General features: G+C 43.5%; 8 protein-coding genes across 25 annotated transcripts; 7 read left to right on the top strand and 1 right to left on the bottom strand.

Annotated features, from left to right (window-relative positions):
- Positions 1–46,567: 46,567 nt before the first annotated feature.
- On the top strand, positions 46,568–73,599 carry LOC106569981 (glutamate receptor ionotropic, kainate 5). 2 transcript variants are annotated; one of them, XM_045694658.1, is made up of 19 exons: positions 46,568–46,748; positions 47,661–47,825; positions 49,264–49,361; positions 50,879–51,044; positions 52,554–52,732; positions 53,762–53,815; positions 54,630–54,791; positions 57,080–57,232; positions 58,647–58,751; positions 58,984–59,091; positions 59,799–60,002; positions 62,094–62,207; positions 64,080–64,189; positions 64,482–64,655; positions 66,026–66,191; positions 67,109–67,334; positions 68,792–68,920; positions 71,067–71,188; positions 71,903–73,599. In XM_045694658.1, exons 1-19 carry the CDS (start codon positions 46,640–46,642, stop codon positions 72,542–72,544), a joined length of 3,186 nt encoding a protein of 1,061 aa, XP_045550614.1. In that variant the 5' UTR covers positions 46,568–46,639; the 3' UTR covers positions 72,545–73,599. The 2 variants fall into 2 exon arrangements, with proteins under 2 accessions (XP_045550614.1, XP_045550613.1); XM_045694657.1 differs by having other exon boundaries at positions 71,067–71,233.
- Positions 73,600–77,813: 4,214 nt separating this feature from the next.
- LOC106569982 (carcinoembryonic antigen-related cell adhesion molecule 6) lies at positions 77,814–103,999 on the top strand. The gene is made up of 9 exons (XM_014141794.2): positions 77,814–77,986; positions 78,246–78,584; positions 84,371–84,655; positions 85,267–85,533; positions 87,219–87,497; positions 87,754–88,008; positions 88,216–88,336; positions 100,546–100,586; positions 101,161–103,999. Exons 1-8 carry the CDS (start codon positions 77,938–77,940, stop codon positions 100,562–100,564), a joined length of 1,614 nt encoding a protein of 537 aa, XP_013997269.1. The 5' UTR covers positions 77,814–77,937; the 3' UTR covers positions 100,565–100,586; positions 101,161–103,999.
- Positions 104,000–118,676: 14,677 nt separating this feature from the next.
- LOC106569984 (type-2 ice-structuring protein) lies at positions 118,677–133,987 on the top strand. Its single transcript, XM_014141795.2, has 4 exons — positions 118,677–118,987; positions 121,596–121,792; positions 121,874–122,073; positions 132,767–133,987. Exons 2-4 carry the CDS (start codon positions 121,675–121,677, stop codon positions 132,782–132,784), a joined length of 336 nt encoding a protein of 111 aa, XP_013997270.1. The 5' UTR covers positions 118,677–118,987; positions 121,596–121,674; the 3' UTR covers positions 132,785–133,987.
- Positions 133,988–147,446: 13,459 nt separating this feature from the next.
- On the top strand, positions 147,447–153,358 carry LOC106570161 (guanine nucleotide-binding protein G(I)/G(S)/G(T) subunit beta-3-like). Its single transcript, XM_014142193.2, has 8 exons — positions 147,447–147,697; positions 150,101–150,205; positions 150,593–150,738; positions 151,155–151,218; positions 151,528–151,684; positions 151,904–152,172; positions 152,522–152,738; positions 153,203–153,358. The coding sequence occupies exons 2-8, from the start codon at positions 150,149–150,151 to the stop codon at positions 153,307–153,309; spliced, it is 1,017 nt and encodes a 338-aa protein (XP_013997668.1). The 5' UTR covers positions 147,447–147,697; positions 150,101–150,148; the 3' UTR covers positions 153,310–153,358.
- A 3,733-nt stretch (positions 153,359–157,091) lies between these two features.
- tpi1a (triosephosphate isomerase 1a) lies at positions 157,092–167,968 on the top strand. Its single transcript, XM_014141796.2, has 6 exons — positions 157,092–157,345; positions 159,123–159,246; positions 163,834–164,051; positions 164,676–164,761; positions 166,969–167,056; positions 167,337–167,968. Exons 1-6 carry the CDS (start codon positions 157,234–157,236, stop codon positions 167,453–167,455), a joined length of 747 nt encoding a protein of 248 aa, XP_013997271.1. The 5' UTR covers positions 157,092–157,233; the 3' UTR covers positions 167,456–167,968.
- Positions 167,969–171,323: 3,355 nt separating this feature from the next.
- On the bottom strand, positions 171,324–192,089 carry enog (Gamma-enolase). 2 transcript variants are annotated; one of them, NM_001140290.1, is given in 12 exon segments: positions 171,324–172,100; positions 176,095–176,153; positions 176,305–176,413; positions 179,230–179,431; positions 179,585–179,782; positions 182,215–182,437; positions 182,653–182,786; positions 182,946–183,015; positions 183,750–183,808; positions 183,926–184,021; positions 184,226–184,311; positions 186,345–186,384. In NM_001140290.1, coding segments are annotated over 11 exon segments (1,305 nt in total). In that variant the 5' UTR covers position 184,311; positions 186,345–186,384; the 3' UTR covers positions 171,324–172,030.
- Positions 191,997–209,042, top strand: LOC106569986 (cell division control protein 42 homolog). Its single transcript, XM_014141797.2, has 6 exons — positions 191,997–192,289; positions 196,339–196,443; positions 206,476–206,548; positions 206,974–207,083; positions 207,376–207,573; positions 207,891–209,042. Exons 2-6 carry the CDS (start codon positions 196,339–196,341, stop codon positions 207,978–207,980), a joined length of 576 nt encoding a protein of 191 aa, XP_013997272.1. The 5' UTR covers positions 191,997–192,289; the 3' UTR covers positions 207,981–209,042.
- Positions 209,043–219,939: 10,897 nt separating this feature from the next.
- Positions 219,940–245,413, top strand: LOC106569987 (chromodomain-helicase-DNA-binding protein 4). 16 transcript variants are annotated; one of them, XM_014141806.2, is made up of 42 exons: positions 219,940–220,171; positions 220,661–220,808; positions 223,190–223,296; positions 223,584–223,838; positions 224,140–224,258; positions 224,414–224,804; positions 225,422–225,554; positions 227,407–227,576; positions 227,890–228,123; positions 230,581–230,784; positions 231,048–231,256; positions 231,595–231,726; positions 231,840–231,939; positions 232,180–232,371; positions 232,895–233,095; positions 233,271–233,408; positions 233,696–233,817; positions 233,974–234,147; positions 234,396–234,537; positions 234,719–234,850; positions 235,098–235,215; positions 236,440–236,564; positions 236,831–236,923; positions 237,146–237,299; positions 237,414–237,437; positions 238,673–238,848; positions 239,522–239,711; positions 240,738–240,827; positions 240,942–241,042; positions 241,241–241,374; positions 241,482–241,626; positions 241,777–241,945; positions 242,136–242,195; positions 242,388–242,491; positions 242,707–242,932; positions 243,044–243,109; positions 243,270–243,425; positions 243,597–243,705; positions 244,017–244,149; positions 244,358–244,553; positions 244,872–245,041; positions 245,130–245,413. In XM_014141806.2, exons 2-42 carry the CDS (start codon positions 220,745–220,747, stop codon positions 245,142–245,144), a joined length of 5,973 nt encoding a protein of 1,990 aa, XP_013997281.2. In that variant the 5' UTR covers positions 219,940–220,171; positions 220,661–220,744; the 3' UTR covers positions 245,145–245,413. The 16 variants fall into 16 exon arrangements, with proteins under 16 accessions (XP_013997281.2, XP_013997275.2, XP_013997282.2 ...); XM_014141800.2 differs by having other exon boundaries at positions 225,422–225,569; positions 237,417–237,437; XM_014141807.2 differs by having other exon boundaries at positions 225,422–225,569; positions 239,522–239,699; positions 240,951–241,042.
- The last annotated feature ends 24,438 nt before the right edge of the window (positions 245,414–269,851 follow it).

Below are 269,851 nucleotides of genomic sequence, written 5' to 3'. Positions count from 1 at the left end.
TCAAATACACGACAAGTTTTACATTTCCTGCGTTGCAGGAACGTTCTGTGCAACAGGATGATCAAATTAAGATCCTACATCTGTATGTCAGTGTGTTACTGTGTGAGTATGTTACAATATGCCTGCGTGTGTGTGTGTGTGTGTGTGTGTGTGTGTGTGTGTGTGTGTGACACAAACAAACGTGGTTAAACAACATAAGGAAGATGAATGGCCATGTGAGAGAATTCATCACGGGCACGTGTGTGAGAGCGAGTGAGAGAGAGTCTGGCTGATGTTTATTTTATGTTTCCTTGATTGACAGAAGGGGATGAAAGGGTGGCAGCCAGTTGATATTTGACAGAGAGAGAGAGCTGATTGGATTGGAGAGAGCTGAAGAGGTATTGAGATACAATGAGCAGAGAGAGAGCGAGAGCTTGCTGGTGGTGATTGCAGTCAGTTCCTTCGCTAGCCACACTGTGGAAATACAGCGTGCTCAATGCGGAGGAACAACAGAAAGAGAGGTGTTAGATAGAAAAGAGAGGAGTCAAAAAGAAAAGGGGAACAGAGGAGCAATTACGCGGCTTTCACTCATCTTTAAATGGACTGGTCTTTATGAACAAGAGGAGCACCACAGAGGCACAGAGAGGAGGAGGGCAATTTCTCTCTTCTTGTGACTGCCTGGGGAGCCGTTTCGGGGTGTCATTGTGACAGCGTTTGCCCTGCATGTATTTGAGAGGGAGTGTGTGTATCTGTCTGCCTGTCAATAGACTCTGGAGCTGTGGTTGCCTCTTGTAAAGAAAGTGATCTATCATTCTATTTGGACGGGACGGATTTTGGGGAATTCAAGAAATGCTTAAGGGACACAGTCCTGATAGGGTCGTAGTGTTTCTCCTCTGCTCTTCTTCTCTCTGTTTTTCTCTCTCTCTTTTCCCCCTTCCTCCTCCCCTTCTCCCCTTCTATCTCCTCTTTTTCCCGGCGCTGGTGCACATGCTCATTATAGCTGTCCATTTGGCTGAGGACTCCCTCACTCGCTCTCCGTGGCAACCGCTAATCTCGCCGAGGCAACCGTTCGTTCGCCCATGGAGAGGGGACTGAGATGGGTGAGTGGTGTTTTTTCCCTCCTCTTTTCTCCCCCTTTTCTCCTCCTCCCGTTCTCTCATTCCCTTTTTTTCTGTCACGTCTTTATCTCGACAGTCGGTATTTGTCCATTGTTTCTCATCAATCACCCCTCATCCAAATCGACTACTGTCATCCATCAGCCATTTTATCACCTTACTCTCTTTCGCTCCCCTCTTTTTTCCTCTCCTCCTCTTTCTCGTTCCCTTGTTTCTCTCATCACTCATTCCCACCGTCACCCACCGAGCCATCCATTGAAGGCGCATACATATGAACGAAACTGGAAGTCAACTGACATGCAACCTAGACTATGGAGTTTTGGGTCAAAAAACATTGCTCACAGCAAACTCCCCTACCCCCACCATCCCCATTTGTCCAGACAACCCCCCCTCCCTTCTTCCCCCCAGTTCTCTCACCCCTACTCCACCTCCATGACATCCCCATACCATTCACCACTACCATCACTACAGTTCCATTGACCCCAACATATTTTTGTCAGTGTCTGAAAAGCCATAAGGAATGTATGGCTGTATGCTGATGCTAGCCGTCACTCTGGGTGATTGGGGGTAATAATAGCACAAGCTGTGTTCTGCTACTGATATCACCATCACTCGGTGTGCTGGACTGATGGTAGGTTTGGTTGTTGCATTGGTGTAAACACCGGAAGCAGGGTTGTGTTGTGCCATAGATGGCAGGCGACGTTCGGGGATAGAACACAGCAATGACAAACCAGTGTTTGTTCAATAACACTATAGCTACACCTCAGGGGATGTTGTGGGTTCTTGTGCACATATAAACACAGCCTGACTCACACTCATTCTTAAACAACCAGGAAAACACAGATGCACAAAGGGGTACAGACACAAACACACTGCTTTGCCATCTGGCTGTTCCACAGGTTTCTCCATTCTGAGACATACAGTGCATGGTGCTTTAGCGTAGAAAGATGCAAAGATGGCCTGCGACTAAAACAACCTGAAGCCTAGCCTAGCGAATAATGAAAAAAAGGAGAGAACTGTGATTTAAAAACAATGTCTCATGGGTTTGGAAACAGAAGTTATAAATTACATTGAAATAGAGTCGAGATGATATCAGAGCAAACCAGCACTTCTTTTGTCTGGGCCTCAATTTATAACCCAGATGATGTAAACAGAGATAAATCAGACAATGCTTAGGGGACATTACTCATGTTTAAAAGGCTCAAACTGTGTATTTCACTGGAAAGCCATTAATACTCGTATTGCAGTTGCCCGTAAGCACAGATCCAGGGCCAGCTTTTCTTTTTTTATCTCTGAATGGTTTACGGTAAGAGCAGGGGTGATGAAGAGCTGATCTGAGATCTGTTATAAGGGGCATCCTTTGCCTGTAGCTTTTCTCTGCATCCAGCTAATTTGCCTGCCATCATCGTTCACCGTCACATGAATTCCCAACTCCCAACACCTACTCACCACACACACTTTCAGTTCTCGCACACTTAAACATCTGTCGATCTGTCTCGCAACAATTGAAAGCATCCACATCCACAGATAGAACTCGTTCACGATCGCTACATCCGAGCTTGCTGTACTCTGCAGATGCACTTTCGGCTGGAGTGTTGTGGTGATGCCGGGTAGATCTAAGTGCTAAAGCGGAGTGTAGTCGCTAGTCGGTGGCTACATGTGGATCACAGAGGCCACTTGACCACCATCCCCCGCAATGGCAGGCAAGCTGCGGCTGTTCGGCCCCAGCTGCCACTGATGGCGTTACGTAAAGGGAACTAACGTTAGGCAATTGTTACTAAAACGTTGGTGGAATATTACGGATCATCTCCTATGTCCACCGCTGTGGCTGCACTTTCAAACACGTGTTACATTTTTTTACCCCCCCCCCCTGAACAGCCTCTGCGTTTTCTGAAAGGAACGCCCTTGGTGGTCATGTTTCTGATATGACCGCGCTGGGAATGTAATAACAACAGTAAGGGAACATTTAGAGAGTGTACGTTGGCAGCAGATGCATGTGTAAATGTTGACGTTACAGGGAGAATAACATGTAGTCCTCCTATGTGTAAACACTTACTTAGAAGAGCATACATGTATGTACTGTATTGTAAAGAGACATTAGTGAGGTACTAAACACTGTAAAAATGACCTCCCACAACTTAAAGCGATTATGTAGCCGGTTCCACAGCTAGTAACCTTTATCGTTTTAAGTTGGCAGGAAAGTTATACTATCGTTCATTCCTGATTTGAGCAAGTGGTGTTATCATATGATTTCAAGTCCGCTGAACTATGCATTATTTTAATTGGATGGACTATCATAGTTTGCGAAACTGCAAAGGTCATTGTTATGTTGACAGGTGACTGTGCCTGCTGTGACGTTCTAAGGAAGTTGATGTTGTAGTTGAACATGGTCTCTTGATAATTAAATGGAATCAGATTAAATCAACCCCCACATTTTTTTTTTACATGGCAGTTTCTGGGAGACATACTGTAAATAATGGCTGTGGATATATGATGTTGAAATGCAAGACATGTCAGTGTAATTACACACACACACACACACACACTCTCACTCACTCTTTCGCTCTCTATTCTACCCTCTTAATCTCCCGTTCTCTTTCATTACAGATTCCAAATCACCCCTGGAGACTTTTCCACATGGTGTCCATTTCCTGCCCTGCCAAGGGCCACACTTCCCTCCACGGGGCCACTCTTGTGTGTGATAACCTCTAGAGTACCCAGCGTCCTTCACACCTGAAGACTTTGCATCAAGCTGGCTTTCTTTGGGGGTGCTATGGCAACCCGTTCCATTTGCTGCCACGTTGAATGAAGAGCGGATTTGGGGTCATTTTTCTGTATGATACAGCTTCACACAAGTGGATGTGAGAACTAAAAGACAGGAAAGCCATCGGTTCCCAAGAATTTCCTGCCAAGGATTCTGTATGATGTCTCACACGAGGTGAATTATCGTTCCAGGTAATCTTGGTTCAACATAAATACTTTTTGTATCATGCTGTGATCTACAAAGCAGTGGATTAACTCTCAGTACCCAGAACTGAGAGAGAATTTGAAATTGCAACTAGGTTATTATCTGCCCATCTCTTCGCTCATATTTCCATCGTTTTGCTTTTGAGTAATTATTATTGGCTTAATCAAAGAGGCAGCATGAAATTCTTCTGGCCCTCCCAGTGCAAAAGACATCTGAAACAAAGAAATTAGTTTAAAAAATATATAAAGTGTGGTTAAGAAAGAGAGTGTAACAAAGAAAGGGAGTCAAGTGGGGAACAGGTGTAGAGAATCTAAAAAGATCAAAGTGAGAGAGTGAGGCTAAGGGTCAGGCTGATATTTGCAGAAGCCCGGTTATAGAGGAGACGGGAGAGAATCTGTAGGGAAGGTTGGGTAGGCGGATGGATAGAGTGGGGGTCTGGGTAAGGATAAGGGGGCCATTTCAGTCAGATAGTGGGGTAACGGTAGGATCCCAACCTTCAGACTGACACCCACCAGTGTCATTGGCATTCTCTGCACTACCTTCCTCGCTGTTCCTCAGGCGAGAGTGCAAGAGGGGGAAAAAAAAGAGGGGGAGGGGGGAAAGAGAGAGAAAAAACTAGTGACTGAAAGATTGGACTGTCGCCACAATCGGGGCCAATTAAGATAATTTATATGCCTTAATCTTGCCAGTCAGGTGGGAGAGATATACAGAGAGGACGAGTGAGCGAGAAGGGAACAGGTGCCACAGATACACGTCATTATCGCCTTCCTCTTTAATTTAGTTAGTTTTTTCCCCTCTTTTTTTTAATCTCGGAACGAGATCCTTTTTGAGGGCTGTTCTGTTTGAAGCAAGGAAGGCCTTTGCCCGTTTGCCGAAAGGGAAGGCAGGAGAGAGAAATAGTAGTTTTTCCCAATTGAAACCGAATGGTCTTTCTCCTGTCCAGCTCTTATATTTGTTAGCAGCACACACTCTTTCATTCTGCCATCTCTTCATTGCTCCGTCAGGGCAGAAAGTGAGAGACTTCCCTTTTCCGTTTGTCTGCATCCCTTTTTCCACTGCTGTTGGATATTTTTCTCTCCCCTAGAACATTCCTCATTTTCCACCCTGAGGGAATGTTTTCCTATTAAAGGACATCCCTAGGGGTTGGACATTACTCCTATATAGGTTTCCCCCATACTATATCTTATCACCATATCAAGAAGAAAACACTGCTTGGTGAAAGGAAATAGAAAATCCTTCCAAACCCCTACTTCAAACCCAGAGACCCAGTCCCACCCCCACCCTCGCTCCCCCTCCTCTCGGATCTTACTCCTCTTTCTCCATTCCTGTTATCCGTGGGGTATCCTACTCCCTGCCAGGACTAAGCCGGCTTGCATCCCCGGGAATCTTTTGATATCGGCTCCTGGTGTCGTCTGATTCATTCTGTGAGTATTCCTTCTCTCTCTCTCTCTCTCTCTCTCTCTCTCTCTCCCCTCTCTTTTGGTGTGTGAGTACGTCATTGTGTGTCTACAGGCACCTTGCCTCCTATTAAAGGAAAACTGAAGGCAGTCAATTTAGGAAGTAAACAGGAATTACAATTCAATAATCGAAGAAAGGTTGTATATTTTGAATGAACTCAATCAACTGAAAAGTAGAAGCTATTCATTTCAAAAGTAAACATTTTCTTAAAACGCAGCATCATATTGGGATGATTTCTGTATTTTGAAAGTTGTATATCTTAAACTTGTGCTGACAAGCAAAACATTTTGGGACGATGTCAACAATGAACTAATAACAAAAGATAGTTATGGGGTGGAATTTTCTTTTAAGTCTTCTCTCCCTTATTTTTGATTATAGTGGCGAGCTTGTGTTAATGCTCTCAATTAAAGGGTAGATGATTTAGTGTGTGTGTGTGTGTGAGAAAGATGTATTTACATGTGAGTGAGGCAATAGTGTTGATGAATGATGCTCCTGAGATACTTAGTGGATGATTGTAGAGAATTATACTGGTATGTTTGTGTCCTCAATACAATGAGCTTATGTAATTATACTGAACCAAAATATAAACGCAATCCCAGAAATGTTCCATACGCACAAAGAAGCTTATTTCTCACAAATGATGTGCACAAATTTGTTTACATCCCTATTAGTTAGCATTTCCCCTTTGCCAATATAAACCATCCGTCTGACAGGTGTGGCATATCAAGAAGATGATTAAACAGCATGATCATTACACAGGTGCACCTTGTGCTACAGTCAGTAAAAGCCCACTTAAAATGTGCAGTTTGGTCACACAACACAATGCAAAAGATGTCTTGTGTTTTCAGGGAGCGTTCAATTGGCTTGCTGACTGCAGGAATGTCCACCATTCCCTGTGCCAGAGAATTTAATGTTCATTTATTTACCATAAGCTGCCTACAGGGCCTCCCAAGTGGCATAGCGGTCTGAGGCACTGCATCGCAGTGCTAGAGGCGTCACTACAGATCTGGGTTTGATCCCGGGCTGTGTCCGCACCCTGCCAGAACCGGGAGACCCATGGCTCGCATGGCTCTTGGCCTCTGCCGAGTCCGTATGGGACTTGCAGCGATGGGACAGGACTGTAACTACCAATTGGATATCACAAAATTTTTTGGGAAAAAGGGGTAAACATATTTTTTTATAATAATATAAAAACCTGCCTCCAACGTTGTTTTAGAGAATTTGGCAGTACATCCAACCGGCCTCACAACACACCAGCCCAGGACATCCACATCCAGCTTCTTCACCTGCGGGATCGTTTGGGGGGGTGTTTTGCTGATGAGTTTTTCTGTCTGTAATAAAGCCTTTTTGTGGGGAAAAACCCATTATTGGCTGGGCCTGGCTCCCCAGTGGGTGTGCTGCCAAGTGGGTGGGCCTTTACCCTCCCAGGCCCACCCATGGCTGCACCTTTTCCCAGTTATTTGAAATCCATAGATTAGGGTCTAATAAATATATTTCAATCCTGATTTCCTTATATAAACTGTAACTCAGTAAAATCTTTTCAATTGTTGGATGTTGCGTTTATATGTTTGTTGAGTATATGTGTGTGTTCCTTTTTTTAGTGATGTGTTTGATGGAGTGTGTTGATGTACAAGCTCTCAAGCTGTGTGAGTGTGTATCAGGGTTGGCCTCAATTCGAAATTGAAGGCAGGCAATTCAGGAAGTGATTTGAATAAACAAATTCAGAAAATGTATAACCTTTGAAACTAATATCTTCTACTTTTCAGTTTATTCAGTTTATCAAGTCATGCAAAATAAACATCCTTTTTCCATTATTGAATTGTAATTTGAGTAGATCCTGTGGGGCTCAGTTGGTAGAGCATGGTGATTTTAATGCCAGGGTTGTGGGTTCAATTGCCACGAAGGGACGAGTATAGGAAAAATGTATCCACTCACTACTGTAAGTCGCACTGGATGAGTGTCTGTTAAATGTTTGAAATGTAGATCCTCAACCCTTGTGTGTATGTGCCTTTTTATGTACGGTGTGTGCCAAAGCAAGGCCTACACTTTACATTGATGGCCAACGCTTTACATTGATGGCCTACGCTTTACATTGATGGCCTACGCTTTACATTGATGGCCTACGCTTTACATTGATGGCCTACGCTTTACATTGATGGCCTACGCTTTACATTGATGGCCCACGCTTTACATTGATGGTCCACGCTTTACATTGATGGCCCACACTTTACATTCATGGCCTACACTTTACATACATGTGTATTGAGTGCTTACCACTTCACTAGGCAACCATAGGAAAACACAGCAGCATGTTTTTATACAGGGTGTACGTATCATCCAACTCTAAAAATAATATGCTAAATAGCCCACATTGCAGCAGGACTATGCTTATACAATTTACAGGTACAGTATACTATTAACCCTGGGATAGTAATTGATGGGCCCACAGAATTAAATTCCCCAAGGTCTATCGATAGATGGTCAATCTACACCGACTGAATTTCAAGGAAGCACCAAGAAGGCTATTTCCGCCAATAAGTAACCGTGGCGTATGATACGATTTAAGATCATTTGTCTTTGTGCTCTTTCATCCCAACTCCACTGACACCTCCTAGTTCTGCAGAGCTCTCTATATTGTAGTGCTGAGACCTCTATCACTTTCCAGGGAACACACACAGGGCCGTGTCGATAATTGGAAAGCCATATTAATATTCTGCTTGAGCTAGATGGAGGAAAATCACCACTATTTACAGTAAATCACTTGGTGGGACGTTACCTATTTATTTTTTTGTACAATAGCTTAAGAATTTAATATGGATTGTCAATCTATTGCCCTTGTATTCTGGTTGCAGAGTTGACGTTTCGGATGTTGACGCTATAGAGTTGACGCTACAGAATTTATGTTTTTGAGGTCAGCTTCGCTTCTGGATATCATCAGAAATCTAATTGCTTTATGTTGATTTAATGACAGTTATACGAGCTTGGACATACAGTCATTCAGTTACGGTGATTCATGTTAGCGATCAGATTCTGTTTTGTTTATTGGTGAGGATTTCTGTCAGTCACACGGAACACCACTCTATGTTGATTCATTCATAATGATACATGTCAATGAGATTTATGTTGATTCATCCACCCATACGTCAGTGCCAATCTGGGAATGAACTACAATGCAACCTGCGTTTTTACATTCTTATACAACAGCTGTGTTTGAAATTGATACGAGGTGGATATAAGCCAAGTGTGTGCATGAATGTTTTAAATATTCCAGATTGTGTGCTGCTAGGAACTCATTTGGATGGGCATCAATTGTTTTCCTCAACAACAAAAAAAAACAATTTCTCTGAACTCATCTATTCTTCTCAACCTTGGCAACACGTTCTAAGTACCGTCTCACGCTAAATAAAGAGGTCCAAATTCACAGCCAGAAAGAAAAGATACATCACTGAAACTTCTGCGAGGGCGCTGATAGCTAATATCAGTCATGGTAAGTGATAGTAGGTTAAGATTAGTTGGAGTGATTATATGCGTGGTGGCCTTACCTCAGCTGATGAGCACCTTTAGCTGGAGTGTGTGCAGCGTTAAGCCCTTAGTCAAAGCTGCTCACTGGAGCAGGGAGCTGCTTTTACTGCGGCACGTCGCTGGCTCTCCAGGCTCTGCAGCACACACGGGGGTCAGCACATGTTGCAGACACACTGCCACTAAATAAACGCACACGCAGGCAGACAGACAGACAGGGCGTGCGAGCACACACGTGTACACACACACACACACACACACACACACACACCAAGAAGCACTATCGGCTGGGTGGAAGGCGGAGGACAGTGGAGCAGGGCAGGCGTTTGGGTCAAAGCATGTCCTCGTGGGACAGCCTCAGCTGGGTTTTGTCACCCTGCTATTGGTGGATTGGATCGCACCATTTTGTTAGCAATTTGTCACATAGTCGATGACAGCAGTAAAGGATGTCCCAGTCGGCCAGTGGCAGAGGTTACAAATATAGAGTTCTAGAGCCTTCCTAGGTGCTGGAATGTCAGCATTGCAGTCAAATCGAGAGAGTGGGGACAAAGAACGCAGGTTCTAGCATTCCCATGGTGTCCTCTTCTATTGCGGTTCATCTTTGACACCTTTTGGAATTTTGAAATCTTCTTGGGCTCTGTTAGATAGTGAGGTGAAACTACCCTTTTCATGTACAGTTTACGTCGGAGCCAAATACATAGCCAAATACATTTAAACTCAGTTTTTCACAATTCCTGACATTTAAGCCTAGTAAAAATTCCCTGTCTTAGGTTAGATAGGATCACCACTTTTATTTTAAGAATGTGAAATGTCAGAATAATCGTAGAGTGATTTATTTCAGCTTTTATTTCTTTCATCACATTCCCAGTGGGTCAGAAGTTTACATACGCTCAATTAGTATTTAGTAGCATTGCCTTAAACAATTTAAACTTGGGTCAAACGTTTTGGGTAGCCTTCCACAAGCTTCCCACAATAAGTTGGGTGAAGTTAGGCCCATTCCTCCTGACAGAGCTGGTGTAACTGAGTCAGGTTTGTAGGCCTCCTTGCTTGCACACACTTTTTCAGTTTTGCCCACAAATGTTCTATAGAATTGAGGTCAGGGCTTTGTGATGGCCACTCCGATACCTTGACTTTGTCCTTAAGCCATTTTACCACAACTTTGGAAGTATGCTTGGGGTCGTTGTCCATTTGGAAGACCAATTTGCAACCAAGCTTTAACTTCCTGACTGATGTCTTGAGATGTTGCTTCAATATATCCACATAATTTTCCATCCTCATGATGCCATCTATTTTGTGAAGTGCACCAGTCCCTCCTGCAGCAAAGCACCCCCACAACATGATGCCCCGTCCTTCACGTTTGGGATGGTGTTCTTCGGCTTGCAAGCCTCCCCCTTTTTCCTCCAAACATAACGATGGTCATTATGGCCAAACGGTTCTATTTTTGTTTCATCAGACCAGAGGACATTTCTCCAAAAAGTACGATCTTTGTCCCCATGTGCAGTTGCAAACTGTAGTCTGGCTTTTTTATGGTGGTTTTGGAGCAGTGGCTTCTTCCTTGCTGAGCGGCCTTTCAGGTTATGTCGATATAGGACTCGTTTTACTGTGGCTATAGATACTTTTGTACCTGTTTCCTCCAGCATCTTCACAAGGTCCTTTGCTGTTGTTCTGGGATTGATTTGCACTTTTCGCAACAAAGTACATTCATCTTTAGGAGACAGAACGCGTCTCCTTCCTGAGCGGTATGACGGCAGCATGGTCCCATGGTGTTTATACGTGCATACTATTGTTTGTACAGATGAACATGGTACCTTCAGGCGTTTTGAAAATTGCACCCAAGCATGAACCAGACTTGTGGAGGTCTACAATTTATTTTCTGATGTCTTGGCTGATTTCTTTAGATTTTCCCATGATGTCAAGCAAGAGACACTGAGTTTGAAGGTAGGCCTTGAACTACATCCACAGGTACACCTCCAATTGACTCAAATGATGTCAATTAGCCTATCAGAAGCTTCTAAAGCATTGACATCATTTTCTGGAATTTTCCAAGATGTTTAAAGGCACAGTCAACTTAGTGTATGTAAACTTCTGACCCACTGGAATTGTGATACAATGAAATAATCTGTCTGTAAACAATTGTTGGAAAAATTACTTGTCATGCACAAAGTAGATGTCCTAACCGACTTGCCAAAACTATAGTTTGTTAACAAGAAATTTGTGGAATGGTTGAAAAACGAGTTTTAATGACTCCATCCTAAGTGTATGTAAACTTCCGACTTCAACTGTACATAGAACAACAATATGAACGCTACATTCAACAATTTCTCCCACTTTTGAGCCAGGCCCACCCAATCAGAGTTTTTCCCCACAAAAGGGCTTTATTACAGACAGGAATACTCCTGCACATTTTAGAGTGGCCTTTTATTGTCACCAGCACAAGGTGCACCTGTGATATGATCATGCAGTTTTTTTGATATGCCACACCTTTTAGGTGGATGGATTATCTTGGCAAAGGAGAAATGCTCAAAAACAGGGATGTAAAAAAAAATGTGTGTACATAATTTGAGAGAGATAAGCTTTTTGTGCATATGAAACATTTCTGGGATCTTTTATTTCAGCTCATGAAACATGGGGCCAACACTTTATATGTTGCGTTTATATTTTTGTTCAGTATAATAATTTACGCATCAAAGATCATCCTTTGGCATTTTCTTCAGAATGGGCTAGCAACAAAAAGCTTAAAAGCTCAATGCAGCGGATTTTATCTCAATATCAAATCATTTCTAGGTAACAACCTTACTGTGATTGTTTTCATTTAAAATAAAATATGCATTCTTCTTAGCAAAGATCAATTTCTCAAGCAATAATTTTTCTGGGATTATCTGGGAGTGGGCTGAGTGGGGAGGGTAAAACGGAAAACTAGCTGTTATTGGCAGAGAGGTTTGGAACTCTTTCTTATTCTTCTATCAACTAATTTATCATGTCACAAGGCAGGCCAACTTCATCCCACCAAAACAGGCAGTCTTTTCAAACAGCTCTTACACTAAAAGGGCATTATCATTTTTACAATTTCACAGTATTGTTCCTACCTCATAGTGTGGAAATATACACTCACTGGACAGTTTTTTTGATATACCACCCCGTTCACGAAAACGTGACTCACTACAGACAGTGAGTCACGTGGTCGTGGCTTGCTATATAAAGCAGGCCGACAGACATCGAGGCATTCAGTTACTGTTTGATTGAGTGTTAGAATGGGCAAAACGAGTGACCTAAACGACAGAGAGGGGTATAATTGTCGGTGCCAGGCGCACTAGATCCAGTATCTCAGAAACGGCCGCCCTCCTGGGCTTCTCACGCACAACCGTGTCCATCTAGGGTTTACCAGAGAATGGTGCGACAAACAGAAAACATCCAGTCAGCGGCAGCCCTGTAGGTGAAAACAGCTCGTTGATGAGAGAGGTCAAGGATAATGGCAAGAATCGTGCAAGCTAACAGGTGGGCCACAAACAGACAAATAACGGCCCAACAGTGGTGTGCAGAACTGCATCTCGGAACACAAAACTCGATGATCCTTTTAACGAATGGGCTATTGCAGTAGACGACAACACCGGGTTTCACTCCTATCAGCTAAAAACAAGAAGAAGCAGTTCCAGTGGGCATGTTGTCACCAACACTGGACAATTGAGGAGTGGAAAAACATTGCCTGGAACATGACAGTAAGTTCAGTTTACTTGAGAGGCCTGGTCAGTCCCTAGACCTCAACCCAATAGAACATCTTTCAGACGAGATGGAACGGGCTGTTCGCAGCATGAATGTACCGACGTCTTGTAGAATGCCCTAAAAAATTCAGGCTGTTCTGGAGGCAAAGGGCGGTCTGACCTAGTACTAGATGGGTGTACCTATTTACACCCCTTGACTTCTTCCACATTTTGTGTTACAGCCTGAATTTAAAATTGATTAAATGTTAAAAACAAAAATTGTTTTCCAATGCCTCACAAAGAAGGGCACCTATAGATAGATGGGTACAAATAAAAAAGCAGACATTGAATATCCCTTTGAGCATGGTGAATTTTTTAATTACACTTTGGATGGTTTATCAATACACCCAGTCACTACAAAGATACAGGCTTCCTTCCTAACTCAGTTGCCGGAAAGGAAGGAAAACGCTCAGGGATTTCACTATGGTGACTTTAAAACAGTTACAGAGTTTAGTGGCTGTGATAGGAGAAATCTAAGGATGGATCAACAACATTGTACTCACTCCACAATACTAACCTAATTGACAGAGTGAAAAGAAGGAAGCCTGTACAAAATAAAATATTTCAAAACATGCATCCTTTTTGCAACAATGCACTAAAGTAATACTGCAGAAAATGTGGCAAAGCGATTCACTTTTTGTCCTGCATTCAAAGCGTTATGTCACACCCTGATCAGTTTCACCTGTCCTTGTTATTGTCTCCACCCCCTCCACGTGTTGCTTGTTATCCCTGGTGTATATAACACTGTGTTTCCTGTCTCTCTATGCTAGTTGGTCTGGTATGTTCCAAGTCAACCAGCGTGTTTTTCCCGTGCGCGTGCCTTTTCTATTCTCTTTTACTAGTCCTCCCAGTTTTGACCCTTGCCTGTTTTCTGGACTCTGTATCTGCCTACCTGACCATTCTGCCTGCACTGACCTTGAGCCTGCCTGCCACACTGTACCTCCTGGACTCTGAACTGGTTTTGACATTTTGCCTGTCCACAACCATTCTCTTGCCTACTCCTTTTGGATACAATAAATATCAAAGACTCAAACCATCTGCCTCTCGTGTCTGCATCTGGGTCTCGCCTTGTGCCTTTATACGTTATGCTTGGGACAAATACAATACAACGCATTACTGAGTACCTCTCTCCATATTTTGAAGCATAGGGGTGGCTGCTTCATGTTATGGGTATGTTTGTAATTTTTCAGGACAAAAAATACACTGAATGAAACTAAACACAGGCAAAATAGTGGAGGAAAACCTAGTTCAGTCTGCTTTCCACCAGACACTGGGAGATGAATTCACCTTTCAGCAGGACAATAACCTAAAACATAGATCTACACTGGAGTTGCTTACCAAGAAGACAGTGAATATTTCTGAGTGGGCGAGTTAGTGTTAACTTAAATCTGTTTATAAAACTATGGCAAGACCTAAAAATGGTTGTCTAGCAATGATCAACAACCGATTTGTCAGATCTTGAAGAATTTTGAGAAGAATAATGGGCAAATGTTGCACAATCCAGGTGCAGAAAGATCTTAGACTTACCCAGAAAGACTCACAGCTGTAATCGCCGCCAAAGGTGATTCTATCATGTATTGACTTAGGGGTTTAAATAGTTATCTAATCAAGATATATTAGTGTTTTATTTTTCATAAATGATTTACAAATGTTAGAATTGTTCTTCCACTTTGACATTACAGAGTATTTGGTGTAGATCATTGACAAAAAAATATAAATCCATTTTAATGTGGAAAAACAGGGTGTGAATACTTTCTGAAGGCACTATATAAAGCACAGGGAAATCACATTTTTGACTGCACTGGGCCTTTAAGAGATGGATTTGAAAAGACTGAGTCAGTAAGGGGTGTAAATGTGTATTCAAATGAGTCATTCCTCACATTTAAATGGTTTTGCCTATAGCAGCTGACAATAAACTAGGATATTCGTATTTTGAGCTTTGTCAAGGACACCTGCAGTGAAGCAAAATACTCACAGTGAATGGATCCCCTTTCAGGATGTTATCTCGAGTTCTCTGCCAAAACCAATTGAATCCAGCACAGGGCTGTTGGATTCTTTCACATTTCTGTTAACATTCCTCTCAAAGGCTCTTGTTAGTTCAAGCATCATAAAGCTAGTGTCATGGGTCTTGGTCAGTGCTCGCCCTTGAGCATTAAAGCCCAAGCCTAAGGGTGATTAACCTTGTTATTCAGGCCAATGTTGTTTGTTCACTATTACAAATGATCAATGCTATAGGATCCCAATCACTGTCAAGTGCAAAGGTCTTCTTGAAGTCTTTGTTTGGGATGGTTGCTGTTCAGTCAGTGCCTTGTTGCGTGGTTGGTTACCGTTCGAAAGGTTGCTGATCTGCAACTGTCAGATCTTTGTGGAAAATATCCAGATTTTGCTTAGTTTACCTGTGTGTTGGGTGCCGTAGAGTGGAATAAATCAACCACACTGAGTGGTAGCGTAAAGAAACCACATTTAGATTTGAACAGTTGTCATAGTTACCTTTTGTGGGTATAGAAAAATGTCAAGCTTTATTAGGGAATCATACAAAAAACAGCTATTCGCTGACCTCTGATTCCATTAATACTCAGTGACAACAGAAGCCTAATCGTGATTGGGCGAAAGTGGTGCAGTTAGCAGGGTTTTTCCCTCAGCATTCGCCAAGCATCAATGTCTCAGCTTGGTAGCACAGCCATTACTCAGTAAATGGCTCTGTCCAACTAACATTCACCAACAAGGGCACAGTTCACACATGGTAGCTAATCGCTAACAAGCTAGTTATTGAGGTCAGTGTTCACCAAACAGATGTCCGTTCGTCCTCTACCTCTGTTCCCCAACCGAGGTCAGTATCCACTGGCAAGGTATCTACTAACTAACAAGGATTGCTGTTTGGCGGCTACAGACCAATAATGACATCGCCACCCAGTAACGAGGTAGCTCTTCGCCTTGGTTACATCAGCTGGAGGGGCCTTGGACTCTTTAATTACGGCCTGATTTCCCAAGGCTCTACCGGGCCATCCCACACTCATCGTTACTGGCCTTGGGAAGGCATTAATCTCTATAGGCCGAAGGTACTGGGGGAAAATCAATGTCCATTTCCCAATACATTTAATGACTACCTTTACTTGTCGGCTTTACTTCAGGACCAATGATTGGTGAAGGTAATGGACCGGCTTCATCCACCATATTGCTTTCATGCACTTTAAGACCTGAGTTCATGAAGGAAGATGATGAGGAAAGAGAGCCGTTTTAAATAATTGGAGCATAGCCAATGCCTTCTGGTGAATGTATGTCTGTCCGGCAAACTTGTCCAGCCAATCCCCCTGCCGTATGAAAGAGAGAGATGAGCTATGAATCAAATAAATCGATCATCCATAAGGACCAGAACTGGGTTCAAATACATGTGTATTTGAGTATTTGTTATTTAAATACTTATTTTATGTGTATTTGAATATTTTCAAATAACGTGGCCCGAATCAACTACTTCTGTTGGAAATATTTGAAAGTATTTTCAAATAATTTCCTGTACATTGCATTCGGAAAGTATTCAGACCCCTTGACTTTTTCCGCATTTTGTTACGTTACTGCCTTATTCGAAAGCCCTATTTCCTCAATCTACACACAATATCCCATAATGAAAAGCAAAAAACTTTTTTAGAAATGTTTGCAAATATATAAAAAATGAATGAAATATTACATTTACATAAGTTTTCAGACCCTTTACTTAGTACTTTGTTGAAGCACCTTTGGCAGCGATTACAGCCTCGAGTCTTCTTGGGTATGACACAACAAGCTTCGCACACTTGTATTTGGGGAGTTTCTTCCATTCTTCTCTACAGATCCTCTCAAGCTCTGTCAGGTTGGATGGGGAGCATCGCTGCACAGCTATTTTCAGGTTTCTCCAGAGATGTTTGATTGGGTTCAAGTCTGGGCTCTGGCTGGGCCACTCAAGGACATTTTGAGACTTGTCCCGAAACCACTCCTGCGTTCTCTTGGCTGTGTGCTTAGGGTCCTGTTGGAAGGTGAACCGTCGCCCAGTCAGGTCCTGAGCACTCTGGAGCAGGTTTTCATCAAGAATCTTTCTGTACTTTGCTCTGTTCGTCTTTCCCTCGATCCTGACAAGTCTCCCAGTCACTGCTGCTGAAAATCATCCCCACAGCATGATGCTGCCACCACCATGCTTCACCGTAGGATGGTGCCAGGTTTCCTCCAGATGTGACGTTTGGCATTCAGTTCAAAGAGTTCAATCTTGGTTTCATCAGACCAGAGAATCTTGTTTCTCATGGTCTGAGAGTCCTTTAGGTGCGTTTTGGCAAACTCCAAGTGGGCTGCCAAGTGCCTTTTACTGAGGAGTGGCTTCCGTCTGGCCACTCTGCCATAAAGGTCTGATTGGTGGAGTGCTGCAGAGATGGTTGTCCTTCTGGAAGATTTCCCATTTCCACAGAGGAACTCTGGAGTTCTTTCATAGTGACCATCGGGTTCTTAGTCACCTTAGTGACCAAGGCCCTTCTTCCCCTATTGCTCAGTTTGACCGGGTGGCCAGCTCTTGGAAGAGTCTTGGTGCTTCCAATCTTCTTCCATTTAAGAATGATGGAGGCCACTGTGTTCTTGGGGACCTTCAATGCTGCATACATTTTTTGGTACCCTTCCCCAGATCTGTGCCTCGACACAATCCTGTCTCAGAGCTCTACAGACAATTCCTTCGACCACATGGCTTGGTTTTTGATCTGACATGCACTGTCAACTGTGGGACCTTATGTAGACAGATGTGTGCCTTTCCAAATCATGTCCAATCAATTGAATTTACCACAGGTGGACTCCAGTCAAGGATGATCAATGGAAACAGGATGCAATTTCAAGTTGCATAGCAAAGGGTCTCAATACTTATGCAAATGTTTTTTATTTGTAATAAACGTGCAACATTTCCTAAAAACGTGTTTCTGCTTTGTCGTTATAGAGTATTGTGTGTAGATTGATGAGGGAAAAAAACTATTTAATCAATTTTAGAATAAGGCTGTAACTTAACAAAATGTGGAAAAAGTCAAGGTAAATACCTTACTACTTGAAAGTATTTTCAAATACTTATTTCAAATACTATTTTAAAACACCTGGGTTAAATGCATGGGAGTGTATTTGAGTTAGAAAGTATTTGAAAATACTATAATACACTAAGTGTATTTCAAAATACATTTCGATATTCAACTACTTGTCTTCTCAGAAAAAAAATATTATAATACTTTCAAATGTCTTTGAAAGTAATGAAATACGCGTTTGAACCCAGGTCTGATAAGGACAAACATGCTTCTTTTTGCAAACCCGTTTTCTCATCTCTGAAGGTTGTTTTGGGCTAGTGAAAAACATAACCCGGAAAAGAGCCTTAATTATCTATCACCACGCTCCATTGGTCAAGGAACATGGATGTATAATCTGCTTGTCCAATCAAAACACTCTCTGTAGAATATAATAAGGAATGTGTTGCCCCATTTTTCGTTGCAGTAAACAGGTTTGCATCTAACATATTTTATGTGAGTAAAGTACATGTCACGACAGGCCTGATGGAAACAGCACATTTGTCGGTAAACTTTCCAAATATTGACAAAACAAAATATGCTGAACAAGGTGAGATCTTTTTATGTCTGTAAAATAAATTTTGCACGAAATCGCACTGGAAATGCTTTTATACGCAAATACTAGTATAATAGCCACCATATCGAAGTAAACTTGGAGTCACGTAATGATATGGTGTGTGGTCCTTCCACTACCACTCAGGAAACCATACAGTTTATTAGGCTACAGATGAAATAAGTGATGAACTTCACATGGTGGTGAAAGTGCTTGAGCTTGATGCTCCTTTCCAATAAATATCGAGGGTCTTATTCTGGTGACATGATGATTGATGCTCGGCTACATTTTAACAAATAAAAATAATCTTGCTCTTTTGTCCATAATAATTCATCATGTAAAATAGCCTACCCGCATTGTATCTGCAAACTTTTGGCTAGTTCACACGTTCCAAGACCAGAGTGGGCACAGCGCTATACACTGTAACGCAATTTGTGACAAAACCATCAGTTGAGTTGAAATTGCGATGGAAACCCATTTAACTTATTTTTTTATTCGGTACATGGGAATTGAACTACAAAAGTATTTTTTTATGTGCACTACATCATCACCCACAGCCTTTTATCGCAAAAAGTCAGTTTGATGGAAACACATCTCTGGAGGGAAAATGCGCATATTGTTTTAATGCAGATGTTTGAATATTTGCATGAAAATGTGTTGCCAATTGGATGGAAACCTAGCTTATGTTGTTGACATCTCTATCGCTACACCACCTGTACCTACTCCGACACTTTGATATGTGTGAAAGCATTTAACAAGGCCTACATATTCGGACATGATCTCACACCTTTAGCACACAATATTCGACACCTATAAAACAATGTTTGTGAGTCACCTCTAGTACGTCAACTCTACAAAAACATTGTGGGGATCAGACCTAAAGAGGGATTTTCTAAGGACATTAATGGAGAGGAGCGTAAATCAGTAGTGGGTAGAAAGGTGGATATTTGACTGCAGCCTATTTCCTGTGTCCAGGGACCCTTTTATGCCTGGTCTGTGACGACCACTCTGGCAGCTGCGATAGGGACCAATCAAAAGCCATTGATTAGCTGTCAGAGAAAGGTGTGTTACGGTCCAATGTGATTTTTTGGGGGCGTAATTTGACCTTCCAAGAAGAGTGGGACAATCATTTACATTTCCAGAATATTTTAAGAGTAACCTATTATTATTATTTTACATTGAGGTGCTGTCCATAAAAAGCATACAAAACATCTAGAAATGAATAGTTGAACTTGCGTGAACATTGCATGACTCATCTCCTAAGTCATGTGCTATTATAAACAGAGAGAAATGTTGAACCACATTGATAATGTTATCACTGTACGTCACTGTTTATGTGCTCAGCGATGGTACTATGAAAGCATAAGGACTTGACTCCAGGCACTTTCAATCTTGCAATAGAGGTCCTTGCAGGAGGATCTGATTCCCAGCGAAAGGGTTATTACGAGGATATTCAGTCATCTATGTGAGAAATGTATTAAAATGTGTTCACCGCCCCGCAACCCATTCGTCTCCCCATTAGCAATGTGACAGAGTGAGGATATAGTTGTGGCTTGACATCAAAATGCATATATCTGGTCATTATAGAGGAATAAAAACATGCAGTCGTCTCATGAAATGGCTGCATCATTCCCTATTGCGGTGTACCTTATAGGCATTAATATACTAATAAAGGAATAGAGCATAACAGTAGCCATGCATCAGAAGAAAAACACTATTTGGCATGCACTGAACCACGGTAACCATTTAAAGAATCACACTATTTGGCAAGCACTGGAATGATTAGATCACAACATTTCACCCATTCATTTATCATTTTGAAAGTACTGAATAGTTGATTAAATACGTATACATCCTTCATAAATCCTTTATTAACTTCCATCTCATTTACTTCTAGTTAATCATTTACTAGCTACTTAATATCCAGAGTACTAGCTACTTATAAACCACTTATGAGCTGTTATCAACTTACACATTTCCTTGTTAACTACATACAACCCCTTTAACAGTTACCAGTAGCTAACTACTTAGAAACCCTTTTATAGCTATTTGTGGTACCTTCATGTATAGTGCAACCAACAAAAATATATGTATTTTATTGTGGTGGTGGTGTTCTCTCAGAGTGTGGCAGACTCTTTACGAGCTATCGTTAAACCAGCTTATTAACTACTTAGAAACCCTTCATACATGGTTCATTAATGTAAAGTGCTACCAACCAAAGGACATCCTTGTGGGTTTGGTGGTTGTACTCTCTCTGGTGCAGTGGCAAACCCTGTCTGGTTGGTTTGGACGGTGCATCAGTTCTCCAGAATTATGGGTCTAATTTACAGACACTGTGAGAACACCTCTGAGATTTTTCAGGCCGGACAATTCTTTGAAGTGCTCCTTATTGGCATATCATAAATAAACATGAGCTATGTTTGCTTTGGAGTCGGGGAGGCTAAGCCTGGGAACACACGGGATGAGGAATAGTCATTTGCTCCGGGATGTTTTGGCCAATGTTTTGCACGTTTTGTGTGTGCATGTGTGTGTGTGTGTGTTGGCGTGGACATGCGAGTGTGGGCATATATGTGTTTGTGAGTGTGCAAGTGTCTGTCTTTGGTAACTGTGTGTGTGTACGTGCATGCGTGAGTGCGTGTCTATGAGTGTGAATGGAGGTTATGGATATTTGGATCTCGTTTTGATGTTTAATCTTCATCTAAAACTATGAAATCGAGCTGTAACAGAACATAGAGTTAGTGGAGCCAATCTTTTTCCTTTGATCTAGTTTAATTCATTAAAAAAAAGAAAATAATTAATTTGATGTTGTAAGGGGTTACAAAATACTCAGAACGGTTCATTGAAAAAGTAATTGCATACAGTTTCCACATAATGGAATGATCAGGTAAAATGAAGTGGTAATCAAGCATGGAGTCAACTGGAATTTTGCAGAATATAAAAAGGTTTAAAGATGAATTGATAAGAGGATAACAGGAGACTATCTAATATCTGTCAGCTTCAACTGATCAGTTCTGCAGGTAGAATCAATATATCTGTGCAAACGTACTGTAATATACACATCTCATTTTATACTATGACATTTTGTATGTCTCCTTTAATCATCCACGTGGTTCCCATATATTCTGACTGTCACGTGCCTTTATTTCACAGCACCTATTCGGTGTATGTGACAATTAAACATCTTACTTTATTTCCACCATAAATAAAGATAGGAAAGTCATTGAAAATATACAGTACTTGTAAAATGATGTATAATCTCCTCCTGGGATGTCAGTAGCCTATGAAAACCCCATGGCTAAGGTTAGTTGATGGTATGCTATATGTATATAATATCTACACTGAGATCTCCAAAGGTCTGTGGTTAGCAGCATCAAGGTCATTCAGGGCACCATACTATATCTAGCTAGATAAGTATATGGCGTAACTCCAAGTGCTTTCTAGGAGCAGCAATAGAAGCCATTTACCTCTCTTCATTTCTCGGAATTTCATGGAATCTAAAAAGTCACAGGAGTCTAATCGTATAATCCTTGCATACGCCGATCAATTCTTTACAAGATGCGGACGTGCTAAGCTCGTACGCCACGCATGAGATCAGATCATTCGTGCGATGTGAAGATCAATGGATCTGTATAGGTGCTGCTCAGAATTGATCTTGTAAATGGGAAAAACTTTGCTTTGGTTTGCTGTAATGATCTCGACTGAAGTCACCGTTCTGGGTCGTGGCACATCTTGGCGCAAAATTAGGTCATTTATGCTAAGCGATGTTAAGAGAACCCCCACATTACATCCATCAACAAAATGAGGCGGACATAATACACACATTACCCCGGCCTGAGCGACATTTATCTTTATTCAGCCACGACTCTATTACATAGCCTTGTAATGGCTAGAATGAAAAGGTCACAACAGCATGCACAACAGTGTGAGTTATACCACGGCGCTTTATATTACAGCCCGGTTTAAGCTAGTACTTTCCTGGTATGTATTTACTAAGAAACTGTGGTAAAAGGGATCATTTCTGATACTTACCTGAAAGAATTCAACATAATTGGTGACTAACCGGTACCAAACGGTAGTGATCCTTGAGTCAGTTAATCCTAAATTAACTGACATGTTACTATGGAATTAAGTCATTACTGTTATACTATAGGAAAGTAATTGAATATATAATAATAGCAATTTCGAAGTATCTACCCGGTAGACCTGTTAGGTAAGCAGTGGTCTATGAAGAAAAGCGATACCAGGTATACTTTCATTTGTTCTTTAGATGAGATGAAGCTGTTTTAGTGAGGCAATGCCGCTTCCCGTCTGCCCGTATGATTGCAGTTGTTACATGACAAAAGGTGATGCTGTTAGTTGTTTGTTTTTTTTGCCGGAGAGAGAGCTCAAAGTTGAAGCACTTCCGTGATGGAAATGTCTCAGCGGCTCTACAGCTTTGTAAATAAAGTAACCCGTTCCCATTCACTGAGATGATCCTTGACAACAGGCGTATACCGTATATGAATTTGGTTTCAGTGTTTTTCTTGGCGCCTCTAAAAATCAATGGTGTCATCCTCTCTCCGAGTATTTTGGTGCGTAGGTGCATGCGTTATGTGAGTGAGAGAGTGTGTGTATGTGCCCATAAGTTGAGAGTTCAGGCCTATTAGTTTAGAGTAGGCTATACATGTGTGTAGTTACAGCACATGCAATATTTATGTCTCCGCCTCCGGATGTTGGTGCTTAAGAGACCGGGAAAGTCTGTATTATGTGCCTACATGTTGAGAATACATGTGCAGATACCTACGACTTAAGAGTAAGAGTATGCTACATGTGTATATGCTTAATGCAATATGAATGCGTGTGTATCCGTGTTTTGACTTTTTGTGTGCTTCAGAGAGAGAAATGTGTGAATGTATGTTTGTTTCAGTGTGTGTTGATGTCTTGTCATCATGATACTGTATGTGTAATGTCCTCCTGAGCTGCAATATTCTTTCCCCCAGTCTCCTAAGATGACTTTGCTGCAGATTGGACAGTGAGAGAAGAGAGATAATGACAAACCCTATTTTGAATCCACTCGCCCCGAAGCTCTCCAGGTTACACACTGAGAAATGACCAGAATTTCCACACAATATAAACGCCAACAGCACAGAGCTATGTGTTCAGGGACATTTCGCTACACACACAATCCACTGTGCAGTGTTTTATGTAGCTCTGCCATTGTTTCTGAAGATACGAATGCCAGGGTTTACAATTAGTACCCTAGAAGTGAATGAAAATTAGAGAAGAAAACTAATTGTGAAAGTGCAAGAAAAGACAAGGAAGGGAACAATGTTCTGCATTGCTTTGAAGGCCATATTCTTGTCATGTACTTTATGAAAAGCACGATAGACAATTTGATCATTTGTAATAATGGATGACAAATGCCTTAATGAATAGCTAGGAGGAGAGAGAGGTAAAGGAGGAAGCCTATTGTGATTGACAATGGCTGACTTGCTGTAGCAGGCTTGTTTTATTGTCAGTATGATTGATTGACAGGCTTGGTTGGGAGATTATATCAATGCGATTTTAGGTTTTTGGGGACTAGGTGAAGTGACATGAAAAAACACAAGGTCTTTTGAGCCAGGGACAAGGGCACATCCTGTGTGTGTGTGTGTGTGTGTGTGTGTGTGTGTGTGTGTGTGTGTCATGTTTGTTTAATCTATATTGACCCAGAATCACCCTGAATTGGATACAACTTTACATGAGATACTCATGCTTTATAGATGTGTGTGCGTGTGCATGCGTCCATGTGTGTGTGTGTAGGTATGCATGTGTGCGAGCATTTGTATTCTATTCACAATATGAGGATCTGCCAGGTTTCAACCGAGACTTGGCATGGCACTCGCTGCCTCTGGAGCTATCCATTGTGAGCGAGAAAACCATAAAAGCTGTGATCTTAATTACCTACGGTGAAACACGGAGAGGCAGGAGGACAAAGAGGAATGCCTAGCTTTGTTCCAATAATCTAAACCTCTCATCCATTATCCATTCCTTTTCCCCTCTTCATCACCCCTTAGAACACCTCAAAGCCATGAGGAATATCCCAAAAATCGAACCAGTCCTAGCCATAAAGATGTACAGTTCCAGACATTGTTTTATCTACATTTACATTTTAGTCATTTAGCAGACGCTCTTATCCAGAGCGACTTACAGTTAGCACATTCATCTTAAGATAGCTAGGTGGGACAACCACATACAGTGCATTTGGAAAGTATTCAGACTAGAGGTTGACCGATTATGATTTTTCAACGCAGAAACTGATACCGATTATTGGAGGACCAAAAAAAGCCGATACCGATTAATCTGCCGATTTATTTATTTATTTATTTGTAATAATGACAATTACAACAATACTGAATGAACACTTATTTTAACTTAATATAATACATCAATAAAATCAATTTAGCCTCAAATAAATAATGAAACATGTTCAATTTTGTTTTAATAATGCAAAACAAACTATTGGAGAAGAAAGTAAAAGTGCAATATGTGCCATGTAAGAAAGCTAACGTTTAAGTGCCTTGCTCAGAACATGGGAACATATGAAAGCTGGTGGTTCCTTTTAACATGAGTCTTCAATATTCCCAGGTAAGAAGTTTTAGGTTGTAGTTATTATAGGAATTATAGGACTATTTCTCTCTATACGATTTGTATTTCATATACCTTTGACTATTGGATGTTCTTATAGGCACTTTAGTATTGCCAGTGTAACAGTATAGCTTCCGTCCCTCTCCTCGCTCCTACCTGGGCTCGAACCAGGAACACATCGACAACAGCCACCCTCGAAGCAGCGTTACCCATGCAGAGCAAGGGGAACAACAACTCCAAGTCTCAGAGCGAGTGACGTTTGAAACGCTATTAGCGCGCACCCCGCTAACTAGCTAGCCATTTCACATCGGTTACACCAGCCTAATCTTGGGAGTTGATAGGCTTGAAGGGGTGGGTATAATTTGTGGAACGTTCCAACAGGAATCTGTTCCAAAACACGTAAAGTAAAAGGTTGCCAACCAACAACGCATACAAAGTAGCAACGCATACAAACCTAGCTAACTAGCTGCCGAATAGGCATCAACTCACCACATAGCTTATTCTTAATGCTTGTCCATAAGCAACCAGAGTGAGGACAGACATTTTTCGGAATAAACGTGATGAGTGAAAAACGCAATGAAATAGACCACTCCCTACGCGGTATCTTATTCTGCCGCTATACAACTTTTTATGCGTTGCTTTTTGGCAACCTTGTTATTTACGAAGTTTTTGGAATAGATTCCTGTTGGAACGTTCCACAAATTATATGAAATTATATTTGATAGGCTTGAAGTCATAAACAGCGCAATGCTTGAAGCACAGCGAAGAGCTGCTGGAAAAATGCATAAAAGTGCTGTTTGAATGAATGCTTACGAGCCTGCTGGTGCCTACCACCACTCAGTCAGACTGCTCTATCAAATCATAGACTTAATTATAATATACTGCTCCAAAAAATAAAGGGAACACTTAAACAACACATCCTAGATCTGAATGAAAGAAATAATCTTATTAAATACTTTTTTCTTTACATAGTTGAATGTGCTGACAACAAAATCACACAAAAATAATCAATGGAAATCCAATTTATCAACCCATGGAGGTCTGGATTTGGAGTCACACTCAGAATTAAAGTGGAAAACCACACTACAGGCTGATCCAACTTTGATGTAATGTCCTTAAAACAAGTCAAAATGAGGCTCAGTAGTGTGTGTGGCCTCCACGTGCCTGTATGACCTCCCTACAACGCCTGGGCATGCTCCTGATGAGGTGGCGGATGGTCTCCTGAGGGATCTCCTCCCAGACCTGGACTAAAGCATCCGCCAACTCCTGGACAGTCTGTGGTGCAACGTGGCGTTGGTGGATGGAGCGAGACATGATGTCCCAGATGTGCTCAATTGGATTCAGGTCTGGGGAACGTGCGGGCCAGTCCATAGCATCAATGCCTTCCTCTTGCAGGAACTGCTGACACACTCCAGCCACATGAGGTCTAGCATTGTCTTGCATTAGGAGGAACCCAGGGCCAACCGCACCAGCATATGGTCTCACAAGGGGTCTGAGGATCTCATCTCGGTACCTAATGGCAGTCAGGCTACCTCTGGCGAGCACATGGAGGGCTGTGCGGCCCCCCAAAGAAATGCCACCCCACACCATGACTGACCCACCGCCAAACCGGTCATACTGGAGGATGTTGCAGGCAGCAGAACGTTCTCCACGGCGTCTCCAGACTCTGTCACGTCTGTCACGTGCTCAGTGTGAACCTGCTTTCATCTGTGAAGAGCACAGGGCGCCAGTGGCGAATTTGCCAATCTTGGTGTTCTCTGGCAAATGCCAAACGTCCTGCACGGTGTTGGGCTGTAAGCACAACCCCCACCTGTGGACGTCGGGCCCTCATACCACCCTCATGGAGTCTGTTTCTGACCGTTTGAGCAGACACATGCACATTTGTGGCCTGCTGGAGGTCATTTTGCAGGGCTCTGGCAGTGCTTCTCCTGCTCCTCCTTGCACAAAGGCGGAGGTAGCGGTCCTGCTGCTGGGTTGTTGCCCTCCTACGGCCTCCTCCACGTCTCCTGATGTTCTGGCCTGTCTCCTGGTAGCGCCTCCATGCTCTGGACACTATGCTGACAGACACAGCAAACCTTCTTGCCACAGCTCTCATTGATGTGCCATCCTGGATGAGCTGCACTACCTGAGCCACTTGTGTGGGTTGTAGACTCTGTCTCATGCTACCACTAGAGTGAAAGCACTGCCAGCATTCAAAAGTGACCAAAACATCAGCCAGGAAGCATAGGAACTGAGAAGTGGTCTGTGGTCCCCACCTGCAGAACCACTCCTTTATTGGGGGTGTCTTGCTAATTGCCTATAATTTCCACCTGTTGTCTATTCCATTTGCACAACAGCATGTGAAATGTATTGTCAATCAGTGTTGCTTCTTAAGTGGACAGTTTGATGTCACAGAAGTGTGATTGACTTGGAGTTACATTGTGTTGTTTAAGTGTTCCCTTTATTTTTTTGAGCAGTGTATAATAACACACAGAAATATGAGCCTTAGGTCATTAATATGGTTGAATCCGGAAACTATCATCTCGTTTTTTTCTTTCAGTGAAATACGGAACCGTTCCGTATTTTATCTAACGGATGGCATCCCTAAGTCTAAATATTCCTGTTACATTGCACAACCTTCAATGTTATGTCATAATTACGTAAAATTCTGGCAAATTAGTTCGCAACGAGCCAGGCGGCCCAAACTGTTGCATATACCCTGACTGCGTGCAATGAACGCAAGAGAAGTGACACAATTTCATGTTAGCAGGCAATATTAACTAAATATGCAGGTTTAAAAATATATACTTGTGTATTGATTTTAAAGAAAGGCATTGATGTTTATGGTCAGATACATTGATGCAACGACAGTGTTTTTTTCGTAAATGCGCTTGTTAAATCAACACCCGTTTGTCGAAGTAGGCTGTGATTCAATGAGAAATTAACAGGCACCGCATCGATTATATGCAACGCAGGACACGTTAGATAAACTAGTAATATCATCAACCATGTGTAGTTAACTAGTGATTATGTTAAGATTGATCGTTTTTTATAAGATAAGTTTAATGCTAGCTAGCAACTTACCTTGGCTTCTTGCTGCCCTCGCGTAACAGGTAGTCAGCCTGCTATGCAGGCTCCTCGTGGAGTGCAATGTAAGGCAGGTGGTTAGAGCGTTGGACTAGTAACCGGAAGGTTGCAAAAACGAATCCCCCCTGAACAAGGCAGTTAACCCTTGTTCCTAGGCCGTCATTGAAAATAAGAATGTGTTGTTAATCTGACTTGCCTAGTTAAATAAAGGTGTAAAAAAAATATATATAATAATAATAATAATACTTTTTTTTTAAATCGGCAAATCGGTGGCCAAAAATACCGATTACCGATTGTTATGAAAACTTGAAATCGGCCCTAATTAATCGGCCATTCCGATTAATCGGTCGACCTCTAATTCAGACCCCTTGACGTTTTCCACATTTTGTTACGCTAAAATGGATTAAATTGTTTTTTCCCCCTCATCAATCTACACACAATACACCATAATGACAAAGCAAAAACAGGTTAGTAGAAATTTTCAAAATGTATTAAAAATAAACATTTAAAAGATTTACATAGGTATTCAGACCCTTTACTCAGTACTTTGTTGAAGCACCTTTGGCAGTGATTACAGCCTTGTGTCTTCTTGGGTATGACACTACAACTTTGGCACACCTGTACTCCCATTCTTCTCTGCAGATCCTCTCAAGCTCTGTCAGGTTGGATGGTGAGCGCTGCTGCACAGCTATTTTCAGGTCTTTCCAGAGATGTTCGATCGGGTTCATGTCTGGGCTCTGGCTGGGCCACTCAAGAACATTCAAGTCTTGTCCCGAAGCCACTCCTGCGTTGTCTTGGCTGTGTGGTTAGGGTCGTTATCTTGTTGGAAGGTGATCCTTCGCCCCAGTCTGAGGTCCTGAGTTCTCTGGAGCAGGTTTTCATCAAGGATTTCTCTGTACATTGCTTCGTTCATCGTTCCCTCGATCCTGACTAGTCTCCCAGTCCCTGCTGCTGAAAAACATCCCCACAGCATGATGCTACCACCACCATGATTCATCATAGGGATGGTGCCAGGTTTCCTCCAGATGTGACGCTTGGCATTCAGGCCAGAGAATCTTTTTTCTCATGGGCCGAGAGTCCTTTAGGTTGTCATGTGCCTTTTACTGAGGAGTGGCTTCTGTCTGACAACTCTACGATTAAGGCCTGATTGGTGGAGTGCTGCAGAGATGGTTGTCATTCTGGAAGGTTCTCCTATGTCCACAGACAAACTCTGGAGCTCTGTCAGAGTGACCATTGGATTCTTGGTCACCTCCCTGACCAAGGACTTCTCCCCTGATTGCTCAGTTTGGCCGGCCGTCCAGCTCTCGGAAGTGTTGGTTCCAAACTTCTTCCATTTAAGAATGATGGAGGCCACTGTGTTCTTGAAGGCCTTCAATGCTGCATACATTTTTTGGTAACCTTCCCCAGTGCTGTCTCGGAGCTCTACGGACAGTTCCCGCGACCTCATCGCTTGGTTTTTGCTCTGACATGCACTGTCAACTGTGGAACTATATATAGAGAGGTGTGTGCCTTTCCAAAACAGGATGTACCTGAGCTCAATTCTGAGTCTCATAGCAGAGTCTTATGTACTTAAGTACCGTATGTACTTATTTAAATAAGGTATTTCTGTTTTTTATTTCTAAAAACCTGTTTCCGCTTTGTCATTATGGGGTATTGTGTGTAGATTGATGATGGAAACAAATAGTTGAATCCATTTTAGAACAAGTCTGTAACGTAACAAAATGTGGAAAAAGTCAAGGGGTGTGAATACTTTTTGAATGCATTGTATCTCTATGGTCCTACCTACCATCTGTCAGTTGGTTTGAGTGAAAACGTAGACAGAGATAGAAAGGTAGAAATGTGAGGTGCAGTGGTAGACTGAGTAAAGAGCAAGACAGGAGGGTGAAGTCAAGAAAAAAAGAGAATACACAGAGTCTGAAACCTCAAAGGCCCCGTTGTAGTCACTGCTAAAAACCGAAGCGAGTGCAACGGAGGACGCATAAAAGGGAAAGCAACATATGCATCGGTAACAGAGAATCAAACACGCACAGGGGGAGGTAGGTGGGCGGGGAAGAGGAGAGGAGAGAGAGAGGTGGGTGTTTCAGATGATTTTGTATGCTTTTAAGGTGGAAAGCGTATCTGACAGTAATAACAATAGGAGCATGAATCAGCGTCATTATTGAAGGTGAGTCTTGGAACGGTGTGCTCTATGCGCTTCACATTAGTCCAATGTGGTGCAGTCAATGTCAGCCTTTCGTGCGCCAGGATTCTCCTCGCCGGCCACCGTTAATAGCTATTGTTTACCTAAGCGATCGCTCTTGCCCGGGCATGATGTCACACATTGGCCAGAGAGAAGAGAGAGAGGAGACTCGGAAGTATAGAGCGAGGTTATGGAGAGGGGTAACACTCACAGAAACATAAAGCTAGAAACTGACACACACACAAACAAGCAATATACCGGATGGACACCTATCAAGTATACTGCAGTTGAAACATGTTAGCGTGGACACAGCTATATACAGTACAAATCGATGCCAACACTGATACAAACAGATCAATACAGTAATGGATATCCCCCCTCGAAAGTTGCTGTAAGTCTTCTAACAGTGACATTAATCAGCATCCAGGTAACGCACAAACCGCTAGACACACTCAAGTATTGCAGGTTCCTTTTCTGGTATCTAGGCTGGACAACTGACTGTCTCTATTGTGTGAGATCATTACAGTGAAGACTTTTGCACTCTGAATTGGCATTTACAGCTAGTCAATATTGAGCGAGGATCGTCCGACCCTGGGACCACAAAGAAAAAAACTGCCCGCAGTGTAGTTCCAACGTTTGACAAGTGTGTGACCATGCTTCACAACACACACCATTGATCCACAACAGAGGCACTCTTTTTGTGGCGCAGAAACTTCCAACATACCACCACAAACGATTCAACTTTTCCCATTAGTGTGTTGTTTTGAGTTACTCGCCCAAACTAACCAGTAGCCTTGTACAGTTAAAGTTACCTTTCCTAGCGGATTATGACTCACTCACTCCACCGCTCAATCACTCACTAACTCGGCGGTCTATCTGTCATTCCGATAGTCACTCATCCACTCACTAACAAGCTCACCATCTCTATCTCTTACTACAGCTTTATTACAGATTCTCTCTCTAGCACATGCACATTCGCGCACACACACGTCCACACAGGCGCACAATCACACGTACACACAAACACAGGCAGGCTGCCTATCAAAATAACCAAGATGGCATTTTATGTCTCACTCTCCTCCTCCCTCTCTTTCTCTTTTCTTCCTCTGTCCCTCCCTCGCTCCCTCTTTTTCACACTGCTGCCGTGGCAACAGAGGACCAGGAGGGAGATGGAGAGGAAGGGAGGGGAGGTGGTGGGAAAAGGAGAGAGGATTGGTAAACATTTTATTGGTGTCATGGTCCAGCAATGGTGTGAAGCAGAGACGGGGGGAGAAGGGGGGGGGGGGTGTAGATTGAGAGAGGGGGGGCGAAATGTGGGGGTCTCAGTTTGCACAGTGTCTGTTGCGTAATTCCCCCCACTAGTCGACCAGAGCTAAAAATTGCCTGGCAAGCGATCACTCTGTTTGAAAAACACTGAACAAAAAAGCACCCATACACAAGTGGCTGCAGTGAAGGACAGCGGGTGGAGGCATTATACAATGAAGGCTTACAAAAGCGTTTTGCATGTGTGCAGCTCGTGTGGAGTGTGTGCAGTGTGTGTGTGTGTGTGTGTGTGTGTGTGTGTGTGTGTTATGTGTGCACATTTGCGCATGTGTGATGATGCAGGTCCTTGTGTGTGTATGCCTGAGCAAGCAGGTAATTATCAGTGTGCAAATATGAGCGAGAGCATGCATTTAATTTAGTTTGTGTGTGTGTTAAGAGCTTGAGGGTATCTGTGTGTGTGTGTGTGTGTGTGTGTGTGTGTCTTCTTTGTGTGTGTGTTTGTGTGTGTGTACTGTATCAATGCAGGTCTTTTTGTGCGAGACGAGAGACTGCAGGTCTCTCTGTCTTTGTAATTAAATGTGAAATGTACTCAGTGCGGCAGGGCTACATAATGCTCCCTCGTCGTGTTCATTACACAAAAAGAAGTCCACCAATCGGGCTATGAATCGGCAGCTGTGTACAAATACGAGTGTGTATCCCCGAATACAAAAGGTCTCCTGGAGGCCAACAGAGTCTACAACCTCATTAACAGGAAGCAAAATCTCACTCCGGCGCCAGAATCCATGAATAAAGTCCATATTTACCTCCCTTATATAACAGGATATCAATTTGCTTCAGAGTATTAGCTCTAAATAGACCTTTATGCACTAGTAGGAAGTAAAGGCGGCTTCTTAGCAGGTAAACCTGTTTGCCTAATTATCTGGTTATATACAGTACGTAGGTGTGTTTAAGTGAGTATTTGCTTGGATTTGTGACCTGTTTCAAATGCAAGTTCATACACTAGCAAAGCAGAAATAGTACACTGAATGACTGACTGGTTGAGTATTATGCGGGGACAGTGTGTATTGGTGAAGCATACTTGCCCTTACACTGCACTGCATGTTCCCCCCAGGGGGTAATTATTAGGCAGGTCCCTCTCTACACTGCTCTCCATTCAGTGAGTCGAGTAGCGTTGCTGAAGAAAGGGCCCGTTTCAGGATCAGCCTATTGATTTGCTTTGCAAATCCACCACCGCAGGCTAGTCCCATGTGTGTCTTTCTGACTGCTCTGTAGTTATACGCCTGAGTCGGTGTGTATGTATCGTAGACAATGCCCTACTTTACGCCTGGTTTGACAATAGCTGGTGGATGGAGGGGGACAGTGCAGAATCTCAATGAACAATCGCATGTTGCCCGTGTCTATGATTCAGCATTTCAGCCCCCTCCTCATCCTTCTCATCCCCCTGTCCTGCCTCCCAACAGGCAGGCTCCCTGGGGACATGATCCGAGGACCCCCCCCCACCCCACCCTGTTTGATCAGAGGTGGCTAGCGCTCTCTGCCTGTCAGACCGGTGGTTTAGCATTACGCTACACAGGGCCATATGCTCACATGAAAGAGGGAGACAGAAAGGGAGGGGGCAGAGAAAGAATAGGAGGGGAGGAGAAGGTAGCCTTAGGGAGGATGGGGAGTGAATGAAAGGACTGGAAAAAGACTGCGAAAAGGGGGAGATAAGAGATAAGCAAGTGAAAACACTTGTTCAGAAGGATTGCTCTGAAATTGCTACCTGTTGTAGCCAGTTATTGTGACCCACATAATACCCGTGGGTTGTTTTGTCTACGGCCTCTTTTTGAAAGGCCATGTTTTTCAAATGAGCTAATGACATCTGAAAGACAGGTGTGAAGGATATTGGAGATTCGAGAGAGGTTGAAGATTCTTTGGAATCAAATCAAAATGCGACCCCAAACGGCTTGAGAAAAGACTTCAAAGAAAGCTTTCAGTTAACGCTATAGTTCTTTTCGCAATGATGTGTAGTTTCTCATTACTCCGAACAATGAAATGGAATGATGGTCGGTGATTTTCTACCTCACTCCTGGTTTCTATGGCAACGTCGGTGGCTCCTGCTGCAGAAAAAAAAAAACACGACTGAAGTCAAAAAGTAGATTATCCCGTTTTCGTAGTTTAATGAAAAAGACAGATTTAATCAAATGTATGTTTAAAACATAACTGTATGTCTTTGTACAGCCTGTTTACATTTATAAGGCGTAATCTAAAGAAGTAGAGCGGTTTCATGTCCTTTTATCTCTTAGTTAATGTCCTTCGAAGATAAGTCAGAAGAAAGTCACTGAGCATAATGATAAAGTAAGTAACAACAGCGGTGGTGTTCGATTTGCTTCACCGAATAATATCGCCTCATTTTTCAGATAAGCAACACAATATACTCAAATGCAATGCCATGAAACTCAAAATGTCTGTATTAATACAGTACTTTAATACAGACGCTAAAACCATACTGCACAGCAGCGCTGCTCATCATTCTACTGCACATGCTCAGTGTGATCCTAGAGCACAGTGTGACTTCATCATGTGCACATGCTCAGTATGATTGGTCTGATGACGGGTAACTACCGGTAACGCAGGGACAGCGGAACAATATTATAACAGGTGGTGCGGGACCTCCTATGTGCCTGCACACATTTCTTTATGGGCATGAAGGTAAAGACATGTACTGTAATTTAACTGTAAAAATGTATTACCTTTTAATGTGGCATGAATTCAACCAGGCATGATGTTTTCATCTGATCGTCAAACAAATCACTTCAAAAAGTAGGCTGCCTGCACATGTTTCGATCCAGTCTATAATGATTCCAGCATCTGAAACAGTGCACTGTACACCCGCAATTTGATGAATGGAAAGTGTAATGGCATTCAGTGATTGTCATTTGAGACACTTGTAGCCTGAATTCAATGATGTGTCCAATGCTTTCTGCATGTGTCACGGTCCCGGTCATTCATCTCTGCCTACTCAGGCTACTTTCACCCCTATTTTAGATGTTTCTCAACATACAAAACAAACAAAAAAACATTTGGTAAGCTATTTGTTAGCCAACTTGTCTGTAATTAGATAGGCCTGCAGCTTCTCTTCTGTCATTACTTGTTGCCCAAGAAGAAAAAAAATCCAGAACATTGGAATAAATTGAATCAATAATAAGCAAAAATCTAGTTGACAAAGTTTTCTCTGTAACACTTTATTTGGATTGTCCATCTGTAGATGCTCTACTGACTATCTACTAACCCTAAACCTAACCTTAACCCTTATCCTAACCTTAAACTTAACCCATTCTTTTTATTTTATTTCACCTTTATTTAGCCAGGTAGGCCAGTTGAGAACAAGTTCTCATTTACAACTGCGACCTGGCCAAGATAAAGCAAAGCAGTGCGACAAAAACAACAACACAGAGTTACACATAAACAAACGTACAGTCAATAACACAATAGAAAAATCTATATACAGTGTGTGCAAATGTAGTAAGATTAGGGAGGTAAGGCAATAAATAGGCCATAGTGGCGAAACAATTAAAATTTGGCATTAACACCCATACCCATACCCTAACCGTAACTGTAACCCTTACCCTAAAACAGCAAAAAACAGTGGAAATGTCCAAATTATATCAGTTTGACCGTTTTCAAAGAAATGAAAATCTGTGAAAACGATCCCAAATGAATCTGATAAGATTTCATTTCATCTTGGATGGATATTTTCTGTGGTTGAAATAGCCTACTGTCAGCTTTTATGTCGCAGACAAAGACGGCACGTTTGCACGGTCACTAACTGTGCATTCGCATTCTCTCAAGATGCTGAAATAAATAATTCATGTTTTTCCACTCCTATTCCAGAGACAAAATGAACATTTGTTGTATAATTTTACTGCAAGAAATACTATTATATTAGGCTACATGTGAGAGCTATAGGCCTACAGCCAGTGGCCATATTTCAGTGACTACGTTAGGTTAAAACTTCAGTGTCCAAATATGTATTTTTTGTTCAGAGAAGCTTCCGTACCCCCTGTCTCTGGGGGGACCCTTTAATGTGACGAGTCATTATGGATTATCTATAATAAAGGCCACCCAGGAGACACCGTGGCAGACGGTCGCCGTGTCAGGGGAGTCACTAAATAAAGAGTTTAGTTTTGCTTCAATTTGATATCGCTATGGCTGATGCCACAGTAATTAACCCTTTGCATGAATCAACTAGTTATAAATAAATGTATGTATATTCTTGTACATGTATGTACAGGTAACTGCCAAAATAATGGAAACACAAGCATAGCGTCTTAATAGGGCGTTGGGCCACCACGAGCCGCCAGAACAGCTTCAATGCGCCTTAGCATTGATTCTACAAGTGTATGGAACTCTATTGGAGGGATGTCAAATCAAATTTTATTTGTCACATGTGCCAAATACAACCTTACAGTGAAATGCTTCTTTGACACCATTCTTCCACCAGAAATTCCATCTTTTGGTGTTTTGTTGAAAGTGGTGGAAAATGCTGTCTCAGGTGCCGCTCCAGAATCTCCCACGTGTTCAACTGGGTTGAGATCTAGTGACACACACACACACACACACACACACACACACACACACACACACACACACACACACACACACACACACACACACACACACACACACACACACACACAGCATGATGGTATGTTAACTGCTTAATTAACTCAGGAACCACACCTGTGTGGAAGCACCTGCTTTCAATACACTTTGTAACCCTCATCTCTCAAGTGTTTCCATTCAAGACTCCTATGAATCACTGGTTGTAATTTCCATTCTGCCTGCGCTCATTTTATAAACCATCTTGTCGGTTAGACTGGCATGTGTAAACAGTCAGTGGAGATTTAGCTAACCACTGAGGATTACGTTGGATATAAGGCGTCTTTTGTTCTTCAGCACAGGTGTTAGTTAGACCAATTACATGAACAAGACGAGCCAGGGAGGAGGTCATTGCCAAAAAGTGTGTTCAAATATAGATGATAGAGCTACCTCTGCCTTAATGTCAACGGGTTATATCTGCCTTCCAGCTAATGTCTTCTACTTCAAACAAAACAACAAAAAACATCCTAAACCGAACGTTTCTTCTCTTGACCTCTAGTTGAGGGAAGGCTGCGAAAGGCATCCCTTCTTAGAGCGCCAAACATTACTCATCCCATCTCTCTGTCGACTCGAAACATCTCGATGTTACTCATCGTTGTGTTGCGTTCGATTGAAATGTGGATAACTGTCAGTTTGGGAAGAAATGGGATGCTAGGCCTTCAGCCTTTTGTTTTGCAGCCTGTGGCTCAGGGCGTCTCGGAGAGCAGTCGTGGTGCGACTGAATGCACAGTTGGCTATAGACAGTACCTGGAGATGGCTGGGTTGAGGGCTGGATGCGAGCGACGGGCTGGTGTTGGGATGGTCTCCAATGGCCCGTGTCGCTCCAGCTGTCACTCAGTGCCCCCAGGACTCTCCGCTCACACCTTGTCATCTCCTCCGTTACTCAGGGACTGTCGAGAGAGAGGTGGCAAAAGACAGGCAGAAAGAGAGAAAGATTGAGGGAAAGGCTGATGGAGGAGAAGGGAGAGGGAGCCCATAGGCCTACACAGTCATTGGGAGAGAGGGTTTGAAAGAGAGAAAGAGAGATAGAGGGTAAGAGAAAGAGACAGTTTTTCTTGACTGAAAAGACAACACCGTTTGCAGTGATATAGATATAGAATAGCATTGATATAGAATAGAATAGCTTTGATATAGAATACATATTCTCAGAATGGAGGAGAATAAGGGGAACTCGAAACCTGACAAAGATGATTAACCAAAGCCCCACCTATCATAAAATAATAATGTACTGGATCAAATAGAGGGGCTATTATCAACACAATTTAAAGTATTTCCTAATTGGTGAATAGGATTGTCTGGTTCGGCAATACAGTAGTTACAGTGTAGTAATAGTGCTTGTTGTAGTGAAGTAGTAATATTACATGGTGTAGTGTAGTAGTAATAGCAGTTGTTGTAGTGCAGTAGTAGTAGTAGGATTATTATTATTAGTAGTCTATTGGATCGGCCATTCCATACAGTGTGCAGAGTCCAACAATAGCATTAAGCACTTCATTTGGCCGTATGTTGCGAAAGCTCTGCATGTCCTTTGCCTTACACAGTGTGCTACAAAGGGATATGCCTCAATCGCATTACAGACAAAAATCGAGAAACCAAGATTGAAGAGAAAAGCTAGGGATAAGAGAGGATGACATGAGAGATTTAATAGCCTATAATACAATTTATACCAAGATGGATCTGGAATGCAGAGAAGTCTGTGGATCTCAGCTGGGGCCTGTGTTACTGTACTAGCGATATGCCTGAAATTGCGTCTGTATCCACGCTGCTTTACACCTGTAATCCGGCTTTGTATTTGGCAACTGGCTTTGTACCTGTCATCTGCAGGCATTTTGGTGGTAATCTATCTCAAATGCCTCTTATCTGCTTTTTCTCCCTGTAACCTGGCTGGAATGGATATAGTCGGGTCCAAAATTATTGGCCCAAAATATATTTTAAAGACTGTATACAATAAATAATACAAATACTGTGCTATATTCTATGCTAATTATTTTTTCTAATATTATTTCAGACTCAATTGCTCAGAGAAATTGTTTGAATTTGTTTAACAAGTCATTTCTTTTCTTTTCACAAATATAATGGTCAAAATGATTTCAATACCTCATCCTTGTGAGGATAATGGCATAGACCATTCTTCCTTACAGAATCTTTCCAGATCCTTGATACCCTTCGTCTGTGTTTATGGAGTGCCCTCTTCAATTCAAACCACAGATTTTTTTGTATGGGGTTCAAGTCCGGAGACTGAGATGACCATTGCAAAATGGTGATTTTGTGGTAAATTATATATTTTTGGGTGTATTTACATGTGTGCTTGGGGTTATTGTCTTTCTAGAAGATCCACTTGTGGCCAAGTTTCAACCAGGTTTTTGGCTAAAAGTTTCAGGTTCTGGGTAAAAGTCATGATGCCGTTGACCTTAACAAGGGCTCCAGGACCAGTGGAAGCAAAATAGCCCCATAACATCAAATATCCACCACCATATTTTATGGTGGCTTTGCCATGGGGCAAAGAGACATATGTGCAGTTTTAGAGGCAATCTGTCACGTTCTGACCTGTAAAGGTGTGATTTGTTAGTGTTTAGTTTGGTCAGAATGTGGCAGGGGGTATTTGTTTTATGTGGTTCATGGTGGTTGTGTATGTGTCCATGTAGAGAGGGGTATTTGATTTATTAGTCCAGGGTTTTGGTTATTGTTCTATGTTAGTTTATTTCTATGTTCTGTCTAGTCATTTGTATTTCTATGTTTAGTTAATTGGTGTTGGGGCCTTCAGTTGGAGGCAGCTGTCTATCGTTGCCTCTGATTGAAGGTCCTATAATTAGGGGTGTGTTTGTATTGTTGGTAGTTGTATTCTGTTTTGTGCTTGTCACCTGACAGAACTGAGTGTCGTTTCTGGTAATTGTATACATGTTTATTTTGTTTCTCCTTCTTATATATTAAAAAGAGAAGATGAGTATACACTTCCCTGTTGCGTCTTGGTCCTCCACACACGACACGTGTTACACAATCTCATACTGTTTTACACATTTTGCAATGAGGCTGAGAGAATGTAGCATTTGTAAAGCTAATTTCCTGCTATGATGCTGAGAGAAAATGTTGCTGTTTTAAAGCAAATTTCCTGCCATATTGCCATGTGGCAGAGAGAAGAATTAGCAGTTTTATAGATAATCTCATTCTATTCTACACATGTTTTAATGAGTCAGAGAAAATGTTGCTAATTTCTAATGATTTATAAATATTCTTGCTATGGCATATGAGGTGTTCATATACTATCTGAGCAATTATATTAGTTTAAAATAATATAATTTCTCAATTTTTTTAAGCATACAATAGCTCAGTATTGTAATTATGTATTCTATACAGTGTTTTTTGCTCATCTTTATGAAGGTTGTCAATAATTACCGACCCCACAGTAGTAGTTCAAGTTGTATGCATATGGATTACAGCAAGAGGGAGGCTGATTCATACAAACTCTATTTGAATTTGATAAATCTTTCTTGTCCATTACAGAACAAAATCCCCAACAATTTGTATCGCCTCTTACCAACCGATTACAGTAGTCTTATAAATGTAGATGGCAAGATATGCCTCAACATTCTGGTTTTAATGATCTTATAAATGTAGATGGCAAGATATGCCTCAACATTCTGGTTTTAATGATCTTATAAATGTAGATGGCAAGATATGCCTCAACATTCTGGTTTTAATGATCTTATAAATGTAGATGGCAAGATATGCCTCAACATTCTGGTTTTAATTATCTTTTTGAGCAAAGTATAGAATGATGTTGATAGAAACCAATGAGGGTTGATGATGAGGCAATTGACGAATGTAAAATGTAAGCGTTATTAATTTAGGGATTTAACACTTTATTCTCGTTGCTTCAGTATGTCATACTGTAGCATAGAAGAGCTTGTTATAAGGATCACGAAACACCACTGGCCGCAAATAAATCTCCCCCTTCTCTAAAACTCTCTTGCGCCCTCTCTCCCCTCTTTTCATCCATGTCAGCCTCCTTCGTTCTCTGTTCCCTCTGTTAATCTACCGCTTTGTTTTGATGAATTTCTCTTTCATTACAAATCCCGGCCACCTCTTCCCGCCCGCTCTGTGTAACGTTACAGGAGGAACCGTATGTCTAAATTTCCTGTTTACAGTAAACATAAAATATTAATATCAGATCGGATCAAACAGACAGTGATTTCCTCTAATAGGCCATTTAAAAAAGAACCAAAGCACTGGCGGAGAAGGGAGAGGGGGGAGAGAGAGGAAAAGTGATCCAGGGATTTTTCAACTCAGTACTCGCTACCCAGCACCTCGACCGTTTTTTCTCTCCACTATCCGCCCTAGCGTAATTCCAGGGAAGGTGTGTGTGTCATAATCAAATACTGTGATTAACGGCAGACTTGGAATTTAGCGCCCAGATCTGACCATTTTGGAAAATTACATTCTGACAGAAAGCAAAAGGAGGACATTATTGCTATGCGAGAGGCAGAATGCTCTTTAAACTATTTCATTTACCTCCCATAAATCAAGGGGGGGGGGGGGGACATTGGGTAGATTTCCATTAAACACTAGCCAGCCTGCAATGAATCTGAATTGACACATGTTGAGAGAATTAATACAGGTAACAAAGCATGAGGGAAATGTTTCTCAGAGGATATGCAATTTACCGAGGCAGATCGTGCAAAATTGTAACATTCTAGTTTTTGTACAGTTGTTATACCAATTGACAAGTCTGAACATTGAGGCTGCGTTTACACAGGCAGCCCAATTCCGTAAAAAGATTAAATAATAATTGGTCTTTTGACCAATATGATCAGCTTGCTAAAAGATCTGATGTGAAAATATCTGATGTCAGTGGTCAAAAGACCAATTAGTGGATAAAAAGATCAAAGTTATGTCTGCCTGTGTAAACTCAGCCATACTGGCAGACATGATGATATAAGCCTATAGTATGAAGTAACGGACATGCTATGCATACTAAGTAGTGAGTAAGTATGTATACTGAGACATGTGGTAGGTTTCAATTACACCTGGCTGCCTGGCACATCAAACTGAAAACATTCCCTCTATTTATATGTTGAACAGCTTTGTGAGAGCATGGCAAAGCTGTAGAAGCCACTGGTATATCGAGTGACTCGGTCGCTATAGGTACAGCCCGGCGTTCCCTGTGTTTGGAGCAATGAAGGTAATTAACAGGAAGTCTGTCCTAAGCGACTCCAGAGGAGTCATTCCCAGCTCGGCTAATTAACTCTCAACGTAAATATTTAATGTAGAACAGCTTTCATAAAGCATGCAGAAATGAAAACAACAATAATGCTTCTACCTGACCGGAAGCCCACTGCTAGCTATGGGGTTCCATGCTTTCGCGAAAACTGTCTCAATCCCACTTCCTTTTACATCAACCAATTCCAAGAACTGTGCCCTCTGTCAAATCACCAGAGAGATAAGGAGAGGGAGAGTGTTCTCTGTCACATACTGTAGAGCATAACTCCATAGAGCAGAAGAACCTGTCATAGCTCGGGGGCCATTTTGTTTAATTTTAGCAGCACTCTGATTAACCCATATTTGACTTAGCATGGCTCTACTTTTTATAGGAGCAGTGGATGTGGTGAAGGCCCTAGGGGTATTAGACTGTCATTTGGCTCACTGCTGACAGTGAAAGACTGGCAGAGAGCCTACAGCTGCAGGGGGAGAAGGGATGCTGATATTGCATGGTGTAGGTTAACCTAACATTAGATCAGAATTTATAGGGGGATATTAATGGTTGAATTTGCAATTGCAAAACTGCGGTCAGCATTTTAATGCACCCCAAATAGCATCCACATGTTTTGACTAGATCAGTTAGTGGTATTTTAATGTTCTATAAGGCTTAGAGTCTACTTACTATGAGCATCCCTTGCAGTTAGCTATCTTTATTTTTTTTGCCAAGCCTCTGTTAAATGTACCTTAATTTAATGTGTCTCTGTGTAAGGTATTTTCTTGTTGTAGATTGTACTGTATATTTTTTTGGACCAGGCTTAGAATCTATTTGCTATGCACATCCTTTGTAGCTAGCTAGCTCTCTGTGTTCTTTAGCCCGTAGAATTGAGAACGTGTTCCCGGGACCAGTCAAGGTTGTGCAACAGTATATTCCAGCCTTAGGACCTTGTTTTACATGTGTAAGCTTGGTCAAGTTGGACAGCAAATTTTGTATTTTTCTCAAACTTGACAAATTTGTATGGCTTTCTGTACTCTCTACACTCACATTTTATATCGCAGTTGCCCTGCTGCCAATATGTAACATATATCCACCCCATCTCTCCTTCCATCTACCTTTCTCCCCCATCTCTCCTTCTGTCTTTGCTGATGCTGTACTCTCACTCGTTACCCGCTGGTGTGATGTCTCATGTGCTCATCTGCAGCTCAGCGCAGTCAGGCCACAGAGGTCAGCCCTCACCTTCACACTGTAGTAGCAGTGCCTTCTCCTCTGCCCATCCATCCATCCCTCCCTCCCTCCCTTTCTCCATGTTTGTGATCGAGTGCTTTGACAAGGATTGGAGTAGAGAAACACACCTACCACAGAGTAAACCTGGAATGAACAGCTGAAGCAACATGGGAAAAACATGCCCAGTTGCATGTCTTTGATACATGTATTCATGAACTCTATATATACATTACAGCGTACAGTGCAGACAGCTGTACATATGCACAGCTGGTACCAATAGTAGAACAACCATTTGCCGGGAATGTGCAATGCATTAAATAAACAATTTAGTGCCAAGGGTGTTTTCCCTAACCATTTGTATTAGACAATGGACCACAGTTTACATTCAAGAAGACACAGAGACATCAAAACCACGATTAGTGGAGTCAATGTAAACAATATAGCTAGTTGCCACCATTCACCATCCACTACCCATTCCAAATCAATTTGGATCACTTTGTCATTTCTGCGATGATGGTAGCCTACAGTGGCATGCTAGCTGTCGGAAGAAAGCGCAGCGGAAGCGTGTGTACCTGTGTTGAACCCATCCTTCTGTTCGGAGGGAGAAATTTGTTGCGTGTCTGGGGCTATTTGAAAGGATTACCATCTCATTATAGCGTTTGAGTCAGCAAGACGGCTCCGTGATGCCGGCAAAGCAAAACAAAACAGCCTTATCCCCCAGGAACATAATGCTAATATCCTATATTTAGGGAAGGTATTAAGTCTCATTACCCAACAGACTAACAGTTGATCCGGATCTTTCCATTGTGACGTTGAGTATTTGTGGGGGCTGTCTTCCTCACATCAGAGTAGCTTATGGCAACTTAAACTGCCTTTTACTTGAAAGACGAAGCGGAGCTAATGTTGACTCAAGCGTTCGTTGAAATTGTAATTTCAGTTTTTAAACCTCTTCAAACTGGACCAAAAACACTTTCAAAGCAGCGGAAATAATGTGAGGTATATTTTTTTATCAGGACCATATTGTTTAACATGGTAAAAAGCTATCAGATAAGATTTAATAAGGATAAGAAAACTCCATGTTTATATTTGCCATTTTATTTTATGGAAAATAACTATTGTTTGTAATCCCCTCTTGGGCAATCTGAAGTTCAAACAATAACAAAGAAAAACCCCAACACTGTTTTGGTAAACAGCTGAGGGATAGAGCTATGGATGTAAGTACTCGCCATCGATGAGATCAACATCATAGTTTTACCCATGTTCTGTAAAACAAGCGTATATTTGGGGTTCTGATGGGGTACAACAGTTGAACTAAGCTCATGAGGATTTTAGAAAGTATATTCTTTAAGAATCAATGTGCGCATATGTAAACTCAGCAAAAAAAAGAAACGTCCTCTCACTGTCAACTGCGTTTATTTTCAGCAAACTTAACATGTGTAAATATTTGTATGAACATAATAAGATTCAACAACTGAGACATAAACTGAACAAGTTCCACAGACATGTGACTAACAGAAATGGAATAATGTGTCCCTGAACAAAGGGGGGGGGGGTCAAAATTAACAGTCAGTATCTGTTGTGGCCACCAGCTGCATTAAGTACTGCAGTGCATCTCCTCCTCATGGACTGCACCAGATTTTCCAGTTCTTGCTGTCAGATGTTACCCCACTCTTCCACCAAGGCACCTGCAAGTTCCCGGACATTTCTGGGGGGGGAATGGCCCTAGCCCTCACCCTCCGATCCAACAGGTCCCAGACGTGCTCAACAGGATTGAGATCCAGGCTCTTCGCTGGCATGGCAGAACACTGACATTCCTGTCTTGCGGAAATCACGCACAGAACGAGCAGTATGGCTGGTGGCATTGTCATGCTGGAGGGTCATGTCAGGATGAGCCTGCAGGAAGGGTATCACATGAGAGAGGAGGATGTCTTCCCTGTAACGCACAGTGTTGAGATTGCCTGCAATGACAACAAGCTCAGTCCGATGATGCTGTGACACATTGCCCCAGACCATGACGGACCCTACAAATCGATAACGCTCCAGAGTACAGCCCTCAGTGTAACACTCATTCCTTCAACGATAAACACGAATCCGACCATCACCCCTGGTGAGACAAAACCGCGACTCGTCAGTGAAGAGCACTTTTTGCCAGTCCTGTCTGGTCCAGCGACGGTGGGTTTGAGCCCATAGGCGACATTGTTGCCGGTAATGTCTGGTGAGGACCTGCCTTACAACAGGCCTACAAGCCCTCAGTCCAGCCTCTCTCAGCCTATTGCGGACAGTCTGAGCACTGATGAAGGGATTGTGCATTCCTGGTGTAACTCGGGCAGTTGTTGTTGCCATTCTGTACCTGTCCCGCAGGTGTGATGTTCGGATGTACCGATCCTGTGCAGGTGTTGTTACACGTGGTCTGCCACTGCGAGGACGATCAGCTGTCCATCCTGTCTCCCTGTAGCGCTGTCTTAGGCGTCTCACAGTACGCACATTACAATGTATTGCCCTGGCCACATCTGCAGTCCTCATGCCTCCTGGCAGCATGCCTAAGGCACGTTCACGCAGATGAGCAGGGACCCTGGGCATCTTTCTTTTGGTGTTTTTCAGAGTCAGTAGAAAGGCCTCTTTAGTGTCCTAAGTTTTCATAGCTGTGACCTGAATTGCCTACCGTCTGTAAGCTGTTAGTGTCTTAACGACCGTTCCACAGGTGCATGTTTATTAATTGTTTATGGTTCATTGAACAAGCATAGGAAACAGTGTTTAAACCCTTTACAATGAAGGTCTGTGAAGTTATTTGGATTTTTACGAATTATCTTTGAAAGACAGGGTCCTGAAAAAGGGATGTTTCTTTTTTTGCTGAGTTTATAATTCATTTCAAAGTAAAAAAAAATGGATGTAGCATTCGCAGATTGCCTCTTTAAGCTAATTCACCCAGAGGTGCAGTGTTTTGTAACAGCAGGCTTGCTACATGACACCACTTACAGCCTACTGGAAGCTCCTAATTAATTAGGATCATTATTTTGTTTATTTCTACCAGGCTCCATTTCCCATTTGCTCCTACAGTCTGTACCGTGTCTATTCCTACTAAATGTTCTGTCACTCAGTACAGCTCTCTCATGCTCGCTCTGTCTGTCTCTCTCTCTCTCTCTCTCTCTCTCTCTCTCTCTCTCTCTCTTTCTATAATATCAACTCAATTCTTCTTCTTTATCTATTACCGCTCATCTCGCACTGTCTTGTGCTCCTCAGTCTCTCGCCTTGTCAGCCTGTCCTACTCAACTCTTTCAATTTAAATGACATTTGTCATTGGCAGGAAAGATAAACATTTAGCAGGGGTAACAAATCAGACAGTTGACAAAATAACTGACTGTCCAGAGTACAGATGAAGTTATGGGATGTGAAGGAACTATATTCGATTTGTTTTACCCCATGGCTACTTCCTGTGTTCAGTTATACCGGCCCTCCCTAAATCTCACTACTGTAGCTTTAATCTACTTTGAAGATTTTGACTCATTTTGTCATGCCTCCTCAGCCAATTACATTATTTTCTATACCTAAAGCTCTCTCTCTCTCTCTCTTTCCATTTTTTATCTCTCCATCTCTCTCTCTCTCTCTCTCTATCGCTCTCTCATTGCTTCCCCTATTTAATCGCTTTGTGCTGTAGAAGTTTTCCTTGAGTGACTAATTCTGGTAGCCATGTGAGTTTCTATGTGAGTGTGAACTATGTGAATGTGTGCTGCCTCCTTACCTCTGAAATACATGAAGTCCTAAGGAGAATCTCAATTGCATATTCCTAGCGTACTCTCTCCTCACCTTCTTAAAACCCATTGGAGGAGAAGGTCGGAGGGGAGGGACCTCTGGCTTTCTCATCCAATGGGTTTAGGAAGGAGGCGAGGAGAGAGGACGCGAGGAGTATGCAATTGAGATTCTGCCCTAGTCAGGCAGGTATTATGTAATTTAGCTGTTTATTATGTCATGTAGTTGTATATTGTGTGTTGTAATGAGTCCTCCCGTCCAGCAGGTGGTGGACCAGGCAGCCAGAAGACCATTCTCCATGAGGAGCAGTGGAAGATGCCGGCTCTGCCAGCGCTGCTGCTGTCGATTTACTTCCTCTTCCTGTTGCTGACCATGGCCCCGCTCTCTTTCACCCAGGCTCCCGCCATCTCCTCCATCAGAATGGGTGGGTTTCCACTAGTTACCACAACCACAGAGTCAAAATTGGCTATATCGTAATATTTCAAGAAAACTAAGGTTATGGTTAGGCATACGGTTAGCAGTGTGGTTAAGGTTAGGGTTAGGTTTAAAATCACATTTTAAGAAGATAAATTGTTTAAAAAAATAAGCACGGTTTATGACTTTGTGGCTCTGGTAACTAGTGACGACCGAATGGGGGAGATAGGTATCCCACTGTCATGGCTGATAAGAACAAATACTCCTCAGTGTCTTTACCCACTTTAAAAAGAAATCATATGTCTTGCCGGTTTTATGAATGAGGTTTTAGTTCACCATATGTACCATGAGAGTACACAAAACAATACAGAACAGTAAGCTGCAGTACAGTACATTTTACAGTACAATAGTCTATAAATGTCTCCATGGATACTGTAGGTTAATTGAAGATCAGCAAGATAAGGCTTGGATCAGAGAATGCATCATTCCTCTGTAATTGTAACGTAAACAAGAGTCGTTAACATAAAGACGACACGATAATCGGCTGTGTCAATGGGTTCCTCAACTAATTGGTTAAACCATTTGCATATGTACATTTTGCTGACTTCAACGATGTGATCATCATTCAGTGATCATCCTAAATGTCAGGTGACAGGTCGTCCAATTTCCCCCCTGAATAACCTTTCCTTGAAAATGGCTCTAGTCTGTGTGATTCTCTGTGACGCACCCCCGGTGTCCATGTTGCAGATGGGTTGAATGTTAGTCAAAAGGTTAGCCTTATTGGAACATAGATCAGATAGACTTGTTCTGAAAGGAATGACAAAACACAACAGTGGATTTGAATCCATCCGCCCCCGGGTCTGTTTTTTCATGCTCCTTTATCTTCTCGTCTATCCTTCTATCTCTCTATTTATCCCCCCAGCGGCTATTTTGGACGACCAGTCGGTGTGTGGTCGAGGGGAGCGGCTAGCGCTGGCTCTGGCCAGGGAGAATATCAACAGTGTGTTTGAGGGCCCGTCCAGAGCCCGGGTGGAGGTGGACATCTTCGAGCTGCAGAAGGACTCCCAGTATGAGACCACCGATACCAGTAAGTAGGATCAGTACGAACCAGTATTGTCAAATAGAGCTGGATAGACATTTTATTCACACAAATGTGACCGACGGGTTTCAAACCCAGGTCGAGTAATGTGTACCGCAAGAATGTGTTAGCCCGCTAAGCTAATGTGAATGCTACACTTATTGACAAATCTCACTGGGCACACACTGGTTGAATCAACGTAGTTTCCAAGTCATGTCAATGAAATTACGTTGAACCAACGTGGAATAGAAGTTGAATAGACTTCTGTGCCCAATGGGATATTCCTGGATAGACACTCATACAAATTTGATGGACTGGGTTTGAAACCCAGGTCTTCTGAGTGACACAAGACTGTGTCAGCCCTCTGAGCTAAAGACTAGGCATTATCTCAGAGGAACTAACACACTCATCAAACGAGTTACATCCACATACACCTACACAGTGCAGTGTACCACTGACAGAAGTTATTGTCTCGGAAAAGGACGACTCGATCGAGCTAAGCGTGTATGCGAGATCATTATTTTTCCGAAGGGATAGCTTTTTGTACTCTCACCATCACAAAGGGAGGCAATATGCTTTTACTGCAGTGGGCTAAATCAGGGTCACACAGAGTGTTTCTTGGTAGTCTTAAACAAATCTACTTTGAAACAAAAGTATACACTTCACATATGTTGTTATGGGCTTAACAATAAGAAGACCCCTGTACCATGTCAGATATAGAGTTGAAATGTATTCCATTTTGCGTTTGCATCCCAATATTACACTTTATATACATCACAGAAGACTGAAATATAACCAAACTGTTTGACATAGAAACACTTGATTTTTATTTTATTTTTTACAATGTTTATTAATTATGAGTACGATTAACATTCCACCCATAAGGCCACAAGCTCAGTTGACTGCAGTAAAGGGGCTACGGTAGTGGGTCTTAACAGTTGCTCTTTAAGTAGTGAGTGATCTGCAAGCATGCACGTGCACACACACACACACACACACACACACACACACACACACACACACACACACACACACACACACATTGCTTATCTGTCTCGGATCTAGAAGAGCCGCACAGGTTTTTCTGGATAGAATTAGAACACTAATCTCCACTAGACAGAGCGTGGACTCAGATTGCCGTTATGGCTTCAATTAATCAAAAGTGTCTGGCATTGACTCTTAATTTGATATATCATCCAAGAACAGGACACAGACAGAACTGGACCTCGTCCAAGACGTTGACTCTTCCATCTTGCTGGAAAATTCTCCCTCCTTACTAATTCCCCCATCTCTCTCTCCCTCCTTCCTGTCTGTCTCTCTCTCTCTCTTGTCTACCCTTTTCTTTCTATCAACCTATATATCCCACACCATCTCGCTCTCTCTTTCTCTCGCTCCTTCTCTGTCTTTCTCTCTCTCTCTCCTCTCTATCTCCCTCCTCTCTCTCCAGTGTGTCAGATATTGCCGAAGGGGGTGGTCTCTGTGATTGGCCCCGCGTCCAGTCCCGCCTCAGGCTCAACTGTCAGTCACATCTGTGGGGAGAAGGAGGTGAGCTAGCTATGACCTCTAAACCACCTTCACACTGCTCCTCATACTGTGTCCCCATACTCCCATAAACCACTACTCCACTACTTGTCTGCTTACCGGATGATTACCGATCATTGAAAGGACTGGATAGGTTTCGGCCATTTTGTTTATAACAATCCTGCTGGGGTCACCAATATGAAAATGTATGCACATAAGTTCTACAAGCCTCTGCTGAATGGCATATATTCTAAGTCCTTTCAGGTCAGTGCACGTGAGGGAGAGGAGACGTGGAAACAGTTCATGTTGGAACACAGCCATCGTCACTTGAGGAAATGTCCTCTCTGATCTCTCTCCCTCGGTCATAGTTCAGTGAACTCTGTAATGAGTTAACTGTGGTTCACTCAGTTTGAACCTGCATGGTCACACTTCGGTCATGCAGAGAATTGACCTGGTTAATACTCCTTCTAGCTACGATAATGAATCACAATCGTATATTCCACGGTTAGATTACGATCTCGATACATCTCTTCGTCGTCTGAATCTGCAACAGGACTGATTATAATAATATAATACGGATGCTGTCAATCATCCGCCAATGGAAATCTCTGTAGACATTTTCACATTAGACTTTATTTCAGTAGGGGGTGAGCAGTATTTCATCCCAGGGGTGAAACATTTCAGACCTAGCCCTTAGCCAGGTTGAGTCAGACAGGGTTTAAAATCTCACCCTAGGGAGAAAATGCAACTGAAAAAACTTGACTGTTTGCCTTGGAGTATAAACCAGTATAAAAACACATTTAGTTTTGTTGCTCTTCAATTGGGTTGAATATGTAAATGTGATGGACAGAGCATGATAATACTGTCCCGGGTAAAATCTTCAATGCTTAAAGGCCCAATGTAGCTGTTTTTATTTTAATATCAAATCATTTCTGCGTAACAATTAACTACCTTACTGTAATAGTTTTCCATTAAAATAGTCAAAAAGAACCATAAATAGCTTTTTAGCAAAAACCATTTTCTCAAGCAAGAATTTTGCTAGGACTTTCTGGGAGTGGTCTGGATGGGGAGGGCTTATGTAATCTGAAAAGTAGCTGTTATTGTCAGAGGTTTGAAACTCTCTTTGTTATATGAACGTATACTGCCTGGTGATGTCACCAGGCAAGCCTATACTCATACTCCACCCATGCAAAACCTGCTGATTAGAAGGTCCTGTGTAGATTGTATTTTCAACCAGCAACTATCAGGAAATAACACTGATCAAATGTTTTCACACTTTTACGGTGTTAGTTTCATCAGCTGGTGTACAAAATGATACAAAACACAGGGAAAACATCATTTTGTCTGTACTCGGCCTTTATATACCACCCGGCCCGTCATCTCCCTTCCTTTACTCTTTTGCTAATTATAATATATTATGTATGATAATAATAATCCATCCTTTACAACACACTCACATAAAAAATGATGAACACTTCCCATGACCGATTCATAATGCCTAAAAGAGCATTTGTAACGCCTTATGTTGCCTGCTGTCTCAGATCCCTCATGTGAAGATAGGCCCGGAGGAGACGCCCAAACTCCCATACCTCCGCTTCGCCTCGGTCAGCCTCTACCCCAGCAACGAGGACCTGAGCCTGGCTATTGGGGCCATCCTCCGCTCCTTCAGCTACCCCACCGCCAGCCTCATCTGCGCCAAGGCAGAGTGTGAGTGTACACCTAAGGGTGTCTGATGCTACATGCATGCTCCTATACTTCCCTATATGTATATTTCTGTACTACAATTCTTCCCTATGTACGCTCTTAGAAAAAAGGTGCTATCTAGAACCTAAAAGGGTTCTTCGGCTGTCCCCATAGGAGAACCATTTTTGGTCCCAAGGTATCCCTTTCCACAGAGGATTCTACATGGAACCCAAAAGGCTTCTACCTGGAACCAAAAAGGGTTCTACCTGGAACCAAAAAGGGTTATCCTATGGGAACAGCCGAAATAACCCTTTTGGAGGGTTCTGTCTCATTTATGCCAAGGCAGAGCGTGGGTGTTGAGCTCGACTGTATTCATGTCCTCCTGTATTTCCTTTACCTCCGTATTTCCATACACAAACTCTCCACGGTTACAGTCTGATCGACGCAAAGGTTGAGCGTGAGTGCAGCGTTTTCTTCAAGGTGTCTGCTCACGTAATCCTTTATTTAGCCTAGAGGGTTATAGCAGTACATAGCTACCCGTTGAGGTTTATGTACTGTGTATATGTTTTGACGCTTTAGGCTTGTCAACGTACAGCCGATGCCCCTGAAACTTCAGCAGAGCAGCAGAATGTATCCTGGGGTCCCCCTGCACACAGAGTGCAGCCGCCCGGCCGGTCCACGCTGTGGATTAGCCTAGTTCCCCTCCAGATTGGATTATGCTTTCCACTTATGAGCTGCCTTTCCACTTGACTGCTCAGGTCTGGGGCCAAGGTCGGGTGTGATCATGCACTGAATGCATCTTTTTACAGGCCGCGCCTCCCTCCCTCTTTATCGATCCCACTGTTTTCCACTTGGTTGGACTGGTATGCGGTCTGTGTAATGTGCCCTCGCAAAATATATATATTTTTTTCTTCTCTCTTCTGTTTAAAATTGTTTTTACAGTCAGCTACATTGCCACTGTATTGGTTTCCCTGTTCACGGTTCAGTTAAATTACAGCCACCCTATGGAGATCTTATTGTTTCAATTATCAAGGTCATGCATGTGATTTTACTAGTCCTGGATACATTCACTCAGTGGTCACTGAATGTTAGAGAAACAGGCAGGAAGTAAAAGTGTACTTGTCATTAATTTAAGAAAAAAGTGAAACAATTTAAAATATTCAAAAACCCTCCTTTGTTACACACCTCACCAAAATATCAGATTAAACATATTGGTTTACAGAGAATGTGAACGTTAACAGCATCCTCTAGGCATTTACTTACCATCTGATTACCTGTTAATTGGCATATATTATGATATATTTACCAAAGTAGTTTTAGAGTTACTACGCAGTATAATATAAAGGGGGAGGGGAACAGAGAAATAAAGAAAAATATAAGTAATCAAAATGGTATCAGTAATCAAAATGAGTTTTGAAACAGCAGTACAGTGCTGTAGTTCTCTGAAATGTTTGGTTGAGGTATCACAACATTTGCGGTTCATCAACACATTCCCAGCCTCTAACTTTGACGCCCCCCGCCTCCACCCTTTAGGCCTGCTGCGATTGGAGGAGCTGGTGCGGCGCTTCCTGATCTCCCGGGAAACGTTGTCTGTCAGGATGCTGGACGAAAGCCTGGACCCCACCCCCTTGCTGAAGGAGATCAGAGACGACAAAGTGGCCACTATCATCATCGACGCCAATGCCTCCATCTCCTACCTCATCCTCCAGAAGGTCAGGACACTCACCAAGCTACAGTTACAAAGACAACTGACAACAGTGTGGTCATCTGTAGCTCAGGTGGTAGAGCAAGGCATAGTGGGTTTGATTCTCAGGGCCGCCCGTATGTAAAATGTATGCCCGCATGACTAAGTTGCTTTGGATAAAAGGCATGCTAAATGGCATGTATTATTATTATAGATTATTAACACTTTATTTGAAGGCTAACTCGATCTACATAAGGACGTTATAACACATGTATAACTCATATATATATATATATATAAAACACATGTATAACTCATATATAACACATTTGTAAGCAGTACATAAACATTCCATAAATGGAATCGTGATGTTATTTAGACAATGAATATATCTACTTTTTTAAATTTTATTTCACCTTTATTTAACCAGGTAGGCTAGTTGAGAACAAGTTCTCATTTGCAACTGCGACCTGGCCAAGATAAAGCATTTAATTCGACACATACAACAACACAGAATTACACATGGAATAAACAAAACATACATGCATACATACTTATGAATCTGTGTGAATTATTCATGTGCTATGAAATCTTTATGTAGGTTTGCCTTGCCCAGCTCAACGTCATTCTCTGCAGTATAACACATAGTACCATGTATTCTACTGGTGGCATTCTCTGCAGTATAACACATAGTACCATGTATTCTACTCTGTATTGCAGCCAGAAGGTGCATTATGTATGCATGCTTTTAAATGATGTATTATTCTGTTCTGTATTCTACCAGTGGCACAACTACTGTAAGCTATGTAAATGCTACAAGTAGTCTTCATGTAAGCTATGTAAATGCATGTCAACATAGCAGATATGCGCTGTTAACTTTACATAATGTCTCAATAGCAGAGAGGTCACAGTTGTACATGTTATACACCGGCTGATGTGTATAAAGTGAACCAACTTGTTATCTGAATGCCATATGATCAAGTTGTTGCATCACCCACAATGCAGTACAGTTCAGCAGTGTTACCAATGACCCCCTCTTTCCTTTTCCACCCCTCAGGCATCGGAGCTGGGGATGACGTCAGCATTTTACAAGTACATCCTCACCACCATGGTAAGAGCATACCAATCAAAATGCTCCTCCCCTCCCTCTCCGTACCCTACCCACTACCCTCTCTGCTCGTGCCCTGGCCGCCCGGCCTATGGATGGCAATCGCGGCGGATCTCATCTGAAATGCATGATGGGAGTGCGCAGTTTGTCATCATTATTTCCCTGCCCGGCGCATGCCCTTGTGCGAGGTGACTTACATAGCTAATAATATTTCCGACATCATATCCCGTCCCGTCTACAGTGCAGGACATTTTTACCGTGGTACTTACAAGGGCGTGCGCCTCACACCCCTAAGGGCAAAACGGCAGTTCCCCGAAACTTTGGAGAGAGGCCAGAAATCTCTAAATCATCACCCTTTCATTTTCATACAGTGGCTGAATGGCACGCCACTCTACTGTCTGGAACTGGCTCCCTGTCCTGCCTCCCGCTACCAAAACGCAGCCCCTGTATTGTACCATGGTCCTATATCGTACTGATACACTGTGGCCTTACAGTATAAAGTATCACTCTGCTATTGTGAGATGCTGTGTTACACTGTTACCACTGCTGTCCAACTGCAATGATCTTTTTCAGAGCCGCATTTCAAAAATACTTCAAAAGTTTAAAAATAAGAAAAATGGACTTACTTACCCTCTTCTACCCCTATTCCACACTGTTATCTCATACGTCACTGTCGAACAATCATTTCATATAATATACATCACTGGGGAGGGACACCCATTAAAAATAAACAAACTTTTTACCCACCTGTGTGGTTTAGCTAGCTCTCTCTAGAATGTGCACTCCCAAGCCAATCCCTCCCTCTCATGTCAATCAGGACTTTCCCCTGCTGCGATTGGACAACGTGGTGGATGACCAGTCCAACATCGTGGGTTTCTCCATGTTCAACAGCAGCCATCCCTTCTACCTGGAGTTCATCAGGAGTCTCAACCTGTCCTGGAGGGAGGGCTGTGAACTCAGCCCCTACCCCGGCCCAGCGGTGAGAACAGGACACCTTGTATGTGGTTGTACTCATACACTGTTACTGTTAAACATACTCAATCTTTCTCATATACTGTACTCATATACTTTCATATACTGTAATACTCTCCCGCCATATTTATATTCACTGTAATGCATACCTTCTTCAAACACTGTTATATTCTCATTCAATAGTCTTACTGTCACTTGTATACTGATTACTTACTAATACTCATATACATTTTACTCAAATCATTTTGCTCATACAGTGTCGCTTTTATACTGTCACTCATATACTGCTACAGTAACTTACTCATATACTGCTACAGTAACTTACTCATATACTGCTACAGTAACTTACTCATATACTGCTACAGTAACTTACTCATATACTGCTACAGTAACTTACTCATATACTGCTACAGTAACTTACTCATATACTGCTACAGTAACTTACTCATATTATAAGGGCACAAGGCGAGACCCAAATGCAGACACAGGAGGCAGATGTTTGAGCTCCGATATATATTATAACAAAAGGGGTAGGCAAAAGGCAGATTGGGTACAGGCGAGAGTTCATAAACCAGGTCAGTCCAAACAGTACCAGGCGATAGGCAGGCTCGAGGTCAGGACAGGCAGGGGTTCAGTAACCAGGTCAGAGTCCAAACGGTACAAGACGATAGGCGGGCTCAGAGTCAGGACAGGCAAGGGTCAAAACCAAGAGGGCGAGAAAAGAGAGACTGGGAAAAGCAGGAGCTGAGAAACAAAAACGTTGGTTGACTTGACAAACAAGACGAACTGGCACAGGGAGACAGGAAACACAGGGATAATTACACCGGGGATAATAAGTGACACCTGGAGGAGGTGGAGACAATCACAAGGACAGGTGAAACAGATCAGGGCGTGACACATATACTGCTACAGAAACGTACTCATATACTGCTACAGAAACGTACTCATATACTGCTACAGAAACTTACTCATATACTGCTACAGTAACTTACTCATATACTGCTACAGAAACGTACTCATATACTGCTACAGAAACGTACTCATATACTGCTACAGAAACTTACTCATATACTGCTACAGAAACTTACTCATATACTGCTACAGAAACTTACTCATATACTGCTACAGTAACTTACTCATATACTGCTACAGAAACTTACTCATATACTGCTACAGAAACTTACTCATATACTGCAACAGTAACTTACTCATATACTGCTACAGAAACTTACTCATATACTGCTACAGTAACTTACTCATATACTGCTACAGTAACTTACTCATATACTGCTACAGTAACTTACTCATATCGTGTCAGCCAAGTATTTTTCTTGTGTACTCACTACTGCTGTATACTCTCAATACTAACTTATACTGCTCTAGCATTATATATTTTATACTATAACAGTATAATGACATCCAAGTTCACATTCCCTCATACATTCTCACTCATACACTTACTCGTACGTGCAATGCCACACATTTACTCGTACATGTCTAGGTCATGCACAGCAGAGGAAGCTGGTGGTAATAGCTGGAATGGGAGAAACGGAACGGTATCAAACATATGAAAACCACGTTTGACTCCGTTCCATTAATGCCAATCCAGCCATTACAATGAGCCGTTCTCCTATAGCTCCTCCCACCAGCCTCATATACAGACTTTATCACTATTCCTTTTGACACAATCAAACTGACAGCCGAGGTACACAGATTGCCCGGCTGTCACTCACAATCTGTGTGATTCACACTCTGTCCGGTTGACTGATGCCTGACCAGATGTCATTAATGTTCAAGGGATAGTTTGGGATTTTGGCATTGAGGCCCTTTATCTACTTCCCCAGAGTCAGATGGAAGTTGCTAACTAGCGCTAGCACAATTGCTAACTAACATGCTTCCAGTCATTGCGCTAAGGCTAGTTAGCATTGGTTCACAAAACTACCCCCTCACAGCCTTCATACTGGACACAGAGACATAAAAATGGTATCCACGAGTTCATCGGACTCTAGGGAAGTAGATAAAGGGCCTCATTGCCAAAATCCCAATGTATCCCTTTAAGGTTTGATTGAATCACATCGCTTTGGCACAGACCACAGTGCCACCTTGTTGACTGAGAAACATTACATCTATCTCAATGTTTCTGTCTTTCTTTCTCCATCTCTATCCTTATGCCTGCCTCCCTCATCTTTCTCTCTCTACCATTGTGCCTCTCTCCATCTCTCTTTCCTCCCCCCCTATGTCTTTCTTACTCTCTCTCTGAGAACATTAGTATCAACTATTCTCTCTCTCCCACAGCTGTCGTCGGCTCTCATGTTTGATGCGGTGCATGTGGTGGTGGGGGCGGTGCGTGAGCTCAACCGGAGTCAGGAGATTGGAGTGAAGCCACTCAGCTGCACCACTCCTCAGATCTGGCAGCACGGCACCAGCCTGATGAACTACCTGCGCATGGTACCCACACCTGCTCTCTCTTTACTCAATACTGTCCCGATGCTGTCCCAACTATCCCTTTGTAATGTTGTTGTAAGTTTTGTTGACTACAGAAACCTTTAGTTCACCAGTGTGTTTTTTCTTTACTGCATGTTGTCCAAACTAGCCAATTGTGCCACCTGCATATAAGCCAACTCTTTGTTGTCTTGCCCAGGCAACAATGTAACATCGTCCCAATAGGTCCAGTGCTTAGTGGAAATATGCAACATAGCATGGTACATCCACCTGTTACTGAACATTGTCCCAACTAGAGTGGCTAGCTATTTATGCATTTGTCCACGTAGCCAACTCGTTCTCCTGCCAAGGCAACAATGTGATGTTGTTGAATACAGACCAGTCAGGTTCTAATAGCTTCCATGCTTAGCCAAAACATGGCTACCTTTGGTCATGAACTACAGAAGTAACAAGGGTTGCGGGGCAAATCCATTTAAATTCAATGCATTTGCGGGATGAATGGCATTTCAGCTCATAAAATAAAAGTGATATAACTTTGGAATTCATGAAGTGAATCCTGAATTATTGAGCAATTGACTGAGTTGGTTTGGAATTGACCCCAACCCTACCAGTAGGCTAACTAGTGAATAGCACAGCTCCACTTAGCACAACGTTAATGCTTGAAGCACTATCTTATAACCTTCCTGTCGCCTTTGGGGCTTTCGTATGTTGTCACGTATACTACTGCTCTTATTTTGTGGTTGTTGTGGTGTTGATGGTATTCTTCCTATCTTCATTGTAGTGCTCTGCTGGGCAGCACATTTTCTCTCCATCCTCGCTTCCTCCTTCATTCCTCCTCCTATCGGAGTCTGCCATTTCTTATCTTCCACCATCTGTTTCTCCACTCATCTCTCTTCAGTCTCAGACAATGTTTTCTCGCTGTCCGTGCATCATTCCATCATTCGTACACTCTCTTTGGCAGTGGTTCCTCTCCTCTCCCCCCCTCTTTCCCCCGCTCTGTTGTTCCTCGTTTGGGCATCTCTTGTTCTACCTCTCTTTCAGGGTATAATTCATCCTGAGTCTCTCTCTCCATGCTGCACCCTCAGTCTCTCTGCTTGCCTTTTGTTTTAGCCATACATCTCTCTGTCTCTCTCGCCACTTTCAGCCATCTAATATACCGCCGCCAAGCCTAGCTATCGCCTGGTCTGTTTGTCTGGGCTGAATCTCTCCCTCTCTCTTTCTCTCTGTTTCTCTGTCCCTCCCCTCTCTTTCTGTCCAACATTATTTTTCTCTCCATTTGCCACTCTCTCTCTCTGGCTCCTTGAAAGAATACATTTTGTTTTTCTCTCTCTTGCTTCCCCTCTCTCTCTCTCCCTCACTCCCTCTCTGTCTCTCTCTCTGTGTCTCTCCCTCACTCCCTCTCTCTTTCTCTTTCTCTCAGGTGGAGTATGATGGGTTGACCGGCAGGGTGGAGTTCAACAGTAAAGGCCAGAGGACAAACTATACCTTGAGGATCCTGGAGAAGCACCATGGGGGTCATAAAGAGGTCAGGGGGTCAAGGCGTAATGGGCTCAAATGTGACTGGGTCACGGTGGGGTCGGGGTTGAATGTCTATATTTATGAGCTGATTTGACAAGCACTGGAGTTAGATGCACTATACGTATTGACTAATGCATACACATTGACCACGGGTTTACCCCTATTGTCTATCTCTTTCCCTTCGTCCCCCCTCTCCCAATCCATTTTATTTTCCTTTCCTTCGTCATCCCTGTGTACAGATCGGAATCTGGTACTCTAACAACACGCTGGCGATGAACTCCACGTCTCTGGACATCAACATGTCGGAGACGTTGGCTAACAAGACGCTCATCGTCACCACCATATTGGTAAAGACGTTGTGGTTTCGCACATTTGCATTGGTAGATGTGAAACTGTTGGTTTTCTGTTGACCATTTTGGGTTAAAACAAGATGAAGTTTAATTTACCGAGAACAAAAGAAAAGAGTCAGTCAGGGGTACACTAATCATTTAATTGTACGGTAACTTGTAATATCAGTTCTTTACACCTGATCAAGTAAGTACTAAGTAGATGTTAATGTTATTCGTGTCTAATAGGTCCCTTATTGCCGCTTAGTGACAAATCATTTTGCCAGTGACCTATATGCGAGAAATTACAATATATGTAAATGAGGGTATGTGCACACATTCCAAGTGAAGATTCAGCCCTTACTAAATGCTTCAGGACACTGTTCCTTCTTTGAATTATGATGAAGAGATATTCAGCAGCTGTTGGTAGGATGTTTACTTCAAAAATCCATATTACATATAGATTTACATTTTAGTCACTTAGCAGACGTTCTTATTCCAGAGCGACTTACAGTTAGTGCATTCATCTGAGGATTGCTAGGTGAGACAACCACATCTCACAGTCATAGTAATCAAATGTTTTCCTTAATAAGTGGCTATCAACCAAGTCAGTGCTAGTAACAAAAGACAAGAGCGAGTGTATAGATATATATATATATATATATATATATATTTCTTTTTAAATCAACATGTTTCGGTAAATGCCTTTTGATTTCCTTCTATTGCAGGAGAACCCGTATGTGATGCATAAGTCCAACTACCAGGAGCTGCAGGGAAACGACCGGTACCAGGGCTTCTGTGTGGACATGTTAAGAGAGCTGTCGGACATGTTGAAGTTCTCCTTCAGGATCAAGCTGGTGGATGACGGGCTGTACGGTGCGCCTGAACCAAACGGTTCCTGGACAGGCATGGTGGGAGAGCTCATCAATAGGGTAAGCACACACATGCACACACTCTCACGCACACACACATGCACACACACTCTCACGCACACACACACACACACACACACACACACACACACACACACACACACACACACACACACACACACACACATGCACACTCACACACACACAGTCTCACGCACACACACACACACGCACATACTCTCACACACACATGCACACTCACACACACACAAACACCATCTAGACGACTGGCTGTAATGGTGGGTCAATAGCGTGGGTCTTCAATCAGTCAAAGTCAGCCGTAAATAATCACCATGGTAACTAAGGAGAAGCCTGGTTAAAATCCTTGGTCTTGGAGAACTACAGGGATGTCTGGCTTTGCCCCAGCTCTGCACTACAATACCTGATACAGTTCATCTAAGTTGTGATGATTAGTTGATTTATTTCAACAGGTGTTAGTGCTGGGATGGAACACAAATCGTCGTGCTAACCTGTAGCTGTTAGTGGTATAGAACTGGTGGCTTTCAGACCACAGTCAGAGCTAGTGTTTCAACATTCTGTTAACTTTCCCCAAATTCCCTTTTTCCAAAAATCCTGGTTGGAGGATTCCCAGATTTCTTGCTTATTAATTGCAGGAATCTTCCAATCAGGATTTTCTGGAAAACTGGGGAATTTGGGGAAAGTAACCAGAATTTCAAGTCAATGAATCTCAACTCTCCCGTAAATATTCTCTTGCGATAGCAGCTGACGCAGCAAAATATATTGGAATCCGCAAGGCACTCAAAGCTCTTTCAACTGCTCTTGCCGTAACAACAACAGCGTCTACTGTTTCTATTTTGTTTGTGACTGCGAAGGATATTTTGGCCACAACGCCACAGACCCACCCGTTATTTTACCACACTTGCTGTTGCCATAACATCGTTTTGAGCTAATGTTGCCACCACTCAAAACGACAACTGCAATTACTGATGCTATCTGTGTGGCCCTATCTCGACTCCCGTCGACTCCCGATAGTGTCTCATAACGCTGTTACTGATAATGGTAATGATGATGATGATGACGTCTGTAATGACCTTGTGTGAGTGGGGCTGGTGGGGTAGTGGAGCCATGCTTGACCCAACCTACTCGTTAAGAGAATCATCAAATGTCTCTGGCGCACAGACGCGCGCACGCACGCACACCACACACATGCACTCATGTGGAGTGAACATACTCTTGGTGGCACACACGGGGAGAGACACACTAATGGAGCCCTCACACACACACTCACGCACAAGGTTATGTAAATTCCATGAAAACACGCACACTCTCACTTAATTTTTAAATAAGCATCGTTATGCAATAACCACACACACACACACACACACACAAACTAACATTCCCTAAACACTTCATTGAATAACACACTTACCCACCCCCCTCTCTCCCGCTCTTCTCTCCTGCTACTGCCTGATGAAAGTGGGTGAAACTCGTTAATGAGTATGTCCTCATTAATCAATTAATATGTAATTAAGGAACAGAGAGGTGTCTGGGGTCTTGTTTTTGTTGGATCAGCCATGCACTCTATGATGACTCTGTCCTTTATGGTGTTTCCTTCCCCTCTCCTTCCTCTCTACCTCGCTCTTGAAGAATCTTCCCCTCCTCTTACACTACGGAGTCTACACTCACCCCTGCAGAACAAACGTTCTATATGTCAAGACTGCTTTCAAGTTCTCCTCGATAACCCCAATTGACCCCTTTTTTTAATCTGTATCTCTCCATCTCTCTGCTCTCACTTCCTCTTTCTTCGACTCCCCTCTGTCTTATATCTGTCACCCTCTATATTTTTCTCTTTCTCTGTTGTTTTCTCTCTCTTTCTCTGTATTTTCTCTCTCCCTCCCTCTCACTGTCTTTCTTTCTCTCTCTATCTCTCTCTCCCCCTTCTTTCTCTCTATCTCTCTCGCTCTCTCTCCCCCCTTCTCTCTCTCTCTCGCTCCCCCCTTCTCTCACTTTCTCACTTCCTCTCTCTCCCCCTTCTCACTCTCTTTATTTCTCTCTCTATTGCTCTCTCTCTCTCCTGTCTCTCTCTCGCGCTCTCTACCCCCTATCCATCTCCATCCCTCTCTCCTACAGAAAGCAGACTTGGCGGTAGCTGGGTTCACCATCACCTCAGAGAGGGAGAAGGTCATAGATTTCTCCAAACCCTTCATGTCTCTGGGCATCAGCATCCTGTACAGAGTCCATTTGGTAAGATGACCACAGAGACAAATCCATTAAGTTATGATTTATCACTATGGGTAAGGCACTGCCATTGACTACAGATTATGTGTGCTGTACTATGTTGGTGCTTTTCCACTGTGGGAGTTGGTGCTCTTCCCATGTTCTTAGTGTCAGTTCTAGCTATGAAAACGCAATTTCCCCAGTATAACATTTGGTCTGATTTGATAATACCAGAAGGTCTTGGAAAGCCTCAGGCTGGACCTGGGCTGCAGTGGAAAAGGCACCGTTTTGTACATTGTTCGCTATATGGCTTAGTTGTTACTACCTCGGGTAACACTTCATCTGTTTATAGACCATTATAAAATGGCTTGTAAACTGTCTTTCAGCTGTGGATGTATTTAGTAACATTGGCGAGTACAGTGCATAAATCATTTATTATGAGGACACGTAATCATATACAAGTCAATACAATGAATAGGCCTGTATTCAAACATTAGCTTAATGATTATAAACAGTTCATAAGCAGACCTTAAACTAAAGTGTCACCCAACCGTATTCATCCAAAAAGCAATTTTCATATATGGACAACAAACAAGCCACACTACTCTGTAGCAGGGTATCCTTATGGAAATGTGGCGCCGGGCATTTGACTGGCAACATTGTAATTTACCGGAGATTTGAGAAACGTACCTGACCCATATGCATTGTGTGCGTAACCTAATTAGGGCGTCCACCCACGCTGCTCAGAATGACAGAAATCCCTTTTAGATGACGGTAATTCATATTTAACTGAACATGCAAGTCGAGGATGCAACGTGCGCTTCCTTCTTACCAAATTCTGATGGACACTGAAGATGTTCGGGGGAAATGTCCACATTTACTTTTCCTCAGCCAACAACACGAGTAACGAACAGCAAAATCACTAGCCTATGTAAATGTACTATCCCCCATACTAGAAAAGTTGATGTATTCTATTGGTCAGTTGGTCGAGAAAGAAATAGCCTATTCCAAACAGACTCTGGGACGTTGTGGGATGATACATCTCAAATTCATACAACCAGTAAAAAAGAAAGAAAAAAGAAAGTCTGCAACAGATCAGAACGTTTAGCTTTAAATGTTGACCAACTATTATTTATTCACATTATAAGCGCAGCAATGCGCACAAGGCAGTAGGCTACGTGCCCATGTTCGTTCCAAGATGTGTGTAGCGCTGATGAAGCAAGCCTGCCTTCCGTTGCATTTTAACTAGCAGCGCTGGCCTGACCGATTTTCAGCTCATTGGCTCTGTATATGTATGCTATAAGCAAGCGTGTGATTAATACGACGCATAACGAATATACTGTACACATGAGCCAATTTCATTTCACAACAGTATGCAAATGAGCCTATAGACCGATAAGCATGCCCAGTCAAATGCATTTCCATCGACTGGTATGTCCATCAATGAATAGGCTAAAAAGGATCATTTTACAATGTTTTTATTTATTTATTTATAGGCTTTTTTTATAGGCCAAAAGCCGGCTATTACCAGCTAACGGAAACCCAGCTCTGTAGTCTAGTATATTCCATCCCCCAAGGGTTTACAGAGCATTCAGGAAAAACATTATCAATTTAATTACTCAAGCTGTCCTGAGTCATATTCATTAGGCACCAAATGGAAGAAAACAGCAGAAACAGTGAGGGACTACCTGAACTTGTCCAATAAGAAACACTTGTTTTCATCTTCTATTGCAAAACCTTCTGTTACGTTGTGCCCTGGTGGATATGGTCCTGTACTCACATTGCCCAATCTGTAATGAAATCAATGCCAATACTTTGTCCCCTTGTGTTTGAAATCTGAACTGCACCATCTGGTATTGATCTCCGTTAACACCATCTTTGTCTTCATCCTCCAATCAGGGACGGAAGCCAGGTTATTTCTCCTTCCTGGACCCGTTCTCTCCAGCCGTGTGGCTCTTCATGCTGCTGGCCTACCTGGCTGTCAGCTGTGTGCTCTTCCTAGCCGCTAGGTAACTAACTACGCCACATACTGGGCTGGGGGACACCTCAACCTGCATACACTCTAGATAGAGTAGCCTGGTGGCTATGCAGCACGAACAGATCAGGGACCAGATTATACAAAGGTCGCATCTTATATCTAATGTGGCTCTAAATCTCCGTTGCCTCATCTACTTATCTAATAGAGAGGTTATGAAATGCAATTTTGGGGATCCCTTTTCACTCATTTAGAGATGATGCTATTATGTATAAATCATATGTTGAAGACTAAATAGTCCACCCTTCTCGCTGTCCACCTCCCAGGTTGAGTCCCTATGAGTGGTACAACCCTCACCCGTGTCTGATGGGGCGCAAGGACATGCTGGAGAACCAGTACACCCTGGGCAACAGCCTGTGGTTCCCTGTGGGAGGCTTCATGCAGCAGGGCTCTGAGATTATGCCCCGCGCACTGTCCACACGCTGCGTCTCTGGGGTCTGGTGAGTATGTATGGGTTGTGTGGGAGGGAGGTTGCGGGTGGGTGTGGGTGCGTGTGTGTGGCTAGCTACAGTATCAACTTCTGTATTACTTCCTCCTCCACTTTACTCTTCTCCCAAAGCTACTGTTCATCAGATCAACCAGATGGCAGTCATATACTAATGGGAATTATATTATACCGCATTATACAACGGGTGGGTCTAATCCTGGATGCTGATTGGTTAAAACTGCATTCCAGCCGGTGTCTATTCCACAAGTTACCCCCGGCTAAATCTATGACGTTAAAATTCCTATTTACTCTGTTCCATCTGACTGCGGAATCCACTGTCTCATCAGCCCAGCCAGGCAATTTATACACTAGATGTACATGGTAAAATGCATCTAGACATTATCTCCCATTGGTAATGACCTTGTTGTTATAACCTAATTGTGCCAATAAATCCTCCAAACGACGGCTTTTCACTGAAGTATACTCTTAGAAAAAAGGTTTCCAAAAGGGCTATTCGGCTGTCCCCATAGGAGAACCCTTTTTGGTTCCAGGTAGAACCTTTTGGGGTTCCAGGTAGAACCCTTTTGGGTTCCATGTAGAACCCTCTGTGGAAAGGGTTCTACATGGAACCCAAAAGAGTTCTATCTGGAACCAAAAGATTTCTACCTGGAACCAAAAAGGGTTCTTCAAAGGGTTCTCCTATGGGGACAGCCGAAGAACCCTTTTAGGGTATAGATAGAAAAAAATATGCTAAGAGTGTATTTCACCAAACCTCACCACTTTTTACTCTAGTTAGTTAGCTCCATTAACTCTGAATTGTCTTGATACTGCAATGCACTGTTCAGAATAAAACGGTGTTCAACCTAAAGGGTAAAGTAGTAGTTTTTTTGATAATTATGTAGATGCTCAGACAATCAACAAACATTCCATTAGATCAGTGCAACTGGAACTGTTGACATGAAAACAGTTGACAGCACTCTGTGAATGGAAAGATTTCAACAATTTGTCATTTGACCTTTACAAAGATTCAGAACAAGAGCAACACTTTAAGGTGTAATATAATGCGGTGGTGGACTGGACACATATGAAGCCAATTTCTGGACTAGGGTTGCAAAAGTCTGCTAATTTACCCAAGTTACCCAGGTTTTCCAGAAATCCTGGGTGGAAGATTTCAAGAATCAGTCAGGAATAAGGAGTGAATAAACAGGAAATGCAACCATGATTTCTCGAAAACCTGCACATTTTGGGAAAGCTACCGTAATTCTGCAACACTATTCTGGACTAACAACTGGGACCATATAGGTTGCCTTTTTAGCCCAGGAGTAGGCTTAACTTTGCCATAGCGTAACTTGTGTTAATATGCCTGTCCTCTGTCCCTCCCAGGTGGGCGTTCACTCTAATCATCATCTCCTCCTACACGGCCAACCTGGCAGCTTTCCTTACAGTTCAGAGGATGGAGGTGCCCATCGAGTCTCCTGACGACCTGGCTGACCAGACCAACATCCAGTATGGTACCATCCAAGGAGGCTCCACCATGACCTTCTTCATGGTATGGATTGTGTGTGTGTGGGCACCCCAGGTGTATTTGATGGGGGTTACTGTGTATTTGATGGGGGTTCCTGTGTAAATGATGGGGTTCTCCTGTGTAATTGATGGGGGGTTCCTGTGTAATTGATGGGGGTTCCTGTGTATTTGATGGGGGGTCCTGTGTATTTTATGGGGGATTCCTGTGTAATTGATGGGGGGTTCCTGTGTATTTGATGGGGGGTCCTGTGTATTTGATGGGGGTTCCTGTGTATTTGATGGGGGTTCCTGTGTATTTGATGGGGGGTTCCTGTGTATTTAATGGGGGGTCCTGTGTATTTGATGGGGGTTCCTGTGTAATTGATGGGGGTTACTGTGTATTTGATGGGGGGGGTCCTGTGTATTTGATTGGGGGGTCCTGTGTATTTGATTGGGGGGGTCCTGTGTATTTGATTGGGGGGTCCCTGTGTATTTGATGGGGGGTCCCTGTGTATTTGATGGGGGGGGTCCTGTGTATTTGATGGGGGGGTGTCCTGTGTATTTGATGGGGGGGTCCTGTGTATTTGATGGGGGGGTCCTGTGTATTTGATGGGGGGGTCCTGTGTATTTGATGTGGGTTCCTGTGTATTTGATGGGGGTTTCTGTGTATTTGATAGGGGGTCATGTGTATTTGATGGGGGGGTCCTGTGTATTTGATGGGGGGGTCCTGTGTATTTGATGGGGGGTCCTGTGTATTTGATGGGGGGGTCCTGTGTATTTGATGGGGGGTCCTGTGTATTTGATGTGGGTTCCTGTGTATTTGATGGGGGTTCCTGTGTATTTGATAGGGGGTCATGTGTATTTGGTGGGGGTACGTGTCTTTGAGACGCAATGTATCACAAAAAGTTAGCACTTTCCCCCTTCTTTTCTTGCCATGACAACCTTCAACACACCTATAAACAGAACTCGCGCTACCAGACGTACCAGCGCATGTGGAACTACATGCATTCCAAGCAGCCCAGTGTGTTTGTGAAGAGCACAGAAGAAGGCATCGCCCGCGTGGTCAACTCTAAATACGCCTTCCTGCTGGAGAGCACCATGAACGAGTACCACCGCCGCCTCAACTGTAACCTCACCCAAATAGGAGGTCTGCTCGACACCAAGGGCTACGGCATTGGCATGCCCCTGGGTGAGTGGAGAGTGGGGGGGGAGCGAGAGAGTACTTCACCCAGATAAAGGGCCTGCTTGACACCAAGGGCTACGGTTTTAGACCCTAACCACCAGGTGCTCTCTTCTTATTTGATGCAGTTCCATCTAATTTACCATGTTATTACACCTTGACTTTATCACCCTCCCCCTCGCTGTCTCATTTCATTTTGATGATCAAAATAAATGTAACCTTACATGTTCTTGCTGGAGGCCCACTTTAATATCAAACCCACATGGTTCAGATTGATTCCTGGCTACATATCACAGCCTTGGGGCAAATGACCATATAGGTCACTCTGTTTTAGCCTCCCATCATATCTGCCATCTCTTTCATCTGTTAAGCCCTCGAATCTATCATCAAACAATTCCATTCCATAGAAAAGCATTTTTCCCCCCAAGAATTCCCAGAATTTCCAAACATCAAAGTAGGCCTCAGAGCTATCCGATTTCCCCCAAGGACTTACCAGGGATAACATTTTTCCTCTTTCTTTCATCAACATGCCTTTAAGTTGCCCTCCAGCCCAAAGGTCAGAAATAACACACATCTCATCATCCATCTTTTTTTTTTTTTTAAGCCAGTCGCCATGGCTACAGTTGCTTTTTACTCGGCAGCCTTGATATTACACAAGCAGGTGGTTCTCAACGAAAGACTCAAGGACAGACTTGGATCCTTGTTTTTTAAAATGTGTATATATATATATATATGTCTTTACTCCAGCTATGTGTGAGCTCTTTCACCTTCCCTATTAGCCGGGGGTGGAACGCTTGGGAACAGAGGTCCCAAAGTCAAAATCTCAGAGGGAACATTTTGACATTTAACATTTTAGGTAGCTTTGTTAGCGGAGATCCATCTGTGAAGTTCCCAGAGTGATTTCCCCAGGTTCCACCCCAGCTAACTAGCCTATTACTGCATATTAACAGTATGTCTGGCTGGCCCACCTTACAACCTCTGACTTGTATGTATAATTGGTATTTGTTGCGTTGACACAACAGCATGGATGTCAACTTCTAAGGTTACAGTTGGCTCACATGTAGTGCAGAGTTCCAATTATACATGGTTCACTCACTCACCCCCTCCCTCTCTTTCTTTCTCCATCACCCTGTTCTCTACTTCTTTGTTAAGCCCTCTTTACTCCCAATCCTGTCTTGCTTCCTCGTTCCGTCTTGATTCGATTCAATTCAATGAACTTTATTGGCACGATAAGTCACTATCTTTTATTGCCAAGCAAGGACACAGGAAGTTAAATCAATAAGAGGACTTGGCAATACACAATGAATAGTAAATACAATTAACAATACAGTAATATTGTTCTCGCTCTCTTTCTCTCCTTCTCTCCCTTGTCTGTCTGTTTCTCTCTCTCCCTCTCTCCATTCCTCCCTCTCTCTGTAACTCTCTCTCTCCTTCCCGCCCTCTACCTCTCTCCACCTCTTCCCCAGGCTCACCGTTTAAAGAGGAGATCACTCTGGGGGTGTTGCAGCTGGCAGAGAACAACAGACTGGAGATCCTGAAGAGGAGGTGGTGGGAGGGGGGGCAGTGCCCCAAGGAGGAGGACCACCGAGCCAAGGGTGGGTACAGCACCACCTGTGCCAGTAGTTTTTATTTTATTTAACCTTTATTTAACCAGGAAGTACCATTGCGGTCAGAATACTTTTTTTATCGCAAAGGGAGACCTGTCAAAGTACCAGCGCTAATGATCAGAGGCCCTATGTATTAAGGGGGCCCTATGACTGCTCATCTAGGATCAGTTTTTCTTTTTTGATCATAATCAATAAGATTACATGGACAGGGAGCACCTGCTCCTAGATCAGCACTCCTACTCTGAGACGCTTGATACATACGACTAGTGGTCTCCAATGAAACACTCGGTAGGACACTAACCCTCACACACCCTCACAACCCAGCATATACCTTGAATGAGGCTAGTAAATATGCAACATTTCCATCCAGAGTGGATCTCCGTCAGGTCCTAGTCTTGGAGGTGCTCTGAAACGTTTATACGGACACCCACATTCATCTTTTTAACGAGCGCCCAGCATTCCCATTTTTAACGAGCGCCCAGCAACTGTCATTTGAACTTTGCCATTAGAATCTATACTTATTGCTGAGATAATGTTCATTTGTTCCAAGCCAGCTGCTATGCAGTCACATTAGAATTGCACGCTACTAATGCACAAAATACAATTTGTACACAATACAATGTGAACATTTCCTCAAGTAGTATTAAGCACTTGTTTCTTAGATACTTATAAAGTCAATGTTTTTTGGTGTCACAGAAGAGTGGACACAAGTGAATTGGTAAATGTAGCCCATTCTATTCCCATCACAATGTCTCACAGCTGGAAATTCCATTTGCTTTAGATATGTGTGTACTTGATCTAATTGTGATTATGTGTGTGTGAATATGTCGGGTTTATTTTGCCTCAACTTTAAAGATGGAATCTGCAGTAGGGGGAAGCGGCGCCACTGTCTGCCCCAGCAGAGGTGACGAGTCTAGCGCAATGTGGGGAAAAAATAATTTGCAGTACATATTCGGCTGTTCTATCGGACATGCAGTGATGTCTGAGAAAAAAAAACTGTGTTCGTTGTTTGCAATAACTTCTTTGTTGTTGTAATATCGCACACAAACTTGCCAGTTTCACCATGAAGGGTTCCAGCATTAAGAACAAACCCCATTTGGAAGATTTATTTAATTACTGCTACGATTACCGCACTTTACCAGGGGGAAATAAGTGTGTGTGTGTGTGTGTGTGTGTGTGTGTGTGTGTGTGTGTGTGTGTGTGTGTGTGTGTGTGTGTGTGTGTGTGTGTGTGTGTGTGTGTGTGTGTGTGTGTGTGTGTGTGTGTGTGTGTGTGTGTGTGTGTGTGTGTGTGTGTGTGTGTGAGCATATTTTCCTTGCCTGTGTGGTAGACATTTCCCCTTTTCATTTCTGCAGTTTCATTTTCACATCTGCTACCCCTTCTCCCATTCAAAATGCTTAGATAGCTACAAGCAACAGACTGGACGATACAGAAGAAGACAGAGGACGCTAGATGTTGTTTGTGTGTTGCACCTTAGGCAGCCCACACTAGACATAGAGTAGGTTCCCAAATGGTGCCCTATTCCCTATATAGTGCGCTACTTTCAACCAGAGGCCTATGGGTGAATAGGGCACCATTTGGGACGCGGGCACAGTGGTACGAGTTTTGATTGAGTCATCCATTGGACAAATAAGTGCCCTCGGGTTAAAGCCGGAAGACTTGAGCCTTTTTCTGAACACTCGATCTAACAAGGGTACTTGCACAGAGCATCCTTATGAGACATTTTGAAGATAAGAAGCATATGAAACCTTCATGTCGAATATTCTGGCTGAAAAATAGAACGGGAAAAGCCAAAGGTGACTCTTGTGGTCGATTGACTTATTAAGTCAATGAATGCAGACTTGTTGAATTGCACACACACACACACACACACACACACACACACACACACACACACTCACCACACTCTCTGTAGGGACATTATGCTGCAAGGTTCATCAAGCTTTTCTCCCCCTTAGGCTTTGTATAGAGAGTATTAGAGGGCTCTGATGATCCTGTTGCGGCTATTTCTTTGTGCACATTTGCCTATGTTTCCCATATGTGTGTTCCAGTGTATGGGTCAACACACAGCCCTACCATTACCCCTCTATCCGTGTGTTAGAACTGTGTGTATAATGCATCGTTTCCTCCCCAGGTCTGGGCATGGAGAACATCGGGGGCATCTTCGTGGTGTTGATCTGTGGCCTCATCATCGCCGTTTTCGTGGCCATCATGGAGTTTGTTTGGTCCACCCGCCGCTCGGCAGAGACAGACGAGGTACGCCCTCACTGCTGCCCCGGGCGAAACCACAGAAACCCTCCAGTAGGTTACTATGGCAACACACCTCCCGGTGTGCAGTGCAGTGCAGTGAGTGTTGTGCTTTGGTGTCGACGTGTTGATGTGTACATGGCTGCAAGCAAACAAAGGGTGATGGTCGATGTCTGCGTTTCCATTCTTCTCCTCTTTTTTTCCGCTCTCTAAGCTGTCTGTGATTCAGTACTCTCTCCCCCTCTCTTTCACTCTCTATCCCTCACTCCTCTGTCTCTCTCGCTCTCTGTGTTTGCCATTGTTATTCCGCCTGCTAGTCCTTTGTGTCGTTTTATTTCATTGGTGTCTGGGTAAAACGCTGTTTGTGACTTTCATTTGCTCCTGCTTTATCTCCGCCTGCTGCTCTGTTTGTTTTTGTGATTCCGGTTTCCGTTGTCTCCATCTCTATCTTCATTCTCTATTTGAGATCCTTTTGAATATGTGTCAGTGTCACTGGAGGTAGCTACTCATGAGTCGTATTTCCATTGTCCGGAGGTCACACTGCATTTGTACAGTGCAACAGGTTTAGTTAACCTCCGACGATTTCTCTCGATTTCTCTCGCTCTTTCTCTCCCTCTCACATTCACATTCATCTCCCTATCACTCCTCTCCGTCTCGCTGTCGTTCTCTGTCTCTCTCTCACTCTCTTCCCTCGCTCTAACACTTCTCTTCTCTCTCTCCTAGATGTCAGTGTGTCATGAGATGCTAACCGAGTTCCGCAACGCCATCTCCTGTAAGAAGACCTCACGCTCTCGGCGGCGGCGGCCCTTGGCCAGCACTGGCGGTGTCCTGCGCCACCCCACCCGCCTCCAGCTGGGTGTCCCAAGACCCATCCGCCTAGTCCGCGAGATGCGTCTCAGCAACGGCAAGCTCTACAGTGGCTCGGGCCCCCTGACAGGCGGAGGGGGAGCAGCAGGGGGGGCGTGCGGGGCCGTAGGAGGGGGGCCCTCAGACATGGGCCTGGGGCCACAGCACCTCCTGGAGGACCATCTGGGCGCCAACACTACGCCGCCCCCTCCCCCGCCCGCCGCGGCCACGGCGCCACCCTCCCGGAGCTGTGCCCACGTGCGGATCTGCCAGGAGTGCCGGCGCATCCAGAACCTGAGGTCGGCATCGTCCTTCTCACGCATCCCGCCCCACCTTGGCCCACAGTCTTCCCTGTCCCTGCCCCGCCTCCCGCCACCCCCGCCCCCCTCCTCCACCGACAGCGATGGGGGTGGCTGCAGCACAGTGAGCCCCAGGCGGCCCAAGCCCACGCCCCCTCCGCGGCCCTTACCCCCGGCCAAGACGTCCACCACAGACCTGCTGCTCGGGAAACAAGACTGAGGAGGAACGGAGGGGTCAGACGTGATAAGAGTCGAGGGTTAAAAGTCGAAGGTCAGGGTATTTGCAGAGAAACGCGTAAAACGAGGAGCGGAGGGGGCGGTGAGCTTGTAGCGCATTGACACGGCAGGATCAAACCACTCTGACCCGTTTGAGGGGGTGGCGAAGGGTTCATTCTCCAGATAACGACCCAGTCAACACAGTCCTCTTAAACCAGGGGTCGTGCTAAAACAGGAGACTGGTTCAAACTGGACTAGACGGTATATTCAGACACTGAGAGACATCAGGAGAGGCCTTCATGTTGCTCCCTCGCTAGTCTATGCTCTTCTGCCACAGCTCCAAGTCTGTAGTGAGACAGGCATGTTAAACCAACCCATGGTCTCCACTTTGATCTGCTATGCCACAGGCTGTCTATGGAGTAGAAAATAACTTTTGACCACACACGGCCGTTAGCTGCCTACGGTGTATTGAGAGACCATGTGGTGACCGTTCCACAGTATGCATAGACGTGTTCAAGCTGCCTGGTTTGGCTTTTGACCCCTCACTCTTTCACTTGGATCTGGTGGGAGGACTTGACCTATCCCACAAGCGCTGGAGAGGTTCAGGGGACCAGAGACTTAACACGCAGACACACGTACACAGAAACTCTTGCGCTTAGAGAAGTTGGTTCTCACAAAAAGATGCAGATTTTTCCCCAGAGCTGCTGCAAGAGCTTGAACTTTGGAATTCTGGGACATGTAAAACCAGACGATGAAGGAAAAAAAAAGAAGCTTTCTCTGAGTGTAACTCGCCTAATTTATTTTCTATCTTTCTTTCGTTATATATTTGTATTGTCGTCATTGGTTTCTTGGTCACTGTGTAGTTATTGACTCATGTTTTTGGTTTGTCATTAAAGATCCTTGAGAAGCCAATGTGGAGATCATGACCAAATGAGATCGCTTTCCCACCAATCACAAGCCCGGGAACAAAATTCAAAGGTCAACATCTGAAACATACATTGACAGTACGCCCCAGATCAAATGATTAAATATTACAGTCCATGTTGGCTTGTTACAGTAGTAGTGTGTGACTTTGCTTTTCCACTGCTTTCCAACAAGCCGGTTTTTCCACAGAGTTTTAACGACAGAGTTTGTGTATCGGAGCCCCATCCAGTTCCAGAAAAACAGAGCCACAGTTTAACAGCACGATACGTTGTGAATCCTTCAAACAGATCAGAATTTAAGAAACTGGATATAAAGAGCGAGGCAAAAGGAATGACAAGAGACAAATTTATGATTATATATAGTTATGCGAAGCAGAATAGGAGAAACGTAATGCACAGTCCTGTCTGGCCAATGATAAGAGGAAACCTGTGTTAATGTGTGTTCTGTGTGATTCACATGGGGGTCATAAGTTTGTGTGAGTGCGTACGTACAGAGGAAAGGATGGGTCAGAGTGCATTTAGTCATATTTTATGCTTCTTTTTTCCTTTTTTTTGTGCTAAATAGATTATTTAAGCAATAAGGCCCGAGAGGGTGTGGTATATGGCCAATATACCACGGCTAAGGGCTGTTCTTATGCACAACGCAACGCGGAGTGCCTGGATACAGCCCTTAGCCGTGGTATATTGGCCATATACCACACCCTCTCAGGTGCCTTATTGCGATCATAAACTGGTTACCAACGTAATTAAAGCAGTAAAAATAAACATTTTGTTAAACCCATGATTTTAATATATATTTTTTATCTTCATTTAACTAGGCAAGTCAGTTAAGAACAAATTATTATTTACAATGATGGCCGACGAACACTGGGTTAACTGCCTTGTTCAGGGGCAGAACAACAGATTTTTACCTTGTCAGCTCGGGGATTCGATCTAGCACCCTTCCGGTTACTGGCCCAACTCTCTAACCACTAGTCTACCTGCTGCCCCAATGATATGTCTGATATACCACGGCTGTTAGCCAATCAGAATTCAGGGCTCGAACCACACAGTTTATAATAAGAAAATGACGACAAATGTATATTATTATGATTATATTGTTATTATTATTACTATTGAAGTGTGGGGTACTGTAGGAGGGTCACAGTCCTCTTATGTTAAATATATAGACACACAAAGTTATTTGGAATAAAAAAAACTGTATACAAACTTCTGAATCTGGTGTCTTTGCATATGTCCGTGCCTGTGTGCGCATGAACATGAAGTGATTTCAAATCGCAAAGTTACCCGTTTCTGCCAGCTCTAGTTGTGTCGTTGTTGGTCTGTCACACAGGATGTTGGGGCACTGCACTGACACAGCCATACAAGTCTTGAGAGTCTGTAAAAATCGACAAGTAGCATGGCATTTTCCCTGTCACTAGAAGGGTTTCAGACGTCCTGGATAGATTTGTTTCATTTGAGGTCACTTGTCCTTTTGATGACAGCCGTTGTATTAAATAAGGGAGCTGAGAAAACAAACGTTCTTCATGTATTGCGTGGATTTGATCTATCTTGCCACTCCATATTAAGACCTTGAAGAAGGCGCAGTGATGCCGAAACGTTGGTAAATACCCAATAAATGACTGGGAGTTTATATATGGAGTGTGCGACTCTCTTTATTTTGATAGTTTATTCGCCGTTAGTCAGCACCTCGGCACAAAATACTTTTTCTGGCTGTGCACCAGCTCCTGTTTTCTTTATTTCACTCCATATTAATGCCCATGAATTTGGAATGAGATGTTCTGACGAGCAGGTGTCCACATACTTTTGGTCATGTGGTGTAGTTTAGGCTTATTGTTTATTTGTTGTTCTCCATTACACACTTGTATGCTAAAGTAAAACTGGTTTCTCTCCAGATGCTGCAATGGAGGGCAATGTGTTTGCAGTACTGGGAAAGAACGTCACGTTCATACCGCCCTAAAACCCTCAGATGTGGTCAACTTTATCACTGCGGCATGGAATTTCAACGGTGGCAGTGTACAAGGTTGTCACGCTCAGAGGAGAGAAAGTTGGCGCTGGCTACGCAGGAAGAGCGTCACTGAATTCATCTACCTGCGCCCAGACACTTGGACCTTTGATGACGACGGATAGCGAGGATTATTCAGTGACCATTGACACTGAATTTGGTGTAAGCCTAACCGGTAAAACCAGCCTCAGAGTAATTGCCTTGTAGTCCTAAAAAACAGAAATTAGTTACCTCTGGTTTGTTCAGCCATTCCGATGGGGAAAGAATAAGGTTTTGGGATAAACACCAAAAATAAGGTCTGAGGTTTATTATATAAATTCTTTAAAAATCACAAAAAGTGACTTCGGCTGATGAAAATGATCTCACAGAACAAAACGTATAAGATCTCCTAAGCCTGTGTTTTAACACAGACCTTATTTTCGTATTTTTCCAAAAATGCCATTCCTTCCCACATAGGCTTTGTCTAACAAACCGTGGCGGAGTTGGTGCCTACAAGAAGATGCCATTACTATTTCAATATGTATGTCCTCATCAACTTCTTGCCCTCCTCATCACTTCTTCTCCCATTCACCATTTTCTACCGCTTCTCTCCCCTCCCGTCAGAACCCTTCTCCAACCAGGTGGTGTATTGAAGTTGCCCAGTTTGGCTTTCAACCTTCTCTCTCTCTCTCTTGGATCTGATGGGAGGACTTGACCTATCCCACACGCCCCGAAGACGTTCAGGGGACACACACGTACACAAACAAACAGACAGAAAGACTGTAACAGAACTATTGTACTATATTACTACAGTGCTTACTAAAAGTATTTTCTATGTACTAACTGTATTATGAAGTATTTAGAACATAGACACAAAGGTATTTAGAATAAATATTAACTATAGACAAACTACTATATCTGGCTTTATGTCTGTTTTTGTGTGCAAACGTTTTTATTTGGGATCGAAAGATTTGATAGATTTTCACTGTATAGCATCCCCTTGCCAACCTTCAGCTTCTTTTACCACAGTCTCACACAGTATGAGGTCATCACTAATCTGACTCAGGATCAGCTAACAGTGTAATACAGCCACTCCACACTGGAGTATGTTATACTAACCTCTGCTACTGTGTGTCAGTATAGTCCAGGCATAGAGGCAAACAGGAAAATGCAAATGTGTTCTTTATTCATCTGACTCCTTAAAGGGGCAACCTACAGTTGAAACAATAACAAAGCGTACCGTTTCAGTAAAAAGCTGAGGGATGGGGCTGGAGAAATATAACCATTCTCAAATTCATAGACAGGGCTACGGATGCAAGGACTGAGCATCCATGATATCAAAATTATAGTTTTAACCATGTCTTGAGGCTATACAGTGTTTGTTTACACTTACTTAGTTTACAACCATTGGAGTGAAACAAGCTTATATTTGGGGTTCTGATGTGGTACGACAGTTGAGGTAAGCTCATGAGGCATTTATACATTATATTCTTCAAGAATAAATGGGGACATAATTAATTTTGTCCAAACATGGACATAGGAACTGCAGATTGCCCCTTTAAGTCACATGAGACATTTCCCACATTTTTATAACTTTAATGAGACATTTCTTCAATGAGACATTTCCCAGATTGTCAGGTTAGTGTAACGCAACTCATATGAATCTAAAAGTGACTTCAAATGTACATTGAAGATTCCAGTTCCTGCCGTCTCGAGCTGTGGTGTTGGTGGTCTGTTACATAGGATATAGTGCACTGTACTGGCACATCTATACAGGTCATGAGAGACCTCAACGATGTACCGTGTACAGTAGAATAGATACTTTATTGTCCAGAATGTATTTCTTTATTTCTGTCTGATATTCTGCCTCCAAGACCTAGTCTCTGGAAATTCCAGACCTAGACATTTTGCCTAGTGTACAACTGAACTATCAAGCTGAAACCTTGTCTGGTATATTCCACTGGGTGTCAGCACTGTCAAGGCAGATGGCAAAATCAACATTGACCTAAAACAATTGCAGTAGACTAGCCTACAATGCTTTTTAGGGTTTGGGGTGAATATCTTTTGAAATAATACATGTATTTTTTGTCTTTGTTTGCCACGTGGAAAGCTATAGTAATTCCTACTTTTCAAGCAATACATTGTATTTAGATTTTCTTAATGGTTGAATTGCTAAACTTACAGTAATAGTAGTCTCTATGAGCGTTTATGATGACTTGGCATAAATTGTTAGGCTATTTGAAATATTGGGGCATACTAGAGATTATAATTTATTTGACTTGTTCATTCTTATTGGTAATAATAGTTTGTAGTACGTCAAAATAGAGTGTGGTATGTGAAGGGTATAAATCCATTCAAAGAGGCGGGTTTTCTGATGTTGACACCTTTACTGGGTGTGTACCCGTAAGGAAGTGAGTACTCATTCAGTTCGTAAAAGCGACAAGTAGCCCGCATTATTCTCTGTCGCAAGAAGGGTTCCAGACATCTGGGATGGATTTGCTTAATTTGAGGTCGCTTGTCATTTTGCTGTCAGCTGTTGGTAAGATTAATGAATATATTCATTATTGTTAGGCCTACATTTAATAGTAAATACAAAATACTTTGAGTTGTGTTGGCTGGGTTTGTTTTTGAAGGCGCATTGCCGTTGTTCTAGTATAATGCCTTTTTCAGACCAATAATAGGCTAACATTATTTATAACTGTTCGCTAGTCCATTGCATAAAGCTTGCTCCTGTCTTGATGTCTATCACACACTTGTATGTTGAAGTGAACACCTGCATTCAAACCGGTTTCTCTCAGGATGCTGCAACGGGCAGAGTGTACTGCCAGCCGGCCCCTTGGAAGGAGTACAGGGAAAGAACATCACGTTCAAAACCATTATCATCCCCACAGATGTAGGCAACTTTATCACAGTATCTTGGAATTTCAACGGTGGTAGTGGACTTGTACCTGTTGTCACTTCTGCGCCTAAAGGAGAGACAGTTGGCGCTGGTTACGCAGGAAGAGTATCACTGAATTCATCCACCGGCGAATTAAAGCTGGGATCCTTGACGGCAAAGGATGCTGGAGACTATGCAGTGACTATGGTCACTAGTGCTGCTGTACAGCGCACAGGTACAACGTTGCTCAGAGTTCTAGGTGAGTACAGAAAGTCGTTGATCGCAAGCATGCGTAAAACGTTCATTGAATGCGTAAATTACCCGAAGTAGCCTACACATTTTGGCATATGTTTGCCAAAAATCTACTTTATTGTTATTTACAACCAACTGTTTTCGTCTATTCTATTTATTCCCAAGTAGACCCTACCTGGATGATAGGTATGCCCCTCCCCACAAATACCTCTTGATGTATAATTGCCCCAAAAATATTTTAAACGAGTAAAAAAAATGGTTCATGTCAAAAGGCAAAAACTATCAAAGTGAGAGATAACCTGAAAAGATGCTAAGGCTCAGGGTTTTATATCCATCTTAAGGGCGTGGCCCTTTAGCTTGGAAAATAGGGTTGTTCTTAACCACGACGTTGCGTCTGGACACAGCCCGTCTGGACACAGCCCGTCTGGTCTGGACACAACGTCGCGTGCGCGAGCGTCGCAAAATAAATTTAGAAATCCATGTTATTCAATTATTGCGCGCGCTCCAACGAGCGTCTGCGATGCCAAGGGCTAAAATAGAACTTCTTTCTATTTCTGACGCAGATCGCGCTGCAAGTCCTGCCTCTCCCATCTCCTCATTGGTTTTACCCATGTGGGTGATTGAAAGACTAACTGTGTTGCTGGTTGTCGTGGTAATACTATGAAAGTGTAGATGGATCACCATATAAGTCTGGAAGGAGGAGAGATGACTAGAAAAGGTTCGGTTGGCCGTTTTATGTGTGGATTAATTGTCGGAGTAGAGGACCTTGTGCATTTCAGGTAAAATAACAACTCAATGTTTAAATCCCAGGACAAATTAGCTAGCAACAGCAAGCTAGCTAAATAGGACAAATTAGCTAGCAAGTGCAAGCTAACTAGCTAAATTGCCATACATGTTTAATGCTTTTCGACCTTTCCCCAAATTAATGTCATTGGTTCAGAGTTTGTTTTGATATTTTAACCTGCGTGTCTTGATCGAGTTTGATGTAGGGGGAAAAAATGTATTTATGCACGATGGCGCAAGCGCAGCCGGTTTGGGTTCCGTGTTAGCCGTGGTATATTGACCATATACCACAAACCCCCGAGGTGGCTTATTGCTATTATAAACTGGTTACCAATGTGATTAGAGCAGTAAAAATACATGTTTTGTCATACCCATGGTATATGGTCTGACATTTGTTAATTTTACCTTTATTTAACTAGGCAAGTCAGTTAAGAACACATTCTTATTTTCAATGACAGCCTAGGAACAGTGGGTTAACTGCCTTGGTCAGGGGCAGAACGACAGATTTTTTCCTTTGATCTTGCAACCCTTCGCTGACATACCACGGCTGTCAGCCAATCAGCATTCAGAGCTCAAACTGCCCATTTTATAATTTACATTTTAGTAATTTAGCAAAGCTCTTATCCAGAGCAACTTACAGGAGCAATTAGAGTTAAGTGCTTTGCTCAAGGGCACATCAAAATATTTTTCACCCTAGTCAGCTCGGGCATTCAAACCAGCAACCTTTCAGTTATTGGCCCAACACTCTTAACCACTAGGCTACCTGCTACAGAGCTAGGCAACTGTGTGTGTGTGTGTGTGTGTGTGTGTGTGTGTGTGTGTGTGTGTGTGTGTGTGTGTGTGTGTGTGTGTGTGTGTGTGTGTGTGTGTGTGTGTGTGTGTGTGTGTGTGTGTGTGTGTGCGTGCGTGCAGTGTCACAAGGCATTTCCTAGATTGATGCTTAACCATGCCAGGATCACAAATTAGTTTTGCCATATCTCAGCTAGACACACAGCCTATGTGATGCAATTTCTCTTTGGGGGCTTACAGTGCATTTGGAAAGTATTCAGACCCCTTGACTTTTTCCACATTTTGTTACGTTACAGCTTTATTCTAAAATAGATTAAATCAAAAAATGTCCTCAATCTACACACAATATCCCATAATGACAAAGAAAAAACAGGTTTTAAAAAAACAGAAAAACATTATTTACAAAAGTATTTGGACCCTTTGCTGTGAGACTCGAAATTGAGCTCAGGTGGATCCTGTCTCCATTGATCATCCTTGAGATGTTTCTACAACTTGATTGTAGTCCACCTGTGGTAATTTCAATTGCTTGGACATGATTTGGAAAGGCACACACACCTTTCTATATAAGGTTCCACAGTTGACAGTACATGTCAGAGCAAAATCCAAGCCATGAGGATGAAGGAATTGTCCGTAGAGCTCCGGGAAAGGATTGTGTCGAGGCACATATCTGGGGAAGGGTACCAAAAAATGTATGCAGCATTGAAGGTCCTCAAGAACATAGTGGCCTCCATCATTCTTAAATGGAAGAAGTCTGGAACCACCGATACTCTTCCTAGAGCTGGCCGCCCGGCCAAACTGAGCAATCGGTGGAGAAGGGCCTTGGTCAGGGAGGTGACCAAGAATCCGATGGTCACTCTGACAGAGCTCCAGAGTTCTTCTGTGGAGATGCGAGAACTTCCCAGAAGGACAACCAGCACTCCACCAATCAGGCCTTTATGGTAGAGTGGCTAGACGGAAGCCACTCCTCAGTAAAAGGCACTTGGCAGCCCGCTTGGAGTTTGCCAAAAGGCACCTAAAGGACTGTCAGACAATGAGAAACAAGATTCTCTGGTCTGATTAAACCAAGATTGAACTATTTGGCCTGAATGCCAAGTGTCACAAATGGAGGAAACCTGGCACCATCCCTACGGTGAAGCATGGTGGTGGTAGCATCATGCTGTGGGATGTTTTTAGCGGCAGGGATTGAGAGAATATTCAGGATTGAGGGAAAGATGAACGTAGCAAAGTCCTTAATGAAAACCTTCTCCAGAGCACTCTGGACCTCAGACTGGGTTCACCTTCCAACAGGACAATGACCCTAAGCACACAGTCAAGACAACGCAGGAGTGGATTCTGGACAGGTCTCTGAATGTCCTTGAGTTGCCCGGCCACAGCCCGGACTTGACCCGATCGAACATCTCTGGAGAGACCTGAAAATAGCCGTGCAGCGACGCAACCCATCCAACATGACATCGCTTGAGAGGAACTGCAGAGAAGAATGGGAGAAACTCCCCAAATACAGGCGTGCCAAGCTTGTAGCGTCATACCTAAGACTCGAGGCTGTAATTGCTGCCAAAGGTGCTTTGACAAAGTACTGAGTAAAGGGTTTGAATACTTATGTAAATGTGATATTTCAGTTAATGTTTTTACATTTGCAAACATTTCTAAAAACCTGTTTTTGCTTTGTCATTATGGGATATTGTGTGTAGATTGATGAAGGAAAAACATGTTTTTAATCCATTTTAGAATAAGGCTGTAACGTAACAAAATGTAGAAAAAGTCAAGTGTTCTGAATACTTTCTGAATGCACTGTATGTCAAATTAAATGGGCAGTCAGTACATTTTTGTATAAATTAATGATATGTACCATAGGATTCTTGAAGAAAACAACTTTACACTACTTACACTACTTGCGCTGTTCTGTGAAGGGAGTAGTACACAGAGATCTTCAGTTTCTTGGCAATTTCTCGCATGGAATAGCCTTCATTTCTCAGAACAAAAATAGACTGACGAGTTTCAGAAGAAAGGCCTTTGTTTTTGGACATTTTGAGCCTGTAATCGAACCCACAAATGCTGATGCTCCAGATACTCAACTAGTCTAAAGAAGGCCAGTTTTATTGCTTCTTTAATCAGTACAACAGTTTTCAGCTGTGCTAACATAATTGCAAAAGGGTTTTCTAATGATCAATTAGTCTTTTAAAATGATAAACTTGGATTAGCTAACAAAATGTGCCATTGGAAGACAGGAGTGATGGTTAGTGAAAATGGGCCTCTGTAGATATTCCATTAGAAATCAGCTGTTTCCAGCTAATATAGTCATTTACAACATTAACAATGTCTACACTCTATTTCTGATCAATTTGACGTTATTGTAATAGACCAAAAAATGTGCTTTTCTTTCAAAAACAAGGACATTTCTAAGTGACCCCAAACTTTTGAACGGTAGTGTAGTTTAACTGTTGTTCCCCATCAGAATCGAAAATATAAGCTTGTTTTACTACAATGTTTGTAAACAAAGTAAATGTCAAACACTATATAGGCGCACAACATTGCTGAAATTATCATTTTGATATCATGGATGGTCAGTCCTTGCATCCATAGCTATGTCTGTGAATTTGAGAGTGGTTACATTTCTCCAGCCCAGTCCCTCAGATTTTTACCAAAACAGAAACGCTTATTGTTACTGATTTCTGTTTTTTAAATTTTTTACATTGCATAAAAGTACAGAGCTTCGTAATGGTATAGCATAAACTACAGTTGGAGAAAGCTATTGGAAAGCCCTGCTGCTTTAAAAGTTGATAATCTGGTATTCCCAGTTTTGAGGAAAAGCCTTTCAAAGTTTTCAGTTGTTAGAGAGCTGTTCTTTGTTTACTCCCGTTCAGCATTGTTCACACCCTCTTAAGCCTTAGCCCCACCGTTATCTTTAAAGCTGCACTATTTCCTGGTTGCAAAAATTCAAATAGTTCACCTCATTTCAGTTTATGTGACAAAACAAGCATGTATAGTGTAGAGAATCATTGTACCATCTAAACCACTGAAAAATATATTTTCCATGAGCAAAAATATAGCATTTTCAGCTGTTTGAAGCTGGTGTACAAAACTGAGTATAAAAGATGCAAAAACTAAACAACGGGAAGAGATTTAGCGCACATAGAATATATCTACCGTTTCTTAGGCTTGCTTTCAATGAGAATGACATATCTATAACTCACAGTTCTATGTGAATTTGTTCAGATCTCCCAATAAGTTACATATTGCAGCATTACGAATTCACATAGGGACAGTTGTCCGTCTACAGACGGTTGGCTGACAAGGTCACAAAAATGATGATGTGATTCTGAACGGTCAGATAGCTAGCAACAATGACAAGAAGCTGCCATGTGGGGAATCATAGGTGTCTCATTTCAGATAGTTTTATCTCGTTCTTGATACCATGTCTTGTTTTGAGTTTTTTATTTACTGATTTCATGATACACTCGTTGGTTCTATTACAGCCTGTGACATGGCAGACCAATCAGAAGTCATCCCTCTCCATGTCCAGTCCCTCTATTTCAACCAATCACTGCTAGTGGGAAGGTTCATGTCTTTTTTCGTAACTTACCAACTAGGCTCGTAATTTAACATTGTTATTAGTATACTGGTTTGTTATTAAAGTTCATATGTTCAAGAAGGAATTTCTGCCCTAAAAAATTTATTTCGATGCAAAAACTTTTTTTTACTTTGAAATGCCTCTCCTGTGAAGTAGTAACGTCCTTCATTTGCCCCCGTTCACGTGCTGCGCCACATATTCAAAGCTTTGAAGGATGGCAATGATGAGTCAGAACTGGGGAAAATGGCTTTCATGTTATGGCAAAGTGTAAAACCACTATAAGGTGATATACCATTTTATTAGGTCAGATTAAAATGACCCCTGTGTATTTTTGGTCAGTAAAATGCAGTTTAATCTATGACATCACAACCATTGAATGAGCACTTGTCCAGTTCACAACATATTCAGAAAGTCTTTGCTGACAACCTGTTATTTACTATTCAGGAGTTTAATGCTTTCGCTCCCTCCCCCTGGTCTTCCACTACCAAATGACATTGCTTTGCCTTAGAGTACAGCTTCATTAATCCCCCTCCCTCTGCCTCAAAACGCAAGTACTGACATAACAGTTACCCTGACGCCCCTTGACCTATTTGTCCATCACGTCACCTCATCCTCCCATTCACCTTCCTCTACCTCCGCCCTCCCCTCTTCAGAACCGGTCTCCGCCGTGACCATCACGTCCAACCTGGACGAAGCGGTCGAGTTCAACAGCACTGTGGTCTTGACCTGTTCGGCCAAAGGCTCCTTCCTCACGTACAAGTGGCTCAACGGCACCGCCCCGCTGGTCACCGACGGGAAGCATGTGACTTTGAGTGCAAACTACACAGTGCTGACCGTGGCTGGAGTGTTCAGGAAGGATCTGGTCGGACCCATCTACTGCACGGCCTTCAACAATCTAGAGAGCGAGAACAGTGCCCCCTTCAACCTCACTGTCCGCTGTAAGTACATGTGTTCTTATAGCCTGGTCTGACATCTGTTTGTGCTGTCTCGTCATTGTTATAAAGACAGCACAAACGGATCTGGGACCAGGCTAATATTCTTATCCATTGATTCCACTCACGTCTCTGCCAGGCTATCTGAAAGGTTCAGGTAATGTTTAGTTTAGAGTCTTAGGAGGCTTTGTGTGACTTGGTACACTCCCAGTAGGCGTTTCTACACCCAAACCCCTCTTCTGTTATGCTGAAATCACACCAACATTCCGAGCTCTAGTTTTATCAACACTTAGATATGATATTGAGCAGTAGATCAATTATTTTGTGTGCTGGCTTTAGAATAAGTCAAGCCAGCCGTTTTCTATATTGTAACAGTGAGCGGCAGGCGGATCTAAATCAGCCATCCATATCAGGCTAGTACAATGCGGGCGACAGGAAAATGCAGTACAGATAAGATCTACATTTCGTCATAGCCCCTCTGAATAGAGCACCTGGGAGGGGATCGACCTCTCGCGGCTTGTTTTTGTTAAGATTTTATGAGCTGCTACATTGTGGTTTGCAGCCTTAGGCCTACATTAAACACGGCCGAACTTAACTATTTTCCAATATATTTGCAGATGGGCCAGAAAACATCGCCACGACAGTCACCCCCACTGCTGAGGTCCAAAAGAAGGGTTCCAACATTACATTGACTTGCTCAGCCCAGTCTAGCCCTGCAGCTGTGCTTCAGTGGATCCACAATGGAGTCCTGCTCAATGTGATTGGCCCCAAGCTGGTACTGGACAACGTTGCCGTGGCACAGAGTGGAAACTACTCCTGCATGGCCAGCAACGCCAAAACCTTGCGATACCTGGAATCCACAACAGCCAAGTTCACTGTAGTAGGTGAGTAGGAGTGGAACCACAAGAGCCAATGAGATATCAAGGTTTTATACATGGATAGGAAGGGTGCTTTAGTGAATACAAAAGGGGGACCATGCACAGTATACTGTTAGAGACCTAGAGAGGCAAATCTTGCTCTAGTGGAAAGAAAAGTAGGGAAACAAGTTGTGTTCAGTTGAGCTGCAGTATTCTACAGAGGTTCTTGTCAGTAACAGTTCTTTCAGATGTTGCACTCATTACACTTTATTAGACTTGACGTGTTCTAGTTGAACTGTTATACTAATTACAAGGAAGTTGTTAAAATCCTTTGTACAATTTAATGTTTGTTTTCAGCCACTTTTAACACAGTTTCTTTCGAATTTGCCGTTAGTCCTCCAACCCTGTCTCAAAGAGATTGTATCATCCTTATTAAGGTGATACCATGAACAGACAGACTGAAACCTGTTTCCTGGCTTGGTGCCCCTGAAGGCATAACACCAAACACAGAATTTTTTTTCATGTAATTTTGAAGCATGCCGTAGACGTTTCAAACCCAGTGATCTCGTATCATGGCAACTTTGTACGTTCCCTCATAGGTTTTTAAAGCTAGTGAAATATGTGCTGCATGCCATGTAGTACAAAGAGTGCATGGAAACTGTTTACAACGGGAGACAGTCTACCATTTTGTGAGTGACTAAAACCTGCACGGTTGGGGGATGGTCTTTCAAATTGCCTGGAGTCCTTGAGTCGGGTGTTGTTTTGTAGAAGGAAGAGAGATTGGGGATGGGGAATTGGGGGGGGGGGTGATTGTTGCCCATTTAGCAGTCCTTTCAGTTATTCTATGAATGTTCCCCTGTACTTGGTAAACAGTAGTGACTTTAAGTCCAGTTATTCCATCATGAATCATAGAGTTACACATTTTACTTTTAATGACTGACTAAAACTGGGGAAATAGGAATTTGCCTCTGAAAATGTTTGCCGTCAAGCCTGACTCGACACTTATTGGCCAAAGTGTTGGTTAGGCAGTTGTGAGTCACCATTGAGGACCATGAACTTTGTGTTTAAAATATATTATCTTGGCATTAGTTTTCCAACACTCATTAGTCTGGAAAGGATAGATCGAGATTAACAAGACAGTGGTTTCACATGTTGTCCAAAACAAAAAGGCAAGGTTGGCCTTCAGTTCCAGTGAGCATGTTAATTGCATTATCTATTCATGTAGGTACTTTGGTTTTGGTTGGTGGACAAGTTTTTGGTACATCAGCCCATTCAAAGACTCATTGTAAAATAATTACATTTTATTTGATGTCACATTTTATGGAAACATGGCCTGATATAAGCTGGACAGTGATATAGCAGCTACCCATTGGCCACAGACGTCAATTCAACATCTATTCCACATTAGTTCAACGTCATTTCATTGAAATGATGTGGAAACAACGTTGGTTCAACCAGTGTGTGCCCAGTGGTTAGTTAGATGTAATGTCATTATGGTATAATGAAAGTACAATGTTTTATTTTATTTAATAGACATCGTCCAATCCATTCAACTGAAATCTAATGAATAGTTCATCAAGCTTCATGTGGTGTTTACGTTGTAAATACTTTAGTACTCTGAAATCTGGTAGTTGGAAGTGAAACCAGCTGTCTTTCAGAGTTATCATCTGGTCTGTGTAAACCCTAACTCCATTTGTCCTCTGTGTTTGTAGAGGCCATATCCGGCGCTAAGATCACAGGCCCCAATGGAACGCTCGTTGCAGGTAACAGCACGGCCACCCTGAGCTGCCAGGCAACCGCCGGCACCGCCGACACCCGAGTGTGGCTGAAGAATGGCGCGGCCCTGTCTCCTAGCAACAGGGTCGTGGTCTCGGCAGACAAGAGCTCGGTCACGATCAAGCCGGTGCAGAAGGAGGACAGTGGAGAGTACCAATGCAAGCTGACCAATGCTGTGAGCACAGACTCTGCCAGCCTCAAGATAGGGGTCAACTGTGAGTAGAAGGGCCTTCTGACCTCTTCACTGACCCTTAACACCGGTCGCAACCCTGACCCATCAAGGTTAAACAAAGTTAATTCTACTGTTACTTTGTTCATAAATGTTACAGTATCCAAAAAGAAAAGCTTTGTATTTCACCTAAATCCATGATAAATTGTCTGTATGCTACACTGCAGTATTATTTAGGTCAGAATGGCCAAATCCAGGGGAATTTCAAGTATAAAGCTAAAATTCTCCTTTCCATGTCACAGTTGGTCCTGAGACTGTGTCCGTGAAGGGGCTAAGTTTCGTAAAGGTGACAGAGCCAGTCATGCTGAAGTGTGCCGCGGTCTCTCTCCCTGCTGCCACCTACACCTGGAAGTTCAATGGGACGCTGACCGACGTGATGACAGCCGAGTACGTCATCGAAGCCGCTGTGGACAAGAACAGTGGAATTTACACCTGTGAAGCCAGCAACGCCGTCACCGGGCTGAGCACCTCTGTTGCCCACAAGCTGTCCGTCACAGGTTTGATTGTGGAGGCTGTAATACTATTCAACCATTTAGCACCATGGCTCTTAGGATGTCTTCTCACCCTAACTGTTGTAAGGATCTTCTACTTACAAATCATGTAGCACTGTCCACGTTTATCTCGTATGAAGCCGTTGCACTACTTTGAGATGTTCTGATGATGATGATGATGATAAATGACTGATTGTTCTTGGGATTCCGCAGAGGAGGGAACACTTGACGATGGTCTGTCTGGCGGGCAGATCGCTGGGATCGTCATCGGCGTGCTTATCGCCCTAGTGCTCATCATCGTAGGAGTCCGCTACATGAGACGGAAAAAACCACCGTGAGTTCCCTTGGTTCTACTTTTGATCCACTTATGCTATTCCATAGAAGCCAGTATGGCTCTTTTTGCAGACACAGCTGTTGTGTGTATTGATACACAATCTGTCATCGTCTCTGAATACCCTTCCTGTGCATCTACAGTTATCGCTTTCACTTCTCTCTTTCTTTGGCATCCTAGAACTTGTATGCCTGATTGTTACCAAGTACAGAATCTTCACTCTGTTCATAGCATCCAAACTCTCTGCACTCCCAAAGCCCTGTTTCAGCAAACTCTTTGTAGCTTTTCATATGCGTCCACATAGATAAGGTACTGATTTTGTTGGACAGAGCAAAGAGAGTTAAAGCAGACACAGGCTGACACGCCTCGCACATTCCAGCATTTGGCAACCGAAATCAATAAAAAAAACACCCCTTTCGGGTCATGGGCGTTCTGAACAAACCAGAAAGGGAGAAATATACCACAGGTGTCCTTGCTCAAAACCCTTTTTCTCATTGGATCTCCAGCTTGTTGGAGTACATGTTCACATTCTCATTCCTCACCCCTTCCTCACTAATAAGAGTGTTGTCGGCAGAACAGTAGTGCTGAGCAATTTGCGCTTTTTGTGATTGGTTTCGGTTCAATTATTAAAAAATAATCCCGGTTTTCAATTATTTTTTGAAACATTAAATGCACTATGCATTATGTGAGTTGAATGCTGTAAGAACACAGAATTAAACAATGAATAAAAGTCCCATGATGGTAGTGACTGCCATTACTGTGCATCACTTATTAACCATCATTTATCACTTTACTTTAATCAAATATTTCAGTTGTTGTGTATATTACATTTGTTTTATTTAAATACTTTATTATTTAATTCCAAGTCATCATCTGATCTCTATAGAGCTGCTGCCTATGCCGTCTGACAAAATCACTATTTTAGTAAAATCAAATCAAATTTTATTGGTCACACACACATGATTAGCAGATGTTATTGCGGGTGTAGCAAAATGCTTGTGCTTCTAGCTCCGACAGTGCAGTAATATATAACAAGTAATATCTAACAAATTACACAACATATACCCAATACACACAAATCTAAGTAGGAATGAATTAAGACTATATACATATGGGTGAGCAATGTCAGAGTGGAACGGACTAAGATACAGTAGAATAGTATAGAATACAGTATATACAGTTGAAGTCGGAAGTTTACATACACCTTAGCCAAATATATTTAAACTCAGTTTTTCACAATTCCTGACATTTAATCCTAGTAAAAATTCTGTCTTAGGTCAGTTAGGATCACCACTTTATTTTAAGAATGTGAAATGTCAGAATAATAGTAGTGATTTATTTCAGCTTTTATTTCTTTCATCACATTCCCAGTGGGTCAGAAGTTTACATACACTCTGTTAGTATTTGGTAGCATTGCCTTTAAATTGTTTAACTTGGGTCAAACATCTCAGGTAGCCTTCCACAAGCTTTCCACAATAAGTTTGGTGAATTTTGGCACATTCCTCCTGACAGACCTGGTGTAACTGAGTCAGGTTTGTAGGCCTCCTTGCTCGCACACACTTTTTCAGTTCTGCCCACAAATGTTCTATAGGATTGAGGTCAGGGCTTTGTGATGGCCACTCCAATACCTTGACTTTGTTGTCCTTAAGCCATTTTGCCACAACTTTGGAAGTATGCTTGGGGTCATTGTCCATTTGGAAGACCCATTTGCGACCAAGCTTTAACTTCTTGACTAATGTCTTGAGATGTTGCTTCAATATATCCACATAATTTTCCTGCCTCATGATGCCATCTATTTTTTGAAATGCACCAGTCCCTCCTGCAGCCAAGCACCCCCACAACATGATGCTGCCACTCCCGTGCTTCACGGTTGGGATGGTGTTCTTCGGATGCAAGTCTCCCCCTTTTTCCTCCAAACATAACGATAGTCATTATGGCCAATCAGACCAGAGGACATTTCTCCAAAAAGTGCGATCTTTGTCTCACATGTGCAGTTGCAAACCGTAGTCTGGCTTTTTTATAGTGGTTTTGGAGCAGTGGCTTCTTCCTTGCTGAGCGGCCTTTCAGGTTATGTTGATATAGGACTCGTTTTACTGTGGATATAGATACTTTTGTACCTGTTTCCTCCAGCATCTTCACAAGGTCATTTTGCTGTTGTTCTGGGATTGATTTGCACTTTTTGCACTATAGTACGTTCATCTCCAGGAGACAGCGTCTCCTTCCAGAGCGGTATGACAGCTGCGTGGTCCCATGGTGTTTATACTTGCGTACTATTAATTGTACAGATGAACGTGGTACCTTCAGGCATTTGGAAATTGCTCTCAAGGATGAACCAGACTTGCGGAGGTCTACAATTTCTTTTCTGAGGTCTTTGCTGATTTCTTTAGATTTTCCCATGATGTCAAGCAAAGAGGCATTGAGTTTGAAGGTAGGCCTTGAAATACATACACAGGTACACCTCCAATGACTCAAATGATGTCAATTAGTCTATCAGAAGCTTCTAAAGCCATGACATAATTTTCTGGAATTTTCCAAGCTGTTTAAAGGCACAGTCATCTTAGTGTATGTAAACTTCTTACCCACCGGAATTTTGATACAGTAAATTATAAGTGAAATAATCTATCTGTAAACAATTGTTGGAGAAATTACTTGTGTCATGCACAAGTAGATGTCCTAACCGACTTGCCAAAACTATAGATTGGTTAAAGAAATCTGTGAAGTGGTTGAAAAATGAGTTTTAATGACTCCAACCTAAGTGTATGTAAACTTATGACTTCAACTGCACATATCAAATTTATTCATATAGCCCTTCTTACATCAGCTGATATCTCAAAGTGCTGTACAGAAACCCAGCCTAAAACCCCAAACAGCAAGCAATGCGGGTGTAGAAGCACCAAAACCTAGGAAGAAACCTAGAAAGGAACCAGGCTATGAGGGGTGGCCAGTCCTCTTCTGGCTGTGCCGGGTGGAGATTATAACAGAACATGGCCAAGATGTTCAAATGTTCATAAATGCCCAGCATGGTCAAATAATAATAATAATAATCACAGTTGTCGAGGCTGAAACAAGTCAGCACCTCAAGAGTAAATGTCAGTTGGCTTTTCATAGCTGATCATTGAGAGTATCTCTACCGCTCCTGCTGTCTCTAGAGAGTTGAAAACTGCAGGTCTGGGACAGGTAGCACGTCCGGTGAACAGATCAGGGTTCCATAGCCGCAGGCAGAACAGTTGGAACTGGAGCAGCAGCACGGCCAGGTGGACTGGGGACAGCAAGGAGTCATCATCTCAGGTAGTCCTGAGGCATGGTCCTAGGACTCAGGTCCTCCGAGAGAGAGAGCGAGAGAGAGAAAGAAAGAGAGAATTAGAGAGAGCATACTTCAATTCACACAGGACACCGGATAAGACAGGAGAAATACTCCAGATATAACAGACTGACCCTAGCCCCCCGACACAAAACTACTGCAGCATAAATACTGGAGGCTGAGACAGGAGGGGTCAGGAGACACTGTGGCCCCATCCGACGATGGGGCCACAGATGAGTAATGCAAGATATGTAAACATTAAGTGACTAAGATACCGTAGAATAGAATAGAATACAGTGCCTTTCGGCGGCAGCCTCTAATGTGCTAGTGATGGCTGTTTAACAGTCTGATGGCCTTGAGATAGAAGCTGTTTTTCAGTCTCTCGGTCCCAGCTTTGATGCACCTGCACTGACCTCACCTTCTGGATGATAGCGGGGTGAACAGGCAGTGGCTCGGGCGGTTGATGTCCTTGATCTTTTTGGCCTTCCTGTGAGTTATTTCCTTCGTCAAAGTAAATAAGGCATATTTTCATGACTGCTGAATACAAACTATCAATCACTTAGATCATGTGTTTTCAGGTACCTCGCTAACCAACTGCTTTCTATCCCTCTCGATCGTGCGTGCATTCTTCTCTCCTCTCCGTGTCTGCCTGACAGAAACATACAGGCGTGCAATGGATTATGGCCATTGTAGTTAATTACCACGTTTGCTGCCCTAAACTATGTCGAATTTTGTCTTGTTGGAAACTACAACTCCTTACTACACCGCACAGTTCGGGCTTGATCTGATTGATCTCTAGAGAAACTACGCAATGTGCGCATTGAGCGCACAGAAAAAACCCGAAGGAGATGGAACTCAAATAATTAAACCTTGAACATCAATAGACAAGAACAGCTCAAGGACAGAACTACCTAAAACAAAATTAAAAGGCACACATAGCCTACATATCAATGCATACACACAAACTATCTAGGTCAAATAGGGGAGAGGCGTGGTGCCGCGAGGTGTTGCTTTATCTGTTTTTTGAAACCAGGTTTGCTGTTTATTTGAGCATTCTGAGATGGAAGGAAGTTCCATGCAATATGGGCTCTATATAATACTGTACACTTTCTTGAATTTGTTCTGGATTTGGGGACTGTGAAAAGACCCCTGGTGGCATGTCTGGTGGGGTAAGTGTGTGTGTCAGAGCTGTGTGTAAGTTGACTATGCAAACAATTAGGAATTTTCAACACATTAATGTTTCTTATAAAAAGAAGAAGTGAGGCAGTCAGTCTCTCCTCAACTCTTAGCCAAGAGAGACTGGCATGCATAGTATTTATATCAGCCCTCTGATTACAGTTAAGAGCGAAACGTGCCACTCTGTTCTGGGCCAGCTGCAGCTTAACTAGGTCTTTCCTTGCAGCACTGGACCACACGTCTGGACAATAATCAAGATTAGACAAAACTAAAGCCTGCAGAACTTTCTTTTTGGAGTGTGGTGTCAAAAAATCAGAGCATCTCTTTAATACAGCCAGTCCTCTCCCCATCTTTACAACCATTGAATCTATATGTTTTGACCATGACAGTTTACAATCTACGGTAACGCCAAGTAATTTAGTCTCCACAACTTGTTCAACAGCCACACCATTCATTACCAGATTCAGCTGAGGTCTAGAACTTAAGGAATGATTTGTACCAAATACAATGCACTTAGTTTTAGAGATGGTCAGGACCCGTTTATTACTGGCCACCCATTCCGAAACAGACTGCAAGTCTTTTGTTAAGGGTTTCAGTGACTTCATTAGCTGTGGTTGCTGATGCATATATGGTTGAATCATCAGCATACAGTACATGGACACACGTGCTTTGTTTAATGCCAGCGGCAGGTCATTGGTAAAAAATAGAGGGCATAGAGAGCTGCCCTGCGGTACACCACACTTTACATGTTTGACATTAGGGAAGCTTCCATTAAAGAACACCCTCTGAGTTATATTAGATACTGTAGCTCTGAATCCACGATATGGCAGAGGTTGAAAAGCCATAACACATACGTTTTTCAACAACAGGTTATGGTCAATAATATCAAAGGCTGCACTGAAATCTAACAGTACAGCTCCCACAATCTTCTTATTATCAATTTCTTTCAACCAATCATCAGTCATTTGTGTCAGTGCAGTACATGTTGAGTGCCCTTCTCTATAAGCATGCTGAAAGTCTGTTGTTAATTTGTTTATAGAGAAATAGCATTGTATTTGGTCAAACACCATTTTTCCAACAGTTTACTAAGAGCTGGCAGCAAGCTTATAGGTCTGCTGTTAGAACCAGTAAAGGCCGCTTTACCACTCTTGGGTAGCGGAATTACTTTGTCTTCCCTCCAGGCCCGAGGACAAAGACTTTCCTCTAGGCTCAGATAAAAATTTTGACAGATAGGAGTCGCTATTGAGTCAGCTGCCATCCTCAGTAGCTTTCCATCTAAGTTGTCAATGGCAGGAGGTTTGCCATTATTGATCGATAACATACATTTTTCCACCTCTTCCACACTAACTTTACAAAATTCAAACTTGCAATGATTTTCTTTAATTATTTGTTATTTTATGCATGAATACAATTGCTCGCTGTTCGTTGTTGGCATTTTCTGCTTAGGTTTGCCCACTTTGCCAATGAAATAATAATTAAAATAATTGCCAACATCAAATGGTTTTGTGATGAATAAGCCAAGATGAAAGATGAAGTTGAATTTGGCTTTCTTTCTTTATTTTTTTTTATTTTTTATATTTTTTTCTCCCTAATTTCCTGGTATACAATTGGTAGTTACAGTCTTGTCTCATTGCTGCAACTCCCATACGGACATGGGAGAGGTAAAGATCGAGAGCTGTGCGCCCTCTGAAACACAACCCAACCAAGCCCCGCTGCTTCTTGACACAATGTCCACTTAACCCGGAAGCCAGTCGCTCCAATGTGTCGGAGGAAACACCATGCACCTGGTGACCGTGTCAGCGTGCAGTGGGCTCGGGCCCGCCACAGGAGTCGCTAGTGCACGATGGGACAAGGACATCCCTGCCGGCCAAACCCTCCCCTAACCCGGACAACGCTGGGCCATTTGTGTGCCGTCCCATGGGTCTCCCGGTCACGGCCGGCTGCGACAAAGCCTGGACTCTAACCCAGAATCTCTAGTGGCACAGCTAGCACTGCAATGCAGTGCCTTAGACCACTGCGCCACTCGGGAGGCCAAATTTGTCTTTCTGCCCATAATTTAATTTAAAGTACTCCAAGGTTTTATTCCATCATTGTTTATATCAATGATATTGGCTTCATGATATAGTTTCTTCTTCTTTTTGTTGAGTTTAGTCACATCATTTCTCAATTTGCAGTAAGTAAGCCAGTCAGATGTGCAGCCAGACTTATTAGCCACTCCTTTTGCCCCATCACTTTCAACCATACAGTTTTGCAATTCCTCATCAATCCATGGAGCCTTAACAGTTCTAACAGTTAGTTTCTTAACAGGTGCATGTTTATCAATAATTGGAAGAAGCAATTTCATAAATTCATCAAGTGCAGTGTCTGGATGCTCGTCATTAATCACATTAGACCAACAAATATTTCATCCACATAAGAGTCACAGCAAAATCTTTTGTATGATCTCTTATACACTATTTTAGGCCCAGCTGTTGGAACTTTGGCTTTCCTGGATATAGCCACTATATTGTGATCACTGCATCCAATGGGTACGAATACAGCTTTAGAACAAAGTTCTACAGTATTAGTAAAAATGTGATCCATACATGTGGATGATCTTGTTCCTGTAGTGTTTGTAAACACCTTGGTGGGTTGATTAATAACCTGAACCAGATTACAGGCACTGGTTACAGTAAGAAGCTTCCTCTTGAGCGGACAGCTTAATGAAAACCAGTCAATATTCAGGTCCCCAAGAAAGTAGACCTCTCTGTTTACATCACATACACTATCAAGCATTTCACACACATTATTTAGATACTGACTGTTAGCACTTGGTGGCCTATAGCAACACACCTAAAGAAAAGGCTTTAGTTGTGCTAAGTGAACCTGCAACCACAACACTTCAATAACACTTGACATAACATCCTCTATAAGCATTACAGGGATATGGCTCTGAATATATACAGCCACACCTCCCCCATAAGCATTTCTGTCTCTTCTATAGATGTTATATCCTTGTATTGCTACTGATGTATCATCAAATGAATTATCTAAGTGAGTCTCAGAAATGGCTAATATATGAATGCTATCTGATGTTAGCAAGTTATTGATTTCATGAATCTTATTCCTAAGGCTACATATATTAATATGGGCTATTTTCAGCCCTTTCCTGGGTAGCTTATCAGAGATAGACATGATACTGAAAAGAGCAAACAAAGCAAGAGAAAAAAATGTACATTCAGCCGTCCATTAATCACTTGGTGTGTGTGTGTACTGCGGGGTTGAAGCTACGAACCCATAGGCTTGGCTCTCTCATCCCTTCCAGGCTTCTGGGAGGGAGGGTGGACCATGAGCCTGTCATGACGGATGTAAGCAATGTCCCCACGCGCTCTGGCAGCTTTCATGGCTGGGATCAGTTCTTTCCACTTCTGGCGCACAGCTTCAGGATAGTCCTCGTTGAGGAAGATCTACGTTCCGCTCAAGTTCTTGGCTCTTTCCAGAACAGCTACCTTGTCCTTGAACCTCAGGAACTTGACCACTATTGGCCTGGGCCTATCACCTGGGCCGGTGGTGGGTTTTCCAGTCCTGTGGGCGCGCTCCACCTCAATCTTCCTGCGGTCCATCTTCAGTTTCTCAGAGATCATTTCCCTCACTTTGTCCTCAGACTCCGTCCAGGTCTCATGTGGAGATTCTGCAATTCCATCCACAACCATGTTGTTCCGCCTTGATTGTCCCTCGAGATCTGATTTATCTTTAGTCTGATTTATCTGTTATTGTTTTTGTTATCATGGATTCACACACAGAACTGATGTCCTCTCTCAGTGACTTACAGATTGTTGTCATCTTGCCGTTCTCCTGTTTCAACTCATCGAGCTGACCCTGGGAGAACTGCAAACTGTTCTTCAGGTCCTGGACCTCTCTGGTCAGGTCGTTCATTCTTTTATTAGTAGAATCCACGAGTATTTGGACAAAACACTTTAAGCTATTTTGTTGTTGTTGTAACAACTGCTTGTAGGTCTTTTTTGTTCGTTTAAAAGAACCTTCACGTGTGATAGAGTCGTGGGCTGCGTTAAAGAAAACCCGCTAGCTTGATATGCAGCTAGCTAGCAGCCAGGCTAGCAGTGACGCCAAATAGCTCCTCAGACCCGTCCTTGGTCGGCAGGATCACTGGAAAGAGATAGACAGTCCCAGCAACTGATGCCAACTGCGTCACCGGATTCAAACTAAGAAGCTAGCTACCAAGAACTTTCCAATACACTTTCAAACAAACTTTTCAAACAAAACCGAGCTCTTCCTCGTTCCACATTCAACAGGATGTGACGCTATATTAAAACAAGGAAATGGAAATAAAGTTACATGGATTTCTGATGCAAATGTGAACCCAACCACCTTCATCCAGACAGGAAGATGAGCCCCCAGATAACCAACCAGCATGACACGCATTTCTAACCGCTTGCTCTGTTTCACCGAAAGTGCAGACTTCCTACCAGAGAACTAACAAGCTGACAGCCAGTGAACAAGGGGAATGCAGTATGTTGTTGAAAGCAGATACCTGGTTGGTCAGGTTTAGACCGCCCTGTGTGCACGACTGGGTTCACACACAGCTGCACACTTGTTTAATTGGGAGAGGGACTGGCGGGTGCAAAGGCAGATACTGTTTCCTGATTAGTGTGATAAGTGGCTGCACAGCAGGCCAGGCCCCTATGTAAGATGGGGATTAGCGATTTACAGGTGCTGACATTGTAGGTTTCTGGTAAAGGTCACTCTTTATAGTGAGCAGATTTTTTTCCACCGGTTGAGCATATAAATGTCTGTCTCAGGTATACACTGAATCTGTTTAACCATGTTCTAATATATGTCACTGGACACTTTTACAGAGTATCCAAGTGATTTAAGCAACTAAGATATGATTCTGTTGATATTGGCTCGATCAATACCATGACGACATGTATACAGTAGATAAGTGTTCCAAAGATCTGCGTGTGTTTATCCTGACTCTTCCTACTCATTCTGCCTGGCCTTGTCAGCCTGGATCAACGCTGTGGGTTTCAGTATTTTGAAAACACAGTTGGACCACATTCCAACACTCTCTCTAGCCTCACACTCAGGAGCGGAAGATTCCATCTCAACAGCGGGGTCCGCCACTTTTTTCGCTCCTCTGAATCCTCTTAAGATAACAAGCTGTCTGGGCGTGGTGCCCCCGAGCAGTGGAACAGACCCTTCCAGCCGAGCTTAAGCCTCTCTTCTCATTTCTGACGGACTAGAGAGGTGGACATAGTGTCAGTGGAACAATGATTAGATAAGGGGAAGATATGCTCTTCTTTATCGTCCACAATTGGAAATTGTTCTTCCCAGGATAGTCACTGGGGATAGGGGAGATGCTGAGTTGAGAGTATGGTTGGAATGTCACCGTCGTGTCTGCACAGGTCTCTCTCTCTCTCTTTCTGTCCATCTCGCTCTTCTTCTCGCCTCATCTGTCTTTTGCCGTCTGTCATTCTAACATTCTTACTCTACAATCCTCTCTTCCACTCGGTTCCCTCTTTAAGTCCCAGTGGCAGGTAAGAGAGGACAGTTTCCTCCATACGGTTTGTCCTGAGGGCCATTCCACACGGACATATTCATATGTCTGTGAAGACATGCCGTAATTCAGCCATAGTACTGGTAGACGGGCACATCTGCAGGAACAAAGCGAAGACCGTCAAGTACCCGTAGTTGATATTGTAGTTATTGAGTCGTCCTCTTCCTGTGTTGTCTACTGCTCTTATCAATGGTGTACAACTAGGCTAAATGCTCTGATGCTTTCTGAGATGAGATCCCAGCATAAAAAAGGTTACAGTATCTACCAACACTGCTCGTGTTTGTCAGGGCATTGGGGTCTGTTCATTAACCCTTTACACTCGTGGGAATTGGCCTATATGGATAGAGCTAAATAGAAATGTTTCTTACAGAAGGAATATGAAAAACATAACCATGGTATCCATTAAAAGGAAACCGTTTGGAGATTATGGGAAAATGATTCAACTATAGGTGAGGACAAAACAGTTAATTAAACACAAGATTGAATCCAAACATTACACTGTTGATTTTATGTGCATTTTACATTTACTGTACTTTTCGCCGCATTTGTTGTTATCGAAATCTAAAAATACTCTGGATACATTCAGTAACATGATAAGAATATTAATGGGAAAAATGTGGTGTAGGTGCAACATAAGACAAAAAGACATGAAATTGTTTGAGGTCTAACTGGTGTCTCTAAGTGGCTACACACCTCTCCAAAGTGTGCACAGTTCCTAAGTAATGTCAATGCACTTTTAGGACTCAAACTATACTGCCCTACCAAGCAAAATAGCAGTAACTGCTCATAAAGTGAAACTGAGAAAAATGACTTCGAAGTTTATTGTCCAGCCAAATGAATTGTAGGCAGATCATTGGAGATGTGATTATCTGTCTTACTATGAGGTTATTTTTTATTATTATTGGACCCTGACCTCTGACATGACCTTTGACCCTAGACGGCATTTACTGCCTTGCTTGGTACACCCACTGGAATATGTTTCCATTACAATTTTTTTTTTTACACAAGCTTGTGTTAACATGTTTATTTGACTTTATTTTGTGGCTGTCAGTGTTTATATATAGTTTGATACTTGTGTCAGCAAAGAACAATAAATAATACCAAGGTAAACCGTAGACACTGCAGCCCAAACTCAGTGAAACCAAGGTAAAAGGCAGTAACTGATGTGAGTGATGGCAGTTTGTGCCTTTTTCCAGTCACTGCAAACATGAACCCCCATTTTCTACATAACACAACACAATGGAGGCAGGATATGATATTTGTCTTCATGATAAAGCATATATTTAATGTATAACAAATGTAAATAACTCATGTTTGACCAAATGTGCAGTTACTGCTCTTTTGCTTGGTACGGCAGTATAAGGTGCTATTTTGAACTGTCCTAGCTGTACTGTTGAGGAACTAAAGCAAGCAGACTTGTAGCTGTTTTGCTTGGAACACAGTCCTGCATCCCCGCCATCACACAATTACTGTTGGTGTTTACACATTCCAAAAACAGTCCATTATAAATCGCAATCTGGTCAGGTAGGCATCATTTGAAAGCGCGCTCTATTGCCACCATGGCTTGCTAAGTTACAAAATACGATGTTACAGCGTTAGGCTTTCACAAGGCAATTCAGAGAAGCAGATCGTAAGGTTGGTAGGCATAGAATAGAGCCACGAGGGCATTCAGATGTGTGTTCCCCGCCAACTTTCTTCACAATATGACAAACATAGGCCCGTTCTGTTCAGAACAGCCAGCGTATGATGCCATGTCATCTTGTAACTGTACATTTAAGCATTGTGATCATAAATATTGACAATTAAGAACGGCCTCCTGCGTGGCGCAGCGGTCTAAGGCACTGAATCGCAGTTACTGTACAGCCACTGCATTCCAATTTAGGTGCTTATCAGTGTTCAAATCTGCCATTTTCAACCCGTATATGGGGTTAAATTGTAAAAGAGCTACCTATGGGCATTCCATCAAAGAAATAAGGAGACATAATTCCTTTGAAATGATAGCTGCCTGTCTATATTTGTTGCTGTCATGTGGGTATATGATCTAAAATCAAGTCATTCAGGATGTCAAAGCAAAGTTATCATCCCCACAACAGTGAGGCGTCTTGTTTGCTCAAATCCCTTCAAAGCGAGGTCATCGTTCCACTAATCGGCACTATTTTCTTTCACGTTCTGTTTCAGGATCGAGTCGCCATACTAGAAGAGAGCCCCGAGGAAAGCTGGTAAGTCGCTCTGTGATAACTCCATATTATCCTCAAGTTGTTTGCGTTCCCTTGTCAGGCGACGCAAGCTAGCATTATCCTCTGTTGTAACAGCAGTTATCAAGGCTGTCTCCAGAGCCTGGGACAAACATATCCTTGTTGATGACATTCTTATTGCACTGTGTCTGAAGTTATAGCTACCATTCTATGGTGCCACTCCCTATCACACAAGTCTGACCTGAAAGGCCTCTGCCTTTCAGATAAGAATGTTGACTTTACACATACTGTAGGGAGTGGGCACCAAGTCCGATTCTGGCATAGCTACAGAAAATCTGTGTGCTTCTTTCGTCTGAATGAACAAGGCAAAGATCCTCATTTGGGCTATTAGCATTTTGGGAGTTGAAGTAGAACAAAAGCCAGTAGATACTGTATAGCCTAACTATTGCCAATGTTCACCTAAGAGGTGAAAGACTTTCAGATGAGGGATGATGGGGGGGGGGGGGGGGGAGTCATTTAACTTCAGAAGTAATTTTTTTACTATAGTGTTCTTAGTGATAAACTATAAGTCATGTGACCCCTTTCTTCTCGCTCACAGGAGCTATCAACCCAAAGAATCAGCCAATTATTCCCCTCAAGATCCATCTCTGCAGTCGGGAAGACCAATCAGGTGGAACCCTCCCCCAGGTCGGTCCAGCGATACGAACATTTCATCACAAAGCCCACATAACCACAGGGGTCACAACATTCCTCCCTAGGAGCTGGTCATCTCCTTTGAAAATGGTGGTGTGTCTGGGACTCTGGGTCATTGTGCTTGGATTGGACCGGAAAGCTCCAACGCATCTATCCCGTCTAACATCTATCTGTCTGTATGGACTTATTTTCCTTCACACACGTTCCCTCCTCTCCATCCAGCCCATTGGCTAAGGTAAACAGCTTCCACCACTCCATGGGATGCTGGCCACCTTCGCAAAACAGAGGAATGTCATCGCTTACATCAATTTCTCCACATATTCCTTAGGAAATTAAATGCATAGACTTGAGCGATGGTGATGCCCTGTCCGTAACGAATTATCATTTTAGCTTTGAGGAACTGGAGGAGGATTTAGTGGGGGCAACATAATGTAGAAGATTGTAAGGCTTAGTCACTTGGTCACTCCTCACTGATCACAACATCAAGGCGAATGGGCAAATATCGTCTGAAACTTTGAAACACCTGACGGACACAGGTTCATAAATCTGACGTTACCACCGCCGTGTCTCTGCTTGATCCCAAGGGTCGTTTTTTTTTCTTTTCTTTTTTTTTACATCTGCAAGATCTGCTCGTAAGAGCTTCATGTCAAAACAGCAACGACAAGATCCAACACGCAGCAAATGTTAGGGGGAGGGGAAAAAAAGGTAAGAATGTTTTTGTGGGCAAAGACATTCTTTGGTTTTGGAGGGAAAATGTGTGTGAGTCAGGGCTGTACTAATGAGTTTCATTATTTGTTGTATTCCACTTTTAAAATGGATCCATCGTTGAAATTTGAATATTGTTTGTATTATTTTGGCTTTTGTAGTATAATCCCCCAAAAAATACAAAAAGTGTGTTTTTAGGACCATAAATTAACAACTGCCATTTTATGTTTACTGTAACACAACCCCTTTTTACCTACTTCTTAGCTTTGTGAAAAACGACATCCTTGTTTTTAGTCACTAGTATTTATTGTTTGAAACCTTAGTTGAATACATTGAGCTGATGGTGTTTTTTTTTATCCAATGAATGATAATGAGTAGTTTGACAGCACACACACCTTCAGTTAGAACACACAGTACTATGGGTTGAGTTCATTATCTGTTGTGTTTTCTCCCACTTTTGAATGGCATGAACAGTAGTTACTCTTGTAAGCCTGGTAATGTTAATGTCACTTGACCGTGGAAGGGGTTTATTTTGTGGTTTGACCTACTCTGTTAAACCATGCAATTATATACAGCATTCGGTCTAATGAAACAGAAAGACACACACATAAAGACAGATACACAGACACCAGAACTTGAGCACAGTAACCAACTAGATCCATTGATCCACATTGGTCTAACCACTGCATTTGATTTAGTCATATGGCTCATTAGTTGTCAAAGAGATCTAAATAAGGAACTTGATTCACTGAGTACGAATGAGATTGTTGCGTTTTTGTCTAGTTGGTTTAATTCTTGAAGATGACCAGGGAGAAATTGACAACTTTACCTGAAGTTTTTTTTAGTTTTTTTTACTGTGGGATAGACCAGCTCAAATGAAAAATGGCACATCAATAAACTGCTCCCTTTGTAAATATGATTTACTTCATGTAAATGTGAACTGTAATGAACATTGTATTTTTTAGGCTTGACATTCTGTCATCTATTTGGGGTTTCTTGCTCAATCTTAATTTGAATATTTCAAAATATCATACATTTTCTCAGGTTGTTTGGAATAATGCGTATTATTCTTTAACGACTGAACTGCCTATATTCATGAATCATTTTCTCTTTGTATAGACACGCCTCTGAGATGTTTGTTTTAGTTTATTTATTCTTCTGTTGCTACTGCCATTTGCTTTTGTTACAGTCTGGTTTATTTCCAAAATGAACTTTACTTCCTGTGTCTAGCTAACCAACCCCAGTCTCTGTATTTCTCGCTCTCTCTCTCTCTCGCTCGCGCTCTCCTATTTGTTCCTGGGATTTGGAATGACACAACATAAAGGCGGACCAACGGTTCATTTTTTAAATCCTCTTTACTGGTGAGAACCAAGAGGATTTCTGTCTCGCTGCAGTTGGGGTGTGTGTGTGTGTGTGTGTGTGTGTGTGTGTGTGTGTGTGTGTGTGTGTGTGTGTGTGTGTGTGTGTGTGTGTGTGTGTGTGTGTGTGTGTGTGTGTGTGTGTGTGTGTGTGTGTGTGTGTGTGTGTGCGCAATGGTGTTCTCCTCTCCTGCCCCACCAGTGTCCCTGTTTCTTCACAGGTATACCTCAGAAAGAAAGAAAGAGTGTAAAGACCTGCTTTAACAACAGAGACAAGGAATCCCTGTGGTGGACAGGTTGTGTGCTCAGGGTGGGAAACCGACACCCTGAGCACAGGGGTGGGTTAATTAAAGCATCCATATATTATCCGAACCACATTTACATTTGACGTGGATTTGATCCTCTTGTAAACACATTCATATAAAATGAGCTAACCTGTCTAAATTAGGTCTACTGTTGAGTGCAGTTAGAATGGGAATATGAATGTGCAGATGAACAAACACTACAAGGTGCAGGAGGTGCTTGGTAGTGACCAGGCTATCAAGTTCATTTTCCTTGAGTCAACAATGGCTTTTTTTTTTTTTACTGTTGGTCTGGTTGGGTGTTAAAACAATGGGACAATTGTGTAACACTGTACTTGAATGTAAAAGAAAACTCAATAAAATGTAGTGTACAAAAATATCCCTGGATCCCTTTTATGTCATAAGATTTCAACTCATCTAGGATCTCAACCTTTTTGTTGTTAGCGTATTAGGTTTCTTGGGTTAAAAGTGCTGTGCATGTCTAACAACGGTGTGTAATAAGGCATGACATCAAATCTACTGAATGTAGAATGTTTCTGAGCAATTATCTTGAAAATGAAAAGAGGAGTTTGTATACTTCCTTAATAACTTGATTGTAAGATGTAACACTTAGTTGTGGTTTAAATGTACGTTCAAAAACTCTGTCACTCTCAGGAAGGTGTGCCTGCATAGGAGATATTAGCTCATGAATAAGTCTGCTTGGCAGATCGAGTGAATGTTTGTCTCACCCATGAACAGTGTAGGCGAAAGAATAGTCCGCAGTTACAAATGAGGACTTTCAGGTTTTTCTCATTGCGACACTGGGATATGGCAGCCTTGAGAGAGGAAGGTGAGGAGGTTTCGGTACTATGACTGTAATTCACCAACCTGGCTTACTGCAGATCAGGGCTGTCATTACCCTACCCTGTAATCATGCTCAGACCGGCCAATCTGTGCCTCCCTTTTTTTTTTTTGTAGTCGGCACATTAATATGGTAGTAACCTGAGTCCAAATGTATGCAACTTCACATTGTTCCTTGTGAAAATGTTCCCCCTTTTTTTTTTTACAAAGTAGCTTTTAAGTTTGTTTGCTTGTTTGTGTGCTTGTTTTCATTGACCAAAGAATTGAGAAAAAGTGAAGAAATCAGTTTTGAACAAAATGATAATGTAATGTGTGAGTCATCATGACTAACTGTGTGTGTATATCTGTCATAGCTATGAGTGAACCGCCAACCGTTTGTTATATGCGCAACAGGAAAATAGATTGTGAACGTAGAGAAGAAAAAAATACATGTTTATAACTGATAATTGATCACATGGTGCAAGAATGACAGCAATTAATTGACTATTGAATGTTTTGATGGACACAGCTTTGTAGAACCAAAACATACATTGCCTATGCTCAACAAACGCGAACTCGAGAACGAATCGTTGTAGGGGCTGCAGTTCGCGAACGACTGTGCTTACCACCTTGCCTGGCAACCCAGACTTGTTCCGACCAAACACTACGCCATGCTCGCGGATGTTAGTTTCTTCTCCGGATTGAGAAGTATGTAGAAAACGACAGACCAGCGGAAGAGTCGTCAGGCTACTTATTACCCTCACGGCAGTCAAGCAATGCATTCTGCCAAAAACCGTTCACAATCTAGTCCAGTTGCAGCCACAACTAGACCTTGTTTCAGATGTATCAAGAAATAATCTTATACACTGAACAAAAATATAAACGCAACATGTAAAGTGTTGGTCCCATGTTTCATGAGCTGAAATAAAAGATCCCAGAGATTTACATTTAAGTCATTTAGCAGACGCTCTTATCCAGAGCGACTTACAAATTGGTGCATTCACCTTATGATATCCAGTGGAACAACCACTTTACAATAGTGCATCTAAATCTTTTAAGGGGGGGTTAGAAGGATTACTTTATCCTATCCCAGGTATTCCTTAAAGAGGTGGGGTTTCAGGTGTCTCCGGAAGGTGGTGATTGACTCCGCTGTCCAGGCGTCGTGAGGGAGCTTGTTCCACCATTGGGGTGCCAGAGCAGCGAACAGTTTAGACTGGGCTGAGCGGGAACTGTGCTTCCTCAGAGGTAGGGAGGCGAGCAGGCCAGAGGTGGATGAACGCAGTGCCCTTGTTTGAGTGTAGGGCCTGATCAGAGCCTGAAGGTACGGAGGTGCCGTTCCCCTCACAGCTCCATAGGCAAGCACCATGGTCTTGTAGCGGATGCGAGCTTCGACTGGAAGCCAGTGGAGAGAGCGGAGGAGCGGGGTGACGTGAGAGAACTTGGGAAGGTTGAACACCAGACGGGCTGCGGCGTTCTGGATGAGTTGTAGGGGTTTAATGGCACAAGCAGGGAGCCCAGCCAACAACGAGTTGCAGTAATCCAGACGGGAGATGACAAGTGCCTGGATTAGGACCTGCGCCGCTTCCTGTGTGAGGCAGGGTCGTACTCTGCGAATGTTGTAGAGCATGAACCTACAGGATCGGGTTGTTTCATATGCACAAAAAGCTTATTTCTCTCAAACTATGTGCACAAGTGGGTGGTCCAGTTATGTGAAATCCATAGATTAGCACCTAATTCATTTATTTGAATTGACTGATTTCCATACATGAACTGTAACTCAGTAAAATCGTTGAAATTGTTGCATGTTGCGTTTATATTTCTGTTCAGTATATTTGTATGCCTAGCAATCAACAAATCTACATTGCTTAAAGCACACATTTACAAGTCTCAGTCACAAATGACAGCTCCGATAAGCTCCCTATGGTGAAAGACATATTGAACGAGAAGCTCGTGGAATCATGACTCTTTCGAGTTTTCAGTTCATCGTTCACCAGCAGTGGGTCCTGCATGCTCCGGGCATTACTGACTCAAATGAAACTAAATGTGTCAAAAGATGAATTTTCTGAGTGAACAGGTTGAAAGATCTCAGTCATTAAAAAGAGACGAAATTCCCATCCCTAGAGAAAAGCACAGCCTTTCTGGGAAAGGTATAGGGTACAGGATGGGACATGCCCAGAGCAATTACACTGGAATGTACCCACAATGACTGAGCTTGCTCCGAGTCACAATACCCCTAGCAGATTGAGTAGCCTAGCATACACCCAGGGACAGGGTCCGTTTCCACAGAAACAAGGAGAGGAGCGGTGAAACATGAAGTAGTGAGATTGTACAACTCCTGCAGTATCCCTCCTTCCCCTTATCATGTGTTTTGGGGGTTCGGCCATCTGAAAATACTAATGGAATGTACGTTGTGTGTGTTAATTTGTGTTGGTGTGTATGTGTGTCTACCACCGTGTCATGTATGTTGGTTGACGTCCGTTTGCTTTGTGCAGTGTCATTGTCATTCTATGTTATGTGTGTACAGTAGGCGTGGTGTGTGCTTGTGTATAACATAAAAGTGGTACAACATCCGAACTCTGACCAACTCTCTCGCTATCTCTCTCAGAATGACCTTCTTGACCCTAACCGGTCAGGCTTCGAGACTGGTCGCTCAACCGAGACTGCTCTTCTCTGTGTCACGGTGGCTCTCAGCACTGCCAAAGCTGTCTCTCTCTCCTCTGTTCTCATCCTCCTAGATCTATCTGCTGCCTTCAACACCGTGAACCATCAGATCCTCCTCTCCACCCTCTCAGGGCTGGGCATCTCAGGCTCTGCACACTCTTGGATTGCATCCTAGCTGGCAGACCGCTCCTGCCAGGTGACATGGAGAGGGTCTGTGTCTGCACCACGTACTCTCACTACTAGTGTCCCCCAGGGCTCGGTTCTAGGCCCTCTCCTCTTCTCTCTATACACCAAGTCACTCTGCTCCGTCATATCCTCACATGGTCTCTCCTATCATTGCTATGCGGATGGCACTCAACTACTTTTCTCCTTCCTCCCCCTTCTGACACACAGGTGGCGACAAGCATCTCTGCCTGCCTGGCAGATATCTCAGTTTGGATGTCGGCCCACCAGCTCAAGCGCAACCGTGACAAGACGGAGCTGCTCTTCCTCCCAGGGAAGGCCTGCCCGCTCCAAGACCTCTCCATCATGGTTGACAACTCCACGGTGTCGTTGTCTGCAGAATGCAAAGAACCTTGGCGTGACCCTGGACAACACACTGTCGTTCTCTGCAAACATCAAAGCAGTGACTTGCTGCTGCAGGTTCATTCTCTACAACATCCATAGAGTGTGACCCTAACTCACACAGGAAGCGATGCAGGTCCTAATCCAAGCACTTGTCCTCTCCCGTCTGGACTACTGCAACTCGCTGTTGGCTGGGTTCCTGCAACTTATCCAGAACGCTGCTGCCCGCCTGGTGTTCAACCTTCCCAAATTCTCCCATGTCACCCCGCTCCTCCACACACTCCACTGGCTTACACCCCTACCCAAGTACTCCGTTCTGCCACCTCTGTTCTCCTGCCCCCCCCCCCCCCCGCACTACGGGAGGTCTGCTAAATGACTAAAATGTCAAATGTAAAAAAGGGGAGAGAATATACAGCTACTCTCTGGCATAATGCCCTGTATGTCCTGAGGCCACTCCTGAGCCTAACTGATGGGATTACTCCCAGTGTCCAAGACTGACTGACACCCCAAACTGGCACTGGGCAGACCTTGCCACTGCCACTGGCACTGCCACACAACACGCCAATGAATGGATGAACTGTGCACAGTAACATTAGGGAAATCAGTTCCATAGCGTATGGCTTGCACATTTAATGACATCATTTTTCAAGGTGCCTGGTAAATTAGTATGAACAAAATAAACTGCACTGAACCCATACACTGTTGAATGTCGCCAAAAGCAGATATTTATTCTGACAAAAGGAATAATCTAACCCTGATAACAGAGTAATTGCCGTAAAAGACAGGGAATCCAAGTTGCGAAAATTCAAACTTGTTCTTTGAAGCCCTGCTGCTTTTGTGAATTGCAGCTATTAATTGTGCAAGAATAGGTGCCAGTCAGACAAGTCTGTGTCAACATCATGATTTTTATTGGGCTTACTCCACATTAGCTTTAGAGCTTCAGAACTGCATATCTGGTATATTTTTCCCATCAATATTTGGACATTAGTATTAACTCTTGAAATGCGGGGCTCTATTTTCGGCTGATGCTAAGGAGGCGCAAGTGTCAAACAATGCAATTTGATCATGTAAACTGGCGCACATGCATTTTCCAGCCATTAACAATTTACTTGTCTAACATCAACTCGCTTGCGTTGAGGTGGGAGGGGTGGCAATATTTGAGGTGTGTCCAGAAAAACAAGTGCAAAAGTGACAAGCAGCGCCAATGGGAAGTTTTAAGACCCACAAGAAGCAGGTCTTAACGGCAACGCAGTTCATAATGTCATGGATTTTTAAAGTGGAAGCGCAGCCTATCCAGCCATGACGCACAGTGCCCATGGAAGGAGAGGTGCCATTTGTGCCAGTGAATCTCGTATTGATAAACATATTGTTCCCTCCCTCCCCTCATTTCGTTGAATTTGATTAAAAGTCAAACATAGCCTCCCCTCCCCTTAATCAAGGCTGGTTTATCCTGGCCACTAGCCAAAAGTAGCCTACGAATAAAGGGGTTTTAAATAGTCTATTGAAAGTGCTTTACTCTTGTTCAAGTAGGTTATCCATCCCCACTTACAAAAAAACTCCCCTTGTCAGATTACCAAAGACTGTAACTGTATTTAGGCCTATTCAAAACAAATTGTTATTTCATTTTTTTTTATATGATTTGATTAAGAAATAATACATGAGAGGCTATTATAATACGTGGCTATCATCACATCACAAGCATGACAAAAATGTTGTAACACATGGACTCGAGTGTATTATTGCTTTTAAACAATGGGTTACTAGCATTAAAAAGCAAGATTCTTTCCCAACAAAACGTGATGCTACATTCACTAACACTGGTTGTCAAGTGCAATTGTAGGCATTCTCTGGTCGTCAGAGGGATAGAGAAGCAACTGCTCTCTCCCGGGAGCCTCTCAATCGCGTATTCTTCTGTCTCTTCTCTCGTTCTCCGTGTCTGCCCCACACTAACCTAATGTAGAAAAGAAACACACAGAACATACAAGTAGGTGTGCAATGGATTATGGCCATTGTAGTTAATGACCACATTTTTCTGCGCTTAACTATGTAGAATATTGGCCTGTTGGAAAGTACAACTCCCTACAACATCGCACAGTTTGATATGATTTATCTTTAGAGAAACTGTGCAATGTACGCATTCTCACATAAAAAATATTACGAAATGGAATTCAAATAATTGACATTTCAGTTAATCGCTCATCACTACTGAGCATGTGTGCAAAATTTCCTCACGCTGAGTCAAACAGATCAAGAGATATAAACATGTGCCTGTTATAGCATCACCGTGTGGTTGATTTGAATGTACTTAGACATGTTGAGCCTTGACAGTGTTTGGAACATGTACCAAGTTTTGTTACAATACAAGTATTAGTGTCGGAGTTATATGCATTTCTGTGCCAGACCACGCCCACATTAATGTTTATTGGTCAGTAGCGGCCATGTTGTTTGAGATGCTATCCTGTGAGAGCTTGGTCCATAGATGAAATATATCAAGATTCTTGCAGATCGGTCATTTGGTGCCAGAGGAGTAGCGTTTTAAGTGTTTTTAACAAACTTCTAAATGGCGGAAAATCCATCATGGCCTTATGGGTCCTTGAGGCATATTTGTTCCTTGAGACGAACCTATGTAACGAATCAGTAGATTGGGCAGATGTGTTGCCACTCAGGACCGTTTGACGTGGCTGATTGGGCTGCACTACGAGATAAGCTAGCGACCAGTATCGACATGCCTAAGGACAACCCCCGGACACAGTGCCCTTCGCTCCCGCTTGACAAGCACTACTGTCCGGCAAGGGAATGGGAAGTAGATACCTAGTAGCCATTATCAGGGTGACAGTCACAGTAAGCACATGCATGCAACGTATGAAGCAACAGTACACCCATCGTCAATACATTTAATCAAAAACAAACAATGGTCAGTTTTATAACTGAAATGTACAATTATTTGTGTAAAACTAACAGTGAAAAATGACCCAGACTCATCCTCTTGCTTAAAAACATTAGTCCAAACTCTTGTGGTATGGTAGCTCAATGCACGGTAGTTGCCTGGTAAGAAATGGAAGACAAACAACACAGCTCATTCAAAACCATGTAACCTGTAGCAGAGCGCTTTCGACACTCCCACTCCTTTCCACACTCCCACTACTTTACTTCCGACACACCCGCTCCTTTCCACACTCCCACTACTTTCCTTCCGACACACCGCTCCTTTCCACACTCCCACTACTTTCCTTCCGACACACTACTCCTTTCCACACTCCCACTACTTTCCTTCCGACACACCGCTCCTTTCCACACTCCCACTACTTTCCTTCCGACACACCGCTCCTTTCCACACTCCCACTACTTTCCTTCCGACACACTACTCCTTTCCACACTCCCACTACTTTCCTTCCGACACACCGCTCCTTTCCACACTCCCACTACTTTCCTTCCGACACACCGCTCCTTTCCACACTCCCACTACTTTACTTCCGACACACCCGCTCCTTTCCACACTCCCACTACTTTCCTTCCGACACACCGCTCCTTTCCACACTCCCACTACTTTACTTCCGACACACCCGCTCCTTTCCACACTCCCACTACTTTCCTTCCGACACACCGCTCCTTTCCACACTCCCACTACTTTACTTCCGACACACCCGCTCCTTTCCACACTCCCACTCCTTTCCTTCCGACACACCGCTCCTTTCCACACGCCCACTACTTTACTTTCGATAACCACACTCACCCACACTCCGGTCGCCATATTGGGATGCAGCTAACCCCTTCTCCCTTCCTAGGCCTCACCATTTCACAGGAATTAGCATTTTAATTTGGTCTTATGGAAGAAGATTAATAATAATAAATATAGCTGCAAGCAACAAATGCTGTGCCACCATCAGGAAAAATTGGAAACATTGACCTAGAACAAGTTACTTCTGTACTGTTTACCATTCTTGCCAAATTTCAGATCTCCAAATCAAACTGATCATGCAATATAATATGCTTTTGTATTTTGGAAAATGTTCACTGATGTTTACTACTTTAAAACGCATTATTCTACAGAGCTGATGGACCGATCGGCATCAAATTTGGTATATAGCATCTACAGGTTCACATCTTCAATCACAATATTTTCTAAGACTCCTGCATAAACAGTATGGCCGCTATGTCCAAAAGCAACACCATGCGGCCAAACTAAACCATACTATACAGGTTAGCTAGATTCATATCCCTGAGCATGTGTGCTAAATTTCATCACTCTGAGTCAACCAGATCAAGAGATATAAACATACACCCATTATAGAGCCACTGTATGGTCGATCTGACTGTGCTTACATATGTTAAGACTTGACAGTTTTTGGAACATGTGTGCCAAGTTTTGTTACAATATGAATATCCGTGTTGGAGGTGTATGTATTTGTGTGCCAGACCAAGCCCACATGAATGTTTATTGGTCAGTAGTGGCCATGTTGTTTGAGACACTTTCCTGGATGTTCCCTGGATGAACATCAGTTGTGAGAGCTTGGTCCATAGATACCATATATTACGTTTTGTGGAGATCGGTCAATCGGTGCCAGAAGAGTAGAGTTTTTCACAAAATTCTAAATGGCAGAAAATCCATAATGACGTACCTTTATGGGTCCTTGAGGCATATTTGTTCCTTTAAAAAATATGGACGTATATACTGAATTTTAGGACACTCAAATGGGGTGAGGTGTGTGAGCGTTCAAAATGTGCATTTTCATTGGCTTGTCATAGCACCACCATGTGGCCAATTGGCATGGTATGTGCATAAGAGGGTGTGGCCCTTGGTTCTTTACCATCATGCGAGGTTGTAACGTCCTAGGCTTTACCATCTCAAGGGTATTCCATTTTTTCACCAATAGGCAGAAGAAGGAAAATAATAATAATCAATGCCAACAAATAAATATAGGGTTTCACTCAGCTTCGTGGGCTTGAAACCCTAACACTTTATGGTAGTAGGTGCCAGGCGCACCGGTTTGTGTCAAGAACTGCAACGCCACTGGGTTTTTCACGCTCAGCAGTTTTCTGTGTGTATCTAGAATGGTCCACTTCCCAAAGGACATCCAGCCAACTCGACACAACTCTGGGAAGCATTGGAGTCAACATGGGCCAGCATCCCTGTGGAACACTTTCGACACCTTGTAGAGTCCATACCCTGACGAATGGCGACTGTTCTGAGGTAAAAAGGGGGTGCAACTCAATATTAGGAAGGTGTTCATAATGTTTTGTACATTTCAGTGTATGTGACAGACTTGGCCTGAAAATCTGGCATTCGAAGTGTCACACACAACAAAAGCAGTCTGCAGAAGCCATAAACATGTAAAACTGTCATTCATATTGTCTATGCCCCATAGCAGCGAAAAGCAGCGACGAGGTGTGCTCGTCAATTTTAAAACAGTCGGGTTGGCTACTGACTTTGTGCCAAGTGGCTCGGCATGGAGGTAGAGGTTTGGCTGGCAGGCTTTTACCTGGTACGCCTGAGTTCAAAGGTTTGAGCAGAAAAACAACAAGTCTAAACACTGAGGGAGTTCTTATTTAATCATGTCCAGATCTCTCTTCTTAACAAAAGAAAGTGAAATGGCATCTTAGCAGATGTTCTTATCCAGAGCGATTTACAGTAGTGAGTGCATACATTTTCATACTGGTCACCCCAATGTGAATCAAACCCACATCCCTGGCATTGCAAACGTCATGCTCTACCAACTGAGCCACACAGGACCCTGTCATCCGGTGTCCCACATGTTTGAGATGCTCTATGCCATCAGAACTTTTCATTGACCCTAAAAGGTATTTACTACAGATATATTTTATGATGAGTGTCAAGGCTCAAGAGAAGACCCAGATGCAGACAGTGTCGAAGTAACAAAAGTTTATTACAAAAACAGGGGGGGCAGGCAAACAACAGGTCAAGGGCAGGCAGAGGTCAGTAGTCCAGAGCAGAGTCAGTAAGGTACAGAACAACAGGCAGGTCAAGGGCAGGCAGAGGTCAGTAGTCCAGAGCAGAGTCAGTAAGGTACAGAACGACAGGCAGGTCAAGGGCAGGCAGAGGTCAGTAGTCCAGAGCAGTAAGGTACAGAACGACAGGCAGGTCAAGGGCAGGCAGAGGTCAGTAGTCCAGAGCAGAGTCAGTAAGGTACAGAACGACAGGCAGGTCAAGGGCAGGCAGAGGTCAGTAGTCCAGAGCAGAGTCAGTAAGGTACAGAACGACAGGCAGGTCAAGGGCAGGCAGAGGTCAGTAGTCCAGAGCAGAGTCAGTAAGGTACAGAACGACAGGCAGGTCAAGGGCAGGCAGAGGTCAGTAGTCCAGAGCAGAGTCCGAAAGGTACAGAATGACAGGCAGGTCAAGGGCAGGCAGAGGTCAGTAGTCCAGAGCAGAGTCCGAAAGGTACAGAATGACAGGCAGGGCCAGGGCAGGCAGAGGTCAGTAATCCAGGATGGTATAACAAGGTACAGAACGACAGGCAGGCTCAGGGTCAAGGCAGGTAGAATGGTCAAAACCCGGGAAAGCTAGAAAACAGGAACTAGAGACAGACAGGAGCACGGGGAAAAAACACTGGTAGGCTTGGCGAAACAAAACAAACGGGCAACAGACAGAGAACACAGGTACACCGGGGATAATGGGGAAGATGGGCGACACCTGGAGGGGGCTGAAGACTAGCACCAAGACGGGTGTGACAGATGAGTATGATGTTCATTTAAATGAAATACGAGTTTTGATTTAAATTGTTTTATACATTAATCCTACATTGCTATTAGTGTCACTCAAAAACCTACAGATTGTTGAATGATTTCCTATCAAACGATTTGTTTCCAAAAGAGACTCCTAATTGTACAAGTTGGGAGTCAGGTCTGAATGACTTAATGATTTTGGGACAGTGTTGCAATAACATTGACCAATAAATGGTAACTGTACACTATGTAAGCCACAGAGACATATGTTGGGTCACGTCTCTTCAAGTGACGCATACTTTCCTGTGAGGCATCAATGACCACATTTCCTCTCTCGTAGATGAAATAGAACCAGTGTGGTACTTTGGTCACCTAGTCTGCGCGGAACTGAAAGTAGTTTGAGGATTCAAACAGACTCCATGATGTTTTTTGATCAAGCAACAATCTACAACAGGATGTGTATTATCAGAGGTGTTTGTACGTGACTATTTTGGCACTCACTCAAGATATGCACATTTTTAAGTCCATTGCTCTTTGACCTGGTAGTGTTTGTAAACCGTAACATTAGCCTACTGTAATAATGCATCTGATTATGACATTTGGGAATGAATATTCATATGCAATGTACCTTACTATTCATGCAGAAACCAATGACAAGTGATAAGTGTACGGTAAGCTTTCTGTCCTTACTGGAAGTAATTGCTAATGTGCTGTGCATGTGGGTGGGTGCTGTGTGTGTGGTTGGGTGTGTGTGGTTTGTGACAGGGTGTGTGTTACATGGAATGTGATCCATTCAGGGAGGGAAGTTAACCGTATTGGCCTCAACTCAGGTATCACATGACCAGACTCAGACACAGGTCAGGTGCATGATGGGATAGGGCTGTCTTATCTGTCTGACATCCATCACGTCACCTCTGTCCTGCCTCACCTGGAGGCGTTGGGGTTGAGTAATGCCCCCCCTCAGCTTTGTCCCTCTGACTAAAACGCCATGCCCTGAATGGTGCTGAGCGCATGCACGCTCACACACACACACACACACACACACACACACACACACACACACACACACACACACACACACACACACACACACACACACACACACACACACAGACTTACACTACAGACACTCAAAAAGAAACAGAACTCACTCAGACAGAAACACAAAAAGCAGATATGCACACACACACACACAGACACACACAGACACACACACGTACACATGTACACACAAGTGAACATACACAAATGCATTAACACACACTTGCATACGTGCAAACATGAACGGTCATGTCGGTTTACCGTGCATAGGAGTAAGTAAGAAATGAATGGGCAAAATGTAAGGGTGTACCTTTCAGCCTGGCCGTCACATGACCATAGTGCCACCTGCTGGTCCTTAGGCCTTCTTTTATATTCCTCACATTTTTGTGAGCTGATCCAATTATCCTCGCTTTTTACCAGGGTTGTGGTTAATTCCATTAACATTTCAGTCCATTCAGAAAGTAAACCAAATTCCAATGAAAAGGGTGTCTGACTGGAATTTAAATGGAATTGACCCCAAAACCTGTTTCTACAAGATTGTTGAATGTTACTCCGTCTTTGTCTTGGCACTACAGAATGAGTGGCATATCTGTCAATCTATCCCTGCCCAATCATAACATCTTTACCAAAAACAAACTCAGAATTCGATGCTGGTAGTTAGGTTTGCTAGGCCTTAGTCTTGCTTGGCCAGACTCACAGCACCGTGATAGAAAATCAAGACTTGCTAGCAAGGCCCTAAAGTTGTGAAAACAGTCAGGGTTGGGCAGTAACTGATTACATGTAATCTGATTACAAAAAAGTTACTAGCAAGAAATATTGTAATACAGATACTTTTGAAAAGCTAGATTACTTTTTGCATTACATTTAAATTGACAAAAGGTGCAAGTTTATGTTTGTTCCACCTGAGCGAATCTGACCATAAGTGAGAGACCACTATGATGACACATCAAATGCTTTTGATGGAACCCTTTTGTCCTCTTCTCATGCCGCTTAAGGTGAAAGTAATCCATAAGTAACTGAAAGTAATCAGATTACATTACTGAGTTTGGATAATCCAAAAGTTACTTTACTGATTACAATTTTGGACAGGTAACTAGTAACTGCAACGGTTTACATTTAGAAAGTAACCTACCCAACAATGTGTAGCCTAATGGTAATTACTTTTTAACGTGTCACAGTAGTTCTCCTGCATTGTAGCAGTTACTTCAAAGCAGCAGTAGTAGGACCACACACATTCTGGCAGGCTTGTAATGGTTGATAACAGTAGCCAGGACACACTGATATTTCCCAATCCCTTCTCCACCCCCAAACACAAATAGCATTACTCAACATCCTAAAGTAAGGAGTTTTTGCATCCCCTTGAAAGGAGTCATCCACTTCCTATATCTGTTTTGATCAATTAGAGAGCGAGGACACATGGCTGACTCCCATATAGTGAATGAATCCAAGGGAGTTTCACAGAGCATTCTGGGTTGGGAAGATTTACTGAAAGTGAGGCAGTAACAGATACAGGAAAGGGAGTTACCCTTTTGATACTGTCTGACTCAATGTGACAAAGGAGCCTAGTAAGCCTTCACAATGTGAATTAAAGGTACACGAGCACACACAAAAGTGCGCATGCGCAGCACGCACACGAAGGGAACCTAAGGACATGGAATTTATGTCATCAATCCCCACCGGTCATTAGTAGGTGATAGGATGTTGTGATGTGGGTCAGTGAGATGCTTTATGTGAGCTAAACATTCATTATTACCACCCTTCCCTGTAGTCGGTTGGCTAATATCTACGGTGATTCTTGAGACAGGATGTGCCGGAACGTAACCGTCCAACGTCACACTAGTAGGAAAACACAGCAGTCTGATGAAGGTCATTTGAGCAGCACTGCTCTGAAAATCGTATTGCGCTGTCTCTTAATCATCATGGTTAAACACTGTGTTCCCTTGATGACCTAACTGTTAGTGACAATGACATTAGCATATCACTCACTGGATTTCACAATAAGGCGCTAGAGTTCATGTTGCGTTATGGATTAATAACACAATGAAAACAGGAATGTTTTAAGTGGAAAATCATCAGATGACCCATTCATGATTTATCAATGTAGTTTTTGTATGCAACTCCTATATCCACACTAGTCAGTCATCCAAAAGTCAATACGGCTTAACTGTACTCACCTTTCCGTTCACATACAGTAAGTTCAGCAGCAGTACTGGCAGTAGAATGTTTATAGCCTACTGTACAGTACACACTATACATGAAAGCATTTTAAAGGCTTGTGGGGCACTCTAGTGGCTGATCAAAGGAAAATAACCTCAGAAATGTATAGCAGAGACAGAAGACGAAGTGAGACATTCCACTCCTTCATTTTTTCTGGTTCATATAAAGACAATGAATGAAGCAGACCAGACCCAGCTGCTAATGCATCGGTGCCTATGGGAGAGCCACGCTGTTAAGCAGACCAGAATGTACCTTTTTAAAAAATGATAAACGGCCTGTGGGATATCTTTATTTATCCATCAGCTTTTTGTATAGTCGCCTACATGCAACCATTTTAAAGCATTTTGAAGGCTAGTAATTAAATCTAATGGCCTAACATAATCTACATTGATTGCACTGTATCTAAATGATTAAATACCCCACAAAACATGTAATAAAAAAAACACAACATGAAACATGCATATGTTAATACTATATTCTGCTTATAAATAGTTAATTAATGGCATTTTAATTAGAAAATTAGCTTATTACAAGTTGTTCAATTCAGATAGTTAGCCCAAACCCATAAAATAATTTCCAGACGTTTCCGCAGTGGTCTAAGCCTCTGCATCTCAGTGCTAGAGGCATCATTGCAGACCCTGGTTTGAATCCAGGCTGCATCATATCTGGCCGTGATAGGGAGTCCCATAGGGCTGCACACAATTGTCCGGGTTTGGCCGGGGTAGGCCGTCATTTTAAATAAGAATGTGTTCTTAACTTACTTGCCTAGTTAAATAAAGGTTATTAAATGGACCCATTTTTTATATTTTGTTAAAAAAATATTCTCTGAATGGGAAGTGACACATACAGTCGCAAAAACTGCCTATGCATGCCAATGCTAAAGTTCAATATTGGTCCAACAAATTGGCACAGGCCCTACCCACTGGGCAAACAAGACTAGCTCAATGAAATGACGTTGAATCAACGTGCAGCAGACATTGAATTGACGCCTATGCCTAGTGAGTAGCCTCATCACTCCGTGGTCTCCCCGAGCAAAAAGGCTAGCCCAGGCCCTGGCAATGTTGAACAGACACAGAGTTTAATCAGAAACGTCATTTTTCTTCTTGTCCAACGTCCAAGTATAAAGGCTACATTCCAAAACAGTCAACCCTCCTCTTGCTGAATTATTTTGACCTCACTTCACATGAGTTGGGGTAGAATCACAATAGTCTAGTTCTAGCTGCTGAATCAGTTTCTTATTGACGAGGATCAAAGCGGTCCAGTGCGAGAGGCGCGATGGTTGATATAGGATCAACAGCATGCGAGGGGATGTATTCAAAACTAATCGACAACTACAGGCAATATTTTGAAGACGCAGAGGTGCGCGGTCCAAAAGCGCACACTGGTAAGAAGACAAAAGACGTGTTTCCTATAAAAAGTCATGTATTTATGGAAATTATACAAATGATCTAAAATGTTTCAGTAATGAAAGCAGACAGGGATTGGAAATCAAACTGGTCTCAGAGCATTTCGTATTATTCTGTATGTAAATCCCAAACACCACATTTAGTATGATATGTTACGTTACGTATGTTTTGTATTAATTTGTGGATGTCCATCATCCATTTTGTATATGTTACGAATTACAATTCGTACTATATATATTACGAATTTGCAAAACCTATTGAAATGTATGGCATTTGGGACAAGAACACACTTCAAATCTAGGTGACCACCATTTGACAAAAACAATATTTGCATAATTTCCGGCAAAGAGAGCCTAATGACTGATTTACATGGTCAAGTTTGGGATATACTGGTTGAATCAACATTCTATCCACGTCATTTCAACAACAAAAAAAATCTATGTGAGGACGTTTAATCAACATAGAAAACTGATTTGGATTTGGAAAAAGTAATCAAAGGGAATTTTAACCTAAATCCAAAGACATGGTGACATTTTTGCTGATTTCATGTTGAATTCAAGAAAGTTCACAACTCAACCAAATGTAAATCAAAACTAGATGTTGAACTGACATCTGTGCCCAATGGGTTTGGTTATGCAGTGTTCACTCAGGCATGACGTGTATTGCATTCAAAATACAGTTCTCTCAGGGTTTCCATATCTGTCTTTCATCATTACCTTCCTCAATAGAATAGACACTGCTTCTAATTTGTATTCAATATGCTTCCTCCCACATATCTGACAACATAGCTAATTGTATAATACTACAGAACTGTCACAAGTTCTGAAGAACAATAGTTCTTTATTAAGGAATGTCATTAGTTAAATAAAATCTTGCATCTAATGTGAAAAAATATATTTGCATGCTGTGACCTTATGTCTGACTCCTAATACTGTAAAGTGAAAACATTGTCAATTTCAAAATGTGTCAATCTGTTCCTCTGGGACAGAGCTGGCAACAAGCAACACCCCTTCCCATACAGCCCATGTAGTTTTCCTGAATGCTCCTACTACTCTGTGGTGCAGTCAGGACAGACGTGCCCATACATGCTCATGACATTTAACAGCCAAATAAATGCTCTTTGTGTAATGATTACACAGCATATGCATGGACATGTTTAATTTCCTGACCTAGAATATCAACAACCATAATCCTGCCCTACAAACATTATGGGAAGTAGGATTCAACAGTAGGTATTTTGTGAATCATCGGGAGCAAGAGGTGGCCTACTGACAATACATGGTTGTTTTTAAGAGCAGTCACGTGATTATTCTTCTTTACATTACTTTTGTTCCCCTTTTAACGGTTGGCTCAATCAAATATCGAATCAACATTTATTTATTAAACAATTCTCTAAGTACTGATTGACAGGGTATAAACAGTATCCCTAATCATTAGTAGCCATTAGCCTGTTTCCTTCTCAAAAACCCACAATAACAATTGTGTATTGCAATAATTTCATTAAGGCTTATATTTAAATGATTCCGAAATTGTTTTCTTATTTGAATTCTTTTTTCTTTGTGTATACCACATAAAACATGTAAATACTGAAAGATAATTTAATCAAACCTCTTTTTCAATTATACTTACTAGTTTTTGATTTCATATTTATCTTCCATACTTTTTATAATGATTCATGAAATCTATCAATTTTCTACCAAACACACAAATATGGGTTTTTGTCTGCAGGATTAAATGTTGTTGACATTCTGAAAATATTTCAGTGTAGGCATGTTGTGCATCCCCAGTCTGCAGACAGTAGGCTGTAGTATAGTATCTGACTGTGCTATCAAGTGTTTCCGTTGCACAAAATCCCCCCAAAACCACATACAGAGCAATTAGCACCAACATTTTCAACTGAAATACAGCTCTCTACACTGGTGTCATGTACTTCTCTGTGTCCTCCATAAGAGTGTCTGTCACCTCACTGAGAGCGGGCCCCAGGCCCTACAGGTTCGCTATGGCCTGCCTGGCCACACTGTGTGCTGTCCTTCTGCTGTCCATCATCACTGCGAGCACCCACTGTGAATATATCCACAACAAACACACAGCGTTGTTTACATTTTGCCTCCGTAAACCACTTCCTGATTTACCCTAGTGTCCCAATGTGACACGACATTTAAATAAAGGCCTCTGTTTTTTTCCCTCTGTTTGGTGACTTTTGTAATCTGACTTGTGTAACCAAATCTCGCTCTTGAGCCGGCCCTGCATCCCAGTAAATGACTATTATGAAACTCTACTTGCAACCTAACAAAGTGTGAGAGCTCAAAAAACGGTTTGGAGTCAGTGATTGTTGCAGTGCCGCTAACTCTTATCCTGAACAAACCTTGATGATGTCATACTCAGCACATATAAAAGACAATGAAAATACATTTGTTGTGTTCTATGGGGCTTCTTCTTATGGCTACCACATTCAACTAGCCTTATCAAAGGTACCTCATCACCTCTGCCCTACGCTCACCGCATTCTTTGTCTTTGCCTTCCCTTTTTTAAAGACCTGTTGTTTTTTTCCTGACTGAAGTCCCCTGCTTCTTGTCTTCCTCTCAGATAAGAATCTCTATATCTGGGCTTGCGCAATGAGCATCAGGCTCCTCTGCCTCAGAACGAGTCTGGTGGTCAGATCCAGATGCAGAGAGAGACCGTCAACGTAACGGCCCCGATTGCAACCCTGAGAGAACTGCGGACGGAGAAAGAAGACCTTGTGAAGGAGAGAGACGAGCTTCTGGCCAGGTTGGCCAAATCAGGTCAGCTGTGTGTGTGTGTGTGTCATGACGCTGAAGTAAAACATTTATATCTAAATCCTTTTTTTCTGCTGTGTATGACAGAACTAGAGCCCACATCACCACTGTCACCTACGTCAACCCCATTGGCCCTTTCAACGCCTGTAACCTGTCCTCGGGACTGGCTGGTGTTCAACAGCAGCTGCTCCTACATCTCCACCAGGAGTATGCACTGGCACAACAGCCAGGCCTTGTGCAAGGAGAAAGGAGGACACCTGGCCATCGTACACACTGCTGAGGAACAGGTGAGACGGAGTGGGGAGGGAGGGAGATGGAGAAAGAGGGAGGGTGGGAAACAGAGGGAAAGAGAGAGAGGAGGGAGGTTGTGGATTAGACACTGTTGATTTTGTCAATTATCTGGCAAGGCTGGAAATAGCTGATCAATAGGGAAGATAAAGTCCAATGTCAAAAAGATAGCATTGACACACAAATTTCCTTTCCTTTCTGCCAGGGTTCTGTAGGGTTCATGATAAATGCATTGAGTTCATTTTATTTTCCTCCTGTGAATCCGTCTCCATCTGTTTGTACGTTCCTATGAAAGTCACACAGGCAGCCTTGGCCTGATATTGACAAAACTTGGGTGAATGATGCTTCTTGCTGTAGAGATTGGCCAGATGGTGGCGCTATGCATGCCCTGTTCAAAGGCACTTCAATCTTTTGTCTTGCCCATTCACCCTTTGAATGGCACACATACACAACCCATGTCTCAGTTGAGTTTGAGTTTATTTTATTTTTACAGGGACAGTGCACATTAATCAACGTTTCAGTAAAAGTGCCGGTTTTTAGCCAGCCGGCTAATTTTGAACCACAGTCCCTGGGCAGGTTATTCAAAACAATTACAATACAGACAATCAATGAACAGTGAGCACACGCAGAGCAACATAGGACAAGCAAGACATAGCATACAGACGGAGCAACATAGAACAAAAAGCAACAAGACAAAATCCATAAAAGCAACAGTGTTTCCACACCTCACAAGCTACAGACAACATGGAAAGCGGGAATACACAGCTAGGGATTATGTTCACAAATCTGATTGACCTTTAGCCATGTCTTCATGTTTTTTGTGAAAGTGTGATAGGTGGTGCAGTTATGTGTGTCTGATGGTAGTGTATTCCAAACATGGGAATCTCTCACAGAGAAAGCGGATTTACTAAAAGTGCTTTTCCTTAAGGGAACTATAGTCACCTCTCATGGCAGACCTTGTGGATCTGCTGCCATATGTTTGGGTTTTCTGTTTAACAAAAATACTGAATGGAGGGGGAGCCAGGCCATTTAGGATCTTGAATACAAGACATGCGTCGGTGTATTGCAAAAGATTTTCCCAACTCAGGAGCTCATGCTTTCTGAGGATGTAACAGTGATGATGGCTATTGGGCTTCCTATCAAGCACTTTGAGAGCCTGTTTGCAGACAGACTGAATGGGGTTTAATGTTGTACAGCAAGCTTGGGCCCAACTAGTCAAGCAGTATGTTAAGTGGGGGAGTATCATAGATTTGAAGTACAGTTCTGCTACCTCTGTAGTCAAACAATTTCGTATAAATTGGAAATTAGCTAGGTTGAATTTGGTTATTTGAATTACCTTTTTCACCTGCTTTTTAAAAGAGAGGTTGGAATCAAGTATGATGCCAAGGTTGTCACGTCCTGGCCAGTATAAAGGTTAATTAGTATTGTAGTTTGGTCAGGACGTGGCACAGGGTATTTGTTTTATGTGGTTCAGGGTGGTGTGTTTGTTAAAAGGGTGTTTGATTTAGTATTTCCGGGTTTTGGTTTATGTTTAGGTATTTCTATGTTTAGTCTAGTGTGTCTGGTTCTATGTTGAGTTAATTGGGGTTGGACTTCCAATTGAAGGCAGCTGTTTGGTGTTGCCTTTGATTGGAAGTCCTATATTAGTTGGGTGTGTTTGTCTTGTATTTTGGTGGGTGATTGTTCTGTGTTGAGCCTATGCTTTGCAGACTGTCAGTTTATCGTTCGTTTTCTTGTTTGTTGTTTTTGTATTCGTTTTGATTTAATTAAATGTTCAAATTGAACAACTGCACACCTGCTGCGTATTGGTCTACCTTTTCCGACGATGATTTCGTTATATCGTCAGAAGACGAAGAAATCCGTGACAGAATCACCCACCAACTATAGACCAAGCAGCAGAAGAAGGAGCAGAGGGAATTCGAGTTGGACTGGCGGGAGAAGTGGACCTGGGAGGAAGTTCTGGACGGGGCCGGACCTTGGCACCAGGCTGGGGAGTATCGCTGCCCGCAGTGGGAAATTGAGGCAGCCAAGGCAGAGAGGCGTAGGTACGAGACCATGGACGCGCTGAGGGAGAAGCACGAGAGGCACCCCCAATAAAAAAATTTTTGGGGGGGCACACGGGTAGTTTGGCTAGGCGTAAGAAGAGCCGGAAGCCAGCTACCCGTGGTTATATGGAGGAGCGTATGGGGTGGAGAGCGCTATGTTTCGCTGAGGAGCGCACTATCTCACCCATACGCACGCACAGTCCGGTGCGCGTTATTCCAGCCCCCCGCAGGTGCCGTGCTAGAGCGGGCATCCAGCCTGGTAGGAGGATGCCTGCGCAGCGCATCTGGTCGCCGGTACGCCTCCGAGGACCAGGCTACCCAACTCCCGCTCTACGCACGGCTACCATCAGGCCCCTGCACAGCCCAGTCTGCCCTGTACGAGCACCCCGCTCGTACAGGGCTACTAGTTCCATCCAGCCAAGGCGGGTTGTGCAGGAGGTAAGATCTAGACCGACTGTGCGCCTCCATAGCCCTGGGTTTCCAGCTCCTGTCTCTCGTGCGGACCCGGAAGTGCGTCAACCCAGTCCGACTCGTCCTGTTCCCGCTCCCCGCACTAGCCTGGAGGTGCGTGTTCATAATCTGGTAAGCCCAGTACCAGCACCACGCACCAGGCTACAAGTGCGTAAACCCAGCCACGCCAGTCAACAGTCATCAGAGCTGCCCGCCAGTCAACAGTCGTCAGAGCTGCCCGCCAGTCAACAGTCGTCAGAGCTGCCCGCCAGTCAACAGTCGTCGTCAGAGCTGCCCGCCAGTCACCAGTCGTCGTCAGAGCTGCCCGCCAGTCACCAGTCGTCGTCAGAGCTGCCCGCCAGTCACCAGTCGTCGTCAGAGCTGCCCGCCAGTCACCAGTCGTCGTCAGAGCTGCCCGCCAGTCACCAGTCGTCGTCAGAGCTGCCCGCCAGTCACCAGTCGTCGTCAGAGCTGCCCGCCAGTCACCAGTCGTCGTCAGAGCTGCCCGCCAGTCAACAGTCGTCGTCAGAGCTGCCCGCCAGTCAACAGTCGTCAACAGACTGCGCTGAACTGCCGGAGTGGCCAGACTGCCCTGAACTGCCGGAGTGGCCAGACTGCCCTGAACTGCCGGAGTGGCCAGACTGCCCTGAACTGCCGGAGTGGCCAGACTGCCCTGAACTGCCAGACTGCCCTGAACTGCCGGAGTGGCCAGACTGTCCCGAGTTGCCAGACTGTCCCGAGTTGCCAGACTGTCCCGAGTGGCCAGACTGTCCCGAGTTGCCAGACTGTCCCGAGTTGCCAGACTGCCCAGACTGTCCCGAGTTGCCAGACTGTCCCGAGTTGCCAGACTGCCCCGAGTTGCCAGACTGCCCAGACTGTCCCTCGGCGATGCCAGAGTGGCCCGACTGTCCCTCGGCGATGCCAGAGTGGCCCGACTGTCCCTCGGCGATGCCAGAGTGGCCCGACTGTCCCTCGGCGATGCCAGAGTGGCCCGACTGTCCCTCGGCGATGCCAGAGTGGCCCGACAGCCTGGAACGGCCGGAACCAGAGCCACCTCCAGATATAGGTGGGTTGGGGAGGGGGGGTGTAGCACAGTGCCGTCGTTGACGGCAGCCACCCTCCCTTCCCTCCCTTTAGTAGAGGGGAATTTTGGTTTTGTTGTTTGGGGTTGTTTTTTTTTTTTTCGTTTTAAGGCGCTTCCGGGGTTAGCACCTTTAAGGGGGGGGGTACTGTCACGTCCTGGCCAGTATAAAGGTTAATTAGTATTGTAGTTTGGTCAGGACGTGGCAGAGGGTATTTGTTTTATGTGGTTCAGGGTGGTGTGTTTGTTAAAAGGGTGTTTGATTTAGTATTTCCGGGTTTTGGTTTATGTTTAGGTATTTCTATGTTTAGTCTAGTGTGTCTGGTTCTATGTTGAGTTAATTGGGGTTGGACTTCCAATTGAAGGCAGCTGTTTGGTGTTGCCTTTGATTGGAAGTCCTATATTAGTTGGGTGTGTTTGTCTTGTATTTTGGGGGTGATTGTTCTGTGTTTAGCCTAGTGCCTTACCAGACTGTCAGTTTGGCAATCATTCGTGGTTTTTGTTATTTTTGTACGTTCGTTTTTTTGGAAGTTAATAAACAAGATGAGCATACACATACCTGCTGCGTTTTGGTCCTCAATCACCGACGACAACCGTGACAAAGGTTCTTAAAATCAGATACCACCTGGAGCTTCTCCCCTGACACATAGACATCTGGCTCAGTAGCATCTGTTGCCCTCTTTGTGAAAAACATGCAGACAGTTTTTTTCACATTGAGATGCAAACACGAGTCACTGAGCCACTTTGTAATCTGGACCATTACAGTAGTGAGTTCTTGTGCAGCTTGTTGTTTGCTCTTTGCATGCATTTGAACTTCAGACCCAGTACAGACAGAAGGCAGATCATTAATGTACAGGCTGAACAGGAGGAGCCCCAGTATTGACCCTTGGGGCACGCCCACATCATAACTAAGAGTGGGCGACAGCTCATTGCTCACTCTGACACACTGAGTTCTGCCTTCAAGGTATGATTTCATCCATCTAAAGGCATCGGGGGAAAAGTTGAACTTGGACAATTTTGTGATGAGAATCTCATGGTTAACAATATCAAAAGCCTTCCTTAGGTCCAGAAACACAGCCCCAACAACGCCCCCTTTGTCCATCTTGGACTTCACATTTTCCAGAAGAAAGCAGTTGGCCGTTTCTATGGAGTAGGTTTTTGGCTTTGCCGGGCTACAACAAAAATGTGTCCGTCTTTTCGTGGACGCGGATGAAGTCTACCCCAGGACTATTGGATTCAATCAACACTAAAATGATTGGCTTCATACACATTGGCCTAAATTATCCCCGGATTGTGGTGGTGCATTTTTTAAATATTGAGTCTGACTAACCATGTAAAACAAGGTTAAATTCTTGTTTGATATACCAGAATACAACTATACCTGGGATTGTTTAAATATGGGTCTGAGTCCCATCATTTAATGTGAGAACCTGCTTTCTATTTCAGAAATGAGTATATTCATTTAGTTTTTCAAATTGTTTGGTTTACTTGTGTTCTCAGTTGGTACATGTGATGCAAACAGGTTATGGTTCATTTGACTGTGTTTTTCATACCCCAAGCCAGGTGTGTGCGATACTGTAGGCCCTACCAATTTGTTGTTCCCATCTTTAAACTTCTTCAGTTGAGCACCTGCCCATTTTGCATTGATGGACAGGATCAAGATTGATTACACTGCCTTTTTGTATGCTGTAAATTAGACTTTTCACTGTTACAGCATTCTAACAAATTCATGTTTTGCCTTCTGCATGCTCTGAGTCATCCAGAAGATTACTAGAGAGTCTGTATACTGTTATGAGATTATCAACATGCGCCTAAGGATCACAGCCTTAGAAATTGAGTTGGGATGAACCTATGGAACCCCCTGCACAACTTTCATTCAAGATGAAAGCTGCCGTTTTAGTGGGTTTGTTAAACACTTGCAGCCCAACCCCTCCACCACCACCCCACCCCACCCAATGTTGTCAATGTTCCATATTTGCATTATCTCGTTATTGGCTTATGTAATTTGCTAGCTCATTAGGTCTAGTTTCCACATGTTGAGTGCAAATGCGGCATTTGAGCTTCTAGAGATTGAGAGACAAGGTATCACTGCAAGCATAAACCTTGTCTCATCAGAACTGCAGGAGCAGTACTTTGGATGGACAAACTGGCATTTATCAGCATCAATGTGCCTTTCATTGCAATCAGCATATTTGTAAACCTGTTTTTTGCCTTCTGCCTGTTCTGTCCTCTGCCTGGCAGAGAGCAACTCAAACAGCCTGTGAAGATACTACTGGGCTTCTTGGTTTGCTGCACCACTGTTTTCCTGGTTGCACTTATTGCAATGAAATACTTCCTGTTCACGGAACATCTGGAGCTCTGGCTTGCTGCTAATCTGATAGTGGGGCACACTTTCCCCACTAGTATGACAACCTCTGTTTGGGTGAATTTCTTCTACTACACTCAGATTGTCCCTTCCCAGCGAGCTCTCTTCACCTGGGTGAAGAGGAACATCAAAATAATGATTTACTGGATCCTGTTTATTGACAGTCTTGTTTTTGTTTGATATTTCTCTTCATCTTCCTGCAGTAGTTGATTTACTCAACAACGTCTCTGGAAATGCTAATTGCACTTGCATATCAATGAACACCACTGTGTCTGCCTCTCCAAATGCCCTGTGTTACACTGAGACGGCACGTGTTGTTTTGAAAATAACCTACATCTTTTTTGGACTCTGCGTGGTAGTTTGGTCGAGCTGTGCCATTGTGAGCTACCTGCACAGACACATGGAGAGCATGAAAGGGAGCGGCAGCCCCTTCTCTTCTCCCCGTCTGCGCAGTCAGATGAGGGTCACCATTACTGGGATCCTGCAGGGAATTCTCTACATCATTTGCTTTCTATGGCTCATCTTTTATATCTTCAAAGATTTTTTCTCTACAGATTTTGACAATAATGGAAATATCTTCTACACAGTCATCTCTCTGTACATGTTTGGCACCACTGTAAACCTGGGAATTGGTCAGTCTGTTTTCCGACAGAGGGCAGCTGATGTTTGGCATAAAGCTCACCTGGATGTAAGGTCGAAGTTGTGTGGATGAATCAATCAGGTGTATGGCATCGAACCTTATGCTTTGTTTTATTTAAACGTGTCATGCTGTGTTGACTTATAGTCTACACCAGGACCATATCTACCCCGGGGCTATATCTACCCCAGGGCTATATCTACCCCGGGAATATATCTATCCCGGGACTGTATCTACCCTGGGACTATATCTACCCCAGGACTATATCTACCCCGGGACTATATTGATACATAGATGAAATCAATGCTAATAATAATTTGGCTTCATAGACATGGCCTAAATGATTTAAGTTCTTGTTTTGTAAACCAGAATTAAGCCTTCACCTGGATTTATTGAAACTGGGTCTGTGAAACTGGCCCATAATGTAGTAGGCTATAATATTGAACAAATTAGTCATTATACTCTATTTACTTTTTATGTTTTTATTATGTGTTCCTCTGTAGCCCATTTGGTAGAGAATGGCTCTTGCAATGCTAGGATAGTGGGTTTGATTCCTGCAACCACCCGTACATAAAATGTATGCACGCATGACAAAGTTGTTTAGGATGAAGGTGTCTGCTGAATGGCATATATTATTATATTTCTACATATATTTTCCAACTGTATCTGATATGCGATTACATTATGATACATTTGACTGCATTTTTCATACATCAGATGTGTGATATATTTGTTTTTCCATCCTTTAACTTTTTCGGTGGACTATAATAATAAATGACATATAATGTGTTTAGTACATTATGATTACTAAAATGGATAACTACACGTTCTTGCTGTAAATTGACCTCTATATTGTACTTTTGGTCACTCTGTGACAAATCTTTAACTTGTTAAAAGCAACTTGTGAAATGTGTGACTTTGCTTTGTGTACGCAATAAAAAATAACAAAAATGTGTACCCCCAAAGGATTTCCATGCAGGACAAGTGGGCTATTACAAACTACTGATCGGACCATAGAAATAAAATGACTTCCTGTTTTAAACCTATGGGTACACTCAGTATGGCCACTGGTCCATCCATTGACTTGAATGGCAATGACCATTCTAGTCATTCTATTTCTATGGGTCCATGTAACTACCTATAGCCCAGGTAAAGAGAGGCCTGTGGCTCTGGATCCGTAGGTAACCGCTCCGTTCCGCCCCTGCCCCGCCCCCCTGGATCCCCTGGAAAGATCCGGATCACGTTCCGTGCATGTGTTTCTTTACCTCTACTTTAAGCACACATTTTTGTGGTCACCTCTCCCTTTACATTTCTCACTGTCCAATCGTGAATGATGATAATTCTTCAGGTTTTACCTGTGAAACGTCCATGCAGCATCTGCATGTCAACCATTCGATCACAATCAGTTTCATGGGAATATGCATTTCGATCTTCTTAGTTATGTACAGTGTTGTTTCAAATTCTGTACAGTAGGCGAATTCTAGAGCAGATGGTGTTAACAAACTGTAGCATACCTGTTTTGTATCTTTATGTAATCTTGTTCAACTTTAATCTAACTATTAAACAAACACCATTTGCCAGAGTAGCCTGTTCTCTATGGGCCCGATTTAGACTTAGGAAATGTACTCCTTTCCTGTGCACGCCTTTCCTACCACTTCTCAGTAGTTGGTATTCAGACTTACCTTATGCAGGTGCATAATGGGCTAGGCAGGCGTGGTTCCCTTGTGCGTGCTGAATAAATGTAACTAAACCGCTGAAAACCCTCCCCCTTGCTGGCCAACAGATTTTCTCATGGAATTTTCATTCAATAGGTCTTTCAGCAACTTTATCTAAAGCCATCCCTTTAAATTTGGTGCACCTTTTTTAATTATAGTTTTTCTCGACAGACTCACTGGAATGTATGGAGAGAACGGTTCAGAATATAGCGCTCAATGAAGAAAGACATGTAAATACATGCATATTCATCTCCCTTTCAGCACCAATTGGTAGATTTGAAAAAACTCTGATCTTGTATATTAGTTAATTATTTAGGGATAGGAAATGATTTATGAATAATAAATAAGCAGGTTTGGAGAGGCTTTACACACTAAATTATATTGGTGAATAAAAAATAGTGGTTTGATTCACCCTGAAAGTTGCCATGTTCAATTGTTTACTCTATGAAATATTGGAAGGTGAGAAAAGTGTACAATAGGGGTTGAACAGTCATCCTATATGTACCCTAATAATTCTCACTAATCATGGAACTGTGATAACGGTCCGGTCGTTGTGAACCGTGCACACACATTACCATATGCGTTCCATAATGATTCAAATAGGCTACATGTCCCAAATTACTGCACAACTTGTAATACTTTAGCCTAATATGATCCACTATTGCTAGCGACCCCCAGGAACAACCACACAAACGTGACAGAGGAATGAAAGGTAAACTAACGATGTAATGGAATGATGCAAAATGTAAGGAAACTAACACTAAATGGACAGTTATAAATGTAGGTGGATATAACTGACAGAGGCTACTGATAGTGGCTAATATTTAACCCAATACAAATTTGTAAAAAATACAGTAAAAAGTCTAGGAATATAATTAAAACATTCAACTCGGTACGTTTGGCGCTATACTGTCTTTTGCACATGGCTACCGAAACCTATAGCTTGGGTCTCCAAATTTTATCCCTTCAGGTTATAAGGCCAGCATTTCATAAACTTCACTGTGGAAAAGGTGATTATGTTGAGATGCTTCAGTTCGCTGCCATATGACTGGTTTCACATTTGTCTCCAGAGATCAAAAGGTAAAATAGATCTAAAAAAATTGTCATTTATATTTATAATCCCCTTTTCCAAACAATTTACTAATTTGCCTAGCTCTTATCAATAGCTCAGCCTCTTATCAATTTGTAAATGATAGTGAATTATGTTTATATTTCTATCGAAGAAAAAGAAGGTAAATGTTTTTCCACTTGGAACCGACAGGTTGCTCAACCTTATTCATTGTTTTATGGCGCGTAAAGCTGGTGTAATTATCAGGGAATTAAGTCAAGGGATTTTTTTTTTTATATCCACCCCAAACGAATAGCGGATGAATAGTTCAAGTTTTATTAGTTGTATGTACGAGATACAAATGGTATACTTCGTCCGATTAAATGCTTACTTGCAGGTTCCTTCTCGACAATGCAACAACAATAAGAAATATTCATAGATAGGATTACGAACATAAAGTAAATGGCAGTAGAGTAGAATAACAATTGTAGTATAAGTATCATTTATAGTCCAATGTTTCCACATGTATTGGGAAAGGGGGGATTGCATCAAAAGGGAATTATGTTTAATTTACGCTCGCTTAACACAGGTTGGAATTCAAAAAACAGAAACAGCTACTAATTTACTATAGGTTGTTGTACCCTAGATCTAGTGCACATGGACACTGACCTCTGGGACTGTGTGCTCAGTCAGTAAAAGTATTGACCTTACAATCCAGTAATATAGACAAGGACAGTCTGTGTGTACATACACACTTACCAGTATGTTTTGGCATGCATACTTTGAAAGAGAATCTTTCACCTTTGGCCCTGTTTCCCCTCCCCATGGGGCCATAATCTCACTTGTTTTCTCCAGGTTTTTCTTCCCTCCATCCCTTGATGCTGTGTCAGCCTGGTCATATGATCTCTCTTCCTCTTTCTTAATGTGTTTTCAAATGACTTTAGTGTTGCTTCAGATGACCTTCTTCCTCTTTCTTTGCTTTATCCTTACTTTTTAATGAATATTCTTCTTCTTCTTTACATATTCCACTGTTTTGTCTATCCTCACTACTGCTGCAATAAAAACAGCATTAAGAGAGTGAAGAATATGGTTCATCATTGTACATGATGCAAGTGTTTTTATCTAACCTTTATTTATACAGGTTTGTCTCACTGAGATAAAAAAATATATATATATATTTTGCAAGAGAGAGGCACTGTAGATAACACAGTTCATTAGTGCACACCAATGGTCAACAGCTATTCTATATATTATATATGTTTTATTTATATTATGTACTATGCATTATACCAAGATATGTTTGGTTGATTTTGTGGGATTTTCTAAAGAAACCATTTTTCTCCCTGTGTAGCTTTTGGGAGGAGGGTAAGCCCAACAACCACATTGACAAAGACTGTGGCTACATCGTGAAGACACGCAAGCTGGAGCGCAAAGCCAGCTGGTATGACGCCCCATGCACCATGTACCGGCCCTTCATCTGTGAGATAGAGATGCAGTCCTCTGTTCCTGCTACTTAGAGATAAGCACTTACCAGGCTCATGTTGGATCCAGAACTACTTCCTCTTTGAGCTGGAATTGTCATTGTTCATAATGATAGACCAGTGATGACCAACCCTTCACCTGGGTACACTGGTTTTTGCTCTAACCCTGCTCTAACTTATCTGATTCAGCTAATCAAGGTTCGGATGAGCAGCTGATTAGTAGAATAAGGTGTGTTAGAGCAGGGCAAGAGCAAAACCTTGCAAGCCCTATAGCTCTTCATGAGGAGGTTTGGCCACCTCTGTAGTACACTTTGGTAGACTTTTGCAGCATTATCAGGCCTGAAGGGGAATGATTTACTTTACTAGTCTACTGTATTTTGTTTTTTCAATTGTAAATGTACTCAAGGAACATGTTAGTTACTGTTGTGTCATTGAAGTGGTCGCCAAAGTTCAAAATCCTTCTAAAGCACTATCTGTCAATCAATAGTCATGTTATTTAGACTTATAGAAGAGGAAAAAATATTTATGAAAAGAAATGTTATTCCTGAAACAGATTATCAAATGATGTATTAATAACAATGCAACTACATTTTATTCTGAATCTGTTGATTTTGTAAATCAAAATGATTAAAATGGAAAAATAGTTATTAACCTATTCACTATTATATATTATGTTCGACAAACACTTTTTATTCTAGTGGTTATGGTTAGTATTGGGGAAGGGTAATATGGTTCTAGGTAATCTGCCTAGACCAGCACAGCTATATATATCCTGTTCCAGTGTCATTCTCTAGGCGGCAGTAATGATAGGTGTTTGGGACCGTCAATCAACAAAGGAAATAATAACATATATGCTAACTGTAGACCTACAGTATAAGTAACTTGTTTGCTAAATCATTGCCTCACCTATTTAGATGTGTGGTGTTATGCTATTTGAATACTGTGCAGGAGCATGACTATAGCAAGATTTTGAAGCATCATTGAGTTTAGTTTATTGGTCTTTCAGCAGTATTACAGGTTCTTCAAAAACGGAATTACTTTGCTGTTACGATTAAAAACATTGATGTTGAATAAATAAGACAATTTCCAAATGCTGTGAAAGTTTTTGCAAAATCACATTGCAAAGTGTTGGACTGATAGACAAAGTGTGTATTGCCACTGTGAATGAATTTGACACTGCAGACATAATGCTCAAGTAAGCCTACTACGTAACGCTGTCATCATTACTTTGCCTCACTTTTCCAGTAACCTAGCAATACATGAGCTAAGTTGCAGGTTCATTCAAAGTTCAGTATATGTCAATCCGCACCAGTAACTCTACTTCTGTCCCTGTTCTGCTCCAATCCAGCCTGTGTGTGTGTGGTGTGACAGTAGGATGTGTACTGCAACAGCAAAATACACATTTCTTGGACTAATTAAAGCACACATGCAGTATTTTTTATCACATTTTAAATCATCCCTATATATGTAATAAATCACTGTGTGTTTATTTCATGAATATAACTCCAAATATATGATTAACGAAAAGAGCCTACCCGCTTACCCCCTCAAAGTAGGAGGATACATATGCAAATAAAAGATGACTATTGGTCAGAATAGGTCGTTATGACTAAATCTTCATAATATGGTGCAGAGCGTTTGTGTCACATCCTGACCCTTGGAAGAGGTAATTTTCCATAGTAGAGTGGTCAAGGCGTGACAGGTGGTTGTTTTGGGTGGTTTTGTGTTTTCTGGTGGGCTTTTTCTAGATTTCTATTTCTATGTTTTGTTTTCTATGTTTTGGCCGGGTATGGTTTCCAATCAGAGGCAGGTGTCTATCGTTGTCTCTGATTGGAAGCCATACTTAGGCAGCCTGTTTTTCCTTTGGGGTTTGTGGGTAGTTGTTTTCCGTTTAGTTGTTCATGTACCTGACGGAACTGTTGGCTGTCGTTTTGTTATTTTTGTTTAAGTGTTGTCATTAAAAGAAATATAAGCACTTTACACGCTGCGCCTTGGTCTACTCATGTTGACGCCTGTGACAGTTTGAGACCCCAGCTCCTCTAAAACCACTGACAACTACATGCCGTTTTCAAGGGATTGTTAAATAAATCTTAGAACTATTTGCTTTTAATATCATCACCTCTTGAAGACCATAGTAGGAACAACACATTTCCGATTACTACACATTTAGCTCTATCATCAGAGTTATACAGCAAGTAACTTTGTGCTTTTCATGATCAGTAAACATCAATTGATCATATATTTTCAGATAGGTGAGGGTAGCCTTTCCATTTGGCATGTAGCTAATAAAGTTAGCTTTCTGGAGACTAGCTACTCATTACTTAATGTCTTATTAGCTAGCTAGCCAGTCAATCAATGTAGCCTATTGTCTATGCTTGTCTGCAGCAATCGTGATTAAAACCTCTTAAAAACAATGCTGAAAAGAAGATAATGTTAGATAACTTCGCTAGGTAGGCCTACGTTGGTTGGAGAAAAAAGTACATTACCACTATGTTTAGCCGACTGTACAAAGTTTCTACCGGTAGCTTGCAAAGTAAACATTATCAGCTAAGAGTACATCGGCAAATGCGCCCTTCTGCTGCTTGACAGGCAGAGCCCACAAAAATGGGAATTGAAAATTAACATAAATCCCTCACACTTGTCAGGTATAGTTCACTTACTTTATATCACTCAAATATCCAATTAATGGTGGCCAATATTGAGTGATATCGTGAGGCTAGCCTAACGTATCTGAAATTACATGATCAAGTGGTGTTTACTGATCATGAAAAGCATGCAGTTCCATTTGTAGTTCTGACTATGCTCTTCAAGAGGTGATGATATTACAACAAAATAAACTCAGCAAAAAAAGAAACGTCCTCTCACTGTCAACTGCGTTTATTTTCAGCAAACTTAACATGTGTAAATATTTATATGAACATAACAAGATTCAACAACTGAGACATAAACTGAACAAGTTCCACAGACATGTGACTAACAGAAATTGACAAATGTGTCCCTGAACAAAGGGGGGGTCAAAATCAAAAGTAACAGTCAGTATCTGGTGAGGGCACCAGCTGCATTAAGTACTGCAGTGCATCTCCTCCTCATGGGCTTCACCAGATTTACCAGTTCTTGCTGTGAGATGTTACCCCACTTCTTGCTGCTCAATGGGATTGGGATCCGGGGTCTTCGCTGGCCGTGGCAGAACACTGACATTCCTGTCTTGCAGGAAATCACGCACAGAACGAGCAGAATGGGTAGCACATGAGAGAAGATGTCTTCCCTGTAACGCACAGCGTTGAGATTGCCTGCAATGACAACAAGCTCAGTCCGATGATGCTGTGACACACCGCCCCAGACCACCCCCAGATCGATCCCGCTCCAGAGTACAGGCCTCGGTGTAACGCTCATTCCTTCGACGATAAACACGAATCGGACTATCACCCCTGGTGAGACAAAACCGCGACTCGTCAGTGAAGAGCATTTTTTGCCAGTCCTGTCTGGTCCAGCGATGGTGGGTTTGTGCCCATAGGCAACGTTGTTGCCTGTGATGTCTGGTGAGGACCTGTCTTACAACAGGTCTACAAGCCCTCAGTCCAGCCTCTCTCAGCCTATTGTGGACAGTCTGAGCACTGATGGAGGGATTGTGCGTTCCTGATGTAACTCGGGCAGTTGTTGTTACCATCCTGTACCTGTCCCGCAGGTGTGATGTTCGGATGTACCGATCCTATGCAGGTGTTGTTACACATGGTCTGCCACTGCGAGGATGATCAGCTGTCCGTCCTGTCTCCCTGTAGCGCTGTCTTAGGCGTCTCACAGTACGCACATTGCAATGTATTGCTCTGGCCACATCTGCAGTCCTCATACCTCCTTGCAGCATGCCTAAGGCACGTTCACGCAGATGAGCAGGGACCCTGGGCATCTTGCTTTTGGTGTTTTTCAGAGTCAGTAGAAAGGCCTCTTTAGTGTCCTAAGTTTTCATAACTGTGACCTTAATTGCCTACCATCTGTAAGCTGTTAGTGTCTTAACGACCGTTCCACAGGTGCGGGTTCAATAATTGTTTATGGTTCATTGAACAAGCATGGGAAACAGTGTTTAAACCCTTTACAATGAAGATCTGTGAAGTTAATTGGATATTTACGAATTATCTTTTTTTGCTCAGTTTAATTAACATTTATTCAACAATCTCTTGAAATCGCCACGCAGTTGTCAATGGTTTTAGCGGAGCAGATTATGATGTCATGATCTGGGCCAAAAATTCCATGCATTCTTTTTCAAACAGCTTTTACACAAAAATGGGATTATCACAATTTTCACAATTTCAGAGTGTTATTTCGACCTCACAGTTTGGAGGAAGGAATTATCCGTAGAGGTCTGAGACAGGATTGTGTCGAGGCACAGATCTGGGGAAGGGTAACAAAAAATGTCTGCAGCATTGAAGGTCCCCAAGAACCCAGTGGCCTCCATAATTCTTAAATGGACAAAGTTTGGAACCACCAAAACTCTTCCTAGAGCTGGCGCCCGGCCAAACTGAGCAATCAGGGGAGAAGGGCCTTGGTCAGAGAGGTGACCAAGAACCCGATGGTCACTCTGACAGAGCTCCAGAGTTCCTCTGTGGAGATAGGAGAAGCTTCCAGAAGGTTATGGTAGAGGCCTTTATAGTAGAGCGGCCACACGGAAGCCACTCCTCAGTAAAAGGCACATGACAGCCTGCTTGGAGTTTGCCAAAAGACACTCAGACCATGAGAAACAAGATTCTCTGGTCTGATGAAGCCAAGATTGAACTATTTGGCCTGAATGCCAAGCGTCACATTTGAAGGAAACCTGGCACCATACCTACGGTGAAGCATTGTGGTGGCAGTATCATGCTGTGGGGATGTTTTTCAGCGGCAAGGACTGGGAGACTAGTCAGGATCGAGGGAAAGATGAACGGAGCAAAGTACAGAGAGATCCTTGATGAAAACCTGCTCCAGAGCGCTCTGAACCTCAGACTGGGGCGAAGGTTCACCTTCCAACAGGACAACGACCCTAAGCACAAAGCCAAGACAATGCAGGACTGGCTTCGGGACAAGTCTCTGAATGTCCTTGAGTGGCCCAGCCAAAGCCCGGACTTGAACCCGATCAAACATCTCTGGAGAGACCTGAAAATAGCTGTGCAGTGATGCTCTCCATCCAACCTGACAGAGCTTGAGAGGATCTGCAGAGAAGAATGGGAGAAACTCCCCAAATACAGGTGTGCCAAGCGTGTAGCGTCATACCCAAGAACACTTGAGGCTGTAATCGCTGCCAAAGGTGCTTCAACAAAGTACTGAGTAATGGGTCTGAATATTTTTGTAAATGTGATATTTCCATTTTTTTATTTTTATACATTTGTAAAAAAAAATCTAAAAACCTGTTTTTGCTTCGTCATTTTGGTGTATTGATGAGGGAGGAAAACAACTTAATCCACTTCAGAGTAAGGCTGTAACGTAATAAAATGTGGAAAAAGTCAAGGGGTCTGAATACTTTCCGAATGCACCGTATGTCTGACTTTATAATAAGTACAGAGTCATATGATACAAAAGCATTTATGTATGTGTTATAAATTAACAAAAGGGTCTGACTTTAAAGTAAGTACAGCGTGATGTGATATAGAGTCTTTATGGATGTGTTATGAATGACCAAAAGGGTCTGACTTTAAAGTAAGTACAGCGTGATGTGATATAGAGTCTTTATGAATGTGTTATGAATGACCGAAGGTGTCTCACTTCAAACTAAATATTACAGGACGCTACATAAAGTGTCAATAAATAGGTTCTGATCCACAGTTTACTGTAGGATGTGAGAGGTATTTAAATGGGCTGATGGACCTGCAAAGCTTGTGTTTGTGTATGTTTCAGAGCCAAGATGATTTGGAGTAGTCCGACCTCAGACTACCTACCACACCAGGTATTTCTTTTCTGTTCCCATGCTGAAGACCAGGGCTTGATTACAACCTGTTACAATGGTGTCAACATGTTGTGGCTGATCTTTCAGCTGGGGAGTGGGTGAATGTGTCAAAGACCTGACTGGGTCCAGCACCGCGCGGAATGGCTCGTTGTATTGTTGCGTGCATACAGTGGGGCAAAAAAGTATTTAGTCAGTCTTCCCAAGGTTTTCACACACTGTTGCTGGTATTTTGGCCCATTCCTCCATGCAGATCTCCTCTAGAGCAGTGATGTTTTGGGGCTGTCGCTGGGCAACACGGACTTTCAACTCCCTCCAAAGATTTTCTATGGGGTTGAGATGTGGAGACTGGCTAGGCCACTCCAGGACCTTGAAATGCTTCTTACGAAGCCACTCCTTCGTTGCCCGGGCGGTGTGTTTGGGATCAACAGGTGCCATTAATACAGGTAACGAGTGGAGGACAGAGGAGCCTCTTAAAGAAGAAGTTACAGGTCTGTGAGAGCCAGAAATCTTGCTTGTTTGTAGGTGACCAAATACTTATTTTCCACCATAATTTGCAAATAAATTCATAAAAAATCCTACAATGTCATTTTCTGGATTTTTTTTTCTCATTTTGTCTGTCATAGTTGACGTGTACCTATGACGAAAATTACAGGCCTCTCTCATCTTTTTAAGTGGGAGAACTTGCACAATTGGTGGCTGACTAAATACTTTTTTGCCCCACTGTATTTGTGTACTGAGGAACATGTTACTTGGTTCCAGAAGAAAGACATTTTCAATTTCCTTATGTTCGGGGCTTTCATCAAGATAAGTGTTTCTTGGTGTAATGTCGCCCCCACTGGCTTTTGTGCACACAGCACATACTGTATAAGCCTGGGATATCAACCATTCAAAGTTGGCCTTAGTAACTTAGTAAATCTATTGGTGTGACCTTACTGAGTAAAATATTTGTCATCAGGCTATGTCCTTTGCTAGCAAAAATATTCCCCCGGTCATCACCAGTTGGTATGATGACTCCTTGCTGTCCCCAGTCCACCTGGCCGTGCTGCTGCTCCAGTTTCAACTGTTCTGCCTGCGGCTATGGAACCCTGACCTGTTCACCGGACGTGCTTGTTGCACCCTCGACAACTACTATGATTATTATTATTTGACCATGCTGGTCATTTATGAACATTTTAACATTTTAACATTTTGACCATGTTCTGTTTTAATATCCACCCTGCACAGCCAGAAGAGGACTGGCCACCCCTCATAGCCTGGTTCCTCTCTAGGTTTCTTCCTAGGTTTTTGGCCTTTCTAGGGAGTTTTTCCTAGGGAGTTTTTCCTAGCCACCGTGCTTCTTTCACATGCTTTGCTTGCTGTTTGGGGTTTTAGGCTGGGTTTCTGTACAGCACTTTGAGAATATCAGCTGATGTACGAAGGGCTATATAAAAATAAATTTGATTTGATTTGATTTGAGTTAACACAGCCACAAAGTCATAATTATGGCTAAACCCAGCCCATTTCCACTATTTATTTAAAAAAAATTGGATTTGAAACCTAACTAACTAATAAAGGCCAAGTTTGATTCGTTGGTCCACCAGATCTTCCGCGCATTTGGGCGGAAGTGTCTGGGAACGAGATATAGTGTGACTAACATGACTTCACTTTAGAGCGTATGCCGTCCTTCAGCACAACATGTCACCCTTTATAAAGCACATGTGTATATCATATTCATCATAGTGGGTTGTGTCACATTTGACATTGTTGATTGTCACACTGTTATGCCACATTTATTAACCCTTTATAAAGCATGACACATGGTTATAGATACTTTAACACATGTATTTAGTGCTTATGAAGGCATTATGAAGGCTTTATGAAGCCTTTATAAGCTGAATGTAATTTAAAGCGGGTCATAAAAAAACCTGGAAATTCACATTTTTAACTGCACTGCCCCTCTAAGTTGTATTCTATTCTATCCCTTATACATTACTAATGTTAATATGACACCAAATGACAGGTATTTGGATCATTATTCAGGATTTTTTGAAGTACTGTCAGTCACAGGTGTGAAATGGCCCATTATAAAGACCAAAAGTCTCTGTAATACACATTTACAATAGTCCTCACGAAACACATATAATTAGTGTAGCACTGTAACGCACAGTATACTGATCACTATTATACCAACATAATAGCTACCTTCAGTACTATGCCTCCTCCCATGTAGCAGTACATGCATGGTAGCCAATGGTAGCCAATACAGAGTCATGCATGAGATTCCTTCTGCACGCCCACTTTCTATTTTGGCCATGAGCCAAATGTGGCTTTCTGATCCTAGCTACTTCCCTAAACATCTCTTACAGCAAGTGTCAAACTCGTTCCACAGAGGGCCGAGTGTCTGCGGGTTTTCTCGCTCCTCCCTTGTACTCGATTGATTAATTAAGGTCACTATTAGTAAGGAACTCCCCTCACCTGGTTGTCTAGGTCTTAATTGAAAGGGAAAACCCCAAAACCAGTAGACACTAGGCTCTCCATGTAATGAGTTTGACACCCCTGGTACAGCATCAAACCTGTTTGCACTCACAACCTTGACTTTCTCAGGTTATTCAGGAAAAGGGCGTAACAGGTGTCAGTCGGGCCCGCCAAGGTAAATAAATAACCAGCTAGGAAAATGGTAAAAGTTATGTCTTCCATGGAAACAGGTCTAGTCATTTACTATGTCCACCATGAATGTTCCTCCATTCTAAACCTTGTGTTAAGTATCATTTTCACTCTCATTGACAGATTTGGTTGACATCTGGAACGTGTGACACCAAAAAAAGGTGACAATTTGAGCATTTCAAATATTTTACAACAATAATAGATTTAATAGTGGCAAATGTTTGTGCTGAATACTCAATGTTGGACTGCTCTGCATTAAGTGCTGCCCTGAAAACATGGACCGTGACAGTATTGGACCAAGCTACATCACCCTGGTTGTCTACTTTGTCAGCTTTCACCCAGATAAATGGGAACTATCCTCAGTAGCAGTACTTGAAAGGGCAGTAGCCAACCAGGAGGAAGGTATCATGAAATGGGGAGGGATACTGGGTTAGATTGTAGGAGGATGGAGGATGTAGGAGGATGGAGGATGGGCTCATTGTAATGGCTGGAATGGAATTAAAGGAACGGAGTCAAATGTGGTTTCCATATCTTTTATGTGTTTGATACCATTCCATTCATTCCATTACAGTCTTTACAATGAGCCCGTCCTCCTATAGCTCTTCCCACCAGCCTCTCAATAGTCATGAAAGCTTAAGACAGACAGTTGGAGTAAAGTGTTACCACACACGATATATGAACATACACCACATATCAACTGTTGACAATGCACACAAGAAAATCATGGTGTGCCCAATGTGATTTAGAACGTTTAAAGGTAAATCATGCCCATTTAGGGTGTATGGGCAAAATAAATGCAAGGCTGACTATTCTTTCAGGGTTTTTAACTTTACTTTATTCAATGTATCTGATAGATACAATGCACATGAATCAACAATGTTGTACATGTGCCAGAATTAGCCAATTATACAAAAGGCTAATTCGTTTGGTCATGGTGTTATAGCCATTGCATGCCGGGCCCGACGATACATTAGATGCATCCACAATAATCTCTTACACTGACTGTCATGTGACCATGTTCTTAGTGGGTCCGGTGTCAAAGGTGACAGGGGTTTGTGTGCTGTACTCTAACTTCCTATCTACCTCTGAGCGTGTTACTAACAGAGGAAGTTTGGTAGCCCATTTCTGTCATAGTTGGTTAGGGGTTAGCTAGGATTATAGCAGGGGAGGGAGGGAGGGAGTCGGAGAGAGACATGTAGACTGACAAAGAGGCACACAGACATATACCCCTTTCATACAAAGAACTAAATCCCACTAATTTACATTTATCTCATGATTCCTGCATTTTTTGCAGATCCTCTAACCAAAATCAAAATACAGGTGAATGGTTCTCTGATTTTTTGAGGATAAAATCATTAACACTTCCATTGTTCAACACCTGCCTATTTGAACTGCAAACAACCCCCATGGTTTAACAGAGAGGGAGGAGAGGGAGAGAGGTGAAAGAGTGCAGAGGGAGAGAGAGCGAAGGGATAGAATGAGCGAGAGGGAGAGAGAAAGAGAGAGAGAGAGAGAGAGAGAGTGAAAGAAGGAGAGAGAGAGAGGGGGGGAGAGAGAGAGAGAGAGAGAGTAATACTAAGTGTCCTACTGGGGCCTGATTGGTCTTAACTTACAGCCTTACACTAATACTGAGAAAAAGAGGAATGAGAAGATTGCTAGGTTTCACAGAACCATAGTAACTAACAATATTACTGGAAAGCATCAGTTGGCTTCACCCTTGCACTGCTTTGCAGACATTTTCAGTGCTGACTGTAGAATAAAATCAACACAGAACATCAATCTGTGTTATAAGGTGTTATAATGTTCTAAAATGTATTCTAAAGACTTGGATCAAATACCAAATACTTGACTTGTCAAATACTTTACCTGCGTTCGATTGATTTTGCCTGGTACAATGGAACGAATAGAATAATCGCCGTCACAAGTGCAAACTCCTAGCTAAATAAAGCACACACACACATTTACACAAGCCTGTAAGGTATCACAACTCGTTCCCAAATATTCAGACAACATATTATATAGTAATGTTATGAGATGTATAATGTGCTGTTAGGGGGGCCATGGTGCAAGGGTTTCACGCCTGTTGAAACTTTTAGCGATTTGTATGTATTACAAGAAAAGATAAAGAAGCTAATCTGTCTTTTATGCAGAGGTTATTCAAAGATATTACATTTGACAATCAGTGCCACTTCCCTGTCATGAAAATAGTTGCGTGACGCCAAGCAACTTTATCACACATTTATTGGAATCTCATGGTCCACAGCCCCTTGTTGGTAGCCAGGTAGTGGTGGATAAACTGTACCATCAGTGGATTACAAATCAAGGCCTTTTGACTGGTGAAGGAGTGAATCCAATACGGGTGTTTAAAACACGGGTGTTTCAAATACGGGTGTTTAAAACCAACAATCACCTCAACCCTTAACTATTTCTGACCCCATGACACATGCCACAGTGCAGGGTGATTAGTAGATCGCCCTGACATGGAACCTGATCGTTTAGGTTTTCACTTATAATCCCTCTTGACTAGGAGATCAAGGTGCATTGTCTCGTTAATACCAGAGATTGCATTGCACAAGATTTCTCCACACATAGAGTCTAATACAACCTATAAAGTAATCATTGCATAGGAACCATCTAGAATATCAATATTGGGCCATAGCTGAGTGTGCATCAAGGTACAAGGTTTGTTTGTTAAATGGTGTTGGCATTGCTTGCCGCGAATTGGCATTCTCAAGCAACAAAGCTTGTGTTAATTCATCGAGCGGTAATATCAAGGCACCAATGACCTCTTGAACTCAGACAAATCTTGCTGCGAGTACTTCTGAATCTATATAACGCTGTAATACAGGAATTACTGCAGTAGCACACCCCCAAAGTTCTTGTTCCCATTCATTCTGAGCTTTAAGCCCACCCCGATCTTGTGGGATCTGCGAAATCTCTCCTTCGGAGCCACAAGTCAGCTAACCCTGTGGCTGAGAAAAGATGATCAGCTCTCAAGGTACAGTAGAATTCTCCCTTTATCTACCACAACTATAAAGGTTTGCCATTTATACCCAAATGCATTCAGCAACTCCACTGGCATCTTCACATCCAAATCTCTATTTTAACCATCAATCGATCCCTCGATTTCTTGATCCATTTTCTTTTTGTCTTTTCTGTGTCACTTGTGACGCATGTTCTGGTTGGACTGCTCTAATTCCTTAACGAGATTTCAGATTACCAGGATATCCAATTGGATCCTGATTAACTGGGCTCAACTCATTAGCTCTGATAAATAAATTCAACTCCCCTCAACCTCAACCCCTGCCAATCTCTCAGAAAACCCGACAAAATTCAACTGCTCTACCAATACAGTCAGACAATAATACTCTGATGTCTGGTCATTTCTGACTGTTGCATCAGATTACTATTGATAGTGAAAGCTGCCATTGATAGACTTGATAAGAATCCAAACACCACTGTGTGATGTGTATTTGTATTTGTATTTGTATTTGTATTTATTATGGATCCCCATTAGCTGCTGCCAAAGCCGCAGCTACTCTTCCTGGGGTCCTGCAAAATTAAGGCAGTTTATACAATTGTAAAAACATTACAATACATTCACAGATTTCACAACACACTGTGTGCCTTCAGGCCCCTACTCCACCACTACCACATATCTACAGTACTAAATCCATGTGTATGTATAGTGGTTATGTTATCGTGTGTGTGTGTGTGTGTGTGTGTGTGTGTGTGTGTGTGTGTGTGTGTGTGTGTGTGTGTGTGTGTGTGCGTGCGTGCGTGCGTGCGTGCGTGTGTGTGTGCGCATGTGTCTGTGCCCATGTTTGTGTTGCTTCACAGTCCCTGCTGTTCCATAAGGTGTTTTTTAATCTGTTTTTGAATCTAATTTTACTGCTTGCGTCAGTTACTTGATGTGGAATAGAGTTCCATGTAGTCATGGCTCTATGTAGTACTGTGTGCCTCCCATAGTCTGTTCTGGATTTGGAGACTGTGAAGAGACCTCTTGTGGCGTGTCTTGTGGGGTATGCATGGGTGTCTGAGATGTGTGCCAGTAGCTAAGACAGACAGCTTGGTGCAATCAACATGTCAATACCTCGCATAAATAAAAGTAGTGATTAAGTAAATCTCTCCTCCACTTTCAGCCAGGAGAGATTGACATGCATATTATTCATATTTGCTTTCTGTGTACGGGAAGGACACTCAACAAGCACAGCACTTACACAAACGACTGATGATTGGCTGAGAGAAATTGATGATAAAATGATTGTGGAGGCTGTCTTGTTAGACTTCAGTGCAGCTTTTGACATTATCGATCATAGTCTGCTGCTGGAAAAACGTATGTGTTATGGCTTTACACCCCCTGCTATAATGTGGATAAAGAGTTACTTGTCTAACAGAACACAGAGGGTGTTCTTTAATGGAAGCCTCTCAAATATAATCCAGTTAGAATTAAGAATTCTCCAGGGTAGCTGTTTAGGCCCCTTGCTTTTTTCAATTTTTACTAACGACATGTCACTGTCCATGAATAAAGCCACGTCAGCTACTACAGAAACTGAAATGACTGCAACACTCAACAAAGAGCTGCAGTTATTTTCAGAGTGGGTGGCAAGGAATAAGTTAGCCCTAAATATTTCTAAAACTAAACAAATTGTATTTGGAACAAAACACTCACTAAACCCTAAACCTCAACTAAAACTTGGAATAAATAATGTGGAAATTGAACAAGTTGAGATGACTAAACTGCTTGGAGTAAGCCTAGATTGTAAACTGTCATGGTCAAAACATATTGATGCAGTAGTAGCTAATGATGGGGAGAAGTCTGTCTATAATAAAGTGATGCTCTGCCTTCTTAACAACACTATCTGTCATGGCTTTCTTCGTCGGAGGACGATATAGCGAAATCGTCATCTGAAAAGGTGGACCAATATGCAGCAGAGTTGGTGTTCATTTTCTTAATTTATTAAAGATACGTTGAACACGAAAAACAAGAAAACAATAAGCACGACCAATGACAGTTTTGCAGGCTCACAAAAACACGCAATGCAAAAACAATCTCCCACAAATACAAGACAAACACACCCAACTAATATAGGACTTCCAATCAAAGGCAACACCAAACAGCTGCCTTCAATTGGAAGTCCACCCCAATTAACTCAACATAGAAACACCCTCACTAGACTACACATAGAAATACATAAACATAGACCATAACTCAAAACCCGGAAATAATAAATCAAACGCCCTCCTAACTAACACACCACCCTGAACCACATAAAACAAATACCCTCTGCCACGTCCTGACCAAACTACAATAACAATTAACCCTTATACTGGCCAGGACGTGACACTATCAATGTCCTACAGGCCCTAGTTTTGTCACACCTTGACTACTGTTCAGTCTTGTGGTCAGGTGCCACAAAAAAGGACTTAGGAAAATTGAAATTGTCTCAGAACAGAGCAGAATGGCTGGCCCTTGGATGTATATAAGCATGCTGAAATTCTGTTGTCAATTTGTTTACCGGTTGGACTGCTCTAATTGGTAGGCCTACCATGCAATTGGCTGGAAGATTTTTCTGAGCCACTCCAGGTCAGCAAAATCAAATACCCTCTCCTCGTAGACATTAACACTATTATACTGTCGAATGACGTGGAACTGAATGTGGAAGACATCAAATGTGTTTCTCTACCAGCTTTATGTAGTAGTCATTGATGTGATGTAACAAATGATGTGTTCTCACTAACAATGTCACTCTTTACCCCTCAGCATCTCTACTGGATCATATCTCAAAGCCCTCCGCATCTCTCTACTTAATCTTATTCTCACAGTTACACCTCTACCTGCCCCTCTCTCCCTTCATCCCTCCTTCTCTCTTTACCTGCTCTTGTCTTTTGACCTCATAACCTGTTTTCTCCTCCAATCGGTTTACCCATCTCCTCTTGCCATGCTCCATGCTCGCTCTCTCTCTCCTTCCCTCTCTATTTCCATCTTCGGGCTTATCCCTTCATCCCTGATCTCCTTCATCCCCTTCAATCCTCATCTGTTCCTCACAGGAGGACGGGAGAGAGAAAGGGAGAGTTTTCACAGGTTGTCTGCAGCCAGTCTGTGGGTGAAAGCGTAAGAGGAAAGAGAGAGAGAGATAAGGGTAGCAGGGCTGACTTGAGTATTGTGGAACATAAAAAGCTGCTCCAAAGGGCTACTGAGGCAGAAAAGCCCAAAAAGAGGAAGGACCACGTTTTGTTTGGAAAGGTGAGTGATTTTGGGTCACTTTGGTAGCACATGCGTGGAACTACATGGAACGACATTGACTTCTCTTATGATTACGAACACGGACCAACATCATCATGGACACTATTCCATTACAGAGCTCAGTATTCTCATCCATGATAAGATTTCACAGTTGAAAGACTGGGACTCCATCTGATTTGCAGTACGGTCCAATGGATTGAATATGAGCGAAGTAAACTACTCACGGCTCGGTCAATGACAAGAAGTAATAAATGGAGTTCTCAGCGGTGCTCATTTCCACCAGAGGATGAATTCTAATGACATGCAACAAGTGCACTGTAGTCCATGGAAAACTTGTTGACTGCTGTCTTTGCAAGTGAGAGAGAGAGACAGAGAGACAGAGAGAGAGAGAGAGAGAGAGAGAGAGAGAGAGAGAGAGAGAGAGAGAGAGAGAGAGAGAGAGAAAGAGAGAGAGAGAGAGAGAGAGCACGAGAAAGAGAAAGAGAACTGGTAGGTCGGGTGAAATGGCTGTCACCAGTAGGTAGTGACAGTGACATCATTGAGTGCTTTTCTTCTCAGAATCCGTGTCATTTATTAGGTAACAACAGCACGCAAAGACATCATCAGCATTATCATGAAAGTTGCAAATCCTCCCTCATTGATTCTGGAGATCCAGTAAAATAGGAACAACCCCAAAAAAAATCCCAGAGTGAAAGCAGCAAACTGCAGCGCTTGTGCATAACTTTCTATCTCATTTTTCGCACATGTATTGTCTCACATGTATTGATATTATGCATTAAAGGCTTCCTGAATTCTGCCGCCATGCTAATAGAATGGCGCACGTCTAGAGTACTTCTATCTAGACAAACAGGAATAGAGGCCATTCTGTGCATTTGTGCAAATATAATTTCAAAGGAAACAACCAAACAGGAAACTGAAGAAGACTCCATAAAAAAACTCACATTTCTACCTGATAGGCCCATATCCTTGCCTATTCTTGTCCCCTCTATCCACTCTTTCTCTCTTCTCCCCTCTCTTGCTCCCCCTTTCTGATCCAGTGGTAAAGGGCAGTGAGTAATCGGATGACAGGAGATTTGACTGGAAAAGCCTCCTTTAAGATCACCCGATGGGGCTTTAAAGCTCTATTCCCACTCGGCACAGATGTCATTTCGTCTAGTTTTGATTTACATTTGATTGAGTTGTCAACTAATGTGAATTCAACATGAAATCAACAATAGTTTGAACCGTGTCATTGGATTTAGGTTAAAACTTGGGTGAAAAAACAGAAATTCCTTTATGCTGATGACTTTCCCACATTGATTCAACGTCATTGCATTGAAATTACATGGAAACAACGTTGATTCAACCAATTTGTGCCCAGTAAGTTGTGCCCACCCCTCCTCGCCCTCTGTCTCGCTGGCTCTCATTATAGGTCAAACCACCTACTGAACATGCTTAGCCTATGCTTTGTTCAATGTGTGAACAATTATTTCTGTGAAAGTAATACCTTTTGTTAATACTGTATTTGCAGGGATGCGTGCTGTAGTAGTTGGATTCGTTTTCGAGATTTGTTGTTCACCTTTAAACGGTTTACAAAAGTGGTGTGTGTTGGTAATTGGCCTCCAATTATGAAAACGTCAGCATCCAATTAAAGAGTATTAAGGCCATACACAGCTAACCACTAATTACCTCTCGATCATGAAATATTCTCTCTTAAAAGGCATTGAAAGTCAGAGTGAGGGGGGAGAAAAGAAGGTTCATGCTGAATTGTGTCTTAAACTTGTTTTAATTGTAACACAAAATAATAAGAATTCAAGTAATAAATAGGAAAATATAAATAATAAAGTAAAGTTGTAAAGTTAAATGTGGCCTTCTAAGTAAAAATGGCAAGTACTCTCAAAAGACAGACAACACTTCCGTAATGAACTATAAAAAACAAAATGGCTGTCTGTGTTACAGATAAAATGGCCAGTCATTTGCCTTATTCTTCAGATAGATGAAGGTAGATCTTGGATATGTCACTAATTCTGCATACTAGACTTCTAGCACAGTGGATGTGGGATAATACCTCGTACTGTACTCAAGAAGGCCAATCTAGGCTCTTGCATCAGACTAAATGACGAAAGCACCTGATTGGTTTAGTTTAGGGGGTCAGAGGCCATGGGGGGTTACTGGAGCAATGAGTCCAGTTACGTTCTCCTCAAACAGGTGGCCACCGTATACAGTATATCTACTGCACATATTTGAGAGCATGAATTCTCAGTTCTATTTAATTAAGATCTTCGTTATATGATTGAGTTCTTCATTGCATACATTTTACAATGAGGACAGCATTTTTGCCAAGCCTTGATCTGTATATGTATGCAATCAAATAAGTTTGAAACATAAAACTATTTTCCTTTTCTCTTTCTCCCTTTCTTCTAGTCTGCTATTTTTTTTCTCCAGCGGTAACAGCCCCTATCAACCGTTGCCATGGGTGAAATGGACACGTTGAAAAAGGAGGCCGATGGTCTGAGGGCGCAGATTGAAGTGAGTCTCGTTATCACAGCATGTCAATGGTTGCCACAAGACCCTTTTTTTTCCTCCCGATCTTCAATATCACCCCAGTCAAAAAAAGACATAATCAGATAAATTACTTGGAATCATAGTACCAATAATGCACAAGAATGAATGTACAGTACCTACAGAGTTGATAACGTATAGCCTACATTTAGTTTCCTCCACATACCAAAACTGGCATTGAGATAAAGTTATACTAAGACATTGTAAGCAGTGTTTGGTTCCTGAAAAATGTAAATACAACAGAAGTATGGAAAACATTCTGCTTCAAACAATTTATGCTTATTTTTCTACAACTATTTGACTCTTCACTTAACTTATTCCTCTCCTACCTGTGAATCCCCTTCCCACCACTAGGCAGCCCGCAAGGCGGTTAATGACACCACCATGGCCACTCTAGCATCTGGTGTGGCGGCTGCACCTCGTGTTCAGCTGAAAAACAGAAAGACATTGAAGGGCCACTTGGCCAAAATCTACGGCTTGCACTGGTCCGCGGATAACAGGTGAGAAGGTGTTCTTGTCCAGATAGCTGAGAATGGGGATGGCGTCAGGGACAGTTTAGCTCACCATAGACACCCCACCACTACCACTAGCCAGTGTGGGATAGGGACTATTGAAAAACATAGAGAAGGTCTACCTTGAGCAAGATAGAGAAGGTCGATACAAGGGGTTGTCTGATGCGCTACTCAAACCAAATGGACTCTGATATCGAAAGGTCCCATTGTTTAATGTGTCCACGATGACATGCAGGTGTTATTGGGTTCAATGAAAATGCTTTTGAAAGGCCTTCATTGTTTCAAATGGTGCATTGTCAAAGTATTAAGCCAGATTCATACTGGACCTCGTGCCTAAACCCTGTTCACACAGAATTTGATACACTGACTAACCACTCATTGAACTTTCTCTTTCTCTAAAACAGGCACATGGTCAGTGCCTCACAGGATGGCAAGCTTCTTATTTGGGACACCTACACTGGCAACAAGGTAAGGAGTGATCACTGATCAGTCATCATCTTCACATCTCTAACTATTTTCCTAATAATGCATAGGATTTATATAGAGAGCTTTCTACTTGGTTTGCAAAGTATGGAGTAAATCCCTACTCCAACCACCGACGTGTAGAAGCAGAACCCACTTTTCTTTTAGATTGTCTTGACTTTAATTACACACTACACACTCTACAAATGTATTTATATGATATAAGTCAGCTAGTTGGGTATCTTAAGTCTTCTAACCTTGAGACAAAGCGAACTAGAAAGTGAGTGGTTAAGCATTCTTCTCCCTGCCCTCCAGGTATATGCCGTCCCCCTCAAGTCCTCCTGGGTAATGAGTTGCTCCATGGCCCCTTCTGGCAATCTGGTGGCTAGTGGAGGTCTGGATAACATGTGCACCATCGTCAACATCAAGGCTGCCAGCCCAAAGACCCTCAGGGAGCTGGACGCACATGAAGGTGGGTATCGTAGTACAATGTCTGCTTCGCCCGAGTTATCGTCAACTCCAATACCAACTGGGTTATGGTCAACTCCAATACCAACTGGGTTATGGTCAACTCCGTGACCAACTACAAGAGAACTCATTAAAAGCGTGTTCATAATTTGGATGAGATCCAAATACGTAGGAAATAAGTAGTACAAACAATAACATCTCTATCTTTCTCCTTCCATCTCAGGCTACCTTTCTCACAGCCGCTTCCTGAGCGACAGTGAGATCCTCACTGCATCCGGTGACACCACTTGTTGCCTGTGGGATCTGGAGACTGGCAAGCAGAAGGTGGTCTACACGAGCCACGTGGGTGACTGTATGTGCCTGGCCGTGTCTCCAGACCAGAACACTTTCATCTCAGGGGCGTGTGACTCCAGCGCCAAGCTGTGGGACGTAAGAGATGGTGGCTGCAAGCAGACCTTCATCGGCCACACGAGTGACATTAACGCCATTGCGGTGAGCACATGAGACACGCTCCAGGGTTTTTCCTGGTCAGAATGACTCTGAATGATCTATATATTGTAGTGACCTTAACCCAACAACTAGCGACCTCGTCAAGATGTTGGGTTGTAGGCACAAGATTCTGGGTTCGAGCTCCGGTTGAGACTACCCCCTGACTTCAGTAGTCAGGGGGTAGTGTCGATCCAAAATCGAAACATAATTTAGCTTCGTAACACCAAATCTTTCCAAGGAGTCTGTACTCTGCTAACTCAGTCAACTCACCGGGCAAACTAACCTTCAAGCTCAATACATGTCAAAACAAAACAATACATACTGAAATGGCCTTCTTTCCTTTATGCCCCAGTTCTACCCTAGTGGCACTGCAGTTATCACAGGTTCCGATGACTGCACCCTCAAGATGTACGACCTCCGTGCTGACCAAGAGGTCAATGGCTACCAGGACGCTGCGTTGAATGCTGGCGTCACGTCAGTCTCCCTCTCCAGCTCAGGACGCCTCATCTTCGCCGGCTACGACAACTTCAACTGCAACATCTGGGATTCTCTGAAAGCTGAGAAAGTTGGTGAGTAAAAGTGTGAGGGAAACCAGTGAGAGAGAGGGGAGAGGACTGAGGGGATGGGTGAAAAGGAGTGAGTATAGACAGAGACAAACAAAGAGAGAACAGTCAATGTAAAGAGAGGGAGGCAGAAGAGGAGATAGATGGCATGAGTGAAATATCTGCCGATGTGCCCTTGAGCAAGGCATGTAACCCTAATTGCTCCTGTAAGTTGCTCTGGATAGGAGCATCTGCTAAATGACTCAAATGTAAATGTAAATAAGTGGGTGGTTTAAACAAAGGTAATGAAGGGGAGAAAGCGTATAGTCAAAGAAGTCTGGATGAGAGGCAGTCAATCAAAGAAACACGGGTAAAAAGGGAATAGAAACTAGAACTGTATCATTTGCATTAGTGTGGATGACTATCTTCTTCTTATTCTCTCATCCCTCTCTCTCTCTCTCTCTCTCTCTCTCTCTCTCTCTCTCTCTCAGGTGTTCTGTCTGGCCATGACAACAGAGTGAGCTGCATTGGGGTGCCAGATGATGGATTGGGTATCTGCACAGGATCCTGGGATAGCTTCCTAAAGATTTGGAACTGAGCTGGTCCTCCAGAGGTGACATTGGGAAAGAGAGAGGGGGACACAGGGAGGGGGGGGTTGGTGGAGCTAGAGGAGGAGAGGAGAAGGGGTTAAACACAAGCCTGAGAAATAAGGAAGTTCATTTTGGGATTGGGGAGATATCAGGCGGAGGATGTTTGTCGTACCAGTTCACATCATTTCTTCCCTTCTCTCTCTCCCTCCTTTTCATCTATGTATGCAATGTGAGAGGTGGCGAATGGGACTTCATAGAACATACTGTATAAATGACATCGGCAACAGAACAAGATGCAGCCACATTACATGTACACATTGTTAAGACTATGAATATCGAGACAATGACAAACATAAAAAAATAGGGTTATTTGAAATAATAAATGAATTAATGAAGAAAATATGCTCTACTTGTATCTAAGGTGAGAGTGACAATTGCACATATAGATTTTTGACAATAAAACGTGAAATAAATACAGAAATATAATGAACATAAATAAGGATTTAGTATTACAGGTCTATTTTTATTGTTTTGAGATCTTTGATGTATAAAGCCCACACTTATTAGCTGAAAGTTGATATGTACATTTATTTACATTTTGGTCATTTATTATTTATTGGAGTGCAGAGTTGATGTACAGTGCTGTTTGGTCACACAAATCCAATGTATGTGTGCCACAGGATTTGGCTGTTGCCATTTTGGCATTTTGGGCCTACGATGACTTTGGGCCTCTGACTTTGCCCCAAAATGGCTGCGGTCACCTATCACCAACAAAATGAAACCATGTTCAATCACATACATCCGAGTTTGTCTATCCCTCTACTTTGAGTGTCCAGCATTCCTGAATCCTACTTCAGGAAAAAGGTTCTTGAGGTGTTACATATCAGATACCAATATATTCCCTCCCATCTGCATTTTGTAGCACTTTTACACATCTGCAGTATTTCTGTAAACATGCTATGTTTGTTGAAAAACCTTTCTAATAAACCTAGAATTCTGCATTAACATCATGTCTGTGTATGTGTGCTTTGACAGTCAACCATTTAGAACAAAGTTTGACTAGGCTAATGTATACAGTTGTATTTCATATACAGACCTCTTTCTGGAGGACATTATTAAATGTTTTATTTGTTTGTCTTTACTTCAGTTGTTTTCTTTTCCCTTTTGCGAGGTTTTTGTTTCGCTTATTCATCTTGTGTTTGTCGTCTTACATTAAAAAAAAGCTCACATGCTGTACTCCAGTGCTTCATAAAACATCATTGAAACAGAACATAAACATAACTACTCAACCTGTGGAAACATTGATAAGCGCCCACACGTTTTGGTTTAGTGGGGCTGTGAAAATGTAACCACCTTTCTAGATATAAGGACTGACAACTCATGACAACCACAAGATAATGTTAAACATATTTTGAAGCTATTACCAGATTTGATCCCAGTCCAATATTTTGTAGATTAAGACCCCATTGTGGGGGGGGGGGGGGGGTTCGATTAATCTCGCCTGGGCGCCTGTGTAGGCGTGTTTTGCACTGGCTGAATGATGATTTGGAACCAGGTTGCCTACGCGGTGTGAGCCAGAGGCCCCCGCTCTGGCCGATGTTGAAGTCGGCTCAAAAGATATAAGGACTGAGAACTCATGACATCCACAAGATCGTTTTGTTTGACGTAGGTTAAGCACGTTGAGTAATGAGTAGGATTCTGTGTTTTGACATGCAAAAGTGATCGCTTTTGATAAAAACGCTTTATCTGAGTTCCCAATGAAAACTAGTTTAAAAATTAGAACATACACGACCGTTCAAAAGTTTGGGGTCACTTAGAAATGTCCTAGTTTTTGAAAGAAAAGCACATTTTTTTTGTCCATTAAAATAACATCAAATTGATCAGAAATACAGTGGAGACATTGTTAATGTTGTAAATGACTATTGTAGCTGGAAACGGCTGATTTTCTATGGAATATCTACATAGGCGTATAGAGGTCCATTATCAGCAACCATCACTCCTGTGTTCCAATGACACGTTGTATTAGCTAATCCAAGTTTATCATTTTAAAAGGCTAATAGATCATTAGAGAACCCTTTTGTAATTATGTTATCAGAGCTGAAAACTGTTGTTCTGAATAAAGAAGCAATAAAACGGGCCTTTAGACTAGTTAAGTATCTGGAGCATCAGCATTTGTGGGTTCGATTACAGGCTGAAAATGGCCAGAAACAAAGACCTTTCTTCTGAAACTCATCAGTCTATTCTTGTTCTGAGAAATGAAGGCTATTCCATGCGAGAAATTGCCAAGAAACTGAAGATCTCGTACAACGCTGTGTACTACTCCCTTTACAGAACAGCGCAAACTGGCTCTAACCAGAATATAAATAGGAGTGGGAGGCCCCGGTGCACAACTGATCAAGAGGACAAGTACATTACAGTGTCTAGTTTGAGAAACAGATGCCTCACAAGTTCTCAACTGGCAGCTTCATTAAAAAGTACCTGCAAAACACCAGTCTCAACGTCAACAGTGAAGAGGTGACTCCGGGATGCTGGCCTTCTAGGCAGAGTTGCAAAGAAAAAGCCATATCTCAGACTGGCCAATAAAAATTAAAGATTAAGAGGGGCAAAAGAACATACACTGGACAGAGGAACTTTCTGTTTCTGAATGATTCACACCATGCTGCATTGCTGACAATATGACCAGGGATGCAGATTACCAGTTGATTTGAGCATGGCACACCTCCCTCACTGGCTTCGCCCGGTCACGTAATGGGCCACAGTCCAGTTTAACCTGGGGCAGCTTAATTGAATCCCCTCACTATTGTTGTATGGGAAATGGGAAAGGGAAAGTTGTACAACTGAATGCTTTCAACTGAAATGTGTCTTCTGCATTTAACCCAACCCTTCTGAATCAGAGAGGTGCAGGGGGCTGCCTTAATCGTCATCCACGTCTTCGGTGCACAGGGAACAGTGGATTAACTGCCTTGCTCAGGGACAGAACAACAGAGATTTACCTTTGCAGCTCTGGGATTCGATGCAGCAACCTTTCGGTTACTGGCCCAATGCTCTAACCACTGGGTTACCTGCAATGGGGTGGTAGATTAATAGTGTGTGTGTGTGTGTGTGTGTGTGTGTGTGTGTGTGTGTGTGTGTGTGTGTGTGTGTGTGTGTGTGTGTGTGTGTGTGTGTGTGTGTGTGTGTGTGTGTGTGTGTGTGTGTGTGTGTGTGTGTGTGTGTGTGTGTGTGTAAACTGCAGGGATGCCCATGTTGCTGGGGATCAGAAGTGTCTGGTGCGAGAGAGGCAGGTTGAGGTCGCCAGGGTCAAAGTTGTGGGGAAAAGGTGTCATATGCTGCGGCAGCGAAGAAAATAGAGAAAGATGGGTCAATGGTGAGGGATCCGAAGAGGCTCCCGGTGAGTTGCAGGATTTTGCCTGTACAGAGTAATAGGCCTACAAATGAAATGTGCTTCAGTAAGGTTGTCTTTTTAGTGTTCATTGCTATGGTTATCAACTGTACAGCAGGTATGGAATGTAAGTCACAGAAAACAGGTGTTGTGGTGGCAGCTGCAGAGAAGTACTTGGGATTAGGAGATTTTAATGCAGAAGAGTTACAGGGGGTGTTGAATGGTCATTGGCCTGGTAAAGGATTAGATAGGGTTAAATTAGTGGAACGGGGGAGTGTCTTTTTATGAGTGTAGGGTTAATACAGTGGTTGGCAGTGTAATTTTTTTTTTTTTCTATCACAAAGTAGAATGGATTTGGTCTCCCGTCCAGTTGGTGGCGGTAATGTAACATTATATTGGTTGCCAACTTCCGTCAAAGCCCACCGAAGAAGAAGAAGCTTAAAGAAAAACGGGGAGGAAACTGCTTCTGCTTATCCACTGTTTGTTGCGAGCACATCATCTCCAATACCAGTGTCGTCGGTTTTCCGGTATCGTCTAACGCCCAGCCATCATGTCTTCTAGAACATTTTTCGTAGGAGGAAACTGGAAGATGAACGGTGACAAGAAGAGCCTGGGCGACCTTATAACGACCCTGAACACTGCAAGCCTCAACGATGAAACCGGTAACCGGCATTCGGTTTTTGTCTCAATATCTTCAGTCTAGAATGTGCCCTATTACTTTGACATTACATTCTTATTGATACCAATATATACATGTAAACATGAAACAAGTAAATGTGAATGTATTTTATTTTTTTAGCACTAAACAGAGGAATGATGCTGATTGCGTCAAACGACAGGAAAACAGCACATGACATAGACGTCACGTGACTTCAATCTTCTTACCGCTATGTAGAATCCTTGGGATGTCCTTAACCCTAACTATAACCTATACCTAACCTTACATTTTAATCCTTACCTCAACCATTTTAAATTTGAACTGCAATGGGGTAGGGACGTCCCAAGGATTCTGGATAGCACGGACCAGGGCTGCTAATGAGAGCTATGCTCATTGGACTCAGCATAGTTTCCCATAACATCTGCGTGCATTGATGAGACACGGGCTTTAAATTCCCAATAATAAGCCTGCTTGTCCGTATTGCCTTGGGAGGGACTGGCTGAACACCGGTCTAGACTCAGCTTTCACACAGTCTTAATTCACTATCACTTACAAACAAACCTTATGGTGGGCCAGTGCTTATGGTGGGCCAGTGCTTATAGTGGGCCAGTGTTTATGGTGGGATAGGCTATCACCACAGATAAAAGGGGAAGCCTTCCAATGCATGTCCACAAATAACATGTTGAGGGAGATGAAACCATGGCGCCACCTTCATTTCTAATGGCGGCAAGTGGACGGGAGGACAGTTAGACAATGCAAGCATGGGCGAGGGAGCATGAACAGGGTGGGACCAAAGTTGGGGAAAGCTGAACTTTATCAGTGGTGTAAAAATACTTTAAAGTATTTTGGGGGGGTTATCTGTACTTTACTTATTTATATTTTTGGCAACTTCTACTTAACTTCATTCCCAAAGAAAATGTACTTTTTACTTTTTATGTCTGAGTGTTGGAGTGTGCCTTTGACACTCCCACCAGATCAGAGGATGACATTTTTTTGCCCCCTTTCATGCTGAGCGGTTATCGAAAGGGATAGCGCTGAAAAGAGATTTGAAATCGGCTACGTTGAGGAACTGTCATTCTCAATGGATGTAAAAACAGACTTCGCTTACTTTTGGAGAAGAAGAAAAAAAATAAGTTGAGAAGCTCCAGTGATGGTGAATTAAGACAATCTGAAATACTAACTGATTCCCAAAATGGGCCCATTTCTAAGCCTACATTTGCGTGCAGGCCAGGTAGTCTAGGCTTAGTTATATGTGTAATCAGGTGTGTCCTTACTCAAGATTGACAATAGTGCTCCAAACAAAAGACTATGATTATATTGACAACTCGTCAATTGAATGACATAAATAAACTTTTTCCTTGCAAGTTTAGCCTAGGTTGTGGACTCTGCAAACAACGCGTCCACTCCTACAGTGGCACCAGTAAGACTGAGCTACTGGTGTGACTTCTCAATGGATTAGTCCACTCAGACAGGTGTGAATCAGACAGGTCTCTTGTGCCATATCTATATTTGTTTTATTTATTTGCCACTGCTCGACTAAAGTTTCGGTCTACCAACAGCCTATCCACCAGTCGACGGGGTGTAAACTTCCGACTTCGGCTTGCCTGGAGAAAAAATGTAGTGCGCACGAATAACTGAAAAAACCCTTGCCGAAGACCTAAATGTCCACCTAATATATGCACAAACGGTTCTGAACTGTTTCAGATGGGAAGCATGAGGACGCTTTAAACTCCTCTTGTCTCCCCTCTCTCTCTCTACCTCCCTCTCTTACACTCACACAGAGGTGGTGTGTGGCGCTCCCACCGTCTACCTTGACTTTGCCCGCTCGAACCTGGATGCCAGGATCGGCGTCGCCGCACAGAACTGCTACAAAGTTGCCAAGGGGGCCTTCACTGGCGAGATCAGGTAAGGCTCCGTATGACGACACGTCTTCCACCTTGAGACGGGATCTGTGAACTTGTTTAAGATGGCCTCCTTATTGGGTGATTTAGGAACTTGGGAGGATGGATGTTTAACATGCTTTTTTACATTTGTATCACAAACCATTTTTGAAAAAAAAAAAAAAAACATGATGAAATTGGTTATTTTAGGCCCTTTTTAGACCTATGCCTCCTGTAAGTCCCTATGGTCTGAACTGTACATAATACAGACCTCTTGGTGTCATTATACTCTTTATAGTGTTCTCAAATATGTAGCATATCTAGATTCTGAAATAAATTGTGACTCTCAAAACGACCCTTTTACTTAGCTTATTTTTAGACATTGTTTAACAATATACCATTCAAACACGTCAAATGTCAGTGGGCTCTTATTTGACACATTTCATGCATAGAAATGTAATATTAAAGGTCATAAACCATTCACAGCCCAGTGTTTTCCACTAGCGTCGGCTGAATTACACCAGATTGTTCAGGTTTTTGGTTGAGTTTGCTCAACTGCTACTAGCAAAGGAATGTCGGAGAATATCATCTCTCAGACATGTGAATCCCACCGTTGTTGAACGGGATGTTCCTGAATGTGTGTATTCCTACATCTACAGGAACCCCTCTTTATACTTCTATTGGTGCATTTTTAAGTTGGCGGGGGCGCGCTAGTACAGTAGGTGGCGTTAATGCACAATAACGGTGGATGACAGCCGCCAATAAACCCCACAGAAGCGGGTGTGAACGGTAACTAGCTAGCCGTAGACAGCCCCTGCCTGTCGGACACTGTTTTCCCCAGTTCTGTTAACGACGGCAGGTGTTTGGCAGGCGGGAGCGAAGGACACTGTACTAGCTCAGCCAGCTAGTCCGGTACACGGGAGCGACCAGTAGACGTGTCCTAGCGCAGGAGGGGGCGACACTGTTCCAGATGGAGAACTAGCAAGCTAGCACAGTGTCGTTAACTAGCTTGCTAGCACACTGTCGCCCCAGCCTGCTGTTCCAGCGTTAGGCGGGGGCGACCGGTAGACTGTCCTTCGCCCAGCGGTCAGGCACTGTTTTATCCAGTACACAGCATGCTTGAAGGAACCAGTGGTTTGCTCGAGGGGATCATTCCTGACCCGAATTGCGGGCTGCAGGTGTACACTTGCACCCATGTGACTAAAATATTTGCGTGTACATTTGTACTTTATTGAGCATGGAACATACTCCTACTGTTTTGTGTGCTGCTTATTGTGATCCTTGTAAAAAATGTCAGCGTAGAGCCCAGAATTCGCATGTCCCATGTTTTAACTTAAGTTGTAACGATGAGTCAAAATCCACTTAGACTTTTGTTTTCTTTCACATTGATTTATTTTCTTTTGAATTTCATATAGTAATCAACTTCGATTTATTTTTCCAAGCTGTGGGCGGGCTATTTTTTCTGATTTAATAAAATTTGAACAAACGTTGTGGCAGTTCATATCTTGCAGTAAAACTGAATTACTTTAATCTCTAAAGAAGACGTGTTTAATTAATGTTCTTTCACTTAGAACATAGTCCTGATCTTAGACACTTAGTGTACAAAACATTAAGAACACCTTCCTAATGTTGTCCCCCCTTCCTAATGTTGTCCCCCTTTTTGCCCTCAGAACAGCATCAATTTGTCCGGCATGAACTCTACAAGGTGTTGAGTTCATGTTGACCCATGTTGACTCCAATGCTTCCCACAGTTGTCAAGTTGGCTGGACGTCCTTTGGTTGTTACGTACGGGGAAACTGTGTGGAAAAACCCAGCAACGTTGCAGTTCTTGACACAAACTGGTGCACCTGGCACCTACCATATTCTGTTAAAAAGCACTTAAATCTTTTGTCTTGCCTGAATGGCACAAAGAGTCTCAATTTTATCAAGGCTTAAAAATTCCTTATTTAACCGGTCTCCTCCCGTTGATCTACACTGATTTGACATTTGTTCATAATGTTTTATACACTCAGTGTAGGCCTAGAGCTAGACGATATCCAAAACAACTAACAATACACTGAATTCTTCAAACATTTTCAGTCATTTAAATTGTAAAGTCATAATACCAAAAACTCATTTTTACAATTTGGGAGGTAAATTTAATAAGTATTCAAATTGAATTAGTCACCTGTGCTGAATACAACAGGTGTAGACCTTACAGTGAAATGCTTACTTACGAGCCCCAAACCAACAATGCAGTTTCAAAAAATACAGATAAGAATAAGCGATAAATGTAACAAGTATTAAAGGGCAGCAGTAAAATAACAGCGAGACAATACGGGGGGTACTGATACAGAATCAATGTGCTGGGGCACCTGTTTGGGGTAGTATGTACATGTAGGTAGAGCTATTAAGGTGACTATACATAGATGACAACAGAGTAGCAGTGGTGTAAAAATGGGGTGAGGGTGGCACTGCAAATAGTCTGGGTAGCCATTTGACTAGATGTTCAGGAGTCTTATGGCTTGGGGGTAGAAGCCTCTTGGACCTAGACTTGGCGCTCCGGTACTGCTTGCCATGCGGTAGCAGAGAGAACAGTCTATGGCTAGGGTGGCTGGAGTCTTTGACAATTTTTAGGGCCTTCCTCTGACACCGCCTGGTATAGAGGTCCTGGATGGCAGGAAGCTTGGCCCCAGTGATGTACTGGGCCATTCGTGCTACTCTCTGTAGTGCCTTGCGGTCGGAGGCCGAGCACTTGCCATACCAGGCAGTGACGCAACCAGTCAGGATGCTCTTGATGGTGCAGCTGTAGAACCTTTTGAGGATCTGAGGACCCATGCCAAATATTTTCAATCTCCTGAGGGGGAATAGGTTTTGTCGTGCCCTCTTCATGACTGTCTTGGTGTGCTTGGACCATGTTAGTTTGTTGGTGATGTGGACACCAAGGAACTTGATGCTCTCAGCCTGCTCCACTGCAGCCCTGTCGATGAGAAGGGGGTGAGCTCGGTCCTCTTTTTCCTGTAGTCCACAATCTTCTCCTTTGTCTTGATCACGTTGAGGGAGAGGTTGTTATCCTGGCACCACACGGCCAGGTCTCTGACCTCCTCCCTATAGGCTGTCTCATCATTGTCGGTGATCAGGCCTACCACTGTTGTCATCTGCAAATGTAATGATGGTGTTGGAGTTGTGCCTGGCCGTGCAGTCATGGGTGAACAGTGAGTATAGGAGGGGACTGAGCACGCACCCCTGAGGGGCCCCTGTGCTGAGAATCAGCGTGGCGGATGTGTTACCTACCTTACCACCTGGGGCGGCCCGTCAGGAAGTCCAGGATCCAGTTGCAGAGGGAGGTGTTTAGTCCCAGGGTCCTTAGCTTATGAGCTTTGAGGACACTATGGCGTTGAATGCTGAGCTGTAGTCAATGAATAGCATTCTCACATAGGTGTTCCTTTTTGTCCAGGTGCGAAAGCGAAGTGTGGAGTGAAATGGAGAGTGCATTATCTGTTGGTGTGGTATGCAAATTGGAGTGGGTCTAGGGTTTCTGGGATGATGGTGTGATGTGAGCCATGACCAGCCTTTCAAGGCACTTCATAGCTACGGGTTGGTAGTCGTTTAGGCAGGTTACCTTAGTGTTCTTGGGCACAGGGACTATGGTGGTCTGCTTAAAACATGTTGGAATTACAGACTCGGAGAGGTTGAAAATGTCAGCGGAGACACTTGCCAGTTGGTCAGTGCATGCTCGCAGTACACGTCCTGATAATCGGTCTGGCCCTGCGTCCTTGTGACTGTTGACCTGTTTTAAAGGGCTTACTAACTTCGGCTGCGGAGAGCGTGATCAGTCTTCCGTAACAGCTGGTGCTCTCATGCATGTCTAGTGTTATTTGCCTTGTCGCGAGCATAGAAGTAGTTTAGCTTGTCTGGTAGGCTCGTGTCACTGGGCAGCTCTCGGCTGTGCTTCCCCTTGTAGTCTAATGGTTTGCAAGCCCTGCCACATCCGATGAGCGTCAGCCGGTGTAGTACTATTCAGTCTTAGTCCTGTGACGCTTTGCCCGTTTGATGGTTCATCAGAGGGCATAGCGGGATTTCTTATAAGCTTCCGGGTTAGAGTCCCGTTCCTTGAAAGCGGCAGCTCTAGCCTTTAGCTCAGTGCGGATGCTGCCTGTAATCCATAGCTTCTGGTTGGGGTATGTACGTACGATTATAATTTTGCTGTGTATTTCGGGTGGAATCAAGACATTAGACTGTACCAGAGGCCACCGAAATATAGGTTGTGGCCGGGGAGGCCTGGCTGGCTACTTTCCTATTTGGCTGGTTATCCAGGTACTTGTGGGAAAACACTGATCACAGCCCTCTTTTAGGATTGTACATTCAGCAAGTCAGGAGTTCCCTTTGACTCCATTTTCCCATTCACTGAGTTGGTGGTGCTCATAAAATGTAGCATGCCTTCAGAATTAGCAGAGCCCACTCTGGAAGTTTGATACAAATGTAAAAAGGATTTTAAACATCTTTCCTCCCAATGACGTTTCTATGTGAGAAATGCCAGAATCTGAAATACAAAAAATACTTCCATTTTCAATTAAATCTATTATTTAGTGGATGTATTGCTAATCCCTCTCCCTCATTCTCTCTCCCTCAGCCCTGTGATGATCAAGGACTGTGGCGTGGAGTGGGTGATTCTGGGCCACTCGGAGAGGCGCCACGTGTTCGGGGAGAGCGACGAGCTGATTGGTCAGAAGGTGGCCCACGCCCTGGAGAGTGGCCTGGGGGTGATCGCCTGCATCGGAGAGAACCTGGAGGAGAGAGAGGCTGGAACCACAGAGGAGGTGGTGTACGCCCAGACCCAGGCCATCGCAGGTAACCGCTGGGTTCAACCCCCATGTTTGCTGTGTGTCACAGGAATGTATTAGTCTGCTCATCTAAAGCGTTCTCATCATGCAAGCGTTGAACATTTGCAACACCAGGGTTGTGGGTTTGATTCCCACAGGGGACCAGTAGGAAAATGTATGCACCCACTACTGTAAGTTCCTTTGGATAAGAGTGTCTGCTAAATGACCAGTGTAAATGTTTAGATCCATTCTTTTCTCTACTGAATAACTCTTTGGGAAAGTTGACAAAATGTCCATAATCTTCATTTTATATATTCTACCCGCTCTGTTGCGCTCCTACTAAAAATATATTAGCCATTATTTTGGTTTAAGTTGAACATTTTACTTTTCTTTTGCATTTCTTTTTTACAAAAACATACATAGACAAAAACAATAGACAACTTAAGATTTACATACATTTCAACAAACAATAACATCACACTTTCTCTGAACCTTACCTGAGACCTAAAACTAACTCTGGGGTCCTTTTCATTAGTCTACCTGCCACATGTTGTATTAGACATCTTAAGGCAATTAGTGATAGGCCAAACATAACTTATCATAATCTACATACAGCGCTGTTCATTATATTGATAGAAAGTTGTTGTTGTAGACAACGTGAAGGACTGGAGCAAAGTGGTGCTGGCTTACGAGCCGGTGTGGGCCATCGGTACTGGCAAGACAGCCTCACCCGAACAGGTACGACTCATTGCCATTTCATAACAATATTACTTAGTTACCTACAACATGCATGCTTTACTATATTTTTGTAAGTTACATGCAGATCTGTGGGAAATGGATATTGGTTTTCTTAATCACATGCATTTAATGATTTTTTTTTTTAAAGTTAGCATGAGTTGTCGGTACATGACTGCAGTGAGCAGGCTTCTGTTACGTGAAAGGCACCAGTTGGCTTCTGGGAATGGCCCACTTCCATCAATCTTTATAGACCACCTCATGTTTAGGCCTGCAGTACACTCACTAGAAACAAGCACTGTGCATGCTGGGCTAACAGTCCACTGCATTCACACATACGGTTATCATTGTTGTTAGGGAGATGATACAATGACTGAGGTTAAAGTGCAGACTGTCAGCTTTCGTTTGAGGGTATTTTCATCCATATCATGTGACCCGTTTAGAAATTATGGCACTTTTCGTAGGTAGTCCCCCCAGTTTTAGGGGAGCAAAACTACTGGGACAAATTCGATTGTGTATTATGAGTCAACAAATTTTTTTATTTTTTATTTAGTCCCATATTCCTAGCACACAATGATTTGCATCAAGCTTGTGACTCTAAATTTGTTGGATGCACACAAGTATGTGGAGGCTGCTGGGAGAGGACGGCTCATAATAATGTCTGGAACGGAGTCAAGGGCGTGGTATCAGATACATAAAACGTGGTTTCCATGTGGTTGATACCACTCTATTCTAGCCATGTATTATGAGCTGTCCTCCCCTCAGCAGCCTCCACTGGTGGACACGCCTTCAAATCAGTGGATTTGGCTATTTCCAGCGAGATGTTGCTGACAGGTGTATAAAATCGAGCAGCCAGCCATGCAATCTCACCATGTGTAATGCCAAGCATCGGCTGGAGTGGTGTAAAGCTCGCCGCCATTTGACTATGGAGCAGTGGAGGGGAATTCTATGTGAGAAAGTTAAACGCACAAATATCATACCCCCAAGATATGCTAACCTCTCACCATTCTAATAACAGGGGAGGTTAACTTTTGTGCGTCTAACTTTCTCACTCATCATTCAAGATTTATTCAGGACTATACGTAATCATGGTAGAATCCACATTAATGTACAAGTGTTTAGTAACAGTCTATTCTTATTTACAATGAAAGTGACTCCTAAATGACACAATGCATTATTTACCATTCATATCTATTGGGAACAAAATAATCTGAAACACAACCAAAACAAACAGCAAATGCATCCAACAAGTTTGTAGAGTCACAAGCTTGATGTAGTCAACACATGCTATGAATATGGAACTAAATACTTAACTTTTGAGTACTTTAATACACTTAAGTGAATTTGTCCCAATACTTTTGGTCCCCTAAAATGGGGCACCATGTACAAAAAGTGCTGTAATTTCTAAACGGTTCACCTGATGTGGTTGAAATCACCCTCAAATGAAAGCTGACAGTCTGCACTTTAACTTCAGAGTCATTGTTTGATTTCAAATCCAGAGTCCTGGAGTACAGAGCCAAAACATGTCTTTGACAATAGTTTTGTAGCTCACTGTATGTTTTAAGTAAATCTTCAATGATAGTTCCAATGTCTTATTTTTTTGTTAGAAACAGCTTAGTGATTTATGCTAAATGTGGTTATATTAAGCACTCGTTTGTTTCTGTTGCAAGAGTGTATTTTTGTTATTTATTTGAAGGCCCAGTGCAGTCAAATGTGTTTTTCTATATTTTTCCAGATGGAGGTTGGAGTAATACTGTGAAAATGATAATGCCCTTTTAGTGTAAGAGTGGTTTTAAATTTCAGCCTGTTATGGTGGGATAGTTTTGGCCTGCCTGGTGACGTCACCAGGTGGTAAATTAGGTGATAGACCAATAAGAGGGAGTTCTAAACCTCCCTGCCAATAACAGATAGTTTTCAGTTTTTCCCTCCCCACTTGGATGTCTCCCAGACAGTCCTAGCAAAATTATTGCTTGAGAAATTGCTCTTGCTAAGAATCTATTTTTGACCATTTTTAATTCAAATCAAACAAATTTGACTAAGGACTTTTTATTTTTTAAATTTTTTTCCACAAGGTCAAGTGTGATTTCTAGGGGGTTTAGTGTTTAGGGTTAAGGTTAGAATTAGGGTGAGGGTATGGATTAGTGGAACTGAATTGTGTGTCCCCACAAAGTTGGCTGTACAAGACACTGTGTGAACTTGTCTCGCCCCAGGCCCAGGAGGTGCATGAGAAGCTGAGGGAGTGGATGAAGGCAAACGTCTCTGAGGCCGTGGCCGACTCCGTCCGCATTATCTATGGAGGTCAGTAGGGACCACACTGAACTCAGGCTGCTAATAGCAATGAGACAATCCCCAGAGCCACTGTTTCTAATGGAAATCGTAACCTGTTTATTGGGCTGAATGGAGTTGGGGGGGGGGGGGTCAAAAACACACATTACTGACAACAAATGGAGCTTACAGCATGAATAACATTACTTTGGTGTCTGTTTGAAGAATATGAATGTGTTCCTAAACCTTTAAAATTCTTGTATGTATTACATAGGCACTTGAGTGTTTTTACCAAAGTCCCTCCCTTCTCCAGGCTCTGTGACTGGGGCCAACTGCAAAGAGCTGGGCTCCCAAAACGACGTGGATGGCTTCCTGGTGGGCGGAGCCTCCCTCAAGCCCGAGTTTGTTGACATCATCAATGCACGTGCCTAGAGCGCACAAGCAACCTAACCTGCTGCTAGTAGTGTCCTGTGACTGCATCTCTTCCCCAAGTTTCTGTGTGTCAACAAGGGACAATTTGACTCATTTTGAATGCCCTGTCCTATAGTTTAGGGGCCGGCCACAGTAAAAGTCCCACATTGATAATGCATGTCAGTCTCCATTGGTTGACGTATTCTGTGTAAGGGTGGGACTTTTATTATGGAATGTCTCTTTGGATGTAAGTTCTTAACTACTATATACATTCTAAAATGTACATTCCTGATTATATTAATAAGCACTGCACTTAACGATGTCCCATACAGTAATGAGTGAGCACATATCCTATAAGGGGACCAGTACTTTGTGTATTGCTAATGACTGTAAGTTCCATTGTCACTAGAAGCAGTCATGCACACGCTTGGTTTAGTCTTTTCTCTCCTATTGGTTGAATCACGTCTAACTTTTTCCAGCAAATGACTGTAAAGGCTGAAGACCACTTGAATAAATGGTTTAGTCTGCTGTGAACTTGTCTGTCTTCCCGTTCTATGGCTTTCTGTTGTTGGTTCTAAAAGTCGGCAAGTCTCCAGTTACTGCATGACTAGCAGAAATATGGCTCCTTCCATCCACCCAAAGCAGGCTGGATAAAACTTTTCAAAATGATTGAAAAGGCTCTGATTTAAACACCTCTTTAAACTATTAACTTGACGTTGCAACCTTCATCAATGGCCTTCATCAGAACCTTTTCAAGTATCACTTATTGTATGCACCCTCCACTTCTTTCCATTATAAACAATGATTTCAGTGTTTTCCCTATTCATTTAGCAGCGACGCACAGTTTTTAAAATCAGTTACATAGTCAAGTTTGGACACACCTCCAAGGGTTTTCTTTATTACTATTTTTCTATATTGTAGAGTAATAGAAGACATAAACTATATAACACAGGGCATCATGTAGTAACAAATCAAAATATTAGAGATTCTTCAAAGTAGCCACCCTTTGCCTTAGACAGCTTTGCACATGCTTGTCATTCTCTCAACCAGCTTCATGAGGTAGTCACCTGAAATGCATTGCAATTGACAGGTGTGCCTTAAGTTCATTTGTGGAATTTCTTTCCTCAATCCATTTGAGCATATCATGTGTGCTGTGACAAGGTAGAGGTGGTATACAGAAGATAGCCCTATTTGGTAAAAGACCAAGTCCATATTATGGCAAAAACGGCTCAAATAAGCGAAGAAAACAGTCCATTACTTTCACAAGAAGGGCAGTCAATCTGGAAGATTTAAGAACTTTGAAAATGTCTTCAAGGGCAGGTGCAAAAACTATTAAGCACTATGAAACTGGCTCTCATGAGGACCACCACAGGAAAGGAAGACCCTGCTGCAAAGGATAAGTTCATTATTTACCAGCCTCAAATTGCAGACCAAATAAATGCTTCACAGAATTCAAGTAAGACACATTTAAACATTTGTTCAGAGGAGACCTTAATGGTTGAATTGCTGCAAAGAAACCACTAAAGGACACCAATAAGAAGAGACTTTATTGGGCCAAGAAACATGAGCGATGGACATTAGACCGAAGGAAATCTGTCCTTTGGTCTGATGAGTCCAAATTTGAGATCTTTGATTCCAACCGCCGTGTCATTGTGAGACACGGAGTAGGTGAACAGATGATCTCCGCATGTGTGGTTCCACCCGTGAAGTGTGGGGGTGCTTTGCTGGTTATTTAGAATTCAAGGCACACTTAACCAGCATGGCTACCACAGCATTCTGCAGCGATACACCATCCCATCTGGTTTAGGCTTAGTGGGACTATCATTTGTTTTTCAACAGGACATTGACCCAACACACCTCCAGGCTGTGTAAGGGCTATTTGACCAAGAAGGAGAGTGATGGAAAGATGCATCAGATGACCTGGCCTCCACAATCACCCGACCTCAACCCAATTGGGATGAGTTGGATCGCAGAGTGAAGGAAAAGCAGCCAACTAGTGCTCAGCATATGTGGAAACTCCTTCAAGACTGTTGGAAAAGCATTTATTCCCATCTATGTACCTACCTCATCCCCATACTGTAGTTATTTATCTTGCTCCTTTGCACCCCAGTATCTCTACTTGCACATTCATCTTCTGCACATCTACCATTCCAGTGTTTAATTGCTATATTGTAATTACTTCGCCACCATGGCCTATTTATTGCCTTAACTTACCTCATTTGCACTCACTGTATATAGATGTTTTGTTTTGTTCTACTGTATTATTGATTGTATGTTTTGTTTATTCCATGTGTAACTCTTTGTTGTTGTATGTGTCGAATTGCTACGCTTTATCTTGGGCAGGTCGCAGTTGCAAATGAGAACTTGTTCTCAACTAGCCTACCTGGTTAAATAAAGGTAAAATAAAATAAAATTCCAGGTGAAGCTGGTTGAGAGAATGCAAAGAGTGCAAGTCTGATATTTTTTAACTAATTGGATCTTTTGACCAATCAGATCAGCTCTGAAAAGGATCTGGTGTGAAAAGATTTGATGGTGTTGCTCAAAAGACCAATTAGTGGAAAAATATAAAAATTGGGTTGCCTGTGTAAACACAGCTTAACTTCCTTCATACTGGACACAGAGACATAACAATTGTATCCAGGAGTGTATCTGACTCTAGGGGAGTAGTCAGATACACTCATTGCCAAAGTCCTGAAGTATACCTTCAATAGATATACACTGACTGAACAAAACATTAAGAGCACCTTCCTAATATTGCATTGCATTGCACCCCCCTTTTGCCCTCAGAACAGCCTCAATTCGTATGGACATGGACTGTACAAGGTGTCGAAAGCATTCCACAGGGATGCTGGACCATGTTGACTTGTGTCAAGTTGGCTGGATGTTCTTTAGGTGGTGGACCATTCTTGATACACATGGGAAAGCCCAGCAGCATTGCAGTTGTTGACATAAACCGGTGCGCCTGGCAACTTTTACACTAACCCGTTTAAAGGCCCTTAAATCTTTTTTCTTCCCCATTCTCCCTCGGGAATTGCACACATAGACAATCCATATCTCAAGGCATAAATCCTTCTTTAACCTGTCTTCTCCCCTTTGTCTACACTGATTGAAGGGATCATAGCTTTTACCTGGATTCACCTGGTCAGTCTGTCATGGAAAGAGCAGGTATTCATAATGTTATGACAGTCAGTGTATAATAATTGTTAACTAAGATACACTAGCTAAATCCTTTTGTTTTAGGTTAGTATAGAATTGTCTGGTGATCCCATTGAGATCAATGTCATTGAGATCAACAATTATACCTTTCCTCGAGTTTCAAAAGTAGAAAATATTCATGCATTTTGGAATCGAATGTCCTTAAAGAAAAAGTTACCTCAGTCTTTTTCGGGTTTTTTGGTGTAGAAGTGACCTCACGGTCGTTCAACAACAAAAAATATCCCGGACTCTGCCACCGTCCGCTGCTGAAACTAAACATTGGATTTACAAGCAGTTAACAAAAATGTGATATAATCAATTCACTTGCCAAACATAAAATAGTGTTACATAAGGTGTTTGTCATCTGCTGTGTATTTATTTGACTACTACATGGAAAGTTGTGTGTGACAGTGGGAGCATTCTGTTGCCCTCCAGTGCCTTACACTGAGAAATGCAAGTTGACAACAGCAATGTGCATTGGATGTAGTACCAGAAAAAGTTTTAACATTTTAGTCATTTACTTTCATTTTCTCACTATTCAAACCTTTCCATTTACATGATGTAGGAAGAAATTGCCCCCATATGCTGATCTAGGGTCATTTTTGTGTAACATTAAGATTAGGGGAGGGTAAACTGATCTAGATTTGTACAACACTGATATTAATACAATTTTTTTTAAAAGACACCAATATGGTTGAAACTGTAAATTACAATAATTTTATTTCACATATATATTTTTTTCATGACAGTAGTATTGTCTTTCAACAGCAATTATTTTGACAGAGGAATCAATGGAAAGTAGGGAAAGGGGAAATTGGGACTTCAAGCATGGAGGAACCGGCCCATTTCTGCAATCATAGCAACACCAGGAGAGGGAGTGTGGAGGTAACCAAGAAACAACAACAAGAACGAGGGATGACTGCAGAGCCAGAAAAGAGAGGGGGATGAAGGAGGGAGAGTTCAGTTTTGTGTCATCATGGGTGAAAAAGCAAACAACTGCAATACAATATGTATTCTTTTTTTTCCTCAGTCAGCCTAGTTAGCCTGTCCTTGTCGGCCATCGGTCAGTGTTTTTTGTTGTTGTATACAGCGGTGTGTATTTAATTTTTTTTTTTACAAATTATTTGTGTGTATTTCATTTTCTCTTTTTTTTCTCTTTGACACTCATCTTAGTCTTGCTTAGGTGTGCTTCAGCTTCATTTCTACACTTGTGTGTCTCTATTTGCATGTTTGTGTCTGTCCGTCAGTCTCTTTAAATCTTTGTCTATCAGTCTATGTGTCTCAAAATCAGAGTAACTGTGCATATTTAATGTTACCCTGTAGTTCTTCTGTGCATGTAGTTTAGAGGCTCTGAGTATAGTTGGCATTGATGTGTCGGTCTGTCTGTGTGTCTGTCTGGTCTCACAGGGCAGTGGGGTTTCTGAAGTTATAGCCTGCAAAGCGAGCTTGATCCCCCAACTCCTCCTCGATCCTAAAGAGACCAACAGAATGGACAAAGAGAGAACGAGAAAACAGTGATACAACAGGTAAATGCATCCGACATCCATATGCTCTAGGTAAAAGCCCAGGCAATCTGAACTTAGATCTGTGGTTAGGCTAGGGGGCGACTTCTACCTGCAGCTATTAACCCAGTGATCAGGGAAATATAGTAGCCATTATTGGTTAATGCTGCTGTAATTGGGCAATCAGATCCTAGATCTGGGGTTACATACAGTGCGTTTGGAAAGTATTCAGACCCCTTGACTTTCCACATTTTGTTACATTACAGCCTTATTAAAAAAAAAAAGTTTTTAAACAATCCTCAATCTACACACAAGCCCAGGAAACAGAAATACCTTATTTACAGACCCTTTTCTACGAGACTCAAAATTGAGCTCAGGTGCATCCTGTTTCCATTGATCATCCTTGAGATGTTTCTACAACTTGATTGGAGTCCACCTGTGGTAAATTCAAATGATTGGACATGATTTGAAAAGACACACACCTGTCTATATAATGTCCCACTGTTGACAGTGCATGTCAGAGCAAAAACCAAGCCATGAGGTCGAAAGAATTGTCTGTGGAGCTTCGATACAGGATTGTGTCGGCACAGATCTGGGGAAGGATACCAAAAAATGTCTACAGCATTGGAGGTCACCAAGAACACAATGGCCTCCCTCATTCTTAAATGGAAGAAGTTTGGAACCACCAAGACTCTTCCTAGAGCTGGCCGCCCGGCCAAACTGAGCAATTGGGGGAGAAGGGCCTTGGTCAGGGAGAACCTTCCAGAAGGACAACCATCTCTGCAGCACTCCACCAGTCAGGCCTTTATGGTAGAGTGGCCAGACGGAAGCCATTCCTCAGTTAAAGACACATGACAGACCACTTGGAGTTTGCCTAAAGGACTCTCAGACCATGAGAAACTAAATTATCTGGTCTGATGAAACCAAGATTGAACTCTTTGGCCTGAATGCCAAGCGCCACGTCTGGAGGAAACCTGGCACCATCCCTACGGTGAAGTATGGTGGTGCCAGCATCATACTGTGGGGATGTTTTTCAGCGGCAGGAACTGGGAGACTTGTCAGGATCGAAGGAAAGATGAACGGAGCAAAGTACAGAGAGATCCTTGATGAAAACCTGCTCCAGAGTGCTCAGGACCTCAGACTGGGGCAAAGGTACACCTTCCAACAGGACAATGACACTAAGCACACAGCCAAGACAACGCAGGAGTGGCTTCGGGACAAGTCTCTGAATGTCCTTGAGTGGCCCAGCCAGAGCCCAGACTTGAACCTGATCGAACATCTGTGGAGAGACCTGAAAATAGCTGTGCAGCGACGCTCCCCATCCAACCTGACAGAACTTGAGAGGATCTGCAGAGAAACATGGGAGAAACTCCCCAAATACAGGTGTGCCAAGCTTGTAGCGTCATACCTAAGAAGACTCAAGGCTGTAATCACTGCCAAAGGTGCTTCAACAAAATACTGAGTAAAGGGTCTGAATACTTATGTAAATGTGATATTTCAGTAAAAAAATAAAAAAAATAAACAAATGCAAACATTTCTCAAAACCAGTTTTTGCTTTGTCATTATGGGGTATTGTGTGTAGATTAAGTGAGGGGGAAAAAAACAATTTAATAAATATTAGAATAAGGCTGTAGTGTAACAACGTGGAAAAAGTCAAGGGGTCTGAATGCACTGTACACCTTCAACTATTAACCCAGTGATCATCAGGGAGCTGTTATTAGGAGTCATGCAATCGGATTCTAGATCTGTGCAACCTGTAACTTCTACCTGGACCATTAACCCAGTGATCAGGGTGTTATAGTGGCTGTTATCGGTTAATGCTGCTGTGATTGGGTAAGAGGCCCTCCCTGCCCTGCTAAGAGCCAATGGGATTACCCTGAGCGGATCCCAGGTGCTGTCTGCCCTCTGACTGGCTCTCAGGGGCAACGTGGTCCTACTCCTACTCTTACTTTTAGGGATTGTTGACCTGTAACAGCAGCTTGTTGGTCTCTACACAGTATATGTTAGTATATGCTTACATGCAATAATAGAAGCATATTATTATTCCTTTGAGATGCAGTGTTTATTATGGAACTACACTGGAGTGTATAAAACATTAGGAACACCTTCCTAATATTGCGTTGCGCCCTCAGAACAGCCTCAATTCACTGGGGCATGAACTCTACAAGGTGTCGAACGCGTTCCACAGGGATGCTGGCCTATGTTGACTCCAATGCTTCCCACAGTTGTGTCAAGTTGGTTGGGGGTGGATCTCTACTCCGAATAGCTTGTTCTGTCTCATCCCACAGATGCTCAATTGGATTGAGATCTGGTGACTGGGCAAGCCACTGCAGTAAGCTGAATTTACTGTCATGTTCTTGGAACCATTCCTGGACAATCCTAGCCTTGTGGCATGAAGCATTATCCTGCAGAATTAAAAAAAAATTGCAGATGGATACACCATGAAGGGATGCACCTTATTGGCAATGATGTTCAGATATCCTGTGGCATTCAAACGTTGCTCTGCTTTTATCAAGGATGAAAACGCTCCACACCACCACCACCAGCATGCAATGTTGACATGTGGCATGATGGATGCATGTACTTATGTGGTTTTCGCCATACCCTAGTCCTGCCAGCAGGAACCGAGATTCATCAGACCAAGCAATGTTTTTCCAGTTCCCCAGTGTTTTCGTTCCTTAGCACACTGCAACCACAGTTTTCTTGTTTTTTGAGGAAAGAAGTTGAACTCTGTACATCGTTGGCTGCCATACCTCATTTGTGTCAAGGTACGACGAGTTGTGCATTATTTTATGGGTCGTTGGGCACCAACGTTGTACTGGACTGTCAGTTGACTAACTGTAGCCCGTCTGTTATGCTGCACAATTCGTGTCAGTGTCCTTTGTCCTCTTTCATCAATGACCCGTTTTCGACCACTGTCCTGCCGTTGGCCCGGATGTCCATTGGATGGTGGACCATTCTTGATACACACAGGAAACTGTTGAGCGTGGAAAAACCCAGCAGCTTGGCAGTTCTTGACACACGAATACCGGTGCGCCTGGTACCTACTACCATACCCCGTTCAAAAGCACTTAAATATACTTAACTAAAATATAAACGCAACAATTTCAATGATATTACTGAGTTACAGTTCATATAAGGAAATCAGTCAATTTAAATAAATCCATTAGGCCCTAATCTATGGTTTTCACATGATTTGGGGGGTGGTGCAACCATGGGTATGCTGGGAGGGCATAGGCCTCACCCACTGTGGAGCCAGGCCCAGCCAATTAGAATGAGTTGAGTTTTTCCCCGCAAAAGGGCAGTATTACAGACAGAAATTAACATTCAATTCTCTGGAAACAGCTCTGGTATTCCTGCAGTCAACATGCCAAATGCACACTCTCCAAAAATCTGTGGCATTGTGTTGTGTGACACAACTGCACATTTTAAAGTGGCCCCAGTGCAAGGTGCACCTGTGTAATGATCATGCTGTTTAATCAGCAACTTGATATGCCACACCTGTCAGGTGGATGGATTATTTTAGCGAAGGAGAAATGCTCACTAACAGAGATATAAACAAATTTGTGCACAAAATTTCAGAGAAATACGCTTTTTGTGCGTAAGAAACATTTCTGGGATTTTTTTATTTCAGTTTATGAAACATGGGACCAACCCTTTACATGTTTCGTTCAGTGTATTTTGTCTTATCCATTCGCCCTCTGAATGGCACAAATACACAATCTCATGTCTAAAAGGCTTACAAATCCTTATTTAACCTGTAGATTTAACAGGTGACATCAATAAGGGATCATAGCATTCACCTGGTCAGCCTGTCATGGAAAGAGCCCGTGTTCTTAATGATTTGTACACACAGTGTATAATGATTTATGGTTTTGAGGTGCAAATTCCATCAAGAAACAATATAAGCCACTGAATAGCATTTGGCAGGATAGCTAAAGACGATCATGTTTGACCACTGACCTCATGAGCTGGTTGTACTTGGCCAGCCTCTCAGATCTACACGGGGCTCCTGTCTTAATCTGAGAGAGAGCGAGAGAGAATTAAAACAGATTTAGTGAAAGCGATACAATTTTGTGGTCAGATTTGTATAATGATCAGGGACTTCTGTGTCTGTGTGGAATGCTCCGCATGTCTCTGTGAGTGAGTGAGTGAGTGTGTGTGTGTGTGTACCTGTCCAGTGCAGAGCCCCACCACCAGGTCAGCGATGAAAGTGTCCTCTGTCTCCCCCGAACGGTGACTGACCATCACTCCCCAGCCGTTGGCTTGGGCCAGCTTACACCTGAGAGGGAGAGAGAAGGCGTCAGGCAGATATATAGAGAGAGACAGAGAAACAGAGTAAGCAAGAGACAAGGAGAGAGGGATAGAGAGAGATGGAGAGTAGAATAAGTGTGAGACAACGAGGATAGGTGGGGTGTGGGCGATAGACTATCAGAGAGGGTACCAAAAGGATAGTTAAATGAACGTAGGATTCTAAGTGATTTATGGCTATATTAATACATTTTAATTAAACAACTTTCAATGACCGTTGGCTTTACTTACGGTCAAGATTGATGACAACAGTTATAGATGATGGATAGCTGTAAAATGCCAATGATCGATGGCTATGAGTGTAGTAACATTTGACAGGTATATAGATGGAAGTATTGGCTATATAAATATGACTGATTGATGATCATGTGAATGTAAAAAAGCTCGTTATTTTCTTTTATTTGAGCAGGTAACCACCATTGACATCTCTTTCTCAAGGACTTCCAACCTGGCCATGATTGACGCTACATAAATGTGTATGAATGACATCACTTTACTTGAACCCTACCTACTAGAGGTATTTTGGACCCATTCCTAAATGGACCTAGGGCTTTCCCACCCGGGCCCAATATACATAAATAAGAATTGTAAATACCGTAATTTCCGGACTATTAAGTGCACCTGAATATAAGCCGCACCCACTGAATTTAAAAAATATATATTATTTTGAACATAAATAAGCCGCACATATCTATAAGCCGCAGGTGCCTACCGGTACATTGAAACAAATGAACTTTACACAGGCTTTAACGAAACACGGCTTGTAACAAAAATAAATAGGCTTTAACGAAACACGGCTTGTAAACAAAAATAAATAGGCTTTAACAAAACACGGCTTGTAACAAAAAATAAAAAATTAGCAGTAAGCTTTAGTTGTCTTTTTGCACTGAGTCAATTCCTCACGCTGCTGTTTCCAACGTCTTATCATCGACTCATTAAGACCAAGCTCCCGTGCAGCAGCTCTATTTCCTTTTCCAACAGCCAGATCAATCGCCTTCAACTTGAAAGCTGCATCATATGCATTTCTCCGTGTCTTTGCCATGATGAGGGTGACAAAATGACTACCGTAATCAGAATGATGGGAAGTTTAAATCGAGTGCTCTCAATCTAAACAGTAAACAAAAAAGTTGTTTGACCTTAACCCGTTCGGCAATTTCATTGGTCTAATGAAAGCTTCATGCCGCCAAAAAACTGAGCACGTCACAGAATGGATTTTTTTGAAAAAAAATAAAAATACATTGAAAGCGGGAAAAATCCATATATTAGCCGCGTCATTGTTTAAGCCGCGAGGTTCAAAGCTGGGAAAAAAGTTGCGGCTTATAGTCCGGAATTTACGGTATAGAGACCCGTTCCGAACCGAACCGATGACAACTAGACCTGTTCCGTATAGACCTAGTCGGATCCAGACCCGGTCCGATCCAAGTGAGGGAAGCAGCAGTAAAGTCATTTTTTTAAGCTACTTTATTACCCTGAGCGAGTGACACAGGGAGGAGGGAGCGAGAGACGAGAGACAGCAACCAAGCCGACTCGCACTAGAGTAGATAGCTGCCAAATCTAGGTTATTTATCATCAAATAGGATTACGTTGTACCTGTCTTGACTGCATCAAACCGGGAGAAGCTAGTTAAGCTAGCTAACGTTAGCTGCATTGCATACACTTTATAATCCTACAGTTACAAATAACAACAACTCTATTCAGAATATTAAGTAGTAGCCTATCTGTTGGCTCTTGGTCATTGTAGTCTATCCTTCTCCTTTAACTTTTCATTCCGTCCATCTTCCATTGATTAGATGTCTAACTTTTGCTACAGAAAGAGCAAGGCTCTCAACTAGCCTCTTGCTCCTTTGCACCCCAGTAACACTACTTGCACATTAATCTTCTGCACATCTACCATTCCAGTGTTTAATTGCTATATTGGAATTACTTCACCACCATGGCCTATTTATTGCCTTAACTTACCTCATTTGCTCTCACTGTATATAGACTTTTTGTTTTCTTTTGTTCTACTGTATTATTGACTGTGTGTTTTGTTTATTCCATGTGTAACTCTGTGTTGTTGTATGTGTCGAATTGCTATGCTTTATCTTGGCCAGGTCGCAGTTGCAAATGACAACTTGTTCTCAACTAGCCTACCTGGTTAAATAAAGGTGAAATAAAAATAAATAAAAAATATGACTGTAGACTATTGCCGCTTTGACGACTCATGATTGGCCAACAAGAGCAGCAGCATAAATTACAACATTTCTCTTTCTCACTCTACTGCAGCAGTCGCGTTCGGATCTGTATGGGTCCTTCCGGACAAGTCAGTTAAAATTACACATAACCAAGACCCGTGACAATCATATCAGATCCGACCAAGGCCGTGACATTTTATCAGAATTACCTACCTCAGCGGTCCCAAACTCTGGTCCTCCAGTACCCTCAACAGCACACATTTTGTTGTAGCCCTGAACAAACATACGTGATTCAACTCATTAAAGGACCTGATAATTAGTTGACAAGTTGAATCAGCTGCTTGTCCTGGGCTACAATAAAAATGCTACTGTTTGGGTTACTCAAGGACCAGAGTTAGGAACCACGGACCAAGTCATTAGAGCTACATAACCTTGTTATAGAGCATCATAGTGTTCCTCCTATATATTACTAGGTAATTCCTCTCTTTTTCCAAGGACAACCTAGCCTGGCCAAGTGACAGAGATTGACAGATTGGTATCTATATACAAGTATATCAACGTGATTGATTGACTGGTCATGTGACGTGGGGTCATGTGACGTGGGGTCACTTACGCCTGGATGGCTTCAGTGACAGAGCCAATCTGGTTGACTTTGAGCAGTAGGCAGTTGCAGGCCCGCTCCTCAGCAGCCTTCTCTATCCTCTTGGGATTGGTCACCGTCAGGTCGTCCCCGACAACCTGGATGCCCACGGAAGCGGTTAGGCGGGACCAGGCGGCCCAGTCGTCCTGGTCAAATGGGTCCTCGATGGACACCACTACAAAGGGGACAAGGGTTTTGTGTTATCTCTGTCTAGTTTTTAAAAAATTATGCACAGTGTGTCTTTTTTTAACTCAAATAAAATCAATTAATTTAATTCATATTCGATTGAATTAAGAATCTAATACGTGTCAGATAATCGTCTGCCTACCTGGGTAGTCGTTAACGAAGCCTTGGTAGATGTCTGATAGCTCCTCTCCGCTGATGTGTCTCTCAGCGTCCGGAGGAGACTTGAAGTCCAGGTCGTACTTCCCCTCGCGGTAAAACTCGGACGCCGCCACATCCATCCCGATCACCACCTTATCCGTGAAGCCCGCTTTCTCGATGGCTGTCTTTATCAGCTCCAACGCTGAAGGGAGAGACAGAAAGAGGAAGGAGGGAAGGAAAGACAGAACGAGAGAGGAAGGGTGTAAGGGTAGACTCTACCTAGCCTCAACCACTCTGTTTCTGCTTTAGCCAACTTGTCTTGTCGTTTGTTTGGTGAGATGATGCTGCTGTGTTTTCAAAAGCAGAAATAGTCACGTATCCAAGCTGGGGTGGGGTTGAGAGCGAGGCAGAAAGGTTGCAAGAATACACGCCGATTCTGTTCTAGATGCTTGAGAGATACTACAGACCAAAATCTATTCTAAGAGGCTACAGCTGACACTCCTTTAGGCTTTTCACACTTCTTTTTGATCTTGCCAGGGTTTTGACTTCCTGTCACACCTAGCTACTTATTCAATAGTGGGATAGCGGCATCATTCTTAGCCCAAGGCCCAGGGTTGTCACACACACACACCAATGCAAGCTCAAGTACAAGCTTAAGCGCTCACACACACACACAGTTAGTCCAAAGATCATCTGATACCCATTTCCTTGGCTGTTGGGAAATGTGAGAACACATCGTGACAGTCATACGGATGGGCAGACACTGTCACAGAGGCAGGTTGCAAACTCATTACCACCTTAGGATTTATGATCTAATTTCTTCAGCGTAGAGTAGTTTGTGGGTGAGAAGATGTTGTCTAGTGGTGTAAATGCACATACAGAATATTAACATTGGCACAGTCCACTATTTTCAAACTGCCCCCAAGAGAATGTATAATTTGAACTCTGGTCAAAGGGTTACCAGAGTTGTGTTCAGTGGAGCACATAGTAAAATGTTTTTAAACAGATTTGTACCGCGGATGTCTCGCTCGGGAATCTAACGTCTTAACCATTAACCTTTTTCAGGACCCTGTCTTTTAAAGATAATTCGTAAAAATCCAAATAACTTCACAGATCTTCATTGTAAAGGGTTTAAACACCGTTTCCCATGCTTGTTCAATGAACCATAAACAATTAATGAACATGCACCTGTGGAACGGTCGTTAAGACACTAACAGCTTACAGACGGTAGGGAATTAAGGTCACAGTTATGAAAACTAGAGACACAGAAGAGGCCTTTCTACTGACTCTGAAAAACATCAAAATAAAGATGCCCAGGGTCCCTGCTCATCTGCGTGAACGTGCCTTAGGCATGCTGCAAGGAGGCATGAGGACTGCAGATGTGGCCAGGGCAATAAATTGCAATGTCGGTACTGTGAGACGCCTAAGACAGCGCTACAGGAGACAGGACGGACAGCTGATCATCCTCACAGTGGCAGACAATGTGTTACAACACCTGCACAGGATTGGTACATCCGAAAATCACACCTGCGGGACAAGTACAGGATGGCAACAACAACTGCCCGAGTTACACCAGGAACGCACAATCCCTCCATCAGTGCTCAGACTGTCCACAATAGGCTGAGAGAGGCTGGACTGAGGGCCTGTAGGCCTGTTGTAAGACAGGTCCTCACCAGACATCACAGGCAACAACGTTGCCTATGGGCAGAAACCCACCGTCGCTGGACCAGACAGGACTGGCGAAAGGTGCTCTTCACTGACGAGTCGCGGTTTTGTCTCACCAGGGGTGATAGTCGGATTCGTGCTTATCGTCGAAGGAATGAGCGTTACACCAAGGCCTGTACTCTGGAGCAGGACCGATTTGGAGGTGGAGGGTCCGTCATGGTCTGGGGCGGTGTGTCACAGCATCATCGGACTGAGCTTGTTGTCATTGCAGGCAATCTCAATGCTGTGCGTTACAAGGAAGACATCCTCCTCCCTCATGTAGTGCCCTCCCTGCAGGCTCATCCTGACATGACCCTCCAGCATGACAATGCCACCAGCCATACTGCTCGTTCTGTGCGTGATTTCCTGCAAGACAGGAATGCCAGTGTTCTGTCATGGCCAGCGAAGAGCCTGGATCTCAATTCCGTTGAGCACGTCTGGGACCTGTTGGATCGGAGGGTGAGGGCTAGGGCCATTCCCCCCCAGAAATGTCCTGGAACTTGCAGGTGCCTTGGTGGAAGAGTGGGGTAACATCTCACAGCAAGAACTGACAAATCTGGTGCAGTCCATGAGGAGGAGATGCACTGCAGTACTTAATGCAGCTGGTGGCCACACCAGATACTGACTGTTACTTTTGATTTTGACCCCCCCTTTGTTCAGGGACACATTGTTCCATTTCTGTTAGTCACATGTCTGTGGAACTTGTTCTGTTATGTCTCAGTTGTTGAATCTTGTTATGTTCATACAAATATTTACACATGTTAAGTTTGCTGAAAATAAACGCAGTTGACAGTGAGAGGACGTTTCTTTTTTTGCTGAGTTTATCATTAAAATCCCTGTGGTCCGAGGGTGAAAATTGGGCTTATCGGTCTCAGGCAGGTTTGCCCCTCACAGGACTGTGATTCTGTAAATCAACTCTGCTACACTTACCCTCACTGTTCTCCAGGATATTGGGGGCGAACCCCCCTTCGTCGCCCACGTTGGTAGCATCCTGGCCGTACTTCTCCTGGATCACCCCCCTGAGCGTGTGGTACAGCTCCGAGCCCACCCGTAGCGCATCCCTGAAGGACTCCGCCCCGACAGGAAGTACCATGAACTCCTGCATGGCTAGCTTGTTGCCCGCGTGGGAGCCGCCGTTGATCACGTTGAACGCCTGGAAAGGAGATGTGAGGAGACAGAAGGGAATTAGCAGTTAGGCCAATACCCATGTTCAGCAGGTATGGTGCCGTACATTTCCCATATATTTTTTTCATATACGGTATATGTTACTTTTATCATACATACCATTATGTTTCAGTGTTAATTATTGTTATTATGCTACACCACCTCCTCCTCTGATATGACAGTTATATAAGTAGTGTCTCTCACTGGAACTGGCAGCACCAGCTCTGTGTTTCCTGCCAGGTCAGCGATGTGACGGTACAGGGGGACCTCTTTCTCTGCTGCACCAGCCTTGCAAATGGCCAGGGAGACTCCCAGGATAGCATTAGCACCAAACTGAGCTGTCGACGATGAAGGAAATGTGATCAATTCCAAAAGGGCTACCAAAATCTAGGTTCAGACAAAAGCCCATTCTCTCAGTTAATGGTGGACCTGAATTGATCAGGGGATACAGCTTGACACATTTGATCTGTTTCTCTAGTAGGAACCTGGAGACTCACACTTGTTCTCTGTGCCGTCCATTTCAATCATAGTGTTGTCCAGTTGTTCCTGCTCCACAACACTGATACCCTACGGGACACATATTTATAAGCATATTAAAACGTTATTTAAATTGGTATGTCATCGAGGACCAATTCTCTACTTCAACAAATGGACGGATAACCCGCAACATATGGCGACTGCACACAAGAAAGATCTCATATTTGCAGCCACCTTTGAACTATGAGCCAAACCCTCAAAAGTATTACCGGTACCTCATTGCACATATCATAGATATAACAGATTTGCTTGTATAGAATCAGAGTACAACATCATTAAGTTGTAAGATGTTCATCTCATTTCTATATGCATTCTATACCGACATTCTATAAGTGCAGCACAATGGCAATGTGATTTTTGTGCGTTGCATCAATGCGTTTTTACTGGCTGACTGCATCCTAAGATTTATTTTCCACTCAAATCTGCCTCGGCATAAATCTCTCTCTCTGTCTGAATCATAAATACACACACACACAGAACAATTACTCCATACTCTTAAATCACTCATACCAACACATCCCCATGCACATTTCACTGCACCTATCTGGTGTTTGTGACCATAAAACACATTTTCTTTTTTTCTTCCACTGTCCTTGGTCCATCTTCACACATTCGTTTATCTACGCCTGTCTGGATAGGTCAATCACATCCACTCAGCTTCCTGAAAGTCCATCCGGAGGTGATGGTTATCTGCAGATCAATATGTACTCACACTAAAACATGATCACTGTCACCTAGCTGGCAAAACACAGTCCCCAACTCACCGATGCTATGAGGGCAGGAGCCAGAGTGTCATTGATGTGGCCCACTGCCTTGAGTACCCCTAGAGCAGAGAAAGAAGGCAGATAGGAGAGAAGATGGTGAAGGAGGGACAAACATCATTCTGTTTAATCAAGCATGAGATATACATGCACTCGCGAGCGCACGAACACAAACAAACCTTTGCCCTTGTAGCGGCTCTTGTCTCCATCCCTCAGCTCTAGAGCCTCATAGATACCTGTGGACGCTCCGCTGGGCACTGCAGCCCTGAAAAGACCTGAGAGAACGAGAGAGAGAGAGAGAGAGAGGAGGCGAGGGAGGTGTAAAAGATGGCGATTGTGAGGGTAACGTTGGAGGGGAATTATATAGAAAGAGAAAGAATAGGAGATCCTCTTAAGAATTTATCATAGCTTTTGGCTAATCCTAGCTCTCTTTGTATGGTGTGACGCTCAGCTTTGCAGACATGCATGAGAGAGGTCACCTTTCTCTGTGCACAGGTCCACCTCCACAGTGGGGTTTCCTCGGGAGTCCAGGATCTCCCTCGCAATGATGCTCACAATTGACATCCTGTGAAAGAGAGCGAAAGGAAGGAGAGAAAGAAAGAGAGAGAGGGTGGAAGATATCTATTATTACCATTGCATTTGCACATACAGTAAGGAAATTAATAATGAAAGTGCAAATGAAGTGTGCAGAGAGGGACATTACGATTGCAATAAAACCCGTCATGATTTATGAGAGCATTCCAACATGTAAAGTTGCAAGACATCCAACAGAGGGAATTGAATTGATTTTACAATGTGTCGTGTACCAGAAGGTTAGACGGAGTCCATGATGCTAAAAAACACTGCTCACTCAGACACTATTCCCCTATCAGACCTGAGAGTTGTGGAATCTGTGGTGAGTGACTCAAGCTAAATGACGACATCGTTCCTAGTCACCTGGCTCACGACTCCATGAGACACAGGGAATCCGTCACTGCCATTGGTCAAGATTGGACTATCAGCGCCTAGCCCACCATGACAAGCATGATCCAGAAATCCACAGTTAAGAAGGTTTTGCCATTTTGTAACTCATTTCATGCAATTCTACTCATTTTGCCATGGGGCGGAGAGAAAAATATGCAGGGCCGGGCTCTGACTGGATGTGGGTACGGATGTGGGTACGCAGACCCGCGAGCCACTGCGGCCCCTCGTGATGAGCTCAGATTTTTTGGTGGCCTCCACCCCCATCAAAGTTGCCCATCCTTGCCCTATGGTGTCCCATATGATGTCATTATCATTTTCCTTATTAATAGTAATTACCCCCTAATAGTAATTTATTTGGATCAACAAAATAACAAGGATCCCTACAGAACTGCACAGCTATGTAATCTCCTGTTTTCACAAAAAGACTGAAATGTTGCAGCAGCTGAACATTGCTGTCTATAAACGTATGAACGTTGCTGTACGTTTTTCATTGACATTTTTGTGGTGGACAAATATATCATACATTCCTTTCAGCCCTATGTTTTCAGTCACTATGAATGTATTTGACCATATTTTCTTCATGTAAATGCTTGTAATTTAATAGTGCCACAATATGCATAAATCCCAATCCACTTTCAGCCCATCATCAATCAGCCCCATTATCGAGACTCATATGAATGCAGCCGTAAGTTATATAACCCCTCCCCCCAGCAGCTTGCCGTATGAGGACACCCATGTCCACACCGAACCTACTGTAGATTGCAGCACTCAGCACAAATACCCAGAGAGAGCAAGATAGAGGGAGAAGGAGGGAGGGAGGAGGGAGAAGGGGTTGGGGCGATGGGGAGAACAATACATAAATAATTAAATCCCTCCTTTTGGCTGAAGAACAGAGGAGATTCAGAGATGGAGGAGAGGGTTGGTTGGGTAAAAAGGAGAGCAGGGGGAGAGAGAGAAGCAGAAGGCTTATTTTCGCAGGATTGGCACCGATTGGACACACACTGACACAGACGCATGGAGAGCAGTCTAACGCACGGCACACACACACACACACTTTTACAGACGCTGACACTATCCCCCTTCTTCTCTCTCACACATTCACTGTACACACACACGCGCGCATCCGTACACATAGTGATACAGACATTCAAGGCTCTCTTCATCCCCTTCACTGTCTCTCAAAACACAAACACACACACACACACACACACACACACACAGAGACATGTAGAGCTCTCCGTTCCTCTACCTGCCTCATAGACACACATGCTTTCTCCACACACACACACAGAGGCACCGTCAAAGAACCCAGACACTACAAAAATGCTCTTATTTAAACTGACACACATGTATACACAGTAGACACACACACACACACACACACTCACAGTGAACCAATAAAATACCTAGAACTCAGAGCCAGGGCTGACACATTAGTTAGCATACACAACCGTAACACCTCACATACAGAACTAGGCAAACAGCAGCATCACCCCAACCCACTCCAACACAGCACATCTCTGCCACTGGGATGCAATCAATACCAGATGCAGGAATAAAACAGGGGATGACAGAAAGTCTGGAGAATGAAAATAGAGAGAGGAAGAGAAGAGAATGAGGATTTTCCGTCGTTACCTGACGTCTGTATGTTCCGCCTAATAGGGCTAGCCAGAAAATACTGGAGAGAGAGGGAGCGAGAAGGAGAGAAACAGAGAGGGGGGGGGGAGAAACGGAGAGAGACAGGGAGAGCAAAAGAGGAAAACAGGGAGGGGGTAAAATGTGTGACAGAAGGGGGAGGGGATGACGGGATGACTCACAATAAGATGCTGAGAAAAGAGGAGAGAGAGGGAAGAGAGTGAGGAGGGGGAGGTCAAGGGGATTGACTAATTAGACGGAAAGAGGGACGGAGGAGAGGTGGATCGGAGAGAAAAAGACAGGGTACTGCATTTGGAACTGCAAATCAGCTGTAAAAATAGAGGGGGGAAGGAAGAAGTGGAAAGGGTCTGTCTACCCCCTTCTCTCTCATCTAGCTTCATGTCTCTCTCATCTCTCTTTCCCTCATCTAGCTTCAACTCTCATCTAGCTTCATCTCTCTCTAATCTCTTTTTTTCCTCTCTCATCTAGCTTCATCTTACTCATCTCTCATCTAGCTTCATCTCTCTCACTCATCTCTCTGTCATCTCTCTGTCATCTCTTTCTTTCTTTCTTTGATGATCCTGCAAAGGCAGTGTAGTCGGTATATAAGGCACCGCCTATATACACTATTACATAATCTATACTAAACACAGGCACAGCAATGATGCACCTACAGTGTATACCATTTCTTATACACTCAGTGGCCAGTATATTACGTACACCAACCCGTTCACGAAAATGGATCGCTCCTACAGACATAAAAGCAGGCAGATGGGCATTGAGGCATTCAGTTACTGTTCGATTGAACGTTAGCATAGGCAAAACGAGTGACCTATGAGACTTTGAGCATGGTATGATCGCCGGTGCCAGGCGCGCCTCTTCCAGTATCTCAGAAACAGACGGGATTTTCACACACAACAGTGTGTTTACCGAGAATGGTGCAACAAACAAAAAACATCCAGTGGGCAAAAACAGCTCGTTGTGGAGAGGTCAAATGACAATGGCAAGAATCATGTAAGCTAACAGGCAAATAACGGCGCATCTCGGATGCACATCTTGGAACGCACAACTCGTCGATCCTTGTCACGGATGGGATATGACCACACCAGGTTCCCCTCCTATCAGTTTAAAACAATAAGAAGCCGCTCCAGTGGCGACGCGATCATCAATACTGGACAATTGAGGAGTGGAAAAACATTGCCTGGTCCAACAAATCCCAGTTCCTGTTGCATCATGGGAGAGTCAGGATTTGGCGTAAACAGCATGAGTCTATTGACTCATCCTGCCTGGTGTCAACGGTACAGGCTGGTGGCAGTGGTGTAATGGTGTGGGTATGTTTTCCTGGCACATGTTAGGCCCTTTGATACCAAGTGAGCAATGTTTCCATTCCCCAAAGAATTCAGGGTGTTCTGGAGGCAAAGGGGGTCCAACCCAGTACTTGATGGGTGTACCTACTAAACTGGCCACCGAGTGGATATGACTTACTGTGTCGGCACTAAGCACTGTGAACAGCATTGTTGCACTGTTAGAGCATCAAAGTGGATTTGGAAACATTGAATGTATGCCCCATTGAATAGCATACATCAAAATTACTACTATTACCTTGTTTGAAAAATATGTTTATAAGCTGTAAGAGAACAATTACACAGAAATACTAAAACATTTCAAATGTATTTTTGCTTCAAAATTTTCTCATATGCAAAACCATCCACGAAATGTCATGCCCTTAAAAATGGCAAGTTGTTGATTACTGGAGGGGTTTAATGTTTTAGGACCGCTTGACGGTTATACAGATAGACAGGAGGTGAGGGTGAAATAGTGTGGAAGTAGTGTGTGTGTGTGTGTGTGTGTGTGTGTGTGTGTGTGTGTGTGTGTGTGTGTGTGTATATGTGCGCGTTTGTGCACACGCGTGTGTGCAAATTCCTGTGTGTGTATGTGCATTCGTGTGTGTGCCAGTGAAAGTTTCATTCCTGAGCATGCATGTACGTGTGTGTGTGTGTGTGTGTTTCTGTGGATGTATATGCATGCGTGTGTGTGTCAGGGACAGTGTACATTCCATGCGTGTATGTGTTTAAAGGGGTATGCCTAGACAGAGGAGAGTTAGAGATCTATAATTAAATGGCCACGTTTAATGGGATTATCTTTGGAATACAACAACAATGTTCTTGACACCCATCTCAGAGAGAGAGAGAGAGAGAGAGAGAGAGAGAGAGAGAGAGAGAGAGAGAGAGAGAGAGAGAGAGAGAGAGAGAGAGAGAGAGAGAGAGAGAGAGAGAGAGAGAGAGAGAGAGAGAGAGAGAGAGAGAGAGAGAGAGAGAGAGAGATTTACAGGGAAAGTGCTTCTACCCAACTGCTATTTTAATCATGGTTGATTGACAGTTTGTCCGCCCTCTGGTCACACGTCTGGTTCTCCAACCTCTGTTACAGTCCACACAGCTGCTGCTGTCCCATCCTCCTTCCTCTCATTTCCTCTTTTCCTTTTGGAATGTTTGTGTGTGTCTGTGTGTGTCTATGTTATTTGTGAGGACAGAGGGAGCCAGAGGAGGTGCAGATGTCAGGGGAGGCACAGTGGTTTATGAGAGGCCAGTGGACTGAGAGCCAGTGTGACAGCTAGGGGAGTCTGCATGGACTCCTCTCCTAGGGCAGCGTGCGTGTGTCCGTGTCAATGGATGGAGAGAGAAGGCAAAAAGGCCATAGTGGCAAAGTAAATACAATATAGCAAGTAAAACACTGAAATGGTAGATCTGTAGTGGAAGAAAGTGCAAAGTAGAAATAGAAATAATGGGGTGCAAAGGAGCAAAATTAATAAATAAATAAATACAGTAGGGGAAGAGGTAGTTGTTTGGGCTAAATTATAGATGGGCTATGTACAGGTGCAGTGATCTGTGAGCTTCTCTGACAGCTGGTGCTTAAAGCTAGTGAGGGAGATAAGTGTTTCCAGTTTCAGAGATTTTTGTAGTTCGTTCCAGTCATTGGCAGCAGAGAACTGGAAGGAGACGGCCAAAGGAGGAATTGGCTTTGAGGGTGACCAGAGAGATATACCTGCTGGAGCGCGTGCTACAGGTGGGTGCTGGTGACCAGTGAGCTGAGATAAGGGGGGACTTTACCTAGCAGGGTCTTGTAGATGACCTAGAGCCAGTGGGATTGGCGACGAGTATGATGATATAATGATAATAAATGATAATGATAGCATTAACACATCAGATGCCATTTACTGCTGTCATGCCCTTTAGAAAATGGACAATAAAGATTTCTTATTTATCTATTTTTTGCACTTTTTACCCCTCTTTCTCCTCAGTTGGAAGTTACAGTCTTTTCCCATCGCTGCAACTCCCGTACGGCTTTGGGAGAGGCGACGATCAAGAGCTATGGGTCCTCCGAAACACGACCTTGTCAAGCCGCACTGCTTCTTGACACACTGCTTGCTTAACACGGAAGCCAGCCGCACCAATGTGTCAGAGGAAACGCCGTACAACTGGCGACCGAAGTCAGCGAGCATGCGCCCGGTCCGCCACAAAGAGTTGCTAGATCCAGACAACGCTGGGCCAATTCTGCTCTGCCTCATGGGTCTCCCGGTCGCAGCCGGCTGCGAGACATCCTGGGATCGAACCCGGGTCTGTAGTGCTGCCTCTAGCACTGTGATGCAGTGCCTTAGACTGCTGCGCCACTCTGGAGGCCCATAAAGATCTATTCTATACTGCGATCTGCCATCAAAAAGTCTGAATGTTATGGTACGTACAGGACAAGTATCAGGCTTGTCTTGTAGATGGAGGTTCATGCCACAGCCCTGCTATCCTCTAGCCTGACGACTCACACTAAATTCTTCCGCTGCTCTGTTCGCTACATCCTTCAGTCGGAGACTGCCATCATTGAAGTTGTTTGTGGTGAGGAAGGGTACAAGGGGTGTTGTACAAAACAAAGTCATCAGAGATTGAATCATCTCTAACCACTCACAGTACCAAAGCCAATGACAAATTTTCAAACCTCCGCTCTACCCGGTTTTCACTAGATAGCACAGCCACAAAGTCTCAAAATGGGCTATATCCGAAATATTCATAGGGGAAAAATGCTTTTTGGTCTTAATTTAAGGTTGGGGTTAGGCAAAAGGTTAGCAGTGTGGTTAAGGTTAGGGTTAAGGTAAGGTTTAAAATCAAATTTTAAAGCTGCAATATGTAACTTTTTGCAATGGCCTGTCCAAATTCACATAGAAATGTGAGTTATAGATCTGTCATTCTCATTGAAAGCAAGTTTAAGAAGCGGGAGAGCTGTTCTTGTGCGCTATTTCTATGTTTCTAATTCTTAAGTTTTGTTTTTGCGTCTTTTACACCAGCTAAAAATACAATATTTTTGGTTACTGAAAATATATTTCACAGCGGTTTAGATGGTATAATGATTCTCCACACATTGCTTGTTTTTTCACATGAACTGAAATTTGGAGAACTATATTAGAATTTTTGCAACCAGGAAATGGCTGAGCGATTTCTGCATATTGCACCTTTAAGAAGAGAAATTGTAGAAATAGGTGTGGTTTATGACTTTGTGGCTGTGGTAACTAGTGATGACCACTTCACCCAGGTGTGTTCTGGCTGTGGTCCAACCCATCTGTTTCTGGACCAATCAGACGGCCCCGAATGTGTTCATGTTCACTGAAGGCACAGATTATCCATTAAAATTGACTAGATGGCCGCTCTAACAATGAATTGAAATGTCTTCAAAACTGGAATGCAGTCGGGAGGAGGCAAGATCCGGTGGGACCATTCTAGCCAATGAGAGGGCAGATATGCAACTGAACAACAGGCACTCTGATATAAGGTGGGTTTTTCTCTCAAAATCTCTCTCGGACAAGGTGACTTTTATCAATATAGTCGGCTCTATTTACTCTTAGCATTTTCGAATCTAATTGGCATCAACGTGGGCATGCAAGAATACAAATCCCTGCACCTCATCTCTAGCTGACACCTTTGCTAACAGGTATTGTGTCTATTTAAAAGTTGCACAAGACAGTTAACAGAATTGTCAATTTAAAGAAATGTAGCCAACTTATTCATTACTAAATTTAGCTAACATTAGATAGTTCATCCAGAGATTCGTACCTTTGCCTCGATTCGGCAGTACAGGTGTATATATTGATAAGTCACCTTGTCCCAAAGAGATTTACACGGTTATCAAAATGTCACACCAGGGTAAGCCTACATGGAACAGACCTTATTTTAAGTGTTTCTAAAATCCCTATAGGAAAAATGAATGGTGGAAAAATTATTGGAACCATTTCCTTGTTTCACCGCTAGGTTTTATGGGTATTATGACTCATACTGTGGTACTCTATAGTGGAGAGGAAACTAACATCTGTGAGCGTGGCGTGGCGTTTGGCAGGAGGAATGAGTCTGGGTAGCCAGGCAAGCTATCCTTATCTTAATTCACTATGCTCACAAAGTAGCCCACTGGTAAAAATGTGTTACTGCTAGAATAGCATGCAGTACCCACTTCACCTAACTCAACTCTCCTGTGGCATGCCTCACCATCAGGCAGGTCCAGGCTTGCTCTGAATTTAAACATGTACAGACTCACTGTGCACTGATCAGTAAAGCAATACTGCAGATTGATATTATTTTAGTGAAAAACGTGGTGTTACCAATGTCAACCCCTCTCCACTGAAGATCACCTGCCTGCTCTATTAAAAGCTATTCAAAGGTCTCACCACTTGCCAAGGACAATGTAGGTAGTCTTCATGGAGGATGTCTCTCTTATGCGCTCTAGATTTTGTTACATAACTAAGAGGGAGGGTAGATTTAAAAGGTAGTATATACTAACTACATGCCATTGTTCAGCCACAGCTGGATCAACATCAAGAATACTGAGGGCAGGGTTGTATTGCACGCCTCCTTTACAGTGAGCTCTCGCGAGCGAACACCAGATCTAACAACGCCTGGTGGTGGACTGATAAGGTAGCTAATGTTAAGCTTTTGCAATCTTAAGTCTGTGATTCATATTACATAAATCGTGAAATGTATGTTATGTAGAAAGAGTACACATTTACGCTTTACATTTGGAAGAACTTAGTGTATTTATTTTAAAACAAACCGCATTAGCAGTTGACAGCTAGCTAACCCTAGCAAGCTAACCCTAGCAAGCTGCTAAGAACGTTAGCTAGGTAGCTAGCTTTTGTTGTTTTTAACTAGCTGAGTGCTAAGAATGTCATAGCAGATTGGGGAAATTGTATTCGTTTTTGTTTTGTTTGCTTAGTTTTATATATATACAGAAAAAAATGATTGTGCCGAAATTATTTTACAGGCCGTGTCTGGAATTTAGCTAGCAAGGTAACGTTAGCCTAACGAGATATAGCCAATATATAAAACGCTATTTTTAGTAGGTTTGGCAAGCTCTAGTTGAAATTTGGTATGGTTAACTTTCCATGTGTTTTTTGTTGTTGTTGTTGCCTTTACGTTAGCTTGCTACGGTCATTACCTCGCGCGTTGTATGCGGAAGTGAGAGACAGTAGTTGGCTAACTAGTAAGGAACACTAGCAAGGTTTGAAAGTGCTAACAACTTAGTAAGTTCTAATTGTGTCCATACAATTCATGCCAGTATAGTGAATAACAATTCTTAGGAAAAAATGGCTTCTTTTAGAGGTTGGCTAGCCTGTAATACTACTGTGATAGCGCTATTGTGTGATAAAATCCCTTATACTTTTTGGGGGGAACAGGTCTCACACTCAGCACCTCTGCAAGCCAGAATGTGTTCTGTTTTTATTGAACAGCATTTCGAACTGGCATTGCTAATTACTTATCTTTGTCTTACTCCTATCCCAGCCCACAACCATTAAAAAAAAATCATAAGACCCTCATTGACGAAATTGTGATGTAAACCAGACATACTCTATAATGACTAGATGGTATTGTCTCTGCCCTAACAATGGGAGTCGTTGTCGAAACAAGGCTCCAAGCGGCCCGTCTTTCCGCGGTTATGGCTCCAGAACTGACACACCCACAAAATAATACAATTTTAAAAACATGCTAGTCGCGTAGTTCCCTAACGTAAAAGAGGTACACACATTTCCGGGGTGAACCATTAATTAAAAAATATAAAAATTGCATTAAACGGTAATATATTAAGAGGATACAATACTCTGAACATACTTGCTTCGTCCGGCAACGAGCCATTGTTTACAGACTTGTTGCGTTATCTCCGGTAGCCTGGTATCCTTGATCAATCAAATCGAAACTATTTGGTTTCACCAAAATAAAGTTAAGTCAGAGGCATCCAATATCTCTAGGAGCAATGCTTACGATGTGGCCTTGCCTATCAAATAAGCATTTAAAACAGATTTATATCCAGAGTCTCCCATTTCCGCCTGTATAAGTGGTAGATTACGTGATCTAGAATGTACTACAATGGCAGCCCACAGGCGGAAAACCCTAGATATAAACGTTTTAAACTCATAATTGTTAGCGAAGGACACATTGAACCTGGTGAGTCGTAAGCATTGTACCTCGAGATATTGGATATGCCAATGTTGACTGGAAATGTTATTTTGGTGAAACCGAATAGTTTAGATTTGGTTGCTCAAGGACGCCAGGGTACGGAAGCTTCCGCAACAAGCCATCTATCTGTACACAATGGCTCGTTGCTGGGCGAACCAGAGTTGGAGGACAAACAAACTACTCATCCCATAATGCACTGCCCCATGTCACAAGGTTCTGTATGCAATTCCTGGATGCTGAACATTTCCCAGTTCTTTCATGGCCTGCATACTCACCAGACGTCACCCACTGAGCAGGTTAGGGATGCTCTGGATTGATGTGTACAACAGCTTGTTCCAGTTCCCGCAACTTGGCACAGCCATTGAAGACTAGTGTGACAACATTCCACAATCAACAGATACTGACTGGTTTTCTGATCCATACCCCTAACTTTTTTTTTCGTTGTAAGGTATCTGTGCTCAACAGATGCATATCTGTATTTCCAGTCATGTGAAATCCATAGATTAGGGCCTAATAAATGTTTATTTTATAAGTTAAGTAGAGAACACACTCATTTACAGCAATGACCTGGGAAGTAGTTACAGGGGAGAGGAAGGGGGGATGAATGAGCTAATTGTAAACTGGGGATGATTAGGTGGCCATGATGGTATGAGGACCAGCTTGGTAATTTGGCCAGGACACCAGGGTTAACACCCCTACAGTTACGAGAAGTGCCATGGGACTACAGAGAGTCAGGACACCTGTTTAACGTCCCATCTGAAAGATGGCAATGTCCCCAATCACTTCTCTGGGGCGTTGGGATATTTTTTTAGACCAGAGAAAATAGTGCCTCCTATTGGCCCTCCAAAACCACTTGCAGCAGCGTCTTGTCTCCCATCCAGTCACCAACCCTGCTTAACTTCAGAGGCAAGCCAGCAGTAGGGTGTAGGGTGGTATGCTCTTGGGTGGTATTTCAATTGACTAATTTCCTTATATGAACTTTAACTCAGTAAAATCTTTGAAATTATTGCATGTTGTGTTTATATTTTTGTTTAGTGGAGATCAAATAAATCGCACTTAGCAAATTAGCAATATATGTTTTGTTGACCGACTCTGACACTCTCATAAAGCAGGTTTCCATCCAACCTTTTATGCAAGTAAAGTACATGTTGAATAAAAAATGCGTGATGGAAACAGCAAATTTATCGGTACACTTTTCAAATGTTGATAAAATACACTAGACAAGGTGGGATCTGTTTTGTGTTTTTTAAATTAGTAATGCGAGAAATGGCGTTGGAAGTCCTTTTTATGTGCAAATAATGATATAATAACCATCATATTGATTTAAACTTGGAGTCACACAATAATAAGTTGTGTGGTCCTCCCACTACGACTCGGGAAAGCATGCCGTTTATTAGGCTACAGATGAAATAAGTTATTTACATTAATATTTTTGTCATTGAGCAGACGCTCGTATCCAGAGCGACTTATGATAAACTTCACAGGGTGGCGAAAGTGCACGGGGATGAACTTGATGCTCCCCTCCAATAAATATCGAGGGTCTTATTCTGGTGACATGATGATCGATGCTTGGCTAGCGTTTGACAAATTAAAAGAATCTCGCTCTTTTCCATAATAACCTTATCGTGTAGGTAGCCTACCCTTACTGTAGCTGCGAGTTGTTGGCTAAAGCGCGTGTGCCAGGACCAGAGTGGGCACATTCGCTATATATTGCAACATTTGTTGTGACAAAACCATCAGCAGAGTTGAAAATACGATGGAAACTAATTTAACTTGTGTTTTTTTTTCTTCGGTACATGGGAATTTAACTGCAAAAGTTATTTTTATGTGCACTACGTCATCACGCACAGCCTTTTATCCGTAACAAGTCAACTTGATAGAAACACATCTCTGGTGGGAAAATGCGCATTTCTTTATTTTATTTACGGTACTTGGATATTCACAAATCTGTCGTCAATTGGATGGAAACCTAGCTACAGACCTCCAAACAAAAAGTCCCCACTTTGTCTGCTTATCGCTGTATCTCGTGTGGACAGATTTTGACGGGAGTGGAGCCTCTCGCTTAGCCTCTTCCTGTCATTGCTATTGTCCTTTTTTTTTATTTACCAAAGAGCAGGTATGTGTATTGCTGAGCAACATACTGTTCACAGGGCCTTGTGCTGTAAACAGTGTATTACACAGCCACCCGTGTTTGGACTGTCTGACTGCCTATTGTGTGCACTTGAACTATTAAGATGTGTGGCATTCTTATCACTCGTTATTCACATACACACTGTCCGAGCTGTGGCCAAGGAGTCATACAATGGTGGTGTCTGCTCTCACTCTCGTGCCTACCCTCGTGTGTTTAAAAAAAAAAAATCTCTCCCTCTTAATATCTTTCATCCCTAGTGTGATAAACCGATGCTGATCGACAAGAGGTGTCTAAGTTATGACGACAGCTGCCAAAAGATTGCAGATTCACTAGCGTCAGCATATTCAACCATGTTTCTGTCTGTCTGTCTCCTTCCCTCCAGATGCAGACCATAAAGTGTGTGGTGGTGGGTGACGGTGCGGTGGGAAAGACTTGCCTGTTGATCTCCTACACCACCAACAAGTTCCCTTCGGAATACGTCCCCACGGTGAGTGGCACTGGAGTGTTGTCGAGAAAGGTCTCGAGCGGGACTTGGCAGAGTGTCCGGATTTGTCAAGTGGCTAGGCTAGGCTAGGCTAGGCTAGGCTAGGGGGTATACAACAGGAGCCGCTGCACTTTGTGCCCTTTGTTCCAGACCATTTCTATCACATCTCTGATTCAACTCATCCATTTTAAACCACCATTGATTGAATTAGCTGTGTTTTAGTGCTGGGCATGAGCAAAAGCCTCCACACACCATCTGGAATTCTTTATGGCTGGAGTTGCCAGTCATTGGCTTGTGTAGAATCTCATATATAGAATGGGTTTTGAGAGAAGGTATTTGTTTTCGGACTAAAAAGAGGAACCCCTTGAGGAAGAGCCAAACTCGAATGGAAGCGGTTATGGACCAAAAAGCATGAGTCAGGCTACACACCATTTCATACTATTTGCCAAATAGGGATGAAAACTGACAACTCAGTCCAACTTAAATAAATAAATACAGTTGGTAGACCAGGGAGGGGCAACTTTGATGGGGGTGGTCGGCCACAAAAATGTGAACTCATCATGAGGGGCCGCATTTGATCACGGGTCTGCGTACACACTGCCATAGCATTTTATAGCTAATTTCCTGCAACACTACACATTTTGCCTTAGGGTGGAGAGGAATGTTTACCGTTTTTAATATATCTGAGTGAAACTGACTAACAAAATCAATGCGGTAATACAACTATGCTTTTTATTTAACTTTTATCTAACTAGGCAAGTCAGTTAAGAACAAATTCTTATTTACAATGATGGCCTACCAAAAGCCAAAAGGCCTCCTGCGGGGACAGGGGCTGGGATTAAAAATAATCATAAATAAAATTATAGGACAAAACACACATCATGACAAGAGACAACACTACATAAAGAGAGACCTAAGCCGACAACAACAGCATGGCAGCAACACATGACAACACAGCATAGTAGCAACACAACATGGTAGCAGCACAAAACATGGTACAAACATTATTGGGCACAGACAACAGCACAAAGGGAAAGAAGGTAGAGACAATAATACATCACGCAAAGCAGCCACAACTGTCGGTAAGAGTATCCATGAATGAGTCTTTGAATGAAGAGATTGAGAAAACTCGTTGCAGCTCGTTCCAGTCGCTAGCTGCAGTGAACTGAAAAGACAAGCGACCCAGGGATGTGTGTGCTTTGGGGACTTTTAACAGAATGTGACTGGCAGAACGGGTGTTGTATGTGGAGGATGAGGGCTGCAGCAGATATCAGATAGGGGGGAGTGAGGCCTAAGAAATTTTATAAATAAGCATCAAGCAGTGGGTCTTGCGACGAGTATACAGAGATGACCAGTTTACAGAGGAGTATAAAGTGCAGTGATGTGTCCTATAAGGAGCATTGGTGGCAAATCTGATGGCCAAATGGTAAAGAACGTCTAGCCGCTTGAGAGCACCCTTACCTGCCGATCTATAAATTACGTCTCCGTAATCTAGCATGGGTAGGAGGGTCATCTGAATCAGGGTTAGTTTGGCAGCTGGGGTGAAAGAGGAAACCAAGTCTAGATTAAACTTTAGCCTGCAGCTTTGATATGTGCAGAGAGAAGGACAGTGTACCGTCTAGCCATACCCCCAAGTACTTGTATGAGGTGACTACCTCAAGCTCGAAACCCTCAGAGGTAGTAATCACACCTGTGGGGAGAGGGACATTCTTCTTACCAAACCACATGACCTTTGTTTTGTAGCTGTTCAGAACAAGGTTAAGGGCAGAGAAAGCTTGTTGGACACTAAGAAAGCTTTGTTGTAGAGCGTTTAACACAAGATCCGGGGAGGTGCCAATCCAGGGGAGTATAAGACTGTATCATCTGCATATAAATGGATGAGATAAATGGATGCTAACAAGTTTAGGTAGTTTAGCGGCCAGCTAACTTAGCAATCTAAAAATGTTTAGCTGACATAGGCTAGTTAACTGACATAACAGGAGAAAAACTGCAGAAGCACAACCACATTTAGAAATTGCACCTTGTGTATTCTACCAAGTTGAGACCCTGACTGAGTTCCCCCCGGGGGGGTTATCAAGTTGCACATCCCTGAGGTAGCATTGGGACTCAGCACAGTAATGGGGTGCTGCGGATAGTGTGTGATGAGTCGCTGTTTCTATCAGACCTGTCTCTCTCTGGCAGTAATCAGCACAGTGCTGTACCAGAGACTGGCAGAGAGAGTGTGTCGACTCAGCCCTCTCTGTCCTGTGCCCAGTCAGGCCCAACTGGGTGTGTTCATGTTGTTGGCCCATAAAAATAGACCCAACTTTCTCCATGACGTTTCTCTGTCTGTGCAGTTCAACAGTGCACTCTTCTCATAAGAATCACGTGGCAATTTAAGATTTTAGATTCTAAGCAGATTACTCTCAAAATCCTCAAAAGAAATGCTACTGGTTGATTTGGTGGGTATTGAAATACTCTTACGTCATTCAAGCACAGAAGTAGGCTGAGAACAACAGCCTAGTGTATTCTTATATTAGATGTATGTAGTGCATTCTTATAACATTTAATTCATTGGGGAATACACTCCTTGTACTACTGCATTTGGGAGGTGAAACATCTGAATATTGGTGTAGTGTGTACAGTCACAATTGTAGAGGCAGGTTTTTTTTTTTTTTACCCACCATTCTCTGTGGTATTAGCCCTAGCTCTGTCCAAACACATTATTGTCATGACGGTCAGAGATGTGTTTTTTTTTTTTACTTTGCTTGGTTGCTCTTTAATGTGTTCGGTCTGCCGTGCCTCGCCTCGCCTTTCCGCTACGTGCCCCAACGCCTCACTCTTTTTATGTCTGAACTTGAAGTGCCCTAAGAAGCCCTGCCTTCCATGGTTTCTCAACCCAATAGACAGACTGTTCTCCCTCTGGATCAGAACACAGATTAGCTGCCCAAGGGTGTGTACAAGACTGAAGTGCATGGCTGCATCTTAATAGTTGAAAGTGTCTACCTCGTCTCCTCGCTTTCATCTTTCTGCACTGATGTGTAAACACGTATGAGAGATGAAAGAACTAGGCCTATGATAGGCAGACTACCTCCTGGGAAATTGCTATCACCTCTGCAGTTCTTTCATATTCAGGCAGTGATCAGTAGTGTTGGCAATGATTCTATGGTTTTTGGTGAATGGTGACAATAAGCTTTGAAATCAGCATATTTTGCTTTATGGTTTGTGTATTATCACAAACAAAATGCTAAGGTTGTGAATTGATGTTAGCTTCAGCTGTAAACTAGCAAGGAACGTTAGCCTACAAAGCTGGAAGCTATCGGTAGCTTCTTGCATTGTAAAGTGTTCTAGCCTGTAATGGACATTGTTTCGCGAACAGTAATTAACAGTTGCAACATTTCTACATGCCATGTTGCATTATTCAAGTGTGTTAACTTCTGTGCAGCATGAGTGGGGAGCTAACATGATACAGCCCAGACTCAGTGAGTACAGTGGTTTCTCAGGACAGGCTAGCGCTAGCAATGAGTAAGTGGGGCAGGCACAGTGCTCATGCCAAAAGGGGAAATCGGCTTCGTTGATAGACGGGCTTGATCGTCTCTCAATCAGTAGACGACGTGAGACACATTTGATATTGATAGAAGGACCGAAAGTAACACCTTCTAGTACCAAACTGTTTTTCATGTTCTAGTATTGAAAAAGTACCAGGTAACACTAGTATTCAATAATACTCAGTGCAGTTAAAGGAAAGGTGACAAGGAGAGGAAGACATTTTAGACCATTGAGATGCACCCCAACTCTAGCAAGCATGACTTGTGGGTGCATCTCAAGAGTCTGAAATGGCTTCCTCACCTTGTCGTCCGGTGAGATCCCTTACAAAAAAAGATTGCAGTCGACTCAAACTAAAGTGTAAGAATGGACTCGGATGAGGCCTGAGATGAAACAGGTAGCAGACAGCCAGGGAAGAAGGTAAATTGGTGGTTTAGTGACTGCACAAGGCTGGAATATTGTCCGGAATCTCCCACCCAAATTGAAGGAATGTCCCTCATGTTCCACATTACAAAGACAAACATGTCCACTAAAGTAATAGAAGTTAACACTGTTACTCATTTCCAAGTGACAGCGATAAGACTCCTTTTTAAATAGAATACCTAGTGTTTAACACTAATCAACATTTCCGAAGCAACGTCGAGAACTGGATACACCAGTTTCAGTCACTTGTTCGCACCCCACCTAAGTAACATTTATTTAAAAAAAAATATTGATTTAACCTTTATTTAACTAGGCAAGTCAGTTAAGAACAAATTCTTATTTACAATGACGGCCTACACCGGCCAAACCCGGACGACTCCGGTCCAATTGTACGCCGCCCTATGGGACTCCCAATTACAGCCGGTTGTGGTACAGCCTGGATTCAAACCAGGGTGTCTGTAGGGTTGTATCAAGCACTGAGATGCAGTGCCTTAGACCGCCGCGCCACTCGGGAGCCATAATGGTGGGAGAAACACTGGTTGGGCTAAAGAGAGTGTGTTTGGAGCACAGGATTACAATTTTCCTTAAGTTTGCTGACCTAAAGATAAGCTTGGAAATTATACTGCCCATGGACCTGCCCTATGAGAGTCACTGTCTACGCAGCATTGTGCGACGGAGACGAAACATGAGAAATGGCGATGCCATTAAGCAGCATTTGGGACAAGGCATAGTGGTTTCTTCAGCACATATAAATGAGCTGAGTCAGACTGTTTCTCGCTTTTACTGAACAGTCGGTTGTTTCATTGCCTCTAGCGGGAGGCACCTTAAAGAGGAACAAGAACACTGTGAAACATTAGGTCTCCGACCTAAACAATTGTTTTCCAGTGCCAAGTAAGACAACTGAGAGGATACCCTTTTATTCAAGCTGTTTCATCCAACATATCCAGGAAATGCATCACTGTTATTTTGATGTGCGACCTGGCAGAATTATCAGATTTATTGTGGGCTATTCAGAGAATTTGCCGGCATCTTTGTGCACATTGGCCTATAAGCTATATTATTCACCACCCGAGGAAGTGGACACTCTTTGCTAGATTGCCAACTATAAATATGATATTGTTGCTAGATTGATTAATCAATTAGCCTACATGGCTATCAGTAAATGTAGGCTAATGTCCTACAAAAACTTCCCAGCGCTAGGCTAGCCTATTCATTGCAAATTTCAAACTCCGCGGGCAAATCAAATCTAACTATAGCCTACTCAGGTTGTAAAGTGGTGCCATGAACCCAATATTAAGAGGTGAGAAATACATGATATACTCTCAGATATCTGTGACTGTCCTCTATGGAACTAGAACAACAGTAGTTGCTTTGAAAACTGTCTTTTCCCCACAATAGTATTTTTTTTTTATTACAACTTTCATATGCTTGTGCTTGTCAGAATGCGTCGCTCTCTCCTCCGTGCGCACAGTGGGGAGAGGAAATAAGAGTCAGCACCCGACAGTGAAACAGGGAATGGCAGATACTTTCATAGCAGGAATCAAACTAATGCGTAGGCTATTACTGTTGGCCAAATAATGGTTTTAGAACAATTGAAATGAACTGGACTCTTTTGGAGTCTTTCCACAGAGCGAGTTTACAAGAACTTGTGTCAAGTTATAAATGGCGGGGCTCCACACGTCTATAGTGTCCCTACGCAATAGTAGCTACTTGTACATATGTTTTAAATCAACGCTTACTTAGTTGATAACATGGATCCCTTTGACCAACTACCACTCTGTGTCATAGACTGTTCTGTGGAGGGAACCAAAAAAATAGGGATTTCCATGTGTTCGATATGATGGGATATCGGCCTAGGTTATGAAACTGAACCACAGCATGACCCATATTCCTGTATCCATACGTGTACCAGGTATGATGTAGGCCAACTGTAAACTCGCTCTGTGGAAAGACTCCAAAAGAGTCCAGTTCATTTCAATTGTTCTAAAACCATTATTTGGCCAACAGTAATAGCCTACGCATTAGTTTGATTCCTGCTATGAAAGTATCTGCCTTTCCCTGTTTCACTGTCGGGTGCTGACTCTTATTTCCTCTCCCCACTGTGCGCACGGAGGAGAGAGCGACGCATTCTGACAAGCACAAGCATATGAAAGTTGTAATAAAAAAAAAAATACTATTGTGGGGAAAAGACAGTTTTCAAAGCAACTACTGTTGTTCTAGTTCCATAGAGGACAGTCACAGATATCTGAGAGTATATCATGTATTTCTCACCTCTTAATATTGGGTTCATGGCACCACTTTACAACCTGAGTAGGCTATAGTTAGATTTGAGTTTTTTGAGTGAGAGTAAAGATGACTTTCGAGTAGTAAGACATGTATTAAAGCAACAGATACCATTAATAAGAAGGGGCTAGAAGCATCTTATATGGTGAGCTACCGAGTGGCTAGGACAGGCATGCCCCATACTATTGTGGAGGATTTAATTGTTCTTGCTGCCGCGGATATGGCTGGGACAATGCTGGGGAAAAGGCCATAAAAACTATACAGACAATGTCTTCATCAAACAACACTGTTTCATGACGCATCAGTGACATGGCAGGAGATGTTTTGAAACAATTACTGCTTCGCATATAAGCCAGTGAATTATATGCATTACAGCTGGAGTCAACAGACGTGGCGGGCCTGGCACAGCTCCTGGTATATGTCCGTTATGCTTATGGGGGGTCAATTAAGGAAGACATCCTCTTCTGCAAACCAGGATATCATGAGAGGATTTTTGTAAAGTACTGGACAGCTTTGTGACATCAAATGGACTTTGGTGGTCAACATGTGTTGGTATCTGTACTGATGGCGCAAAAGCCATGACACGGAGACATAGTGGAGTGGTAACACGCGTGCAAGCAGTTGCTCCCAACGCCACTTTGGTACACTGCAGCATCCACCGAGAGGTTCTTGCTGCCAAGGGAATGCCTGACAGCTTGAAAGACGTTTTGGACACTACAGTGAAAATGGTTCACTTTGTTAAAGCAAGGCCCCTGAATTCTCGTGTATTTTCTGCATTATGCGATGAATATACTGGCAGCGACCATGTAAAGCTTTTACAACATACAGAAGTGCTCTGGTTATCAAAGTATTGACACCTTTTTTTGAATTGAGAGACGAGCTTAAAGTTTTCTTTACTGACCATAATTTTCACTTGTCAGACCGCTTGCATGATGATGAGTTTCTCACACGTCTGGCCTATCTGGGTGATGTTTTTTTCTCACCTGAATGATCTGATTCTACGATTACAGGGACTCTCCTCAACTATATTCAATGTGCGGGACAAAATTGAGGCTATGATTAAGAAGTTGGAGCTCTTTTCTGTCTGCATTAACAAGAACAACACACAGGTCTTTCCATCATTGTATGATTTATTGTGTGCAAATGAACTCAAGCTTACGGTCAATGGAAAATGTGATATAGCAAAGCACCTGAGTGAGCTGGGTGTGCAATTACGCAGGTACTTTCCCGAAACGGACGACAGAAACAACTGGATTCGTTATCCATTTCATGCCCTGCCTCCAGTCCACTTACCGATATCTGAACAAGAGAGCCTCATCGAAATTGCAACAAGCGGTTCTGTGAAATTTTTATTTAATCATAAGCCACTGACAGATTTCTGGATAGGGCTGCGCTCAGTTTCTTGCCTTGGCAAATCGTGCTGTTGACTTCTTACGGATCATTGGGACGCTAGCGTCTCACCCCGACAACATCCGGTGAAATTGCAGAGCGCGAAATTCAAATGACAGAAATCGTAATATTAAACATTCATGAAAATACAAGTGTCATACATCATTTAAAAGCTTAACTTCTTGTTAATCCAGCCAAGTTGTCAGATTTCAAAAAGGCTTTACGGCGACAGCACACCATGCGATTATCTGAGGACAGCGCCCCGCATACAAAAGCATTACATACATTTTCCAACCAAGCAGAGACGTCACGAAAGTCAGAAATAGCGATAAAATAAATCACTTACCTTTGAAGATCTTCATCTGGTTGCAATCACAAGGGTCCCAGCTACATAACAAAAGGTATTTTTGTTCGATAAAGTCCTTCTTTATATCCCAAAAAAGTCTGTTTCATTGGTGCGCTAGACTCAATAATCCACCGGTTTCCCTCGTTCAAAATGCATACAAATGAATCCCGTAAGTTACCAATAAACTTCTTCCAAACATATCAAACAACGTTCCTAATCAATCCTCCGGTACCCTAATATGTAAATAAACAATACAATTTAAGACGGAGTATACCGGAGACCATTACCGGAGATAAATAACGAAGTACGCACACTCACTGGAACGCGCAACAAACACTACAGCCAAAATGGGAGCCACTTACTAAAACTACAAATTCTAGCTCATTTTTCAAAAAACAAGCCTGACACTCTTTCTAAAGACTGTTGACATCTAGTGGAAGCCCTAGGAATTGCAATCGGGGAGGTATTCCTTTTATATTCCCATTGACAGCCATAGTAATCAAGGGTGAGCTGAATAAAAACATTCTGGATGGATTGTCCTCGGGTGTTCGCCAGCCATATCAGTTCTGTTATACTCACAGACATTATTTTAACAGTTTTGGAGTCTTTAGAGTGTTTTCTATCCACACTACCAATTATATGCATATCCAAGCTTCTGGGCCTGAGTAACAGGCAGTTTACTTTGGGTACCTCATTCATCCAAACTTCCGAATACTGCCCCCTAGCCCGAAGAAGTTAAGACACTGATGCCACGTACCTATGTGAGAGTGGATTCTCTGCCCTCACTAGCACGAAGACTAAATACAGGCACAGACTGTGTGGAAAATGATTTAAGACTGAGACTCTCCAATACAACCCAATATTGCAGAGTTATGTGCATCCTTTCAAGCATACTCTTCTCATTAACCTGTGGTGAGTTATTCACCATTTTTGATGAACAAACAAGGCTTTATATGTAAGATGGCCAAATAAAGAGCAAAATTATTGATTATTGTTATTTGTGACCTGGTTCTATAAGAGCTCTTTGTCACTTCCCACGAGCCGGGTTGTGACAAACTCACACTCATTCTTATGTTTAGTGTGTGTGTGTGTGTGTGTGTGTGTGTGTGTGTGTGTGTGTGTGTGTGTGTGTGTGTGTGTGTGTGTGTGTGTGTGTGTGTGTGTGTGTGTGTGTGTTGATGGCAAAAAACAACATTTGAGTGTGTGCTGACCCTGGTGCTAGAGGGGGTACGCAGCTGGACGTTGAATGTTTGAAGGGGTACGGGACTACAAAAAGTTTGGGAACCACTGCTCTAGATAACACAAAAACAGCCTAACCAGCTCTGCTAGGGCGAGTAAAATGGCCAGAGTGAGGTGTTCTCTCATTTGTGTCTGGAAGTAGCTAACCAACTTTAGCCAGTTAGCTTGGGTGCTTGACTGCCGTTGGACGCTCTGGCCAAGGAGCACAGTGTGCGCTCTGAATGCTCCGAGAGTGAAACGCTTAGAATTTGTGAACGGACAATATGACGCCCAGAGTGCACTGTTGCACTCCAGAGTGAATTTACAAACACACCCATTGTATGTGTCATGTCCGGGGATGGCAGTGAAGGTTAAGGGACTGCTTCCTAACCACTCTCGACGTGTGGTGGTTTTTGAACGCTTTTTCAGCAGCCATGGCATCACGCAGGTGGGTGCCACATTTTCATCAATGGAGAACCAATACCTGCTGGGGAGCAGCTTCTGAGGCGGAACTGAAAGTCAGAAACAGATGTTCTGTCCTGAAGAAGAGCACCTGGCCTGTTCGTCAGACTGCATTTGTTTCTCCCTGGCTGTATCATCAATGCCCCTTCCACTCAAGCTATACTGCCTTTCCAGCCCACTGCCTCAACTCCCTTCCATCATCTGGAACATTCTACTAGAGACTTTTCAATCGCTTTTTTTGGGGGGGGGGTGGGGCTACATTGGAAATATGTCTCTTTTTGTGGGAATGTTTGAATTTTTTTATTAAGTAACTGTCAAATAAAATCAACATTTTACATTGAAATCCCTAATGATTTATTATATTTCTCTCCTATCGGTCTCTTTCTCAGGTGTTTGATAACTATGCGGTGACCGTGATGATTGGAGGGGAGCCCTATACTCTGGGGCTGTTCGATACAGCAGGTAAAACAAAATGGCCGCTCTCCGCTACATGAGCTCTGCTTAACTAAATGAGCTCTTCTTAACTAACTTGCCTTGAGCATCGACTTGCAACCTTCTCACTCACCATGGTCTGCCTGTATTACTTTCACGTGGTGCTTACATTGGGGTTATGGATTGTGTTTCTCTCCAGCCATCTAAGCGTTTGAACATTGCATGGGTAACTCACCTTGTGCACTAGTCTATGTAGTGATAGGATTTACCATGGTGTCTAAACGTGTGTTTGTGAGTTAGTCTACTGGTGTGTTAGTCCACTGAGCTCAGTTATTCGCTAGATAATGTAGAGTCCATTGTGTAGTTGTCTTATTTAGGCTTGTTCTTGCATATGAAAGGTAGCCTTGATGTAAACTCCTCAAATGTTTGCTGTCTCTCTCTGTCGCCCTCCCCAGGTCAGGAGGACTATGACAGACTGCGACCACTCAGCTACCCCCAGACAGACGTCTTCCTTGTGTGTTTCTCTGTCGTATCGCCCTCCTCCTTTGAGAACGTCCGCGAGAAGGTGTGTGTGGAATATAACTTTAGTGTCCATTGGTTAGAATGTATGAGTCATCTGCCTTTCACAACACCCCCAGACACACGCACACACGTGGGACTAGTGTTTTCTAGCCCATGTCTTCGGTTTGTGTGTTTCGTGAGTTGGGGTTAGGGTTCTTTCTCTCCCCTCCCTCTTTCTCTCTCTCTCCATTACTCACACCTGCATAAAATGATTTACAACATGAAACCCTCCCATACTCTATGGACATAATATACTGCAGGATCAGAACCTAATATGCCCCCCTCCTCTCCCACAGTGGGTCCCAGAGATCTCCCACCATTGTCCGCGTACACCCTTCCTGCTGGTGGGAACCCAGATGGACCTGAGGGACGACAGCAACACAGTGGAGAAGCTGGCTAAGAACAAGCAGCGGCCCCTGGCCCCCGAGAGCGGAGACAAGCTGGCCCGGGACCTCCGGGCTGTCAAATATGTGGAGTGCTCCGCACTCACCCAGGTTCGTGTCTGTGTGTGTAAGAGACACAATCTCTATCTCCTAAGTCTGGCCCTCATTCAGGGAAACAGGAAATGGTGGGTGTAAGTGGCTTGTGTGGTTTCTGAAAAGTAACTTCCTCTCACTCTGTTCTCCTTTGTGTTGATAGATGTCATACTTACTCACTTCAAACTACTACTGGATGATGGCTACTGTTGACAGCATTTCATAGTGCCATCTTGTGCAACTGTGGCCATTGTGAAACTAGGCTAGTGGGTCAATAAGTAAATTGACTTACTTATTCCTCTTTTTTTCCCTCTCTCTCTCTCTCTCTCTCTCAGCGAGGTCTGAAGAACGTGTTTGACGAGGCCATCCTGGCTGCGCTGGAGCCGCCAGAGACCAAGCCCAAGAAACGCTGTGCACTCTTATAAAACATTTTTAAATGGGGCCAAAGAGCCAGGGGAAAGACCGAATTTAAAAGACAGACAGGCGGACACAGGAACAGACAGGGAGGGGTGTAACGCTGGGAGGGGTGTAGAGGGAGGGAGCAAGAGAGGACAAGTGAGACATTCGTTTAACAGTGCCTTCAGCGATAGAGGTGGGGATGGGCGATGTTGGGTGGATAGGTAACAAACAGACAGAAATAAATCACAATGTGTAATAGAATGTATATCTATGGTTCTGGTAATAAGCTGATCAATTCTCTTCCTAACCAGTATAGTCCTTCTTAAAAGGAGACCGACTGAGCAATATAGGGAAGAGACAAGGTTTTGAAACCTCTATTGCCTTATAGTTACAGGACAAACGAAATGGGTTTGACAAAAAGAGGTAGAGACTGTGTGGAGTTTATTTTGTATTTGATGATACTAAAAACTGACTGGAAAAATTTGCTTAAGCCGCGCAATCTTGACGTTCACACACGCCTGCTTTACTCCATTCAACCCAAAAACGGCTTCTCTCTTTCAAACTGCCCGCCATAGTTTTGAAAATCCTGCGTCTTCAAACATGAACTATTCAGCTTCACTCGCTATCTGCCGTCACCGCTCCAATGGGAACTACAAGCGCTTCTTACTTCCTCTTGGTTTTCACTGCTCCCTAAAGGCAATAACATGAACTGAATTCCCACTCGCTTTTTTTGTTGTTGCCATTTATTGTTTTAGAGATGATGGTGTATTATTGATGATAATAAGAGTATTATATATTTTTTGGCTCTTTATTTCTGGGGTACCCCTAGTGGATAATGGTTTGGACTATTTTAGTTTTTTTTATATATATATTTTTATTATTAATTTGATGGTTGTGTGCCAATGTGTTGAGTGTCACTGGTTTCATTTGACATAACAATCATAATTTGCCTCTAATGACTATGTAGCTGGATGTGATGTCAGTAGTAATAACAGCAAAAAGCAATAATGGTTATGAGTAACAATAATAGCTCTTTTGAAGCATCCTCATCTGGTTGTTTGAAATAAATAAAAATACTTGAACTTAAACTCTAGTCAATTTCCCCATTTATTTTTATTTAACCATTATTTAACTAGGCAAGTCAGTTAAGAACAAATTGTTATCTGGAATGGCGGCCAAACCCGGACGACGCTGGGCCAATTGTGCACTGCCATATGGGACTGGGATACAGCCTGGATTCGAACCAGGGTGTCTGTAGTGATGCCTCTAGCACTGAGATGCAGTGTCTTAGAACGCAGCGCCATTCAGGAGCACTTTGTAGGACTATCATTTGTTTTTCAACAGAACAATGACCCAACACACCTCCAGGCAGTGTAAGGACTATTTGACCAAGAAGGAGAGCGATGGAATGCTGCATCAGATGACTTGTCTCTACAATCACCTGACCTCAACCCAAATGAAATGGTTTGGGATGAGTTGGACCGCAGAGTGAAGGAAAAGCAGCCAGCATTTGTGGGAACGCCTTCAAGACTGTTGGAAAAGCATTCCAGGTGAAGCTGGTTGAGAGAATGCCAAGCGTGTGCAAAGCTGTCATCAAGGCAAAGGGTGTCTACTTTGAAGAATCTAGAATATATTTTGATTTGTTTAACACTTTTTTGGTTACTACATGATTCCATGTGTTATTTCATATTTTTGATGTCTTCACTATTATTCTACAATGTAGACCCTTGAATGAGTAGATGTTACTTTTGACTGCTACTATATATATATATATATATATATATATATATATATATATATATATATATATATATATATATATATATATATATATATATATATATATAGATAGATAGAGTGAAGGAAAGCATACTATTATTTTTATAAATATATATATATATAAAAAACATCTACTATATATATATATATATATATATATATATAGTATGCTTTCCTTCACTCTGCCTAGTTAAATAAAGGTTACATTTAAAAAATAATATTAAAGCGCAAACCAGATGGGATGGCGTATTGCTGCAGAATGCTGTGTTAGCCATGCTGGTTTAGTGTGCCTTGAATTCTAAATAAATTACAGACAGTGTCTTCAGCAAAGCACCATCACACCTCCATGCTTCACGGTGGGAACCACACATGCAGAGATCATCCCTTCACCTACTCCGTCTCAAAAAGACATGGTGGTTGGAACCAAAAATCTCAAATTTGGACTCATCGGACCAAAGGACAGATTTCCAGTGGTCTAATGTCCATTACTCGTGTTTCTTGGCCCAAGCAAGTCTCTTCTTATTGGTGTCCTTCAGTAGTGGTTTCTTTGCCGCAATTCAACCATTAGGGACTGATTCAGTCTCTGAACAGTTGATGTTGAGATGTGTCTGTTACTTGAACTCTGTGAAGCATTAATTTGGGCGGTAATCTGAGGTGCAGTTAACTCTAATGAACTTATCCTCTGAAGCAGAGGTAACTGTGGGTCTTCCCTTTCCTGTGGCGGTCCTCATGAGAGCCAGTTTCATCATAGTGCTTTGCGGTTTTTGCAACTTCACTTGAAACTTTAAAAGTTCTTGAAATGTTCCGCATTGACTAACCTTCATGTCTTAAAGTAATGATGGACTGTCGTTTCTCTTTGCTTATTTGAGCTGATCTTGCCATAATAGGGACTTTGCCCTTTTTGGTAAATGACCATATTCTGTATACCAACCCTACCTTGTCACAACACAACTGATTGGCTCAAACCTATTAAGATGGAAAGAAATTTCACAAATTAAGTTTTAACAAGGCACGCCTGTTAATTGAAATGCATTCCAGGTGACTACCTCATGAAGCTGGTTGAGAGAATGCCAAGAGTGTGCAAAGCTGTCATCAAGGCAAAGGGTGACAACTTTGAAGAATCTCAATTTGTTTAACACTATTATGGTTACTACATGATTCCATATGTGTTATGTCATAGTTGTGATGTCTTCACTACTATTCTACAATGTAGAAAATAGTACAAATAATGAAAAACCCCTGAATGAGTAGGTGTAGCTTTTGACTGGTACTGTGTATGTATGTATGTGTGTGTGTGTGTGTGTGTGTGTGTATGTATGTGTATATATATATATATGACAGCTACAAAACGTCACAAGGATCCTTTTAAAAAATATCTTTAAAGTATCTACAAGTACACAATATGCTATCCTTGTTTTGCAGGCTTTACCCACACACAAAAAACAACTATTTGACTTGACATCTATTTGTCACTCAGTGAGTTTTTAAACTTGAGGCAGTAACTGCTTAGTCTGCTTGTTACAGCGCATTCGGAAAGCATTCAGACCCGTTGACTTTTTCCACATTTTGTTATGTTACAGCCTTATTCTAAAATGGATTAAATAGAAAAAATGTCCTCATCAATCTACACCCCATAATGACAAAGTGAAAACAGGTTTAGACATTTTTTCAAAAGTATTAAAAACAGATTCCTTATTCACATAAGTATTCAGACCCTTTGCTATGAGACTCGAAATTGAGCTCAGGTGCATCCTGTTTCCATTGATCATCCTCTTGAGATGTTTCTACAACTTGACTGGAGTCCACCTGTGGTAAATTCAAATGATTGGACATGATTTGGAAAGGCACACACCTGTCTATATAAGGTCCCACAGTTGGCAGTGCATGTCAGAGCAAAAATCAAGCCATGAGGTCAAAGGAATTGTCCGTAGAGCTCAGACAGGATTGCGTCGAGGCACAGAAATGGGGAAGGGTACCAAAAAGTTTCTGCAGCATTGAAGGTCCAAAAGAAGACAGTGGCCTCCATCATTCTTAAATGGAAGAAGTTTGGAACCACCAAGACTCTTCCTAGAGCTGGCTGCCCGGCCAAACTGAACAATCGGGGGAGAAGGGAGCTGACCAAGAACCCGATGGTCACACTGACAGAGCTCCAAAGTTCCTCTGTGGAGATGGGAGAACCTTCCAGAAGGACAACCATCTCTGCAGCATTCCCCCATTTAGGCCTTTATGATAAAGTGGCCAGATGGAAGCAACTCCTCAGTAAAAGGCACACGACAACCCACTTGGAGTTTGCCAAAAGCCACCTAAAGACTTTCAGACCATGAGAAACAAAATTCTCTGGTCTGATGAAACCAAGATTGAACTCTTTGGCCTGAATGCCAAGCATCACATCTGGAGGAAACCTGGCAACATCCCTACGTTGAAGCATGGTGGTGGCAGCATCACGCTGTGAGGATGTTTTTCAGTGGCAGGAACTAGAAGACTAGTCAGAATCGAGGGAAAGATGAACGGAGCAAAGTACAGAGAGAGCCTTGATGAAAACCGGCTCCAGAGCGCTCAGGACCTCAGACTGGGGAAAAGGTTTACCTTCCAACAAGACATCGACCCTAAGCACACAGCCAAGAGTGGCTTTGGGACAAGTCTCTGAATGTCCTTGAGTGGCCCAGCCAGAGCCCGGACTTGAACCCGGTCGACCATCTCTGGAGAGACCTGAAAATAGCTGTGCAGCGATGCTGCCCATCCAACCTGACCAAGCTTGAGGATCTGCAGAGAATAATGGGAGAAACTCCCCAAATACAGGTGGGCCAAACTTGTAGCATCATACCCAAGAAGACTTGAGGCTGTAATCGCTGCTAAAGGTGCTACATAACACTTATGTAAATGTTATGTTTCAAACCTGTTTTTGCTTTGTCATTATGGGGTATTGTGTGTAGGTTGATGAGGGGAAAAAAGGATTTTATTAATTTCATAATAAGGCTGTAATGTAACAATGTGGAAAAAGGCAAGGGGTCTGAATACTTTCCGAATGCACTGTATATATTTTCAGGTAAGTCTCGTCTATTGAAAAGGTTGGGCTTATCTGAAAACACGTCTAGGGAGGAATATCAAAACTATTCTGAACAAAAGTAAAAACACAAAGTGTTGGTTTCATGAGCTGAAATAAAAGATCCCAGAAATGTTCCACTCACACAAAAAGCTTATTTCTCTCTAATTTTGTGCACAAGTTTGTTTGCATCCCTGTTAGTGAGCATTTCTCCTTTGCCAAGATAATCGATCCACCTGACAGATGTGGCATATCAATATGCCGATTAAACAGAATGATCATTACACCTTGTGCTGGAGACAAAAGGCCGTACGTCCAACCGGCGTCAACCACAGACAACGTGTAACCACGCCAGCCCAGGACCTCCATATCCGACTTCTTCATCAGCCACCTGGACAGCTGATGAAACTGAGTATTTCTGTCTGTAATAAAGCCCTTTTGTGAGGGGAAAACTCATTCTAATTGGCTGGGTATGGCTCCCCAGTGGGTGTGCCTGGCAATCAAGTTGGGTGGGCTTATTGCCCTCCCGGCCTACCCATGGCAGCGCCCCTGCCCAGTCATGTGATATCCATAGATTACGGCCTGATGAATTTATTTAAATTGACTGATTTCCTTATATGAACTGTAACTCAGTAAAATCACTGAAATTGTTGCATTTATATTTTTGTTCAGAATAGATGCAATACCAAAGTTGATAAAAGTGGTGAAAGAACAAAGTAGCTGCTTAGAAACTACTGTCCACTTTCTGAGGAAATAGTATTTATATCCACGCTATCTCATGGTAGAGTGAAAATGCTAAATATAACTACATGATTAGAGATGGGTGCTAAATATAACTACATGATTAGAGATGGGTGATGTTCCTAGTTTTCTTATTGTCATGTCGCATACTATTTATTTAACATTCTCTGAATCCAATGCAAGCAATGCAAACAGTTCTGAGAAAAATAAGATGTATAGAAAAACAAACATGCAATGTCCTTCCTTCAGTAAGTTTATCTATCCCTGGGCTGCTCAACCCTGCTCATCATGAGGGATTCAGTTCATAAGGGTTTGTAGCAAATTCAGTAGGCTTTTCTGTATGTAATTAATGCATGCTTTTTCAGTCATTCTAAATGGAAACAACCGCAATCAAAGTATCCTTTTCCCCAGAGGTTAATAGCGCTGAAACACGTTGATGAAACCATTGGAACCAGTATTTGAAGTGGATGGACAAAGAGAATAGTCATGTACACTAGTAACCCCTCAGGGGTGGAAGAGTTGAGGGTTAACTTGTTAAATCTTATGGCCACTAGGGGGAGGTATGTCATTTGTTTTGAGTCGAGCTCATTGCTCAAGTCCCATTTTGATTGGTGATCTAAAATGGATCTCATTCCAATAAAATTAAGTGATTAAATGAAGAACCATTGGCTTTAGTCTCCATGAGGGAAACGTAGTGGAGAGATTTAAGCAGAGCAGTGTGTTGGTTTGTGTGATTTGATTAAGTGAAAAAGATAGTTCTCGGGCGAGTTTAACAAAAACAAAGATAATCCTTAGCATTAAGATGACTGCTCGTCCATTGCATAGTGCATACCAATGGAATGATCTTATTGGTATGTATAGACGATCTTTAGGTTTTTGTCGAAACCCTGGACAGCAAATACATTGGGGAACTCCACTCTACGGATAATTGATTGAGTAAGCAAATAGCCACAAAAGGTCTTCACAGACAAATGGAGGTCCACGTTCACTTCTATTTCTTCAACAGAATGATGTGTAGTGCTACATCTCATCTTATGTCACAGTAAAGGTGTATCAGTCTGACATACTAGTCTCTAAATTCTCTGTCACCATACCTCTCCCACAGACGGAGTTCCCTCCATTACAAAGCTTAACTATAGCCACTGCGCTTTTATCATTCATGTTCTTATCTTTTATGAATTTAGCATCTTTCAACATCACAATACGGCCATTGAAGGTAAAGCCTCTGTTCTCACAAGTGAGGCTACATTCAAGATCTCCGTCCCAACCTAACTCTCTTAAAAGCCTGTACCCAAGGATACTGTAGGCCTATGTGTGAATCGTTGGGAATGTAAAGTGTTCAATATAATCCCATCCTGCCATCAGTGAGTGTAGACTCTTACTAACCCTGTATCTTCAGTTGGTGCATTTTTAATGCATCGATCATGATTACTGTGGCCCTGTTATCCAAATACCATGGTACGGAGAATCACTCACAAGTGTCCGGATATGATCTGTTCATTGACATAGTCTTAGAGACCCTTTTTACTGTGGAGTCTAGCCCACTTTACTGAATGCTCCCATAGGCTACTCCGCCTAAAATAACATGTATTGATAGTTGCCTTTCTGTAACTTGTGTAGGACAACAAACTACCTGTCAAATATAATCCCGAACAGTACAGATATCAGCTCTTTTTTAGAACTAAGCTGATGAGCTTGATGTTAAGAAGCCAAGAAAGGTCTCATGGAGTAAGGGGGTCCTTCGTTATCCACAGAGAAATTAGACACAAGTTAGCTTGTGGTTGGTGTTAGCCAGTGACACATTGACTGCTGTATGTTCCACATTGCCTGAGTCAGTGGTTAGTGCATATTATGGGATGCCAATTTGACCTCATTATAAGAGTGTTGTCATGGGCAACAGTGTGTGTGTGTGTGGGGGGGGGGGGGGCAGAAGAGAGGAATTATGGGATAGAAACCTGACCTCTCATTCTCATTCTTTTTTCTCTCAGAGGACTTACGGTTTGCCTAAACAAAGATACGTCAACAACAGATTTGAAAATAGATAAGGCATATCGCTCTTGAATTAACTTCTGCATCCAAAGGACAGTACCTGTTTACATTGGTGATATATATATACAATGTACATAAAAACATACATGGAGACATTTAGACATACACGGTTAACAATAGCATGTACATTGCATCTATGGGGAAATTATAATTGTATGTGAACAGCTCATGGCTCATGCGTTGGTTTGTATGTCGAAGTACAGTCAAGCGTCACAGTCCCTCTATCTCTGACATAACCGGTTACCATGTATACTGTGACGGTGAGGCAGCCAACTGTGATATTATGGGATGTTCTTTGTTTGTCATGACTTGTCCTGGTATGGGAGGGGGGGGAGAAATACATGTTGACGTGTGTGTTAGGCCTCTAGAGTGGACCCGGGAGCAGAGAGAAAGCAACCTTTCTCTGGATGTAAGGACTTAGACAGATCTGCATGGCATTCTCATGATAGAGTACATTACACCATTTATCCATTCAGACTGTTTTGCCATTGGTCATCTCCCTTAGGTGACTCTCAAGACAGTCAGGTTTATTTAAACAGCACCCAGATAGCACAAACAATCTAAGGAAACCACACAGATTGTGACATGCCAACACTTGAAAATGGGGCCCAATGTAGCCTATATCCGCGAATGGTGTGCACAAACATTTAAACCATACTGTGGTTTTATAAAGGCTGCCTGAGAAAGAGAAAGAGAAAGAGAAAAAAAAAGCGAGAGAAGAACCCTTGTGCATGATGAAGTCCGTTGCAGACGTCATAAAGTGTATTTTGAGCTCTGGGGCTCCTGTGTGCCCCCAGCTTCATTTTTTTTTAAAGACGCACTGTACTCTGTAAGGAGTGCTTATGAGACAGTAGTGAGACAGAGCTGGGGAGGGTGAATTAGCACTCCGATTATTATGGAGTGGCAGCGGTGTGGGGGAGGGAGAGATGGTGGGCAGCAGCTCTGCATATTATGGGATGCCGGGTGTTGTTATGTGGGGGAGGGGTGGGGTGGAAATTAAGGGAGGGTGAGAGGGAGGGGAGGAGGGGTGAGGTGAAAGGGAGGAGGGAGGGAAGGGGGGGATTAGGGAGGGAGGGGGTGGCTGGTGAAATATTATGGTCTGGCCTAGGCCTGTTTTCGAGTGCTGTACCGTGGCCTCCCTCCCTCCTCCCTGCCTGAGAATGCGCCTGTGTTACCAAGGGAGCCCTGCGTACGGATCGAGATCAAGGCTCTACGACATGTTGAGTATTATGGGATGTTTATCCTCAGGTGTGAATTGAATAAAAAAGGAGACAGACCTGAGAGACTGTCTGGGAAACTCAGTCTAGGCTTGTGGGAAGAAATCTGTCAAAATATGTTTTCTGTTCATACCTTATCACTATTCTTCAAATAGACCTTGATGAAGGGTTGGAGATCTTTGCACTATGAAACCAGAATGTATATACTCATACATTGGCCCCATTGATAAGAACAAAGTCTCCATTTCAACAAGACAATGAAATGCTGCGTACAACAGCATGGTGAAACCTTGACACTGAATTCCAGAAGTAATATTGACCAAAAAAGAGACATCATCTGGTTTTCTTGGACCACAGGCGAAATAGAATCAACTCTATTCTATTCCTTGGCTATCTGTCTCAGCTTATTGTCTTGTCTCCTGCAGTCTCCCATAGATTAATTCAGATGAATTACATGCATTCTATTTTTGAAGACACCTACTGCTCAGAATGGTGGTAATGAATGATCATAATGGCTATGCAAATAGGTAGGCTATACCTATTTTTGTCCATGACAGAAATATGGCACATTGTACTCTTTTCACAATGCAGTATGTGCATTGTCTGGTTATCAAGTCAATACCTCCTATATACACACCATCACGTGTGTCTACCTGTCCGACTGTCCGCCAAGTAGTTGCTTTCTTATCTGTCTGTCGGTGAGCTTTCTGCTTATATCAGTGGGTGTGCATGATCATGTCCATATGCACTCCTTTGCCTAGTAACAGTGAAACATTAAAGGATGTCTGGAATTGAGAGGGTGTGGGGGTGTGGAGGGAGGGAGGACTGGTGTGGGTGGGGGGGGTGAAAAAGTATTATGGTCTGCATTTTGGCTTACATGGTAATCTGACCCCGCCTGTAACCCCCACTCCCCCTCGCGTGTGTTTATCTCCATAGCGACAAGAAGGAATATTATGGTCTGTACTTTCTTTTTACTCAGAAATTACATTATGGGATGTTTAGTGGTGCGTCCGCCGGTGTGGGGGAGGGGCGGGCTGCGTGCGGGTATCCATGACAACCACCACATATCCTTCTGATTGGTGATTATGGGATGTTACACAACCCCCCTTCCCCTCCAAATGCACACATGAACACTGTGTCCACAGTGAAGAAGAGGTAGGGGGGAGGGGAGGAAATAGAGGGAGTGAGAAGAGAGAGAGAATTTAGGAGTGTGCATGTGCTTCATTTCCGCTGTTCTTTGTGCCGGCACTCTACCTCACCTTGAGAGAGAGAGAGAAAAACCAGGAAGAGGCTAGTGTGTGAGTGGGACAAAGGGAGGAGACGAGAGAGAGGGTAGAGAGAGGGGAGAGAGAGGAGAGAGAGAGAAACCAGGAAGAGGCTAGTGTGAGTGGGACAAAGGGAGGAGACGAGAGAGAGGGTAGAGAGAGGGTAGAGAGAGGGGAGAGAGAGGGGAGAGAGAGGAGAGAGAGAGAAACCAGGAAGAGGCTAGTGTGAGTGGGACAAAGGGAGGAGACGAGAGAGAGAGAAAGAGAGAGATCAAAATCCAGAGCAATTAAATTCTACAACCACCTAAAAAGAAGTGATTCTCAAACCTTCCATAACAAAGCCCTCACCTACAGGGAGATTAACCTGGAGAAGAGTCCCCTCTGTCAGCTGGTACGGGGACTCTACTCAGAAACACAAACAGACCCCACAGAGCCGCAGGACAGCAACCAAATTATGACAAAACAAAAAGATCATTACTTGACACATCAACAAATAAACAGAGCAAACTGTAATGCTATTTGGCCCTAATCAGAGAGTACACAGCAGCACTGTGACTGACCCCAAATTAAGAAAATCCTTGACTATGTACAGACTCAGTGAGCATAGCCTTGCTATTGAGAAAGGCCGCCATCAGCAGACCTGGCTGTCAAGAGAAGACAGGCTATGTGCCAACTGCCCACAAAATTAGGTGGAAACCGAGCTGCACCTCCTAACCTTCTGCCAACTGTATGACCATATCAGAGACACACATTTCCCTCAGATTACACAGACCCACAAAGAATTTGAAAAGAAATCCAATCTTGATAAACTCCCATGTCTATTAGGTGAAATACCACAGTGTGCCACCACATTTGCCACAGTACAACACAAATGATCCCTAACTGGTAGATACATTGTGCCTTTTTTGCCAGTACTGAAAAAGGCTGATTGCATCACTCATGAGATAATTGCGTAAGCCTACATTTAATATCCACATTGTACATTATCAATGCTTTGGCTTAGCTTCATATGCAGTACTTTTGCACTCTAATATCCAGTCAGGATATAGCATATCGGAATCATGTTAGGATTCAAACCATTTTCTCACCATTGAGTGCAATACAGTATTGGCCTATCATAAGGTCTCCTTTGCAGACCTTGGGTCTCAGCTGTTGGTTACGCTGTATAAGCTAAATCTGACTAGTCACTAGGATAATACACAGGCCTAAATGAGACATGGCTTTGAATAAGGCCTCATTAGTTTGTGTCCATGATGCATGGTGACTTTTGAACCTATAACCATGGTCTCTCTGAGTTAATGGCACTTCTGTTTTGACTTTGTGTCTGCTTTGACTGGAAACAACATGTTTTATTTGAGTCATGGTCGTTTGGTTGTGTGTAGACAAATCATGGAGGGTTGAGCAGATCATTGGAATCAATCAATGGTTTTCAAATGGGCCTGCCCAAGTTCACAGTACAGTGTTTACCTGAATGTGTGCCCTGCGGTGAACCTCCAAAAGGAATATATGGTTTATAAGTGTTCATAAGGCTTCTATATATATAATATGCGTGTGCAATGTTTTGTGTCAGTCCATGATGCAATATACTCTTAGGCTGTACAGTACAGTGTCTCAACATACATGTAGATTGTGAGACTGAAGTTAAATGCAGCCATGTGGTGCACAGTTGCCATGTGACGTATTTTTTTCATCCCTCTCTCTCTTTTTGGAGTTATGCTTATTGTGGGATGTCAGTGACTGTGCTCATTATTATTATGGGATGTTGGTTAGGGGTGTGGGGGGGTGAGTGTTTCCATAGTAACGTCGGTTGCTAGGGGGGAATGGAGGAATGGGGAAGAGACTGCATGTGAGGGGGGGTGGATTATTATGGTCTGTACATTGCAAGGTAACTATGCAGAGTGGGGGAGGGGTGAACGTGTGTGGGGTTATTATGGGATGTCTGCCCCCTGATCTCTTTGTGTGTGTGCGTGCGCGGGTGTTTAGTGCGAGAGAGGGAGACGTCGTGTGCAACATAAGAAAAAAGACTGCATTTTAATTATTGGAACTAGCTAGTTATTTTAACCTAAATAGAAAAACATACCGTTTCGTTGTTTCTGGTTTCAAACAGTGGAATCATTCAACTTGTGAGTAACGTTACTGTAGTTTGTTGCATTGTTTCTAAATGTATTTGTGACAGACCTTTTATTATCGAAATTAAACAAATTGAAGTTAGTCATTTATTGATAGTTATATTTTGGGATGATTAGGTGAATCGTGCTTCTGAACCTAGCCGGTGTGCGCTAACGTTAGAGGGCTAACTAACCAAGTGTGGGACGGAAAACTAGTAGCAAGCTAGCCGCACGATGATGGCATGTCAAATGGCTAGCTAGCTATATGTAGCTAGCGAGACTACGCATAGATTGAAATGCTGATAATCTTGAGTAGCCTAGTGCTGGCTGAAACAATTGACACCAGAAATTGTATTTTACCTACTAAGGTATTCCATGTATTTACATTGTTCAATAAACGAAACCAGTCAAGAATATTCACTTCTGTTTTCTTTTTGTCTCTTATTTCCACCTCCTTGCGGACCTGTCCTCCTTGACTCCATGCTCGACCTGGACGGACTGAAGACTCGGACAGGACTCAGCAGGCAAAACGGATTTTAAAACTTTATTTAGCTAGTTAGCTAACTACATTTAAAGTTAGCTAACAGTATGTCTGGAAGCGAAGAAGATAGGGATGATTTTGGAGCCCCAGAGGATCGGTCTCTAATGCATGGTAGGACCACTTCTACAAATTAACGTTACATATTCATTGCAACGAAATTGATTTATCTACATTTGCTGTACTTTATGTAAATAATACGGGTAAATCGTATAAATAGGCCAAATAATACAATTTATGGCTGTGTACTGTCAACAACTAACATTTTATGAATAGCTATTGTATCTAACTGGTAACGTTAAGCTAGTTGATGCTGGTTATAGTTAGCTAACTTGGCTGGTTATTATGGTTAGCTAACTTGGCTCTAGTTAGCTAGCAGCATTATCACAATTTCTTATGTAGCTGGCCAACTAGTTATGGAAAAGTGTTTTAGCCAATTAAAGTAAGTTTCTGAAACAATGGACATCAGTCTAAGCTAAATGTTAGCTGGTTAAGTGAGTGACTAGCTGGTTAACTAACTTGTTGGCCAGAAGCTAGCCTGCCAAGCTAGCTGGCCGAAGCTAACTTAGCCTAGCTTGCGTGTGCTAACAATGTTAACGTTGGGTTTCAGTTGTTGGAATGCTTGCCTTTTTAAATTGAATTTGGTAAAACGGCCAGTTGTTTTCCATACCTAGGCAACTGGCACAACTTAAACTTTGAGCTACTAAAATCATGCCGACCCACCGGCATATTCTTGCGGCCTAGCAAATATTACCGGTATTTTTACGTGCGGATGACAAGATGGAGCCAGCCAGTTAGCTTGAAAGATGGCAGATGACGACGGTGGCTTTCTCCTCCTCTATCGAGTGGTTGGTAGCGCCGCTTTGCGTGGTAGAAATAAATGCTGTCTATACAGCTCTGGAAAATGTTAACGGAATTTGACATATAGCTGTCTAACTATCGTACAATAAAACTTGGTTTACACAACAACAACAACGGATTCGGATATGAAGGCAATGCATATTACATTAGAATCTTTGAGGGGGGGGTTAAGGCGATGGAATTTTCTGATTTTTAAACACAACATGCGTCGCCAGGCCACCTTTTAGATAGTAGTAAACTAATATAATTATTAAACCACTCGCATTCATTTACAGAAATGATCACATTAAAATGCATGGATGATTTATTTGGTAAATTCTATTAGCATAGCTAGTGATTTTTATTTTCTTTCCTTTCAAACCTCTCACTTGTGGAAATCATTGACCATAACCTTACTCAAATAAAAATAATTACTTGGAAGAGGCATCTTTTCCAATTTGTTTGTGGGAAATCACAGTATGGAATTGGGCTAACTGGAATTGAACTTAATCGAGATAATGATGACATGGCACTCATGATGGCATATAATTGGTCATCCAGCCCCCCTCATTTTGACCTACAGACAGCTTATCACGTCAGACCATTGCCACTTTGTCTTGATTTCAATGCCAACGGCCATTTGCTTACGGGTAAATGTACCATGAGTAATTACATAATAGGCTTTGAACTCCATTCCATATGACTTTGCAGCTACCAGGATTGGAAGGAACGGGGGATACCTAGGATATTGAATTGACATTACCGTTATTGGGGGGGGGGGGGTAGTAGTTGCAGCCTATTTGAAATCTAGCCAGCCAAGTGACATGGTGGCGGTTCCATGGCGGCTCGGTTCTATTCTCCGAAACCATAATAGAGCTCACCAGCTTGTAGTTCTAAACCTTTGCTCTGTTCAGCCATTCCTATGGGGAAAGAATGGGATTTTGGGATTCATGCCAAAAATGTCTGAAGTTAGCACATACTTACTTGTACATTTTGTTCAATGGTATAATATCAGTCAGATAACATGACCTTTATGAAGTATTTGTGTTTTTAAAAAATGACATAAAAGCTGAGGCAGATTCTCATAGAACAAAACATATAAGATCTCCTAAGCATGTGTTTAACACAGACCTTTGTTTTTGGTGTTTATCCAAAAACCCTACAAAAACATCATTCATTCCCCCACAGGCTTTGTCCAACGAACCATGGTGAAGTTGGTGCCTACAAAAAGGCGCCATTGCGATTTCTCTCTATTGCATTAGGGAAAGGGGGAAACCTACTCAGTTGTACAACTGAAATGTGTCTTCCACATTTAACCCAACCCCTCTGAATCAGAGTGGTGCGGAGGACTGCCTTAATCGACATCCATGTCTTCAGCCCCCGGGGAACAGTGGGTTAACTGTATCTCTCAGGGGCAGAATGACAGATTTTTACCTTGTAAGCTCGGGGATTCGATCCAGCAACCTTTCGGTTACTGGCCCAACGCTCCTACCTGCCGCCCCCATTAATGCACATGTTTATGGGTTAATTTGCAGTTATGTTTTCACTTTGCAAAGATGCAATCCAAAAGAAACTGCTGAGAGAGAAAAAACAGACATACACACGTCTATATCCAGGGTCATGCGGTTAAGCTGTGTCTCTGACCTCCATTGCAGATGAGGAAGAGATGTCAGAGAATGAGGCCCCGAAGGTGAAGAAAAAGAAGAAGGCCAAAAAGAGCCGGGAGAACAAAAGCAGCAAGAGGCGAACCTCTCGCAGAGAGGTAGGCTACTGTGATATGACCATGTCCCTGTCATATTTGTACATTGTTAGGATGCACCATGTCTCGTTTGTTGTTGATCAGTTGGCCCAAAATTTCAAACATTAGCTTGTAGACCAAGAAGGCAGGTAAAATACTATACTGTATATTTTTACATCCTTTCCAGAGGAATGGTTCAGGGACCCCCATTGTCTCCGATCAGATAGTGCAGCGTTAGTCTTTCAGTGGAGGGACACGCCACCTGTCAGAAGACAGTGGGCTTACTCCTAACCCCCCTGTGTCCCCTCCAGGATGTGCCTATGAGCTCCCCCGAGCCCATGGAGACCCCCGAGGTAGACCGAGACGAAGAGCGAGCGGTGCCCCACTCGGACAGCGAGGGCAGCGACTACAACCCGGGGAAGAAGAAGAAGAAAAACAGGGGGGGCACTTCCAAGGAGAAGAAGAGGAGCAGCACCAGCGCTGACAGAAACGGCGGAGGAAAGGACAAGAGGAAGGACCCTGAACCTGAGGAAGAGGAGGATGAGGACGATGATGACGATAGCTCGGTAAGATTTAGTTTGAGGATGGAGAGCGTTTTGGAGGGGGTACGGTATTAAAGTTAACCAAATAATATCTCATGATGTTAATTTAATTGTAATTATGCAACTTAAACCCATTAATAGCTCCATAGGAAGTGATTGAATAAGCTACCTGTAGCTCTCGCTGTATATAAGAGTTGACAATACTACTATGTTGAGAGTAGACTACCATTAGGGTGCCTGGTAGAGGTAATTACACTTATGTAATGACATACTGGAAAATAACCACTTTTACGCAAACGTTCATGTTGAAATTTTGTTCATCTAGGAGCCTAAGACATCATCCCAGCTCCTGGATGACTGGGGAATGGAGGACATTGACCACGTCTTCAGCGAAGAGGACTACCGCTCCCTCACCAACTACAAGGCCTTCAGCCAATATGTCCGGTAACGAGATTGTCCTTATCGATGCTTGCGGCTTGAATAGTATTTTAAGCTTTCTCTTTCTTACCCCCTTTTGCTCACTCAAATATTTTCTCCTTTCTTCCCCTGATCTTGTCTTTTTTTGGCTCATTACTCACCATCCTCGCCATCTCCCCCAGACCCCTCATCGCGGCCAAGAACCCCAAGATCGCAGTGTCCAAGATGATGATGGTGCTGGGCGCCAAGTGGCGTGAGTTCAGCACCAACAACCCCCTGAGAGGCTCCGCCGCGGCCAACGCCGCCCTGGCCGCTGCCAACGTGTCTGCTGCCGTGGACAGCATGGTGGCGGAGGTCGCGCCCCCTCTCGCACCCGCCCCAGTCGCCGAGCCTCAGCTACCGCCCGCCCCGCCTCTGAAAAAGGCTAAGACCAAAGAGGGCAAAGGTCCAAATGCTCGTAAGAAGTCCAAGCCGACCCCCAAGCCCGTAGAGAAGAAGAAGGTGGCTACAAAGAAGGTGGCCCCGCTCAAGATCAAGCTAGGAGGCTTCAACAGCAAGAGGAAACGCTCCTCAGTAAGTGCTTTCACTTTCTTTTTCTCTTCTCCTTTCTCGCTCTCTACATGTCCCCCATTTGCAACCATTTCTTCCTCATTCTCTCTCCTTGGACCTGCTTAGTAGTGATGGAGGGGGAAAAAATTGGTAGCTAAGTTGTTCATTATTTTTGACTGTATCGTTTTGACAATATCGCAATAACTGCACCAAAACGGCAGTATTTTTGCTTCATAACTTGTTCTCCATCTTCTCTTTAAATAGAGAGCAAATTTTTCAGTACTTTTATGTCCATGACTGACCATAATTCATCATCGCATGGCTCTCTTGTCCCTCTGCAGCAGACATTTTGTGAGCAATATTTTTGGAACATCAAATAGCAATAAAATCACAGTATCGAGTCTCAATACATAGAATCGTGAAAATCGCAGTACTTCGGTGCTGATACGATATGTATCGTGATAATATTGTATTGTGAGGTCCCTGGCAATTCCCAGCATTGCTGTTTAGTCACCTCTTTCTCGCTCATTTTGAGTTTCTTAGGTTGTCATTTGGCATAGAGGCCTTCAACCTAGAGAATAATTTCTCCTGAAAAAGACATTTCTAACCCTTCTCTCTCACTCCCGCTGTGCTCCTATTAGAGTGAGGAAGATGAGCCCGACGTGGAGAGTGACTTTGACGACGCCAGCATGAACAGCGTGTCCGTGTCGGACGGCTCCAACAGCCGCAGCAGCCGCTCCAAGAAGCCCAAGAGCAAGCCCAAGAAGAAGAAGGGTCAGTACTCTGCAGGTGTGTGTCTCTCTCTTCCATGGCTGTGATACAGTATGTCTCAAGCCCAATAAAAAAGTGGTCTCGAGTTTCTAGACTCCATAGCTGTAGTTTGTGCATGTCCAATTGGCCATGACTCAGTCAGTACCGCTCAGTCTTACTGAGTCACTAGAAGATTGTTTTCAGGAGGGCAGTATCCAGCGTCTTCTTCCTTTAAATAGTTTGACACCCGCTAACACATTCAGTAGACAAGCTCTTCCGTCAGAGCATTGATACACATCGGCTATGAGATTGAGATGCTTCCTAATTTCAATTGCAAATGAAGTACTCTCCAACTACATAGTAAAAGGGAGAGACAAAAAAAAAGCGCAATTCCGTAATGTTTCATTCTACAGCACTTAATAAACATGATTAGTTTTGGCCATACATTCTGATAAAAATATGCGTTTCTGCTGTGCATACCTTACAATATGTAACGGCTTAAGTGTTAGTGTTCCTGGTATTTCTTTAAGGGTGCTCGTCAAACATAACAAATGTTGAAGAGGCATTCCTCTTTTGGGGAAATTTCTGTCTATACTGAACAAAAATATAAACGCAACATGTAAAGTGTTGGTCCCATGTTTGATGAGCTGAAATAAAAGATCCCAGAAATGTTCCATATGTACAAATAGCTTGTCTATCAAATTTTTGTGCACAAATTTGTTTACATCCCTGTTAGTGAGCATTTCTCCTTTACCAAGATAATCCATTCACCTAAAAGGTGTCATATCAAGAAGCTGATTAAACAGCATGATCATTACGCAGGTGCACCTTGTACTGGGAACAATTACAGGCCACTCTAAAATGTGCAGTTTTGTCACACAACACAATGCCACAGATGTCTCAAGTTTTGAAGGAGCACGCAATTGACATGTTGACTGCAGGAATGTCCATCAGAGCTGTTGCCAGAGAATTGAATGTTCATTTCTCTACCATAAGCCGCCTCCAACGTCATTTTAGAGAATTTGGCAGTACATTCAACCGGCCTCACAACCACAGAGCACGTGTAACGACGTCAGCCCAGAACCTCCACATCCGGCTTCTTCAACTGTCGGATCGTCTGAGACCAGCCACCTGGACAGCTGATGAAACTGGGTTTGCACAACCTAAGAGTTTATGCACAAACTGTCAAACAGTCTCAGGGAAGCTCGTCTGCGTGCTCGTTGTCTTCACCAGGGTCTTGACCTGACTGCAGTTCGGCGTAGTAACCAACTTCAGTGGCTAAATGCTCACCTTTGATGGCCGCTGGCACGCTGGAGAAGTATGCTCATCACGGATGAATCCTGGTTTCAACTGTACCAGGCAGATGGTATACAGAGTGTATGGCGTTGTGTGGGCGAGAGGGTTGCTGATGTCAACTTTGTGAACAGAGAACCCCACCGGCACCATGGGGTAATGGTATGGATAGGCATAAGCTACCCGTTGAGCATGTTTGGGATGCTCTGGATTGACGTGTACGACAGCGTGTTCCAGCTCCTGCCAATGTCCAGCAACTTCGCACAGCCATTGACGAGTGGGATAGCATTGCACAGGCCACAATCAACAGCCTGATCAACTCTATGAGAATGAGATGTCGCACTGCATTAGGCAAATGGTGGTTACACCAGATACTAACTGGTTTTCTGTGACCAACAGATGCATATCTATATTCCCAGTCATGTGAATTCTATAGATTAGGGCCTAATGAATTTATTTCAATTAACTGATTTCCTTATATGAACTGTAACTCAGTAAAATCTTTGACAGTGTTGCGTCTTTATATTTTTGTTTAGTTTGTATTGCTCTCACGCACTTTTCTCCTCTTATTCCCTCTCTCCAGTCGAGGAGGATGGTGACGGCTATGAGACGGACCACCAGGACTACTGTGAGGTGTGCCAGCAGGGAGGGGAGATCATTCTGTGCGACACCTGTCCCAGGGCCTACCACATGGTGTGTCTGGACCCCGACATGGAGAACGCCCCAGAGGGCACCTGGAGCTGCCCCCACTGTGTGAGTGACACCTTCCTAAGCTCGGTGGAGTAAGTGACCAGGGAAAAATGGTACTGGTTAGTCAACGAGAATGTCTGGCCAATTGGAGTGCTGAAAAAAATCTGAGAAAATTGCAGAGGGTAACAATGAACTATTCATATTGACCAGCATTGGTGAATGATCATAACCTATCTAGTAGTACTATGGTATATGCTGGTAGTATTTGAACTTACATTTCTCCAGTGAATAATTGTCTTTGCTCCCCTACCATTCAACCAGTTAACCCTTTGCACTACTACCATTCACGTGAACCCCTTTCCTCCCCCATCCACAGGAGAAGGAGGGCAAACAGTGGGAGGCGCGGGAGGATGGCTCAGAAGAAGAAGAGGAGGAGGAGGTGGAGCCCGAGCCGGAGGAGGACGACCATCACATGGAGTTCTGCAGAGTGTGTAAGGACGGTGGCGAGCTGCTCTGCTGCGACTCCTGTCCCTCCTCCTACCACATCCACTGTCTCAATCCGCCCCTGCCTGAGATCCCCAACGGAGAGTGGATCTGCCCCCGCTGCACTGTGAGTGAACCAATAGGGTGGGAGCCAGAGGGTGATTGACATGGGGCACAGACAGTTAGAGGGTGAAGTGAATTTGTGACCCACTGTCTCTTTTCAGTCTTGTGTACCAGAATTTGAAATGGTGTACAGACACTGAGCTTCAAAATGGCATTTCATACACTGTAGTTAGAGGAAACATGGGGAAGTAAAGCTGCTTTAAAAGTTAATGAACATATAGTCCCATTTTGTACAAAAGGGCAGCAAACATTTTGCTATGATTTTCACACTTGCTCTACATTAATCCTTTGCAAACATATTTAGAAAAGGAATACTTTAATCAAGTTGCCAAAATGGATTCTCTGAACATTATCTCACCAAATTGCCCCATTAGGAAACCATTTACAGAATTACATTTCCTATTGTTGTATAATAAAGAAAAAAAAGATTACCTTTAAGGTAACCTTTCACATTGAACATCTACAGTGCTGTTCTTTGTCTACACTCATGTAGCATCGTTCACACCCTCTAAAGCCTCATATCGACCTATCCATCTCTTGACGAATTCACATTGGAACACGCGAATGTGGCCATGTGCTAAAGCAGTGACTTAATGCTACTTTAACTTCAAGTGGTAAAGGTAGTAGTCTACAATTTGGGTAACACAAGGCTTAGGTGAAAACTATCTAGACCTAGGCCTATATCATCAGATCCTTTGAGTAACTTTGGTTCAGGTAATGTTATATTGTGAACTAAGGAATCTAGCCTGAGAGCATATTTCGATCCTGCCTTTTGGAACAGGATATGTAATGTCCATGGTTCATTGCAAAAGTCCTGATGTTCTCAAAAATATGTTTGCCGGTTTGTGTCCAGTCTGGGTGATGCTTTCACATTTCTGGGAGGAAGGAGGTCAACATTGCACAGCAGCTGAAACTGGTTCCATATAAGTGAAAGCTCCTTGGCTGCAACACCAGGCTCCAGACAATTAAAGCTGTAAAGGAGGAAAGCAGACAAAAATAGACATTAAAACCTTGCATACTAACATTCATTGACCCCCAAGTCCAAGCAATAAGCTCAAAGTACAAAGACAAAATACCTGAAGTGTTGCTTTGTCACCCTCAATCATCTCCTTGTACTGGTGGCGGAGAGCAGGTTTATGCTGAAAGTCAAAATCCAGAAAAATAAGTTAAAATGTGAATGAATGTCCTATAGCTTGTTGTTGACTGCTACAACTGTACTACAATGCCCAGTACATGCTTAATCTGCTTCCAACCAACAATGGTAATTAGCTTGATTAGTTAGCATAATTACCAGTTGGCTAGATATAAATGGTATTCGTTAAGCAAGCCAGTTAGTTGAACATGCAAAAAAATTACCTCAATCTATAATCCAATAGCTAGCTAGTTATTTAGCTACCGTTTCATCCAATTTAACATTTGTCCCAATAATGTAACTTGGGGTTTGATTAGCTTGCTAATCGATTAGCATTCGCACCACAGTGGCTATTTTTTATAGCTAGCTAACATGAAAAAGATGATCGTCATACATGCCTTAACACATCAGCATTACTATAATAGCAGAATGCAACTGCTGAGCTAACTGTCTTAATGTTGCTTTGTCCCACAATGAGCCATCTGTAAACAATGGCTCGTTTCGGAACCAAGTAAGCTATAACGGTACATGTATGCAACTGTTTAGCTAGCTAGTACAATAGCTAGCAGTAAGCAACTTTTTGATACAGTTGAGACAGTAACGCATGTACATGTAGCTATATTTTGGCATTTTAACTGTAGACTCTTAACTGGTGTATGGAGAATGATTCACGGCAGACTGAATCACAGAAGACAGAGCTGTGTGAATACCAGCACCTCTATTCAGGACAAGACTGGTATTGAAAGTTGTAGCTACACTTTGCATGTAGTCCATGATGAAATCCAATGGATCTTCCAAATATCCGAGGTAGCAGAGAGCAGGATGTGCCATTTGACAGAGAAGCCTTGAGTGACAAAATTGCCTTTTTCTCGTGAATGTCCCAGCCCCTCGTTATATCAACCAATCATGGCTAGGCAAGATTCTGCATTTTTTTTGTGTCTAAACAGCTTTGTGATTTCATTTTATATTTTTTTTTACAGATTATGTACTGGTTTGTTATGAAGGCACATGAAAGTTCACATGTTCAAGAAGGCATTTCTGCAGAAGATATATGCATTTTGATGAAAATGTTTAGTTTTTTTTACATTCAAATGCCACTGCTGTGAAGTGCGACATACGGGTCACATTTGACTTCCCAAATTGAAACCTAGCCCCTACCATCTTAGGTAGTGAATGGGAAAACAAAACTACTAAATGGTTGAATGCCATGTAACAATGCCTATCTGTAGGCAAGGAGTTTTCACCATGTCATTATGATCAGTTGGTCATGAAAAGTGAATGTTTTAAATTCTTTTGACCTATTCATTGGATCTCCCCTCTTCTCCTCAGTGTCCACCAATGAAGGGCAAGGTGCAGAAGATTCTGACGTGGCGCTGGGGCGACCCCCCTCCGCCCACGGCCATCCCCCGCCCCCCAGACCTCCCGGCTGACCAGCCCGACCCCGCCCCTCTGGCCGGGCGCCCTGACAGGGAGTTTTTCGCCAAGTGGAGCAACATGTCCTACTGGCACTGCTCCTGGGTGTCTGAGCTGCAGGTATGTACGCACATACGCATGATAAAATACTCTCGCCAGGCTGCTACTTTACAGGCAATCGCGCTCATACACAGCTACCCTCATTTGGCTTGTTGCACATCTTCTTTTTCATTTCTCAGTCGCACACTGAAACAAAAGCGTTCGAACAAAGAGACTCTTCTTTCTCACTCAAATTGATTAGAGAAGAGCTTTTATGTCACAACCACGTTTGGGAACACACACACACACTTCCCCCTTTCACCCACTCTTTCCCATCTTCCCAGTTGGAGCTGCACTGTCAGGTGATGTTCAGGAACTACCAGAGGAAGAACGACATGGACGAGCCTCCTTCAATAGACTTTGGCGAGGGCGACGAGGAAAAGAGCACAAAGAGGAAGGCCAAGGACCCGCTCTACGCCAAGATGGAGGAGAAGTACTACCGCTTCGGCATCAAGATCGCCTGGATGATGATCCACCGCATCCTTAACCACAGGTCAGACAAGACCCAAGGACTGGCACCTAAATGTGATTGAAATGTGTTTTAGTCTCATTGAGAGTTAACATTTCCAAAATATCAGCAGATTTTTAGTTGCCAGGCCGATATAGTTGTGCACTTTGTAAATAGTGTCTAGTCGGGAGTTTCCCTTCAATGGAAAGGAGAACTCCCGCACACATGATTACCTCTGCATGTGTTTGTCAGGTGAAGGGTTTTCCTTCATGGTGCAATTCTGACATTGGTCAAAGCAATAATTTAAACCAATCCGTTGCGAATACCTACCGGATGTCATTTTCAATGTTGCTGACCGAGTTTTGCCTGTTTGTGCGCTGCAGCCAGGACAAGAAGAACAACATCCACTACCTCATCAAGTGGAAAGACCTCCCCTACGACCAGGCCACCTGGGAGGCCGAGGACATGGACATCCCCGAGTTCGACATCTTCAGACAGCAGTACTGGAACCACAGGTCACTAATGCTTTATTGTACACCTTCTCTATATTGCATAGACTAACTGGAGGAGTTTCTTCTTTCTCCCTTTGTCTGTTTACCAGGGTAACAATATTCTCTGTTTGTTTCAGGGAGCTAATGATGGGCGACGAGGGGAAACCAGGGAAGAAGATGAAGGTGAAAGGCAAGACGAAGAGGTTGGACCGGCCTCCTGAGAACCCTGTCGTTGACGTAAGTGGAGTTGTAACTGTTATTGGAGTCTTATGTCTTTTTATGAGAGATGGTTTCTCTTGATTTAGAAGATATTCCTGATCATCATAAATTGTTTCAGTATATTACTGTTAAAATGGCCTTTTAGCCTCTTCTGCAGCTCTAAGTTGTGACAATCACATAAATCCTGTACGGTGCATATTTACTGCATAGTGTCTTGGCTTCAACAGTAATTCACTTCTCATTCTCCCCCCTCTTCAGCCCACCATCAAGTTTGAGCGGCAGCCTGATTACCTAGACAGTACGGGGGGCAACCTGCACCCCTACCAGCTGGAGGGTCTCAACTGGCTGCGTTTCTCCTGGGCACAGGGCACAGACACTATCCTGGCTGACGAGATGGGACTGGGCAAGACTGTGCAGACTGCCGTATTTCTCTACTCACTCTACAAAGAGGTATGGGGTGAATGTGTATGTATTAGAAATAATAACTTTCAGTTAGAATTTTCAAATGTTAACTATAGCTTCTAACTTTTTATTTATTGATTAATGTCATTGTTTAAAAAAATTAAATCAAGGCTAAAATGCGAAGTGCTAGCCATTAGTTAAAGAGAAACAGATTAGAAATGCCAACTTTGGCATATAGTTCCCTTGGCAGCCTTCTAGACCAATACCAGCCCAGCCATTTTGTATAAATCAGGTGAAATCTGACGACGTTAAGCTTGAGCTTTGTGTCAACCCTCTTGGGGGGGGAATCACATGGAGATTACTGCCACCTATTGGTCGGAGTGTAGAATGCAACGCCTTTGACAACACCATGTATTTACATTAGAATTATAGATGTATGAATGTTACATGAAAAATGATCAGTTGGTGAAGAATGGCATTTTCAACACCAAGGGTAGTGGGTTAGATTCCGGCTGGGGCCACAAATTAAAAAGATCATTTGTATGGGACTTTTTTTCTTTCCCCCTCACAGGGTCACTCCAAGGGCCCGTTCCTGGTGAGCGCCCCCCTGTCCACCATCATTAACTGGGAGCGAGAGTTTGAGATGTGGGCCCCGGACATGTACGTGGTGACCTACGTAGGAGACAAGGACAGCAGAGCCGTCATCAGAGAGAACGAGTTCTCCTTCGAGAACAACGCCATCCGCGGAGGCAAGAGAGCCTCTAAGATGAAGGTGAGAATGATAACTGATCAAATGTACTTTGTTGATTTAAACGACAGTTCTAAAGTTGGTGTTCTGTTGAAGTAAGGAAGTACTTGCTTTGTCAATATGTCACGATAAGCTCACTCCTTCAATGATATGCTGGTGTGTGTGTGTCACGTTTTTAACCGTCCCCGTGGCCTTGTAGAAAGACTCATCGGTGAAGTTCCATGTGCTGCTGACGTCGTATGAGTTGATCACCATCGACATGGCCATCCTAGGTTCCATAGATTGGGCCTGTCTGGTGGTCGATGAGGCCCACAGGCTTAAAAACAACCAGTCCAAGGTGAGAGATTAGAGTTGACGACTCCTATAACCTGTCTATTGTGAGGGTTTAAAGAGCTTGCCCTAGGGAGGTAGTTTACCTGTTATGTGCAACACATTCCCTTATTCAGGAAAAATATCAATTTGGAAGTATAAGGGTATTGAGGCATCCCAAATAACATTTCTCGTTATTTGGATATCCTGATTTTTGTATTCAGTACAATGAAACTCCACTGCTGATGGTACCATTGAGAAATTCAAGTGTGCCTTTTTTTAGTTTGATAACAGTTTTCTCTCTCTCCCCTCCAGTTCTTTAGGGTGCTGAACAACTATCCTCTCCAGCACAAGCTGCTACTGACCGGTACACCTCTACAGAACAACCTGGAAGAGTTGTTCCACCTCCTCAACTTCCTCACGCCAGAGAGATTCAGGTGTGTGTACACATTCTGACCACATTACTCCCCATACTTTCCCACTCAATCCCAACGACCACTTCACGTCACCTGTATCACACCCCTCACTTCTTAAACCAGCTATTATAGAGTTAACCTTTACTTACTTCCCTGCATCTTCCTCTCTCTGTGTAGTAACTTGGAGGGTTTCCTGGAAGAGTTTGCTGACATCGCCAAAGAGGACCAAATTAAGAAGCTGCATGACATGCTGGGACCCCACATGCTCAGGAGACTGAAGGCTGACGTCTTCAAACACATGCCCTCCAAGACCGAGCTCATCGTCAGGGTGGAGCTCAGCCCCATGCAGAAGTGAGTGAACGTGGGAAAGGAGGGATGGGATGTAGTGAAGGGGTTAAATGGAATAGTGGTAATAGCCAATTTTATTGGCTGAAAGGTGATGTGATCAAATATATAGTTAGAATGGTTAGTTATCTTCCCAAGACTTTACTTAATTAAACACAATCTTCCCTTGGGATACTCAACTCATGAGAACTTTACAATAAAATTGGACTGGGGGAAGTGGTATTAAGTGTTTTCTTATTGTCTCATCTTTTTAGGAAGTACTACAAATTCATCCTCACCCGTAACTTTGAGGCCCTGAACACACGAAGTGGTGGGAACCAAGTATCCCTTCTCAATGTGGTGATGGACCTCAAGAAGTGCTGCAACCACCCCTACCTCTTCCCTGTGGCAGCCATGGTATGACCCACATACCAATGTTGTTGACTGAGAATGGACCATGCTATTGTGATGGATAAGTGTGTGTGGGGAGGGATTGTATTTGCAGTTTAGGTATAATATGCATTATAACTTGTGTAGTCTTTTGCTGTGAAGCTCTATATAACTGAGGCTCTGACTCTTGATTGGTTCCCCCAAACAGGAAGCCCCAAAGATGCCCAATGGGATGTACGACGGCAGCGCCCTCACTAAGTCTGCCGGGAAACTGACTCTATTGCAGAAGATGATGAGGAAGCTGAAAGACGGAGGGCACAGAGTACTCATCTTCTCTCAAGTTAGTTACCCAACACTCACATTTTAAAATCTTTTTTTTGAATCCACAAATTGCATTACATCTTGAAGGATTCAACCATTTCAAAGATCTTGGAGACAGACACTTAAAGATACAAAAAGCACACAGACAGACATACACATGGACACTGCTTACCCTTGTAGATTATTTTATAGATTGACGTTTATTTTGCCCCTCGTGCATCAACTTTATTTGTTTACTCACCGCCCACTCACTCCCTCTGAATTAGATGACCAAGATGCTTGACCTGCTGGAGGACTTCCTGGAGAACGAGGGCTACAAGTACGAGCGTATCGACGGAAGCATCACCGGGGGCATGAGACAGGAGGCCATCGACAGATTCAACGGTGAGGCTCACCCCACAGACTTCCTCATTCCAACTCGTCTACGTCACTGTGTATACTGCAGTTTCAGAGTGAATATTATATAGTTGAGTCTTTAGGAGTATATATCCTATCGTTGTTTGATATTGAAAGTGATTGATATAGATAATAGCTGATGTAGAAAGCAGGGTTTTTTCTGGATCAAAAGGGGGCTTAGGTGGTGGTCGGTGCGGCTGAATCTGTTCCTGTCCCCGGGAAAGAAACAACCCCATCTTGGTGGTGCAGATATATATATATATATATATTTCCATTACGGCAATTCTACATGTTTCTCCATGAAGCTGACATTTTTTGTTGCTGTTTTGAAGCCAATTTGCTGCAATTCTATATATTTTTCCAATGTGCCGAGAGAAAACGTTGAGGTTTTTTAAAGCAAATTTCCTGCAATTTTATGCATTTTGCCATGGCTAATGCTGTGTTTTTATGCTCAAACATAATTACAAAATCAATACTCCTGAATTCATTGGGCCTATTGCAACCATGGACGGCCACTAGATTATCGCCATGGCCCGACAAACGGTTCTTGTGCTGACGTTGCTTCCAGAGGTAGTTTGGAACTCGGTAGTGAGTGTTGCAATCTAGAACAGACAACTTTTACACGCTTTTGTTCTGTGAGCTTGTGTGGGCTACCATTTCACGGCTGAGCCGTTGTTTCTCCTAGACGTTTCCACTTCACAGTAGCGCAGGCCTGGGCAATTCCAGTCCTCGGGGGTCTGATTTGGTCTCACACTTTTTGTCCATCCCTAGCAAACACATCTGATTTATAGTAATAGCATTTTTAACTGAAGATCATGATTAGTTGGAGTTGGGTGTGTTAGCTGGGGTTGGGGCAAAAGTGTGACAACCAATCAAGGCCCCGAGGACTGGAGTTGCCCAGGCCTGTGAATAAAAACACTTACAGTTGACTGGGGCAGCTCTAGCAGGGCAGAAATTTGACGAACTGACTTGTTGGAAAGGTGACATCCTATGACGGTGCCACGTTGAAAGTCACTGAGCTCTTCAGTAAGGCCATTCTACTGCAAATGTTTGTCTATGGAGATTGCATGGCTGTGTGCACGTTTTTATACACCTGTCAGCAAATAGCCGAATTCCCTAATTTGAAGGGGTGTCCACATACTTTTGTATCCATGTTTGTGTATATGTTTAGTGATTTTGGTCTGAGTGGTTGATCTGTTTTTTGTTCCTTAGCCCCGGGAGCGCTCCAGTTTGCCTTCCTGCTGTCGACAAGAGCTGGAGGTCTGGGTATCAACCTGGCCACCGCCGACACAGTCATCATCTATGACTCAGACTGGAACCCTCACAACGACATCCAGGTATCACACTTAAAACCATCTCACACAGGCCAAATCAAGTCCTAAGAATTTGATTTGTTTAAGCAATATGGTGAAACTTCCACCTAGCCTATCAGGGCAAGTGGAGCTATTACCATATTTCTTACGCCTATCCAATCAGATCTCCACACGTGTTTAGTGGTCGATTTGGGATTATCGTTTCCTTGTCCTCCTTCATATCAACTTTTATTAAGGTGGTTGCAAGGATGAAAGGTTCATACAGTTTCTCTGCCTCTTCCTCATCTCAGGCGTTCAGCAGAGCTCACCGTATCGGACAGAACAAGAAGGTGATGATCTACCGCTTCGTCACAAAGGCCTCTGTGGAGGAGAGGATCACTCAGGTAAAGAGGCTGTCCCCTCTCCCGCAACATCACAATGACCTCTTCACAACGTAACATAACAAATCTGTATCATAGAAATTATACTTTCTTGATGGATCCAATGAATGTTTGAGTGTGTGAAACAGAGCCTTGTCTGTCAGATCTACTCATTTAATTTCTATGGCCAAAATGGGCTGAAAGAAAGTGCATGCATTGAAACGTCCATGTTCCCTCCCTCACCAGGTTGCCAAGAAGAAGATGATGTTGACCCACCTGGTGGTGCGTCCTGGTCTTGGCTCCAAGACGGGCTCCATGTCCAAACAGGAGCTGGACGACATCCTCAAGTTCGGCACGGAGGAGCTGTTCAAGGACGAGCTTGGAAAGGGGGACAAAGAAGGTAAACATGGAAGGATGATGGATGGAGTGGATAGTTGTTCATCTGTCAAATCACCAGTCAGTTGGCTTGCAAGTGAGCAAACAAAATGTCCTTTTTTTTTTTACCTGCCCACAGCAGGTTACTGGAAGCGTGTTGCAGGTGAACAGAAAACGATCAAAGGCCAGCAGATACGAACAGTCAAATAAGCTGATAGTTTGTTGTTTATTACTTATTAGTGCTTATTAGGTGAAATGTTCAACATTTCTATCATGTGTTTCCCCCCCCCTTAGAAATGAATGGAGCGTCTAACCAAATTACACATGGTTTTAGTTCTGTGTAAACCGAGATTAAAAACATAATGCTGTATAGAACAGATTTGGTTCAAGATTAAGGTTATGACAATGTTTATAACTCGTACAGTATAAAGTTTTATTAACTGGGTGGTTCGAGCCCTGAATGCTGATTGGCTGACAGCCGTGGTATATCAGACCGCATACCACGGTTATGACAAAATATGAATTTTTACTGCTCTAATTACTTTGGTAAAAAGTTTATAATAGCAATAAGGCACCTCAGGGGTTGGTGGTATATGGCCAATATACCACGGCTAAGGGCTGTATCCAGGCACTCCTCGTTGCGTTGTGCATAAGAACAGCCCTTAGCCGTAGTATATTGGCCATATATCACACCGCCTCGGGCCTTTTGTTTAATTATACCGTGGCATTGATAAATACTTGTTTTTGATCGGCTTGAAGGGCATTCTTCAGCGTGCATATTTTCCCAATAACGCACGGGGGAATTCAATGGCTATAGATAATTCTTACATGTTCTATGTTTGAGCTGCTTTTGAAAGTAAAAGTCGAATTGAAAACATTGGCATTGTTGCGTTCGATTTTCATAATGACAAGCTAGGACTGATGGTTTGGTAACCACGGCAACTGCAGTAGCTATCTAGTAAACTTGCTAGCTACTTCAGTGGATGTTGAACACATTTCTACCTGCAAATGTGTTCAGTTATAGCTATGGTATAAAAGCGATCTTCAACCTGGGGCTCTATACGTCGTTCATTATTTTCCCTAGAACGCATAGCCCCTCGTTGATTATCCCTGACATCGGGGTTTCCCCAAACTCTGTCCTGGGGCCCCCCACTGGGTGCATGTTTTTGGTTTTTGCTCTATTACTACACAGCTGCTTCAAATGATCAAAGCTTAATGTGTTGTTTATTAGAATCAGCTGTGTATTTGCTAGGGCTAAAACCAAAACCTGCACCGAGGGGGGGGGGGGGGCAGGACAGGACAGAGTTTGGGAAACCCTGCCGTACATGATAATGTTTAGACCGTGTGCTGATGTTTTTAGATGGAGAATGTCCATAATGGAAATGTGATGTCCCCCAGGTGAGAACAAGGAGGAGGACAGCCAGGTGATCCACTACGATGACATGGCAGTGGACAGACTGCTGGACAGGAACCAGGAGTCCGAAACCCCAGAGGAAACGGAGATCGGGAGCATGAACGAGTACCTCGGCTCCTTCAAGGTGGCCCAGTACGTGGTCAAAGACGAGGAGGAGGCGGTAAGTGTGTTTGTTGGACATACCAGCCACTTAGCAGGCGATTTAGATCCAATTGTACTTTTTTTAGAAGGTTCACTCCTAAGTGGCTTTGTTGTAGCCCAGACGTTGTGTGTGTGTGTGTCTAATTTGACACAGTCACCGAAGTCATAGACTGTTCTCTGCTACCGCGCGGCAAGCGGTACCGGAGTGCCAAGTCAAGGTTTTTCAAAAAGCCCCGTAACAGCTGCTACCCCCAAGTCATAAGACTGCTGAACAATTCATCAAATGGCCACACGGACTATTTACATTGACCCCCCCCCCCCCTTTGTTTTTACACTGCTGCTACTCTCTGTTTATTATCTATGCATAGTCGCTTTACCCCTACCCACATGTACATATGACCTCGATTAACCTGTACCCTCGCACACTGACCCGGTACCCCCTGTGTATAGCCTCATTATTGTTATTTATTCTTATTGTTACTTTTATGAAACGTTTTAGTTTAGTTGGTAAATATTTTCTGAACTCTTCTTGAACTCCATTGTTAGTTAAGGGCTTGTAAGTAAGCATTTTACAGTAGGGTCTACACCTATCGTATTCGGCGCATGTGACAAATATAATTTTTGATTTGATCAATGAATCACCTTTTGTCTCACTCACTCACTCATATTCCTTCTCTATTGGCCCCCCTCAGGAAGAGGAAGTACAGAGGGAGATCATCAAGCAGGAGGAGAGTGTCGACCCAGACTACTGGGAGAAGCTGCTCAGGCACCACTATGAGCAGCAGCAGGAGGACCTGGCCCGCAACCTGGGCAAGGGCAAGCGCATCCGCAAGCAGGTCAACTACAACGACGGCTCCCAGGAGGACCGAGGTAGTAGACGGGGTAACAACAAGCGCCAACGCCATTATTTACTTACTTACGTGTGTGTGTCCCTTTGTGGATGTGTGCAAGGGCAGGCATGGAGGTATGCAGTGTGTAGGAGCATGGAGGTATGTACCTGTGTGAGCGCCACCGGTGAAGCCTTGGTAACAGAGTGGTGTCCGGGGCTGGTTTGCATATTCTTTACCTCCTGCATGAGGCACGCCTCTCTGTCACAGTTGTTGGAAATTTTGAATTTTCATCCAATTTGCATTACCTCACCACTTCAGCAAGGCTCTGTGTCAAACCTCAGAAAGCCTGGTAAATCTTCACATGTTAGTGATCTTCTATCCCCAACAACAATCCAAACTATTCAGGATTACATATGATGAGCAGATATGTTCAACATGTTTTATGTTGGAATGACCGCTTTCCTTAATTCACTTTTGACACCTGAATGCAATGCATTGCAATGGTGTGGACTACTCTACCCACAATGCATTGTAAGGGCACCATGATCTCAGGCTCCTCACCAAGAGGAAGAAAATGCCGGCACCCGCCCCACAAACTGTACTCTTCTAGTCCCCTAAGAGATAGGACTTGGCGTGTGTGACTGAATTGGGGTTGTGTGTGTGTGTGTGTGTGTGTGTGTGTGTGTGTGTGTGTGTGTGTGTGTGTGTGTGTGTGTGTGTGTGTGTGTGGTGCTTACTTGGTTTGTGTTTATTGTACCCCTTCCCTCTTGAGTTGGGAACCGGTGCCTTTTTCCTTGCCTGCTAACTATAGACATACTAGCTTAACCAAAGTCCCACGTGTGGTTTGTTAGCTACTCCCACTCGGGCACTGCGTGTATTGTGTGTAGGCAAGTGTGTGACGGTGGTTTCCTGCTAGATCTCTGTACTTGGTCTGTTTGTCAACCTATCATTCAGTCTATTTCCTTGTAGAATTTTCTCCCCCCTCTTTGAATATATATATATATTTATATTTAAAGAAGTTCAGACGTTTCTGGACTGTGTACTGAAATTGCTCCCCGTGCCTTTTTCTGTCTCCAAGCAGATTGGCAGGATGACCAATCGGACAACAACTCGGACTACTCTGTGGCCTCCGAGGAGGGTGACGAGGACTTTGATGAGCGGGCAGAAGGTAAGCGAGAGTGTGTGGACAGAGATGGTGTCACTGTCAGTGGGGTTTACAAGAGCGTGTGTGTGTGGTTTGTGAAGCTTAAGAGAATAACTTTTCATGTTTTCCTTTTTTCTGGCGGTGCAGCCAACTCTCGCAGACCCAACAGGAAAGGCATGCGGGGCGACAGGGACAAGCCACTGCCCCCCCTGCTGGCCAGAGTGGGAGGCAACATTGAGGTCAGCTGTCAATGTCCATCAATCACTGCACTCTGAACCAATGCTCTGCGTGATTCTGAATGTGTTTGCAATTTCGGTTATCTACAGATGGGCCTACCCACCTCTTGCCTCTGACTATTTCTATACAAGCCAATTGAATGTCAGAGGTTGGGAGTCGACCTGTTAACTCGACACTAACCCTGCCTCTCTGGTGTTCAGGTGTTGGGCTTCAACGTTCGCCAGAGGAAGGCCTTCCTGAATGCAGTGATGCGTTATGGGATGCCTCCCCAGGATGCGTTCACCACCCAGTGGCTGGTCAGAGACCTGCGTGGGAAAGCGGAGAAAGAGTTCAAGTGAGTAACTAACATTGTTATAGTGTAAATAGTCATTTGAATTTGTCCTTTTTTGTTGTTGTTGACATCGGATCCACTCATCTCTCTTCCTTCTTGGTCTCTCTCAGGGCGTATGTCTCGCTCTTCATGAGGCACCTGTGTGAACCCGGCGCAGACGGAGCCGAGACCTTCGCCGACGGCGTCCCACGTGAAGGGTTGTCGCGGCAACACGTCCTCACCCGCATCGGCGTGATGTCGCTGATCCGTAAGAAGGTAAAGCCCAGTTCCTGTTTGGGATAGCCGATCAATTCAACTGTCATACTTTTTAAGTCAAAGTCTTAACGGTACACTGGTCTCATGATCATATACGACCCTGTGTTTCATTATCTGTCCTGGCCGCGTTCTGACCGTGTTTTCCACCAGGTCCAGGAGTTTGAGCACGTCAACGGCCAGTGGTCCATGCCCTGGATGATGGAGCTGGAGGAGAGTAAAAAGGCTGCGGCCGCTGCAGCTGGAGCTCACCCCGACTCCCCAGGGAAGACCCCCTCCACGGGCACGCCTGCAGACACACAGCCCAACACACCCGCCACAGGTACAGACCGCTACGCCCTCTTCCACAACCCTCTCCCTGATCCCTGCTCTTTCTGCATTCCTTATGGACAATCCGTCTTTCTCTGCTGTGTTGACCTATGGCCTGCAACCCCGCCCATTTCTGCAAGTAGAGCCTCTCCTGCGATAATGCTTTTAACTCCTGTTCTCCTCTGTGTGCTCGCCCTCCCCAGCCCCCAAAACTCCCTCCACAGGCACACCCGCAGACACGCAACCCAACACGCCCGCCCCAGGTAAACCATCTGCCCCCCCCACCACCTCCACACCCTCTCACTGTTCCAGGACTCTGACCCACGCGCTGCTGCTATGTGGGTTTTTAGTGAAACCACCATAGAATAAGAGTGCTTGGTGTGTAAAATGTGTAACTGTCAATCAATGCTTGGAGATGTGGAAGGTGGATTAAAGAGGATGACCTGTTGGTTTAGCAGACGATCCTTCAAGGACTGAGGACGCCGTGAAGGATGGCGAGAAAGAGGAGAAGAAAGACAGTGAGGGGGAGAAGGAGTCCGGGAAGACGGAAGACCCAGAGGTAAATAATTTGATCTACATTGGTCAATAGACTAGAATAGGGCAATGGATAACAACCAAAGCCACCCAATGTATCATACCTGTACATTGGGTATTGATAGTACAGTATATCATTGTTGTGAAGTCGGAGATGGAACTCCTTTTCCATAATGGTTATACTTAGTTAGTTCTCTGTGCTTCAGGCTCTAATAAATCTATCTCTTTCCCCTCTTTCAGATAATTGCGATCCCTGATGAGGATGAGAAGACCCCTTCCCCTGAACAGAAAGCAAAGGAGGAAGAGGAGCCCATGGAAACAGACGAGCCTACCAACGGAGAGGCGGAGAAGAAGGATGGCGAGACTGCGGAGAAGAGTGCTGAGGGAGGAGAGGGAACCAAGTCTCCAGCAGCGGAGGAAAAGGCGGACGTGTCGGAGGTCAAATCTGAAGACTCTGAGGCCAAAGGTGAACTTTTCTGTCTAATAGAATATGGCTCAGCACTATTTTTCCCATAGTACCATTTCTATTACACTTGTTTGCTAATGTCTCCCCCTCTTTCTCTTCATGGATTTGCAGCAGAAGATAAGAAAGAAGAGCAGACTGAAAAGATGGACACCACTCCTGCCTCAGAGGAAAAGAAAGGTAGCTCGTCCGTCATTCGCTCTCGTTTTGTCCCTTGTCCCCCGATCAACAAACTGCAGTAAGAACATACTGTAGGTTCGGTGCCTTGGTCGATGTTTGTCAACGTTTCTGCTTCACGCCATTCTCTCTTTGGCCCCATTTTTATTTCTTCTGTCTGCAGAGCAAAAGGAGGAGAAGGATGGAGTGAAGGTGGAGGAGCCGGCCAAGCTGCAGAACGGGGACAGTGTGAAGGAGGGAGCGGCGGCCGGAATCAGTGAGGAGAAGAAGAAAGCTAAGACAAGATTCATGTTTAACATCGCCGACGGCGGATTCACAGGTAAGAGGACTGGAGAGTGTCGAGGGTCACGCTCGCTCAGATCTCAACTCCGTCTCAACTGAGTTTTGGTTGGTTTCAAACATGGTTAAGTGCTACTCTTGGACTAAACTGCATTTTCAATAGTCTCAATTGTTACAGGGAATCACTAACAATCTCTTCTCTCTCCTACAGAACTGCACTCCTTGTGGCAGAACGAGGAGAGGGCCGCCACCGTCACCAAGAAGACCAACGAGATCTGGCATCGTCGCCACGACTACTGGCTGCTTGCTGGCATAATACAGTATCCTTTTATACCAGTGTTGACTTACTAGGCTGCCCACTGTGGCTCTTTGTAAACAGACATTAGGACGGCGCGTTCCAACTGACAGAACTCAATGATTTACTGTCAAGTCTTTCTCTTAAACATTTAACCGGTACAACACCGTCATTGGATTATTGCCTCCAGGGTGGACTGCCTGTAGCATGATCTGAACATATCTATGAACTATGACCAGCTTCAAGCATTAGTGAAAGGTCACATACATTAGGCCACTATTGCTCATAACACAAACGGTGGGGCTTGTTTTTCCCCTTGACTCTGGCGCCCCCTAGACACGGCTACGCGCGTTGGCAGGACATCCAGAACGATGTGAAGTACGCCATCCTCAACGAGCCCTTCAAGGCTGAGATGAACCGAGGCAACTTCCTGGAGATCAAAAACAAGTTTCTGGCCAGGAGGTTTAAGGTATGAAGTCCTTTATTAGCCATTTGTCCTTTTATGAGCGTAATTTCTAAGCCAACTCTTCTAGTACAGTTGTCAGCAGTTCTCATTTTCACTCTTATAATAATATACAGGTTTGTTGTGCTCCGTGTACACGCTGCGCGTTTTGGATTCATGTCTTTTCAACCACCCCTTTCCTTCCCCATCTCCTCTCCTCCTTCCCTCCCACTAGCTGCTGGAGCAGGCCCTGGTGATCGAGGAGCAGCTGCGCCGAGCGGCCTACCTCAACATGTCGGAGGACCCTTCCCACCCCTCCATGGCCCTCAACACGCGCTTCAGCGAGGTGGAGTGTCTGGCCGAGTCCCACCAACACCTCAGCAAGGAGTCCATGTCGGGGAACAAGCCCGCCAACGCCGTCCTGCACAAAGGTAGCTAGCCAGCTTCCACTCGCCTAGTACGTCTGGGTCGAGTTCGTTAGGGAACACTAGAAATGTTTGGGGCAACGGACATTTTTTATTAAGTTGGTCTGGATGGTACCTTTCCATTTTTCATTTTGTTTCTGACAGTTCTTTTTTCCCCTGGCCATTTTGTGTCTACTGAACGTGACCCTGTGCAAAGGGATGGGAAGGATGGTCTCTTCGCTGACAGACCATAATACGTTATCAACCTAACCTAAAGTACCTTGAGGCTTAGTTGAAGATTTAAGTTGGCAAGCACTTCCAGGTTCTCACTCTTTTCCCTCTCAGTGCTAAAACAGCTGGAGGAGCTTCTCAGTGACATGAAGGCAGATGTCACCCGTCTCCCGGCAACCATCGCCCGGATACCCCCCGTCGCAGTGAGACTCCAGATGTCCGAGAGGAACATCCTGAGCCGCCTGGCCAGCAGAGGCCCTGAACCACAGCCTCAACAACAGCAGGTAAGCGCCCAGCCCAAAGAGGTGTGTGTGTTTTGTTCACGAGTCTTGTCACACTTTGTAATGTGGTTGTTCCTTTCTCCTTCTACAGATGTCGCAGCAGTAGCCTGGCTTAGGCTTGCCCCCCCCGAACCCCATCACCTCTACATTCCTGATCGGCACAGCAGAAGAAGACGCGCCCAAGCTTGAAACCACGGCTCTTTACATATATATATACATACATACATATATATATATATGGACTTGCAGCGTTTCTACAGGCTGACCCCTGGACACTGTGGAAATGATAGCTATTTTATTTTTTTTGTTTTTTGACTTAATATTATTGATATGTTATTATGGTTTTTTTGGGACCTAAATAAAAATGTAATAAAGGATTGTTTATTTTTATCGTGAGATTGGGGGGGGGTCAATTGTATTTATCACATGTGCCCCGAATACAACAGGTGCAGACCTTACCGTGGAATGCCTACTTAAAAGCCCTTAACTAAAAATGCCGTTTTTAAGAACATATTTACAAAATGGACTAATGTAACACGCTAAAATAACAATACATAAGGCTATATACAGGGGGTACCAGTACCACGTCAATGTGCAGAGGTACAATCAAGGTAATTTGTACATGTAGGTAGGGGTAATGTGACTGCATAGATGGTGAACATCGTGTGTGTGTGTGTGTGTGTATACAGTACCTGTCAAAAGTTTGGATATAACTACTCATTCCAGGGGTTTTATTTTTTTATTATTTGCTAACTTTGTAGAATAATAGTGAATGCATCACAACTATGAAATAACACATGGAATCATGTACTAACCAAAAAAAAGTGTTAACCTCTACAGTATTGGTGAGTCCCGCTCAGGACGGTTGCGCTAACGTAGGCTAATGCGATTAGCATAAGGTTGTAAGTAACAAAATTTCCCAGGACATAGGCATATCTGATATTGGCAGAAAGCTTAAATTCTTGTTAATCTAACTGCACGGTCCAATTTACAGTAGCTATTACAGTGAAAGATTACCATACTATTGTTTGAGTAGAGTGCACAGTTATGAAGTTCAGTTACTAATAAACCAATTAGGCACATTTGGGTAGTGTTACAACATTTTGAACAGAAATGCAATGGGTCATTGATTCAGTCTAAAACTGTGCACCTACTGCTGCCATCTAGTGGCTGAAATCTTTATTGCGCTTGGGCTGGAAATATGACCTTTCTCTTGCATTTCAAAGATGATGGTACAAAAAAAATAAATGCATGTTTTTTTTCTTTGTATTATCTTTTACCAGATCTGTGTTATTCTCCTACATTCATTTCACATTTCCAAAAACTTAAGTGTTTCCTTTCAAATGGTATCAAGAATATGCATATCCTTGCTTCAGGTCCTGAGCTACAGGCAGTTAGATTTGGGTATGTCATTTTAGGTGAAAATTGAAAAAAAGGGTACAATCCTTAAGAGGTTTAAACAAAGCTAAATATATTTCAGATTCTTCAAAGTAGCCACCCATTGCCTTGATGACAGCTTTGCACACTTGGCATAACTTGGAATACTTTTCCAACAGTCTTAAAGGAGTTCCCACATATGCTGAGGACTTGTTGGCTGCTTTTCCTTCACTCTGTGGTCCAACTCATCCCAAACCATCTTAAATGGGGTGAGGTCTTCTGATGCAGCACTCCATCACTCTCCTTGGTCAAGTAGTCCTTACACAGCCTGGAGGTGTGTTGGATAATTGTCCTGTTGAAAATAATGGACCTACTAAGCGCAAACCAGATGGGATGGCGTATCGCTGCAGAATGCTATGGTAGCCATGCTGGTTAAGTGTGCCTTGAATTCTAAATAAATCAGTGTCACCAGCAAAGCACCATCACACCTCTGTGCTTCATGGTTGGAACCACACATGCGGAGATCATCCGTTCACCTACTCTGCGTCTGGAGATCATCCGTTCACCTACTCTGCATCTGGAGATCATCCGTTCACCTACTCTGCGTCTGGAGATCATCCGTTCACCTACTCTGCATCTGGAGATCATCCGTTCACCTACTCTGCGTCTGGAGATCATCCGTTCACCTACTCTACGTCTGGAGATCATCCGTTCACCTACTCTGCGTCTGGAGATCATCCGTTCACCTACTCTGCGTCTGGAGATCATCCGTTCACCTAATCTGCGTCTGGAGATCATCCGTTCACCTACTCTGCGTCTGGAGATCATCCGTTCACCTAATCTGCGTCTGGAGATCATCCGTTCACCTACTCTGCGTCTGGAGATCATCCGTTCACCTACTCTGCGTCTGGAGATCATCCGTTCACCTAATCTGCGTCTGGAGATCATCCGTTCACCTACTCTGCGTCTGGAGATCATCCGTTCACCTAATCTGCGTCTGGAGATCATCCGTTCACCTACTCTGCGTCTCACAAAGACACAGCGGTTGGAACCAAAAATCTCAAATTTGGACTCGTCAGACCAAAGGACAAATTTCCATTGCTCCATTGCAATGTCCATTGCTCGTGTTTCTTGGCCCAAGCAAGTCTCCTTTTTTTTTTTAAATGTATTTTTTTAAATTGAACCTTTAACTAGGCAAGTCAGTTAAGAACAAATTCTTATTTACAATGACGGCATACCCCGGCCTAACCCGGATGACGCTGGGCCAATTGTGTGCCACCCTAAGGGACTCCCAATCACGGCCGAATGTGATACAGCCTGGAATCGAACCAGGGACTGTAGTGATGCCTCTTGCACTGAGATGCAGTGGCTTAGACCGCTGTGCCACTCGGGAGCCAATTGGTGTCCTTTAGTTGTGGTTTCTTTCCAGCAATTGACCATGAAGGCCTGATTCACAGTCTCCTCTGAACAGTTGATGTTGAGATGTGTCTGTTACTTGAACTCTGTGAAGCATTTATTTGGGCTGCAATCTGAGGTGCAGGTAACTCTAATGAACTTATCCTCTGCAGCAGAGGTAACTATGGGTCTTCCTCTCCTGTGCCGGTCCTCATGAGACCCAGTTTCATCATAGCGCTTGATGGTTTTTGTGACTGCATTGATAAATGTACGGATTGACTGTTAATTGAAATGCATTCCAGGTGACTACCTCATGAAGCTGGATGAGAGAATGCCAAGAGTGTGCAAAACTGTCATCAAGGCAAAGGGTGGCTACTTTGAAGAATCTCAAATATAAAATATATTTTGATTTGTTTAACACTTTTTTTGGTTACTACATGTGTTATTTCATAGTTTTGATGTTTTCACTATTATTCTATAATGTATAAAATAGTACAAATTAAGAAAAACCTTGGAAGTAACTTTTGACTGGTAGTGTAAGGTCCTGGATGGCAGGAAGCTTGGCCCTAGTGACGTACTGGGCCGTACGCACTACTCTGTAGCGCCGAGCAGTTGCCATACCAGGCGGTGATGCAACCGGTCAGGATGCTCTCGATGGTGCAGCTGTAGAACTTTTTGAGGATCTGGGGACCCATGCAAAAGGTTTTCAGTCACTTGAGGGGTAAAAGGCGTTGTTGTGCTCTCTTTGCGACTTTCTTGGTGTGTTTGGACCATGATCGTTTGTTGGAGATTACACAATGTAGTACAAAACTGTTTTTTTAACCATAAATGTGAATCACATTAAAGGCCATGACACACTTTGCGCCAACCTGGTGTCAGGGCCTTTCGTATAATTATTTACGTAAATCCATCCGAGACGCTCCATTTAATATGATCTGTTATGTTTCCTATGTTATGTATTAATTTGTGGATGTCCATCACCCATTTCGTATGTTATGTTACAAATTAAAATTCATATTATATGTTACCAATTGTAGCTAGCTGGCTAACGTTAGCTAGGCTACGGTTAAGTTTAGGAGTTAGGTTAACACAGTGTCCAAAGAACGGCCAGATGTATACAGAATGGTGTCGTCTGCGTAGAGGTGGATCAGGGAATCACCCGCAGCAACATTATGGCCTTTCTCTTGCATTTCAAAGATGATGGAACAAAAACGGTTGTATTACATTTTACCAGATCTAATGTGTTATATTCTCCTACATTACTTTCACATTTCCACAAACGTCAAAGTGTTTCCTTTCAAATGTTATGAAGAATATGCATATCCTTGCTTCAGGTCCTGAGCTACAGGAAGTTAGATTTGGTGTAATTTTAGGCGGAAATTGAAAAAAAGGGTACGATCCTTAAGAGGTTAACTAACCTCCAAACGAGCTTCAATGCCATAGAACACTCCTTCCGTGGCCTCCAACTGCTCTTAAACGCTAGTAAAACCAAATGCATGCTTTTCAACCATTCGCTGCCCGCACCCACCCGCCCGACTAGCATCACTACTCTGGACGGTTCTGACTTAGAATATGTGGACAACTTCAAATACCTAGGTGTCTGGTTAGACTGTAAACTCTCCTTCCAGACTCATATTAAACATCTCCAATCCAGAATTAAATCTAGAATCGGCTTCCTATTTCGTAACAAAGCCTCCTTCACTCACGCCGCCAAACATACCCTCGTAAAACTGACTATCCTACCGATCCTCGACTTCGGCGATGTCATTTACAAAATAGCTTCCAATACTCTATTCAGCAAACTGGATGCAGTCTATCACAGTGCCATGCGTTTTGTCACCAAAGCCCCTTATACCACCCACCACTGCGACCTTTATGCTCTAGTTGGCTGGCCCTCGCTACATATTCGTCGCCAGACCCACTGGCTCCAGGTCATCTATAAGTCTATGCTAGGTAAAGCTCCGCCTTATCTCAGCTTACTGGTCACGATAACAACACCCACCCGTAGCACACGCTCCAGCAGGTACATCTCACTGATCATCCCCAAAGCCAACACCTCCTTTGGCCGCCTTTCCTTACAGTTCTCTGCTGCCAATGACTGGAAAGAATTGCAAAAATCGTTGAAGCTGGAGACTTATATTTCCCTCATTAACTTTAAACAACAGCTATCTGAGCAGCTAACCAATCACTACAGCTGTACATAGCCCATCTGTAAACAGCCCACCCAATCTACCTACCTCATCCCAATATTGTTTTTATTTACTTTTCTGCTCTTTTGCACACCAGTATTTCTACTTGCACATCTTCGTCTGCTCATTTAGCACTCCAGTGTTAATTTGCTAAATTGTAATTACTCCGCTACTATGGCCTATTTATTGCCTTACCTCCTCACGCCATTTGCACACACTGTATATAGACTTTCTTTTTTTTCTATTGTGTTATTGACTGTACGCTTGTTTATTCCATGTGTAACTCTGTGTTGTTTGTGTCGCACTGCTTTACTTTATCTTCGCCAGGTCGCAGTTGTAAATGAGAACTTGTTCTCAACTAGCCTACCTGGTTAAATAAAGGTGAAATAAAAAATTTATAAATCAAATTTATTATTTCAGTTTAGGCGCAGTGTGTGTATAAAGTTTCAGATTGATCCAGTGAAGCATGGCAATACTGGACAATATTTTGTATCAAGTTTGCCCAAATGTGCCGAATTGGTAAATTTATACATTTTCAAGTACATAACTATAGAGATCATACAACAATTGTATGGTAATACAAAATGTAAGTTTACGCACTCCCAGGAATGTCATACAGTGGGGCAAAAAAGTATTTAGTCAGCCACCAATTGTGCAAGTTCTTCCACTTAAAAAGATGAGAGAGGCCTGTAATTTTCATCATAGGTACACGTCGACTATGACAGACAAAATGAGGAAAACAAATCCAGAAAATCACATTGTAGGATTTTTTATTTATTTATTTGCAAATTATGGTGGAAAATAAGTATTTGGTCACCTACAAACAAGCAAGATTTCTGGCTCTCACAGACCTGTAACTTCTTCTTTAAGAGGCTCCTCTGTCCTCCACTCGTTACCTGTATTAATGGCACCTGTTTGAACTTGTTATCATTATAAAAGACACCTGTCCACAACCTCAAACAGTCACACTCCAAACTCCACTATGGCCAAGACCAAAGAGCTGTCAAAGGACACCAGAAACAAAATTGTAGACCTGCACCAGGCTGGGAAGACTGAATCTGCAATAGGTAAGCAGCTTGGTTTGAAGAAATCAACTGTGGGAGCAATTATTAGGAAATGGAAGACATACAAGACCACTGATAATCTCCCTCGATCTGGGTCTCCACGCAAGATCTCACCCCGTGGGGTCAAAATGATCATAAGAACGGTGAGCAAAAATCCCAGAACCACACGGGGGGACCTAGTGAATGACCTGCAGAGAGCTGGGACCAAAGTAACAAAGCCTACCATCAGCAAGGGCATTGAAGATGAAACGTGGCTGGGTCTTTCAGCATGACAATGATCCCAAACACACCACCCGGGCAATGAAGGAGTGGCTTCGTAAGAAGCATTTCAAGGTCCTGGAGTGGCCTAGCCAGTCTCCAGATCTCAACCCCATAGAAAATCTTTGGAGGGAGTTGAAAGTCCGTGTTCACATTCTACAATGTGATTTTTCTGGATTTTTTTTCTCATTTTGTCTGTCATAATTGAAATGTACATATGATGAAAATTACAGGCCTCTCTCATCTTTTTAAGTGGAAGAACTTGCACAATTGGTGGCTGACTAAATACTTTTTTGCCCCACTGTACATGATGGATCATTAGCTTATACACTAACTTTCACCCATCTACATGGCTGGACAGGGTGGGTGTGGAACCAAAGACAGCAGGGGTTCAAACTGTAGAATCCAGTTCCTACATTTGAATATGATGTTTGATGTTTTCACCTGTGTGAAAGCACCTGCTTTCAATATACTTTGCATTAATGTACAGTTACAATGTACAGTTACCTGAAGAGGAGAAAAAACAAGCAACAAACAAAGAAGATAGGTGTTATGTATGGTACGACGTGCTGTACGGCATACTGTACGTTGTTATGGTTTACGACAGTGTGCTGCTTTATGGATGAATGGGTTGTCAGGATGAGTGGCACATGTCATTAAACGACAGAGTGATGTACAATGTGAAACCGTGCAGACGTGCGTTCTTCTACAGCTAGGCTAGATATAACATTGGCGACGAAGATGGCTGAATTCAGTTTACCACCGCCGGCACCATTCCTCGCCGTGCCTGGCGAACCTCCAGTCCCTTGGAATAACTGGCTTGATAGCTTTAACACTTATATCGAAGCTATGGACTTTTCTACAATCTCCGACAAGCGGAGGACAGCACTGCTCCGTCACTGCCTCGGTACAGAGGGACAAAGGATTTTCAGAGCGCTTGGATCAGCTCCTACATTCACTGCTGCAGTCAGCCTCCTACGGAACCATTTCGCCGGGAAAGAGCGAGTGCTCCTCCGACGCTACGGAAGAGACACCAACGGCCGGGTGAGTCCATTCAAAGCTACGTGGCTAATCTGAGGGATTTGGCTAGCTCTTGTAACTATGGGACACTTCAGGACGAGATCATCAGGGATCAGTTGATAGAGGGGACGTTATGTGAAAAGACAAGGGAGAAACTGCTTTTGGAATCGGATAATTTACAACTAGATGGAGCTATTAAAATAGCACTCCAGGTTGAAGCGGCGTTGGAATGCTCTACTGTGCTAACAGACAGATCTGCAGCATACACTCGGCCCCCAGCCATTCTCACACAGCAGCTTCAGCCCGAGCAGGCGCACTACAACGATCACGCGCTGTGCATGGCCTCCCACGTTGATAGCTGCATGGACACAGACACCGGCATGCCCATGCAGCAGGCACACAGACAAACGAACAGAAGTAGCTGTGGCAACTGCGGGGCTAGCTCTCACAATTCAAGGGCTTCAAACTGCCCAGCCCGTGGGAAAATATGCAAGAACTGTTCAAAATACAATCACTTTGCAAAAGTGTGTCGTTCTGCCCCAGCTACTAGCTCCACCCAGCACAGGCCGTTAGTTTCATCTCACTCTCAACATGAACGCACGGAAATCCGAACTGTCTCCACCAACCATGTGTCATTCAGGACATGCACTGTGCAGCTGGGTGAGGTGGGTTTGCCTTTGCTGCTGGATACTGGCGCTGCGGTGTCGTTGCTCAACCTTGCCACTTACTACAAGTTTTTCAGTCACCTACCACTCCAACAGCCCTCCACTGCCCTGTGTGGGTACGGTAGATCCAAGATAGACATTGTAGGCACCCTCCAGGTCCCAGTACACTACGGCACCAAGCATCTGCCATCATTCACATTTCATGTTGCAAAGCGGGGTGCCAACCTCTTGGGCCTCGACCTCTTCACAGGCTTGGGATTCACGCTGAGAGATGACAGTGGGTCAGCTATCCACCAGGTTACCTGCACATGGCAACAGAACTGGCCAACTCTTTTTGATGGACTGGGCTGCCTCACAGCCTTTACTCACAGGCCCCTAGTGAATCCGGAAGTGACCCCAGTCATGCAGCCCCTGCGGCGCATTCCCTTTGCACTGCGTGATGACGTCACAAAAGATCTCCAGGCACAGTTGGATGCAGGCATCATTGAGCCAGTCAACGCTGCCCCCTGGATTTCAAACTTAGTCATTGCAACCAAAAAGTCAGGTGGAATCCGGACCTGCGTGGATCTTCGTGCTGTGAACAAGGCCGTTGTCCCGGATAAGTACCCGTTGCCTACAGCTGAGGAGCTGACCGCACAATTCCATGGCTCCAAGATCTTCACGAAGCTTGACCTTCGTCAGGGTTATCTTCAGGTACCCCTCCATGCAGCTAGCAGAGATCTCACTACCTTTGTCACACATGCTGGCGTGTTCAGATATACACGCGTGCCTTTTGGACTTAACTCCGCCCCCAGCTGCTTCCAGAAGGTGATGAGCACCATCCTCGCTGGAATACCTGGGGTGGCGGTCTATCTGGATGACATCGTGGTCCACGGTCCTGACCTCCACATCCATGATTATCGACTCCACAGAGTATTCAGCGCTCTACTGCAGAACAACCTGACCCTTAACGGTGGAAAGTGCACCTTTGCAGCTCCAGCCGTCGAGTTTGTGGGGTTCCGCCTGTCGGCCAAAGGCATTGCCCCACTCATGTCGAACATTGAAGCCGTCCACAGGATCCCGGAACCGACCTCAGCCTCTCAGGTGGCATCATTCTTGGGCATTACAGCCTACTACCTCCGGTTTCTGCCCCACTACTCCCAGACCACAGCGCCCCTTCGCCAGCTCCTCAAGAAGGATGAGCCATGGGCCTGGACGGCAGCCTGCTCAGACGCGGTCCGCTCACTGAAGAGCCAGCTCACCACAGCCCCAGTCTTGGCTCAGTTTGACCCCGTCTGCCCCACCATTGTCACATGTGACGCCTCAGCTGGAGCACTAGGAGCTGTCCTCTCACAGCTGCAGAATGGCATTGAGAGGCCCGTCGCCTTCGCCTCAAGGGCCCTGAGCCCCACAGAACAACGGTACTCTGTGGGCGAACGAGAAGCACTGGCCTGTGTCTGGGCGTGCGAAAGGTGGCACCTCTACCTCTATGGCCGTCTGTTCACACTCCGAACCGACCACCAGTCCCTCACAACGCTACTGTCGGCATCAGGAACTGGCCACAAGCCACTTCGGCTGCACAGATGGGCCGACCGCCTCAGACAGTACGACTATCAGCTGAAGTTCACTCCAGGGAGGGATAACGTGGTGGCAGACCTCCTCTCACGCTCCTTTGACGCTCCTACTCCGACCGTCTTGCCAGACGACAACGAAACGGAGCTCGTACAAATGCTTTACGCTCCTCTTCAGTCAGTTGTCTCACTGGAGGAGCTGAAGCAAGCATCGGAACAGGATCCCACACTGTCTACCCTGCGCACCTACATACGCACTGGATGGCCAGCACACGTGCCGGAAGAGCTGGCAACTTTCGCCAGGGTGAAGCACGAACTGTCTTGCTGGGAAGAAGTCTGTGTCTCTCGAGGGTTTTGCACTGTGGTCCCAAGTGGTCTGCGTGCGCGTGTTCTATCCATGGCGCACGAGGGGCACTTGGGCATAGTGAAGGTCAAACAGCGATGTCGAGACCTTGTGTGGTGGCCAGGCATCGACCACGACATTGAAGCCCTGGTCAGGGATTGTGCTGCATGCCTCCTCAGTGGGAAAACGGGACAGTCCGCCCCACCCCCCCTGCAGCCTCTCGCATGGCCGTCCCGCCCCTGGGAGCACATCCAACTGGACATCTGTGGCGAGATCCATGGTCACGCAGTCCCTCACCATCAGCGCTTCCTGGTGGTGGTGTATGACCTCCACTCTAAGTGGCCAGAAGTGGTTCCTGTCGGAACTGTCACAGCACAGGCCATCGTGGACATCCTAGACAGCCTGTTCACAAGGTGGGGCCTGCCCCTCACCCTTACCACGGACAATGGGCCCCAGCTAATCTCTGCCGAGTTCTCCTCATATCTCAGCAACAAGGGAATCAAACACATCCGCACGGCCTACTACAACCCACAAGCTAACGGAGGGGTGGAACGCTTCAACCGAACGCTTCAACCAAACGCTGAAGAACGGCATCAGAGCGCACCTGGTCCAGGGGTGCACGTTCCAAACTGCTTTGAATCAAACGCTAATGCACTACAGAGCAAGCAAACACACAACAACACAGGCCTCCCCGGCATCCCTCATGCTAGGTCGTGAGATGGAACTGCCACTGGACAGACTCAGAACACAGAGAGTTGCAGAACCGGCGACTAGGTGCACCCAAGAACAGCAGGCAGTGACCAGGCACCAAAGAGCAATGAAACAGCGTTTTGACAAGGCACACAGGGTGAAGAAGTCGATCATCCAAGTGTCTGACTGGGTCCGAGCCCGACGGCCTCAGCGGTGCAACAAAATGGCCTCATTCTGGTCGGAACCCCTGCAGGTCAGTCGACAACTGGGGCCCGCCACATTCATGTTGAGCAATGGATCACGCTGGCACGCCAGCCGCCTCAGGAAAGTCCCTGCTCCTCAAGGAATACGAATGCACACAGAACAGACATGCAGGCCAGAGACGCCACCGGATGGACCTCCCCCACCACTACCACCCGAGCCCCAGCCTCTACGGGCTCCCCAAGGGCCAGAGCCACAAGCGGTGGCGGTTGAAGAAAGGCCTATGCGGGCACGAACTCGCCCTGCTCATCTGGGGGACTACTTAACCTCTTTTCATTCTTAGGCTCCGGTAGGTGTCTTAGTCAACCTCCAGGTTAATGGACTGAACTGGTTAGTTTGGAGAGTCCTTCTGTTTAAAGGTTAATGTTTTATTTCTTACAGGTATCACTCTAGGTTCTTGCCCTATGGACATTTTATATATGGTACCAGTCCCTGGTTTTGGAAAGGGGGGGGAAATGTTATGTATGGTACGATGTGCTGTACGGCATACTGTACGTTGTTATGGTTTACGACAGTGTGCTGCTTTATGGATGAATGGGTTGTCAGGATGAGTGGCACATGTCATTAAACGACAGAGTGATGTACAATGTGAAACCGTGCAGACGTGCGTTCTTCTACAGCTAGGCTAGATATAACAATAGGCTTTTGAAAAATAACTACAATTTTATGAAAAATAGTTATCTTAGCTAGCTGAATTGTTTACCAGTTGCTAAGCAGTTGCTAGGGACTCTTTTGGAAGAAGCTAGCTAGCTAACGAAGAACAACAAAGAATATCTAGTTAACAGAAGAAAAGAAAGAGAAAATCAGGACAGAAGAAAAAGGATATCAAAGTGAAACAGTTCTCTAAAGACACAAGAGACAATAATACAAGAAACAACACTTCTGTAGCTTGTCAACTATGTGTCTGTCTATCCCTGTTCTCTCCCCTCTGCACAGGCCATACAAACGCTTCACACCGCGTGGCCGCTGCCACTCTAACCTGGTGGTCACAGCGCGCACGACCCACGTGGAGTTCCAGGTCTCCGGCAGCCTCTGGAACTGCCGGTCTGCAGCCAACAAGGCTGAGTTCATCTCAGCCTATGCTACCCTCCAGTCCCTAGACTTCCTGGCGCTGACGGAAACATGGATTACCACAGATAACAATGCTACTCCTACTGCTCTCTCTTCGTCTGCCCACGTGTTCTCGCATACCCCTAGAGCATCGAGCCAGCGGGATGGTGGCACTGGAATCCTCATCTCTCCCAAGTGGACATTCTCTCTTTCTCCCCTGACCCATCTGTCTATCTCCTCATTTGAATTCCATGCTGTCACAGTTACCAGCCCTTTCAAGCTTAACATCCTTATCATTTATCACCCTCCAGGTTCCCTTGGAGAGTTCATCAATGAGCTTGACGCCTTGATAAGTTCCTTTCCTGAAGATGGCTCACCTCTCACAGTTCTGGGTGACTTTAACCTCCCCACGTCTACCTTTGACTCATTCCTCTCTGCCTCCTTCTTTCCACTCCTCTCCTCTTTTGACCTCACCCTCTCACCTTCCCCCCCTACTCACAAGGCAGGCAATACGCTTGACCTCATCTTTACTAGATGCTGTTCTTCCACTAATCTCATTGCAACTCCCCTCCAAATCTCCGACCACTACCTTGTATCCTTTTCCCTCTTGCTCTCATCCAACACTTCTCACTCTGCCCCTACTTGGATGGTATTGCGCCGTCCCAACCTTCGCTCTCTCTCTCCCGCTACTCTCTCCTCTTCCATCCTATCATCTCTTCCCTCTGCTCAAACCTTCTCCAACCTATCTCCTGATTCTGCCTCCTCAACCCTCCTCTCCTCCCTTTCTGCATCCTTTGATTTTCTCTGTCCCCTATCCTCCAGGCCGGCTCGGTCCTCCCCTCCTGCTCCGTGGCTCGACGACTCACTACGAGCTCACAGAACAGGGCTCCGGGCAGCCGAGCGGAAATGGAGGAAAACTCGCCTCCCTGCGGACCTGGCATCCTTTCACTCCCTCATCTCTACATTCTCCTCTTCTGTCTCTGCTGCTAAAGCCACTTTCTACCACTCTAAATTCCAAGCATCTGCCTCTAACCCTAGGAAGCTCTTTGCTACCTTCTCCTCCCTCCTGAATCCTCCCCCCCTCCTCCCTCTCTGCGGATAACTTCGTCAACCATTTTGAAAAGAAGGTTGACGATATCCGATCCTCGTTTGCTAAGTCAAACGACACCGCTGGTCCTGCTCACACTGCCCTACCCTGTGCTTTGACCTCTTTCTCCCCTCTCTCTCCAGATGAAATCTCGCGTCTTGTGACGGCCGGCCGCCCAACAACCTGCCCACTTGACCCTATCCCCTCCTCTCTTCTCCAGACCATTTCCGGAGACCTTCTCCCTTACCTCACCTCGCTCATCAACTCATCCTTGACCGCTGGCTACGTCCCTTCCGTCTTCAAGAGAGCGAGAGTTGCACCCCTTCTGAAAAAACCTACACTCGATCCCTCCGATGTCAACAACTACAGACCAGTATCCCTTCTTTCTTTTCTCTCCAAAACTCTTGAACGTGCCGTCCTTGGCCAGCTCTCCTGCTATCTCTCTCAGAATGACCTTCTTGATCCAAATCAGTCAGGTTTCAAGACTGGTCATTCAACTGAGACTGCTCTTCTCTGTGTCACGGAGGCTCTCCGCACTGCTAAAGCTAACTCTCTCTCCTATGCTCTCATCCTTCTAGACCTATCTGCTGCCTTTGATACTGTGAACCATCAGATCTTCCTCTCCACCCTCTCTGAGTTGGGCATCTCCGGCGCGGCCCACGCTTGGATTGCTTCCTACCTGACAGGTCGCTCCTACCAGGTGGCGTGGCGAGAATCTGTCTCCGCACCACGTGCTCTCACCACTGGTGTCCCCCAGGGCTCTGTTCTAGGCCCTCTCCTATTCTCGCTATACACCAAGTCACTTGGCTCTGTCATATCCTCACATGGTCTCTCCTATCATTGCTATGCAGACGACACACAATTAATCTTCTCCTTTCCCCCTTCTGATAACCAGGTGGCGAATCGCATCTCTGCATGTCTGGCAGACATATCAGTGTGGATGACGGATCACCACCTCAAGCTGAACCTCGGCAAGACGGAGCTGCTCTTCCTCCCGGGAAGGACTGCCCGTTCCATGATCTCGCCATCACGGTTGACAACTCCCTTGTGTCCTCCTCCCAGAGTGCTAAGAACCTTGGCGTGACCCTGGACAACACCCTGTCGTTCTCCACTAACATCAAGGCGGTGACCCGATCCTGTAGGTTCATGCTCTACAACATTCGCAGAGTACGACCCTGCCTCACACAGGAAGCGGCGCAGGTCCTAATCCAGGCACTTGTCATCTCCCGTCTGGATTACTGCAACTCGCTGTTGGCTGGGCTCCCTGCCTGTGCCATTAAACCCCTACAACTCATCCAGAACGCCGCAGCCCGTCTGGTGTTCAACCTTCCCAAGTTCTCTCACGTCACCCCGCTCCTCCGCTCTCTCCACTGGCTTCCAGTTGAAGCTCGCATCCGCTACAAGACCATGGTGATTCTTTACGGAGCTGTGAAGGGAACGGCACCTCCATACCTTCAGGCTCTGATCAGGCCCTACACCCAAACAAGGGCACTGCGTTCATCCACCTCTGGCCTGCTGGCCCCCCTACCTCTGAGGAAGCACAGTTCCCGCTCAGCCCAGTCAAAACTGTTCGCTGCTCTGCCACCCCAATGGTGGAACAAGCTCCCTCACAACGCCAGGACAGCGGAGTCAATCACCACCTTCCGGAGACACCTGAAACCCCACCTCTTTAAGGAATACCTAGGATAGGATAAAGTAATCCTTCTAACCCCCCCCCTTAAAAGATTTAGATGCACTATTGTAAAGTGGTTGTTCCACTGGATATCATAAGGTGAATGCACCAATTTGTAAGTCGCTCTGGATAAGAGCGTCTGCTAAATGACTTAAATGTAAATGTAATATAAAAATGTATTTTATCAAACAAAACAATGCTACATTTTATCTGGGACCCTCAGGATGACAAATCAGAGCAAGATTACTGAATGTAAGTACATTATTTACCTTGTTTGTTGATGTGTACTCTCCTCAAACAATAGCATGGTATTTTTTCACTGTAATAGCTTGGACAGTGCAGTTAAATTCTTCTTAATCTAAGGTTTTTGCCCATATAAGACATGTCTATGTCCTGGAAAGTTTTCTGTTACTTACAACTGTCATGCTAATCACCACTATGTATTTATGATCAATATTCCCTTTTGTCAATAACAGATTCTACACATCATGGCAACATACTTGACTGAAAAATCTTTAAACATGTCTAGATTTTATTAGGGTGATGCTGTTGCCCATTTTTCCAGTGGAGATAGATATTCACTGTCCCACGCCTCCCCCAGCCATTTTTCTCCCTCCCTCTTAGGATCTTGTTTGCAGACTTCTTCCTGGTTAACCTGATCCTGTGGGTGGATGGTTTCTTGGCAGCCATCCCCTTCGGCACGGTGGTGGCCGTCTTGGCTTTGTGGTTTGGCATCTCCATGCCCCTTACCTTCATGGGCGGCTAGCCTACTTCGGCTTCACCTATTAATAACACTGTTTGTATGAATAACTCTTTCAGGGCATCTTACATCATGTGCATTTCCCTCGTGTTTGCAATTTATTTCACACTGGCAAATAGCACACTAACAAGGGTCTAATAATGTCTTGATGAGTTTCTATGCTACTCCCTGTGCTCCAGGCAATTGATCATTCAGTGCGAACCAACCATATCACTCAGCGGATTCATAAACATTCCTTCTTCACCAAGCCCATGCCCGGAATCGTCATGGGGGGTATCCTGCCCCTTGGCTGCATCTTCACCCAGCTCTTCTTCATCTTCAACAGCATCTGGTAAGAACAAGGGTCATGTCTGCCACTCAAACATGAGCCTGAATTTGCCTAGTGGTGCTTGAATAATGATTCCTAAAGAAACAAACAAGTAATTAATTGATTATTAATGTGTAACTAACATTTACATTCTAACTAATAAGTAAATACCTAATCATTTATTTGAACTAATATCAACTCAGCCTCTAAGGAGACTGATTTTGATTGATTGTTGAGTATTTTCTCAACATGTTATTTTAAAAAATTTTACTACATGTTTGGTCTCCTGTTCCTGGTGTTCATCATCTTCCTCATCACCTGCTCCAAGGCCACCATCCTGCTGTGCTACTTCTACTTATGTGCAGAGGTGGGTGGAGCCATACATACAAACATACATACAGTTGAAGTCGGAAGTTCACATACACCTTAGCCAACTACATTTAAACTCAGTTTTTCACAATTCTTGACATTTAATCATAGTAAAAACTCCCTGACTTAGGTCAGTTAGGATCACCACTTTATTTTAAGAATCTGAAATGTCAGAATAATAGTAGAGAGAATGATTTATTTCAGCTTTTATTTCTTTCATCACATTCCCAGTGGGTCAGAAGTTTACATACACTCAATTAGTATTTGGTAGCATTGCCTTTAAATTGTTTAACTTGGGTCAAACGTTTCGGGTAGCCTTCCACGAGCTTTCCACAATAAGTTGGGTGAATTTTTGCCCATTCCTCCTGACAGAGCTGGGGTAGCGGAGTCAGGTTTGTATGCCTCCTTGCTCACACACGCTTTTTCAGTTCTGCCCATAAATGTTCTATAAGATTGAGGCCACTCCAATACCTTGACTTTGTTGTCCTTAAGCCATTATTCCACAACTTTGGAAGTATGCTTGGGGTAATTTGCGACCAAGCTTTAAATTCCTGACTGATGTCTTGAGATGTTGCTTCAATATATCCACATAATTTTCGTTCCTCATGATGCCCCCCACAACATGATCAAATCAAACTTTATTTGTCACATACACATGGTTAGCAGATGTTAATGCAAGTGATGCAAAATGCTTGTGCTTCAAGGTCAGACCATGCAGTAATATCTAACAAGTAATCTAACCTAACAATTTCACAACAACTACCTTATACACACAAGTGTAAAGGAAGGAATAAGAATATGTACATAAAAATATATGAATGAGCGATGGCCGAACGGCATAGGCAAGATGCAGTAGATGGCATAGAGTATAATATATATACATACTGAATGTGATGAGTAATGTAGGGTATGTAAACATTATATAAAGTGGCATTGTTTAAAGTGGCTAGTGATACATTTATTACATAAATTTTTTCATTATTAAAGTGGCTAGAGATGAGTCAGTATGTTGGCAGCAGCCACTCAATGTTAGTGATGGCTGTTTAACAGTCTGATGGCCTTGAGATAGAAGCTGTTTTTCAGTCTCTCAGTCCCAGCATTGATGCACCTGTACTGACCTCGCCTTCTGGATGATAGCGGGGTGAACAGGCAGTGGCTCAGGTGGTTGTTGTCCTTGATGATCTTTTTGGCCTTCCTGTGACATCGGGTGGTGTAGGTGTCCTGAAGGGCAGGTAGTTTGCCCCAGTGATGTGTTGTGCAGACTGCACTAACCTCTGGAGAGCCTTACGGTTGTGGGCGGAGCAGTTGCCATACCAGGCGGTGATACAACCCGACAGGATGCTCTCAATTGTGCATCTGTAAAAGTTTGTGGGGGTTTTTGGTTACAAGCCGAATTTCTTCAGCCTCCTGAGGTTGAAGAGGCACTGCTGCGCCTTCTTCACCACACTGTCTGTGTGGGTGGACCATTTCAGTTTGTCCATGATGTGTACGCCGAGGAACTTAAAACTTTCCACCTTCTCCACTACTGTCCCGTCGATGTGGATAGGGGGCTGCTCCCTCTGCTGTTTCCTGAAGTCCATGATCATCTCCTTTGTTTTGTTGACATTGAGTGTGAGGTTATTTTCCTGACACCACACTCCGAGGGCCCTCACCTCCTCCCTGTAGGCTGTCTCGTCGTTGTTGGTAATCAAGCCTACCACTGTAGTGTCGTCTGCAAACTTGATGATTGAGTTGGAGGCGTGCATGGCCACGCAGACATGGGTGAACAGGGAGTACAGGAGAGGGCTGAGAATGCACCCTTGTTGAGGATCAGCGGGGTGGAGATGTTGTTACCTACCCTCACCACCTGGGGGTGGCCCGTCAGGAAGTCCAGGACCCAGTTGCACAGGGCGGGGTTGAGACCCAGGGTCTCGAGCTTAATGACGAGTTTGGAGGGTACTATGGTGTTAAATGCTGAGCTGTAGTCGATGAACAGCATTCTTACATAGGTATTCCTCTTGTCCAGATGGGTTAGGGCAGTGGGCAGTGTGATTGCGATTGCGTCGTCTGTGAACCTATTGGGGCGGTAAGCAAATTGGAGTGGGTCTAGGGTGTCAGGTAGGGTGGAGGTGATATGGTCCTTGACTAGTCTCTCAAAGCACTTCATGATGACGGTAGTGAGTCATTTAGCTCAGTTACCTTAGCTTTCTTGTGAACAGGAACAATGGTGGCCCTCTTGAAGCATGTGGGAACAGCAGACTGGGATAAGGATTGATTGAATATGTCCGTAAACACACCAGCTAGCTGGTCTGCACATGCTCTGATGCTGCCACCCCCGTTTTTCACGGTTGGGATGGTGTTCTTCAGCTTGCAAGCATCCCCCTTTTTCATCCAAACATAACAATGGTCATTATGGCCAAACAGTTCTATTTTTGTTTCATCAGAGGACATTTCTCCAAAAAGTACGATCTTTCTCCCCATGTGCAGTTGCAAACTGTAGTCTGGCTTTTTTATGGTGGTTTTGGAGCAGTGGCTTTTCCCTTGCTGAGCGGCCTTTCAGGTTATGTCGATATAGGACTTGTTTCACTGTGGATATAGATACTTTGTAGCTGTTTCGTCCAGCATCTTCACAAGGTCCTTTGCTGTTGTTCTGGGATTGATTTGCACTTTTAACACCAAAGTACGTTCATCTCTAGGAGACAGAACACGTCCCCTTCCTGAGCTGTATGACAGCTGTGTGGTCCCATGGTGTTTATACTTGCGTACTATTGTTTGTACAGATGAACGTGGTACCTTCAGGCGTTTGGAAATTGCTCTCAAGGATGAACCAGACTTGTGGAGGTCTACTATTTTTTTTTTTGAGGTCTTGGCTGATTTCTTTTGATTTCCCCATGATGTCAAGCAGAGGCACTGAGTTTGAAGGTAGGCCCTGAAATACATCCACAGGTACACCTCCAATTGACTCAAATTATGTCAATTAGCCTATTAGAAACTTCTAAAGCCATGTCATCATTTTCTGGAATTTTCCAAGCTGTTTAAAGGCACAGTCAACTTCGTGTATGTACACTTTTGACCCACTGGAATTGTGATACAGCGAATTATAAGTGAAATAATCTGTCTATAAACAATTGTTGGAAAAATTACTTGTGTCATGCACAAAGTAGATGTCCTAACAGACTTGCCAAAACTATAGTTTGTTAACAAGACATTTGTGGAGTGGTTGAAAAACGAGTTTTAATGACTCCAACCTAAGTGTATGTAAACTTCCGACTTCAGCTGTACATACTGTACATACATACATACATACATGCATACATACATACATACATACATACATGGTTATCACAATAATGGCATACTGTGCTCTCTCTTTGTCTGTAAATGTGAAATATTTGTAAAACAGATTTCCACACTTTCCAGTTTGCCAGATTATCTGTGCCGGGTATGTTTAACTACCAAGTATCAAGTCTTCGTGTCAACAGTAAATCTATTTTTTTCTATCTTTCTCATATCACTTAATTTATCTGTGTTCATTGATCCAAGCACTTAAACCTCACTACAGTGTCAAAAATAAGTTTGAGCCAAACCGAGTCTTGTGTTTTGTATAGGACACTGGTGTTGGTACTCCTTCCTGACCAGTCTACCTTCATGGTGGTCTACCATGGCAGGCCATGTAAGAATTGGGATATTTTCAGCTCCCAGGAATTGTGTACAGATACTTGCGACATGTGGCTGTGCATTATTATGCTGAAATATGAGGTGACGGCGGCGGATGAATGGCACGACAATGGGCCTCAAGATCTCGTCACGGTATCTCTGCATTCAAATTGCCATCGATAAAATGGAATTGTGTTCGTTGTCCGTAGCTTATGCCTGCCCATACCATAACCCCACTGCCACCATGGGGCACTCTGTTCACAACTTTGACATCAGCAAACCGCTCAACCATGCGATGCGGGATTCATCCTTGAAGAGCACACTTCTTCAGCGTGCCAGTGGCCGTCGAAGGTGAGCATTTGCACACTGAAGTCAGTTTCGATGCCGAACTGCAGTCAGGGCAAGACCCTGGTGAGTATGACGAGCACACAGATGGGCTTCCCTGCTACAGTTTCTTACAGTTTTTGCAGAAATTCTTCAGTTGTGCATTCCCACAGTTTCATCAGCTATCCAGGTGTCTGATCTCAGACGATCCCGCAGGTGAAGAAGCCGGATGTGGAGGTCCTGGGCTGTCATGGTTACACATGGTCTGCGGTTGTGAGGGCGCTTGGACGTACTGCAAAATTCTCTAAAACAACAATGGTAGAGAAATTAACAATCAGTTCTCCGGCAACAGCTCTGGTGGACATTCCAGCAGTCAGCATGCCAACTGTATGCTCCATCAAAACTTGAGAAAAAACTGTGCCATTGTGTTGTGTGACAAAACATTTTAAGAGTGGCCTGTATTTGTCCCCAGCACAAGGTGCACTTGGATAATGATCATGCTGTTTAATCAGTTTAATGATATGCCACACCTATCAGGTGGATGGATTATCTTGGCAAAGAAGAAATTCTAACTAACAAGGATTTAAACAAATTATGCACAAAATTTGAGAGAAATAAGCTTTTTGTGCATGTGAAACATTTCTGGAATATTTCGTTTTGAGCTGGTGAAACATGGGACCAACACTTTTCATGTTGCGTTTATATTTTTGTTCAGTATGATATATTGATTTTGAGTGTGAGAATGGTATATGAATAACACCCATTGCCCCCTTCATAAAGAAGGATCTTCACATTTGACTGAAACCATACTGCGCTCTTGATTAAACTATTCAAATCTACAGTAATTCAGATAATTACATCATCCTTTGTTATATATTCTATGTATCCAATCAAAAATCTCTTCCCAACTATTTTGCAATCTGTATGGCACAGTTGTCAACATCTTGGTCCTCAAAAGAAATTGGTATACCTTCCTATTTATGCAATTTTTATTCCTCCGCCAGTTTTGATCCTTTATATTGGGCAGACAGACCAGTTCCCTACCTCCTTCCACTGCCACATGCCTCCTCCATTTTTGGGGTAATGCTGTAATCAATTGGTTGTACTCTTGGATTGAGCAGACCTCCCATACATTTCTGATAACTCCATGAAGAACATAACTCTACCATTCCAATTTACAATATAATTTAAGAACAAAATACCCTTTCAAACTTTCCCATAAATACAGGTATTTTATCAAACAGCACGTTTGAGTTCAGCCATAATATTTGTTGTAATATTTGTTGTAATATTTGTTCTATCTTTTCAGGGGGATGAAATTGAAATTGTAGCCAGCTCTGCAATGCTTGTTTGAAAAAGAGAGATACTTTGAAAAAAGTATAATTTTCAATTAATCGAAAATGAGACATGGCAATCTGCACAAAGGCAAAAAGGCAATTTTTAAACAATGGATGAGCTTTTCTTAGTAAACTACTTGAGAACCATTTAGAGTTCAAGTAAAACATTTTAATAAGTGAAGCATTTAGAGAGAGGTTTAGTGCTTTTATATTTATATGTTACTTAGACAATTGAAGTTAATTTTATCTGCATTATTTTATTTATATTTCTTGTAAGCGAAATACGACAAATGTCAAACGTTTCTTTTCAACTCCTCCTGGATATTTCCTTTTTGAGTTTTTGTTAGGAGTGTGTATCAGAGGCGAAGTCAGGTGCAGGAGAGCAGAGTGTAGTGAACAGGTGCACTTTTTATTCCGGTCAAAATGACAGCACAAAAATAACATAAAATGTGCCCAAAACACGGAACATAGACAAAAAGTAATGTGCGTAACAATATCCACAATATCAAAATACACGTAACACAAACAATCCTACACAAAGACATGATGGGGAACAGAGGAATAAATACATATGAATTGATTGGGGAATGAAAACCAGGTGTGCATGGAACAAGACAAAACAAATGGATACATGAAAAACGGAGCGGCGATGGCTAGCAAGCCGGTGACGTCGACCGCCGAACGCCGCCTGAACAAGGAGAGGAGCGCCCCCCCCCCCCGACGCGCGGCTCCAGCGGTGCGTCGACACCGGCCTCGGGGACGACCCGGAGGGCGAGGCGCAGGGCGATCCGGCTGGCGACGGTGGAACTCACGCAGTAGTTTAGGGTCTAATACATCCGGAACCCAGCACCTCTCCACCGTACCCCTCCCACTCCACGAGGTACTGAAGGCCCCCCGCCCGATGCCTTGAATCCAGGATAGAACGGACAGAGTGCGCCGGGACCCCCTCGATGTCCAGAGGGGGCGGAGGAACCTCCCGTACCTCAGACTCCTGGAGCGGACCAGCCACCACCAGCCTGAGGAGAGACACATGGAACGAGGGGATAATATTGTAATCGGGGGGAAGCTGTAACCTGTAACATAACTCGTTCACTCTCCTCAGGACTTTGAATGGCCCCACAAACCATGGGCCCAGCTTCCAGCAGGGCAGGCGGAGGGGCAGGTTTCGGGTCGAGAGCCAGACCCTGTTCCCTAGTGCGAACACCGGGACCTCACTGCGGTGACGGTCCGCGCTGGTCTTTTGGCGCAGCGCGGCCTGCTGGAGGTGACCATGGGCGGCTTCCCAGGTCTCCTCCGCGCATCTGAACCACTCGTCCACCGCAGGAGCCTCGGTCTGACTCCGATGCCACGGTGCCAGAACCGGCTGGTACTTAAAGGGGGAGAGGTTAGTGGAGGAGTGGCGGAGCGAGTTCTGCGCCATCTCTGCCCAGGGCATGAACGCCGCCTACTCTCCTGGCAATAGGACCGCAGAAACCTGCACATATCTTGGTTCACTCTCTCCACCTGCCCGCCCATTACTCTCAGGGTGGAAACCCGAGGTAAGGCTGATTGAGACCCCAAACGTTCCATGAACGTCCTCCAGACTCTCGAAGTGAACTGGGGACCCCGATCAGACTATATCCTCAGGCACCCCGTAGTGCCGGAAGACATGTGTAAACAGGGCCTCCGCAGTTTGTAGGGCCGTAGGGAGACCGGGCAGAGGGAGGAGACGACAGGACTTAGAGAAATGATCCACAACGACCAAGATCGTGGTGTTCCCCTGTGAGGGAGGAAGATCCGTTAGAAAATCAACCGACAGGTGTGACCAAGGCCGTTGTGGAACGGGTAAGGGATGTAGCTTACCTCTGGGCAGGTGTCTAGGAGCCTTACACTGGGCACCCACCGAGCAGGAGGAAACATAAACCCTCACGTCCCGAGCCAAGGTGGGCCACCAGTACTTCTCAGACAGACAGCGCACCGTCCGCCCGATCCCCGGATGACCAGAGGAGGGTGATGTGTGGGCCCAATACATCAACTGGTCACGGACAGCAGACGGAACGTACTGAAGTCTGACGGGACACTGGAGTGGAGCGGGTTCAGTACGCAACGCCCGCTCAATGTCCGCGTCCAGCTCTCACACGACCGGCGCTACCAGGCAGGAGGCCGGGAGAATGGGAGTCTGATCCATGGGCCGCTCCTCTGTGTCATACAGCCGGGACAGTGCATCTGCCTTAACATTCTGGGAACCTGGTCTGTAGGACAGGGTAAACACAAAACGCGTAAAGAACATGGCCCACCTTGCCTGACGAGGATTCAGTCTCCTAGCTGCCCGGATGTACTCCAGGTTGCGGTGGTCAGTCCAGATGAGGAAAGGGTGTTTAGCCTCCTCAAGCCAATGTCTCCATGCCTTCAAAGCCTTAACCACAGCCAACCGCTCCCGGTCCCCCACATCATAGTTCTGCTCCGCCGGGCTGAGCTTCTTCGAGAAGAAAGCACAAGGGCGGCTCTTCGGTACCGTGCCCGAGCGCTGAGAGAGCACGGCTCCAATCCCAGCCTCTGACACGTCCACCTCCACTATGAATGCCAAAGAGGGATTCGGATGGGCCAGCATGGGAGCGGAGGTAAACAGAGTGCTCAGCTGCCCAAAAGCCCTGTCCGCCTCAACCAACCACTGCAGACGTACAGGACCCCCCTTCAGCAGTGAGGTAATGGGAGCAGCCACCTGGCCAAAACCCTGGATAAATCTCCGGTAGTAATTGGCAAACCCTAAAAATCGCTGCACCTCCTTTACCGTGGTGGGAGTCAGCCAATTATGCACAGCTGCTATGCGGTCACTCTCCATCTCCACCCCGGATGTGGAAATGCGATACCCTAGGAAGGAGACGGACTGTTGAAAGAACAGGCATTACTCAGCCTTGACGTACAGGTCATGCTCCAACAGTCGTCCAAGTACCTTGCGCCCAAGGACACATGCTTAGCGCGTGTAGTGGAGTATATCAGAATGTCATCGATATACACCACTACACCCTGCCCGTGCAGGTCCCTGAAAATCTCGTCTACAAAGGATTGGAAGACTGATGGAGCATTCATCAACCCGTACGGCATGACGAGGTACTCATAATGCCCTGAGGTGGTACTAAACACCGTCTTCCACTCGTCTCCTTCTCGGATACGCACTAGATTGTACGCACTCTTGAGATCCAGTTTAGTGAAGAAGCGCGCCCCGTGCATTGACTCAATCGCTGTGGCGATAAGAGGTAGCGGGTAACTGTACCTCACAGTGATTTGATTGAGACCTCTATAATCAATGCACGGGCGCAGACCTCCATCCTTCTTCTTCACAAAAAAGAAACTCGAGGAGGCGGGTGAAGTGGAGGACTGAATGTACCCCTGACGCAGGGATTCGGAGACATATGTCTCCATAGCCACTGTCTCCGCTTGCGACAAGGGATACACGTGACTCCTGGGAAGTGCAGCATC

Source organism: Salmo salar, chromosome ssa14, assembly GCF_905237065.1.
Source record: "Salmo salar chromosome ssa14, Ssal_v3.1, whole genome shotgun sequence".
Classification (NCBI taxonomy): Eukaryota; Metazoa; Chordata; class Actinopteri; order Salmoniformes; family Salmonidae; genus Salmo; species Salmo salar.
Note: the sequence above shows the minus strand (reverse complement) of the source record. Positions and strands in the feature narration are given on the sequence as shown.

Bases quoted from the DNA above. Each gene is read 5' to 3' on its own strand.
- LOC106569986 (XM_014141797.2), top strand. From the start codon at position 196,339: ATGCAGACCATAAAGTGTGTGGTGGTGGGTGACGGTGCGGTGGGAAAG. The intron at 196,444-206,475 runs GTGAGTGGCACT...TCTCTTTCTCAG, and splicing joins CTTCGGAATACGTCCCCACG to GTGTTTGATAACTATGCGGT. The intron at 206,549-206,973 runs GTAAAACAAAAT...CGCCCTCCCCAG, and splicing joins GGGGCTGTTCGATACAGCAG to GTCAGGAGGACTATGACAGA.
- LOC106569982 (XM_014141794.2), top strand. From the start codon at position 77,938: ATGGATTTGCTTAATTTGAGGTCGCTTGTCATTTTGCTGTCAGCTGTT. The intron at 77,987-78,245 runs GTAAGATTAATG...GGTTTCTCTCAG, and splicing joins CATTTTGCTGTCAGCTGTTG to GATGCTGCAACGGGCAGAGT. The intron at 87,498-87,753 runs GTGAGTAGAAGG...TCCATGTCACAG, and splicing joins CCTCAAGATAGGGGTCAACT to TTGGTCCTGAGACTGTGTCC.
- LOC106569981 (XM_045694657.1), top strand. From the start codon at position 46,640: ATGCCGGCTCTGCCAGCGCTGCTGCTGTCGATTTACTTCCTCTTCCTG. The intron at 49,362-50,878 runs GTGAGCTAGCTA...CTGCTGTCTCAG, and splicing joins ACATCTGTGGGGAGAAGGAG to ATCCCTCATGTGAAGATAGG. The intron at 52,733-53,761 runs GTCAGGACACTC...TCCACCCCTCAG, and splicing joins CCTACCTCATCCTCCAGAAG to GCATCGGAGCTGGGGATGAC.
- LOC106569984 (XM_014141795.2), top strand. From the start codon at position 121,675: ATGCAGAGAGAGACCGTCAACGTAACGGCCCCGATTGCAACCCTGAGA. The intron at 121,793-121,873 runs GTCAGCTGTGTG...TGTGTATGACAG, and splicing joins GGCCAGGTTGGCCAAATCAG to AACTAGAGCCCACATCACCA.
- LOC106569987 (XM_014141799.2), top strand. From the start codon at position 220,745: ATGTCTGGAAGCGAAGAAGATAGGGATGATTTTGGAGCCCCAGAGGAT. The intron at 231,940-232,179 runs GTAAGTGGAGTT...CCCCCTCTTCAG, and splicing joins CTGAGAACCCTGTCGTTGAC to CCCACCATCAAGTTTGAGCG. The intron at 243,706-244,016 runs GTATCCTTTTAT...GGCGCCCCCTAG, and splicing joins CTGCTTGCTGGCATAATACA to ACACGGCTACGCGCGTTGGC.
- enog (XM_045693609.1), bottom strand. From the start codon at position 192,074: ATGAAGACTACCTACATTGTCCTTGGCAAGTG. The intron at 179,783-182,214 runs GTAAGTGTAGCA...CTCTCCCTTCAG, and splicing joins TATCCTGGAGAACAGTGAGG to CGTTGGAGCTGATAAAGACA. The intron at 179,432-179,584 runs GTAGGCAGACGA...TCCCCTTTGTAG, and splicing joins CTTCGTTAACGACTACCCAG to TGGTGTCCATCGAGGACCCA.
- tpi1a (XM_014141796.2), top strand. From the start codon at position 157,234: ATGTCTTCTAGAACATTTTTCGTAGGAGGAAACTGGAAGATGAACGGT. The intron at 164,052-164,675 runs GTAACCGCTGGG...TTGTTGTTGTAG, and splicing joins CCAGACCCAGGCCATCGCAG to ACAACGTGAAGGACTGGAGC. The intron at 164,762-166,968 runs GTACGACTCATT...GTCTCGCCCCAG, and splicing joins AGACAGCCTCACCCGAACAG to GCCCAGGAGGTGCATGAGAA.
- LOC106570161 (XM_014142193.2), top strand. From the start codon at position 150,149: ATGGGTGAAATGGACACGTTGAAAAAGGAGGCCGATGGTCTGAGGGCG. The intron at 150,739-151,154 runs GTGAGAAGGTGT...TCTCTAAAACAG, and splicing joins CACTGGTCCGCGGATAACAG to GCACATGGTCAGTGCCTCAC. The intron at 151,685-151,903 runs GTGGGTATCGTA...CTTCCATCTCAG, and splicing joins GGAGCTGGACGCACATGAAG to GCTACCTTTCTCACAGCCGC.